At 46.7% G+C, this 282500-nt stretch overlaps 3 protein-coding genes and 1 long non-coding RNA gene across 9 annotated transcripts in view; 2 read left to right on the forward strand and 2 right to left on the reverse strand.

The window, feature by feature from the left end:
• Positions 1-23200: 23200 nt before the first annotated feature.
• Positions 23201-144587, forward strand: mpped2a (metallophosphoesterase domain containing 2a). Of its 3 annotated transcripts, none has more exons than XM_055649267.1 (7): positions 23201-23362; positions 25202-25484; positions 59749-59930; positions 82173-82398; positions 134091-134206; positions 136614-136727; positions 144285-144587. In XM_055649267.1, the coding sequence occupies exons 2-7, from the start codon at positions 25333-25335 to the stop codon at positions 144401-144403; spliced, it is 909 nt and encodes a 302-aa protein (XP_055505242.1). In that variant the 5' UTR covers positions 23201-23362; positions 25202-25332; the 3' UTR covers positions 144404-144587. The 3 variants fall into 3 exon arrangements, with proteins under 3 accessions (XP_055505242.1, XP_055505244.1, XP_055505243.1); XM_055649269.1 differs by having other exon boundaries at positions 25209-25484; XM_055649268.1 differs by lacking the exon at positions 23201-23362 and adding an exon at positions 24468-24596.
• Positions 144588-194569: 49982 nt separating this feature from the next.
• On the reverse strand, positions 194570-208552 carry LOC129705997 (ARL14 effector protein-like; the record flags this gene model as incomplete). Its single annotated transcript, XM_055649968.1, has 3 exons — positions 194570-195286; positions 200040-200176; positions 208262-208552. Coding segments are annotated over 3 exons (657 nt in total), but the record flags the coding sequence as incomplete, so codon positions are not given.
• A 3525-nt stretch (positions 208553-212077) lies between these two features.
• Positions 212078-220471, forward strand: LOC129705629 (uncharacterized). Of its 2 annotated transcripts, none has more exons than XR_008724928.1 (3): positions 212078-212240; positions 214853-214923; positions 217845-220471. It is a non-coding gene; the product is annotated as an uncharacterized LOC129705629 (long non-coding RNA). The 2 variants fall into 2 exon arrangements; XR_008724927.1 differs by lacking the exon at positions 212078-212240 and adding an exon at positions 213071-214077.
• Positions 220472-220621: 150 nt separating this feature from the next.
• Positions 220622-282500, reverse strand: part of mapk8ip1b (mitogen-activated protein kinase 8 interacting protein 1b) — a 90194-nt gene continuing 28315 nt past the window's right edge. For 2 of the 3 annotated variants that reach the window (XM_055649271.1, XM_055649273.1), the window contains exons 2-12: positions 270903-271008; positions 253936-254163; positions 248892-248973; positions 243063-243842; positions 233082-233157; positions 230781-230953; positions 227894-228003; positions 226436-226555; positions 225414-225484; positions 223414-223512; positions 220622-221186 (exon numbers count right to left, since the gene is read on the reverse strand). In XM_055649271.1, coding sequence (XP_055505246.1) covers positions 221114-221186; positions 223414-223512; positions 225414-225484; positions 226436-226555; positions 227894-228003; positions 230781-230953; positions 233082-233157; positions 243063-243842; positions 248892-248973; positions 253936-254163; positions 270903-271008 — 1918 coding nt within the window. In that variant the 3' untranslated portion in view covers positions 220622-221113. Of the gene's footprint in view, positions 221187-223413; positions 223513-225413; positions 225485-226435; positions 226556-227893; positions 228004-230780; positions 230954-233081; positions 233158-243062; positions 243843-248891; positions 248974-253935; positions 254164-270902; positions 271009-278282; positions 278557-282500 lie in introns of those variants that run through there. The other variant, XM_055649272.1, reaches the window with a different exon arrangement.

Genomic DNA, 282500 nt, shown 5'->3' on the forward strand with positions numbered 1-282500 from the left:
GATAGCCACAGGGAATAAGGAACTCCTGTGGCGTTCTGTGCTGCATCTTGGTGGAACCAGTCTGTTTAAGGCTGGTTAATATGCTTAAGGCAGAGATAGATAGATTCTTAATAAATATGGGTGTCATGGGTTATGGGTAGAAAGCAGGAGAATAGGGTTGGGACGGAGAGAAAGATCAGCCATGATTGAAGGGTGGAGTAGACTTGATGGGCCGAATGGCCTAATTCTGCTCCTATCGCTTATGACCTAATGACCTTATGCAACTTAACCTGAGTCTTATGGAGCTGCTTGCAGAGGGGAAACTTTGCTGGTTCCTGGCATGTTGGAGGTTTGAGTTAGCTAGTAGGTGTTCCACCCGCTGAGCCCCTGCCAACGTGAGTGCAATTACTGTCAGTTTAGCGGTACCTGGGCAGGGTTATCCTCTGTCCATGAACAGACAGGTGGAGACTGCCCTGACTCGGTTGAAAGACAGCCTTTTACAATCAGTGCAGACTATTAGCCCATCAGTCCAGTTTGATTTGAATCGAGGTCCCAGACGTATCCAACCCATCACATCACCTAGTTCCACCGCTGCGGAATGTCAATAGGATTTGTCTGAGTGATTGCAAACAGCCCTTACAGAATAAGTTAGCGGAACATTTGTTGCATTAAAATTAATATATACCATTTGGAATTCATCGTAACTCCAAAGGATAATATTAAAAGTGAAGCACGCACAAGCAAACCATTAAAACCTGCAGTGACATCGTTCAATTCGCAGTTGCTTCATTTACGTCTCTTTATGATCAGATTTTATGTCAGCTGTTTGTTACCCACCCGAGTACAGGGCTCCACTGATTTAGAGCACCCCCCAAAATGCCGTGGAATCTTGGCCCTTTCTGGGAAACACAGGCACACGAGGGGCTGGGCTGGACCAGGCGCCGCTCCAAGAGGCCGTGCGCGTGGACCAGACGCGGCCTACAGCGGTGGAGCAGCGGCGGAGGAAACCGCGGCTATGCTTGGCCAGGCCGACCCCGCAACGCCGCCAGGACAACAGACCTTCGTGGTCAGATCAAGTTCCCTGCACTTACAACAACTGGTACCTGAAAATGGTGCCAAACTAGCAACTCTGTATACTGGAGAAACTCAGCGGGTGCAGCAGCATCTATGGAGCGAAGGAAATAGGCAACGTTTCGGGACGAAACGTTGCCTATTTCCTTCACTCCATAGATGCTGCTGCACCCGCTGAGTTTCTCCAGCATTTTTGTGTACCTTAGATTTTCCAGCATCTGCAGTTCCTTCTTAAAAACTCTATATACTGCCTCAGTGTACTACTGCTATACACTTGTACTGTAGCTGAGATCACTATCATAATCACAATCACATTGATACTTTATTAGCCAAGTATGTTTTGCAACAAACGAGGAATTTCATTTGCCAGGTCAGTCATACAATAAAAAGCAACGGAACACACAAAACACATTTTAACATAAACATCCACCACAGTGACTCCTCCACATTCCTCACTGTGATGGAAGGCAAAATAAAAGTTCAATCTCTTCCCTTTACTCTCCCGCGGTCGGGAGCCTCGAGCCCTCCGTTGACGGGATGATCTTGACTCCCGTAGCCGGCGGTGGGCACTCCGCGTCGAGGCGATCAGCTCCCGCATCGGGGGGGTGTCAGCTGGACGATCTTAGATGCTTATCTAATATGTATCTGATTGCTCATGTATAGTGATACGTACTGAATTGTGTACAAAAATGAATTTCACCGTACTTCGGTCCGTGTGACAAAGTGCCATGCACATTGTCTCCCTGTTTCTGGGTTACGACACTCACCTTGAACACAGTTGTTCGTCAGGAGTGTGGCAGCTTACTTCAGCTTTCAACTGTATCGCTCCCGTGTTGTGTTTCTGATCCGGCTACGTTTACAAGTGAATCACTGCACTGCGTTTTAAATAGTTGGCCCATTAATTAAGACGCACAGTTGCATTAAAATTGCAAGAAAATGGGTTAAGCACATTTTAAGTTCCCTCCCAGACTGGGAAGAACAAAGCATCTCTCCCAACCTCCATCGACTCAGTATGTTCAATATTGATAGTCATAGAGTGATACAGCGGGGAACCAGACCCTTCGGCCCAAGTGGCCCACACTGACCAGCGTGTCCCATCTACATGAGTTCCACCTGCCTGCATTTGGCCCATGTCCCTCTAAACCTATACAGTCCATGTACATGTTTAAATGGTTCCTAAACCTTGTGATTGTCCCTGCCTTAACTACCTCCTCCGGCAGCTTGTTTCATTCACCCACCACCCTTTGTGTGAAAACATTACCCCTCAGGTTCCTATTAAATCTTTTCCCCGCTCACTTGGTGTCCTCTGGTGCTCGATTCCCCTACTCTGGGGAAGAGACTCTGTGCGTCTACCCGATCTATTCCTCTCATGATTTTGTACACCTCTATAAGGTTACCCCTCATCTTCCTGCACTCCAAGGAAATGACTCCCAGCCTACTCAACCTCTCCCTGTAGCTCAGATTCTCGAATCTTGACACCATCCTCGTAAATCTTCTCTGCCGCCTTTCCAGCTTGACAACATCTTTTCTAGAACATGGTGCCCGGAACTGAACACAGTACTCTAAATGCAGCCTCATGAACGACTTATATAGCTGCAATCTGAGCTCCCAACTTCTATACTCAATACTCTGACTGATGAAAGCCTTTTTGACCATTTTGATCCATTAGAGGAATAGAATATTTCAAGTGGGAAGGAAGTAAAGCTGCAGGAATTTGATAGAGCCAGGTAGTATGCATAAAGGGAAAGCTAAACTAAAGAGCTGGTGAATGAATGCCTCCAGTATAAAATCACAGGCTCATCAGAAAATTCCTTTCTTATGCTCAAACTAAACGTTAGGCTTTTTTTTTACAGCAGTGAGTCTTTATTCACTTCACTTACCTGCGCCCGAGTTGTCTAATCTAATTTCCCATGCAATACCAAGGAAGGTTTCCTGGTGGATAATTGGCATCTGAGATGCATGGAAAATAGGGTTCCCCTTTATGTTTTAAGATGGCACAGTGGCACAGCAGGCAGAGCTGCTGCCTCATAGAGCCGGAAAGACAATAGACAACAGACAATAGACAATAGGTGCAGAAGTAGGCCATTCGGCCCTTCGAGCCAGCACCGCCAATCAATGCAATCATGTGTGATCATCCCCAATCAGTGCCCCGTTCCTGCCTTCTCCCCATATCCCCTGACTCCACTATCTTTAAGAGCCCTATCTAGCCCTCTCTTGAAAGTATCCAGAGAACCGGCCTCCACCGCCCTCTGAGGCAGAGAATTCCACAGACTCACAACTCTCTGGGAGAAAAAGTGTTTCCTCGTCTCCGTTCTAAATGGCTTACCCCTTATTCTTAAACTGTGGCCCCTGGTTCTGGACTCCCCCAACATCGGGAACATGTTTCCTGCCTCTAGCTTGTCCAAACCCGTAACAATCTTATATGTTTCACTTTGGTAACCTTCACTTGGGCGGCTTTCAACCCAGCAGTATTATGAATATTGATTTCTCTAACTTCAAGTAACCCTTGCATCCCCTCTCCCTCCATCCCTCTCCCACCCAAATGGTTGTACTAGATTCAAAGTCGTCTTGTTGAGTCTCATTGTCTGTAACTCGTTTTCACCCAGCCCACAGCTAGCGATGTTTCCTTGATCATCGTTACTTTTTTGCATGCCGTTCATTCCTTTGTTCTATATCTCTCTATATCACCCTCTATATCTCTCGTTTCCCTTTCCCCTGACTCTCAGTCTGAAGAAGAGGTCTCGACCCGAAACGTCACCTATTCCTTTGTTCCAGAGATGCTATCTGACCCGCAGAGTTACTCCAGCTTTTTGTGTCTATCTTCGACCCGGGTTCAATCCTGACCTCGGGCGCTGTCTGTGCGGAGTTTCCATGCTCTCCTGGTGACCAAGTGGATTTCCTCAGGGTGCTCTGGTTTTCTCCTATGTCTCAAGATGTGTGGGTTTGTAAGTTAATTGGCCTTTGTCATGGGCAGAATGGCCCTCTTCCATACTGTAACAATCAATAATTCCACACACTGTCGTGGATGAATCATTAACATTTGTAGCTCACTGTTGCTGGCACTCGTCCATTTAAAATGAAAGGATTAACACCCATGTTAAAACACCAGCACCAACAGATCATCTGGTGATATCTTCAATGTGGGTTGTATTTTAGGCTGTGGTTGTTTGTGTCACCTCGTTGACCTGCCTTGCTTCCCACTTAGCCCCGTCTATAATTAGTCTAGACATTCTCAAGCAGGTGGGACTTTGAAAGCTTAATATAGTATTAAATATTCCATATGTCTTTGGTGCACATACATCCACAGAATCACATGTAGACACACATATATGCACACACATTCACAAACATGCACATACACACATGCACACAATTACACAAACGTACAATCACACACTACAGGCAGATGGTCACACACACATACAAATTCACACAAGTATACACGTGCACACACCCACACATATAGACACACACACAAACACACACACACACACACACACACACACACACACACACACACACACACACACACATACACACACACACACACACACACACACACACACACACACACACACATACACACACACACACACACACACTTACACACACACACACACACACACTTACACACACACACACATACACACACACACACTCACACATACACACACACACCCATACATATAAACACACACACAAACACAGACAGATGCACACACACACACACACACACATAGATGCACATACGCACACGCACATACACACATACACAGACAGATGCACACACTCACACACACACACATAGATACATGCACACAAACACACATACACACACATACACACACACATACACACACATACACACACACACATGTACACGCGCACGCGCACGCGCATGCGCACACAGAAATCTGGAAGACAACGGTAATAATAGGTTATTGACCAGTTCATAGTTTGTAATTGAGGGTGTAATGCAACTCTCAAACTGCCTGCAGTGAGAATTCTCTGACTTGACCTCAGGTCAAAACCATTTTAACACCTTCCGCTTAGAAAAGCACAGCCCCTGGACTGCAAACTCAGTCTATAGGCAACATTGTTTTATGTGGCATTTCACTGACTTGCGATAATATCAGTGTTTAACTCATATCCAAATTTGGCATGGTTTTGGCTTTATTAAAATCAATCGAGCGTAATTGCCAGTTGGGTCAAAAACTGCCTGCTGTTGAAAGTCTAGATTAGTTTAAAGATGCGACACGGAAACAGGCTCTTTGGCCCACGGAGTCCATGCCAACCAGCGATCCCCATACACTTTTAACACCGTTCTACACACTAGGGACAATTTACATTCATACTAAGCCATTGAACTTACAAGCCTGTACATCATTGGGATGTGGGGGGGAAAAAAACCGAAGATCGCAGAGAAAACCCACACAGGTCACGGGGAGAACGTACAAACTCCGTACAGACAAGCACCCGTAGTCAGAGTCGAGCACCAGTCATTGGCACTGTAAGGCTGCAACTCTACCGCTGTGCCATTGTGCAAGGGTAAAGCACTTTACCAAAGTGATCTCGGACAAGCGAAGGAAGAAAATGTGTCATTATAACTTCAGCTCATCCCAAAAAACTTTACAGCCCATGAACTATTTCTGAAGTGTCGACAATACTTCACAGTAATGTATGGGGACCAGGGCCAATATGTACACAAGTAGCAAAGTCAAAGAGCCCAAATCTGCTGCTTTCAATGATATTGGTTGAAGATTAAATGTAGGCCAGTCCTCCCCGATCTTTCACAATTAATTATTCTGTAATGGGACATAAACATTGGGAAATAATGCTTGCAACCACACACGTCTGGAAATTGAAGGGCCACTGGCCTTTTCTTTCTAAATACTGAGCATAATCAGTGTATGTGTGGATGGGTGAAAAGTGAAACAAATCAAGAAGAAAAAACAAGAAGAGGAGGTGAAGGGGTGATCTTTACATCTTAGCTTTGCTTCTACACTCTTTGATGTTGTTGTTGATTTCGGTTAGATGGTGAATTAATAATTAAATGACAATTGCGCTAAGACCTTGAGGCATTTTAATGATTTTTGTTTTGTGGAGCAAAGATGATCAGTGAGTTTTACTGAGCACGGCGCGGCAAGATGTGGCTCTGCTGAGTATCTCACATTGTAGCGTGGCTGGTTTATGAATGAGGTGATTAATGTCTTGTCCTGCAAATCCAAAGGGGTTGTGGTGAAGACAAAGTAACTCTAACGAGCACGTGCAAGATGTAGCACTCTGGGCCATATGGAAATCTTATGCACTCAGTTGTTTCAAAGGCTGAAGTGTGTGTCTGATGGTTTCTTGTCCCTGAAGCAAACTTCGTACACAATAGCCTCCTTCGCCATTTCTGTCCAATTTTGCCTCCACAACACTTCCAGTCTCTGAACCTGTTTCTGCTCCTCTTCTGTTGGAGCCCTGGGACATAACTTTTATCATCTACAACTTTGGCATCCCAATTTGCAATCATCCAAAACTCTGCACTTTGTGTACTAATGCCCCTGTCCCACTTAGGAAACTTGAACGGAAACCTCTGGAGACTTTGCGCCCCACCCAAGGTTTCCGTGCGGTTCCCGGAGGTTGCAGGTGGTTGCCGGAGGTTGCAGGTAGTGGAAGCAGGTAGGGAGAATGACACAAACCTGTGCCTGTGTGTCCTGGCCTACATTCACTGCCCTATAAGCAATGTATTGATCTCACAACCTGCACTGTGGCTTTCCATAGACACCATGATATTATCACCCCCTGAGACTGTAATCTCCACTCTAACAATCGTCCAAGATTTCTATCGTAGAGTCATAGAGTCCTACAGTGTGGAAACAGGCACTTCGGCCCAACTTGCCCACACCGGGCAGTGAGTCCCATCTACACTAGTCCCACATTCCTGCATTTGGCCCATATCCCTCGAGACCTGTTCTATCCATGTACCTGTCTGAATATTTCTTAGACATTGTGATAGTGCCTACCTCAACTACCTCCTCCGGCAGCTCGTTCCATACACCCACCACCCTTTGTATGAAAACTTCAGGTTCATATTAAATCTCTCCTCTCTCACCTTAAACCTATATCCTCTGGTTCACAGTTCCCCTAATCTGGGCAAGAGACTCTGTACCTCTACCCGATCTATTCCAATGATCAGTGACATGAATGTAACACCTTTGTTGAATAACAGAGTCTTATATTGGAGAAGGAGGCCTTTCGGCCCATTGGCCTTGTGATGGCTCATCTGATGAACTCCAGTCTCCAGCTTTTACACCTCTGAGTAATTAGTGTAATGAGAGGTTAAATCGCCCAGGCCCTTTGTGGCCGTTCTGGAGGCCACGTCCTTGATCAGGGAACCTCGGTTGACACATGCACTGTACACGTCAGTTAACTGGCATGAGTAACAGTCCTCCCCCTTCGCCGATTCCTCCTTAGGAGATGATCAAGGCCAGCTTGGGTACGGAAGCGCAAGTTGCCTGACCTGTCGTTTTAAGGTCAGCGCTCAAATGCTCCCCGAGGGAACTCCAGTAATTGTAGCTGCTTGTAAATTGGTGAGGTCAATTAGGGGTCAGAAAATTGGTTATAAATTTCGGGCCCATACCTCAGTAGATCCCAATGTCAGAGCACTGCCTCCCGACTTCCTTTTGTAAGATCCTTTGGCACCTGCAATGAAATACAACATGTGTAGCGTGCTGCCTGTGGTGAACCAAAGGTGTTTGACTGTAAATGAAACCAACCATTCTGTAGCTTCAGTCCTGACCACAAGGTGTTGCAGTCACTGCATGACACTGGCAGTTTGGTAATACACGTGAGAGATGCCGTATTTGCATTTCTTGGAGCAGGAAACTAACTCTGTCATGGAGTCATACAGAATGATAAAAGGCCCTTCGGCCCATCTCACCCATTTATATTTTCATAAATTCACAAGTTATAGGAGCAGAATTAATCTATTCAGCCCATGAAGTCTACACCGCCATTCAATCATAGAAACATAGAAAATAGGTGCAGGAGTAGGCTATTCGGCCCTTCGAGCCTGCACCGCCATTCAATATGATCATGGCTGATCATCCAACTCAGTATCCTGTACCTGCCTTCTTTCCATACCCCCTGATCCCTTTAGCCACAAGGGCCACATCTAACTCCCTCTTAAATATAGCCAATGAACTGGCCTCAACTACCTTCTGTGGCAGAGAATTCCAGAGATTCACCACTCTCTGTGTGAAAAATGTTTTCATCTCGGTCCTAAAAGATTTCCCCCTTATCCTTAAACTGTGACCCCTTGTTCTGGACTAATCCCAATCATGGCTGATCTATATTTCCCTCTCAACCCCATTCTCCTGCCTAACCCCTGACACCCATACATATCAAAAATCGGTCACTCTCCGCATTAAAAATATCCATTGACTTGGCCTTCACAGCCTTCCGTGGCAATGAATTCCATAGATTCACCACACATTTAAGCTAGACCCATTTGCTTACTTTTGGCCCATATCCTTCTAAATATTTTGTATCCTTGTACCCATGAAAACGCCTTTATTCTTTGCTATTTGCTATTGTACCGGTTCTAAACTATTTCCTCTGGCAGACAAAATGCTGGAGTAACTTAGCGGGACAGGTAGCATCTCCGGAGAGAAGGAATGGGTGACGTTTCGGGTCGAGACCCTTCTACCCGAAATGTCACCCATTCCTTCTATCCAGAGATGCTGCCTGTCCCGTTGAGTTACCCCAGCATTTTGTATCCACCTTCCATTGAAACCAGCATCTGCAGTTCTTTCCTACACTTATTTCCTCTGACTGTTCATTCCACACAGGAACGATGCCTTTGCTACCGGATAGATATCACTCCCGGAAGGAGTGCAGAGAAGATCTACGAGAATGTTGCCTGATCTACACGGAGAGGTTACGCAGGCTGGGACTTTATTCCTTGGAGAGCAGGAGGCTCAGGGGTGATCTAATGGAGGTGTATAAAATCACGAGGGGAATAGATAGGGTGAATGCACAGAATCATTGTTCCCAGGGTTGGGGAATCAAGAACTGGCAAACATAGATTTGAACAGGGAAGAAAACTGAATCAGGGCATTGAGAATAAAAATGTCACTGGTTCCAACTTCATGCAGTTGATATTTCTTGCTCAATAACTGGGCTGTTTGCTTTCCATATTGAATGAGTAGAATGTGCTGAACTGCAACATTCTTCAATGGGATCTTAAAAGTAATAAAACATCGGAGGTTGCTTGAAACTATGCTTTTTCTGTGACAATTTGCACCAGTACAGCCTACCCTATGGTTAATATTGTTGCATGAATTGTTGTATGCGTACTGGGACCTTCGTATCTACGGAGAAAGTACTGGCTTTAAGGGAAGACTTGCAGACATAATTTAACATGGAGATGGAGGTATGGAGATATTAGGACATGCAACCAAAAAGCTGGTGAAAGAGTTTGGTTGGAAGGAGCATCTTGAAAGAGTAAACAGAGGGAGAGAACGTGGATATTCAGTGGATATTTTTAAGGCAGAGATAGGTAGACTCTTAATTAGTACAAGTGTCAGAGGTTATGGAGAGAAGGCAGGAGAATGGGGTTAGGAGGGAGGGATAGATCAGCCATGATTGAATAACGGAGTAGACTTGATGGGCCGAATGGCCTAATTCGACTACTCTCCCTTATGACCATATGGCCTTAAAGGCGAGACAGTTTTGGACCGGGAATCCCATAGTTCGGAGGATATAAACGGCAGCCAAAGGTTAAAGCATAACATGTGGAACTGCACAAGAGACCAGGAATGGGGACATCAGGTGGTTATGGGACTGGTGAAAATGGCTGAGATACTTGTGGGAGATGGAGGGCGGGAGGAGAGGGAGGGTAGCAGGACTAGCTGATGAGAGATTTGTGAAGAAGTGTGTAAAGATCATTTAACAAATGAGATATTGGATTTCTGCGAGTTGCTGGCTTGGAGTTGGTGTGTGAGTGGAATTTGGTTCAGACAGAGGCAGCAGTTTTAGATGACCTCATGTTTCCAAAAGCAAGTCCACAGGAGGTTGGCCAGGAATGTATTGGAATAGTGTTTATAATACATCAACTAAACAAAGTTCCCTTAGTCCTCCTGCTCCCATTGAGAAGCCAATCCTTTAATATCCCAGATTGCGGCTTGTTGCTGAAACACAGAAAATTAAACCCGTTCCTTTTGGAATATTTCTTTTTTTTTTTTCCAGCCATAGATGGCAATCTCCATTCTTGTCTGCACGGAGTTTGTACATTCTCCCTACGACCTACGTGGGTTTTCTCCGATATCTTCAGTGTCCTCTCACACTCCAAAGAGGACTCCACCACTCCCTGTGTGAAAAGGTTGCCCCCCGGTATTCTATTACACAGTGGCACAGCGGTAGATTTGTTGCTTTGCAATGTCAGAGACCCGAGTTTGATACGGGTGCTATCTAGATACAATTTGTATGTTCTCCCTGAAACCACGTGGGTTTTCTCTGGGTGCTCCGGTTTCCTCTCACATTCCAACGTCATGCAGATTCATAGGTTAATTGGCTTTTGTAAATTGTCCCTGTTGTGTCGGATAGAACTAATGTCGGCGTGGACTCGGTGGGCCGAAGGAGCTGTTTCCACGTTGTATCTCGAAACTAAACAAAATCTTTTTCCCTCTCACCTTAAACCTCTAATTCCTAATTCCCCTACCCTGGAAAAAAAGAATGTGCATTCACCCTATCTATCTCCTCGTGGTTTTGTACACCTTTATAAAATCACCCCTCATCCTTTAAGGAATAAAGTCCTCGATGGCTTAACCTCACCCTAAAACTTAGTCCCTTGAGTTCTGGCAACATCTTTATAAATCTTCTTTCCAGCTTAATGGCATCTTTCCTGCAGCAGGGAGACCAAAGCTGTTTTTCTCTATCTATATCCTTTTGTTTACCAGGAGACCAGGGCTGTAACTTTTACTAAAATGTAATCCTCCTAATTTTGTTCCTAAAATTGTTTCCAAAGTCAAGTCCCCATAGGGTTACTTTGAAAGTGTAGATTAATGGAGCCTGCAAGGAACTTAGATCCAAGTATCAGTCACAGTAAATTCAGTTAATACACATGAAAAAATGAATCCTGAACTTCTTATGACAAATTGAGGAGATGCTTATTAATCATACATGCAACCCGTAAGAAATTATTGACAAACCTTAAATAAAGACTCTTGGTGTAATGTTTCAGATGCAATTTTTCTTTCTCAATCGGATGCCCCAGGGAGCAGTAGATGGGGGCTGAGTAACAACAGCCAATTTATCCATTGAACTATGTTCCATCTGCTGAAAATGCACACAGCCATGCCTTCATTTATAATGAATGGTTCACCTCCTCTGATCTGTGGCCTTAATTGAAAGAAACAGGCACAAATATCTTTTGTTTCATCTCTTTAAAGAAAGTTGGTAGTTAGAACAGAACAGCATGGGAACAGGGCAATCGGCCCACAAAGTCTGTATTTAACATGATGCCAAGTTACCTTAATCTCCTGTTCCACTTTGGCACCTTATAACCCAATGGTATGAGCATTGAATTCCCCACACTGAGGTGACTATATAACCCTATCCCTTCATTCATCCCCCATATCAACACCCAGCCCTTCTCACCCCCCCCCCCCTCTCCCCTGTGCCCCACCTGGGCTCACACCTATATCTCCTTTCCCCTTCCACCTGCGTTCCTTCATCAGCCTGACAATTCGCAACTCTTCAACCCTTTTGTCTCACACCTATCTTTTCATCGCTGGCCTTTGTCCAACCATCTTCCCACCAAAAAACCCTCCACATCTGTGTCAACGTATCACCTGCCAGACTTTGTCCTGCCCTTCCTCTTCTATCTTCCAACTTTCTCCACTCCCACACAACCCCCCCCCCCCCCCCCCCCCCCCCATCCGCCCACAACAACCAGTCTGAAGAAGGATCCAAACCCAAAAAAGCACCTATCCACGTTCTCCAGAGATGCTGCTTGACCCGCTGAGTTACTCCAGCATTTTGTGTCTTTTTTTTGGTAAACCAGTATCTGCAGTTCCTTGCTTCTATCCATCTCATCTGTTTGCATGTGATTCTAAATCCCTCCATTCCCTCGATGTGATAAACGAGAAAAAAAAATTCTGTGTGTGTATATATACACATATTCACACATACACAGTGTTTAAGAAGGAACTGCAGATGCTGGAAAATCGAAGGTACACAAAAAAGCTGGGGAAACTCAGCGGGTGCGGCAGCATCTATGGAGCGAAGGAAAAAGGCAACGTTTCGGGCCAAAACCCTTCACATATACACATATGTTTATATATATTTATATAAATAGACACAAAGAGCTGGAGTAACTCAGCGGGACAGGCTGCATCTCTGGAAAGAAGGAAGGAATAACATTTTGGGTGAAACGTCACCCATTCCTTCTCTCTTAGACATTTCCACTCTGGAAAAAAAAAGCTTCCGACTGCCTCCTTTATCTATGTCTCTCATGGTTTTATAAACTTCTATCAGATCTCCCCCTCAACCGACAAAGGTCGAGAGGAAACAATCCAAGTGTGTCCAACCTCTCCTTATAGCCACATAAGTGTGTTGCAAGAAATTGAGCCAAGATGAACAATGAGGCAATTTCTCCACACGTGGGATTACAATGGGATTGTGTGTCCTTCTCAGGTTTCCTTAGTGCATATCCTAGAATTTCCTGGATTATAGTTTGATAGATACCATGTGGAAATATACATGCAGCACATGACTATTGGAGTGGGAGTAAGTCATACGTCTCTTGACCTACAGTGAGGTCCTGTCTGATTTTCCATCTCACCAATGCTATCCTGGTATGATTCCCGTATCGTTCGATGCAATTAGTGGTCGTAGATCTGCTCATCTCAAACTAGGATGTGCTCAGCTTCTGAGCATTTAGAGGCTGATGTTTAGTTTATGGTCGTGTGTACCGAGGTACAGTGAAAAGCTTTTGTTGCGTGCTAATCAGTCAACAGAAAGACAATACATGATTACAATCGAGCCGTCCACAATGTACAGATACATGATAAAGAGTATAACAATTATTGCAAGATAAAATCTGGTAAAGTCTGATTAAAAATAGTCAGTAGAGGGTCTCAAATGAGGTGAATAGTATCTATATCTAATCGTGTCTACCTCCATCAGCACCCCCCGGCAGCATGTTCCAGGCACCTATGTAAAAATTATCCCATTCCTCTCCTGTAAACCTTCCCCTGAAAGCCTTAAACCTACATCCTCTGGTCTTTGACATTTCCACCCTGTGTAAAAGGTTCGATCGACTTTATCCGATGCATCACAGAATTTTATATACTTTTTCAGGACTTGCCGCATCCTCCGATGCTCCAGAGAAAACAATCCAAGTTTGTCCATCCTCTTCTTGTAGCTGATGCCCCTTTAATCCAGGTGATTTTGTAAGTTTCTATAAGATCCCCTCTCAATCTTCTAAATTCTAGAGAGTATAAACCAAGTCTATCCAGTCTTTCTTCATAAGACAGTCCTGACATCCCAGGAATCAGTCTGGTGAACCGTCTCTGTACTCCCTCTATGGCAATGATGTCCTTCCTCAGATTTGGAGACCAAAACTGTACGCAATACTCCAGGTGTGGTCTCACCAAGACCCTGTACAACTGCAGTAGAACCTCTCTGCTCCTATACTCAAATCCTTTTGAAATGAAAGCTAACATACCATTCGCTTTCTTTACTGCCTGCTGCACCTGCATGCCTACCTTCAATGACTGGTGTAAAATGGTCGCATGGATCCATACTCGGCTCCAAGTGGCAGTCCCCTATTCCCTTTTAAGACGTAGTGGCCTCTGACTCATTTTCTTTCCAGAGGACAAAAAATCTCTCTCTATGTCAACAACTCTCTGCAGCAAGAACAGATTTCTAGCTCTCTGCTCACAGCCAATTTTCAGTTTAGTTTAGTCTAGAGATGTGGAAACAGGCCCCTCAGTCCACCGAGTTTGTGGCAATCAGCGATCCCCATTACACTAACACTACCCTACACACTAGGGACAATTTACAATTTTCTCCAAAGCCAATTAACTGACAAACCTGTACGCCTTTGGAGTGTGGGAGGAAACCCACGTAGTCACAGGGAGAACATGCAAACTCCGTTTAGACAGCACCCATACTCAGGATCGAACCTGAGTCTCTGGCGGTGTAAGGCAGCAACTCTACCCCTGCACCACCGTGCCGCCCAATTTCTGACTCCTGTTCTCTATCTGACTAGTCCGGCTGCCTATTTACCCAATCAAAAAACATTTCAACTTTGAGCCAAAGTGTTTAAAAAATTCAAGGTTATTAACAGGACGGACAGTGAAGGAATGCTCTGGTGAGGAATTTCATTTTTAGAAACTTGGGCAAGAAATCTAGGAAACATATCGTGAAAGCTTATGAACATTTGCAGTGTGTTCCCCCAGGAAACCAGATGTAGAATCAATTTGAATGCTTAAAGGGGAGATACTGCAGATGTGGACATTGGGAAGTGATGAAAATAAGGAAGATGGGAATAGATCTGGTGATTATGTTCAGAAGGGAGTAGATATATTGGGTAGTGTTGGGGAGTCGGTGCAGTAGGGCAGGGGCAATGATTCAGATTCAGATGTTGCTTTGCCTGGCGTGTGTAAATGTTTGCGCACACCATATGCTAGAGCCCCCACGAAAAATAACATTATTATTAGAAACACCTATAATACAAAGCCTATTGTGTCTGTGCTGGAAACAATGGCAGAATCACAGAGAAAGACAGGGAATAGGCGTAACAATGAGAAGGAGGAAGAGAGGGAAAAATAAAGGGAGGGAAGGAGGGAGGAAGAAAGAAAAAGAGAAAGAAAGAAAGAAAGGAAGAAAGGAAGAAAGAAAGAAATTGAAGAAAGGAAGAAAAAAAGAAAGAGGAAAAAAGAAAGAGAAATCAATGAGTTCTCACAAGCTCCAGATCAGCCACACAAGTGCAGTCATCTTTATAATGTAATGTAATGTAATGAGGCAGACACAGCCAGCAATTTTCACACAGCAACAATCTCCCTCAAGCAACAAAGCCAAATAAGTAGTTCATCTGTTTCACTGATGTTTGTTGCGGGATTGATGTTAGGAAGAACTCCTCCGCGGCTACGTGGAAAAGTAAGATGGTCGTAAGACAAAGGCTGGCCATTGAATGGGCTGCGAGGGTATACCGGAGGACTCGGCTGAAGGACAAAGTGAAACATATCAAGAAGCCGCCCTTTATCGTCCTGTGGCTCGGTCTCCTGTTTCTTCATCAGCATTGGGTAAAAGAGTCAGGAAGTCATATTGCAGCTTTATCAGACTTTGGTCAGCCGCATTTGCTGTGTGTGTACTGTTCTGGTCACCCCTTCGTAGGGAGGAACTGCAATAGAGGTTGACCACAATGTCACCTGGATTGTTCCCGATGTTAGGGAAGTCCAGGACAAGGAGTCACAGCTTAAGGATAAAGGGGAAATCCTTTAAAACCGAGATGAGAAGAACTTTTTTCACACAGAGAGTGGTGAATCTCTGGAACTCTCTGCCACAGAGGGTAGTTGAGGCCAGTTCATTGGCTATATTTAAGAGGGAGTTAGATGTGGCCCTTGTGGCTAAGGGGATCAGGGGGTATGGAGAGAAGGCAGGTACGGGATACTGAGTTGGATGATCAGCCATGATCATATTGAATGGCGGTGCAGGCTCGAAGGGCCGAATGGCCTACTCCTGCACCTAATTTCTATGTTTCTATGTTTCTATTTTGAAACATGGCAGCAAAAGGCTCTCATAGAGTAGAAACAGTCTGGAGCATGATGCAAAGGGTCCTTTTCATGGTTCATCCCGAACAGCTCCATAACGGAGGACTCCTGGATTTACGGACTGTTCCCAAGGCTAATTCGGAAATGGACATCAGGTGCTGCTGGACGGTCATCAACTCGCTGAAAGACGCCCTTTGGTCCACCCGAACCTTGTTGATCACCCAATGGAGCGAGTTGTCTGTCAGGGAATGTTGCCGACTGGGCCGCTCCAGACTGCAGGAGTACGTGCTGAGGGATGCACTGAAGCTCGTTGCAGCCAATGCCAAGGCTCTGTGGGGGACGACCACAGTCTAGGGTCCTTCACCTGCTGGACTTTGGGGGCAGGGGTGAGGGTGGCAAGGGTGCCTGGTCTATTGATAGTTCGTGAACACTACCAAATGTAACACTAATTAATGCATGTATAACTGCTGAGAATGTTAGGAGCGTTTCTGAGCTGTTCTTGTTTGATATATATATATATTTTTTAATTATTTGGAAAAAAGTTTATTTTTGGGGAAAAAAAAGTTGAAACAAGGAACTGCAGATGCTGGTTACACCAAAGGGCACAACATGTTGGAGTTCATAAGTTATAGGATCAGAATTAGGCCATTCGGCCCATCGTCTACTTAGCCATTCAACTATGGCTGATCCATCTCTCCCTCTCAACCCCATTCTCCAGCCTTCTCCCCACAACCCCTGACACCCGTACTAATCAGGAATCTGTTAATCTCTGCCTTAAAAATATCCGTTAAAAAGGCTACTCAGTGGGTCAGGCAGAGCCCCATCGAGGTTCTGAGATGATCTGACGTGGGTTGAAGTTCCCTGATGCAATCACTTGTGAATTTGTTCCAGGTTCAGGCAACCTGATAATTATCACCCTGGTGATCGGCCACTGGAATTCCCACTCATTCAGTTCCATCCCAGTTCTGGAGGCGCAAGGAACAGTAGAAGCTGGAATTTTGAGCACAGTATAAAGTGCTGGAGTAACTCAGCAGGTCAGACAGCATCTGTGGAGGGCGTGGACAGGCAACGTTTCGTGTCGGGACCCTTCTTCAGATTGATTTCAGTACGGAGGAGGGGGGGTATTGGCAATAAGTGAACGACAGAGACTCGCTGAAAAGGAGAATCAAGGACGTCAGATAAGGAGAGGAGTGGAGTGAAATATAAAGCCAGAAGGAGGAATAAAGATGGCAGGGGGCGCACACAGGGAGGAGGAGGTGCAGCGTGGTGCGAGAGGGGAAGAGAGGCAGGATATCGGAAGAAATGGTTGCGTGCCTGTGGGAGTGGAGGGGACATAGAAGAGAGAGAGGGGGTAGAGGGGGAGTATTACTTCCCTCTCTGTTCTGCTGCTCGCGCTCCCATTAGTGGTGTGGATATCTTCCAGAGCCAATGCAGTACTCAGAGAAAGTATCATTTTACAAACAGTATCCAGATTTATCTGTAAATCTCCAGCCTCAGTTTTACTTTGGAATACTTTTTTTTTTTAACATTGTCAACCACAGAAAAAATACATGGCTGAGGTATTACTCGGTAAGTTTTACCAAGTATTAAAAAATACTTGGCCCTCATTTCTTGATATCTTCTGTAAAATCTTCTTTCCAAAATTAGTTTAGTTGAGTGCAGTTCAGAGATACAGTGTGGAAATAGGCCCTACGGCCCTCAGAGTCCGCGCCGACCAACGGTCGCCCATTAAGATCATGGTGAAACCCAGGTGTCTGATACTGTGCAGCATCTTAATGGTTGGACAAAGCCACTGTGCTGCTCCTGCGACTTGACACAAAACGTTGCCTGTCCCTTTGCTCCCAATTCCTGCATTTGCAGCAAAGATAGACAGAAAAGTAACAGCGGGTGAGGCAACATCTCTGGTGAAAAGGAATAGGCGATGTTTCTGGGTCGAGACCCTTCTTCAGACTGAGATTCAGGGGCGAGGGAAATTAGAGGTCTGATGAGGTTCGCACCATATCAGAGTCGGCACCGATATCCCAGGGATGGCAGAGCCCACAATGGTCCAGTGTTGGCTGTGGAAGAACCGATAACAAAGGGATAAATGGATGCGAATAGTGGGACTAGCAGGAGAACAGGTGGGGAGAAGGGCGGAGAGAGAGGGGAAGCAAGGGTTAGAAACATAGAAACATAGAAAATAGGTGCAGGAGTAGGCCATTCGGCCCGTCGAGCCTGCACCGCCATTCAATATGATCATGGCTGATCATCCAACTCAGTATACTGTACCAGCCTTCTCTCCATACCCCCTGATCCCTTTAGCCACAAGGACCACATCTAACTCCCTCTTAAATATAGCCAATGAACTGGCCTCAACAACCTTCTGTGGCAGAAAATTCCAGAGATTCACCACATGAAGGGTTACATGAAATTAGAGAAATCATCGTTCATACCTCTGGGTTGTAAGATGTCCAAGTGAAATATGAGGTGCTGTTCCTCCAATTTGCATGTGGCTTCACTCTGACAGCGGAGGAGGTCGAGGACAGAAAGGTCAGTATGGGAAGTCTACCTTGTCTCGTGAGTGTGTATATATACTTGTTGTATCATCCCCTTTGATAGATTTTTCTGTTGATTTTAGACTGGGAGATAATTCCCAACATGCCTTCTCAGCCCTGTGCCCTGATGTTATTCCCACTGGGGTGAGGAGGTTGGGTGCAGTTGTGGTCCCATCCTTTCATTGTGAACTTGCGATGTAGCAATAGGAAACTCCCCTCACCACTGCTACACCACTCAACTGGTTCATGACTTATCTGTGCACCTCGGTTTTAAACGACTGACCCCTTTATTTCACAGCTTCAATCTCACAACCAGCACATCGGCATTCGGTGATCTGTGCACCAGGGCACCCTGAACCCTTTTAGTCAAGTCAAGGCAGATTTATTTATATAGCACATTTAAAAAACAACTCTCGTTGGCCAAAGTGCTTTACATTTGTTATAAGAATAGTATAAACAAACAAACTATATACATATAGCCCTCGCTCAGTGGACGTCAGGAAAGGCTTGGGAGTATAGATAAGTTTTTAGTCTTGATTTAAAGGAGTCGATGGAGGGGGCAGTTCTGATGGGAAAGGGGATGCTGTTCCACAGCCTAGGAGCTGCAACCCGCAAAGGCGCTGTCACCCCTAAGCTTATGCCTAGACCGCGGGATATTCAGCAACCCCAAGTCGGCCGATCTGAGGGACCTGGAGGTGGAGTGGTGGGTGAGAAGACTTTTAATGTAGGAGGGGGCAAGCCCATTGAGGGCTTTGTAGACATAGTGTTTAACATTAACATTTCCCAATCTCTCACCATTAAAAAAGTAAAAACACTCTGCTTTTCTGTTTTGTACACCAAAGAGCCACAACAAGTCATTGACATATTGCATTCATTATTATACGCGCCACAAGCCCATAAAGTTCTGGGAAAATATATTTAGTCTCCTAGACATTGGTATTATTGTCACATGTACCGAAATACAGTGAAAACACTTTATTTTGCCTGCTGTCCAAACAAATCATACGATATGTGAGTACATCAGGGAAACTCATAGAGTGCAGAATGGAGAAACAATGTACTGCAGATTATGGTTGACAAATAAAAGACACAAAGTGCCGGAGTGATTCAGCAGGTTAGGAGGCAGCATCTCTGGGGAACATGGATAGGTGACGAATTGGGTCGGGACCCTTCAGACTGGTTGTGGGGAGAGAGGGAAGAAAGCTGGAAAAGAGGAACGGCAGGCCAAAGCTTGGTAGGTCATAGGTTGATACAGGTGAGAGGGGTATTGATAGGCAAATGTGTATGAAGGAACTGCAGATGCTGGTTTAAACCTAAGACAGGCACTAAATGCTGGGGTAACTCAGCGGGACAGGCAGCATCTCTGGAGAGAAGGAATGGATGACGTTTCGGGTCGAGACCCTTAATGGTAGGACAAAGGCCAGAGATGAAAATACAGAAGGTGTGAGATAAAAGGACTGAAATGTAGCGAATATAGTGTTAATGCAGGGAAAGTACAAACATAGAAACATAGAAAATAGGTGCAGGAGCAAGAGTAGGCCATTCGGCCCTTTGAGCCTGCACCGCCATTCAATATGATCATGGCTGGTCATCCAACTCAGTTTCCTGTACCTGCCTTCTCTCCATACCCCCTGATCCCTTTAGCCACAAGGGCCACATCTAACTCCCTCTTAAATATAGCCAATGAACTGTGGCCTCAACTACCTTCTGTGGCAGATAATTCCACAGATTCACCACTCTCTGTGTGAAAAATGTTTTTCTCATCTTGGTCCTAAAAGATTTCCCCCTTATCCTTAAACTGTGACCCCTTGTTCTGGACTTCCCCAACATCGGGAACAATCTTCCAGCATCTAGCCTGTCCAACCCCTTAAGAATTTTGTACGTTTCTCTAAGATTCCCCCTCAATCTTCTAAATTCTGGCGAGTACAAGCCGAGTCTTTCTTCATATGAAAGTCCTGACATCCCAGGAATCAGTCTGGTGAACCTTCTCTGTACTCCCTCTATGGCAAGAATGTCTATGACAAAAGCTGCAACAAAGTAGATTGGAAGATTATATTGTGGAAAGGAACTTTTCATCAATAAAGAACTCCAAGAATCCTGCAATTTAAAATCAGAATTTATCTTACACAATCATAAGTTCATGTCAAAAGGGTAGAATTAGGTCTCACCATAACCCTTGACACCCGTACTAATCAAGAATCTGTCAATCTCTGCCGTAAATATTCCCAGTGACATGGCCTCCACAGCCAGGTTACGGGGAGGTGGCAGAAGAATGGGCTTGAGAGGGAAAGATAGATCAGCCATGATTGAATGGGAGAGTAGACTCGATGGGCAGAATGGCCTAGTTCTGCTCCTGTGATTAATGAACTTTCTGCTTTCGGAATATTCCTCACAAATTCCAAACCAAACACATGGCAGAGTGAAGGAACCTTAGAGAAAAGGAAAATTCACATTAAAATTTAAAGCTGTGGATTCAGTTCCCTTGTCCAGCATATGTGCAATTAATTAACCCTACAAGGTTTGTCTTGCAGTGCTTTGTAAAGAATGCTGAACTCGGCATGAATGAAAGTGACATTTTGCTTTTCAAATTGTTTGTTCCAGTCACTCACTCCGAGAGTCGTTTTCATTCAATATTCAGGAGACTCTGTGACAGGAATCCCAGCACCGAGTCTCCCCATCTCTCAGATGCCTCCCTTGTCATCTAACTCCATAATTTCATTAATCCAGAAGTCACAGGAGCTGAATTTGACCATTCGCCCCATCAAGTCTACTCTGCCATTCAAGCATGGCTGATCTATCTTTGCCTTGCAACCCCATTCTCCTGCCTTCTCCCTGGTGCCTTTTGCAGCCTCAGAATCAAAGGATGTACCTTTAGAAATATATTTTTAAAGAGGAAGTTTGGCAGCTTCTTGATTAGTAAGGGTTTGATACCCTGACTAATCAAGAACCCGTTAGAAACATAGGAAATAGGCGTAGGAGTAGGCCATTCGGCCCTTCGAGCCAGCACCACCATTCAATATGATCTCTTAGTCTCCTCTTTAAAAATACCCAATGGCTTGGCCTCCACAGCCACCTGTGGCAATGAATTCCACAGATTTTCCGCCCGCTGACTAGAAATTCCTCCTCAACTCCTTTCTAAAGGAACGTCCTTTTATTCTGAGAAGTCTATCCTCTCTCCAAAACTCCTTGCCATTGTCCCTCACCCTCCATCTCAGTCCCTTTCTCCTCCAATCTGTACCCTCCTAAAACCATCTCTTCCTCCTCACCCTCTTCTCTTCAGTCCCATCTCTCCCTCTTTCTATCTCCCACTCCTTCTTCCCATACCGAGTCTATCACTCCCCATACCTCTTCCCGTGACAAGAAGGATGTTGAGGCTCTGGAGAGGGTACAGAAGAGGTTTGATCATCATGCTGCCTGGACTAGAGGGTATTAGCTAAAAGGAGAGGTTGGACAAACTTGGATTGTTTTCCCTTGAGCATCCGAGGTGGAGGGGAAACCTGATAGAAATTTAAAATAATGAGAGGCATAGATAGGGTAGACAGTCCAAACCTTTTACCCATGGCCGACACTAGAGGGCATGGCTGTGAGGTACGAGGGGGGTAAGTTTAATGGAGATGTGCAGGACAAGTTTTTTTTAAAGTGGGGACCCAACACAGACAGTGGAGCACATAATCACCAGTTGCCCCAAACACCGGCCACCGAATGGTGAACGAGGTCTGATAGACCCGGACGATGGCACGTTGGCCTGGCTCGCCTCAACGGAGCTGCAGGTCTAAAAGACTTACGGCAGAAGAAGAAGGGACCTGGAGACAGATACTATAGTGGCGTTTAAGAGGCTTTTAGATAGGCACAGGGATATGGAGTGAATGGAGGACATATGGATCACTTTCATGTAGAGGGGATTAGTTTAAATTGGCATCTTGTTCAACACTGACCTTATGGGCAGAGAGGTCGGTTCCTGCGATGCACTGTTCTATTTTCCTCAAACTCTCCCTGCACTTTCTCTCTCTTTTGGCGATTTAAGATTCTTCTGATCTGTGGAAGTTTTTTTTTAATCAATCAATCCGGCCTTTCAAGAGTTTACATTCGCTCCCCCCCCTCTCTCTCTCTCTCATACACTCATACACACACACACACACACACTCGGGCCGAGCCGCCAGCCAGTCAACAAAAAGGCATTGATCAGCGTGGAGTTCCCCCAGTCATGAATTAACAGCGACCGACTTCAAACCCCTCTTTTCCCGCCACACATACACACACACACTCTCTCTCTCGTTATATTTTATTCTACAAAAAAACTGATAAAGTTGTGCTTAGGAGGGAAGTTACTGGTTGCAATGTGATTTTATGTAAAATCTGTCTATATGTCAGACATGGGCTGCCCCTGCATTGTGTCACTCTCTCCCCCTCCTTCGTTTCTCTCTCTCTCTCTCTCTCTCCCCACCCCTCTCAATGTCTGTGGGTGACCTCAGCTTCTCGTTCACCTCCCCTTCTTCGCTCCTGTTCTGCCCCCCCTCCTGTGTTTTTTTGGGTTGCTCCGTCCCCCTCCCCTCTCCTCTTCTCTCTCTCCCTCCCTCGCTCGCTCCTCCTGCGGGAGCGCTGACCCGAGCGAAGGTCGAAAGCGAGGCTGCGCTGCGATCGGCTCCCGGGTGCCGGCGGGTCGGAGGTTCGTGCCCCGGGGAGGGTAGAAAGGACCAGCCAGCCCGCGGCCCCCGCCACCTCCCTCCCTCCCTCCCCGTGTCCACCTTTTGCCCGCCAGTCATTCCCAGGCAATCTCTCCACCCTCCCTCCCAGCTTCCTCACCCCCCCCCCCTTCCCCTCTCCCTACCCTCCTTCCTCCCCCCCCCCTTTTTTAAATTTTTTTTTCCCATTCTCACCCTCCCTCATTCTTTCCCCCTCTCCGATGAATCGACTCCGGTGAAGACACCCCCCTCCCTACCCGAAAAGGACAACCTCGGAATCCCGACTCAACTACACACACTACAACAACAACAACAACAAAAACACGCAGAGGTAATCTTTTTTTTTGGAGAAAAAAAATCACAGGAACCTTTTATATATTTTTTTAAAAAGGAGGGAGGAAGCGAGGGGGAAAAGGAGGGAGGGGGAACAGCGAAGAGAAACGAGAGAGAGGGCATAAAGGCAGCCACAAAAGCCGGGGTCGGCGCCGCGGGGTTAGAGGTGCCCTGTCATTCCAAGGCGGGAGACAACCAGAACGGCTTGAAATTAACCTATTTTCGAACGCCGTGTTGAAATTAAAAGCCCCACAAATGTATCGCTTTCGGAGAAACTGCAACATTTTGAATACTGTCATGTAGCGAATCTCTATTATTCCAACCACTGTATTTCGGTGGGAGTTAATTCCTGCTTATATATATATATTATTTTTTTTTACACGCAGAACACAAAAGTCTTCACGGTTGCGATCTCTTAAGCAATTGCGACGAAGGCCGACCTCTTTGATTTTTTTTCTCTCTCTCTCTCCCTCTCAGACACACACACACACAGTAACGCGCTGCACAAAAGGCGAGATCAGAATCTAATGCAAAGTGCTGACCTGTTCGGTACCCCGCTCATCCTCCTACCCTCTCTGCCTTCTTTTAAAATTTAATTCAGTAAAATTCCAACAGAGTTAATGCTAATAAATCCTACGGCAAAAAAAACCCCCAACTAATTGAGCTTTAAGTGTGTATTTACATTCTACATGCAAAGGAAATCTAACTATTTTTGCAACAATTTTTGATGCTCTCTCTAAGCATAGATAATTGTAAACATTCGCGGCCTAGATGTGACGAAGATTTAAGGAAATCATTTTATTTTTTCCCCTTAAAGCTAAGCGGTAGATTGCAGAGTCCGTGCATGTCATTATTCAAGCATTTTGCAATTTATCAATAAAATCTACAAACAGGAAAAGGAAAAGCAACGCAGTCTCTGTTGATGTCATTTAAATAATGTGCTTAAAGGGACATTGGGTGATATTGTGTCTCGGCTGGTTTTGAATTAGATATTTAAAACAAAAAAAAAATCGTGGGGGGGGGGGGGGGGGGGTGGTAAAAAAAAAAACCTGAATGAGTGACGGCGACGGGATTAGTTGGAGAAATGAATGACGCTTGGGAGAGGGATTTTACCAGAGGTGGAGAGGGAGACGGCTCTCTCTTGCCCATTGCTGCCGTGTGGATGTAAGGGAGCAGAGGTCGACACCAGGGGTTCTGAGGACGGGGGAGGGAGAGAGAACGAGAGGGAACAGGTTTGTCTGCACATCACCTTTCCATAGTTCATTGCCACAAGTAAAGTGTGGTGTGACCCTCAAAGGCGGAATGGATGTTCTGAAATAATACCGGCGGTGACAGATTTATTTATTGAGCCGGGGCGTCGGGGGTGGGGTGACCAAGTTTCACCGTGTAGAATGATGTATTTGGTCCCAAGTTCGTGAACTTGATTCTGCTCTTTGGCGCGTTCCTTGAGGTTGTGATACAACAAATGTCACCTGTACTGACTGGACTGTGCGCTGGGATCTCTCTCTCTCTCTGGTCGCATCTCCTGGCCAGAGTTTTACAATTGGTGAATATATACACCGTGAGAATCTGTTTTCATTTGCTACACAATTTATGGGAAGTGTTTTTGTCCGAGGTGGAGAGACCCGTTCCACATAACGTTGGATTGTTGGAAAGTTGTTCTTTCTGTTGAGAAAGACGAACAGTTTACTTTTGGAAACACCTGATTTGATCTGATCGCTCTCTATTTCACTCCAATGTTTTTTCTCAAATTGTGTTTTTCTCTCTCTCTCTCCCCCCCCCTCTCTCTCCCCCCCCCACACCACCCCCCCCCCCCCCCTCCCCCCTTTCTTTCCAGGGCGCAGTTATTCGTGGACTGTCTTCCTGATTTAATTTGGCAAGTAAGTTTGCGGATTTGAAGGCTGGAATATCACAAGCTCCAAACTGCCCACAATGCGCTGTTTAGCGTTTACCGAAGGAAGGGTGTAAATGGATTTTGTCGAACAAGGGAGGATGGCTCATGGAATTCCTTCGCAAGGGAAAATCGCCGTCACGGTGGACGAGTACAGCTCGAATCCGACCCAAGCCTTCACTCATTACAACATTAACCAGAGTCGCTTCCAGCCGCCACACGTGCATATGTGAGTACCTCAACTCCGCGCGTCTTGTAACTCGGGATTGGAATGTAAAACACACGCGGATTGCAGACCGCCCCGTTCTCATGCCCCCCTCCCGTCACACACTCTCAGACAGACACACACACAACAACATAAAACACGCGGACAGGTAGACGAGCGCAAACTCCGACAAGCACACACGAATATACCAAACAAGTGTCGCACGCATGTACACACACGGAGGGAGAGGCGACAGACAGATTCTCTGAGAGGTAAACGCACTTTCAGTCAGACCACAGACTGGCATATACACATTGAGAGAAAGTCAGACACACGCACACATTCAAACGATAGATAGGCACACTTACACACACACACACACACACACACACACACACACACACACACACACACACACACACACACACCCACACACACAAGATATTGAGGACAGTTAGGCACATGCACAGGCACAGATGACTACAGGCACATACACAAACACACAAAGACAGACAGACCACAGAGGCACAAACATATATATATATGTTTGTATATTATATATATATATATAAGCACTCAGACTACAGAGACACAGACACAACATATATAAAGGGGCAAGCATAAACGCACACATGCACGCACACACCCATTCACACCTGACAGACATACACACACAGACACACACACATGTATACACACACACAGACACACACACATGTATATACACACACGCAGACATACACCGATCTACAGAAACATGCACACAAACGCAGACAGAAGCACAGACACACACAAACTCGGGCAAATACACACACAGACCCTGGATCAAACTTTGGATTGCTGCGGGTTCTGCTTGAAGTGATTTAACAGGAATACATTTGCCAAGGGCTCCGCATCAGGCATTTCTTGTGATTCATAGCAATCTATAAATCTGGCTTGGAACGAACAAGTAAATTGTTACAGCAGGTTAGCAACCTATTTGTCAATTAGATGTCAAAAAGCTGAGGGAATAAGGGAATTCCAAGCCCAAAGAGTTTCAGCATATTTTAAGCTGTCTCTTAATTTTAGCTGACTGGAATAAAACCATAAAACAGAAGGTAGTTTCCATTACGGTATTTTGTAAATACTTTATTATTTCTAACGAGGTGCCATTTGCTTTTTGACTGCCCCAATATATGTGAACGATCGTTTTAAATTGTCTCAAAATTTCAGACAACGGATGTTCTACGCTCATACTAGCCTTTCTGTGCCGTGCCTGTTAAAGTTCAGTTCAGACGAGTTTCAAGGATATACAAGCAAAGATGTTACCCGATTAATTCATATTAAGCCGCTGCTGCTATTTTTAAAAAAAAAAGCCTTTGTAAGGTCTCAGACAAGGTGGTTGGAATAAGCAAACTCCATTTCGTGTTAACTGATACCCACTAACAGTAAAATACTCTGCCTTTCTCCGGTACTTTGGTGTTGATAAGTTGACATCATGAGAAACAACCCTTTCAAGAATTCACTTGCCTTTTTTTTTGAATAACGCCAAATAACTTTAAGAGTTATCCACGCCGTCCGTGCCTCTTGCGTGATTTACAGAGTCAACAATGGATTTTGCCGAAGTGAAAAAATGGTATTTAAGAATGAAACAGCATTTCAGTTTACAGGCAATAATTTTGAGGCTGTCTTTTAAATAGAGACCGTGCACGCAACTTAAGCTAGAATATACGTGAGAATGAAAATCAATTCTTAAACCCATGATGGGGGTAGAAAATGTGTACATGCACGGCGTGCTCCATTAATACAATATTAAAGTACAGGATGCACATAGGGAATAGCTTTTTAAAATCCAGACTGCATAATAGGAGTATTCTTTTTGTGGAAAGTCACACACACTAGGGAACCGTCATTGAGTACACAATATATAGTGGAAGCAGCCTGAATGTAATACACGCTGTGGGCATGGTTTGGAAATACAGGGTGCCGAGCAGGTATTGTCCTAGACTTATTGCGGCATTAAATCGTTTCACAGACACAGATTTTTTTTTCCGGGGTAATTGATCATTTAACAAACTCGGCAAATGGGAGTTTAAGGTGGACAATTTGTAAAAGTGATTTCTTGCGGTTTTTCCAGGGGGTCGGGGAGGCGAGGATTATGCGGTCTAAAGAGGAAGTATTCTGCTATTTTATTGTATCGTGTGAAGGAATTTCGCCCCTCGTTACAAAGCCAGGCAGCCAAGTTATATCTGCCAGCCGGGTTAAACTTGAGAATTCAGAATGGGCAGCACCAGAATGCTTGTGTATTACATATATTGTGTACAGATAATTCCCAATGGAGTAAAACTCATTCACAGTCTCTTCTCAGCAGTGTGAGGCAGCAATACACTGTTTTTTGGTGTGCCCCTTGAATCTCTGATGTGATAAAAAGCCAGTGGCCGGTTGCAAGGGGTAATCTACAAAACTGACCTGCTGAATTAAAAAAAAAAACCCACTGATCTTCATGGGCATTTATTTAACAATAATACGCATGATCTGGAGTGATTTTGGGGTCATAGTGCAGTCTTTTAAGAGTTCAGACCGCAGTTATAAGCAGCTTGAACTTTGCTCTCGCAGTTTATGCAGGCTTCTTAACCTCAGTTAAATGTCAACCCGGTAACTCGCTCCGAGCATCTTGTTATCCATTGTAATGACCAGTGCTGCCGTTGTAGTTCATACACTAAGCATTTCTACTTCAGCGTGGTTTGAAAGCAAATTTACTGGCTGTGCGTATACTGGTGTCAGAGAGTGATGTTGTGCCCCAGTGTTTATGTGGATCGAGGGCATCCCACATTGGAGCATATTAGTTAAGAGTGTTTTATTGTCATATGTCCCGGATAGAACAATGAAATTCTTACTTGCAGCAGCACAACCGAATATGTAAACATAGTGCACTGTAAACAATATAATAAACAAGAAGAAAAAGTTCAATCAGTGTGTGTATATACACGCATACTCGCACGCACAGTACTCACTCGCACGCACACTCACATACTCACACACTCACATACTCACACACTCACATACTCACACACTCACTCACTCACACACTCACTCGCACAGTACTCACTCGCACGCACACTCACATACTCGCACACTCACTCACTCGCACACTCACTCACTCGAACACATGTACACACGCCCACACACACGCCCACACACACACACACGCCCACACACACACCACACACACACACGCCCACACACACACCACACACACACACACACACACACACACACACACACACACACACACACACACACACACACACACACACACACACACACACACACACACATGTGCCAGGATAGACTCAGCTGTAAAGCGCTCTGTCTGAGCCATGAGTACAAAAGAGATATCTGGTGGTGTCTTCTGCCGCCCTTGGTCATGTCCCACTCAGAGTCCCTGCTTTGACAGATAGTATTTGTAAGGAATGAATTAAATCTTAACAAAATAATCCTGTCTGCGGCGATTTTTTTCTGTGGAAGTGGGAATTTGAGCGGCTTCAAACTGCCTTGCCTCATGATAAATGTAACGGCTTCATAATTTCGCCGCCGACTTGGTTTGAAGGTTTAGCTGTGCGGCCCGATGGTAGTATTTGGAAGTGAATCATTTGTGAAAGGCGGCCAGTGATTTAGCGTGAAAGGGAAATGCATTAAAGCAAGGAACTGATGCAAAAATCTGGCAGACGCAGTTTGAAAAATCCACCTGCTCTTTAAAGTGACGATGTGTTAAAAATACATATTGTTAATTCTGAATTAGACAATGGCAAATTTGGACCACCTATACAAGCAATACATAAGGACTTCCGCTTGGAGGTTTAATTTCCTCCTGCTGCTCACTATTCAGTGGCTGCATCAAATTCTTTTGTGCTCCATTCTAAAATGTTCTAACAATGGCAATGAAATCATTCAAAGTCTGTGCAAACCAGTACACTGCCAGAGAGGGGGTTCCGGTGAGATTGGGTAGGGAAAGGGAAGTTCAGGATTCCTGTTCTTTCCGCACTGACTGCTGAGGGAAAAAAGAGAGAAAAACTGCGCTGCGTACAAAAGAACAAGAGAACCCTTTAAGAAAGACTCTGCTAGAGTCCCGAAACTGTAACCAAATGTATCTACTGTAATTACAGCAAAATGGTGGAGGAACTCAGCAGGTCAGGCAGCATCTGTGGAGGAAAATGGTCAGGCGGCATTTTGGGTCAGGGCTCTTCTTCAGACTGGTCGAAGGGCCAGTTCAGGTCAGAGTTCAAGATGATCATTTGCCACCACTCCAGCGTGTGTCAGTGGGATGTGTCGAATAGTGCTGCAGAAACACAGGTTGGGTACATTCCAAAACTGCAGCTCAGTAAAACCAGGCCAAGCTGAACAACTAACGAGCTGTGGGTCTGGAGTTGCATGTAAACCAGTTCTGTTTAGTTAATTTGTCATGTGTACCGAGGTACAGTGAAAAACATGTGTTGTGTGAGCACAGGTTAAGGAATGAAGGTTTCTCTCCGAGAACATTAGTAAATAAAATAGGTTTTTACAATAATTCAATACGATAATTTAATATGGATAGGAAGGGTTTCGAAGGCTATGGGCCAAATGCAGGCAAATAAGACCAGCCAGGAATACCAACGTGGTTAGCATGGACAAAGTGAGCATTAGGGCCAGACTCACTGCTGTATGGCTCCGTAGCTCTAGTCTGACAGTTACTAGTCTCAGTGATGGTAATCATGAACCCTCCAGATTGACAGACATAAACCCATCTGTCTTCCTTCGCCTTTCGGGCCTTGTATGTCGAGACCCCACCCCACATCTACAAAAACAAATGCTGCAGAGCAGGGAAATTTGTGCACCTATTCCCCCCCCCCCCCCCCCCCCCCCATCTCCCTTCTGTTTTTTTTTTTTTTTTTCTATTTTTTGTTTTTTGTGCTAAATTGTATGTATGCACTGAGTACGAGCAGCTTTCAGTTTCACTGTACATGTATAGTGACAATAAATGGCATATCTATCTATCTATCTATCTATCTATCTATCTATCTAAATGTTGGCCATGCAGGATTGAGTTACATGGGGAGGTTGGATAGGTTGGGACCATTTTTTCCTTTGGACTGTAGGAGGCTTGAAGGTGACCTTATTGAAGTGTTCAAGGTCATGAGAGTTATGGATAAAGTGAATGTTCACAGACTTTTTCCCCAAGGTAGAGAGAGGATTCTGAAATTTGAAGGCTTAGGATGGGAGGGGCGCGATTTATGATAGACCTCATCAGCAACCTGTTCACAGACATGGTGCATAGTTACATGGTACATGCTTAAGGATAAGGGGGAAATCTTTTAGGACCGAGATGAGAAAAACATTTTTCACACAGAGAGTGGTGAATCTCTGGAATTCTGTGCCACAGAAGGTAGTTGAGGCTAGTTCATTGGCTATATTTAAGAGGGAGTTAGATGTGGCCCTTGTGGCTAAAGGGATCAGGGGGTATGGAGAGAAGGCAGGTACAGGATACTGAGTTGGATGATCAGCCATGATCATATTGAATGGCAGTGCAGGCTCGAAGACCCGAATGGCCTACTCCTGCACCTATTTTCTATGTTTCTATGGTAGTCTGTACCTGGAATCAGCTTCCAACTGAAGCTATAGGATCAGATACTATGACCTACCTCATTGTAGACCCTCGGACTATCTCTGATCGGACTTTACTGACTTTATCTTGCACTAAACCTTATTCACGATGTTCCCTTTATCATGTGTCTGTACACTGCAGAAGGCTTGATTGTAATCACGTATTGTCATTCCGCTGACTGGTTAGCAGACAACAAAAGCTTTCCACTGTACCTCGGTAAACTAAACCAAACTCTTAAAGATATTTAGACAGATATATGGATAGGAAGAGTTTAGAGTGCTCTGGGCTAATTGCAATCAAATGGGATGAGCTCAATATTGGATGGATGGACAAGGTGGGCTGAAGCCTGTTTCCGTGCTCGACAGATCTATGACTCTATCAATGTAACTAATGGAAGTCGTCAATTATTGGTCAGCTGGAACATAAAAGGGGAGGACAAGCTTCCTTCTGAAACTTAAGTGTCTCTGTCTATTTTTCCATCTGCTTGGCGACACATCAGCAAAAATGCCTTTTGAAAATCCAGACAAACAACATTGTGTCGGATGGAACTGCAGATGCTGGTTTACACCGACGATGAACACAAAATGCTGGAGTAACTCAACGGGTCAGGCAGTATCTTTGGAGAAAAGGAATAGGCGATGTTTTGAGTCGAAACCCTATTTCAGGCTGAGTCTGAAGAAGGGTCTCGACCCAAAATGTCACCTCTTCCTTCTCTCCAGAGATGTTGCTTGTCCCACTGAGTTACCCCAACATTTTGTGTCTACCTTCAGCAACTCATTTAATTTTATGCATATGATAATAAACTTGACTCGACACCAACACGGTCGAATCTTTCAATTTTTTTATTTTTTAATTTTTTATTTTATTAGAAGTAAGTACAATCGTATGGCACCAAAGTGCCTAATATATATTTTCATAATACATTTTATGTACAGCTTCTTGTTTTTTAAAAATTATAATAAAGAAGAATAAGAAAAATAAATTAGATAATAAAGGATAGAAAAACGTGAGAAAAAGAAAAGTGTGAAAAAAAAAAGAATGAAAGAGGAAAGTTGAAGAAAAGAAAATAGGAAAAAGAGAGTAAGAAATAAAAAAAAGAAGTAAGGAGATCATTATTTATAGTCTTGACCATCCCTCGTCCAGTCCTGAAACAGTCAGCTTTTACAATTGTGTTGCACCATATGATTCCAAACAGACAACAAATGGAGACCAACTCGTTATGAATTGGTCTGATTTATCTATTAGGAGAACACGGTCGAATTTTATTAGCCTCCACCGATTTTATTTTAATTTTGGAGATACAGCATGGAAACAGGCCCTTCAGCCCATCTAGTCCTGCAGAAGGCTCTCGATCTGAAACATCACCCATTCCTTCTCACCAGAGATGCTGCCTGTCCCGCTGAGTTAACTCAGCATTTTGTGTCTTATCTTCAGCCCATCGGTCCTATTGTCCATCAAGCATCCGTTCTCACTAGTTCTCTGTAATCCCACTTTCTCATCCACTCCATACACACTACAGAGAATTTATAGAGGCCAATTAACCTGCAAACCCACACGTCTTTGGAAGGAGGGAATTGTGTGGGAGGAAATTGGAGCACTCGGAGGAAACCCACACAGTCACAGGGTGAACCTGCAAACTCCACATAGACAGCAGCCGAGATCAGGATCGAAGCCAGGTGTCTGCATGAGACAGCAGCTCCACAAGCTGCGCCGTCTGACGCCTGATTCAGAAATAATCAGAGATTAAAAAAAGCACAGATGCTGCCATCAATGTTAACATGCTGTGAATAAGAAAAACAGGAGTTCATTGCAGAGTTTGTACGTTCTCCCTGTGACTGAGTGGGTTTTCTCTGGGTGCTCCAATTTCCTCCCACTTCCCAAAAACACGTGTGGGTTTGTAGATCAATTGGCCTCTATAAATTCTCCCTAGTGTGTAGGGTGTGGATGAGAAAGTGGGATTACAAGAACTAGTGTGAATGGATGCTCCGGTTTCCTCCAAAGACGTCCAAGTTTGTAGATTAGTTGACTTCTATAAATTTTCCCCAGTGCGTAAGATAGAACTAGTGTACGGGGATCGGTGGTTGGCACGGACTCGGTGGGCCAAAGGGCCTGTTTCCACTCTGTATCACTAAACTAGTGCGCAGTTATACAGAAGAAGGCTATTCGGCCCAGTCTGCCTGTGCTGGCTCTTTGAAAGCGACTTTTCCCGATTCCCAATGTTCCCTAATGCCTGGTAATCCCAGAATTAAACAAAAAACGAGTTTGATATTTGATAATGTAGGGGCTGGATTTCGAGCCGGTCGGAGTGCTCAAGGTGTAGAGGGGCTGATCAACAGCGAGGGTGAACTGCCGCTTAGAGAAAGAGGAGGAAGGTCTCTGTGCTCGGACTGTACATATGGCAGGTCATCAATCTGCCCCTAGACGGAGCTGCCACATGCTGACACTACAAGTGTAAAAGGTAGATTGTACAAGGCATGCACATGTACGGCAAGCTCAGCCCTGGAGTGGTGTGTGTGGCCCGCACTGAGTGACAGCTATCAACAGGGAACTCTCTACTTTGGCAACGCCGCTCACATTCAACCACGAGTTTCCAAATCGGCTCTCTTCCCATCCCACCCCCTCCCATCCGGACAATGCAAATATCGCTGATAATACAAGCAGAAGAAATGCATTTCATACTGAAATAAAGCTGAAGGGCGTCACGGTGGCTCAGCGGCAGAGTTGCTGCTTCATAGCGCCAGAGCTGACCAGGGATGCTGTCTGTGTGGAGTTTGCCCGTTCTCCCCGTGACCGCGTTGATACCTGAACTTGACAGTCAACAATTGTTTTCAAAGTTTGATGATGACACGAGACATGAATATTTTATTTATTTTTTTAAAAAGAGGATAGAACTATAACCTCTCAAGGAGAGTGACAGATCAGTGTAGTCTCATACAAGATTCAACACTGGGGAGTGTGAAATGATTTATTATGATGGGACAAATGAGTAGAGATGGAATGAATGCAAGTCAAACCGGGGCAGGACCTTCACTGTGAAAGACAGGGCCCGAGGGAGTGTTGCAGAGCAGAGGGATCTCGGAGTACAGATAGTCATGCAGCATGGAAACAGGCCCTTCGGCCCAACTTGCCCATGCCGCGAACTGACCCATCTACGCCCCATTTGAGTGCATTTGCCTAGAGCAGAGGGACCTCGGAGTACAGATAGTCAACATGGAAAACGCTGCCCTTCGGCCCAACTTGCCTCTCCCCGAGCTTCTCTCCCGATTCCTCCTGCCCCATCTTTGTGCTACTCCTCCATTTCCTCATTTGGTGACTTGCAATGAACTCCATAGATTCCACTCCAAAACTTCCTATGTTATGTACTGTCTCATGTCCTCTTTAACTACTAACTTACAAACCTTCCTTAGGTTGTGATGGTACCTGACTCAACTGCCTTCTATTGCAAATAATTCCTACAACTTTGTGCAAAAGTCAAAAAAAAATGTTCTATTAAATCTTTTCCCCTTAAACTTATGTCCTCTGGTTCTCGATTCCCCTTCTCTGGGGAAAATACTATACATTTACCCACATCCTCTCATGATCTCATACACCTCTATAAGAGCACTCCTCATCCTCCTGACATCGAAGGAATATAACTCTGTTCATTCATTCCAAGTTCTGCTCCCTCAACTTGTGCCTCTCTACAACCCTCTCCAATAGATATTATGTCCTTCCCCTGTTCCTTAGGATACCGCCCGAGTTACACCTCAGTTCTCTCTGCTGCCCTTCCCCTAAAGAACTGCATCCTGTTTTTTTTCATGTCCTTCCTAGTTCTGGCAGTCTCGATTGAGGAAACACTGAGTGGAACCAGGACTGGGAGGCTGGACCCTACCCAAGGGAACCGCACGGGAGTGTTGCAAACCTTCGGTGGGGCACAACAGATCCATGCAGCATGGATTTCCCAACATGCCCCATCTTCATTTGGTATATTCCTCCAAAGTATGTACCTGTACAAATTTTTCTTAAGCATTGTGATGGTACCTGCCTCAACTGCCTTCTCTTGCCGCTAATTCCTACCACCCTTTGTGCAAAAAAAAAAAAATGTTCTATTAAATCTTTTTTGGTTCTCGATCCCCCTTACTCTGGGGACTCAACACTCCTCATCCTCCTGATGTCCAAGGAATAAAGTCCTAGCCTGCTCAACCTCTCCCAATAGTTCAGGCCTTCGAGTTCTGGCGGCATCCTCGCAAATGCCCCTGTCCCACTTAGGAAACCTGAACGGAAACCTCTGGAGACTTTGCGCCCCACCCAAGGTTTCCGTGCAGTTCCCGGAGGTTTCAGGTGGTTGCCGGAGGTTGCAGGTAGTGGAAGCAGGTAGGGAGGCTGACAAAAACCTCCGGGAACCGCACGGAAACCTTGGGTGGGGCACAAAGTCTCCAGAGATTTCCGTTCAGGTTTCCTAAGTGGGACGGGGGCATTATCAGTTTAACAACATCTTTCCTATAACTGGGGGACCTAAACTGAACACAATACTCCAAATGTGGCCTCACCGATGTCCTGTACCAACCGGGTACATCGGGTGGTGGAGAATACTTTTGGCACACTGACCTTTGACATAAGACATCAATAAGGGTCTTGCCAACACGAGGAAACGTAGGTAGACCTGGGTCCTTTGGTGGAAAGAGGCTGTGTTGATGGCTCCTTGGATAACCTGGTTAGAAAGCTTTTATATGCAGCAATAGAGGGAAATACACGTTTGGTATGGCGCAGTGGTAGAGTTGCAGTAGTACGGGTCTTGACATATCATAATAGCACAGTGTTTGTACGTTCTCCCTGTGACCACGTGGGTTTTCTCCGGGTGCTCTGGTTCCCTTCCATACTCGAAAGGTACAGGCTTGTAGGTTAATTGGCTTTGTTAAAATTGTAAATTGTCCGTAGTATGTAGCATAGCGCTAGTGTACGGGGTGAGCGCGGACTCGGTGGGCCGACATGCCTTTTTTCCACGTTGCATTTCTAAAGTGTAAAGGAAAAGTTTCCAACGCTTTCTTGCAAACAACAGTTAATGCTTTGCCAGCAGTTGATTTTAAATCAGAAATTGCTATTTTATTTTTGCTTGAGTAATGATATTATTGGACTCGGACTCCCGAAGTGAAACGATTGCCACCCTAGTTTGCATGGCACTGCAATACTGCAAATTCCTCACCCGGTATCTGGAGAATTAGCAACTGCTCGTGTAAGATGTCAGTGACTGCATTCCACGGTTTAGCCGTCGAATGTGCCGTGCAATTACTGCATGTCATCTTAACAAGCTGCAGGTGTAACGCAGACTAAACAGTAGTTGATTAGAAAGAATTCTGAAATGCAGGATTGCTTTTGACAAGACTCCCACAGTCCTGTCACATGAAAGGTTTGCAAACCTCAGACACAGGGTCCTTTCTCTCGACGACCTCCACTGCCCCCATTCATGGCTCAGCCTTCACTGCACTAAACCTTCACAACATGATGGGGGTAAAATGTGGATGCGGACAGGATGTTGCCACTAGTGGGAGAGTCTAGGACCAGAGGGCACAGTCTCAGGAAAAAAAGACGTACCTTTAGAAAGGAGATTAAATGAATTTATTTAGACAGGGTGGTGAATCTGTGGAATTCATTGCCACAGACGGCTGTGGAGGTCAAGTCTTTGGGTATTTTTAAGGCGGAGATTCTTGATTGGTAAGGGTGTCAAGGGTTACGGGGAAACGGCAGGAGAATGCGGTTGAGAGGGAAAGATACTGTAGATCCGCCATTGAATGGTAGAGTAGACTTGATGGGCCGACTGGCCTAATTCTGCTCCTGTGACTTGTGAACTTAGGAAGAGTTTAGAGCACTGTGGACTAATTGTAAGAAAATGGGACTAGCACAATATGCCAACTTGGTCCCTGCTAATAGATGAAAAAGCTTGTGTTTATATATGTTGTGTAAATAAATATGCACGGCAGCATTTCTAACATGTTCAGCCTTCATTGCCCTAAACCTTGACATCATAGAAGTAATATGCTCATGTTTATATAGGTTGTATATATAAATATGCATGGCATCATTCATGACCTACTAGGACATTAGCTTATGGCTGGGTGCAAGGACAGTGGGTGAATCAGGCGCATTGTTGGGAATCCTTATGCCTATACGCCCTGCAGATGACTTTGGTATTGGTTGATTGTTAGTTTATTATTGTTGCATGTACCAAGAAAAACTTTGATTGCATGGTATCCAGTCAAATCATACCATACATGAGTACAACTAAACCACACACGTATAACAGGTGCTTCAAAGAGAAAACTTACCAGAATACAGAATATAGTGTTACATTGTTATAGTGTTACACTTGCAGAGAAAGTGCAGGAGACAACAAAAAGTGCAGGGTCTGCAATGAGGTAGGTTGGAGCACCCTAGTTTATGAGAGTAATAAAAAAGAACTGCTGGTGCTGGTTTATACCATTGATACAGACTGCTGGAGTAACTCAACGGTTCAGGCAGCATCTCTGGAGACAATGGGTAGGTGGTGTTTCAGATCCGACCCTTCCTTATTCTGAAGGAGGGACCTGACCTGAAACATCACCTATCCTTTTTCTGGTGGGAGAGTCTAGGACCAGAGGTCTTAGCATCAGAATTAAAGGGCGTTATTTTAGAAAGGAGATGAGGAGGAACCTCTTTAGTCAGAGGGTAGTTAATCTGTGGAACTCATTGCCACAGAGGGCTGTGGAGGCCAAGTCAGTGGATATCTTTAAGGCAGAGATAGACAAATTCTTGATTAGAACGGGTGTCAAAGGTTATGGGGTGACGGCAGGAAAATGGGATTAGGAGGCAGAGATCAGCCATGATTGAATGGCGGAGTAGACTCGATGGGCCGAATGGCCTAATTTTACTCCTATAACATGTGAACGTGAACTTGTTTACATCTCCGTTGTGCTGCTGCAAGTAAGGATTTCATTGTTCCACTTCGGGACGTACAGTATGACGATAAAGCACTTTTGAGTTCTCTCTGTTACTGTAGAATGTTTCCTGCCTATTCTTGCCAGTGCTTTCAGCACGGGGCTGCAAACTCTGAAATTCCATTTCCTAACATTCTGCAGCTGTCCCACATTGCTACTTTAGGCAAATTCCTTAAAACCTCCCACCAGGATTTCTAACTGTGTCTCTTTGACTTGGTCATGAAGATGCGGTATCATGTCAAGTTATTGGTGTTGACGTCGGTGCTGGTTTCAACCCATGAACAATTAATTGCCCCATTCCTTCCGGCGCAATAAAAAATAGCTTAGAGTTAAAAAATCCAGAAATTCCCTGTCAGGGTGGCTTAGGTTAGTTTAGTTTAGAGATACAGTGCGGAAACCCCCTCCCCCCACCCCACACTAACGCTATCCTACACTCTAGAGACAATTTTTACAATGACACTAAGCTAAATCAGCCCACAAACCTGTATGTCTTTGTAATAGAAACATAGAAATTAGGTGCAGGAGTAGGCCATTCGGCCCTTCGAGCCTGCACCGCCATTCAATATGATCATGGCTGATCATCCAACTCAGTATCCCGTACCTGCCTTCTCTCCATACCCCCTGATCCCCTTAGCCACAAGGGCCACATCTAACTCCCTCTTAAATATAGCCAATGAACTGGCCTCAACTACCCTCTGTGGCAGAGAGTTCCAGAGATTCACCACTCTCTGCGTGAAAAAAGTTCTTCTCATCTCGGTTTTAAAGGATTTCCCCTTTATCCTTAAGCTGTGACCCCTTGTCCTGGACTTCCCTAACATCGGGAACAATCTTCCTGCATCTAGCCTGTCCAACCCCTTAAGAATTTTAAGTTTCTATAAGATCCCCTCTCAATCTTCTAAATTCTAGAGAGTATAAACCAAGTCTATCCAGTCTTTCTTCATAAGACAGTCCTGACATTCCAGGAATCAGTCTGGTGAACCGTCTCTGCACTCCCTACACACGTAGTCAGGATCGAACCCGGGTCTCTGGCGCTGTAAGGCAGCAACTCCACCGCTGCGCCACCACTTGTTCGCAATTCCACTCTAATTAGTCCCACGGTTGCTCTTCCATCGTCTCCTTGTAGTTTTCGCTCCCTCCAGTATTGGTTTAATTGGCGGAAGTCCATTATTGAATCTGTAAACTCCGCTTTGCACCAGGCAGCACATTCCACATCCCAACCATCTCCCCACATCTGGAAATCAATTGCCCACGGCGGTGTTCACGCAGGCCAAGAACTGAGTCTGGTCCAAATTGGCCAAGCAGTGTTTAATGAGACAGTTTTCCATCCGGTATATCGACAAGGAAATCATTTCTTTTTGCTGCAGTTAAGGTCTCCGTTTAAATCAAACTAAAAGCTAAAGCCTCAGTTTAAATGGAACTGTGGGCACATATGAAAGTCATGAAAAAAAAACGGTGGATGCTGAAAACTGGGAATCAGTGGGTCAGGCAGCTTCGTGGACCCAGAGACTCTAACTTTTAATTCAAAGACTCGTCATTTTTTTTTTTAAATTGGGTGCTGCTGCTTCACGGTGCCAGAAATCTGGTTCGATCCTGACATCGGCCGCTGTCTGTACGGAGTTTGGGCGTTCTCCCTGCGACCTCGCGCGATTTCTCCGGGTGCTCTGGTTTCCTCCCACATCCCTAAGACATGCGGGTTTGTAGATCAATTGGTTTCTCTAAGTTGCCTCTAGTGCGCAGGATGGAACTACACTAGTTCAATTTATTATTCTTACGTTTACCGAGGTACAGTGAAAATCTTTTTTGTTACGTGCTATCCAGTCGGTGAAAAGACCACACATGATTACAATCAAGCCGTCCACAGTGTACAGTTACAGGAAAAAGAGATTAGTGTTTAGCGCAAGATAAAGTCTGATTAAAGATAGACCGAGGGTCTCCAGAGAGGTAGATGGCAGGACCTCAGGAACGCTCTCCAGTTGGTGATAGGATGGCTTAGTTGCCTGATAACAGCTGGGAAGAAACTGTCCTGAATCTGGAAATTGTGAGTTTGAATCGGGACTAGTGATCGCTGGCCGGCACAGACTTGGTGGGCTGAAGGGCCTGTTTTCACGATGTATCTCTGAACGAAACTAAAGGACTCCTGACAATTCAGTGCTGCCCTTACCACCCACACTCAGCCCCCACCCCACACCGAGCTTGTGCCCAGTGCATCGGCAGAGGGCTTCCTTCACTCCTTACCTCTCGGCAGTACCCAGGTGTTTGTGTTCTGTTGACGCAGTAATTAGCCCGGGCCTTTGGGGCCCTGGTGTGTTATTTCAGCATCTGTCACAGTTTTGATTTTAAATAGCGGGCAGGCCCCTTGCCCAGCACAGCAAGCCTGTATATCACCACTGTGCTTTGTTTCAGTGTCTGAATACTTTATTATTGCAAAGTGGTGTTCACTGTGGGCAGCAGTGTACACAGCCAGGCCTGTCAGAGGGACGGTGCCTGGCGAGTTACAAGCTCCCCGTAAGAAAAGCCGTCATTGTTTTTTTTATCCCCCGAACTGCCTGAAGTCGTTATTTCAATGATGGATCCTCTGGAAAAAATAAATTTGCGAGATTCCTCTTGGACCGACGTCGGTGGTCGAGGCTGCTCCAGATTTTTGGCCTTAATTAGTTTAACCAGGCACCTGTGCTCAGGGTCAGTCCCAATCAGTAACAGATCACTGTTCTGTGAATTAGTGATCCCCTAACATCATTTGCGCACGTTGGCAGAAGAAGGGATTCTCGTCTGTCGCGGTTTTTTTCATCACCGTCCCTCCTGTAGATTAGTTCAGGGATAAGAGTGTGGAAGCAGGCCTTTCGGCCCATCGAGTCAGCGCCAACCAGCGATCACCCATACACTATTACTATCCTACACACGAGTGATACTTAAACAGAAATCAATTAACCTACAAACCTGCATGTCCCTGGGGTGTGGGGAGAAACCGGAGCACCAGAGGACATAAGATTAAGGTGGGGGGGGGGGGGGGGGGGGAAAGTTTAAATAGGAACCTGAGGGGTAACTTTTTCACACAAAGGCTGGGTGGTGCATGTATGGAACGAGCTGCCAGAGGAGGTAGTTGAGGCAGGTACATGGATAGAACCATTTGGACAGGTACATGGATAGGACAGGTTTAGAGTGTTATGTGAGCAAGTGTAGATGGGACATGTGGGTCGGTCGGTGTGGGCAAGTTGGGTCGATGGGCCTATTTCCACTCTGTAAGTCTCTGACTCTATGACACAGCGAGATGTCTGTCAGGGAATGAAAGTGGCCACACAAGTAGATAGAGTGGTGGTGTTGTGTATACTTGCCTTCGTCAGTTGGTGTATTGAGTACATGAGTCATGTTGCAGCTCTATATTTGGAGTGTAGTGTGACGTTCTGGACCGCCCGGTTACGGGAAGGAATCAGAGGCTTTGGATAGGATGCAGAAGAGGTTTCCCGAAACGCTGCCTGGATTAGATTTCTATTAGCTGTAAGGTGAAGATAGACACAAAGTGCTGGAGTAACTCAGCGAGCCAGGCAGCATCTCTGGAGAAAGCAAATGGGTGACGTTACGGGTCGGAACCCTTCTTCGGACTTCTGTAAGGAGAGGTTGGTCAAGCTTGTTTTCGCTGGAATGTCGGGAGGCTGAGGGAAGACTTGATAGAATCATATATAAAAAATGAGAGGCATAGATAGGGTAGATAGTAAGAACCTTTTTCCCAAGGTGGAAATGTCAAAGCCTGGAGGATGAGCGAACCAAAGTCTAACGAAGTGGAGCAGGGCAGGATTTTTGGAGTGAGTGGGGAGTGTGTGGAATACACTGCCAGGGGTTGGAGGGAGAGACGATAGTGGCATTTCAGAGTGCTTTAGATAGGCACGTGGATGTGCAGGGAATGGAGGGATATGGATCACGTGTAGGCAAAGGAGATGAGTTAAACTTGGCATCACGTTCGGCACAGCCGTTGTGGGCCGAAGGGCCTGTTCCTTCTCTACGTTCTATTAGTGAATCTGTGTTTGCAGTGCACCAGATGTTACACATCACATGTTGCACTGGTGGAGCAGTGTTATAGAACCAACCTGTGTGAAAGAGAGACGACACAGGGATTGCAGATGCTGGTTTACAAAGAGAACGACACAAAGTACTGGTGTAACTCAGCAGGGTCGGGTAACATCTCGCCGGAGGACACGGATAGGTGACGTTTCAGTCCAGGCCCCTTCATCGGAGATATGTTTGCTATCGATAAAATGGAATCCAATAATTCTGTTAAAAGGCTAGAGGCTTGGAGGGTGGGGGGGAGGAGTGTGCTAATTCTAGAGCCATCACGATGGGCTGAATGGCCGTCCCCGGCTGAAGATTCTACAAAGAAACTGGAGGAAGACGGTTTTTATTCCTGACCCCCCCCTGGCCAGACCCTGCAAAGCCTTTCTAATGATTCCAATTCCCTGATAAGCCAGCGACTGTATTGACATAGAGTTGTGTTGACTTTGCAACAATTAGATTTCTTTGTCATCCTAAAGGATCACTGGGACTGGGCATTGTGAAGGTTCCGCATGCATGTTTCATCCAACTTAAATAAACATTTAACCAGTCCTGAGATACCTGTGGGTGACACGTTTTATTGCCTTGTATTGTCACTGAAGGTCCGCCTTTGAAGGCACAAGAGACTGCAAGTGCTGGAATCTTGAGGGGAAAATAACAGGGTGTGGAGGATGGACACAAAATGTTGGAGTAACATAGAAACATAGAAAATAGGTGCAGGAGGAGGCCATTCGGCCCTTTGAGCCAGCACCGCCATTCATTGTGATCATGGCTGATCGTCCCCTATCAATAACCCGTGCCTGCCTTCTCCCCATATCCCTTGACTCCACTAGCCCCTGGAGCTCTATCTAACTCTCTCTTAAATCCATCCAGTGACTTGGCCTCCACTGCCCTCTGTGGCAGGAATTCCATAAATTCACAACTCTCTGGGTGAAAAACTTTTTTCTCACAGTCTTAAATGACCTCCCCTTTATTCTAAGACTGTGGCCCCTGGTTCTGGACTCGCCCAACATTGGGAAAAAATTTTCCTGCATCTAGCATCTAACTCAGCGGGACAGGCAGCATCTCTGGAGAGCAGGAATGAGTGGCGTTTCGGGTTGAGACCCTTCTTCAGACGGAGAGACGGGGGGAGAGGGTGACACAGAGATAAGGAAGGGTGAGGTTTCAGGTCACCCCCTTCTCCCTTCTCTTTCCTTCTGATCTACCCTGGGACCCTCATGCACTTGTCTTTCCACTCCCACTGACCCCCGTCAGTCATTTCCTTTCCTCTCCTCTGCCTCCTCCTTGTGCCAATCCTACCACCTCCAGTTCCCCTCTCCCCAACTGTGCTCAATCCCCTCCCCCCGCCATCCCTCCCTCTCGTTCTATATTTCACTCCCCGCCTTCCTTTCTGGGAGGTGTTGCTCCCCGATCAATGACTCCAGCATGTTGTGTCTATCTTCGGTGTAAACCAGCATCTGCAGTCCGTCCCTACACTCAAGGTTCATACTGTTGGGTTGAAGGGTAATTTGAGATGCTGTTCTTCCAGTTTGCATGGGGCCGCACTCTGGCAGTGGAGGAGGCTGAGAACAGGCAGGGCGGTCTGGGAATGGGAATTGGAAAGTGGTTAGCAACTGGGACTTCTCGCTGGGCACGGCGGACAGAACGCAAGTGTCCGACGAAGCGGTCGCCCAGTCTACGCTTGGTCTCATCGATGTAGATGAGGCACCATTGAGAGTATCGTTTGGAATTGTTAAGGTTGGAGGAACCACTGTATCACCTGGAAAGGCTTGCTGGGGTCCCTGAAATGGAGATGATGGATGGAGGTGTAGGGAGAGGATCCGAAGAAGGCAGAGGGAGGGGGGAGGAAGGCACATGGGTGGTACCACGGCGGGAAGAAGAGGGCTCAGAGGAGTGAGGGATGGTTTTGGACTGGTTTAGTTGAGAGATACAACGCGGAAACAGGCCCTTCGGCCCACCGAGTCTGCGCTGACCAGCAATCCCCGCACATTAACACTTATCCTACACACACTAGGTCCAATTTACACTTATACCGAGCCAATTAACCAACAAACCTGCACGTCTTTGGACTGTGGGAGGTAACCAAAGATCTTGGAGAAAACCCACGCGGTTATGGGGGGAATGTACAAACTCCGTACAGACAGCACCCGCAGTTGAGATCGAACCCGGGTCTCCGGCGCTGCAAGCGCTGTAAGGCAGCAGCTCTACCGCTGCGCCACCGTGACCACCCTGATAGGCGGCCAGTTGGAGGTTCTGGCATGGTCATACAACATGGTCATATTGTGGTTTATATTAAAGGATGAACGTGGCTCTCTGCGTGATCGCGTGGCTATGTTATCGTACCGTGATCCTAAATGGCGGAAGGTCAATGTTTTGTGGCAATGTAATATCGTCACGGACCGCGTGAAACATTCCAATTACGGGGCTAAAGTCTCGAGAAGTTGGTCATCTCATCGTGCTGCCTTTTGTAAACGAACCGCCATCTCGTTGAATTGGCAGTGTCTTTTGTAAGATGCAAACTGAAAAGGCTGCAAACACTGCATCAGTGGGAAGAGAAACAGAGTGAATGTTTCAGGTCAAAGCCCCTTTGTCTGAAATGAACCGAGTTAAATATTTCCAGCATGTTATTCCCACAAATGTCGTATCCGAAATCTGTTGCTTGGCTCGATTTGCAGAGGCATGTGCTTCTGCTGAAAGGTCTTCGGCATAGAACACAGCATGGTACAGCACAGGAACAGGCCCTTCGGCCCACAATGTTAGTACTGAATTTGATGCCAGGTTCCCCTTTGCCTGCATTTGATCCATATCCCTCCATTCCCATCTAAAACAGTATCTTAAATGCCACTATTGGATCTGCCTCCAAACACCCACTGTGTATAAAAAAAAAAAAAACTTGCCCCGCACATATCCTTTAAATGGTTTCCCCTCTGACCTCAAGTTGCGCCCTCTAATGCATGGGGGAAATAAATTCTGTCGCTCTACCCTATCTATGCCTCTCATAAATTCATAAACTTCCATCGGGATCATTTCCTCACCACATATCTGCTGAGCATTTCCAGCAAATTTTGTTTTTATGTCTGATTTTCAGCCTCTGCTGTTTTTGTTTTACTATCTCTGATCGGCTTTGTGAATTTATCAATGTGGGGGATAGTTTTCTCTCAAGATTGTTGGGTGACATTGATAGTCATTAGGGAGTTTTACGTGTGATTGTACATCAAAAGTGATGCCGTGCTCTGTTTTGTTGCAATGGGTTGTTTTTTTAAGGGCTTTCCGTCTGCCTTGGAGAGGTCTCGAAGTCCTGAACCACAGGGAGAGGTTGAGCAGGCTGGGACTCGGTTCCTAGAAGTGCAGGAGAATGAGGGGTAATCTTATAGAGGTGGACAAAACCGTGAGAGGAATAGATCGGGGAGACACACAGAGTCTCTTGCCAGAGTGGGGGAATCGACAACTAGACGACATAATTTAATGTGAGGGGGGAAAGATTTAATAGGGACCTGAGGGGTAACTTTTTCACGCAAAGAGTGGTGGGTGTATAAAACGAGCTGCCGGAGGAGGTAGTTGAGGTGGGTACTATCGCAATATTCAAGAAACATTTAAACAGGTACATGGATATTTATATATTATATTTAAAATATATTTTTATATGTTATATATAACAGCATATAACTTAGGACAGGTTTAGAAGGATATGGGCCAATTGCAGATGGGGTGATACTAGTGTAGATTTCATAACAAGAGTAGTTGAGTATAGGAGCAAAGAGACCACACCTGGAGTATTATGTGCAGTTTCGGTCCCCTAATTTGAGGAAGGACATTCTTGCTCATGAGGGAGTGCAGCGTAGGTTTACAAGGCTAATTCCATGGGATGGCGGGACTGTCCTTTGCTGAGAGAATGGAGCGGCTGGGCTTGTATACTCTGGAGTTTAGAAGGATGAGAGGATATCTTATTGAAACATATAAGATTATTAAGGGTTTGGACACGCTAGAGACAGGAAACATGTTGCCGATGTCGGGAGAGTCCATAACCAGGGGTCACAGTTTAATAATAAGGGGTAAGCCATTTAGAACGGAGACGAGGAAACACTTTTTCACACAGAGAGTTGTGAGTGTGGAATTCTCTGCTTCAGAGGGCGGTGGAGGCCGGTTCTCTGGATACTTTCAAGATAGAGCTAGATAGGGCTCTTAAAGATAGCGGAGTCAGGGGATATGGGGAGAAGGCAGGAACGGGGTACTGATTGGGGATGATCAGCCATGAACACGTTGAATGGCTGTGCTGGCTCGAAGAGCCGAATGTCCTACTCCTGCACCTATTGTCTATTGCCTATAGATGGGACATGTTGGCAGGAGGGGGCAAGTTGGGCCGAAGGGCCTGTTTCCACCACACTGTAAGTATGATTCTATGACGCATCAAGATGTCTGTCAGGGAATGTTGTCGACTGGCCTATTCCAGACTGCAGGAGTACATGCTGAGGGATGCACTGAAGCTCGGTGCAGTCAAAGCTCTGTGGGGGAGGACCACAGTCTAGGGTCTTTCTGTTGCTGGACATTGAGGGAAGTGGAAGCACGTGAATAAGTCTGAACAGTTGGGCAGTAGTGGGGACACTGGGCAAAAGTCAAGAATTGGGAATTTTGACACACGCAAGGATGAAGTCTGAACCCTGCCCTTGGTTTTACCAATTGTTTAGTGGATGATTTAACAGGGATGGATGGGGGCATCGGAGCAGGAGAAGATCAGTTGCTATGGATCATATACATCCTTGGTTTAGTTTAGAAATACAGCACGGAAACAAGCCCTTTGGCCCACCGAGTCCGCGACGACCAGCGATCCGCATACACTAACACTATCCTACACACACTCGGGACAATTTACAATTTTTCCAAGCCAATTCCTGTACGTCTTTGGAATGTGGGAAGAAACTAAAGCAGGCGGAGAAAACCCACGCATGTCACGGGGAGAACGTACAAACTCCACACAGGCAGCACCCGTAGTCAGGATCAAACCCGGGTCTCCGGCGCTGTAAGACAGCAACTCTACCGCTGCGCCACCGTGCCACCCGCAAATGCCCCCTGGATGGATATGGATTGCATACATCCTTCCAGAAAGGGTTTGGCAAATGTAACGTGGATCAAGTGCCTGTAATGTTCACCAATTCTGATCTCGATCGGTATCAAATTTCTTTTAAGATCAGAAAAGAGGGCAAAGTGGGGCATTGAGGGAACGGACGATGCTAACAGCGATACAGTTGCTTGGTTGGTGGCTTCTCAAGCCCCATGCAGTGTGATTGTACCCACGTACAACAGTGCATTGTGCTCCATAAAGTGCCCAGATATGCTTTGGCTCCACGCTGGTCACGTGACGTCTCAACGCACACCCACACTCCTCGGATAAAAAGGGCTACTGAAAAATACCATCTCCCCCACCCCCGGGATCAGCCGTTCCTCTGCCGAGAGGTTCTGTTTGATTTCAGCATTCAGTGCATACAAGTCAGTGTTCCCTTTTAAAAAGGGTGTAATGAATTAAAACTTGTAACCTCGGCCCTTGGAGGATTGAGGTTGATTTCTTGTAAATGCACAACAGATTTTGCACAATATTGGATCTGGTTAGTCGGTCTACGCACAATGCAATAATTATAGCCCTTTAACAGAGCTCCATGCTAATGCCAGCTGTATCGGTTCAATTCCTGACTGATGAAGTGTCGGGACCCTGTTAGTGATATTTTTAAAGTCCTCATTAAATGATTAAATCATGAAATCATTTTGCTGCTTTTTTTTTTCCACGAGAGTTGATCTGCTACTGACCTGCGGAGTAGTGTAGCTACAAGAACCATATGCCGAGCCTGCTGTGTTACCCTGAGCAGTGACTCAGTGTGCCGTGTATTGTTAGGCACTTGACAGAGCAGAGGCCATGTTGTCTGTTCAACAAGTGCCGGCTGATCAATGGGACGATGGGGCCCATTCTTTCCCGGTCTTCACCGTTCTGCTCACCTTTCATTGTTTCCCAGTGAAAGTTCCTGTCAAATGCCACAACTCCACGCGTCAAGAACGTTTAATTGTCACTAAACCAAGGGGGACCCGTTGGGTCCCGTCCCCTCAACGCACGTCATATGTACCCGCAATGGAACAATTGTCGAGACCAAGCGTAGACTGGGCGATCATTTTGCTGAACGCCTTCGCTTAGTCCGCCTAGGAGTACGCGATCTCCTGGTTGCTAAACACTTTTAACTCCCCCTCTTATTCACATACTGACCTTTCTGTCCTGGGCCTCCTCCATTGCCAGAGTAAGGCCCAGCGCAAATTGGAGGAACAGCACCCATTTCGCTTGTGCAGAAACAACCTAGCGGATGAGTGTTGATTTCTCTAACTTCAATTAACCCTTGCTTTCCCTCTCTTTCCGCCCATCCTTCACGCTAGTTCCCCCACTGGTTTCACTGCCCTTCAGATTAATTTTCCTGTTTGTGTGCCTCGTTGCCACCTCCCCCGACAATTAACCGTTCTACATTTCCTTGTTCATCATCTGCTTTTGATCTGTCCTTTCCACACCTTACCCTTCCATATCTCTATTCTCCCTTTCCCCTGACTCTTAATAGACAATAGGTGCAGGAGTAGGCCATTCGGCCCTTCGAGCCAGCACCGCCATTCAGTGTGATCATGTCTGATCATCCATAATCAGTACCCTGTTCCTGCCTTCTCACCATATCCCTTGACTCCACTATCTTTAAGAGCTCTATCAAACTCTCTCTTGAAAGCATCCAGAGAATTGGCCTCCACTGCCCACTGAGGCAGAGAATTCCACAGATTCACAACTCTCTAGGTGGAAAGGTTTTTTCTCATCTCCGTTCTAAATGGCCGACCCCTTACTCTCAAACTGTGTGACCCCTGGTTCTGGACTCCCCCAACATCGGGAACATTGGCTGTCAGTCTCAAGAAGGGGGGTCTCGACTCGAAACACCACGCATTCCTTCTCTCCAGAGATGCTGCATGTTCTGTTGAATTACTTCAGCATTTTGTGTCTATCTTCGGTGTAAACCAGCATCTGCAGTTCCTTCCTACACAATTGACATTCTTATTTGTTGCTGCTTAACAGGTCCGTGAACATAAAAGAACTCTGAAAAATATATAATCATAAATATTATTATTGATATGCTATACATATATTATAATTAATATTACAATATAAAATATTATAAAAGATATATTATAAAATTAATTTTATTAATATATTATAATAAATTTATAACCGTAATGCTAAGTAACCATTATAGTGGAAAGCCAAAGTTCCCAGTCCAACCACAGACACGGTCCATAGAAGATCATAGTTGCTGAGGTTAGTGTTGTGCAGTGTTTAAGAGCCTGATGGTTGGTGGGGCTAAGCTTGTTCTTGAACCTCGTGGTCATAGTTTTCAGGCTCCTGTACCACCTTCCCAATGGAATTGCAAGAGAGGGGGTGGCCAGGGTGGTGTGGGTCTTTGGTGATATTGGCTGTGTTTTTTTTTGATGCAATGCATAAACATTTCAGTTTCATCTTGGGTTCATGAAATTGTAGAAAGGTTCAGCAAAGAAATCTGTCCTTTCAGTCTTCGACATCTGTGATGCTTATCCACGCTAGTCCCATTTGCTGCACCAGGCTGTGTCCCCTATATGCCTTTCCAAATGCCTTGTAAATAAATATACTAATCGTATCTGCCTCTACCACATCCTCTGTCAGCTCATTTCATGTCACCACTAAAGGGTGATAAACGTACCCTTTATATCTTCTTTAAATGTGTCCGTTCTTACCTTAAACCTCTGTCCTCTAATGCTGGACTTCTCTGTCCAAGGAAAATAGGCTCTGACTACCTATTGTATCCATGGCCCAAATCATTTTATACACCGCTGTAAGGTCACCCCTTAGCCTCATATGTTCCATCGAGAATAAACCAGATTATCCAATCATTCCTTGTAACCACATCCCACCATTCCAGCCAACATCCTGATGAATCTTTTCTGAACTCTCTCTATGGCTACAACATCTTCCAGTAATGTGGCAGACCTGTACCCAATACTCCAAATGTGGTTTCACCAATATCGCAAAACACAATGCCTTTCATTGTCTCTGTACTGTACACTGCACAATGGCAATAAAGTTGAATCTGATCTGATCTGATCTGTCCCAACTATTGTACTCAGTTTGGGGGGGTATGGTGGTGCAGGGATAGAGTTGCTGCCTTACTGGGATTCCTGGGATATCAGGACTGTCTTATGAAGAAAGACTGGATAGACTTGGTTTATACTCTCTAGAATTTAGAAGATTGAGAGGGGATCTTATAGAAACTTACAAAATTCTTAAGGGGTTGGACAGGCTAGATGCAGGAAGATTGTTCCCGATGTTAGGGAAGTCCAGGACAAGGGGTCACAGCTTAAGGATAAAGGGGAAATCCTTTAAAACCGAGATGAGAAGAACTTTTTTTCACGCAGAGAGTGGTGAATCTCTGGAACTCTCTGCCACAGAGGGTAGTTGAGGCCACTTCATTGGCTATATTTAAGAGGGAGTTAGATGTGGCCCTTGTGGCTAAGGGGATCAGGGGGTATGGAGAGAAGGCAGGTACGGGATACTGAGTTGGATGATCAGCCATGATCATGTTGAATGGCGGTGCAGGCTCGAAGGGCCGAATGGCCTACTCCTGCACCTAATTTCTATGTTTCTATGTTTATGTTACAGTTTGATTCTGACCACAGGTGCTGTCTGTGCGGAGTTTGTACGTTCTCCCTGTGACCGCGTGTTTTTTCTCCGGGTTTCTTTAGTTTCCTCCCACACTCCAAAGGCGTGCAGGTTTGGAGGTTGATGGGCTTCTCCAAATTGTAAAGCATCCCTCGTGTGTAGGACATTGCTAGCGTACACGGTGATCGCTGGCCGGCGCGGACTTGGTGGACCGAAGGGCCGGTTTCCGTGCTGTATTTCTAAAGTAGTTAGCTAAGTGTTAAAACAATTGGGGAATTGAAGGCTGTGGGGAACTGGCACAGAAACGGAGACGCGGGCTGGACACACCAGGAATCACAGGCAAATGAGATCAGGTGTGGTGGCCAACTTGGTAGTCATGGACAAGGTAGGCCGAAGGACCTGTTTCCATGCGGAATAACTCTATGGCTCCATGTTTGAATTCCTTGTTCCCGAGAGGAATGTGCTCCTCTTTTCTACCCAGTGTGTTCAGGGTTTATGATACAAGAGATGGGCAAATAGAATTGGGAATAAGATTGGCCACAATCTAATTGTATGATGAGGATGGGCCCGAGGTCAGACGAGGACGCGATGCTGGGAACAAAGGGGGACCCAGCGTGCGGGGGGGGGGGGGGGGGGGGGGGGGGGGGGGGGGGGGGGGGGGGGGGGGGGGGGGACACCAACATGGAGAGACCGTTGGGGACTTTAATTAATACTTTGTCACTTTCTTGGCACCCTATATATGGCGACTGTATACCTTGTGTATGGTATGCAAAACTTTCATACCAGTGACATGTCACGTGATAATAAAATATCAAATCAATTAAACAAGAAACTGCAGATGCTGGAAACCAGAGGTAAAATTGAGGTGATCCTCAGAGTGTCGATACGAAACATCCATTTCCCTCCACAGATGCTGTCTGATCCAACAGCAGCTCGTAGTTTGCTAACTGACTGAAAGAATAGGCTTAAGGGGCCGAATGGTCTGCTCTGAGACCACTAACAAGTCTGAGCAAACTCCTTTGCGCACACAGACAGTTTGCTGGGCCGTGTAATTTGGAGTATGAAACGAGCTGGATATCCCTTTTATCTTTCTCTCCGTAGCTGCAGATTAAATTTCAAACTGGTAAAAAAAAAAGTATCAGAGACTCGCAGCCTGCAGATTCCCTTTGATCATTGTAGTACTGAACCTTCTCAAAGAAATTCCATTGAGTATGCATAAGAAAGATCTCCGCGGAATTTCACTAAGCACAACTGCTCAGGACCAATGAGTCGGAGTTGCTGTGCAGAGGAGGCAGACGGCAAGGCTCCTACGACTAATAGACTGCATGATCAGTGAATTCTAGGAATATCTGGGCTAACAAGGGAGCCTCAGATTTGTGTTCAGTATTAGCTCAAGCTTAAGATCACATGCACTAGGACAGTGCAGTACAGGCACAATGAAACACCTTGCTTGTAGCAGCACCCCGGGCACATAGACGCAGACAACACATATAAACAAATTGTTGATAAATTACACAAAGTTTTAAAAGAAAGAAAGTGTGCGAACCTGTATCTGTGCACCGTGGACTGCTAGATTGTTATCGTCTTTTTCACATAAAAGGTTCTGGGTGTATGGAACGAGCTGCCAGAGGAAGGTAGTTGAGGCAGGTTCTATTGCAAGAAACATGTGCATGGCTAGGACAAGGTCTAGAGGGATAAGTGCTCAATGCAGAACTGACGTAGACAGGACATGTTGGGCGGTGTGGGCAAGTCAGGCCGAAGGGTCTGTTTCCACACTCTATGACTCTATGTAAAGTGTTTCCGCCAACTGGATAGCACAAATCAAAACATCTTTTCACTGTACCTCAGTACACCTGACAACAAACTAATTGAAACTAAAACTAAAAACAAGACATCAGTACAAAACATAATAAAAGGCCATAGTAGTGCAAGAGGTGGTCTGTAGTGTTGCGTTGTTGAGGTTACATAATGTTTGGGACAAAGACCCATCATTTATTTATTTGCCTCTGTACTCCACAATTTGAGATTTGTAATTTAAAAAAAATCACATGTGGTTAAAGTGCACGTTGTCTGATTTTAATAAAGGCCATTTTTATACATTTTGGTTTTCACCATGTAGAAATTACAGCTGTAATTACCCCCATTTCAGGGCAGCTTAATGTTTGGGTCACATGGCTTCACAGGTGTTTGTAATTGCACAGGTGTGTTTAATTGCCTCCTTAATGCAGGTATAAGAGAGCTCTCAGCACCTAGTCTTTCCTCCAGTCTTTCCATCACCTTTGGAAACTTTTATTGCTGTTTATCAACATGAGGACCACAAGTTGTGCCAATGAAAGTCAAAGAAGCCATTATGAGACTGAGAAACAAGAATAAAACTGTTAGAGACATCAGTCAAACCTTAGGCTTACCAAAATCAACTGTTTGGGACATCATTAAGAGGAAAGAGAGCACTGGTGAGCTTACTAATCGCAAAGGGACTGGCAGTCCATGGAAGACATGCACAGCTGATGACAGAAGAATTCTCTCTACAATAAAGAAAAATCCCTAAACACCTGTCGGACAGATCAGAAACTCTTCAGGTGTGGATTTGTCAATGATCACTGTCCGCAGAAGACTTCATGAACTGAAATACAGAGGCTACATTGCAAGATACAAACGACTGGTTAGCCACAAAAATAGGATGGCCAGGTTACAGTTTGCCAAGAAGTACTTAAAGGAGCAACCACAGTTCTGGAAAAAAGGTCTTGTGGACAGATGAGATGAAGATTATCTTGTATCAGAGTGATGGCAAGAGCAAAGTATGGAGGAGAGAAGGAACTGCCCAAAATCCAAAGCATACCACCTCATCTGAGAAACACGGTGGTGGGAGTGTTATGGCCTGGGCAGGTATGGCTGCTGAAAGTACTGGCTCACTTATCTTCATTGATGATACAACTGCTGATGGTAGTAGCATAATGAATTCTGAAGTGTATAGACGCATCCTATCTGCTCAAGTTCAAACAAATGCCTCAAAACTCATTGGCCGGCAGTTCATTCCACAGCAAGACAATGATCCCAAACATACTGCTAAAGCAATAAAGGAGTTTTTCAAAGCTTAAAAAATGGTAAATTCTTAAGTGGCCAAGTCAATCACCCGATCTGAAACCAATTGAGCATGCCTTTTATATGCTGAAGGGAAAACTGAAGAGGACTAGCCCCCCAAAACAAGCATAAGCTAAAATGGCTGCAATACAGGCCTGGCAGAGCATCACCAGAGAAGACACCCAGCAACTGGTGATGTCCATGAAACGCAGTCATTGCATTTAAAGGATATGCAACAAAATACTAAACATAACTACTTTCATTTACATGATATTGCTGTCTTCCAAACATTATGGTGCCCTGAAATGGGGGGACTATGTATAAACACTGCTGTAATCTCAACATGGTGAAACCAAAATGTATAATAATGGCCTTTATTAAAATCTGACAATGTGCACTTTAACCACATGTGATTATTTCTATTACAAATCTCAAATTGTGGCGTACAGAGGCAAATAAATAAGTGATGGGTCTTTGACCCAAACATTATGGAGGGCACTGTATGTTAGGGTTATGTAAGATGTTCCAAGAATCTAATCATTGTCAGAAAGTGGCTCTTCCTGAACATGGGACTTCAGGCTTCTGTACCTGCTGCCCCATGGTAGCAGCGAGAAGAGGATATGGCCCAGATGATGGGGGATCCCTGTTGATAGTCTGAAGACGGGTTACGACCCAAAACGTCACTCATCCTTTTCCTCCAGAGATGCTGCCTGTCCCGCTGAGTTACTCCAGCACTTTGTGTCTATCCTCGATGCCAGATGCTGCCTTCTTGAGGCAGTGCCTCATGTAAATGCTTTTCATGGCAATTCAGGTAATTGGGTGAAATTAATTAACATCAACTTGTCCAATCCATTGAATCCTCCATTTCAAAGTTTTCATTCTTGATTTCAGATTCCTCCATCCCTCTAACCTTATTGAATCCTAGATGTCTATAGGACTTCTGTACTCTCCCAAACCTGGCCACTTGTCTGTCTACCTCTCAATCCCACCACCTTTGGAGCCTGTGCCTTTCAGCTAGGCATGTCGTAAAATAGCTGCAGAAAACAGCCTTTTAGCTCTTCGGGTCTCCTCTCATTCAATATGATCACGACTGATCCTCTATTAGGCCGCCCCCAAGTAATGAACCGGATCCATTTTTACAGACCTTTAACGCAGAGGGTAGCTGGTTTATGCAACGAGCCGCCCGCCAGAAAAAGTAGTTGAGGCAGCGGCTATTGCAAAGTTTAAGAAACATTATATGGATATGACGGGTCTGGAGGGATATGGGGCAAACGCAGGCAGGTGGGACTAGTGGAGATGGGGCATGTTGGTCGGTGTGGACAAAGTTCCTCACTTTGGCCGTACATTTAATTCTTCTTCTACTTTTTTGTCTCCATTTCATCTCTAATCCTTGTCCACCCCATCTGCCAATCGACCCTCCCGCTTAATCCCTTGTACACACCTATCACTTACCAAGCTTTGAGCTGCCCTACCTCTCTTTTCCAGCTTTCCCCCCCCCCCTCCCCCCCAACTATAATCGGTCTGAAGAAGTACCCATTTCTCCCGCAGTTGCTGCCTGGCATGGCTGAGTTCCTCCAGCACTTTGTGCTTTGTTGAAACGGGGTGTGGCACTGTGAGGCCGCCAAAGCCCGTGTGGGTTTACTGGAAGGAGCCCTCTCACTATTTCATGGGTATTCAAGTTTTGCCAGTGTGTAGAAAGGAACTGCAGATGCTGGTTTATACCGAATACTTTTTCTCCAGAGGTGCTGCCTGACCCGCTGAGTCACTCCAGTACTTTGTGTCTATCTTTTAAAGTTTTGCCAACCTGGTCTGGGTGCCTTGCAGGAATGTACAGGTTACCTGATCCCATGAATGTTGTCCATGTTAGGTTAATAGGTAGCTGGAAGATCAGTTCAATTAGCCCCAAACTGGACTAAGTCCTGTAACTAATTCCCTTGCTGTAATCTCGGTAGTAAATAATTTCTCAACGTTGAACTTGGTTAGTGGGCAGGCTAACTCCTGTGAGTGTAGATGATATCAGGAATATGTCTCTGCTAAAGGGGGGGAGAGAGAGGGGATGTTGGGGTTAGTTGGAATTTACCCAAGTGAAACATGAGGTGCTGTTCCTCCAATTTGCATGTGGCTTCACTCTGACAGTGGGGGAGGCCCAGGACAGAACGATCAGTGTGGGAATGGGAATGGGAAGGGCAGTTAAAACCTGGAGATCACGTGGGCCAAGGCAGACTGTGCGTAATTGTCCCGTGAAACGATCACCCAGTCTGCGCTTGGTGTCGCCGATGTGTAGGAACTCACACTGAGAACAACAGATGCAGTAGATGAAGTTGGAGGAGGTGCAAGGGAACCTCTGCTTCACCCGAAAAAGCTGTCGGAGACCCTGGATGGAGTCGAGGGAGGAGGTGTTGCGTGTCCTGGGGCGGGAGTGGTTTGGGGTGGGAAGGGGCGAGTGAACCACAAGGTCTTGGTGCTTGTTGGAGAATACCGGTTAGAAGGACTAAGGTCAGATAATCTGCATCTCCCCACGAGTTAGCTTTCGGGCTGCAAGCACCATCAATGTCGGTACCGATTAAGTTGAGAATCACAACGCACGGAAGCTCTGCTCTTAAGTTCATCTTAAATTTATAACAAATGGTGTCTGAAACCCCAGGAGCTGTTCGCTTCTTTCATCCAACTTTTGATCATTTTGTATAATCTCAAGCCACGTTGCATAAACATGTTATTTTTTGTTCAAATATCATTTTGAATCTCGATATCAACTTGAGAGCAATTTATGTTCCCTCTCTATAAAACATTGTTTGTTCTGAATGATGAATGAACATGGGGGATATGCAGAGTGTATGACGATCAGCAGAGACCCAGAGCTCAGCTAGACCGTTTACCGCTGGTTTAACTCCATGTCAACGGTTTCGTTTGGGAATGTGTTCATAAGTTCATAAACGACAGGAACAGAATTGGGCCATTCGGTCCATTTAGTCTATCCCGCCATTCAATCATGGCTGATCTAACTTTCCCTCTTAACCCCAATCTCCTGTCTTCTCTTCATAGCCCCTGACACCTGAACAAATCAAGAATCTATCTATCTCTGCCTTAAAGATATCCATCGACTGGGCCACCACAGCCTTCTGTGGCAATGATTTCCACAGATTCACCACCTTTGACTAAAGAAATTCCTCTTCTTCTCCTTCCTAAAGGAGTGTCTTTAAAATCTGAGGCTATGACCTCTGGTCCTAGCGTTTGACGGTGAATATTGGTTCAGGCACTCCTCAAATTACGTAAGAATTATATTCTGTGTTCCCTTATGGAAGTCAGGTTTTATCTAAATTGGAATCACCATCCCCATCCCCTGCCCAAAATAACTCGCTGAGAGGGTTAACTGTCTCAGCGGTGTCCGGGCACTTTCTGTAGCGCGCACGGCTTTCTGGAGAAACAATGCTGCCATTGCTGATATGTGGGAGTGCAGTGCCTCGACGGTGGAGTGGGCCGATCGCTGCAGATCCTGCAACAGCCTGGGGCTTGGCTGGACTGGAGGCCAAACGCTTGGACCGGACACGGCCTGTAGCGGCGGTGGACACCATGGCTACGCTTAGCCAGGCCAACGCTGCAAGGAGCATCAGAGTCTGCCATGTATCCCATTGTGGCGAAAATGTTGCTTCAGTCCAACGATGATATGGTGACTCCAGCTGGCCCAATAAGACACGGATGAATAAAGAGTGACCTTGTCGAGAATGCCCACATCCTGGTAGCTTTTTCTATATAACTCCATCCGTTCTCATGATCAGGGAAAGATTAACTAAGATGAACCAAGTCTGATGAAGGATCTCCACCCAATACGTCATCTATTCCTTTTCTCCAGAGATGCTAGTTGACCACTGAGTTATTCCAGCCTTTGGTGCCCCTCTTCTGTATCAAGTGGCTTTGTCATTCTCCATATATCTTGCAACACACCTTATTTCTACTTTGGAAAGAAAGATGCTCCAATATTTCCGACTATTTTGAGTTATATAACCATATAACCATATAACAATTACAGCACGGAAACAGGCCATCTCGGCCCTACAAGTCCATGCCGAACAAATTTGTTTCCCCTTAGTCCCACCTGCCTGCACTCGTACCATAACCCTCCATTCCCTTCTCATCCATATGCCTATCCAATTTATTTTTAAATGATACCAATGAACCTGCCTCCACCACTTCCACTGGGAGCTCATTCCACACCGCCACCATTCTCTGCGTAAAGAAGTTCCCCCTCATATTACCCCTAAACTTCTGTCCCTTAATTCTGAAGTCATGTCCTCTTGTTTGTTATTGTAAACTTTTTCTGTCCTTCTACCCCCTGCGGTATTTAATTGGCGAATAAAATATCTCTTCAGTTAATTTTATTGTCACGTGTACCGAGGTACAGTGAAAACCTTTTGTTTTCAAGTCAAGTCAAGTTTATTTGTCACATACACATATGAGATGTGCAGTGAAATGAAAAGTGGCAATGCTCGTAGACCATTGTGCTATCCAGTCAGCAAAAAGACAATACGTGATTACAATCGAGCCATTCACAGTGTACAGATACACGATAAGGGAATAATGTTTAGCGCAAAGTCTTCTTGCGTATGGCGTGCACAGCCTAAAGTTGTACGACAACTTGTTCTGTTTGATCTGTTTGTGCACGCCAGGTTGATTGCATTCGTCGAAACAGGGTGGACCACGTGAAGGTTGCAATCTCCCATCCCTTAGTGCAAAGTAAAGCCAGCAAAGTCCGATCAAGGATAGTCCGAGGGTCACCAAACAGGTAGATAGCAGTTCAGCACTGCTGTCTGGTAGTGGTAGGATGATTCAGTTGCCTGATAACAGCTGGGAAGAAATTGTCCCTGAATCTGGAGGTGTGCATTTTCACACTTCTACACGTTTTGCCTGATGGGGGAGGGGAGAAGAGGGAAGGGTCAGGGTGCGCGTCGATATTGATTATGCTGCTGGTATCGCTGAGGCAGCGTGAGGTATGAATTGAGTCAATAGAAGGGAATAGGAAGGAACTGCAGATGCTGGTTTAAACCGGATAGACACGAAATGCTGGAGAAACTCAGCGGGAGAGGCAGCACCTCTGGATAGGGTGCAGAAGTCACCTGTTCCATCTATCCAGAGATGCTGCCTATCCCGCTGAGTTTCTCACGCATTTTGTGCCTATCAATAGAAGGGAGGTTGGTTTGTCTGATGGTCTGGGCTGCGTGCAACAATTCGCTGCAATTTCTTGCGGTCTTGGATGGAGCTGTTCCATCAATCCTTCATCATTGGCTGATCCACAACATTAAGATGCATGAGGTCCAGGGTGACTTGGTTATTTTGAATTGAGAACTGGCCTGCTCACAGAACACAGTGGCAGACAGGCATTATCAGTTGCCTGATAAGATGAGTTATGAAAGAAATATTGCAATCCCGGAAACTCTGTTTTCTCTTCGTAGTGTGGAAAAAAGGAATTGATTTCTCCTTGTCGGGAAAATGTCAAATTAATTGTAGAACACCATTGGGTCCAGTTTCTGAAGCGACTTTAATTAGGGCATAATTTTTAATGAGGTGCTGTAAATCATTTGTAATTGCATTTTAATTTATTTTTTTTAAATGGACATGGTTTCTCACACCGCTCATTTCAATTCCTTGTTCCCAGAGTGACCTGTGTGTGTGTTTGTGTGTGCGTATGTGTGTGTGTGTGTGTGCATGTGTGCGTATGTGTGTGTGTGCGTGCGAGTTGTTAGCGAGTCGCCTTTTGCAAGTTAAAGGTTAATTAATGCTAACTGGCTCTCTGCTTGTGTCTGTTTGAGTCGGCCAGTGATGAGGAAGCACCGGATGAATTGACGCCTTGTTAACTCCCGTTCATTTTTGTCTCTTTATCTCATTGTGCACGCCACCCAGGGTCGACCCCGTCCCGTACGACACTCCGAAGCCAGCGGGCCACACGCGGTTCGTCTGCGTCTCTGACACACACTCGCGAACGGACGGCATTCAGATGCCATACGGGGACATTCTGCTACACACGGGCGACTTCACAGAGCTCGGGCTCCCCACGGAGGTTAAGAAGTTCAACGATTGGTTAGGTAAGAGACTTTTTTTCTTAACTATTGCTCTCTGTGACCCCTCCCCCCCAATTAACCTCCGCTGTACAAACGCCATTCACAAGTTTGATAATTAAATCAAAGCGCCCGTGACTGCAGGTTGCTGCAATCGAGACGGCGGTTTTTAATTAGCGATATCTTCTACCGTTCCTCTCCGTTTCTCCCCAATCCCAAACAACAAATCCTTCTTAAACACGAGGAACTCGAGGGGCCGATTGATGTGAGAAACGGACACAATAGAGGTCTTTCTGAAGCACCTCAAGTGGATCAGACTGTGGAGCGGTTTAGACAAATTATTGTGCATCTTCACTCTTTCCTAAGTCGGTAATAATGGAGGGATAATGAATGTGGCCTTTGTAGCATTGTCTGGGTTCCATGCTGTCAGATTCAGAAGGGGGGAACGGGCTCCCTTGACAATTATCCTCCTCGGTTTCATCTGTGCTAGTTGTTCCTTCCATGCAAAGGCCTGTTTTCTCTAGAGGTTTTCTTCAGAGGTTAAAGCACTTGTAACCGGGATAGAAGCCTTCGGCCAGGACAAGTGTAAGGACATTCCTACCGTCCCAAGTGAAAACTGAAAAGCTGCAAATAGTGGAAAGTCTGAAATAAGAATCAGTAAACGCTGGAAACACTCAGTAAATCGCGCAGCATCTGAGGGAAGGGAAACGGAGCCAACACCTCAGGTTGAAGTTTGGCAAAAAATGGTACGGCACAGACCAGGAATGGCTGAGTGACATTACTGACAGTGGTTTTGATTCAAAGATACAGCATGGGTGCAGGCCCTTCGGCCCATCAAGTCAACGCCTACAATCAATCACTTGTTCACACTCGTTCTGTTATCCCATGTTCGGCACCAGCCACGTACCATTTGGAGAAGCTAAAGCCCTAAAATCCCGCATGTCTTAGGGATAGAGCACCTGGAATACCCCTTAAAGGTCACTGTCATACATGCCTCCATCACCACCCCAGCACTGCATTCCACACACACACCACACTGTCTAAATAAAAAAGTTGCCTCTTTCCCCGTGAAGCCATGTCCTCAAGTCTTTGACGATTTCACCCTGGGGAAAATGGTTCTGACTGGCTATCTTATCTGGGCCTCTCGTAATTTTATGTGCTTCTATCAGCTCTCCTCTCAACCTCTGACATTGCAAAGAAAACAATTCAAATTTGTCTAACCTCTTCTTACAGCAAATACCTTCTAATCCAGGCAGCATTCTGGTAAACTTGTTCTGCACCCTCTCCAAAGCTTCCTCCCTTGCTGTAATGGGGAAACCACAACTCCACATAGTACTCCAAATGCAGCTTCATGGCAGGTGGATGGGGTTCGGAGGGAGAGGTAGATCAGCCATGATTCAATGGCAGAGTAGACTTGATGGGTCGAAAGGCTTAATTCCACTACTATTCCTTATGACAACCAAGTATCAAATCTTTGGATTTGTGGGCAGCTGAGGAGAATTTCGTTTTTTCAAAGTGATGAGGGTCTGAAACTCAAAGATGAACGAGTGGAGGAGACAGAATTCTCACCTCATTTTCCAGGTATCCAATAAGCATTTATAGAAGTTGATGACGGTGTATCTGGAGCAGGTTTAGTTTAATTTAGAGATACAATGTGGAAACGGGCCCTTCAGCCCACCGGGTCAGCGCCAACCAGCGATCCCGCACACTAACGCTATTCTACGCCCACTAGGGACAACTCTACCAAGCCAAATAACGTACAAACCTGTTCGTCTTTGCAGTGTGGGAGATAGAGCACAGAAACAGGCCCTTCAACCCACCGAGTCCACACTGACCAGCGACCCCCGCACATTAACACTATCCTAGGGATAATTTACATTTATACCAAGCCAATTAACCTACAAACCCATATTTCTTTGGAGTGTGGGAGGAAACCAAAGATCTCAGAGAAAACCCACGCAGGTCACAGGGAGAACGTACAAACTCCGCGCAGACAGCAGTCAGGATCGAACCCGGGTCTCTGACGCTGTAAGGCAGCAGCTCTACCACTGTGCCGCCTGGCGGTTTTCAGGACAGGTATAAGAAGCCAACAGTTCTCGAGTTGTGAATCTTTAGAGTTTTCCACCTCAAGGATCATTAAGTACTTTTAAGTCAAAGTATGATGGATAAAACTGTATGTCTTAATTCCATTAGTGAGAAAAATGCACCGGATTAACTTTCATCAGCATTTGCAGAGCATTGAGGAAGAATGTCAAATATTCACAACCCTCCCAATCGAGGAAATTCCTCATCAATTCTGGTCTAATCCTGAAATCCATGATTCCCAGGTCTGGCCTCCACAACCAGAGGAAACTATTCTAATTATTTATTTATTCCAGGAGGTAGAGTCACAAACAGTGCCATCGTTTATGGTCCATCACTAATTCTCCCGACACTAGGAACTAGTTAAGAGTCAACCTCATTAGTTGATCGACACAAAATGCTGGAGTAACTCAGCGGGTCAGGCAGCACCTCTGGAGAAAAGGAATAGGTGACTTTTCGGGTCGAGACCTTCCTTCAGACATCTGAAAAAGGGTCTTGACCCGAAACATCGCCTGTTCCTTTTCTCCAGAGATGCTGTCTGACCCGCTGAGTTACTCCAGCATGTTGTTGTCTTTATTCGGTCTAAACCAGCATCTGCAGTTCCTTCCTATACAAACCTCATTGGGCTGGAGTTACATATAGGCGCATCAGACAAAGACAGCAGTGAATTAGATGTGTTTTTTTTAACAGCTTTCCATTATTGCTGATGCTAGATTGGTGACCCAGCTGCAAGAACTGCTGCCTTATAGCACCAGAGACCCAGGTTCAATCCTGACCTCTGTTGCTGCCTCCGTGGAGTTTGCATGTTCGCCATATGTGCTATCTCCATGTGGTCCAGTTTCCTCCCACATCCGAAAGATGGGTGGGTTTGTAAGTTAATTGGTTTCTGCAACATAGAACTAGTGCGAACGGGTGATTGATGGTTGGCGTGGACTCAGAGTGCCGAAGGGCCTGTTACCATGCTGTATCTGTAAACTAAACTAGATTATTATACCTTATTCAATGATTATTCCCAAGCTGTAAGAGTGGGATTTAATGGAGACACAAGAGACTGCAGATGCTGGGATCTTGAGCAAAAAAAACCAAAGTGCTGGAGGAACTCAGCGGGTCATGCAGCATGTGTGGAGGGAAATAGACGAGCGACGTTTCGGGTTGGGATTCTTTACAGGTACAGCGTGGAAACAGGCCCTCCGGTCCACCGTCCACTCCGACCAGCGATCCTTGTACACTACCACTATCCTACACACGAGGGGCAATTGACAATTTTACCAAAGCATATCAATATCAGTACCAATATTCTTGTATCAATCAATATCAATATTCCTGCCACATCAGCAGCTGGCAGAGTGGTTCGATTTCCATTGTGATCATTGGAGCCACTTTGACCCAAATAAGGGTCGCAACCGGAAACATCACCTATCCATGTCCTCCACAGATGCTACCTGACCTGCTCAGTTACTCCAGCACTTTGTGTCTTTTTTCCACCTATCACTTCTCAGGCTTTGCCCCACCCCCACCTCTTTTCCTGCTTTCTCTTCCCCCCCCCCCCTACTACAAACAGTGTGACGAAGGGTGCCGACCCGAAAGGTCACCTACCCATGTCCTCCAGAGATGCTGCCTGACCCGCTGATTTACTCCAGCACTTTGTGCCTCACTTTGTGTTCTATGCTTGCTCGGTGGTGCACGTGACAAAGGTTAAAGCTCAAAGTTCAAGACAAAGGTTAAAGGTCAAGATTATCCCCGATGTTGGGGAAGTCCAGAACAAGGGGTCACAGTTTAAGGATAAGAGGGAAGTCTTGGGGACCGAGATGAGAAAATCATTTTTTACACAGAGAGTGGTGAATCTGTAGAATTCTCTGCCACAGAAGGTAGTTGAGGCCAGTTCATTGGCTATATTTAAGAGGGAGTTAGATGTGGCCCTTCTGGCTAAAGGGATCAGGGGGTATGGAGAGAAGGCAGGTACGGGATACTGAGTTGGATGATGAGCCATGATCATATTGAATGGCGGTGCAGGCTCGAAGGGCCGAATGGCCTACTCCTGCACCTATTTTCTACGTTTCTATGTTTCTAAAAGCAGACGGCATTCAAGCCACAGTGGCTGGTGCAAAGTCACTGCAGATGCCCAAGCAATACGTAAAAGCTTTTTGGGCAGTGCACTTAGTCTGCGGTGCGATATAGCTCTCTGGCAGTGCTTTAGAAGCTGCAATTAAAACATTATTTGATTAAAGTCTGCTGAGCTCAGAAAATAGAATCACATATTGACACATTTAAAAGTAATGTTCGATTCCACTCAAATGAAGTCTGAACAATCTACCTCGAGAGCAGAAAATGTAATTTATTTGAAATAATTCTATTTTGCTGCCGTACTGCTCGATACATAGTAAGCTGATTTAAACCTTCCATCTCTTTTTGATTAGTGAAAATGTGCCACATAAATTGATCTGCGTTACACTCGGGGGATGTTCCCGAATTTTCAAAAACCCACAATGGCTGGGTTTATTAAATTGTAGCGGATTATGCCACTGCTGCTGTAGTTTCAGGCAACCCCGACACCTCACAAAAAGAAGTTAAGTCTATAACTTGTTTATTAAGGGAACATATTGCAGCTTTTTTTTTTAATGGTGTTTGTCCTCTCTGTGTCTGCTGGTGCAAATATACTGTTTGCCTGCAGATTAATTAACCCCTTCTTGTGTGGGAACAGTAGAAAATACTGGAGAGTCAGCACGGGTGGCACAGCAGTGCAGTTGCTGCCACACAGCGCCAGAGACCCGCGTGCGATCCTGACTACGGATGCTGGCTGTACACAGTCTGTACATTCCCCCTGTGACTGCGTGGGTTTTCTCCGGGTGCTTCAGCTTCTTCCCACACTCTAAATGTGTACTGGTTACTATGTTGCATAGGAAGGAACTGCAGATGCTGGTTTACACCAAAGGTAGGCACAAAAAGCTGGAGTAACTCAGTGGGTCAGGCAGCAGGGCCTGTTTCCACGCTGTATCTCTAAAGTCAAGTCTGTTTAAATGTCTTATGTACCGACAATTGAACAATGTAATGGAACAACAGCGTAACATGCCTGTAAATGCAATGCACAATTTGCTAGATCTTGAGATTTTCAGTATAAGAGCAGGGAGGTTCTACTGCAGTTGTACAGGGTCTTGGTGAGACCACGCCTGGAGTATTGCGTACAGTTTTGGTCTCCAAATCTGAGGAAAGACATTCTTGCCATAGAGAGAGTACAGAGAAGGTTCACCAGACTGATTCCTGGGATGTCAGGACTTCCATATGAAGAAAGACTGGATAGACTCGGCTTGTACTCGCTAGAATTTAGAAGATTGAGGGGGGATCTTATAGAAACTTACAAAATTCTTAAGGGGTTGGACAGGCTAGATGCAGGAAGATTGTTCCCGATGTTGGGGAAGTCCAGAACAAGGGGTCACAGTTTAATGATAAGGGGGAAACCATTTAGGACCGAGATGAGAAAAACATTTTTTCACACAGTGAATCCGTGGAATTCTCTGCCACAGAAGGCAGTTGAGGCAAGTTAATTGGCTATATTTACGAGGAAGCTAGATGTGGCCTTTGTGGCTAAAGGGATCAGGGGGTATGGAGAGAAGACAGGTATAGGATACTAATTTGGATGATGAGCCATGATCATATTGAATGGTGGTGCAGGCTCGAAGGGCCGAATGGCCTACTACTGCACCTATTTTCTATGTTTCTATGTCTATGTACAGGATACTATGTTGTATAGGAAGGAACTGCAGATGCTGGTTTACACCGAAGGTCGACACAAAAAGCTGGAGTAACTCAGTGGGTCAGGCAGCAGGGCCAGTTTCCACGCTGTATCTCTAAAGTCAAGAGTGTTTAAACGTCTTATGTACCGACAATGGAACAATGAAATGGAACAACAGCCTAACATGCCTGTAAATGCAATGCACAATTTGCTAGATCTACCATCTCCTTAACTGTGAAAAACCTCAAAAATCAAGGTTTAACTAAAACAAAGGAACAAGAAGAGCCAATTCTGAGCCATTCAATACGATTCTGCCTTTCACTGAATCGGTTCCATCTACCACGTTGCTTCATAACACTGAATACGTAGGCTTATCAAAATAATGCCCATTTTAATGCTTTCGATTTACACCCCCCACCCCCACTCCCACCCCCCTGCCCAGTCTTAGAGGGCCATCTCTACTGTCCTTTGTGTGAGAAAACTCTCCTCTTTATTACTGCTGAATAGTTTGCCTTTAACTTCCGAATTCACCTTCTTGCCCTGGATTCCTCTGGCAGAGGCGATGACTGTCTTATTCATCAGAAGAAAGGTCCCGACCCGAATTGTTGCCTGTCCATTTCCTCCACGGATGCTGCCTGGCCCGCTGATTTCCTCCAGCACTTTGTATTTTATTCAAGATTCAAGCATCTTTAGTTCTTCGTGTCTGTTATTCACATTAGCTGAGTATTTAGAGCTTCAGGATTTAGAGCTTCAGTATTTAGTTTTAGAGATTCAGCGTGGAAATAGGCCAAGCCGACCATCAGTCATCTTTTTGTACTAGTTCTATGTATCACAGCTGCAGAGAAAGTGCAGATTTAAAAATCCAAAGGCTACAATGAGGGTAGGGTGGTGCAAAGCTACACCGGGTGGCATGGTGGTGCAGCGGTAGAGTTGGTGCCTTGCAGCGTTCACAGTGCCAGAGACCCAGGTTCGATCCCGACAACAAGTGCTGTTTGCGTTCTCCCCATGACAGCGTAGGTTTTCTCCAAGATCTTTGGTTTCCTCCCACACTCCACAGACGTACGGGTTTTGTAGGTTAATTGGCTTGGTATAAATGTAAATTGTCCCTCGGCTAGTGTTAATGTTGGTGGGTGTGGACTCGGTGAGCTGAAAGGCCTGTTTCTGTGCTGTATCTCAAAACTAAATTCAACGAGGTCGAATGGGAGATGTAGAATTTATCCTTCATTTATGAGAGGTTCTGATAACGTGGGGGACGAACTGTTGTTGAATCAGGTGATAAAAGCTTTTAAGCTTTTGTATCTTTTGTCCATCAGAAGAGGGATGAAGAAGGAATGACCGGGGTGTGAGTGGTCCCATTATATTATTAAGAAATGGTAAAAACCATTAGCTTTCATCTCTGACTTTCATGGCTTTGCAAATTTGCAGTTGAAAGCAGTGTTAGAGTATTCCCCTTCCACCACTTGAATCCCCTTAGACTTTGTAGCCCCTGATATGAGCCGACAACAGAACATGGAAATGTTTCTTTGCAGCAGTGAAAAAAGCCCTGTAAATGCAATGCACATTTTGCTGGATCTGCCGTCTCCTTAATTGTAAAACTTCAAAAACAAAGCATCAAGAAGAGGAAATTCTGAGCTACTTTGCCATTCTGTAAGATCCTGCCTTCTCTGAAGCAATTCCATCCACCATGCTGTTTCCATGACACTTAATATGCAGGCTTATCAAAAAACCTGTAAGGAAACTTCACCCATCCTTTTTCTCCAGAACAAAAAATAAGTATATCTATATATTTAAAAAAACAAACACAGATAAACAAATAAACAGACAAATTATGTTGCAATAAGAACATACGAAAAGGGAGAAGGAGTCAACCATTTGACTCTTCAAGCCTGATCCATCATCATGGCTGATCTTGTACCCCAATGCCATTTTACTCCCCTTACTCCATAATCCCTCAATGTCTTCATTATCTGGAAATCTAGCAATTGAACTCGCTAGAACATCCAGGGTGGAGATTTCCAAAGATAAGGCATGACAAGGTGCTTACACGATCGGTCCTTCTGCTAATGAGGAAATCGTTCAACTTTTTTTTTTAATTCCAAAGATTCATCACCCTGCAAATGTAGGAATTTCTCCTCAATTCAGTCCCAAATAGTCTGACCACTTGTTCTAGATTTCAGGGAAACTCCCCTTTGAACTTTAGAAACGCAGCGTGGAAATATACTCTTCAGCGCACCGAGTCCGCACCACCCAGCGATCACCCCGTACACTAGCGCTATCCCATACACTAGGGACAAATTGCAGAAGCCAATTAACCTACAAACTTGGACGTCTTTGGAGGGTGGGAGGAAACTGGAGCAGCAAGAGAAAACCCACGCGGTCACAGAGAGAACGTACAAACTCTCAAGGGCGGTCAAGGGTGACAATGTACAAATGGGGCCACATCGAGGGTACAACAGCCTGTGACTGTGGCACACTGACCCAGACAATACAACACCTATTACAATGCCCATTGCTGTATAATCAATGTACTACTGCAGACCTTGCACTTAACACTCCAATAACGCAACAATGTGTACAGTAGTGGCGAGTCACTCTATAGCATAAGGACACAAAGGAAGAAGGCAGCACCCGTTGTCATGGTGGAACCCGGGTGCCCTGGTGCTGTAAGGTCACTGCTCTATCGCTGCGCCACTGTGCCGCCCCCTTCCTTCATCCACCCTGTTGTGCTCTCAAAGTATTTGAGGCCATTCACGTTGAGGTCATGGACTATATTGTAACTTTAACCTGCCTCTATGTCATTGGCAAGAAACGCCTATCGCCTTTGTTGGCCACTGAAGTGGTGATCACCTCTGCGGTTCATATTGAATGGCCCTTTAGTAGTGAGACCATCAGCTATGGAAAACCCTGTGGTTATTTTTTAATAAGGAGAGTTTAACGATGTGGAGTACTGCAGCACACAATGACTTTTAACTATTGATAAACTCTGATCTTTTACTTTTAAATCGTGAGGGGAATAGATGGGGTGAATGCACAGTCTTTTACCTGGAGTAGGGGAATCAGGAACCAGAGGATATACGTTTAAAGTGTGAGGGGAAAGATTTAATAGGAGCCTGAGGAGCAACCTTTTCACACAAGAGTGTGGTGGGTATTTGGAACAAGCTTGTCAGAGGAGGCAGTTTAGGCAGGTGCAATAACAATATTTAAAACACACTTGGATAGGTACATGGTTAGGAAGAGTTCAGAGGAATTTGAGCCAAACACAAACAAATAGGACTAGTTTGTATGGGGCACTTTGGTCAGTATGGACGAGTTGGGCCGAAGGGCCTATTTCTGCCCTGTATGACTCTATACAACCCATGTCAGCAGTCGTACGATCTTTTCACCCAAGCTGAACCTCAGTAGAAAAAAGCACATTGTGCAGAGAGTCAATGGTTAGCTAACCCTTAATGAATATGTTAAGCAACATTGCACATGCCATTGTGGCCTAGCCAAGAATATTTCTTCCCAAAGCAAAATAATGCAGATGCTGAAAGCCTTTAACCTTGCATAATGGGTCAGGCAGGGCATGTAGGGAAAGCAGATGATTTGGGTCCATTGACCATGACCCGTGCGCTTCTGTTGAAAATTCATTGACTTCAAACATTTATTCTCTTTCTCTCCCCATAGATGCTGCCTGACCTGCTGAGCATTTTCTGTTTTTAGTTTCATATTTCCAGCATCATCATCAGTAGTATATGCCTCTTGAATTAAAATATTGGGGGGATGTGGTGGGGGGGTGTTTAGGACTTCTCCAGAACTAGCTCTTATCAACTTTCCCTGAATGTCTCAAGAGGTTGGGAGGTGAGGTGAGGTCGGGGTGGAGATGTATGTGTCAGAAGGCACACGTCTGAGACTTAGCCCCGTGATGTTCCGACATCACAAAGCCGTCTAAAACCTTTTAACGTGATGTGAATAATTAAGCAGAATTAAACGGTTTTAATTAGAATCATAGAGTATTACAATGTGGAAACAGCCCCTTCGACCCAACTTGCCCACACCAACCAACATGTCCCATTTACACTAGTCCCACTTGCCTACGTTTGACCCATATCCCTCTAAACCAGTCCTATATTCGTAACTGTCTAATTGCTTCTTAAATTAAATGAAGTACATTTATTGACAAGATATTAAATGACTGTAAATAATTAAAAATAATACTTAGCATCCCTGTTCTGCAGATCAAGATTCCCTTCAAATGAATGAGATCACTGATCCATCGCCTGGTCTGCCCTTGAGCTTATTTCCTTGTGTCAGACATTTCACAATGAATGTCAGTTATTGGGATGAATACACAGAGCATGTTCGCTATGGACCAAACTCGGAAAAAAAATTCCTCTTAGTTTAGTTTTAGTTTAGTTTAATTTAGAGATACAGCGCGGAAACAGGACATCCAGCCCACCAGGTCCGCGCCGACCAGCGATCTCCGCACACTAACACTATCCTACACACACAAAGGACAATTTACACTATAACTTAACCTACAAATCTGTGGACTGTGGGAGGAAACCGATGTTCTCAGAGAAAGCCCATGCTGGTCACCGGGTTTTCTCCGAGATCTTCGGTTTCCTCCCGCACTCCAAAGACGTGCAGGTAAATTGTAGGTAAATTGGCTTGGTAAATGTAAAAATTGCCCCGAGTGTGTGTAGGATAGTGTTAAAATGCGGGGATTGCTGGTCGGTGCGGGCCGAAGGGCCTGTTTCCGTGCTGTATCTGTCAACTAAACTAAACTATGTAAGCGCAACATCGTTCTTTCTCATGGCCAGGTCACGCTTCACCTGACCTGTGCAACGCCTTTTAAGTCCAGGGCATGAACTGATCACAGGGTGAGCCTTTAGGTACCATTTCAATGCTGCCCCATCTGTCAACGCTCTTTATTCCGACACTGCTTCAGCTGTACATGCCATCCCACAGAAAATATTAAAAAATTGATAAGGGTTATAAATAATTCTGTGTTTTGTCACTCACTGAACAACAGTGGGATTGCAGCAAAGTGCATCAAGTTAATGTGAAATACCTGTGTAGCAATACAACTCTCCCTTCCTTTATATTGCATTAGTGAGCCAGCCAATATGCTTTAGAATTCCCCCGACCAATAATTCAGAAAGTATCTCGGTTCAAGCTGCCTAACTCCCATTTTCTCCGGCTGGTGATTCATTTATCAGGGTGCGTAAATAATTCAGTGTGAGAAACGGAGAGAAGTGGAGCTGGTGCAAAGCAGAGCAGTCGAGGCTCACAGACAGAGTGAAAGGCATTACTATGGCTGCAGAGGGAAGAGGCATGCGGAAACCTCACCTCTGGCTGGATGCATTGTACTCCTCGCTAACCCATCAGCTCAGGAGCACCCCAGGGTGGCACGGCGGTAGAGTGGCCGCCTCGCAGCGCCAGCGCCAGATTACGGGTGCTGTCTGTACGGGGTTTGTGCCTTCCCCCTGTGACCACGTGGGTTTGCTCTGATTTCCTCCCACACTCCAAAGACGTACAAGCATGTAGGTTAATTAGCTTCGGTAAAAATTGTAAATTGGCTCTGGTGTGTAGGATTGTGCTAGTGCGCCGGGATCACTGGTCCGCGCGGAAACGGTGGGTCGGAGGGCCTGTTTCCATGCTGCATCTATAAAGGCCGTGTGCTCAGTCCCCTGCTCTATTCACTGTATACCCATGACTGTCGAGTTGGACACAGTTCAGTTTAGTTTATTGTCACGTGTACCGAAGTGCAGTGAACAGCTTTTGGTTGAACAATAAATCAGCATATGGGAGTAAGATTAATAATCTAATTGAATGGTGGCAGATCAACAACCTTGCTCTCAAGGCCACCAGAACCAAGGAGCTGACAGTTGACTCTAGAAGGGGAAATCCAAGGATCCACAAACCTGTCTCATCAACGGGTCAATAACCTTGAGTTTCTGGGTGGCCATATACATCTCTGATGATTTACCCTGGGGCCCACCCGCACATTGATGCAATCACAAAGTTGGTAGGCCTTTGTTAGTTGGGGCATTGAGTATAAGAGTCAGGAAGTCACGATTCACCGCTATAAAACTTTGGCCCGGCTGCATTTGGAGTATTGCATGCAGTTCTGATCGGGCCCACGTCAGGCAGGATGTGGAGGCTTTGGAACGGGTGCGGAGGGGGTTTACCAACATGCTTGACTGGATTAAAATGTTTTGGCTACAAGGAGAGGGTGGATAAACGTGGATTGTTTTCCCTGGAATGTCTCGGGTTGGGAGGCGACTAGAAATGAATGAATGAATAAATATGTTTATTGGCCAAGTATTCACATACAAGGAATTTGCCTTGGTGCTCCGCCCGCAAGTGACAACATGACATACAGTGACAGTTGGGAATGACACATAAAACATTAATAATAAACTAATAATAATGATAGCGTATGAAATTATGAAAGGCGGTCAAAAGCATTCTCCCAGGTTGGAAATGTCAAAGACTATAGTGTATCGGTTTTAAGGTGTATAATGGGTAAAGTTTAAAGGAGATGTGTGTGGCAATTCTTTTACACAGAGAGTGGTGGGTGCCTGAAACCAGTGGCGGACTGGGTCTAAAAATATTGGTTGCCAGGAGACAAAGGGGGCCCACTTCATCAGGGTCCCACTTGCCATCCGCCACTGCCTGGAACATGCTACAATAGGTGGTGGCCGAGACAGATACGATAGTGTTTCTGTAAAAGACTTTTAGATAGGTGCATGGAGATGGAGGGTTATAGATCACGTACTGGCAGAGGAGATTCATTTATCTTGGTGTCATGTTTGTCACAGACATTGTGGGCTGAAGGGCCGGTACTTTGCCAGGTTTAATGTTCTATTGTTCTCTCCTCCCCCCCTCAGCCATTCTCCGCATCGTTGAAAATATTTCCACCTCTAACTTCTCCCGCCTCTGCTCAAACATTAGCTCTCTCCACCCACACTCCCGAGCTCACACAGTGTTACAGTCTTTTGAGGTGTGGCAGAGGCTCACTTGTACCTTCTCCAACCCCATCTACTGTATCCGCTGTTCCAGGCGTGGACTCCTCTATATCGGCGAGACCAAGCGCAGGCTGGGCGATCGTTTGGCTGAACACCTACCTCCGCTTAATCTGCCTAAACCTACCTGATCTCCTGGTTGTGAAACACTTTAACTCACCCTCCCATTCCCACACAGACCCCTTTCTGTCCTGAGCCTCCTCATCTGTCAGTGAGGTCAAATGCAAATTGGAGGAACAGCACCTCATATAAGCTTGGGCAGCTTGCATCCCAGCGGTATGAATTTTGATTTCTCTAACTTCAAGTAACCCTTGCTTCCCCTCTCCCTCTGTCCCTTCCCCATCCTAGTTCTCCCACTTCTTTCACCGACCTCCTGATTAATATTACTGTTTGTAAGCCTCGTTGTCACCATGCCCTCACCCAACAATGAACCGTTCTACATTTCCTTGATCATCTTCCACTTTGAGCTGGTCTTTTCACACCTTGCATGTTCTTTGTACCTTCCCATATCTTGGCTCCCTCTCCCCTGACTCTCAGTCTGAAGAGGCCTCGACCCAAAACCTCACCCATTCTTCCGCTCCAGAGCTGCCGCCTGTCCCGCTGAGTTACTCCAGCTTTTTGTACCTACCTTCCTAAAATCCGCATTGCTTTTTTTTGTGTGTGGGGTTGGGTTTAAATTCAACTGTCCGGTGCATACTACAGGTGGGATTCGCAAAGACAGGTAGTCATCGGCCTGTTTCCTTTATCATCATTACTTTTTCGCATATCTTTCATTCATTTGTTCTATATCTCTCGTCATTACCGTCTATATCCCTCGTTTCCCCCTCCCCTGACTCTCAGTCTGAAGAAGGGTCTCGACCCGAAACGTCAGCTATTTCTCTTCTCCAGAGGCGCAGTCTGACCCACTGAGTTACCCCAGCTTTTTGTGTCTATCTGAGGAATTTTACCTTCTCCATCTGAGGAACGGAGAATTAAATCAGTACCTTACAATCTGGCTGGAAATTGCCTTGGAAGGCTGGAGGTCCTCTCGCCCCGACTGAACTATCCTTGTGTGTATGAGGCTCCCTCTGAAGTCTGAGTGCTCTTGTCTGCAAAGGGTGATGGTATCAGTGGAAATGTTTTTATTGGCAGGGTTTCAAACTTAATATTGTTTCAGTCTGCCGCAAGCGTTATTTCAGCAGAAGGATTTGCCCTTTACAACCTTGCAAGTAATTAAACCATTTCTTGGTAGCTTGGCTCGTGTGTGAGCCTGGGCTGTGTTTGGACAATCGCAGCAGGGAAAGATGGTCTGAATTTTCACTAATTAGATTTCCCTTTATACAATAAAGCAACTTTTTAATAGCCCCAGTGTCACTATTCCTCCCTTGTCGAAAAGCTCCACCCGCTCATTCAGAGAACGTTCCTCTTCCAATCTGACGGGTTCATTTTATGTGTTTTTGGGGGGTATTGAGTGCAAGTGTCAGGAAGGCATGATGCAGCTCCGCAACACTTTGGTTGGGCCACGTATGGAGTTTGGCATACTGGTCACCCCATTTGGTACGGTGGCGCAGCAGTAGAGTTGCTGCCTTGCAGCGCCAGAGACCCCTGTTCGATCCTGACTAGGGGTACTGTCTGTACGGAGTTTGTTCGTTGGCCTTGTGGCCACGTGGGTTTTCCCCGGGTGCTCGGGTCCCCCACACTCCAAAGACGTGCAGGTTTGTAGGTTAATTGGCTTGGTAAAGTTGTAAATTGTCCCTAGTGTGTGTTGGATAATGTTAGTGAGCAGGGATCGCTGGTCGGCGCAGACACGGTGGGCCGAAGTGCCTGTTTCCCTGCTGTATCTCTCAGGTAAATAAAACTAAAGTAAACTATAACAATCAGGAAGTTGTGATACATCTCTAAGTTTTTATTTGGAGTATTGTCTGATTTACAAGAAGGATGTGGAAGCTTTGTAGAGAGCGCAGAAGAGGTTTACTAAAATGCCTTCTGGATTAGGGGCGTATTAACTAGGAGGAGTGTGTTTTCTCTGTAGCATCAAAGGTTATGGGTTACACAATAGGAGTATATAAAATTATGATATGAAATGCCATGATATGATATGAAATGCCAAAGACTAGAGAGCATTGGCAGATTCAATCCTGACTACGGGCGCTGTTTATATGGAATTTGTACGTTCTCCCTGTGACTGTGTGGGTTTACTCCAGGTGCTCAGGTTTCCTCCCGCACTCCAAAGACGTACATTTTTGTAGGATAGTGCGAGTGTCAGGGGTGATCGCTGTTCGGCGTGGACTCGGTGAGCCGAAGGGTCTGTTTCACAGAGAGTGGTGAATCTCTGGAACTCTGCCACAGAGGGTAGTTGAGGCCAGTTCATTGCCTATATTTAAGAGGGAGTTAGATGTGGCCCCTGTGGCTAAAGGGATCAGGGGGTATGGAGAGAAGGCAGGTACAGGATACTGAGTTGGATGATCAGCCATGATCATATTGAATGGCGGTGCAGGCTCGAAGGGCCGAATGGCCTACTCCTGCACCTATTTTCTATATTTCTATATTTCCTCACTGTATCTCTAAAATTTAAAGCTTTAAGGCGAGGGGGGCAAGGAGATGCGCAGGGCAAGTTGTTTCTCCACTGAAGTTGACAGGTGTCTGGAACGCGTAGCCAGGGGTGTTGGTGGAAACGGATATGATTGTAACCTTTAGTTTTAGTTTAGCGTAGGGATACAGCGCAGAAACCAGCCCGAATGCCCACCGAGTCTGCACCGAGCAGCGATCCCTGTGCACTAGCGCCACCCTACACGCTACAGACAATGAACCTACAAACCTGTGCTGTCTTTGGAATGTGCAAGGAGACCGAAACACCCGGGGAAAACCCACGCCGTCACAGGGAGAACGTACAAACGGAGCACCCGTAGTCAGAATCGAACCCGGATCTCTGGCGCTGTGAGGCAGCAACTCTACCGTGTCACTGTGCCGCGTTTAAGGGGCACGTGGATATGCGGGGAATGGTAGGTTGTAGACCACGTGAAGGAAGGGCGGATCCCTAAGTACTCCCCACTCATCAGACGGGTTAAACCAACTGTAAGGACAGTTAAAGTCTGGTCAGAGGAAGCGGACTTCACACTTCAGCAGTGTTTTGGAAACACTGACTGGAAGGCGTTTGCAGCCCAGGCCACCCTTGACTCTCACACGGACATTGATTCCTATACATCCTCTGTTCTGGACTTTATAAACTACACCATCAATAGTGTCACCTCCCTCAAACAGGTGACCATATACCCGAATCAGAAGCCATGGATGAACAGCGAGGTCAGGCTACTGCTGAAAGCACGGGACACCGCTTTCAGGTCAGGCGATGCTCGAGCCTACAGTTCATCCAGGGCTAACCTGAAGAGGGGCATCAGGAAGGCCAAGCACTGCCATAAGCTCAGGATTGAGGAGCACTTCAACAACAACTCCGACCCCCGACGCATGTGGCAAGGCATCCAGGCCATCACGGACTACAGACCCTCCAACATCACCCCCACATCCAGCGACGCCTCCTTCCTTGAGGAGCTTAATCACTTCTATGGCCGCTTCGACAGGGACAATCTAGAGACAGCCATCAAGGCTGTGCTACCTGCCGATCACCAACCCCTCACACTCACCCCCTACGACGTGTACGTGGCACTGAGTAGGACTAATGCACGTAAAGCTGCTGGCCCTGACGGCATCCCCGGGCGCGTGCTCAGTGCCTGTGCTGCGCAGCTGACAGACGTCTGGACTGACATCTTCAACCTGTCACTTGCCCAAGCAGTTGTCCCCACTTGCCTTAAAGCCACCTCCATCGTGCCAGTGCCAAAACACTCCACTGCGGCAAGCCTCAACGACTTCCGCCCAGTTGCACTTACCCCCATCATCACCAAGTGCTTCGAGAGGCTGGTCCTGGCACACCTCAAAAGCTGCCTACCCCCCACACTGGATCCCTATCAGTTTGCCTACCGCAAGAACAGGAGTACGGAGGATGCCATCTCAACGGCACTTCACTCCGCCCTCTCCCACCTTGACAACAGAGACACTTATGTAAGAATGCTGTTCATCGATTACAGCTCAGCATTCAACACCATTATTCCATCAAAACTGATCACCAAACTCGGTAACCTGGGCATCGACCCCTCCCTCTGCAACTGGATACTGGACTTTCTAACCAACAGACCCCAGTCTGTGAGGTTAGACAAGCACACCTCTTCAACCCTCACCCTGAACACCGGCGTTCCTCAGGGCTGTGTGCTGAGCCCCCTCCTCTACTCCCTCTTCACCTATGACTGCACACCTGTACATGGTACTAACACCATCATCAAGTATGCAGACGATACAACGGTGATTGGCCTCATCAGCAACAACGATGAGCTGGCCTACAGGGAGGAGGTCCAGCACTTAGCAGCATGGTGCGCTGACAACAACCTGGCCCTTAACTCCAAGAAGACCAAGGAGCTCATTGTAGACTTCAGGAAGTCCAGAGGCGGCACACACACCCCCATCCACATTAACGGGACGGAGGTGGAACGTGTCTCTAGCTTCAGGTTCCTGGGAGTCAACATCTCCGATGACCTCTCTTGGACCCACAATACCTCTACTCTGATCAAGAAGGCTCATCAGCGTCTCTTCTTCCTGAGGAGACTGAAGAAGGTCCATCTGTCTCCTCAGATCCTGGTGAACTTCTACCGCTGCACCATCGAGAGCATCCTTACCAACTGCATCACAGTATGGTATGGCAACTGCTCTGTCTCCGACCGGAAGGCACTGCAGAGGGTGGTGAAAATTGCCCAACGCATCACCGGTTCCACGCTCCCCTCCATTGAGTCTGTCCAAAGCAAGCGCTGTCTGCGGAGGGCGCTCAGCATCGCCAAGGACTGCTCTCACCCCAACCATGGACTGTTTACCCTCCTACCATCCGGGAGGCGCTACAGGTCTCTCCGTTGCCGAACCAGCAGGTCGAGGAACAGCTTCTTTCCGGCGGCTGTCACTCTACTAAACAACGTACCTCGGTGACTGCCAATCACCCCCCCTGGACACTTATTATCTATTTTTTATTCAAATCGTTTGCTATGTCGCTCTTCAAGGGAGATGCTAAATGCATTTCGTTGTCTCTGTACTGTACACTGACAATGACAATTAAAATTGAATCTGAATCTGAATCTTAATGTTCATAAGTTCATAATAGGAGCAGAATTAGGCCATTCTGTCTATTAGGTCTACTCCGCCATTCAATGATGGCTGATCTATCTCTCTCTCCTAACCCCGTGCTTCTGCCTTCTCCCCATAGTCCCCCGACACCCATACTAATCATGATTCTATCTATTTAAAAAGGAGCTGCTGATGCTGGAAAATCGAAGGTACACAAAAATGCTGGAGAAACTCAGCGGGTGCAGCAGCATCTATGGAGCAAAGGAAATAGGCAACGTTTCGGGACGAAACGTTGCCTATTTCCTTCGCTCCATAGATGCTGCTGCACCCGCTGAGTTTCTGCAGCATTTCTGTGTACCTAAGATTCTATCTATCTCTGCCTGTTACTTGGCATCGCGTTTAGCACAGACACTGTGAGCTAAAAGGCCTGTGTCTGAGCTATTGTTCTATGATCCATCTTCTACAGAAGTGCAATGGGAGCTATCAAGGGAATGGAATCAATGCCTGCAATCAACTATTGGATGGATTGTGTGGGTGAGAAAGATCTGAACTTTCTCTAATTTCTTACTTTGCTTGCAACCACCCAGGAGATTAATTTTATACTTGCCCGTGCCAATGTTGTGGTTGTGTTAACAACCAATAACTCAAGGGGCCTCGGCTACGGACCCGGATAACAAATGTTTACAACCGCACCGTTGCAGTTTTCTCTCAGTTTGCATTTTTTAGGAATTAATCTAATCGCGGTTCTAATTTATGGGAATCAAATTTGTGACATTAATAACAGGAGCCGCCACACGGCCGTTAGTCACCTAGAAACCAAAGTGACGCAAGATTAATCCAGGGTCACCGCTTTCACTGGAATTAATACGTGGGAGTTAAAAATGGATTTGTGTCTCGCGAAACGCTGCCTTGTGCTCTTGGGGTCATTCCTTTTGCTGTCACCCGATTTAACTCATCACCTGAGTTGAGCAGTTCCAAAAAACCGAAGAAATTGCCCTGGGTTAATTGATCGTGTGTTCTGTGGACTTGCAGGATTTGGGAGGCGACTTAGAATGTGCACTTTGCTGCGATGCCTTCTCACTAGGATCTGCGGTGGTTGGTGTGGAACAATAGGGGAGGCGCGCAGAGGGGAGGCGCGCAGAGGGGAGGTGGGCAGAGGGGAGGGGCGCAGAGGGGAGGGGGCGCAAAAGGGAGGCGGGCAAAGGGGAGGCGGGCAAAGGGGAGGGGCGCAAAGGAGAGGGGAGGCACGCAGAGGGGACTTGGGAGTGCTGGTCCATGATTCCCAAAGAGTCGTTTTGCAAGTCGGATGGCTAGTAAGGAAGGCAAATGCAATGCCGAGGCTTTATTAGGCACTGGTCAGACCACATTTGGAGTCTTGTGAGCAGCTCTCGCCCCCACATCTGAGGAAGGATGTTGGAGAGGGTCCAGAGGAGGTTTACAAGAACGACCCCAGGGAAGGTTAGGTTAACATATGATGAGCGTTTGTCGGCACTGGGCCTATACTCGCTGGTGTTTTTATAAGGATGAGGGGGTGTCATTTTGAAACGTACTGAATAGTGAAAGGCCTGGATAGAGTGGATGTGGACTGGGTTTCCACTAGTGGGAGAGTCTCGGACCAGAGGCCATAGCCTCAGAATAAAAGGATGTACCTTGGGAAAGGAGATGAGAAATGTCTTTAGTCAGAGGGTGGTGAATCTGTGGAATTCATTGCCAATGAATATTTTTAAGGTGGAGATTGACAAATTCTTGATTAATATGGGTGTTGGGGGTTATGGGGAGAAGGCAGGAGACTGGGTTTGAGGGAAATACTACAGCCATGATTGAATGGGGGAGTATTTTCGTTGGACCGAATGGCCTGCTTTTGCTCCTATGACATGATCTTAAGGCACCATGTTCAGCACAGACATTGTGGGCCAAAACGCCTGATCCTGTTCTGTTCCATGTTCTGTGTTCTAGTGACCTGGCAATAGCCATTCCTGCCCTTCACTCAGGAGGAAGGGGCGCAAGGTTTTTGGGTCTCGTACTGCTGAAGAAACAGCCTGGTGCTGAATTTCTTTGCAAGAGTATTTGGCATTCCCTTTAAGCCCAGGGCTCCAGTTATTTTTAAAGAGCAATTTTTCTTCATAATGTTCTTCCTTCAAAGAATTATGGGGAAGAAATTGCAATCTCGGCAAAACCCAGTTTGTGCAATGGGACTGCAAAGTTTCACGACTGAAGCTCTGTGCTCCTGTTTCTGAGGAATTAATTTTGATGTGCTGCTTTAATGTAGGTGTAGCCTCGCTCCACGATGTCTTGTATGGGTGACATGGTGGTGCAGCGGTAGAGTTACTGCCTCACAGTGCCAGGGACCCAGGTTTGATCCTGCCCATTGGTGCTGTCTGAACGGAGTTTGTACGTTCTCCCCGTGACCATGTGATTTTTTTTTTCCCACCGGATGCTCCGGTTTCCTCCAACCCTCCAAAGACATAATGGTTTGTAGGTTAATTGGCTTTGGTAAAGAATGTAAATTGTCCCTAGTGTGTAGGATAGTGCTGGTGTGCAGGGATCTCTGGTCTGTGCGGACTCGGTGGGCCGAAGGGCCTGTTTCCGTACTGTATAGACTAAACTAAAAACTAAAACCATTTCACGTTTTACTTCTGCCCAGATGGCCAGTTCTATCCAAATGTTTTGTTAACATTCTTGGAAGCAACATGGACCATCCTTGGGATTAGCCAAAGGATGCTCGGATTCATGTCGAGTTTCAAATGTAATCTTCTCTCAGTAATGCATGGGTGTTCTCAGTGTTTTGTGCTTAGGTCTCTGAAGTGGATTAGAACATGCAACCGTGGCTCAGGGATGGAAGATCTACCTATTGACGATACAAGAGATGGAATTGGGTTATTGGCTACATGTTGCCATTCGGACCAATGTATTAGTCTTGTATGCTCCTGTTGTCAGGTTCATCAAATGTCCCTGACAATTCTTTACTGGTGATAGTGGGTTCTGTGATGGGGATGGGCATTAAGGCCAACCTAGGTAGACAGGAATGCTGGAGAAACTCAGCGGGTGAGGCAGCATCTAGGAATAGGTGACGTTTCGAGATGTTTCAGACTGATGTTGGGGTGGGGGGGGGGGGGGGGGGGGGGGGGAAAGAAAGGAAGGGACGGAGAAGGAAGAAGGTCAACCAAGAATTAACGACGGCATTGTTCAATCTTTGGGACTGCATCAGGCCCAGACAACTGGGACTTGCAGTGACATCATTTGGACTTGTGGTGATGTAATTGGGACCTGTGATCCCATAGCTTGGGTTTGCAATGACATCATCCAGACCTGTGGTAATGCCATTGGGAACACAACTGAAGTAGACAGAAATGCTGGAGAAACTCAGCGGGTGAGGCAGCATCTATGGAGCGAAGGAAATAGGCAACTTTTCGGGTCAAAACCCTTCTTCAGACTGATGTGAGGGTGGAGGGGTTCTGGAAGAAGAAAGGAAGAGGAGGAGCAAGTGGGCTGAGGGAGACTTGAGAAGGGGAGGAGAAAGTAGTGACTGTCTGAAATTAGAGAAGTCAATGTTCATACTGCTGGGGTGCAGAAGGAGCGAAGGAATAGGTGATGCATCTGCTGTTCCTTCTTTAACACAACGGGGATTTGCAGTGACATCATCAAGACTTGTGGTGATGTCATCCAGACCTGTGATGCCATAGATTGGATTTGCAATTGCATTGTCTGAAACTTTGGTAATGTCACTGGGACTTGCAGTGGCATCATCGAAACTTGTGGTGGTGGTGGTGTCACCGTGGCCTGTGATGGCGCAACTGGCATTCGAAGTGGCATCATCAAAACTTGCGGTGCTGTCAGGCACAATTGTTGATGGCACGATTGGGAATAGCGGTGACATCAACGAGACTTGTGCTGATGTCACTGGGGCGTGTGGTGACACATGCGAGGCTTGCAGTGGCATCATCAAGCCTCACAGTTTCACCACCATTTGCGATTTCATCGTCAATCAGAGTGGGATAACACAAAAACAAAAACTGGGAAAAGCAGAACGGCTCATCAGGATTCTTTGTAGCCCTCTAATCTCACAGAATGTTTCCGCCTGTTTTATTCAGCTCTATAAAAATCTGGGGGACTGGGGCCCTGCTCTGTTTATTGGATAATTAAGAAAGATTAATGGTGCCTGGTGCAACCTTTGTTGTTATTGCAACAATTGCTCTGGCAGATTTTTTCGGTGCTCAAAAACATTCCTCGTCTTGCCCTTTACGCGATCCTTGAGTGTGTTTAACAAGGAAAGAAGGTTGTAATTAAGTGTCTCATTTGCAATTACAGGAACCCTTCCCTATGAATATAAAATAGTCATCGCTGGAAACCATGAACTGACGTTTGATAAGGACTTCATTGCCGAGCTGGTGAAGCAGGATTATTACCGCTTCCCATCCGTCTCCAAGTTGAAGCCCGAGGACTTTGACAATGTCCAGTCTCTTCTCACCAACTGTGTTTACGTGCAAGACTCAGAAGTGACGGTGAAAGGGTTTCAGATATACGGCACTCCATGGTAAGTGTGGGATGTCTGCGGTTTGTCCCGTCAGCAAGGTTGGAGAGAATGGAATAAAAGCAGAAAATGCTCAGCAGGTCAGGCGGCATCCGTGGAGAAAGATGCTGAGCTGCTGCTTCAGGATCATTAGGGCACAAGTAATAGGAGCAGAATTAGGCTATTCGGCCCATGAGGTCTACTCCGCCATTCAATCCTGGCTAATCTATCTCTCCCTCCTCACCCCATTCTCCTAACTTCTCCCGGTAACCCTTGTCATCCATTAGAGATGACTGTGGACGAAACAAACGTGGATTTCCAGCACATAGAACAGCACAAAAACAGGCCCTTCAGCCCACAATGTCTGCTCCAAATATGATAGTCACACAGTGTATAAACAGGCCCAACCTGCCCACACCAACCAACATGTCCCAGCTACACTAGTCCCACCTGCCTGCATTTGGCCTATATTCCTCTAAACCTGTCCTAAACCTATCCAAATGTTTCTTAAACGTTGCAATTGTCCCTGCCTCAAATAGGCTCAACTACCTCAACAATCTGATGCAAAGTCAAACTAACCTGCACTGATCCATATCCCTCCATTGCCTCTTAAATAGCATTATCCTATCTGCCTCCACCATCACCCCTGACAGCACATTCCAGGCCACCCACCACCCCCCTCCCTGTTATAAAACTTGCCGCGCACATTTCCTTTAGACTTTGCCCCTCTCACCATAATGCTCTGCCCTCATTGCTGCCCTTTCTGTTTCTGACTGTCTACCCTATCTATTCCTCTCATAATTTTCTAAATGTCCATCGGGCCTCCCCTCTGCCTCCAACGCTCCAGAGTACACAATCCAAGTTTGTCCAAGGTCCCCTTCAAGTTTATACCTTCTAATTTGGGCAGCATTCTGGTAATCTGCAGCTGTTTTGTTATTCATGGATGTACAATGGGAAACTATTGGGATAGCCAGACTTGTTGTTGACCAAAGCATGTATGAGGTTTTCTGCAGCAGAATAATTGAATATTGTTACATAAATGGACAGAGAGAGTTCTGGTGATGGGCAGCGTAAGTGGTAGGAACCTCAGCCCAGGATCTAAAGCAGGATCAAGTTTAAGGTCATCCAGTTTTACCTCGGGATGGGTAATTGTTGGGTGTGTGATGGAGGACTGTGTGTTGTCAGTGTTCATGTGGATCTTAATTAAAATACAGTATGGAAACAGGCCATTCAGCCCACCGCGTCTATGCCAACCATCAATCACCTGATCACACTAGTTCTATGTTATCCCACTTTCACATCCACTCCCTGCACATTGGGGGCGATTTGCAGAGGCCAATTAACCCGCAAACCCGCACGTCTTTGTGATGTGGGAGAAAGCCGGAGAAAGCCGTTGCATCACTGCGCTGCTCCACCGTGCCACCCTGAGGTTTGAAGATAAACAATTGTCTCTATCTGAAGCCTGGGGTCATATGTACAATAATGTGAATAAAATTAACCTTCCTCCAAAGGATGATAGCCCTTAAGATCCTGTCCCACCAGCATGCGATTGCATGCGTCTAGCGCGACCAAACGTGGTCGCTTGAGGCGTACGGCCTCGCGGGGCCGGTCACCCTTCGATCGGCGGAGGGGTATGGTGTTGTGCTGGGCTGGTCCACACATCACGCGGGGCCCAAAAAATCTTGCACTGTTCGAAAATCCCGCGCGTCAACGGCCTTTCGGCCCGCAGCCGCATTGAGGCCGAGCGCAACGTCTCGACGGGCGTACGCAGCATCACGACGCCGTACGCAGCGTCTTGACATCGTATGCAGCATCTTGACGGCGTACGCCTAGCACGTGGCGTTGCGCAATGACGACACCACCCGATGCCGTGCGACTTCCAAATTCAGTCGGCCCACCTCCTGCCCAGCTCTTTGGTGAGTTTGACATAAATTACGTCACGCGCGTACTTACCGCGTGCTTAGCGCGAACTCAGCACGAACTCCGCTTCCGTTTGGTCGCGCTAGACGCATGCAATCGCATGCTGGTGGGACAGGCCCTTTAGAATTCCTTGTAGGCTGGAAATTCTGGTTTGCAGTATTAGTCTACAAATGCATCGTATGCTGACATACCACTCCTCCACTAATGCCTGTGTCACATTTACTCTGTCTCCTTCACTAAGCTGGGAGAGGATTGCAAGATGAGTGTCGGTCTTAGAACTGTGCAAGCAACAGATTAAACATGGCTCCAAAGTAGTAGAAGGAAACTGAAATATATAATTGAGAAAATGAAGTTCCTGAAAAAACAGTGCAGCAGATTATTACATTTATGGTGACGTTCTATAGTTAGACAGGAACGCAGGCTTGTAAAATAATATGGGATGGTGCTGGCTTATCCCGCTGTTTCTCTGTCTAGCGGGGGGTCATATCAAAGGGTTCTGTTGCACTGGGAGTCTGGATGTGTAGGAGCCGACAGGATTAAAAAGTAGCTTCTGGCAGGGAGGGACTCGGAGTGCAGATGGATCTCCCTCCCACCCCACCCCTGCTCGGGACTGGGCTTCTGGAAGAGCAGAGACAGCAGACCATGGTGCCCCCAGGCTATTGGCTTTCGAAGCAGGTAGAAGTCAGGAAGGAGGCGAGACGTAGAGAGGCTGCAAAAGCCTCGGAAACCCAATCATAACAGTGAACGCCCAGCAGATGTCTACACATCTGGGGGAGAAGAAAGCAGGGTGAACGTGTCCCACGACAAAGGCATTAACCTGGAAGTAATTTGTCAGCATCGGTGATTGAGTGCTTAACAAGATTGCTTAATCACTGTGCAAGATGAACCACAGTCCAATATATCTATTGGAGCAGCACCTCATATTTTGCTTGGATAGTTTACACCCCAGTGAGCATTGACCTCTAACTTCAGATAGCCCTTGTTATCTCTCTCCATCCCCTCCCCTTCCCAGTTTTCCCACCAGCCTTACTGTCTCCGACTACATTCTACCTTTGTCCCGCCCCCTTCCCTGACATCAGTCTGAAGAAGGGTCTCTACCCGAAACGTCGCCCATTCCACCTCCAGTATATAACTAGTTTTCTCCAGAGATGCTGCCTGTTCTGCTGAGTTTCTCCAGCATGTTGTGTCCACCTCCAGTATATAGTTGGAAGGGCTTTGGAAACCAAACCGTCAGTCCCTGGCTATTGTGCAGTGGAGTTGCTACCCCCACTTCCACTAAACCCTCCCTGCTATCTTCACTAAGAATACCGTTGAAACCTACCTACCTTGTTCCAATGTATTAACCTCAGGTTGACCAGGCTCCCCTTACCCCAGCTGTAATAATAACAGTAGGCTGTGGAGGCCAAATCAATGGATAGTTTTAAGGCAGAGATAGATAGATTATTGATTAGTATGGGTGTCATAGTTTATGGGGAGAAGGCAGGAGAATGGGGCTAAGAGGGAAAGATAGATCAGCCATGATTGAATGGCAGAGTAGACATGATGGGCCAAATGGCCTAATTCTTCTCCTATCACATGAATTATTCATTGGGAGCTGATGAATTCCGTAGATGAGGTCCCCCATGGTTGCTGAAACCTCCAAGCTCCTCCGGCTTAGGCCTCGGCTTCTGCTGAACCTTTGGCCATTTCAGCCGCACGGCCTTCTCTCCTTCTTCATTTAAAGTGCTCAGTGAAAGCTGACCTGAGGTCGACCAGATATTTACCAGAATGCTGCTGGGATAAGGAGGGGGTGCTGGCTACAAGGAGAGATAGGGCAAACTTGGATTGTTTTATTAAGGACACCAGAGGTTACGGAGATACTCCAGAAGTATATCAAATTATGTTTAGAGATGTTTAGGGTGACACGGTAGAGTTGCTGCCTTATAGCATTTGCAACGCAAGGAACCCGGGTTCGATCCTGACTACGGGTGCTGTCTGTACGGAGTTTGTACGTTCTCCCCGTGACCGTGTGGATTTTCTCAGAGATCTTTGGTTTCCTCCCACGACAGAGCGTGAGAAATTTGTGATCAGCGTGAGAGCGTGAGAATTTGACGAAATGCGTGATTCTCACGCTCAATGCGTGAGAGTTGGCAGCCCTGAGAGATACAATAGTGGTGTTTAATAGGTTTTTAGGTAGGCACATGGATATGCAGGGTATGGAGGTATATGGAACACGTGCAAGCAGGTGAGATTAATTTATCTTGGCATCAGGTTCGGCAGAGAATCTGTGGACTGAAGGGCCTGCCCTTGTGCTGTACAGTTCTATGTTCTATGTCCTTGCTTGGCCTTCTGTGGGGTTTTGGCTGGTTTGGTATCCCTGTGCAGCAACTCAGGTGGGATGTAAAGGCAGGTGGTTGTTGTTGAAAGCAAGTCGGCTCTGTGTGGGATTGGAGTTCCAGCGAGATATTCGCAGCGAGCCTATTAGATTTGGTTGCTGAAAATCACACAAACTTCAGCCAGTGTGAGATTAACTTTTTTCCATACTTTAATTAAAGAATGTAAGTGTTAATCGGGCGGCAGTGAAATTCACAAGATACCTGGTTTCAAATTGACGGAACGGGAGGCAACAAAGGGGATGCAAGAAACTGCAAGTGCTGAAATCTTAATCAAAGCACAAAGTGCTGGGGGAACACAGCAGATCAGGCAGCATCTGTGGAGGGAATGGGCAGGCGACATTTTGGGATGGGACCTTTGCTCAGACTAAAGGAAGGTCCTGACATGGGGTGCAGCAAAGTACATGCATCTCACTGGACATTTATTAAAAATCCATGTGAAGGTTTAGTTCGGAGATACAGCATGAAAACAGGCCCTTCTGCCCGCTAAATCCATGCTGACCAATGGTCACCCATTCACCAGCCGGCTCGTTCTATATTATCCCACTTTCGCATCCACTTCCAACGTAGTTGCTTCTGTATCTGCTGCCAGACAGGAGCAGGGAGTAGAAGGAATGACCGGGGGTGGAACAAGTCTATGATTATGTTGGCTTGCTTTCCAAGACAGAGTGAAATGTAGATGGAATCAATGTTGGGGAGTTGGGCTGTGTGATGGACTGGGCTACATCTACAACTCTCTGTTATTTCCTGTAATCTTGGGCAGAGCTGTTCCCAAACCAAGCTGCGATGTAACCCAACAGTGAGCTTTCTATGGTGCATCTGTAGCAGTTTGTAAGGGTCACAGGAGACATGCCGAATTTCCTCAGGCATCTGGGGAAGTAGAGGCGTTGGTGGGCCTTCTTGGCTGTGGCGATTGTTGCAGAGGCCAGTTACCCTACAAATACACAAGTCTTTGGGATGTTAGAGGAAACCGGAGCACCCAGATGAAACCCACACGGTCGCAGGGAGAAACGTTACAAGCTCCGCACAGGTAGCACCCGTAGTCAGGATTGAACCCGTGTCTCTGGCGCTGTGAGGCAGCAGCTCTATCGCTGCGCTACCGGTTTGCGTTTAGGTAGCCACTCAATCCAGAGAAGGAAATGTCACAACTTGTATGCGGGCAACCCACACGTATATCGCAATTTTCCGTAATATACAGCAAGTCACCTGCACTGGCGTCAAGGAATGCATTGTAAGAAAGAATATTGTGTCTATTACTTAACGTTGCTTTTCCCACATCGATTCTGAATGAGTGAATTTTATTCTGCATCTCAAATGTTCGGGCTGTGATTTGTGAATTTTGTAAGGGCGAACTTCCGTCACTCAAAATGACGTTGTTTTAAATGAACCCATGTACCAGCTTAAATTCCTATCATTTGTGTTGGAAGGAACTGCAGATGCTGGTTGGTTACCGAGGATAGACATGAAAAGTTGGAGTAACTCAGCGGGTCAGGCAGCAATGGCTGGAGAAAAATAATAGGTGGCGTTTCTCCTATGTATCTCCCTCTCCCCCTGACATTAGTCTGAAGAAGGGTCTCGAACCGAAGCGTCACCCATTCATTCTCTCCAGAGATGCCGCCTGTCCCGCTGAGTTACTCTGGCATTTTGTGTCTATCTTCGATTTAAACCAGCATCTGCAGTTCTTTCTTACACATTGTGTCTAAACTCAGTCATTTGCCTTCCCGTTAAAGGGATGGGGACTGGTGGAGCAGGCTGCGGAGTGCGGACTACTTCCCATTGTAAAGGAAGGAAGGGACTGGGCCTTTCATGGGCTTGTGGGTATCTCAAGGCCCTCCACAGCCAGGCCCTTGAAGCGCAGTCACCATGTGAAGTGGGAAGGACAGCAGCCAACTTTAAAACAGCAAGCTCCTACAAGCAGCATGGTGATAATGACCTGATAATGTGTTCTTCATGTTGATCAGGGAAACAGTTTCAGCAAACGCACTCTGGGGAAAAAAAAACCTTGCCTCTCCCTGGGTGTGTTGGCATCTTTTATGATGGCTGGAGGGGGCAGACTGGGCCTCGTTAAATGTCTGACAGTGCGGCCGTCTGCAGCTAGTTTCTGCCGTACGGTTAAACCAGAGGTGGTATTTACAGGTATTCCAGGGTTCCCATTGATATCTGAATCAGGCCCTGGACAGTGCCGGCTTGCTCATTCTCACAGTAACACACGGAGAAATACCCAGATCAGGGATGATGCTTTAATTGACTTATACTGCTTTTGTTAAGTTGATTTTCGGCATGGAAGGAGCCCATTCGGCCCATCATGTCTATGCTGACCCGCAATCCCATTGCTCACCAATTTTTCCTATGACTAGCACTCCGAGTTCTGTGCCACTAATCCAGAGACATGAGTTAGAAATCACATCAAAACAGCTGGAGGAATTTAAATGCAAGTATATATAAATAATTTTCACATTTAAAACTAAAAGTGAAAAAGTATAAGTGAGGATGACTATGGAATCCCAAGATCGTGGTTTAGAAATGTATCCTATTCCCCAATGCCCTTCAAGGAATAAAATCAGTTCCGTTTTAGTTTACTGTCACATGTATAATGATAAGTTTCTGTAGCATGCTAACCAGTCAGCAGAAAGACAATACATGATGGAGGGGGGGGGGGGATCTTATAGAAACTTACAAAATTCTTAAGGGGTTGGACAGGTTAGATGCAGGAAGATTGTTCCCGATGTTTGGGGAAGTCCCGAACAAGGGGTTACAGTTTAAGGATAAGGGGAAAATCTTTTAGGACCGAGATGAGGAAAACATTTTTCACACAGTGAGTGGTGATTCTCTAGAATTCTCTGCCACAGAAGGTAGTTGAGGCCAGTTCATTGGCTATATTTAAGAGGGAGTTAGATGTGGCCCTTGTGGCTAAAGGGATCAGGGGGTATGGAGAGAAGGCAGGTATGGGATACTGAGTTGGATGATCAGCCATGATCATATTGAATGGCCGTGCAGGCTCGAAGGGCCGAATGGCCTACTCCAGCACCTATTTTCTATGTTTCTATGATTGCAATCGAGCCATCCATAGTGTAGAGATACATGATAGGGGAATAACATTTAGTGCAAGGTAAAACCAGTAAAGTCTAATCAAAGATAGTCCGAGGGTCCCCATTGAGGTCGGTAGTAGCTCAGGACTGCTCTCTAGTTGTGGTAGGATGGTTCAGTTGCTTTATAACAGCCGGGAAGAATCTGTCCCTGAATCTAGAGGTGTGCGTTTTCACACTTCTATACTACTCAACCAGTTTAGGCCTTTATATGAGTCTGGACCTACCGATGTTGTTTTCACCTACTAGCTCCTTAGCTTGGGGGTAATTAACGGTGGGTAATGAATGCTGGTACTGTCCACTTCTCGTGAAGGAGAAAAAGAAGAAGATTGAGTTTCTCGAGCAGAAACCAAAAGAGTTTCAGTCAGGATGAGTGGAACAAAAAGGGACCTCTGATGTTACAAATGTAAATAAATATGAGCCAAACTGGTTATGGCCCCAGCTCCAATTCTGCATGACTGGATCTTACTACAATGCAGCAGAGGTGTTGAATTACATAATTGCAAGGTCTGAAAACCTTTACTAAACCTAATCGCAATTTGCCTGTCTGACTGAATACACTACGAGTTGACATATTGGGGTCACTGGATAGGGCAAGCTCTGCCAGAATGTATTTTCAGGCTTGAGATGAACGAGAGGTCTAATCTTCCATAAGATACAAGTTTATCTGGACTTCCTTGCCCAAAGTCATGAATCACTTTGCTTCCTTTTGGGGCGAGATTTTGCTAGACAGCAGCCGCCGATGTTTCACACCTCATTTTAATTTGACGTGCCAAAAAATGTCTTCAGACTCAGAGTTAGCAAACAAATCCTGTCATGGAATTGTTCAACACGTCCATTAAAATGGCGGATGAGCGAGGAGTCGCATGATCACGTCGTACAAATGCCCACTCGTGGCCATATGTGATAGGAGCAGAATTAGGCCATTCGGCCCATCCAGTCTATTCCGCAATTTAATCATGGCTGATCTTTCTTCCCCTTTCATTCCCATTCTCCTGCCTTCCCCCATATCTCATGACACCCGCACTAATCACTGCCCAAATACTGTAAGGTTTAGGTTAATTATTCTTTGTACTGAGGCGGAGTGAAAAGCTTTCTTTTGCATGAAATCCATTTAAATGAGATAATACTATACATAAACCAATCTCAAATGCAATAGGTAGAGCAAAGGGAAAGATACAGAGTGTAGAATATAGTTCCTCAATATTACAGCGAAGAAACAGGCCCTTTGCCCTGCTGAGTCTGCACTGACCAGCGATCCCCGCCACATTAGCACTACCCTACACACACTAGGGACAATTTCCCATTTATACCAGTCATTTAACCTGCAAACCTGTACGTCTTTAGAGTGTGGGAGGAAACCGAAGATCTCGGAGAAAACCCAGGCTGTTCCAATGTCTGAAATCGAACTGTGAGGCACTTAGCTCAGGGGCAGTCATCAGAAGAAGTAAAAAACGAAGCTACATTGGGAGATAATAGGACAGACGATCAGAGGTTTGGTAAAAAAACATTGGTTGTGAGGAACTCTTTCCAGGAGTAAAGAGAGTTGTGGAGATCAAGGGAGGGAAAGCAGCTGGTGGGACGGTTGAGTATGTTTAGCCTGGACAGCTCACAAAACACAGTTTTTCACCGTATCCTGGAACAGTAGACAATAATAAGCCAGTACGTTGCGTCAAAGTAGCCCCAGGGATTGAACTAGGCAAAAATATTCAATCTTAACTGTAGGCAATAGTGCAGAGAGGATTTACAAGGATGTTATCAGGACTCGAGTGCCCGAGCTATAGGGAGACTGCTATAGGGAGTTGGACAGGCTGGGATTTTATTCCTCAGTGTAGGAAGCTAAGGGGTGATGTTATGGAGGTGTATACAATCATGAGATGAATAGACAGGGTGAATGCACGGATTATTTTACCTAGGGTCGAGGAATCAGGAACCAGAGGACAACGTGAGAGGGGGAAAATTTAATGTCAACGTGAGGAGCATCTTTTTGATTCAGAGGACTGTGAGAGTATGGAACGAGCTGCCAGAGGAGGTAGTTGAAGCAGGTACAATAGCCACATTTAAAAGACACTTAGCTGGGTACATGGATAGGAAAGGTGTAGAGGAATATGGGTCAAATGCAGGCGAATGGGTCTAGGTTAGGTGGGGCATATTGGTTGCCATGGACAGGTTGGGCTGAAGGGCCTGTCTCTGTCGAAGATAGATACAAAATGCTGGAGTAACTCAGCGGGACAGGCAGCATCTCTGGAGAGAAGGAATGGGTGACGTTTCGGGTGGAGACCCTTCCTCAGACTGTTTCTGTGCTGTATAACTGACTGCTTGGGAAGATGGCGTGCAGAAAGCTAAGCAAGTGGCCAGTGCTACAAATTTACAACTAAAGCACCAAATGAAAGGAAACTTGTTTATTGGAATGATTGTGAGAGGATTAGCTGTCGTCTCTGTCCCCCTGTAAATAGAGCAGGGTGGGGGGTGGGCTATTTCCGTGCTTCACCACTCTGTGCCCCTATTAAGCCGCCAGCCTCCGATGGATCCATGGTTCGTTAACACTCTGAGAGAGAGTTTGTTGCTCAGCTCTCCACCTCATCAATTAGACACGGAACTAACACGTGGCTCCTCGACACTGCCAGCAGTTACACTTAATAACCTTTAAAGTGCATGTTCTTTAAAGAATAAGAATTAGTCAAGTTGGCAAGGGGACAGGCAGACTGCTGTGCAAAGTGATGAACCTGGTCAGACTCTCTGGCACCAGCTGAATGATCTCTGCGCCGATGTTCACGCTGCTAGCAGTGAGCGGTGTTCTTCCTGGGAGTGGCTGCGAGGGAGGTGAGAGAGGGTGGGGTGGGTGGGGGGGTGGGTATCAGAGACCCTGGGGATGGGTGAGGGGGGTGGTGTGGGTCAGGGATCCTGGGAGCGGCAGAGAGGGAGGTCAGAGAGACACCAGGAAAACCAAACGGAGACCCAAAGGGAAGCATACCCTTCTGCCCACCAAGTGTACCCTTCTGGCACGGTGGCTCAGCGGTAGAGTTACTGTCTTACACCGCCAGAGACCCGGGTTCGATCCTGACCACGGGTGTTGTCTGTACGGAGTTTGCACGTTCTCCCCGCGACGGTACGGATTTTTCCCGGGAGCTCCGCTTTCCTCCCACACTCCAAAGACGTACAGCGTTGTAGGTTAGTTGGCTTTGATAAAGATTGTAAATTGTCCCGTGTGTGATGGATAGTGTTAGTGTACGGGGATTACTAGTCAGCGAAGACTCAGTGGGCCCAAGGGCCTGTCTCCCCCCCCTCTAAACTAAGCTGGTGTGCAGAAGGCTGAGGTACGATCTTATAGAGGTATGTAACATCTTGAGGGGAGTAGATGGGGTGAATGCACAGTCTTTTACCCAGAGTAGGGGAATCAAGAGCCAGAGAACAAAGGTTTAAGGTGCGAGGGGAAAGATTTATTAGGAAGCTGAGCAGCAACTTTTTCACACAGTGGGGTGGTAGATCCTGTATATGGAACGAATTGGCAGAGGAGGTAGTTGAGGCTGGAACTATAACAACATATAACAGGCATTTGGATGGGTACTTGGATAGCAATGGTTGTGGGCCAAATGTGGGCAGGTAGGACTAGCATAGATGGGGCATCTTGGTTGGCATGGACAAGATGGGCCAAAGTTCCTATTTCTGTGTTGTATGATTACAATTCTAAAACTATGCCAACAAGAACCAACTTAGACCAATTCTGCACCAATCCCATTTTTTTATTTTATTCTCACTGTAACACACCCCCCCCCCCCCCCCCCCCCCAAAAAAAAAAAATGTTACCCACTCATCTAAACATTAGGGTCAATTTACCATTTAACCCACCAATCCACATGTCTTTGGGCTTTCGGAGGAAACCAGAGCACCCGGAGGAAACCAACGCACCGGGATCACCTGCAAACTCCGCACAGACAGCATTGGAGGTCAGGATTGAACCCATGTCACTGTAGCTGTGAGGTCCCAGCTCGACGATGCCTTGAGTTGAGACCTCATCCCCGCAACTAATAGCTCTTCCAGCAGCTGCCAAGATCGTTAATTTAATTTGGTTTAGAGATACAGCGCGGAAACAACACCGAGTCCGTGCTGGACTTCCCTCCCCTAAGCTCTGCATTCGTTTAGTTTAGAGATGCAGTATGGAAACAGACCATTCGGGCCACTGAGTCCATGCTGTCCACCGTATGCACAAAGTTCTGTTTAACTGCGAGATCACCTGTTCACACTATTTCTATGTTATACCACTTTCTCATCCACTCCCTTCGCACTAAGAGCAATTTAAAGAGGCCAATTAGCTACAAACCGGCAAGGGTTTGGGATGTGGGAGGAAACCGGACCATTCGGAGGAAACCCACGAGGTCACAGGGAAAACGTGCAAACTCCACACGGACAGCAACCGAGGTCAGGATCAAACTGGGATCTCTGGCACTGTGAGGCAGCAACTCTTATCAGCTGCACCATAGTGTCACTGCTTTAACATGCTCCTTAAAACTTACCTTACCTCATCGACAAGCTTATTTTGGTCTCCCACCTTGAATCACACTGGCAAAAGTCCCTGGAGACATCTCACCCTGTGGAAGGCACGACACGAAGGTAAGCTGTCATTGTGGAAGGCACACAATGCCTCTTTGCTCCTCGCCTCAATTGACTGCTTGGCTCGTCGCCAGCCTCCTGATGTGTGCAAGAAGCTCTGATTACACAAGGCGCTTGGCCTTTTATGAAACGGTGTGTTTGAGCTTTCAATCTTTGTCACAGAGCAGCCTATTTTGTTCTTTGCACTGCCTGGCCCTGTTTGTTTGATGTGATGCCTCGTATCAACTGGAAAGGAGGAAGGGCACCTTGATCTATGAAGCAGAGATCACACCTCCCTCTCTCGCGCACAGTAGAGTCATGATGTATGAGAATAGGCCCTTCAACCCATTGAATCCACACTAACTACAGAGCAACATTTACACATACATCCATACTGCATAGAGACAGGCCCTTTGGCCCCACTTTCCCATGCTGACCAAGTTGGGTGGTGGTAAGTTGTCTTCTAGACCATATGGTGAAGGTATTCTCACAGTGCTGTTGAAGAGGACTTTCCATTGAAGGTTAGTGGAGGATAAGAATTCCATATCTCGAAAGAGTCATTCTAGGTTTTACAGAGTACCCTGTTTACACCTTTGTTCTGCTACTGCAAGAAAGAATTTCATTGTTCGTTAGTGGGACATTTGACAATAAAACACTCTTTTTTAAAAATCTTTTTTTACAACTATTTTTATTAGAAGCAAGTACATAATAAGAACATTTCATTTATATCAGTCGTACATTGCTAATATTATCAATTATGTAATGACAATAAAACACTCTTGATTCTTGGCCACAAACACACGTGAGCCCCAACACTTGTGGAGGCCGAGTCATTGAATACACTGCAAGCCAAAGAGGATTAACCACAGGGGAGACACAGGTTATAGGAACCCGGCAGGATAATGGATCTCAGGCCAAGATTGCATTACACGCAAATATAATTAAATGGCGGAGCAGGCTAGTGGTCACAATGCCTGTCCTTCCCTTCCTTCCTCTCAGTTCCTCCCTCAATCCAATATTTCCCTTTATTACTCCCTCTTCCTTAATTACATCTTCGCCTCTGTTGTCCTTCAGCTTGTTCCATGATCTGCATACCCATTGACTAAAGGGGTGGGGATTCAGCCATTTTGTCAACCGTGTATATGGAAGACATTCTCTCAGGGGGCTGTGGAGGCAGAGAACTCTCAGGGATAACATTTAGAAGGTAGTTCCGATCTTCCAACCTACCTCATCGAGGACCTTGCAATTTTCTTTGTCTGCACTTTCTCCGTAACCGCAATGCCCTAACACCATAGCACTGCATTCTGCACTCTGGAATTTGCTTTGTGCACTACCTGTGTTTGGCATGATTGTACTCAACTACAGAGTTTCCCCGACTTACGTTCTGGTTATGTCCCGCAGACCCTTGTGTAAATCGGACGTTAAGCCGGAAATGGAAATCCTACTGCTCAGCGTAAATTGGCTATTCGATGCGGAGGCTACGGGAGAACTCTGGCACGTAGACCATGTGGGGGGGAGGGAGCTCTGACACAGGGACCACGTGGGAGCTTCTATGCGGTGATCATGTGGGCGCTCCACCACAGAGACCATGTGGGCGCTCCACCACAGAGGCCATGGGGGGAGCTCCGACGCGGAGACCATGTGGGTGTCAGGAGTCTTAAAGAATTGTTCACATAGGTGCGTGCTCACACAAGTCACCTATTACCTAAAGGGCCTGTCCCACTTGGGTGTCATTGGCCCGTCATTTACGCGACATCATTTAAGCATCACGACGCGCGCATGGCGTGCATTACGCTCGCTTGGTGCGTGGTGACATAGGCAGTGTCACGCGCGGAGACCCAGGATTTTGGGATTCACAAAATCTTTGCGCGCCACCTGTATGACGCCCAAATGGGACAGGCCCTTAAGTCAGGGAGCGCTTGTATGTTATAATTTGACTGGACATCATGCACGCAATGCTTGTCACTATAACTCAGTACACATGACAATAATAAACCAATATCAACGAGATGAGCACTTGAAGCCTCTAGCATAGAAGACTAGGTTTTCTCTGTTGATAAATGGGATTGGTATATAGCCGGCATGGACGTGATGGGCCAAAGGGCCTGTTTCTGTCAAGGGACATTCTGAGCTGAACCGTGTTGAGAAAATACACCACAGGAATCTGCAGGGAAAAACATCGGCTAAATGTAACGATGCTACATTTAATGTCTTGCGCCTTGAAGGCAATCAAGCCCGCTGGCAGTGAAAGGTTTGAGAGAGGAGAGAATATTGAAACGCGGGAAACATTCACAAGGTCTTTTCGAGAGGCTTATTGGTTGCACTGCAGTCTGGGCAATGTGAAAGATGAAAGCCCACATCCCTTTTCATCAGTCGCCCTGTCTAAGTGGGCCATCCACTGTGTATTTGTTCAAGCATCAATCACAATGAGGAATTCTTGCCTTGCTCCAGAGGTTCGCACTGTGTCGGACCAGCATTGTAATCCTATTTTTATCAGTTCCTTCCTCAAAGGCAGACGCTGAGAAAAAAAAGCAAGTGGCAAACAGGCAAGAATTATTTTGACCCCCTGACTTCTTTCCCTCCCACTTCCCCTTCCCTCTCTCCCCCTTCCCTCTCTTCCCCCTCTCGCACTCTCCTCTCTCCCACCTCCCGCTCTCTCCCCACCTCCTTCTCTCCCCCCCTCCTCTCGCCCCTCTCCCCCTCTCTCCCCTCCTCCCTTTCTCCCCATCTCTCTCTTCCCCCTCCTCTCGCCCCCTTTCCCCTCCTCCCTCTCTCCCCATCTCTCTCCCCTCCTCCCCGCCCTCTCTCCTCCACCTTTCTCCCCCTCCCACCTCTCCCCTCTAATCGTCCCCTCTCCCCTCCTCCTCCTTCTTCCCCCCTCTCTCCCCCCCCTCCCACCCTCGTCTCTCCCACCCTCTCCCCTCCCTTCCTCTCTCCATCCCCCCTCCCCCTCTCGCTCCATCCCCCTCCCCCTCTCACTCCCCCCTCCTCCCCCCCTCCTCCTTACCACCCTCTCCCCTACCACCCCCAATGATCTCACTGCCTACACCCATGTCGCTTGTTAAAGGAGGCGAGCCTTGAATGGGAAAATAAAGAAAATAAACTGCAGATGCTCGTTCAAACCGAAGATAGACACAAAATGCTGGAATAACTCAGCAGGACAGGCAGCATCAATCTCTGGAGAGAAGGAATGGGTGACGTTTCGGGTCGAGACAAAATGGGAGCTGCCGCAGAGAGGGACAGCTGAGATTCCAGTTATGTGTGGGAAGGCAGGGAGAGAGTGTCTGACGGCACACTAAGATGGGGGGGGTTTGCTCTAGGTCGCTGGCTGGCCATTGTTTGGTGAGCACATCCCTCCATTCCCTGCATCAGTAAGAAATGTCGCTGTCGGAGTCGAGATTTAAAAGAGTGGAGGGATTGTAATGCGTGAATGCAGATCCAGTTATGTGACCAGCAGACAAAGAGTCGCCTGAGTTGGTCGCTATCTTTGACTTGGGCATAGAGTGATACAGCACGGAAACGGGCCCTTTGTCCCAACTTGCCCATGCCAACCAAGTGGCCGAACCAAGCTAGTCCTATGTAACTGTAGACAAAAATGCTGTAGAAACTCAGCAGGTGAGGCAGCATCTATGGAGCAAAGGAAATAGGCAACGTTTCGGCCCGAAACGTTGCCTATTCCCTTCGCTCCATAGAAGCTGCCTCACCCGCTGAGTTTCTCCAGCATTTATGTCTACCTTCGATTTTCCAGCATCTGCAGTTCCTTCTTAAATGTATTTAACTGTGCCTGGGCCATATACCTCCATCTTTTCCTGTCCATGTACTTGCCCAAGTGTTTTTTTAATTTAATTTTTTGAATTTCCCATTAAAATATCAAACTCGTGCTTCGGGCCAAAAGGTCCAGCATTCAGGCTATTGGTCGCAACAATATAGCCGCAACACTGCCATATCGTTAGCGAGCTGTGTAAACAATGGTCACCACATCTCCACCATTGAAGCCACACAACGTTTCAAGACTAGACACACAGTGCCGGGTTCAGGCAGCATCTGTGGAAAACATGGATAGGTGACGCTTTGGGTCGGGACCGTTCTTCAGAATCTGGCTGAGCTGCTGAGTTACTCCAGCACTTTGTGCCCTTTTTTTTTTAGTAAACTAGCATCTGCAGTTCCTTGTTTCAACATTGCATGAGTACTCAATGAGCAGTAAAGCTCATAAACTAAGCCGTAGTTCCGATCTCCCAACCAACCTCATTGAGGTCATCAAATCATAGTCATACAGTGTGGAAACAGGCCCTTCAACCCAACTTTCCCTCACAGGCCAACATGTCCCAGGTACGCTAGCCAGCATTTGGTCCATATCCCTCCAAACCTGTCTTCTCCGTGTACCTGTCAAACTGCTTCTTAAATGTTGGGATAGTGCCTGCCTCAACTACCTCCTCTGGCACCCTGCTCCGTACAGTACATCAACAGACTTTGCGGTCTTTGCAGTTTTTTAATCTCTATTTCCTCTGCAACTATAACGCTCTAACACTATTTTCTTCACTCTGTTGTTTTTCTCTTTGCACAACCTATTGAACTCGTGTGTGACTTGATTGTACTCGTCTAGTGTGGTTTGACTGGATAGCGTGCAGAGAAAGTTTTTCATGGTTCATAAGTTCATAGGTTATAGGAGCAGAAATGGGCCATTCGCCCCATCACGTCTACTCCGCCGTTCAATCATGATTGATCTACCCTGTCCTCTCAACCCCATTCTCCTGCCTTCTACCCATATCCCCTGACACCCGCACTAATCAAGAATCTATCAATCCCCGCCTTAGAAATATCCATCGACTTGGGCTCCGCAGGCTTGTGAATTCCACTGCCCTCTGATTAAAGTAATTCCTCCTCATCAGGTCCTTTCATTCTGAGTCGATGATATCTCGGTGCACATGACAATAACAAACTAACAGCAGTATCATCACACAAAGCCTTTCCGTCAACAGGGCAAGACAAGGGCAGCGTGAACTCTCTGCTCTGTCCCCAGCGTGGGACTTGAACCCGTAAACATCTGAGTCAGACCGATTAAATTAAGGAGGGAATTATCCAGCCTTAGTTTTGTCATGAAGCATGAACGTTGCTAGACTGTGCTTCGGATTAAATAAGTGTTTCCACCTGGACTAGAGATTCAACAGATTTGGGTGCAGAGGGAATGTGGGGGTTGTTGGGTCGGGAGAAGTTTTTCTGCTGGAGAAATTTAACTTGGGGTCTTTTCGCGATTGAAGGGAAAATAATGCCCCAGCATAATTGGACCATGGAGGTGTGGCAGACCTTGTTAGACGGCACGGTGGCGCAACGGTAGAGTTGCTGCCTATTATGCCCCTGTCCCACTTAGGAAACCTGAACGGAAACCTCTGGAGACTTTGCGCCCTACCCAAGGTTTCCATGAGGTTCTCGGAGGTTTTTGTCAGTCTCCCTACCTGCTTTCACTACCTGCAACCTCCGGCAACCACCTGCAACCTCCGGGAACCGCACGGAAACCTTGGGTGGGGCGCAAAGTCTCCAGAGGTTTCCGTTCAGGTCTCCTAAGTGGGACAGGGGCATTACAGCGCCAGAGAGCCAGGTTCGATCCTGACTACGGGTGCTGTCTGTATGGAGTTTGTACATTCTCCCCATGCCTGGGTGGGCTTTTCCCCAGGTGCTGCGGTGTCCTCCACATTCCGAAGGTGTACAGGTTTGTCGGCTCATTCGGCTTCGATAAAAATCGTCAATTGTCCCCAGTGTGTAAGTATATTGCTAGTGCACGGAGATCGCTGGTCAGTGCCGACTCAGTGGGCCGAAGGGACTGTTTCTCCATCTCTAAACTAAACTTAAAATAGGAGTTCGAGTTAGTGTCAGATAGCACATAAACAGATGGGGTGCCGACCCGAAACGTCACCTATCCATGTTGCCATTGACTTGAGGAACTCAGGTCTCTGACGCTGTGAGGCAGCAACTCTACCACTGTGCCGTTGAGGACTCTATTGAAACATCTCTTCGTGTCTATAAGTGTTCCTGGCTGGTAGTGTGAGATCAGCCTTAACCTGCAGCAGACCCATTATGTTTGCGCTCAAAGGGCACAGATCGTTCTGACAGGTAATAGCATTGAAAGATCAGCCTCTTCACCAGCACGTGGCCATAACATTGATTTCCTGTCGCTGAGAGAGAGCGACTAGCTTTGTATATCATCGAGGTTAAGACTATGAAAACAACGTGACTGCTTGATTAGTTTAGTTTAATTTAGAAATACAGCGCGGAAACAGGCCCTTCGGCCCACTGAGTCCGTGCTGGCCAGTAATTCCCCGCACACTGACACTATCCCACGCACTCTCTATTCAGGGACAATTTACAAATTTACCAAAGCCAATTAACCTACAAAGCTCCACATCTTTGGAGTGTGGGGGGAAACCGGGGCACCCGGAGAAAACCCATGTGGTCACAGGGAGAACGTACAAACTCTGTACAGACAGCACCCGAAGTCAGGATCGAACCCGGGTCTCTGGCGCTGTAAGGCAGCAACTCTACCGCTACGCACTGTGCCACCGATACGCCGGTGATATGAAGAGATCTGAAATCCTGGAGCCCTCCACCACAGAATCGGAAAGGTTCAGAGATTAAATAGGAATTTGTTTTAATTTTGAACAAATTGCACCAGCGCCAGAGAACCAGGGTTGTATCCTGACCTGCGATGCTGTCTGTGTGGAGTTTGCATGTTCTCTCTATGTCCGTGTAGGTTTGCTCCAAGTGCTGCGGTCTCCTCTCGTATCCCAAACAGGTTTGTGTTATTGGCCTCTGTGTGAATTGCCTCTAGTGTGTAGGGAGCAGATGAGAAAGTGGGGTGACATAGAACTGGTGTGAGCGGGTGATCGGTGGTCAGGATGGGCCAAAGGGCCTGTTTCCATGCTGTATCTCTAAACTAAACTGAACTAAACTCAGGAGAATGGACCGGTGGTTGACATCAATACAACATAAATGGGAAATGCTGGAAATCGTTAACAGGTCAGGCAGCATCTGTGGAAAGTGGAAAGTTGATGATCTTTCATCGAGAGTGTGGAAGAACTAGAAATATAACCTGGTGCAACTCTTACCGCTGTGCCACCGTGCCGTCCAGTAACAATTCACTCGGGATCTTTATTCCATGTAGTGGAGGTTGGATGCCTTATAGGTCCCTTTCTGTGTGGAGCAACTGGCAGCATCAAATGCATCTTCCAGCCACTAATTGTCTTGTAACCAAGCAGACTTAGACATAGACATAGACATAGAAAATAGGTGCAGGAGGCCATTCGGCCCTTCGAGCCTGCACCGCCATTCAATATGATCATGGCTGATCATCCAACTCAGTATCCTGTACCTGCCTTCTCTCCATATCCCCTGATCCCTTTAGCCACCAGTGCCACATCTAACTCCCTCTTAAATTTAGCCAATGAACTGGCCTCAACTACGTTCTGTGGCAGAGAATTCCACAGATTCACCACTCTCTGTGTGAAAAAAAAGTTCTCATCTCGGTCCTAAAAGACTTCCCCCTTATCCTTAAACTGTCACCCCTTGTTCTGGACTTCCCCAACATCAGGAACAATCTTCCTACATCTAGCCTGTCCAACCCCTTAAGAATTTTGTAAGTTTCTATAAGATCCCCCCTCAATCTTCTAAATTCTAGAGAGTACAAGCCGAGTTTATCCAGCCTTTCCTCATATGAAAGTCCTGCCATCCCAGGAATCACTGGTGAACCTTCTCTGTACTAACTCTATGTCTGCAAACAATCTTGCTGGAGGATCCACATCTTGCAATTGTTTGCAGGTAACTTAAATGCCGGAGAACTGTGAAGATTTAAAGCCGCAGGAGCCTGCGGAGAAAAAAGATGCCTTACTGACCCTGAGCTGTGGTGCGTACTAACCTTCAGACAGACAGTGATACACATCCCTGACCTACCTGTCAGTGGAGGCGTGAACTTGTACATTTATATAACCAACTTATTGCCTGTGTTGCCTCCAGAATAAAGCGCTGAGTGACACGATTAATTGCATGTGAAAGCACAGCAGAGATCTCCACACAGTCCGCCTGCTCCAGCCTGCTGCTGAGGGAAGGGCTGCAGTGTCAGAGGTGGACAAGACCTTAAACCTGAGGAAGGGTCTCGGCCCAAAACGTCACCCATTCCTTCTCTCTAGAGATGCTGCCTGTCCCGCTGAGTTACTCCAGCATTTTGGTGTAAACCGGCACCTGCAGTTCCTTCCTACACCTTAAACCAGGTCCTCTTTAATGGGTGAGAAAGGTCGGGTGATTCTATTGGGAAAAACAACAGGGCAATCACTCCGTATACTAGTACTGTCCTACACACACTGGGGATGATATACAAATTTACCAAAGCAAATTCACCTACAATCCTGCACGTCTTTGGAGTGTGGGAGGAAACCTGAGCACCCGGAGAAAACCCACAGGGAGAACGTACAAACTCCGTGCAGGCAGCACCTGCAGTCCGGATCGAACCCGGGTCTTTGATGCTGTAAGTTGGCAACTCTACCGCTGCACCACCGTGGGGAGAAGGTTCTTATTATCTACCCTATCCATCGCCTTTATTTACTTGACCAGAGTGTCTGTTTCCCCATGACTGAATGCTCCATGCCTGCCTTGCCAAACCCTTCGTAATGTTTAGTGTAGTTTTTCAGTTTAGTTTGTTGTCACGTGTAACGAGGTACAGTGAAAAGCTTTTGTTGCATGCTGACCAGTCAGCAGAACGACAATACATGGTTACAATCGAGCCGTTTACAGTGTACAGATACATGATATGGGAATAACGTGAGTAGCGTCCAGTGCACGATTAAGCCAGTAAAACCCAATCACAGATAGTCCGAGGGTCACCAATGAGGCAGAAAGTTGTTCAGGACCGCTCTCTAGTTGTGGTAGGATGATTCAGTCGCCTGATAACAGCTGGGACGAAACTGTCCCTGAATCTGGAGGTGTGCGTTCATCACACTTCTATACCTCTTGCCTGATGGGAGAGGGAGTGGCCAGGGTGTGACTCGTCCTTGATTATGCTGGCGGCCTTGCCGAGGCAGCGTGAGGTGTAAATGGTGACAATGGAAGGGAGCTTGGTTTGTGTGATGGTCCACAATTCTCCGCGATTTCTTGCGATCTTGGATGGAACTGTTCCCAAATGAGGAAATGTGAATGCAAATTGGAGGATCAGCTTCTCATATTTTGCTTGGGCAGCTTTCAACCCAGCGGTATGAATCTGAAGTCTGAAGAAGGGTTTCGGCCCGAAACGCTGCCTATTTCCTTCGCTCCATAGATGCTGCTGCACCCGCTGAGTTTCTCCAGCAATTGTGTGTACCAGCGGTATGAATGTTGATTTCTTTTAACTCCAAGTAACCCTTGCTTGCCTTCTCTCTCAGTCCCTTCCCCATGGGTGATGGTCTGGGCTGCGTCCACAATCTACTGCAATTTCCTGTGGGTTTGGATGGAGCCGATCCCAAACCAAGCTGTGATGTTGGTGACCTTCGTGGATTGCCACTCACTGACAACATGAACTGCTGCCGCTTCAGTCGCTCCTAATAACTAAACCCCCGTGCTGGCTTCAGCCATCAGTATCTTCTTCCTTTGCACCGTGTTTGCAAGGTTTAAAGAAAGCTCTTTTGAGAGCAAATTAATAGCCATTTTCACATTTGAAGTTTAAAGAATGATATCTTAAGAACAAATTAATTGCCATTTTCACACTTGGTTACTGTTCCGCTCTCTCGTTGTTTTTTGTAATTAAGTTTGGAAATGCAGCCCTGGAATTTGTGAATGTAAGTAAGGATTACGGTTCAGATCCAGAACAAAAAAAAACTAAGTGGCTTTCATTTCTTTCCATTTTTTTTCCATTTTCATTTTCACTTTGAAGGGCCCTGCCCCCGGTGAAGTATTTAGTTTAGTTTAGAGATACAGCGCAGAAACAGGCCCTTCGGCACAACCGAGACCGCGCCGACCAGCTAGGGACACTAGGAACAATTTACAACAGTTAAGGGCCTGTCCCACGTTCACGACCTAATTCACGACCTTTTTTACTCGTGGACATTTTTCATCACGCTAGAAAAACGCCCCGACCTACTTGATGCCACGAGTACCTACGACTAGCATCACGGCCTGCCACGACCTACCTACGACCTCCTACAACCTCATGACAACATACTACCAAGCAAAGCCCAGCCGGCGGGCCAGCTGAGGAGTTTTGGCCCGGGCGCCAGACTTTGCATGCGACGTTACGCGCAAAGTCCGTCACCCCATCCAACTCATGAACCGATGATTGGTCATGTGAAGGAGGGGTGGTGGTGTCGGTGGTAAGCGAAGGTCTAAAGGTCGGACAGCTGGCCGGGCTGCTGATTGACGGGGCCACGGGCGAGGCGCTGCTGCTGCGCTCCATGGGCTGCACCAGGTCGGGACGGGTGAGGCGGGGCCGGACACTGCTCTCCAACCCGACTGTCCCCTCAACCCGAGTAGTAGCAGTCAAATACGGGACAAGGGCGGTCCTGTATGGGTCAAACCAATTTAGCCCAATATACGGGATGTCCCGGCTAATACAGGACGGTTGGCAACCTTAATGCTTACCGAACAATTATGTTTCACCTTTACAGTACCCCAATGGAGAATAGTGTGCATTTCTAGTTAGTACAGTAGAGGAAGAATGTGTTTGTGTTGGGGAGACTACAGAGGAGATTCATCAGGATATTGCCTGGATTATGAGGAGAGGCTGGAAAGGCTAGTTTTGTTTTCCATGTGGCAATCGAGGCTGAGAGGTAACCTGACAGAGGTACAAACTATCTGACAAGATAGCGAGAGACGTAAATGGGATAAATAGTCAGAATCTTTACTTTAGGCTTTAGAGATACAGCGTGGAAACAGGCCCTTCGACCCACCGAGTCCGCGCCGACCAGCGATCACCCCATACACTAACTAGCACTGTCCTACACACTAGGGACAATTTACAATTTTACAGACGCCAATTAACCTACAAACCTGTAGGTTTTTGAAGTGTGGGAGGAAACCTATGCAGGTCAGAGGGAGAATGTACAAACTCCGTACAGGCAGCACCCGTGGTCGGGATCGAACCCTGAGCTCCGGCGCTGAAAGGCAGCACCTCTATCGCTGCGCCACCGTGCCGCCCGCCTGACTTACTCGAGCACTTTGTGCCCTTCTAACCAGCATCTGCAGTTCATTATTTCTACACAATAGTTCAAAGTTTCTAAAGAGGGTTTGGCAGCCCATTTCTGACTCGAGTCGACAGGGTTTCTACCTGCAATTCACTTTTAATGAACACTAAAGTGTGCGGGCAACGGTGAACAGGGGAGAGCTATCAGTGGAGCCCGTGACAGATTACTGCTGTGTGGCCTCTTTGTACATACACAGAGGAAACAGCAGATTGACAGATAAGATTGCACGCGCTCGGTAAATAACCCTCAGCCACTCAACGTTCTGCTCTCAGCCTCTCGTCGTTACCTGGAGTATTGAACCTCTGGCTGGAGAAATGATTGGCTACCTATCCATAACTCACCTTGCCTCCCGGGCACCAATTTAATGATATTTGGCGCCATCGAGCCCTCTCCTGCCTGTCTCCATCACGTCTGTCTACGCAGTCTTTTTACAGTCTCGGTGAGGAGAGGGAGCTGTGCAGGAACGTGGTGGGAAAGGGCAGAAACTAGTTTGATTCTGCCTTGACATTTATTTCATTGATTAAGGATTGGAGGGGAAGTGGGGGAGGGGTGGCAGGCAGAAATCAATGCCGTATAACCCAGACAATACAACATTCAGTAACATCTAACCCAACCTACACTATGTAATTCAACCTATAACACATTGAAGATAGACACAAAAAGCTGGAGTGACTCAGGGGGTCAGGCAGCATCTCTGGAGAATAGGAATAGGTGATATTTTGGGTCTATAACATATTGACACGGTAATGTGGTGGTGACATTGCCAGGCTAATGAGCCAAAGATTAGTTAGTTTTGTTTATTGTCACATGTACCGAGGTACAGTGAAAAGCTTGTTGTTGCATGCTAACCAGCTGAAACACAATACATGATTACAATCATGCCGTCCACGGTGTACAGATACAGGATAAAGGGAATAACGTTTAGTGCAAGATAAAGCCCAAGCTGGACTATGGTGCCATCCTCACCTTGGTGCCATTTATGTTATGTTGTGTCGTGGACTTCTGTATTTGTGCTTTTTTTACATTTTAATTCAATTTCAATGTTATTTTTAATATGGTTTATTATTTATTTTTATTATTTCTTTGTGATTTTTTTATGATACTGCCTGTAAGGGAAATTCATTTCCTTGTCCCAAATTGGGACAATGACAATAAATTTGAATACAATACAATACAATACAATAAAGTCTGATTAAAGATAGTCTGAGGGTCTCCAATAAGATAGATTGTAGCTCAGGAATGCTGTCTAGTTGGTGATAGGATGGTTCAGTTGCCTGATAATAGCTGGGCAGAAGCAGCCCCTGAATCTGGAGGGAATCTGTGCGTTTTCACATTTCTGTACCTCTTGTGTGATGGGAGAGGGGAGAAGAGAGAGTGACCAGGGTGCGACTCATCTTTGATCTCATACAAGCTGGGCATCTTAAAGTAAATTAAATAAATTAAATTGGATTGTTGCAGATTCAGATTAGTACATTGTCATATACCCCGGGGTAGGGTACAATGAATTCCCATGCTTGCATGAAGTTCACAGGGTGAACAGTATGATGTTGATAACGATCCAATGATCGATACAACAATGAATTCAAAACCACAGAATAATGCAAGATTTGGAATGTAAGTTCCAGGAGTGCAAATACTAAAGGTACACAAAAATGCCGGAGAAACTCAGCGGGTGCAGCAGCATCTATGGAGCGAAGGAAATAGGCATCGTTTTGGGCCGAAACCCTTCCTCAGATACTAAAGTCTTGTTGAGTTTCATTGTCTGTAACTCACTTTCACCAATGGCCTATTTCCTTCATCGCCATTACTTTTTTGCACATCTTTAATTCATTCTTTCTATATCTCTCTATATCTTTAATTTCTCTTTCCCCTGACTCTCAGTCTGGAGAAGGGTCTCGTCCCGAAACGCCACCCCATTCCTTTTCTCCAGAGATGCTGTATGATCTGTTGAGTTACTCCGGCTATTTATGTCTATCTAAAGGAATAACTGAATTAACTAGAGTACAGAGAGGCAGGAAAGGACGTGAGTGAGGGGGGGGGGCAGGATGAAGAGCAGGGAATGGTATCAAGACGAGGGAGGTGGATTCAGAATCTTGTTTGGGAAGGAAGGGGGGGGGGGGGGGGACTTTGGGAGAGGAAGTCTTTAGACTTTAGACTTTGGAGCCACAATGCAGAAACAGGTCCTTCGGCCCAGAGAGTCCAGGCCGACCAGCGATCACCCCATATACTAACACCACATTCTGTATTGCCTGGGTTATACTGTCACTGGGTGGCACAGACTCGGTGGGCCGAAGGGCCTGTTTCCGCACTGCAGCTCTAAAACTAAACTAAAATAGACACTGCCTCAAGGACGGTGAAAGGACCAAGGATTTCAGAAGGGAATTGAATCAGCAGTTGAGAGGATTGCATGGGTCAATGCTATGGACTGGGTCCCTCTGCGGAGGGCTGGTATGGACCTGATGGGCTGAATGGCCTCTTCTGCACCATAATGATTCATTAACGTTATCTCCAGTCAAATCGAAGGAGTCTTTTTGCAGGGTGTGTGGTTGTGAGAGAACAGGCGTCACAATTTTTAGTAGAGTTTAGTTTAGTTTAGTTCAAAGATACAACGTGGAGACAGCCCCTTCGACCCACTGAGTCCACACCGAGCAGCGATATCCACGCACTAACACTTCTTATCGAGTCCACATCACAAGATTAGAAATTGTTCAGCCAGAGCTGAACACACTGAACGGCATCTGCATACAATGGCGTCTCTTCTTGTGCTTCTTGTGCATGGTGGTGGAAAGATTGGTGGAAACAGGCCCGTGACATGAACGCTCTTTCCTTGACCCCACACTAACACTGTCCTACACACGTTCTTTACATTTACACAAAGCCAATTAACCTACAAACCTGTACGTCTTGGGAGTGCGGGAGGAAACCGAAGATCTCGGAGAAAACCCACGCAGGTCACGGGGAGAACGTACAAACCCTGTACAAACAGCACCCGTAGTCAGGATCGAACCCGTTCTCCGGCGCTGTAAGGCACTGCCACCGCGCCGCCCTATACCGCGGCAGAAGTGGGAGGGGGATTGCTGCCTTTATTTTGCCGTCGGTTTAGTTGTTGCTGCTTTGTGAGCCTTCCATGTCCTCTGGCAAAGTATGCTGAAGGGTTTCTCGATAATTCATCAGAGAATTGCCTTGACAAGGGCCCTACCCTCTCATTATCGGATCTGACAGTTCATGTGGATCAGCTTTATAAAGGCTAGCAGTTATTTGGGTTTTGTGCAGTAACTTAATCCAAATATTCCTGGACATTCAGGCACCAGCAAGCGAGCTGGATGAATAGTGAGGAGAATGTATTCATCAGACCTTCCTTTCATTTCCTGACAAGAGATGGGGCTTTCATCCGCTTGCCAAACTTATATCGGGCAGAATCAAATGTCAGCAAAGTTATTGTGTGTGTGTGTGTGTGTGTGTGTGTGTGTGTGGGTTGTGGTGGGTGTGTGTGTGTGTGAGTGTGTGTGTGTGTGCGTGTGTGTGTGTGTGTGTGTGTGTGTGTGTGTGTGTGTGTGTGTGTGCATGCTTGTGTGTGTGTATGTGTGTGTGTGTGTGTGTGCGCGAGTGTGTATGTGTGTATGCAAGTGTGTGTATGTGTGTGTGCGTGTGTGTAGGTGCATGTGTGTGTATGCAAGTGTGTATATGCATGTGTGTGTATGCAAGTGTGTGAGTGAGTGTGTGCGTGCGTGTGTGTATGTGCATGTGTGTGAGTGCGAGTGTGTATGTGCATGTGTGTGCGAGTGTGTGTGTGCATGCATATATGTGAGTGCGTGTGTGTGTGTGTGTGTGTGTGTGCGCGAGTGTGTGTGTGCATGTGTGTGCATGTGTGTGCATGCATATATGTGAGTGCGTGTGTGTGTGTGTATTTGATTGTATGTCAGGAACTAAATTGCATGGCAGGTTTGATTGGGGACATTAGGAACTGAAGATGCGTAACATTTACTCAAATCATGAGTAAAAATACAAAGTGCGGGAAGAACTAGGATGAGGTAGTTGAGGCAGGGACTATCACAATGTTTAAGAAGCAATTAGACAGGTTCTTGCAAAGGGCAGGTTTAGAGGGACCAAATGTAGGCATGTGGGGCTAGTGTAGATGGTACATGTTGGTCGGTGTGGGCAAGTTGGGATGAAGGGCCTGTTTCCACACTGTATGACTCTATGATTCAGATTCAGATTCAGATTCAATTTTAATTGTCATTGTCAGTGTACAGTACAGAGACAACGAAATTCATTTAGCATCTCCCTTGAAGAGCGACATAGCAAACGATTTGAATAAAAAAAATAATAAGTGTCCGGGGGGGGGGGGGGTGATTGGCAGTCACTGAGGTACGTTGTTTAGTAGAGTGACAGCCGCCGGGAAGAAGCTGTTCCTCGACCTGCTGGTTCGGCAACGGAGAGACCTGTAGCGCCTCCCGGATGGTAGGAGGGTAAACAGTCCATGGTTGGGGTGAGAGCAGTCCTTGGCGATGCTGAGCGCCCCCGCAGACAGCGCTTGCTTTGGACAGACTCAATGGAGGGGAGCGAGGAACCGGTGATGCGTTGGGCAATTTTCACCACCCTCTGCAATGCCTTCCGGTCGGAGACAGAGCAGTTGCCATACCATACTGTGATGCAGTTGGTAAGGATGCTCTCGATGGTGCAGCGGTAGAAGTTCACCAGGATCTGAGGAGACAGATGGACCTTCTTCAGTCTCCTCAGGAAGAAGAGACGCTGATGAGCCTTCTTGATCAGAGTAGAGGTATTGTGGGTCCAAGAGAGGTCATCGGAGATGTTGACTCCCAGGAACCTGAAGCTAGAAACACGTTCCACCTCCGTCCCGTTAATGTGGATGGGGGTGTGCGTGCCACCTCTGGACTTCCTGAAGTCTACAATGAGCTCCTTGGTCTTCTTGGAGTTAAGGGCCAGGTTGTTGTCAGCGCACCATGCTGCTAAGTGCTGGACCTCCTCCCTGTAGGCCAGCTCATCGTTGTTGCTGATGAGGCCAATCACCGTTGTGTCATCTGCATACTTGATGGTGGTGTTAGTACCATGTACAGGTGTACAGTCATAGGTGAAGAGGGAATAGAGGAGGGGGCTCAGCACACAGCCCTGTGGAACGCCGGTGTGCAGGGTGAGGGTTGAAGAGGTGTGCTTGTCTAACCTCACAGACTGGGGTCTGTTGGTTAGAAAGTCCAGTATCCAGTTGCAGAGGGAGGGGTCGATGCCCAGGTTACCGAGTTTGGTGATCAGTTTTGATGGTATAATGGTGTCGAATGCTGAGCTGTAATCGATGAACAGCATTCTTACGTAAGTGTCTCTGTTGTCGAGGTGGGAGAGGGCGGAGTGAAGTGCCGTTGAGATGGCATCCTCCGTACTCCTGTTCTTGCGGTAGGCAAACTGATAGGGATCCAGTGTGGGGGGTAGGCAGCTTTTGAGGTGTGCCAGGACCAGCCTCTCGAAGCACTTGGTGATGATGGGGGTAAGTGCAACTGGGCGGAAGTCGTTGAGGCTTGCCGCAGTGGAGTGCTTTGGCACTGGCACGATGGAGGTGGTTTTAAGGCAAATGGGGACAACTGCTTGGGCAAGTGACAGGTTGAAGATGTCAGTCCAGACGTCTGTCAGCTGCGCAGCACAGGCCCTGAGCACGCGCCCGGAGATGCCGTCAGGGCCAGCAGCTTTACGTGCATGACTCAACGAGGTGGGCTGAAAGGGGGCTGTACAATCCTGTAATTCAAAGAATGGCTCCATTTTGTTGAATAGATTTCCTCTACTCACCAAGTTTCCACCATTCCAGTGAATCCCCTGTGCATCTTCTCCAAGATCCTCACATCCTAGGAGCTGCACAGTGGCACTGCGGTAGAGTTGCTGCCTCACATCGCCAAACACCCGGGTTCGATCCTGACTACGAGCAGTGTCTGTGCTGTGTTTGTACGTACTTTCTGTGGCCATGTAGGTTTTCTCTGGATGCTCTGGTTTCCTCCCACACTCCAAAGATATGGAGGTTTGTAGGTTAATGGGTTTCTGTAAATTGTCCCTAGTGTATAGGATATGAAAGTAGAGTAACATAGAACTAGTGTGAACAGGTGATCGATGGTCAGCAGGAACCCTGTGGGCCGAAGGGCCTGTTTCCCCGCTGTATCTCCAAACTAAACTAAACTAAAACTAAAATCCTTTCTAAAGCAAACCCCCTCCTATACGGTAGGGGATGAAGAGCATCGTCGGTTAGTTCATAAGTTCATAAGTAATAGGAGCAGAATTAGGTCATTCAGCCCATCAAGTCTGCTCTGCCATTCAATCATGGCTGATCTATCTTTCCCTCTTAACCCCCTTCTCCCCATAACCCCTGACACCCGTACTAATCAACCCATACTAGCAAGCAACAAAAGCTTTTCACTGTACCTTGGAACACGTGACAATAAACCAAACTCAAACTCAAACCGTTAGTCGAAACGTACTTGAAGTCTACTTGTGAAGTTGCCCTTCTTGTGCTGAACTCAGTCACACTCCCCCAGTCGAAACCAGGACCCTGTCATCCCAGCTGTCGTTGCTTAAATCTCTCCGTCTCATCCACGCCAAGGTGTTATTCTGGAAACGCTACTCCCTCTCATTAGAGCAGAGTGTTGGAGTTGCTAATTGAATATTGACTGGAACATTGGCCTTGTGTTACAAGTCTCCCAATTCCTAACGTTGGTGCGGCACGGTGGCGCAGCGGTAGAGTTGCTGCCTTACAGCGCCAGAGACCCCGGTTCGATCCTGACCACGGGTGCTGTCTGTACGGAGTATGTACGTTCTCCCTGTGACCACGTGGGGTTTTTGTCCAAGTCCTCCGGTTTCCTCCCACACACCAAAAACGTGCGGGTGGGTTTGCAGGTTAATTGGCTTCGGTAAAAATTGTAAATTGTCCCTCGCTTGTCGGATAGCGCTAGCGTCGGGGCGACCAATGGTCGGCGCGGACTGCTCCACGCTGTACCTCTAAAATAAGGTAGAGCTTACCGAGGGTGAACTGTGAAACCAAGTTAGCAAAGAGCTGCCTCTTCTCTGTGTAGGAAAGAACTGCAGATGCTGGTTTAAATCGAAGATGGACACAAAATGCTGGAGTAACTTAGCGGGTCAGGCAGCATCTCTGGAGAGAAGGAATGGGTGACGTTTCGGCTCGAGCCGAAACGTCACCCATTCTTTCTCTCCAGAGATGCTGCCTGTCCCGCTGAGTTACTCCAGCATTTTGTGTCTATCTGCCTATTATAAAAGGACTGGACAAACTAGATGCAGGAAAAATGTTCCCCAATGTTGGGCGAATCCAGAACCAGGGGCCACAGTCTTAGAATAAAGGGGAGGCCATTTAAGACTGAAGTGAGAAAAAACTTTTTCACCCAGAGAGTTGTGAATTTGTGGAATTCCCTGCCACAGAGGGCAGTGGAGGCCAAATCACAGGGTGGATTTAAGAGAGAGTTAGATGGAGCTCTATGGGGCTAGTGGAATCAAGGGATATGGGGAGAAGGCAGGCATGGGTTATTGATTTGGGGCGATCAGCCATGATCACAATAAATGGCGGTGCTGGCTCGAAGGGCTGAATGGCCTCCTCCTGCACCTATTTTCTATGTTTCTATGCCTCATCTCTGTGCCGGCCTCTCACGAGCGTGCATCGTCGTTGTAAGAGAGGCAGTGCGCGAGAGGCAGCATTGCGCGGAGGAATGGGGCAGCAATTCATCTGTCTGCTGTTGCCTTTTTCACTGAGCTCATGTCAGGACTGGTGGTGGAAAAGATGGGAGTGCGATGATTTACAAGGCTCCTGGGCCAAAGCAGAAGCAGAGACTCAAAGAAAAATCCCCCTCCTTAATCAATAAACTGATTTTAACAACCCTGCTAACCGTGAAACAATGTTCAAGGCACTCTGTGCGGTTTGTTCTATAATCCTAAATCCCTGCTTCAAGAGGGCACAGCCTAAGAGGGTGGTTAGTAATTGTAACACAAGGCCAATGTTCCAGTCAATATTCAATTAGCAACTCCAACACTCTGCTCTAATGAGAGGGATTAGCTTTTGCAGAACAACATCTTGGTGTGGATGAGAGGGTTAAGTTTAAGCAATGGCCAAAATTAATTGAAAGATACAGCATGGAAACAAGCCCTTCAGCCCGCCGAGTCAATGCTATCCCCTAATCACTCGTTCTACATTATCCCACTCATGCATCCACTTCCTGGACGTTGGAACGATTTACAGGGGCCAATTAACCCACAAACTTATGCATCTGTGGGATGCAGGAGGAAACTGGAGCACCTGGGGGAAACCTGAGAACATGCAAACTCCACACAGACAGCACTCGAGGTCAGGACCGAACTCTGTTGCAACGTAGCAGCAGCTCCCTCAGCACTTAAAATATGTTCACTTAAAAAACCTGTGTCCCATCACTTCATAAAGATATCAGAAAGTAGTTTATTTTCAGTGGATTTCTTTTGGTATTAGTTCTGCCTCCGTGCACATGTTTGTCTTGACAGCCAGGAAGACAATGAGTGCAAGGTAGCTGTTAGCTTCCCCACTGTTATCCCAACTTTGCTAGTATTCAGGCAGTTTTTATTTTAGAGGTACATCGCGGAAACAGGCCCTTTGGCCCACCAAGGCCACGCCAACCAACAATCACGCCGTCCCCTAGTTCTATCCTACGCTATCGGGACAATTTACAGAAGTCACTTACAGGAGCACCAGGAGAAAACCCACGGGGTCACAGGGAGAACGTACAACTCCATATAGACAGCACCCGTAGTCAGGATCAAACTCGGGTCCCCCTGAGCCACCGTGTCGCCCCGGTTGTAACATAGAAACATAGACATAGAAACATAGAAAATAGGTGCAGGAGTAGGCCATTCGGCCCTTCGAGCCTGCACCGCCATTCAATATGATCATGGCTGATCAGCCAACTCAGTATCCTGTACCTTCTCTCCATACCCCCTGATCCCTTTAGCCATCTAACTCCCTTCTTTCCATACCCCCTGATCCCTTTAGCCACAAGGGCCACATATAAATATAGCCAATGAACTGGCCTCAACTACCTTCAGTGGCAGAGAGTTCCAGAGATTCACCACTATCTGTGTGAAAAATGTTTTCCTTATCTCAGTCCTAAAAGATTTCCCCCTTATCCTTAAACTGTGACCCCTTGTTCTGGACTTCCCCAACATCGGGAACAATCTTCCTGCATCTAGCCTGTCCAACCCCTTAAGAATTTTGTAAGTTTCTATAAGATCCCCCCCCTCAATCTTCTAAATTCTAGCGAGTACAAACCGATTCTATCCAGTCTTTCTTCATATGAAAGTCCTGACATCCCAGGTTATAACCACCTCAGAGGAGAGTTAAGGATCACTAACGACATGTAACAATAAACTAAACTAAAGAAATAGGTGAGGTTTCTTTGTACGTCACCTATCCATGTTCACCAGAAATGCTCCAGCACCTTGTGTCCTTTGGTGTAAACCAGCATCGACAGTTCCTTGTTTCAACGATGGTTTACGGAGCGTGCAAAGAAGGCAACAAGTAAAGAGCCCAGAGATCCCTAAGGATGATAACTCTGGAGGAGTAAGCGGAGATGGGGACGAGCAAGAACTTGAGGTGGTTTGAGAACAGCACAGGTTTGAGGGCGGCACGGTGGCGCAGCGCCAGAGACCCGGGTTCGATCCTGACTACTGGTGCTCGTCTGCACGGAGTTTGTACGTTCTCCCCATGACATGCGTGGGTTTTCTCTGAGATCTTCGGTTTCCTCCCACACTCCAAAGACGTACAAGTTAGTAGGTTAATTGGCTTGGTATAAATGTAAAATTGTCCCTAGTGTGTGTGGGGTAATGTTAATGAGTGGGAATCGCTGGTCGGTGTGGACTCGGTGGGCCAAAGGGCCCGTTTCCATGCTGTATCTCTAAACTAAACAAGGATGAGTATTTTCAAAGCAAGGCAGGTGTCTCGAGAGTTGGTCAGATCCAATGCCCAGCGCATTTTCATTCAACGCAATGAATTGCTGCGTTTTTCATACAAGTCGTGCAGCTGCAGACCTGGCTGCACGTCCAAGGCTCATGGCAGTGGAGAAGCCAACTCTGCCAGCCGCGTCCCATTCAGGACCAACGCTGGAGAGATTCAGAGAGCCCTGCAATCCCTGGCTCCCGCCCAACGCTGGGAAAACACTGCTCTATTTACAGGAGGACAGACGACAGCTAATCCTCTCACAACCACTCCAATGGGCAAGCTTCCTTCCATTGTCAATTAGTAGCTCCGAGCGGATGCCTAGCTTTCTCCTTGCCATCTTCCCAAGCAGTTATGGAGTTATACAGCACAGATACAGGCCCTTCAGCCCAACCTGTCCATGCCAACCTAATATGCCCCACGCAACCTAGTCCCATTTGCTGCATTTGTCCCATATCCCTCTAAACCTTTTCTACCATGTACGGTACCTGCACTAGTGTATTTTAAGTGTTGTTATTGTACCTGATTAATCAACCTCCTCCGACAGCTCGTTCTATATATCCACCTCCATCTGAGAGAAAAGGTTGCCCCTCAGGTTCCGAATAAATCTTTCAGCCCTCACCTAAAACTCATGTCGTCTGATTTTTGATTCCCTCCATGGGTAAAAGACCTGTATAGTCACCCTGCCAGCTCACCCCATGATTTTATAAACCACTATATGATCAGTGCTCATCCTCCTGCACTCCGATGAATAAATTCCTAGCTTGCCCCGATATCTTCCTTTTGCTCAGGCGGGACTGTCATATATTGAAAGAATGGAGCGACAGGGCTTGTATACACTGGAATTTAGAAGGATCAGAGGGGATCTTATTGAAACATATAAGATTATTAAGGGGTTGGACATGCTCGAGGCAGGAAACATGTTCCCAATGTTGGGGGAGTCCAGAACCAAGGGCCACGATAGGCCATTTAGAACGGAGATGAAGAAAATCTTTTTCACCCAGAGAGTTGTGAATCTGTGGAATTCTCTGCCTCAGAAGGCAGTGGAGGCCAATTCACTGGATGCTTTCAAGAGAGAGTTAGACAGAGCTCTTAAAGATAGCGGAGTCAAGGGATATGGGGAGAAGGCAGGAATGGGGTACTGATTGTGGATGATCAGCCACGATCACAGTGAATGGTGGTGCTGGCTCGTAGGGCCGAATGGCCTACTCATGCACCTCTTGTCTATTGTCTATTGAGTCCAGGCAGCATCATCGTAAATCTTGTCTGCGCTCCTTCCAGCTTAATGAACGCAATACTCCAAATGCAGACTCACCAACATCATGTACAACTGCACATAACGTCCCAACTTCTATACCCGATACCCTGACTGATGAAGGCCAATGTACCAAAAGCCTATGTACCTGTGATGCCACTTTCAGGGAACAGATCCCTCTGCTCTACAACTCTCCCCAGGGCCCTGCCACTCACAGCGAAGGACCTGCTCTGGTTTCATTTTCCAAAATACAACTCCTCACACTAACCTGCATTAAAATATATTAGCTTCTCTCCCTCTCCTGCCCAGACCTATTATTTTCAGCAGGCACAGCAGCCTCTCCTTTTACATTAGTGATACAGCTCGGAAACAGGCCCTTCGGCCTTCTGATTCCGAGCCGACCAGCGATCCCTACACATTAACACTATCAGTGGCGCAGCGGTAGAGTTGCTACCTTACAGCGCCAGAGACCTGGGTTCGATCCTGACTATGGGTGCTGTCTGTACGGAGTTTGTACGTTCTCCCTGTGACCTGCGTGGGTTTTATCCGGGATCTCGGGTTTCCTCCCAAACTTCAAAGACGTACAGGTTTGTAGATTAATTGGCTTGGTACAATTGAAAATTGTCCCCAGTGTGTGTAGGACAGTGTCGGTGTGCGGGGATCGCAGGTCGGCGTGCGCTCGTTGGTCCGATGGGCCTGTTTTGACGCTAGTATCTCTAAACTAAAAAAACGACACTAAACTATCCTACACACACTAAGGACGATTTGCAAATTTTCCAAGCTTATTAACCTATAAACCTGTTCGCCTTTGGAGTGTGGGAGGAAACTGGAGCACCCGGAGAAAATCCACGTAGGTCACGGGGAGAACGTACAAACTCCATACAGACAGCGCCCGTTGGTCTGGATCTCTGGCACTTCTTCTTCTTGCATATGGCGTGCACAGCCTAAAGTTGTAGGACAACTTGTTCTATTTGATCTTACTTGATTGTGCACGCCAGGTTGATTGCATTCGTCAAAACAGGGTGGACCACGTGAAGGTTGCAATCTTCCACCCCATCTCTGGCGCTGTAAGACAGCAGCTCTACCACTGCGCCACCGTGTCGCCTTGTGCCAGGAATATATATTTGCTGCTCATCATTTAACAGCCAGCGTTAAACGGAGGTCGCAGTTTAGCAGTGAAAGGGTTATCGGTGAGCTGAGATGTCGAGCCTGATGACGTGATGGTGTTCTAAGTGATTGCACTGAGAGATAAGAGGCCAATAAAAGGCATCAATCAGTTTTGATTGAAGTTGCCGTGCAGAGATCCTGGCGACACAGCACTTCCACCTGAACTTTGCAATTACAGGAATCATAAATAATCTCGGGGACGTTTGCCAAACTCTTCCTCCAACTCAGGCGAAGAGGCAGAGCAGAGTCAGGTTAAAAACAAGCAACTCGAGATGACGGAATTCAATAAAGACATTTCACAGTCTCAGATCACTCCGAAAATCTGGTCCCCCCATTCTCCAGGGAGCGTGCGGAGGCTTTGGAGCGGGTGCAGAAGAGGTTTACCAGAATGCTGTCTGGATTAGATGAAAATTCTGGAGTAACCTAGAGGGTCAGGCAGCATCTCTGGAGAAAAGGAATAGGAGACATTTTGGGTCGAGAACCTTTTTCAGACTGATTGTATTGGGCGGGGGGGGGGGGAGGGGGGGGCAGGGAGGGAACGGGAGGGAACTAGAAGCTAGAAAAGACCCGGACACAACAGGTGACCTCAGGCAGGGAGGTTCCCAAATGGGCCGATTGTTGGCTTGGGACATTTGTGATCCCAAGAGGGATACATCACCGTGAACTGTGGAACTGGTTAACTGACTTTTAGTGGAGGAAGGGGGGAAAAGCAAGGGGGGGGGGAGGGAAGTATCTGCGGAAGTTACCTAAAATTGGAGAATTCAATAATGAGAATGGTTTGGAGGATGACCTTTGCATCAGAATGGGGTATGGGGAGAGAGGGCGATTACAATGGATGGGATGTCGGTGAGAATGGAGCATGAGATTTGATTGCCTGGGACACAAGGTAACTCAGCGGGTCAGGCAGCATCTCTGGAGAACATGGATTACATGTCGTTTCGGGTCGGAACCCTTCAGGTGGTGAATCTCTAGAACTCTGCCACCGAAGGTAGTTGAGGCCAGTTCATTTGCTATATTTAAGAGGGAGTTAGATGTGGCCCTTGTGGCTAAAGGGATCAGGGGGTAAGGAAGGCAGGTACAGGATACTGAGTTGGATGATCAGCCATGATCATATTGAATGGCGGCGCAGGCTTGAAGGGCCGAATGGCCTACTCCTGCACCTATTTTCTATGTTTCAGACATGGATTGAATCTTGGATTATGTGGGTTTGATTGGAAATAGCAGTGAATTGGGCAGACTGGATTTGTGCTGAAAATGACATAGTTGAACCTAGTGATAGCCTCAAAAACCTGGAGTGACTCAGCGGGTCAGGCAGTACCTCTAGAGAAAAGGAATAGGCGACGTTTCAGGTCGAGACCTTTCTTCAGACTGAGAGTCAGGGGAAAGGGGAAAGGGAAATGAGAGATATGGATGGTGATATACAGAGAAATAGAGCAAAAAGATGTGCAGATCAGCCATGCAGGATGATCAGCCATGATCATATCGAATGGCGGTGCAGGCTCGAAGGGCCGAAAGGCCTATTCCTGCATTTATTTTCTATGTTTCAATGTAGAAAGGTAACAATGATAAAGGATACGCCATTGTTAGCTGTGGGCTGGGTGAAAACAAGTTACAGACAATGAGACTCAACACGATGACTTTGAAGCTAGAACAAGGACGGGTGGGGGGTCTTCCACCGGGTGGTGCCACCGCAGTGGCGGCCTTGCCAGCAGCTCGTAGTCCTTTCACCCATTTTGTTATTTTTAGTGTGTCTAAATGTGTGTTTTAATGTTTCTTAGTATGTCTTATGTGAGGGGTGGTGGGGGGAGGGAATAGGGGGAAACCGTTTTTCAGTCACTTACCTGGACGGAGATGTGTCTTTTCTCTGTGTCGAATCTTCGCCCCCCCCTCCCCCCCCCCCCCCGCGGCCTACCAACTGGATTGGCGCGGCCTTTCCTACCGGAGTCGGCCCAGAGCTTCAGCAGCGGGCGCAGCGCTGAATCCATCGCGGAGCGGGGCGATCCCTTATCGGGGATCACCTGTGTTGGAGTTCCGGAGTGTGTTGGGCCTTCTGACTTTAACATTGTGGAGGTGTGGTTTGCGGAGCTTCTAACCGCGGGTGCTGACTTTAACATCGCGGAGCGGGGCGATCCGTTGCCGGGGATCGCCAGTGTTGGAGCTCCATCCAGCGGGGCCTGGGGACTTGGAAGCTGCGGTCTCCGGTAGGAAGCGGCCGATTCGGAAACTCCAAGCCGCAGGGTGTGTTCCTCCTTTCCAACACCGGACTTCCGACCATCCCGGCGAGAGGGCCTGTACATCGGGCCGTCCGTAGCAGCGACTGCGGAGAGTTCAAAGGCCCCGACCACGGGTGAACAAAGAGGAAGATGACTGAACTTTATTGCCTTCCCTCACAGTGGGAAACATTGATTCCGCTGTGGTGGATGTTTATGTTAAACTCTATTTTGCATTGCATTATTTTTATTCGTATGGCTGTATGGTAACTCAAATTTCACTGTACCAATTGGTGCATGGGCCAATAAATGTGAACTTGAACTTGAATGTCGGTGATCGGAGACGGGATAGTGGTGGAGGCTTTTATCTTTAGATAACTGCGACCACTGCAGAGATCGATGCTGGGGCCTTTGTTCATTGTGATATAGATTAAAGATTTGTCAATGCAGAAAGTCTGATTAGTAAATTTGCTGATGACATAAAGATAGGTGGTCTTGTGGATAATTAGGTGGTGTTGTGAATAGATTCCCTTGGAGGCATAGCCTTGAAGTATTAAAGCAGAGGGATTAAACTATTAAAACACTTGTGAGATCACACTTGGTATGACATGTACAGTTCCACCCACCACAGCAGAGGAGAGAAGTTCTACTATGCGATTATTTTTAGATATACATCGCAGAAATAGTTCCATAGGCCACTGAGTCCGCGCTGACCAGCGATCTGCGTACACTAGCACAATCCTGCACACTAGGGACATTTGACAATAGTTAGCGGGGCCAACTAACCTACAAACCTGTACGTCTTTTTATTCTGGGAAGGAACCAGAGCACCCAGAGAAAACCCACGCAGGTCACGGGGAGAAGATAGAAGCCCCGTGCAGTCAGCACCCATAGTCAGGATCGAACCTGGGTCTCTGGCGCTGTGAGGCAGGAACTCTAGCATGCCGACCCGTGGCTCATTGTGAGAACGCAGGGAGGTTTAGTGATGAGGAAGTAATGCCAAGGCTGGATCTGTACCTGGGGTGGAGGGTATTGCACCGAGGAGTTCCCTGCAACCTGCGGACTGGAAGAATCTGTGTACCATGTGTATATGGAGTGTGTGAGGCTGCAGCCACTGTTTCAATACCTAAAGTGGCTACTCCTTGCCTTCTGGCTGCATTTTTCACCCACCATCCTCATCTTTGGACACCCTGTGGGTAGGGAAGAGGGTAGGGGTGAAGATGTCCTGGTTGGGTTGCTCCTGGGCCTGGCCAAGCTGGCCATCCACTAGTCACGGCGCCAGGGGGAAGCCCGAGCCGGCTGCTTGCCCCTTTTCCGGGGTTACACCCGTGCTCGGGTGGGGTTAGAAAGGGACAACACCGGGAACGCTGGGCACCGCAGAGGGTTGAATGCATCCTCAATAAGGATTGTAACATCGTTGTATAAATGTTGTTTAGGATATTTGTATTGTATTGTATTATGGTGGTGGGTTCTGGTTCGTTTTATTGTTGCGCAAATATTATTTTTTTATAATTGAATACATTTTTTGATAAATTAAAAAAAGGCTGGATTTGTTTCCTTTGGAACAGAGGGAGTTGAGAGGAAACTTAAATGAGGTGTGTAAAACGATGACGGGGCCCAAAGAGAACGAACAGGAAGAATCAACGTCCCTTAACAGTGGGGTCAAAAAACAGGGGTCAAAAGTTGACAGTAATTGGTGGATGAATTAAAGGCAACTAAAGAAACATTATTTTCACCCAGAAAGTGGTGGGTGTCTGGAACTCACTGCCTGAAAGGATGATGGAGACAGAATCATTTGTCACATATAAACAGGGCTTAGATGTCAAAATCGAGCCTCTTGCATATGGGCTCAATAGACAATAGACAATAGGTCCAGGAGTAGGCCATTTGGCCCTTCGAGCCAGCACCACCATTCAATGTGAGCATGGCTGATCATCCCCAATCAGTACCCCGTCCCTGCCTTCATAGTTGAGGCCAGTTCATTGGCTATATTTAAGAAGGAGTGAGATGTGGCCCTTGTGGCTAAAGGGATCAGGAGGTGTGGAGAGAAGGCAGGTACAGGATACTAAGTCGGATGATCAGCCATGATCATATTGAATGGTGGTGCAGGCTCAAAGGGCCGAATGGCCTATTCCTGCACCTATTTTCTATGTTTCTATGCACAATCATGGTCTTGTTTTTAAATTGTGTTTTGCAATAATATCATGTGGGTTTTTTTGCACAGTCTTTTTCTTTTCACTGCTTTGTAGAACTTAGGTGTAATTAATGTGTACTTTATGGTTTTGCGTGTTGTCTGAGTCGAAGTGTCTGGTGATGCTGCTGCATGCAAATTCTACCTCCTGGTACAATGTTCAATCCTTGTACCTACACTTCACTGAACTTGTGCATCTGACAATAAACTCAACTTGACTGGGCTTGACATAGATAATAGACAATAGGTGCAGGAGTAGACCATTCGGTCCTTCGAGGCAGCACTGCCATTCAATGTGATCATGGTTGATCATCCCCAATCAGTATCCCGTTCCTGCCTTCTCCCCATATCCCCTGACTGCTATCTTTAAGAGCCCTATCTAGCTATCTCTTGAAAGTATCCAGAGAACTGGCCTCCACCACCCTCTGAGGCAGAGAATTCCACAGACTCACAACTCTCTGTGAGAAAAAGTGTTTCCTCGTCTCCGTTCTAAATGGCTTACCCCTTATTCTTAAACTGTGGCCCCTGGTTCTGGACCTCCCCCAACATTGGGAACATGTTCCTGCCTCTAGCATGTCCAAACCCTTAACAATCTTATATGTTTCAATAAGATCCCTTCTCATCCTTCTAAACTCCAGAGTGTGTACAAGCCCAGCCGCTCCATTCTCTCAGCATATGACAGTCCCGCCATCCCGGGAATTAACCTTGTAAACCTACGCTGCACTCCCTCAATGGCAAGAATGTCCTTCCACAAATTAGGGGACCAAAACTGCATACAGTACTCCAGGTGTGGTCTCACTAGGGCCCTGTACAACATAGGCAGGATGGGCCAAGCAGCCTGGTTGCCCATCCTGATTCCCCTATGACTCTAATAACTGGGCTACAAGTGAAGTGGTTTTAGACTGGATAGTTCTGCAATGGTTGATGAAGGCCAATGCTAGTGGTTTTGATTTATTATTGTCATGGGTATCAAGATTGCGTGCTATCCACTCAATTCATATTATACATGGGTGCAAATCACGCAAGCCCCACAGGTAGTACAGAGAGAAAAGTACCACAGTGGAGAATATAGTGTCACAGCATTATAGTGTCACAGTTGCAGAGAAAATGTCCAAGGTCCACAAGAAGGTAATGCTGGGTGATCGAAAATACATCCTTGGCTTATGGGAGGACCGTTCTAGCAAGTCTGATAACAGCGGGGGAGGGGAGGGGAGGGGAGCTGTTCCTGAATTTGGATGTACGCGCTGTCAAACTTTGTATCTTCTTCCCGGTGGGGGATGGGAGAAGATGGAATGACCGGAGTGGAAAAGTTAATGATGTTGGCTACTTTCCCGAGGCAGTGATGTGTTGATAGAGTCAGTGGTGGGGAGGCTAGTTTGTGTGATGTACTGGGCTACATCCATAACTCTCGACATGTGTTGTGCGCTCTTGGGCAGAGCTGTTGCCAAACCAAGCTGTGATGCAACCTCATAGGATGTGTCCGACGGTGCCTCTGTAGATGGTGATACTACTCGTTGGAGGCATGCTGATCATTTTCTGAGGAAATAGAGGCATTAGTGTGCTTTCTTGGCCACAGCTTCAATGGGTTTGGGCCGGGATAAATTGTTGATGACCACTGGGCCTATATTCGCTGCAGTTTCGAAGAACGAGGGCGGACTTCATTGAAACGTACAGAATAGTGAAGCGCTTGGATAGAGTGGATGTGGAGAGGAGGTTTCCACTAGTGGGAGAGTCTAGGACCAGAGGTCATAGCCTCAGAATTAAAGGACGTTCTTTTAGGAAGGAGATGAGGATGAACTTCGTTAGTCAGAGGGAGGTGAATCTGTGGAATTCTTTGTCATGGAGGCAAAGCCAGTGGATCTAGTTAAGGCAGAGATGGATAGATTCTTGATTAGTACAGGTGTCAGAGGTTATGGGGAGAAGGGACGAGAATGGGGCTAGGAGGAGAGGGAGAGGGGTGAGGAGAGGGAGATGGAGAGGGGGAGGAGAGGAGGGGTGGGGAGGGGAGGAGAGTGGGAAGGGGGAGGGGGGAGATGATGGGGTACCACCATGAGGTACCACCTCCAGTTTAAGAGGACCAAGAACCAAGAAACCAAGAACCAAGCAGATTGATCATCAATGATTGAAAGGCGAAGTGGACTTGATGGGCCGATTGGCCTAATTCTACTCCTATGACATGAACTTAGGAACTTGAAATATGCCTCAGTATTTGAAACGCTTAACCAATTCAGTTTCAGCACCATTGATGCTGACTGGGACAGATGGATGACGAGAAGAAGCTATTCTTCAACCTGCAAGCAGTGGTTCTCAGGTTCCTGTACCTTCTTCCTGATGATAGCAGCGAGATGAGAGCGTGACTATGTTGGTGTGGGCCTTTGACGATATTAGCTACCTTCTTGAGGCAGGGCCTCCTGTGGATCCTTTTGATGGTGGGGAGGTCAGTCACCCCGTTGGAACGGGCAATGTCCACCACTCTCTACAAAGCGTTCTTCATTCTTGAGCGTTCGAGTTCCTGAACAAGGCCGTGATACATAGAACATAGAAACATAGAAAATAGGTGTAGGAGGAGGCCATTCGGCCCTTCGAGCCAGCACCGCCATTCACTGTGATCATGGCTGATCGTCCCGTATCAATAACCCGATGCGACCAGTCAACTTGCTCTCATAGACACATAGAAACATAGAAAATAGGTGCAGGAGTAGGCCATTCGGCCCTTCAAGCCTGCACCGCCATTCAATATGATCATGACTGATCATCCAACTCAGTATCCTGTACCTGCCTTCTCTCTGCCGTACATCTGTCGAAGTTTGATGTTTCACAACCCATAACTAGTCCGAAGAAGGGTCTCAGCCCGAAACGTCGCCCATTCCTTCTCTCCAGAGATGCTGCCTGTCCCGATGAGTTACTCCAGCTTTTTGTCTTATCTTCGAAGTTCGAGAGAGTGTTCGGCGACATGCCGAATCTCCTCAATCTTCTGAGGAAAAGCTTTCATTGTAACCAAGGTCAAGGTGTGTCAACTTGCACAAGGCTGCCGACAGTGAAGATAGCCGTGAAGATCTGCTCTCCTGGGTGGAATAAAATTCCCATTAACATTCTCCTTCTCATTGGCCTTGACAATTTGATCCATGGTGCCTTTGCAACAGACCCGCCCCCTATTGCTATGACAAGGAGACAAACACTGGAAGAATCGCTTCTTTGTGCAAAAGGTCATTCCGGTCGCTCGTCAGATTTTATCAAGTCAGATGAGGGGACAAAAAAATAATGGGAGTTTTTTTTCATCTTTTCACTCCCAGTGGCAGAGTGGATAAATATACTGATTCAACAAAGCTAACATAGAGAACCTCGCAAGCAGTCACAGTGGTTTCAAATAAGGGAGTGGGATGTCAGGAGGTTTTTAAGCAGAGGAGTGAAGGGCGGGCGGCACTGTGGCGCAGCGGTAGCGATGCTGCCTTACAGCACCAGAGACCTTGGTTCGATCCTGACTGCGGGTGCTTGTCGGCATGGAGTTTGGGCGATCTCCCCATAGCCTGTGTAGGTTTGTGGGCTAAATGGCTTTGGTATGATTTTAAATTGTCCCTAGTGTGTGTGGGATGCTCTTAGTGCACGAAGATCGCTAGTCGGCGGAGACCTGGTGGGCCGAAGGGCCTGTTTCCGCGCTGTATCTCTAAACTAAACTAAACTAAATTAAGAAAGGGTGAAGATTTTGATTTTAACTTCACATTGCCGCCTTGTTCCAACTATGGATGGGGACGGGGGCAGGATTGTGGAGATTGGAGCTGAATTTGCTTTGCCTCCAGGGTGTGTGGGATCAGTATCCTTTCCTACAAAGCAGAAACCAGCTGCAAAAGGTGTATAGTTCTGCATTTGAAGTGCCCTATAAACACAGGGATGCTGTCTCTCCGACACAGGGCTTGGAATAAACACGTCGGCCATCTTGAACTTGAAAGAACAACATCCTAATTTTTCTTTTTCCAATGCCAAAGCATTTCCTGCAGTCGGCCCGAAACATTCAACGTCTGAAAGATAAAAAGAAAATCTCATCTACTGGATGGAGAGAAGGCTTTTTTTTTTAAACTTTGATTGCCGTTTGCAATGTGAGAGGATGTTTAATCATTTATAAGTCTGGGTTTAGACTGCAGAGGATCTCACTAGCTTTGTAACTGCGTGCTCCTGACTTGGCTGTGTAGACAGGGTGTGCTGAGCCATCCATTCGAGAGGCGATCACACATGCTGGGCTAATAATTCAGAGAATGAGCGGTTTCGAATCCCATCCGAGGAGTTCGAATCTCACACTGCGCCGAAGGTATCTTGATTCAGTGAACTAAATCTGACTGTAATCAAACACAATCTGTTACAATCAGATAAGGAGTTATCATATGAGGAGAACATATGCTCACTGGGGCAACTTTTAATGGGAGACTTTAGTTTAGTTTAGGGACCCTTGGTCTCGCCGATACACAGGAGTTGACACCTGGAACAGCGGATTCACTAGATGAGGTTGGAGGAGGTGCAAGTGAACCCCTGCCTCACCTGAAAAGACTTTTGGGGTCCTAGGATGGAATCGAGGGGGGGGGAGGTAAAGGTACAGGTGTTGCATCTCCTGAGGTTGCAGGAGAAAGTACCTGGGGATGGGGTGGTTTGGGTGGGAAGGGACCAGTTGACCTGGGAGTTGCGGAGAGAACGGTCTCTGCGGAAAGCACAAAGGGGTGGAGATGGGAAGATGTGGCCAGTGGTGGCGAAAATGTTGAAGGATTATATACTGTAGGCGACGGCTGATGGGGTGGAAGGTGAGGACAAGGGGGACTCTGTCCTTGTTACGAATGGGGGGAGGGGGAGCAAAAGCGGAGCTGCGGGATATCGAGGAGACCCTAGTGAGAGCCTCGTCTATAATGGAAGAGGGGAACCCCCGTTTCCTAAGGAATGGGGACATCTCCGATGCCCTGGTATGGAACACCTCATCCTGGGCACAGATACAGCGTAGACAGAGGAATTGAGAGTAGGGGATAGAGTCTTTACAGGAAGCAGGGTGGGAAGAAGTGTAGTCTCAATAGCTATGGGCATCGTTGGATTTGTAATTGATGTCAGTATACAGTATTCAATACTTGGATGCTAATGGGTTAGAGGAGAGTTTGGACAAACTTGAATTGTTTCTCTAGGATGTTGAGGTTGAGTGGGGAATTGATTGAAGTATATAAAACTATGAGAGGCATAGATAGGGTGGACAGCCAGAGCCTTTTTTCAAAGGGTGGAAATGTCAAAGACTAGGGGGCACAGCTTTAAGGTAAGATGCACACAGATTAAAGGAGATGTGCGGGCAGGTTTTTTCAGTGCTTGGAATGCAATCAGGGTTGGTGGCATTTAAAGGGCCTGTCCCACTTAGCCGTCATTTGCGCCTCATTTACGCGTCATATGTAAAATAGGTCGACGCGCGTGGGGTGCCCGTGGGTGACGCGCGCATTGTGCATGGTGAAGCGTGGAATCGCATGCGGTGGCGAGCGGTATTGCGCGGCGCTCCAGGATTACGTAGTGTAACGAAATCCTCGCACGCCGCCTGCAAGGCGTATTGGCGTCGCACGCTGGCGTCCTGATGTCTCTCGTGTATCACGTGGTGACGCACGGCTACGTCACCGTGCGTCGACGTCCGGAACCATGCGTTGCCGCGCGCCGGAGGATATTCTAATGACGTCACGCGCACCAGACGGCTATGCTGACGCATGATTTGCGTGCGACATCACGCGTCATGAAACGTCGACCAATTTTACATATGACGCATAAATGAGGCGCAAATGACGGCCAAGTGGGACAGGCCCTTAAGAGACTTTTAGATAGGCACGAGGATATGCAGGAAATGTGGAGATGTGGATCAGGTGCAGAGGAGATTCGTTTATCTTGGCTTCATGTTCGTCACGGATATTGTGGGCCAAAGGGCCTGTATTTGTGCTGTTCTGCTCAATGTTCAATTTTCATTTTCATTAACTGCCCGCATGTTAATTCTGAAGCCCAGCACACTTGCTGTGTGCAAATTGCCTCTCAGGTTTGCCAACTTAGCTTAAGTGACTGTTCTTGTGAGTAATTCATAGACAGCGAAGCCCTTGGGGATGCTCTGTGAGCCGGTTACACTGCCGTTTAAGTGCAAGTCTCTTCCCATTGCTTAACCTCCAAGTCTGGATTGAGTAGTAATTGGGATCCCAGCCAGTCTGCTAGGTCGAGCCATCCACCAAACAACCTCCTCGCCTGGTCTCCTCCAACGCCACCAGAACAGCAGGACAGTCTTGTGTTCGCTTTTAGTTTAGTTTAGGGATACAGCAGGGAAGCAGGCCCTTCGGCCCACCGAGTCTGCACTGACCAGCGATCCTCGCACACTAACACTGTCCTACGTACACTAGGGACAATTTACACTTATACCAAGCCAGTGTGGGAGGAAGCCAAAGATCTCGGAGAAAACCCACGTGGTCACGGGGAGAACGTACAAACACCGTACAGACAAGCACCAATAGTTGAGATCGAAAACGGGTCACCGACGCTGCAAGCGCTGTAAGGCAGCAACTCTACCGCTGCGCCACCGTGCCACACACTTCACTCGGGCTGAGAGAGAGAGAGAGATGGAGTCAAGATGCTACTAAATTGGAGATAGAAAAACATGTGAATGGACAGGATATTGTGTTTAACAGTGAAGTTATATATCAAGGAAAAAATAACAGTCTGGTCAGAATAGTGAGCTTGGCAATGAGTGGAAGTTATTTTTCTTTGAATATCGTTTGATTGCAAGCATGATAAATCAGCATCTATTGCTGGAATGTATTGGGCTAATTCATTTGGGATTGTCTGCATTCTCTCTGAAATTTCCCCTTCCAAAACTCTCTCTTTTCTGACAAATAACGTTTTACTGAGCTTTAGGTGACCTCTCCTAACAGCTCATTAAGTGTCAGCGTTTATTATTGGTATTATTATTATTATTATTGTTACATGCGCCGAGGTACAGTGAAAAGCTTTGTTGTTGCGTGTTATTCAGCCAGTGAAAAAAACATATGTGATTACTATCAAGCCATCCACAGTTACAGATACAGGATAAAGGGAATAACGTTTAGTGCAAGGCAAAGTCCAGTAAAGTCTGAAGAAGGGTTCCGACTCGAAACGTCACCTATCCTTTTGACCCAGAGATGCTGCCTGACCCGTCTATGTTCGGTATAAACCAGCATCTGCAGTTCCGTCCTACACACAAAGTTCGATGTATGGCAGACAAATGGAAATGCTCATAGCTGGTGTACACAAAGCAACACCTTGCCTATATGTGTGTTTAAGTAGAAGGCGCAATAAAAATAATGGGGTAGAAATGATTTGTCCTGTAATGTATGATCAGGTCTTTGCCTGGTGGTCTACTTCACTACTTGCTCAAACAGCATTGATAACATGTTTAAGAAGGAACTGCAGATGCTGGAAAATCGAAGGTACACAAAAAGGCTGGAGAAACTCAGCGGGTGCAGCAGCATCTGAAGAAGGGTTTCGGCCCGAAACGTTGCCCATTTCCTTCGCTCCATAGATGCTGCTGCACCCGCTGAGTTTCTCCAGCATTTTTGTGTACCTAGCATTGATAACATGTCCTCCTTTCTCATTAATAGTCTGAATGAGGTAAACTGCAGGTGAGGACTGCCCTCTAGTCGGTAATCTCTAGTTGGTGATAGGATGCCTAGTAATTCTGCGTTTTGCAAAGAACAGGGACCATTTGGAATTCTGTTTTCCCGAGCGTACGGGCAAGTTTCCGTGCAGAACTGTCTGCTGCACTGGCTTGGGACCGTTAACAGGTGAAGCTTGCCGGTTCCACCAGTCGAAGATAGTCCTTAGAGGAATCTAGTGCGTCGCACAGGGTGGGGAAGCTTCTCTGGGGAACTCTGTGGCTCCCACAACGTAGTCCTGTTCCCGTCCCTGCAGGGAAGCCTCTGTACACAGGGGAGCGCTGCCTATTTCACGGGTCAAGGACTACCTGGGGAATTCTGTGCGCTGAACAGTGTTTAGACTGATCACTGACATGTTCTGCAATGGGGGAACATTCTATCTGGAGTTCTGTGGGGACTGCATTCTATCTGGAGTTCTGTTTGGGTCTTTCATTCTTACTTGCACCAGCTTCACAGGCCCCTAAACACAGTACACGCAGGTAAAAAATAATCATTTTAAAATTCCATAAATGAATAACTATAACTATAACTGCCAACTTATCCATGCGACTATGCCGCACATTAGGGACAGCGATAATGTTGCTGTAATTGGCTTCGGTAAAATTGTAAATTACCCTTAAAGCCCTTTCCCACTGTATGAGTTCATTCAAGACTTCTCCCCGAGTTTGCCCTGATTCGAACTTGGAGATTTACAGTAATGGCCGCTCATAAGTACTTGGGGCTCTCGACGACGGCTCTCTTCACGAGTCTTACGGACCTTACCTGTCGTTAGCTAGTCTGCCCGAGTACCTGTCGTTAGCGTTACGAGCCACTAAGAGACGTCCCCGAGCTCCGACGTACCCGCTACGTTCATTCTACTTGCTTACCACGAGTTTGATTTTTTTTTTAACTCGGGAGAGTTTTTTTAAACTCGGGAGAGCACTTGAATGAACTCATACCGTGGGACAGGGCCATTAGTCTGTAGGATAGTGCAAGGGGTTTTTTTTCTGAAGCGTGGAAGGCTGATGGTAGACTTGATAAGAGTATATAAAATGATGTCACATGACAGATAGGATGGACAGTCAGAACGATGTTGCCAGGCCTGGGGGGGGGGGGGCAAAGCTTTATGGTGAGAGGGGCAAAGTTTAAAGGAGAAGTGTGGGAGGAAATTGGCCTGCAATCCTGTACGTCTTTGGAGTGTGGGAGGAAACCAGAGCACCTGCGAAACCCCACACGGTCACGGGGGGAACGCACAAACTCCGTACAGACAGCACCCATGGTCAGGATCGAACCCGTTGTCTCTGCCGCTGTTCGGCAGCAACTCTACTGCTGCGTACCATGCCGCCCGAGGATTGTTGCATGAGTTTCAAACGTTGGAACGCCGCAGGCATTTTCTCCAGCCTGCAGATGTAATAAATTACATTGACCCTGAGAACTATTTGCTAATCCCATCAAGCAGGTCAGCGCAAATGAGCCCTGGGCAGTTTAAACTTCAGTGTGCGTTTGTTTTACAGTTGTTAGTTTTTGGGTGATTCATGACATGCCTCACCCCGGCAGTGCTCCGTGGTGGCGCAGCAGTTTAGTTTAGTTCAGAGATACAGCGCGGAAACAGGCTCCTCGGCCCACGGAGTCCGTGCCGACCAGCAACCCCCTGCGCAGACACATCATCCTACACACACTGGGGACAATTTACAATTTTGCCAAGCCAATTAACCTACAAACCTGTACGCTTTTGGAGTGTGGGAGGAAACCGAAGCACCCGGAGAAAACCCACGCGGGTCACGGGGAGAACGTAGAAACTCTGTACAGACAGCGGCCGTGGTCAGGATCGAACCCGGGTCTCAGGCGCTGTAAGGCAACGACTCTACCACTGCGTCACCGTGCCACAGCCAGCTGGCAGCGGCTCTACCAGCTGCACCACTGCAACGCTCTCATTAACCCCCATGCTTGGATCTGCGCTGTTGGCTGGCATCTTAGCTCAAAAACAGGATGCCGATATAAATGAACTCTGTTCAAAGCAAGTAGTGAGAAATATCTGTGTGCCTTCATTTCATCTGGATGATTATTCAATTACCTGCTACCCTCATTAATATGCTATTCAATTATCTACGTCATTAATCGGGACACCATTGGTCTTTGTCAGTTCCACCCGATGTGATTACGGATGTAAAGAGTTGAATTGATTATGCTGGGGTTACTGAAACATTATGTAGTGCCTCTCTCTCTCTCTCTCTCTCTGCAGTCCTTAATATTCACTCAATGTCCTGATTCATAGTGTGGTCTTCTTGTCCAGTTTTAGTTTTAGTTTAGTTAGTTTATTTAGAGATACAGCACGGAGACAGGCCCTTCAGCCGACCGAGTCCGTACCATCCTGCGATCCCCGCACATTAACACTCTCCTACACACTGTAGGGAGAGCTCACATCTGCCTTTGCCATGGGGATCCCAGGCTTTCTCATCTTGCCCTCCTGGAAGTGACCTCAGCATTCACTAACTCGGGTGCGGTTGAGGAAACATAGAAAACAGGTGCAGGAGTAGGCCAATCCACCCTTCGAGCCAGCACCGCCATTCAATATGATCATGGCTGATCATCCTAAATCAGTACCCCGTTCCTACTTTTGTCCCCATATCTCTTGATTCCGTTAGCCCTACGAGCTAAATCTACCTCTCTCTTGATAACATCCACTGAATTGGCCTCCACTGCCTTCTGTGGCAGAGAATTCCACAGATTCACAACTCTCTGGGTGAAAAAGATTTTCCTCATCTCAGTCCTAAATGGCCTTCCCCTTATTCTTAAACTATGACCCCTGGGTCTGGACTCCCCCCAACAGCGCAAACATTTCCTGGACCGAGGTATCTTGCCCCAGGAAATCCATCCAAGTTGACTCATCCTAGGCAATAGTAGAGGGCAAGGGCGTACTTGGTCTAGTTTAGATATACAGCGTGGAAATAGGCCCTTCGGCCCATTGAGTCCGTACCGACCAGCGATCCCCGCACATTAAAACTACCCTACAAGCACTAGGGACAATTTTACATTTACACCAAGCCAATTCACCTACAAACCTGTACTTCATTGGAGTGTGGGAGGAAACCGGAGCTCCTGGAGAAAACCCACGCAGGTCATGGGTAGAAAATACACACTACATATAGAGTAGAACCCATAGTCAGGATCCAACCCGGGTCTCTGGCACTGTATGGCAGCAACTCTACCGCTGTGCCACCAGTTTTGTTTTTGCCTCTGTTGTTACAAACTTCTGCAACCACATGTGTTTCAATATCCCACTCCCCTTCCTCCCCCCACCCTCATCCCCTTTCACCTCTATCCCTCCCTCGAGCTTTATATTTCACTCCACCCCCTTTCTGACATACTTTTGTCTTCTTTTCTCACATACTCTATCCATCTGCCAACCCCCACCCCCCCCCTTCTCCCATCACCTGCCAGGATTTGTCGCCTCCCCACCTCCTTTCCAGCCTTCTTCCCCCAACCACATACTTTCTGAAGAAGGGTTCCATACTTGTCCATGCCCCCTGCAGATGCTGCCTGACCCAATGAGTACTTTGTGCTCCAGCACTCTGTGTCCTGTTTCTCTCTCCACAGGCTCTGACCTTACCGAGTATTTGCAGCATCATACTTTTATCATTTAACGATCTTCACTAACGGAGGCCCCCAACTTTCCAGAGGCCCATAACAGGGGCGGCGTGGTAGAGTTGCTGCCTTGCAGCGCCAGAGACCCGGGTTCGATCCTGACTATGGGCGCTGTCTGTACGTAGTTTGTACATTCTCCCCGTGACCTGCGTGGGATTTCCCTGGTAACTCCGGTTGGAACTCCGATTCCTCCCACACTCCAAAAATGTACAGGTTTGTGGGCTAATTGGCTTAGTATAAGTGTGTGCAGGATAGTGTTAATGTGCGGGGACCGCTGGTCGGGCGCAGATCCGGTGGGCCGAAGGGCCTGTTTCCGCGCTGTATCTCTAAACTATACTAGACTATACTAACGGGGGAGCCCACCTCCTCCTCCCCCATCGTTGTGTGACATGCCTCCTGAGACTGGCCAAGGCAAGAGGCAGGCGGAGGAGACATTAAGCAGTGCTGGCCTGATCTGTTCTCTCTTTTGCAGGACCCCCTGGTTTAACGGCTGGGGTTTCAACCTGCCCCGAGGGCAATCTCTACTCGACAAATGGAATCTAATTCCAGAGGGTATCGACGTTCTCATGACGCACGGCCCACCTCTGGGTAAGTGGGTGAGAGGGTGATCTGTCGTCATAACCTGTGCTTACCAACGGGAACTTTCATAAGTTCATAATTTCCTCGGAGCAGAATTAGGCCATTCAGCCCATCAAGTCTACTCCATTCAAACATGGTTCATCTACCCTTCCCTCCCAACCCCATTCTCCAGCCTTCTCCCCATAACCCCCGACACCCATACTAATCAAAATTCTGCCAATCCACAGCCATCTGTGGCAATTAATTCCACAGATTCACCACCCTCTGACTAAAGAAATTCCTCCTCATCTCTACAGGTCCGTTCTTTTGTTCTGAGGCTAAGACCTCTAGTCCTAGACTCTCCCACTAGTGGAAACATCCTCTCCACATTCACTCCATCCAGGCCTTTCACTATTCGGTGAGTCGCAATGAGTTCCCGCCTCATCCAGCGAGTGCAGGCCCAGTGCCATCATGTTATCATCCCTGATATATCCTCTGGATTAACCCGATCATCCCAAAACTGCTCACAAAACTCCATATGTTCTTTATAAAGTCTCAGCATTACCTCCTCTTTTTGGATCTCAAAATAAATGCTAACCCTTGCCTTCATTATTGCGAGGGAGTGCAGCACTGATCCTTCCTGTCTTATGAAGAAAGACTGGATGGGGCCTAGAAAGGAGATTGAGAGGGGATGCTCACAAAGGAAGATCCATAATGCGGCCTTAAGGATAGGGGGATCTTATAAAGTCTCAGCTTTTTTTCACATTACAACTCCCTGTTTTTGGCTATTCTAGATGTGGCCCTCTCGAGGGTAATAAATGCTAACATTTAACTTGCCTTCCTTAGTACCTCACGTGTCCCTCAGTCCATGGGTTGGTGGCGTTCCCGTCTCCCAGCCAGAGGTTTGAGTCTGATTCCCACCACAGCTGTGTGTATCATCTACAATATGTACCATAGTTATTCGCTTGGGTTCTTCTAGCTACTAGCATCTATCATCAAGAAATACACATGGGAACACCGATCCCTGCAGGTTCCCTTCCACCTTGCACACCATCCATGCTTGGAAATACTTTGTCACGGAGTCTCTCTCCTTGACAGCAACGGGACTGAGAGGAGGGGGGGTGGGGTTGAGTGGACCAAAATTTCCAAACTAAACTAAATCTAAAGTTCGGGCCTCTTCGACCTGATACGTTCATTTGGTTTCTCTCTCCACAGATGCTGCCGGACCTTCTGAGTGTTTTCCAGCATTGTCTCTATTCCCACTTACTCCGTCCAGCTGCCAAACAAACCTCCTTCACCTGTATCCACCTATCACTTCCAGTCTGAAGAAGGGTTTCGGCCTGAAACGTCACCAATTTCCTTCGCTCCATAGATGCTGCTGCACCCGCTGGGTTTCTCCAGCATTTTTGTGTACCTTCGATTTTCCAGCATCTGCAGTTCCTTCTTGAACACTCCACCTATCACTTGTCCTGTTTGCCCCACGACCACCTCTTTTTCAGCTTTCTCCTCCCCTACTGCAATCAATGTGGAGAAAGGTCCCAATCTGAAACGTTGCCTGTCCATTTCCCTCCACAGGTGCTGCCTGACCCGCTGGGTTCTTCCAGCACCTCGTGTTCTGCTCAGGATTCCAGCAACTGCAGTAACTTTCGTCTCCATTTTCATTTATCTTCATTCTACTGTGGTGATGTCATAGGAAACCTGCCAGTTTCCTTAGCTTGCCCCGGTGGCCTTAACTAGCCGATGTATACCTCATGTTGCATGTGACATGCATATTGGAGGAGCAGTACCTCATATTTCACTTGGGCAGCTTACAACCCAGCGGAATGAGTTGATTTCTCTAATTTCAAGTAACCTCTGCATTCCTTCCCCTCCCCGCTCTCCCCCCTCCCTTATCCTACCCTAGTCATCCTACTAGTTCCACTGTTCACATCTCTGTATCCCTCTCCTTATCACCACTTCCCCAGCCAACAATGGGCCATTGTGGGCTCCACCCTTCCTTGGTCATCTGTTGTCAGCCCTGATTTGTTCTGGCCTTTTCCTATCTCCAGCTCCCGCCCCCCACCGCATTCTACTTTCAGCCTGAAGGAGGGTCCCGAACTGAAACGTCACCCGTCCTTTTTCTCCAAAGATGCTGCCTGACCCACTGAGTTATTACAGCATCTGCAGTTCCTTCCTGCACATCGCTGCATGTGATGTTGGCATTGTACCACTGCAATACTGACCAGTTCCATTGCAAAAAAAAATGAGTTAGATACAGGTCTTAACAGCTAACGGGATCAATGGATATGGGGAGAAAGCAGGAACGGGGTACTGATTGGGGATGATCAGCCATGATCATATTGAATGGCAGTGCTAGCCTATATTCTATGTTTCTATGTTTTTTAAAGGAAGTCTTCTTGCCTGGCCCTCCTTCCTCTAACTCTGTTTGTGTTTCCAGGTTTTCGAGACTGGGTTCCCAAGGAGCTACAGAGAGTGGGATGCGTCGAGCTCTTGAACACGGTGCAGAGGCGAGTGCGGCCAAAACTCCACGCCTTTGGAGGAATCCATGAGGGTGCGTGGTCTTCTGGTCTTTACACTGAGCGGTTATTTAGTTACTCAAATGTCAGGGTGTGGGTAACACTGGCCAGGGAGTCTCCTGTGGCCCAACTCTCTCCTTGTGTGGAGGGAAGGATCAGGGAGCAAGACTGAACGTTCCTCGAGATGGGCCACAGAGGAAGAGGTGACACTTGAGAGTGAAGATCAGAGAGGCAAGGCTGAGTCGAGGGACAGGATGGCCTACTCCTGCTCCTAATTCAACTGTCTACCCAATTTATGTCTCTTCCTTTGATAAATGTTAATCAGATCTCTGCCTCTGACACTCTAGAGAAACCTGGATTGGTTTCTCTTTATAACTAACAGAAGGCTGTGGAGGCCAAGTCGGTGGATATTTTTAAGGCCGAGATAGATAGATTCTTGATCCGTACGGGTGTCAGGGGTTATGGGGAGAAGGCAGGAGAATGGGGTTGAGTGGGAGAGGTGATCAGCCATGATTGAATGGTGGAGTAGACTCGATGGGCTGAATGGCCTAATTCTGCTTCTGTCACTTATCAACTTATGATTAGCATTGCTCGTCCTACAATATTAAAATGCCACTTGAGTTCAAGTCCACACCTTGGCAGATGTGGGTTTTAGTTCAAGTTATTCACGGAATATGTATCGGAAATGAAGACGGTGAAATTACTGGCATGTTCATAAAACCCCATCCGTTTATCTCATGTCCTCCGAGGAAGAAGAACTGCTGACTTTACCAGTGTCAGTGTGCGCAGTTCTGGTCGCCCCAATACAGGAAGGATGAGGAGACTGTAGAGGTTGTGGAAGAGGTTCATGAGGATATTTCCTGGAATTCTCTGCCACAGAAGGCAGTGGAGGCCAATTCACTGGATGTTTTCAAGAGAGGGTTAGATATAGCTCTGAAGGCTAACGGAATCAAGGGATATGGAGAGAAAGCAGGAACGGGGTGCTGATTTTGGATGATCAGCCATAATCATATTGAATAGCGGTCCTAGCTCGAAGGGCCGAATGGCCTACTCCTGCACCTATTTTCTATGTTTCTATGATTAGAGGGGTATTCGCAACAAGAAGAGGTTGGACTAACATGGGTTGTTTTCTCTAGACCGTCGGAGGCTATGGGGAGACCTGGTAGAAGTAAATAAAACTGGGAGAGGCATAGATAGGGTAGACAGTCAGAACGTTTTTCCTTTAAAAATGGCGGCAAAGCATGGCGCCTCTTGCACGTGGGATCTGTCGTCAATTTCTGTGCACTTGCTAATCGGGGCTGTGCGTGGGTGTGGCGATAATCTACTGGACTGTTTGTAAGAGCAGAACTTCACTGTGCACTTGCACTTCAACACAGGACAATAATAGCACCATTGAACCAATGAGGGTGAAAATGTCAGAGACTAGAGGGCAGAACTTTAAGGTGAAAGGGCCAAAGTTTAAAGGAGATGTTCAGAGTAGGTTTTTTTACACCGAGGCTGGTGGGTGCCTCTGTTAATTATCACAGACAAGTCAAACACAAAGTAAGGCAAGATCCTTTTATTCGCTTGCGGGAGTCTGGGGCAGGGAAGCGAAGGCATGTAGCCTCAGTACAGCCTAGAAACAGGCCCTTCAGCCCACATTGCACTCAGGAGTGGTGGTGGAGGCAGATTCGAAAGTGGCATTGAAGAGGCTTTTAGACAGGTCTGGATATGCAGGGATTGGAGGGATATGGATCACATGCAGGCAGAAGAGGTGAGTTGAAATTGGCATCACGTTCAGCACAGACATGATGGGCTGAAGGGCCTGTTTCTATGCTGTACTGTTCTATGTTCTGTAGTGTGCACCTCGTCTGAAAGGGCCAGCGTGCTAATCTGTGCCCAGAGACAGTGAGAAGTGGGCTTAACGGCCAGCTTTATCAGCAGAGTCTAACTCTTGTGCAGCTCTGAGTTAAAATTGAACAATTTATTCTGCAGTACGAGTGCAGGTTCAACATAACCTTCATGATCCTGTGCTTCTGTTTATAAAACCAGGGATCCCACATGCTTACTGAGTGCTTTGCTCGACATGTCCTGACACTTTCAAGATTTATGCTCTCGTGCGCCCATTTACGATGGAATCTAGGCACGGACATCAAAAGCATTCTCTAGGCTATAGGACCTTTAACTCCCACCCGCACCTGAACCGCTGAGAGACAGGGGAGCAGGAATGATGAAAGCATACGGCATGAGTACAGAACTTCACCCGAAACATGAGCCCTCCCTCATAAGATCATCAGTGATAGGAGTAGAATTAGGCCATTCGGCCCATCCAGCCTACTCCGCCATTCAATCATGGCTGATCTATCTCTCCCTCCTAACTCCATTCTCCTGCCTTATCCCCATAACTTCTGATATCCGTGCTAATCATGAATCTATCTACAGTATCTCTGCCTTAAATGTATCCTCTGACTTGGCCTCAGCAGCCTTCTGCGGCAAAGAATTCCACAGATTCACCACCCTCTGACTAAAGAAATTCCACCTCATCTCCTTCCTAAAAGAACGTCCTTTAATTCTGAGGCTGTGACCTCTAGTCCTAGACTCTCGCACTCTCTCAGGTCGTCATCTCTTCCTCAGTCCCACAGGTGGGGCAAATGGAGGTGAGACGAGTGACGACCACATCTCTTTTGCGGCAAGATAGGGGCCCATAGTTTTATTAGCTGATGGGAGGATCTAAGTTCCATTGAACACAGGAAGATGATAGAATGAGTACAAAGAGTCAAAGGGTGTTTAGAAACAAGAAACTGTCAGAATAGGCTATGGAGGCCAAGTCAATGGATATTTTCAAAGCGGAGATGGACACATTCTTGATCAGTACAAGTGTCAGGGGTTATGGGGAGAAGGCAAGAGAATGTGGTTGAGAGGGTAAGATAGATCAGCCATGATTGAATGGTGCAGTAGACTTGTTGGGCTGAATGGCCTAATTCTGCTCCTAGAACCCATGAACTTATGAGATGCTGGGTTTTTTTTTTTTTAAAGACATAAAGTGCTGGAGTAACTAAAGAAGGGTCCTGATCCAAAACGTCACTTGCCCATGTTCTTCAGGAAAGCAGCCTGACCCACTGAGTTACCCATCACTTTGTGTCAATTGTCATATGTACCGACAATGGACCAGGGCAAAGTGGTACAGAAAATGGAGAGGGTATTACTTAACATTGGAGAGTTCAATGTTGGACTAGTTTGGGACTCACCTCCCTTGACTCCGTCTACACTTTAGGCTGTCTCTGGAAGGCAGCCAACATAATGAAAGCCCTCTCCCACCCTTTGCTTCTTCTGCCCACTTCCGTCGGGCAGAATATACATGAATGTGCACACCACTAGACTCAGGAACAGCTTCTTCCCCTCTGTTATCAGGCTCCTGAACGGCCCTTCATTAAGCTTGGGTACAGTCCCATTCTCCGACAATGGAGGAGGACTGACTGTGCTTTGTGCCTTCCACCATAGTGATGAATGCCGTGATGGATGTTTGTGTTAAATTTCTATTGTGTATTGTGTGTTCTTTTTGATTGTACCGCTGCTGGCAAGTTCATTTCACTGCACTTTATTGTGTATGTGATGAATAAAACTGATTGATTGGCATTAAGTATCGTATTGGATAATGATTGGATAGCATGCAAAACAAAGCTTTTCACTGTTCCTCGGTACACGTGACCATAATAAACTCAAATCTAAAACTAATCCTAAACCTGGGCCAAACGTAGGTGAATGGTTCTAGTACAGATTGCCAACCTGGTCAGCATGCACAAGGTTGGGCTGAAGGGCCTGTTTCAGTGCTGTACTGCTGTATAACTCCATTATAACTGAAAGAATATCTGTCTAAAATGGACAAGAGGCTGGAATAGGACGTGCTAGTATTTAACCGTACTTAATAGATAAATTGTGAATCAGTTGTGTGTTTGGATTACTTAACTGTCTTGGGTGAGCTGAATCTTGTTGAAATTTGCTTGCATGTGGCAGAGTAACTATTGAATCTGGGTTAGACACAAAATGCTGGAGTAACTCATCGGGTCAGGCAGCATCTCTGGAGAAAGGGAAACAGGTGATGTTTCGGGTTGGAACCCTTCGACAGAGGCCAGAACAAAACAGGCCCGGCAATAGATGAACTCAGGAAGGGTGGAGTCCATAATGGTCCATTGTTGGCTGGGGAAGATATGCTAGCCAGAGAGATACTAGTAGGATGACTAGAGTAGAGGGGGCGGGTGGAAAAATGCAGGAGCTGCTTGAAATTAGAAAAATCACTGTTCCTACCACTGGGTCGTAAGCTGCTCTGGGTCTTAGTATATCAGACTGCTGCACTGTCCCATCAAATGCAAGCATGCAAGCCTTTTGTGAAAAAAATCTCCCTTTTAAATGGTGCCTTAAGAACGCAATGAATGGTGAGTGAGGTCTCACTGGATTGCAACGTAACAGTCCCAGGCAACATATTAGCTGATGTCAGCTGTGCCGCCAGCCTCATTTGCATTTCTGTTTCTGCTCACCCCGCTCTGGGAGCGATTCTAATAACAAATTGCTCCTCAAAATGTCAACTATTTTCATAAAGGGATGTGCGGAAGGATATGATTCCGAGGCAGTTCAGTAGGCAGCCCCATGGGACCTGTCAGTTCCTGTGTGGCCCCTCCGGTGAGTCGTAGAGTCATGCAGTGTGGAAACAGGCCCTTCGGCCCAACTCGTCCATGCTGGCCAAAGTGGCAACTGGTGCTAGTTGCATTTGCCTGTGTTTGGTTCATATCCCTCGAAGCCTTCCCTGTCCTTGTATATGTCCAAATGTTTTTTGTAATCATTTTGTACCTGACGATCTTCAGGCAGCTCGTTCCACACACCCACGTCCCTTTGTGTAGGACCAAGTTCTCCCTCAGGTCCCCACCCATCTTAAAGCTACATCATTCACTAATCTCAAAACTGAGTAAACGCTACCTCTTTTTTAACTTCACTTTCTCTGTAACTGTACGTTCTCCCTGTGACTGCATGGGGTTTCACCGGGTGCTGCAATTTCATCCCATGCTCCAAAAACTTACAGGTTTGTATGTTAATTAGCTTTGGTAAAATTGTAAATTGTTCCCAGAGTGTAGGATAGTGCGGGTTGGGTTTCTTCAGTCTGAAGAAGGGTCTTGACCCAAAACGTCACCCATTCCTTCTTTCCAGAGATGCTCCCTTACCCGCTGAGTTACCCCAGCATTTTGTCTACGTGGATAGTGCTAGTGTACGGGGATTGCTGGTCGGCATGGACTCAGTGGGCCATGCGGCATGCTTCCATTCTCTATAAAGTCTAAAGTTTACTGAGGGAGTGAGCCTTGCAGAAAAACCTATAGAAAAATAGAAACATAGAAAATAGGTGCAGGAGTAGGCCATTCGGCCCTTCGAGCCTGCACTGCCATTCAGTATGATCATGGCTGATCATCCAATTCAGTATCCAATACCTGCCTTCTCTCCATACCCCCTGATCCCTTTAGCCACAAGGGCCACATCTAACTCCCTCTTAAATATAGCCGATGAATTGGCCTCAACTACCTTCTGTGGCAGAGAATTCCACAGATTCACCACTATGTTTTTGGATGCCATAATGTGAAATATCTTTTGGCATGATTCAAACCAGTCTTGTCCTGGTCTCCTGACCTGATGTTTGCCTCAAGAAGCAAGATCATCCGTGTTGCCCCTGGGATTCTGCAGTGCATCTAATTGCTGTTACATTCGTCCAGAACTCAATGTGTTAACACCATTAGGGAATCGACAGATTCATAGGCCTCTGGGTGAGGATATTTCTTCCCCCGCTCAGTGCTGAAAGGTCGACTCCTTACCCTGAGACTCTGAACCCCTGCCTCAGGTCACTCCACCCTGAGAACACAACCTCATACCGACCCCTCATCCATCCACCTTCAGAACCCTAAACACGATCATCTCCCATTCCACTCGACTCCAGCGAGTATACACCCAGTGTATGGCCATATTGGAGTTTGGGCGGCACGGTGGCGCAGTGGTAGAGCTACTGCTTTACAACCCTAGAGACTCGGGTTCGATCCTGACTACGGGTGCTGTCTGCACCGAGTTTGTACGTTCTCCCCGTGACCTGCATGGGTTTTCTCCGAGATCTTCGGTTTCCTCCCACACTCCAAAGACGTACAGGTTTGTAAGTTAATTGACTTGGTAGAATTGTAAAATTGTCCCTAGTGTGTGTAGGGTAGTTCATGTGCTGGAGCGGGGATCGCTGGTCGGTGCGGATCCGGTGGGCCGAATGGCCTGTTTCCGCACTGTATCTCTAAACTAAACTAAACTAACTCTGCAACGCTGTGAATCCACAGGGAATGCAAAACCTCAGCACACACACAAACCTGAGGTTAGAATCAGTTAGTTTTTAATCTCGGCCTTCCCTCATGTAATTGGAAACCAGGGGCAATTGCAGAGGACTCGACTAATCAGCCCACCATCACCCTCCTTTGCTTTTTCTCTGGGAGGAACACGGATTAAATTCAAATGATGGAAACGGCTCAGCGGGACCCATGACTTTTTCCATCAGAGTCGGAGACCGGCCAGCCAATAATGAGACAGCCTGTTGCAAACATTGCTTAGTTTTCAATCAATCTAAACCACCTTGAAGAATGACCCTGCTTCTCGCAATCCCCCACGTCCCCGATCGATGTGTTGTGAAGTCCATTCCACTGTTGGTCAAACACTGCATCCATTTTGACCTACCAACAGTAAGATAGATAAACACAAAAAGCTGGAGTAACCCTGCAGGTCAGGCAGCATGTCTTGAGAAAAGGAACAGGTGACGATTTGGTTCAAAGACTCTGAAGGGTCTGAAGAAGAGTTTCCGACCCGAAACGTCACCTATTCCTTTTCTCCAGCGATGCCGCCTGACCCGATGAGTTACCCCAGCCTTTAGTGTCTTATCTTCGGTGTAAACCAGCGTCTGTCTGCAGTTCTGTCCCAAACAGTAACGTGGATCTCTTGTCCGTTCTCGTTGGATGTGATAGGCCTCACGCTCCAGTTTCCCAGTCCATCCTCTTGGCCACTTGAGATACTCAGTGGAGCAATGAAGAAATAACCACAACTAACGACGTTATTTTGGGACTTGTAGTCACCCATTCCTTCTCTCCAGAGATGCTGCCTGTCCCGCTCAGTTACTCCAGCATTTTGTGTCAATCTGCGGAAACAGTCCCTTTGGCCCACCCAGTCTGCACCAACCAGCGATCCCCGCACGTTTACACTACTCCACACACACTGGGGACAATTTTAACTTTTACTCCAAGCCAATTAACCTACAAACCTGTACATCCTTGGAGTGCGGGAGGAAACGCATAATCTCGGAGAAAACCCACGCGGGTCACGGGGGGGAGAAGGTACAAACTCCGTACCGACAGCACCCGTGGTCAGGATCGAACCAGGGCCTCTGGCGCTGTAAGGCAGCAGCTCCACCGCCGTGCCGCCTGGGGTGCTGGGAACTGGTTGAACTGGGGGTGGCGGAGCCCCAGTAGGTGACAGGGCCGCTGGCCTGAGCGCCAGACAGCGGGATGCCTGGCGGGTGAACTGACAGTGTGGCGACTCTCTCTCCTCTGCAGGTTACGGCATCATGACAGATGGCTACACCACGTATATAAACGCCTCCACTTGTACAGTCAGTTTCCAGCCAATAAACCCACCCATTATCTTCGACCTTCCGAATCCTCCTGGATCCTGAGCCAAGGTGGAGCGGCCATGAACTGCCATTTTGTTTTCTTTAATGGAAAGTGTGACTTTAAGAAATAATAATAATTCTGTTAAATGTTTTTACTTGTACAACCTGGTTATATATTTTTTTTGTAAAAATGCTGGTACAAATCGTAGAGATTGTGCTCGATACAGATTGGTTCTCTTGAGGTTAATGAAGCTTTGTGACTTGTAAGGATTGAACTATGATATTCTGTTTGCAGCAGCTGGTTAAACTGTTAAGGGAGATCATTGCACTCATTTAAATGTCAGCCATTATTACAATCAAATTCAGAGTTCCGGGTGTTGGGAATGAATGTTCTAAAGAACCTATCTTGGGGGTGATGGTAAATATGAGTTCCTTCTGAAGTTCCTCTCTCCGCCTCACCCCTCTTGCAGCCATAGTTGCCAGCCAGTTTTAAACAGGTGACTTGAAGGCTCTTCTGGGGGAAGTGGAGGAAGCAATTTCAGACGGACCAGTTGTCGCTAAGCGTCCCAGTGTTAGAATCATCCCTGAGTTCATGCTGGCAGTTTCCGTCGGTCCTTCTGTTAAGCTGGTCCCCTGCACTTCGATTCTAATGGAAAGAAAACCAATAACGTAAAGGCTTTAATGAGTGCAAACATGTCCATTTATTGTACGAGTTTGGCAGACAACTTGTTTCCTTCAGCTTTGAAACGTGTTTAACACTCCAGTCTTATTTCTTTGCTGAGTGAGATACCTCTATTATTGCTAAGTAGCACTTACCAGTTGACTAACTGTAAAGCTTGTTGCAATTTAACAGCTTTGCCCAGTCCCAGGAGGAGGGGGGGGGGGGGGAAGATGCTTTAATGATTAGGTAATGGATTTATCCCTGAATTATCCATTAGGGATGTTTACCTAAGATGGAAGGGAATCCATGGTCATATTCCACCCGCCGAACCAGTGAACAGATGTGAGGGTGGGTTGGAGATGGTAAATTGGTCAAACTATCCAAGCCAATGCGCATTAGACCCGACAACATCGACCAAATTCAAACTTTCTATCCAGCTAGAGATTGCACAGTCTTCTGGGAAACTCACACATTGATTTGATTAACAAGCAACCATTTGCAATAGATCGAGTATTGATCCTTAAAAAGATCAGCGATGTCATTTTTTAATTGTTTTTTCCACATGAGGTAAGAGTCAGCCTTGTTAAGCAGACATGAGTGCATTGCCCTTTTAAGAAAGTCAATTCACTTCCACTCTGTGTTATTGCTTCTCCCTGTGGTAGAGTTACCTAACAGAAACAGGTTCTTCAGCTTACCTTGTCTAAGCCGACTATGTTTCTATCCAGCTAGAATTTAGAAGATTGAGAGGGGATCTTATAGAAACTTACAAAATTCTTAAGGGGTTGGACAGGCTAGATGCAGGAAGATTGTTCCCGATGTTAGGGAAGTCCAGGACAAGGGGTCACAGCTTATGGATAAAGGGGAAATCCTTTAAAACCGAGATGAGAAGAACTTTTTTCACGCAGAGAGTGGTGAATCTCTGGAACTCTCTGCCACAGAGGGTAGTTGAGGCCACTTCATTGGCTATATTTAAGAGGGAGTTAGATGTGCCCCTTGTGGCTAAGGGGATCAGGGGGTATGGAGAGAAGGCAGGTACGGGATACTGAGTTGGATGATCAGCCATGATCATATTGAATGGCGGTGCAGGCTCGAAGGGCCGAATGGCCTACTCCTGCACCTAATTTCTATGTTTCTATGTTGGCATGCTTTGATAGACTAATGTGGCTGCATTTGGTCCATATCCCTCCAAAACCTTCCTTTCCATGTATCTGTCCAGATGTCTTTAAAAACATGTTAATCATTTAAAATAGACAATAGGTGCAGGAGTAGGCCATTTGACCCTTCGAGCCAGCACTGCCATTCAATGTGATCATGGCTGATCATCCCTAATCAGTACCACGTTGCTGCCTTCTCCCTATATCCCCTGACTCCGCTATCTTTAAGAGCCCTATCTAGTTCTCTCTTGAGAATTCCACAGACTCACAACTCTCTGTGTGAAAAAGTGTTTCCTCATCTCTGTTCTAAATGGCTTACCCCTTATTCTTAAACTGTGGCCCCTGGTTCTGGACTCCCCCCAACATCGGGAACATGTTTCCTGCCTCTAACTGCCTTTCCCTTGCCGCTAATTGCAAATACAGGCTATCCTCGGTGTGCAAAAGTGGCCCTGAAGTCCATCTTAAATCTCTCTCATCTCACCTTAAGCCTATGCCCTCCAGTTTTAGATTCCACTACACTGGGAAAAAGACAGTGAGCCTTCACTTTATCCACACCCCTCCATGCTCCTATTGTATTCACCCACGGGGACTGGCCACTTGGCACTTTGATCCCCCTCCGCACTGTGTCCCACCCAGTCCATCAATGATACCTTGCCTACCCCAGGCATTGGCTTCCTCCCATGGTGTGAATCTTCCCCTGATACCAAGCACCACATCTGCAATGTGTTTTGAGTGAAGTAGCTTCTGCTGGGATCTCTTGTGGATTTACCAAGGATTACCTGAGTTTAGATTTCACCTGCAGGTGGAAAATCTACCTGCCGCATAAGCTTGGAAGACCTCGATCAGATCTCTCGCCAGTATTATTTTCTGCGATGAGATCCTCACAGCGTGCTTGTCCTTCACCGTCAGATGTAGCCTTGTGTTCTGCTTACATATCTTTCCAGTTGCACCTTCCCAAATGTCCCTACAATTATTTAATAATGTGGAGACTCAAAATGTGCCCAAGCTCCGAGAGTGAGGGTCAGACCAATGTCCACTGCAAACTTAACATTGCCTTACAAATCAATCTCTTAAGAAACTATTTGTCCCACCACCCACACATCAATCCATCTGGCTTTCATCACCTTTGAGGTCCCCTTCCTATACCTTAGTTTAGTTTATTGTCACGTGTACCGAGATGCAGTGAAAAGCTCTTGTTGCGTGCTAACCAGTCTGCGGACAATACATGATTACAATAGAGCCATCCACAGTGCGCAGACACATGATGGAAGGAATAACGTTTAGTGCAAGATAAAGTCCAGTAAAGCCTGAATAAAGATAGTCCGAGGGTCTCCGATAGTAGCTCGGGACCGCTGTCTAGTTGTTGATAGAATGGTTCAGTTGCCGGATAACAGCGTTTCCCTTCCCTCACATGGTTCCAATTTGTCACTTTACAGCCTCTGTGTCTACCCCCCCCCTCTCCCTCCCACTTGGCTCCATCAATCACTCTCCTCACCAGTTTCCACCCATCACCAACCAACCCCTGCCTCGCCTCTCCCTCTCATCTCTTTATTTTGCCTATTCTCCCTCTTCACCCTCGATCCTGATGCAGGGTTCTTGACGACATTACTTCTTGCCTCCACAGATGCTGCTGCACCCGCAGAGTCCCTCCGGAACAAATTAGTCTCGTGCTCCAGATTCCTGCAGCTGCAGTCTCTTGTGGCTCTTGGTTGTTTCGTTTTTGTGTGGAGGCTTATTTGACCCCACCTCACTACTTTTAGTGAACAGTGCACCTGGCCTTGTCAAACCTTGAATGTTCCTCCAGTGCCACACAATGGAGAACCCAGCCCCTTCTTCCTGCTCAGACTTAGTTACATTGAAGTTATTTTCCTATTTACATCCGCAGTTCGTCAAAGCTTTGTCACCGAACTTCTCAGCGGTAACCCCCATCCGCCACCCCATTCCCCAAGTGGATGTCCCTCGGCTAATGCGATTGGCTTTGTGTGCCAGGGGCCAGTGACTAGTCAAACGCAAAATCGAAAACAAGCCCAGCTGATGGAAGGGCCTTTTACCTGAGAAGATCTATCTTTTGGCTGAAATACCGAGGTGGAAAAGACCCTGAAACTCTCCAGTGCCTCTTCAATTAAGATCTCTTTAAAGGATTATGCTGATCTTATATGTTTAGGCAGGGCTCTTAAAGATAGCAGAGTCAGGGGATATGGGGAGAAGGCAGGAACGGGATACTGATTGGGGATGATCAGCCATGAGCACATTGAATGGTGGTGCTGTCTCGAAGACTGAATGGCCTACTCCTGCACCTATTGTCTATTATATTTGAAACCACCCACCATCTATCTTGTTTCATTTCTTCGTTCTCAGGATGTGGGCAGGATGTTGGGAAGGACAGCATTGATTCGCCATCCCCCAACCGCCTACAGAGTAGGCCATGTCATGATGTGTAGGGAGGAACTGCAGATTAGTTTAGAGATATAGCACAGAAACAGGCCCTTCGGCCCACCGGGTCCATGCCGACCAACGGTCTCCGCACACTAACACTATCCTACGCGCTATGGGCAATTTACAATTATACCAAGCCAATTAGCCTACAAAACCTGGACGTCTTTGGAGTGTGGGAGGAAACCGAAGATCTCGGAGAGAATCCATGCAGGACACAGGGAGAACGTACAAACTCCATTCAGACAGCGCCTGTAGTCGTGATCAAACCCGGGTCTCTGGCACTGTGGGGCAGTAGCTCTACCGCTGTGCCACTGTGCCCCCGTTTAGACAAAAGACAGACCCCAATATCTGGAGTAACTCAGTGAGTCATTCAGGCAGCATCTCTGGAGAAACGTTACAGGTGACATTTCAAGATGAGATCCTTCTTCAGACTGGGAAAACACCTGGAATACAGACGGAAAAGATCCTCAAACACTCCAGTATCTTCTGATTTCTAATTCTCCAATTAAGATCCAATTAAAGGGTAATGCTACGTTTAAATGTTTATATTTGATGAGACAGGGAAGAGCCAGTCATACTGGTAGGATAGGGGGGCAAGACTGCATCATATTTCCTTCGTTGAAAACCATTATTGAACCAGATTATTTGAAAACCAAATATCTGGATATGACAATCCAGTAGCTTCAATGTAGCTTTTTGTTCCCGATTTATTTAATTAATTAATTTACCCACCCCCTACTGTTCTAATGGGATTTTGACTCCTGTTCTGGATTAACAGTCCAGCATTCCAGAAGCCACATTGACCACCATCAGATAACTGGACTATCGGATATCTATACAGAACCAAAAAGTCCAGCGAATGTCTGAGTGACTTTGGGAGGAACCTTTCTCGTTAGCAAGGTGCAAAACACTGAGGTTGGGAAAAGGACAGACTGTTCTTCAGACTGCTCCCCCTTTCCTCAATGCTTCTAGAAATCCAGTCAACTTTCCAATTTCTGAGGCAAGAGTGGGATGGTGGCTTTTCTTCTTCATGGTTCAATTCCTGCCGGGAATGACCCTCATCCCACCCGATCCCTGCTCTGATATGAGCTTGTGCCACAAATACCTGAAGTTTTGGACGTATATTTTTGAAAACGTTTTATTGGCTTGGAATTATATCATCCAAGACTGCTGGTCAAATGGTCCATAACTTGGCCTCCAGAGACAGATGGGATGATGCTGTCATAAGGGTGGCCTGCTTCTTCAATACTGGCAACCCTGGTGCCCCGTAACAATCGAAACACTTTCATGGGCCATGTTCATCCTCTGGGACAAAAGCCAACTTTGAACAGAATGACTAACTCAGATCATCTTCTTACACTTCCTACTGCGGATGAATTACATTACTAGTTGCCAAGGAATCAACCATGCAAAGGTGTTGACTGAACTTCAGGCCATGGACATTAGTGACCAAGCTTGAACTAGGTTACCATGAGACGTGCCAGGAAAACTGAGCTCTGTTGCATGGAGCTGGGAGCCAACAATGGGATGCGTGCAGGACGTGGAATTTTATAGTCCATGTTGGGATGGCCTGCTCCCTTTGACGTGGAGAACAAAGGAAGTCTGAAGTAGGGTCTCAACCCGAAATGTCCCCTATTCCGTTTCTCCAGAGATGCCGTCTGACCCGCTGAGTTACTCCAGCGTTTTGTGTCTATATCTTCAGTGTAAACCAGCATCTGCAGTTCTTTCCTACAAAAGGGATAGAGAAAGGCCGGACATTGCAAGAAATGTCCCAGTGAGCCTCCGCCAGGCTGAAGGGAAGACAGATTCCGAGCCGCTGTGGAGGAAATGGAGAAGATGCAAAGATCGAGGGTGTATAAAGTGAGAAGAGAGGATTGGCAAGAACTTTAAGAGCAAGGGAGAGACTTTGTGATTCCCCTTCATTCATAGAATCTGCTTTCGGTAAATGCCTTTCAAGAGACAATAGGTGCAGGATTAGGCCATTCGGCCCTTCGAGCCAGCACCGCCATTTGATGTGATCATGGCTGATCATCCCCAAACAATACCCCATTCCTGCCTTCTCCCCATATCCACTGACTCCGCTATCTTTATGAGCCCTATCTAGCTCTCTCTTGAAAGTATCCAGAGAACCGCCCTCTGAGGCAGAAGATGAGCTATGACTCCGTGTGACTGGAGTAATATTGAAAGGCAACCCTACCACACGTTGATCCTCTTTCCCCCATCCAAGGAACAGGGGAAGACAATTCTGTCAAGACAGCATTGGATTATTCTCCAATAGTGCCATGCTCCTGTGATGAAAGTAGTTATTTATTTGTCAAGGTACTCTACAACCCAATGGCTTGAGCATTGAATCCCTTTAGGTGTCCTCCACCCCCCCCCCCCCCCCCCCTCCCCAATCCTCCTCCAGTCTCCAATTTTTGTTCTATTTCCATCAACCTCCCCTCCAACTCATCCCAAGCCCCATTTCTGTCCACTACCCACCCAGGCTTGCCATTCCTCCATGTGGATTGATTCCATCCACTCATCACCTCTCCCGCATTTGCTCCCACTATTACCGTCCTTATTTATCAGACGCCAACACTTGTAGCCTTTGCGTCCCAGCTTATCACCCCCCATCACCCCCCCCCCCCCCCCCCATGTCGCCATCTTCACCCTTCCTTGCTCCGTACCTTCATCCCCCCCCCCACAGCTTCACTCTCCCCTCCTCCAACCTTCACTCTCCCCTCTCATCTTCACCAACCCCCAGCCCATTGTCATTCTCACTCCCACCCACCTGGCTCAATTTCCTCTCTCTTGTCAATGCATCATCACCCTTCCCCTCCTCCACCTGGTTCCATCGAAAGATCATCCTTCTCCCCTCCCCTTCCCGCCGGTCACCTCTGGCTCCTGCTCAACCCCCCCCCCCCCCCCCCCCCCACACACCCCCCCCCGTCAAAAGCTGCTCCCACCTGCTGAGTTCCTCCATTGGATTGTCCGTTGCTAGTTATTCGTAACTTTTTTTTAAAAGAGCAAAGTTAACTTGGTTAACTTTTTAAAAAATATTATTGTGCCGTCCCTGGCTTGAGAGAGACCCCGAGACCCCTGAGAAAGATCTTAACCTCTCAACGTGGCAGTCCATTCCCTCCTCTGGCCCTGCCTGGCCCGCTGAGTTCCCCCTGCACTTTGTATTTTCACTCAAGATTCCAGCATCTGCGGTGTCTCCATTTTACCTCACAAACTCTTTGCTAAACTCGACAATAAAAGCACACCTTCACTTTCATTAACGCTTATTTATTCATGTGATGGTGGGTTTTTTTTCATTGTTGTTTTTGCACTGTGTAAAAAGGCAAGTATGTACGTGCACACACAGTAAAAAGGTTACTTGCCCAGTTTGTTGTTTAAAGTTGAGCATTATAAATGCTGAAGGTTTTTTTTTTGTTCCTTCTCTCTTATTTTCCTCTCTGTTGAACGGAAATTAGCGGATAGAGTTCTTTTGTTTCCATAAAATTATTGTGATATTATATATTTAGCAGCCTTTATATCTAAATAAAACTGCAAGATTTTTACCTAAGAGATGTCTGGTCATCATTCTCAACCTGAATCCAAATCCAAAAATCCAAATTGATTTAACAAATGTTTTGCCTGGGCATCCAAGTCCCCGTTAATGTCTTACGATTTTTGCAAAGTTTCTCAAAGACGGTCATTGACTGCTACGCAGGAGGTGCCCACTTGCCCAAGAATGCCTCTCGCAAGCCGGCCCTACCTGTACAACGTACACTGCAGCCCACCCCTTGCCCTGCCATGGACTTGCGTTTTTTTCTCATTTCGTTTAGTTTTAGTTTAGAGATTCAGCACAGAAACAGGACCTTCGGCCCACCGGTTCTGCAGCGACCGGCAATCCCCGCACATTCATATTATCCTACACACACTAGAGATGATTTACATTTTGTTTTAACCTTTTTCTATGGTTTGTATGGAAACTTATTATCTGTTTTATGTAAAAGCACTTTGGTGTCAACGCGAGTTGACTTGAAACGTGCTATATAAATAAAACTTACTTACTTACTTACTTACATTTATAGCAAACCAATTACCAAACCTCCATCTTCGTCTTTGGAGTGTGGGATCAAACCGAAGATCTCGGAAAAAAAACCCACGCGGTCACAGGGAGAACGTACAAACTCCATACAGACAAGTACCCGCAGTCAGGATAGAAGCTAGGTCGCTGGCGCTGTAAGGCCGCAACTTTACTGCTGCGCCACCGTTTTATGATTTTACATATCAATGGTCCCTGGTGCTTTTTTAAGTTCGTAAGTTATAGGAGCGGAATCCGCTTCAGATTGGAGATCGCATCAGGGATGCCGTGAAGAGAGTTATACAAGAGCATGCACTCAGGGATGTCATTCTCCATACATCACCTACTTTGCAAGGCATGATCTGGAATGTCATGCATTGGAACACAAAATAGTACATCACATGAACACACCCTTCAGCCTACAATGTCCGTGCCAAACATGGCGCCCAGTTAATCCATATCCCTCCATTCCCTGCATCTCCATGGCCCGATCCTAAAGCCTCTTCAATGCCACTATCATATCTGCCCCCAGTATCTGCCCCCAGCGCGTTCCAGCAACCCAGCACTCTCTAGGTAAAAAACATATCCCACGCATCCCCTGTAAACTTTGCCCCTCACTTCAAAGCTACGCCCTCTAATCGTTGATATTTCCACCCTGGGAAAAGATTCTGACTCTCTATTCTGTCTCTGCCTCTCATAATTCTGTATAATTGTATCACCTCTTCTCAGCCTCCAGAGTTCTAAAGAACACAACCAAGTCTGTCCAACTTCCTCTCCCTGTAGCCGACACCTCTAAACTAGACATCTGTCTGGTAAACCTCCTCTGCACCCTTTCCAAAGCCTCCACATCCTTCCAGTAATGGGGCAACCAGAACTGCACCTAATCCGAATGTGGCTTTTGCAACATATTAGAGGAATTTCATTTGCCAAGTCAGTCATACAAATAAAAAGCAACGGAACACACAACACACATTTTAACATAAACATCCCTCACAGTGACTCCTCCACATTCCTCACTGTGATGGAAGGCGAAAAAATGTTCAAATCTCTTCCCTTTGCTCTCCCGCGGTCGGGGGCCTTGAGCCCTCCGTTAACGGGACGATCTAGACTCTCGTAGCTGGCTGGCGTTTGGGCCCTCCGCAACAGGCAATCAGCTCCTGCATCGGGGGGGGGATGTCAGCTCCCCCACGCCTGTGATCGAATTCCGCTTGGGGGGCTGGTCGAACCTCTGCGTCGTTGACTCCCGACTCTTACACTCTATGCCCTGACCATTGAGGCGAATCATACCATACGTTTTCTTTACCATGCTATCTGCTTGCGTTGGCCCTTCAAGGAGCAATGGGCTTGGACCCCAAGACCCCTCTGTAATATCAACACTGTCAAGAGTCTTGCCATCAACTGTACACTTTCCCTTTGCATTCGACACCTCAGACTTACCCAGATTTAACTCTGCCTGCCATTTCTCCACCTAATTCTGTAGCTGACCCACTGCCCATTGTGACCCTTTCACGATCTTTCCCCCCATCTGCAACTCAGCCACTATTGGTGTTGTCCACAAACTTTACAATGATGCAATACCTCTTTATTTATCCCAGAGGGAGATTGGTGTGTCACCAGTCAATAGATACAGTCACACGGCATTGAAAAATGTTTCGTGGATTATAATAATAATGAAATGTAACCAACCCATCTGTAATTATGTCCAAGTGATCCATATATATCAAATATCAACAGTGGTGCCAGCACAGATCTGTGTGGAACTCCACAGATCACAAGCATCAAGCCCCAACATCGCTCTGCCACCACAATCCACAAGTCTGAGGAAGGGTCTCGACCCGAAACGTCACCCATTCCTTCTCTCCAGAGATGCTGCCTGTCCCGCTGAGTTACTCCAGCATTTTGTGTCTCCTTTCCACCACAATCCAATGTCTTCTTTGAGTAACCTAGTTCTCAATTCAAAATGGCCAAGTCACCTTGGATCCCATGCATCTTAATGTTGTGGATCAGCCCACAATGAGGGACTTTATCAAATGCCTTACTAACATCCATGTCAACAACTGCCACTGTAATTTCCACAGAAAAGGGCTTCCTGATTGTCCTCTGCAAATAGCCAAGTCAATGTGATAGATTCTCGATCAGTAAAAGCCCTGTCCCACGGTACGAGTTCATTCCAAGAGCTCTCCCGAGTTTGCCCTGATTCGAACTCGGAGATTTACGGCAATGGCCACTCGTCGGTACTCGGGGCTCTCGTTGACATTTTTCAACATGTTGAACAATCTTCACGAGTCTTCCTGTGCTTACCTGCCGTTGCGAGTCTTCCCGAGTACCTGCCGTTAGCACTAAGAGACGTCCCCGAGCTCCGACGTACCCGCTACGTTCATTCTCTGTGCTTACCACGAGTTTGATTTTTTTTAAACTCGGGAGAGCTCTTGGAATGAACTCGTACTGTGGGACAGGGCTATTAGGGTGTCAGGGGTTATGGGGAGAAGGCAGGAAAATCGGGTTGAGAGGAAAATATAGATGAGCCAAGATTGAATGGCAGAGTAGACTTGATGGGCCGAATGGACTAATTCTGTTCATGAACATGAACTTATAATGGATTTTGGTGATACTGGATGGAGCTTCCCCACATAAATCAGACACCGCTGTCTCTTTAAGAACACAGGCAGCTCGTTACACTGCAGGAGGCCGTGGAAATAGACAAGCAATTGAGACTTAGAGTCATAGAGTCATACTGCACAGAACAGGCCCTTCGGCCCAGCTTACGCATGCCCACCTTGGTGCCTCATCTACACAATTCCTACCTGTCTGCGTTTGGCCTATATCCCTTTAAACCTTTCCTATCCATGTACCTGGCTGACCCAACTCTACACTAGGGCCATGCAGACTAACTCCATCCCAAAGATATGGCGGACAGCAAAAGACATTGCTATACCAAAACCTGGCAAAGACGAAAAACTACCAGCAAGCTACCGCCCAATCTCTCTACTCTGCGTCCCAAATTTTAGAACGCCTTATACTACAACGTATATCTCCAGGAGTAGAAGAGATCCTTAGTGTGGATCAGGCAGGTTTCCGCAAGGACCGCAGCACAGGAGAACAAGTTCTGGCCCTAACCACCCGCATTGAAAACGGCTTCGAGAACAAACTGAAGACCGGGGCAGTGTTCCTTGATCTCACCCCAGCCTATGACACTGTGTGGTACAAAGGCCTCCTCCTAAAACCCACCAAAGCACTCCCTGCCTGGGCATCAGAAACCATCAAATCTCTGCTCTTCCTATCGCAGGTTCAGAGTTCACCTTGGTCAGAACAAGAGTGCATGGAGAATGCATAAGAATGGGCTCCCGCAAGGGTCAGTCTTAGCCCCAACCCTGTTCAACCTTTACACAAATGACCTACCCACCACCAAATCCCGCAAATTCATCTATGCAGATGACATCTGTTTGGCCTTCCAAGCACCAGATTTTGGTACATTGGAACAGGTGCTCAATGATGACCTTGCTAAACTGGACAAGTACTGCAAAACCTGGCGCCTAAAACCAAGCCCAGAAAAAACGTTCTCCAGTGTGTTCCACCTCCATAATGCAGAAGCCACAAGAGAACCAAACATCTATCTGAGCAGGACCAAACTGAAGTATGTCCCCACTCCAACCTACCTCGGAGTGACCCTTGACAGGACCCTATCCTTCAAGGAACAACTCAAAAGAACAGCAGCTAAGGTGAAGTCCAGAAACAATCTCCTCAGTAAGCTTGCTGGCTCAAAGTGGGGGGGGCAGCAGCCCCCACACTGCGCATTTCAGCACTAGCCCTTGCATTTTCTTCAGCCGAATATTGTGCCCCTGTTTGGTCCAGGTCATCCCACACACACCATGTGGACACCCAATTGAACTCAACAATGAGGATCATCACAGGAACAATCCGCTCAACACCACTCCCCTGGCTCCCTGTCCTATCCAACATAGCCCCTCCACACATCCGGCGAGTAGTCCTCACTCAAAGGATGCTCCAAAAGACCAAAAACTCCCCTCACCTGCCAATTCACATGGACATCTTCAACCCACCCACTGCTCGACTTCCATCTAGACGACCAATTTGGAAGAACCCACCACCAGCTGATTTCACCATCCAATCAGCTTGGAAAAAGGAATGGGAGTCCAAGGACGTCCCAAATAAACATCTGGTGTCAGACCCCACCCCACCGGTCCCTGGCACCAATCTCCAAAGGAAGCAGTGGACGACGCTGAATAGATTCAGGACTGGGCATGGCCCCGGCTTGGCCAGCCTTCACAAATGGGGCAGCAGTCCAACCCCACGGTGTGCTTGTGGAGAGCAGCAAACAATGCAACACATCATTGAAGCATGCCCTCAACAAAGACTCAAAGGACGACTTGTCACCCTTCATACAGCAAATCAAGAGGCAACTGCTTGGCTAAAGGACTTTGCATTCGCTAAATAAATACCTATCCAAACGTCTTTTAAATGTTGCTATCGTTTCTGCCTTAACTACCCCCTGTGGCAACACATTCCATAAACCCTGTGTGAAGAAGTTGCCTCTCAGATTCCTATTAAAACTTTAAACCTATGTCCTCTGGTTGGTGATTCTTGCACGATGATATCCTATTAATCAATATAGCAAGCGATGTAGCTGCTATGACCAATGAACCTATGAAGCAGGCCTGTTGGAGCAGTGATGCTGTGGCTCCACCCACTCTACCACCAATCTATAGGCCGTCGAGTGTTGTCAAGCAATCGGGAGTCTGGGAACAAACGCATGTGACCTCCCGCTATCCCAATCCCCCTCTCTCGTAGACACCCTGCCCTGTATGTTTCTCAGTGATCTATGGTGAGACTTCCGGAGAGAAAACAAAATTGTGTTTTTTGCACAAGAAGCAGATTTATTTTTTTTTTAAAGTCCAAAGGTCAAGCAAGAGAACAAATCATAAATTCACTGAGGACCAAGTGCAGTGCTTGTTTGTCTGTCAGCTGGTTAACGTGTAGCAGCAGCATATTAAACCAGTGGTTAGTGCTGAGAACTGCTCCAGCTTGAGATTGATGGAAAGACCGTTTGTTTCCAGGCCAGATGCTGCAGGATAGTTTGTATCCTTGAGTGTTTACACAGGGATAATCTCACCGGGCTACTGTGTAGGAAGGAACTGCAGACGCTGGTTTAAACCGAAGATAGACACAAAATGCTGAAGTAACTCAGCAGGACAGGCAGCATCTCTGGAGAAAAGGAATGGATGACGTTTCGTGTCGAGACCCTTCTTCAAGCTGCTTTGAACAGCACTACGTCTTCACACAGCACTGAATACGTTCTTCTTCTGATCGAGTCCACACACAAGATTAGAAGTTGTTCGGCCTGAGCTGAACACACTTCCCGGCATCTGCATACAATGGTGTCTGCCTTGTGCAACTTGGGCGTGGTGATGGAAAGATTGGTGAAAACAGGGTCGTGACGTGAACACTCTTGCCTTGACCCCACTGAATACGTTACACTCTCTTAATTTTCCGTTTAATGAGCGGCACGGTGGCGCAGCGGTAGAGTTGCAGCCTTACAGAGCCAGAGACCCGGGTCCCAGGTTCGATCCTGACTGCGGGTGCTGTCTGTATGAAGTTTGTACATTCTCCCTGTGACTTGCGCGCGTTTTCTTCGGGATCTTCGGTTTCCACCAACACTACAAAGGCGTACCGGTTTGTAGGTTAATTGACTTGGTATAATTGTAAATTGTCCCTAGTGTGTGTAGGATAGTGTTAATGTGCGGGGATCGCTGGCCATTGTGGACTCGGTGGGCTGAAGGGCCTATTTTCGCGCTGTATCTCTAAACTAACAAAAAACTAAACTGCAAAAGGCCCATCCTAGGCTGTAGCAGTTTGACAACCAACAGGACCTTTGTGGAAAAAAGGACACAGAGTGCTGGAGTAACTCAGTGTAATCTGGCAAAATCCTTGGAGAACATGGAGAGGTGACATTTCGGGACGGGACCCATCCCTGACAGGACTTTCGTGGGCTCTCCTCCTTAACAACAGAAAATCAGCAGAGAACTGCAGGAATCTACAGGAAGTACTGGCTCAAGGAGGCCACTCATACCCACACCATCCTGGTCACATTCTCATCTCATCTCACTGCTACCATTGGGAAGAAACATAGAAACATAGAAAATAGGCCCTTCGAGCCTGCACCGCCATTCAATATGATCATGGCTGATCATCCAACTCAGTATCCCATACTTGCCTTCTCTCCATACCCCCTGATCCCTTTAGCCACAAGGGCCACATCTTAAATATAGCCAATGAACTGGCCTCAACTACCTTCTGTGGCAGAGAATTCCAGAGATCCACCACTCTCTGTGTGAAAAATGTTTTTCTCATCTCGGTCCTAAAAGATTTACCCCTTATCCTTAAACTGTGTTCTGGACTTCCCCCAACATCGGGAACAATCTTCCTGCATCTAGCCTGTCCAACCCCTTAAGAATTTTGTAAGTTTCTATAAGAGTTCTGAGTTCTATTCTGAGTTGGATGATCTGCCATGATCATATTAAATGGCGGTGCAGGCTCAAAGGGCCGAATGGCCTACTCCTGCACCTGTTTTCTATGTTTCTATGTTTCTAAGATCCCCCCTCAATCTTCTAAATTCTAGAGAGTACAAGCCGAGTCTATCCAGTCTTTCTTCATATGAAAGTCCTGACATCCCAGGAATCAGTCTGGTGAACCGTCTCTGTACTCCCTCTATGGCAAGAATGTCTTTCCTCAGATTAGAAGACCAAAACTGTACGCAATACTCCAGGTGTGGTCTCACCAAGACCCTGTACAACTGCAGTAGAACCTCCCTGCTCCTATACTCAAATCACCTAGTGCTCCAGTTTCCTCCTACGCTCCAAAGACGTGCAGGTTTGTAGGTTAATTGGTTTCGGTACAAATTGTAGATTGTCCCGAGTGTATAGGGTAGCGCAGTTGTACGGGGATCGCTGGTCAGCGCAGACTCGGTGGGCGAAAAGGCCTGTTTCTACGCTGTATCTCTAAACTAAACTAAAATGGATATGCTGGGAATGCAGGGGTAGGGATCCCACAAAGGCAGAGGAGATTAGTTCAATTTGACATCACGTTCAGCACAGACATTGTGGGCCGAAGGGCCTCTTCCTGTGCTGTTATGTGTTTTATGCTTAGAATGCAAAATGCGGCTGAGACCAGAACAGGGGGCGACAGCTGAGTTGGGACTGACGGGGGCAAGGGGAAGGTTTTGTGTTAAGCTGAGGGTAGGAGCAGAGGGCGGCTTACCGACAAGACGGTACATGTGGGCTGAGTAAAGATCAACAGCCTGAGGGTGAAGCACGATGCAGGTTGTGCCCATTGATTAATCCGTCACAGTTGGCGGCCTGCTCGAGGTTGCCAAGCCAGAGCAGCTGCTGCTGCCTTGAGATCAGGTTGGAGACTGGATGTTGTTTAGTCTGCTCCCCCTCCCCCCCTGCCCCCCCCCCCCCCCCCCCCCCCCCATCACTTTCCCGTTGCCCTCACGGAAACTCTACCTCATCTGCACACATGCGAGACATCGGCCAGAGTTGGCACACCATCAAACGCATCGAAGCATCTCTGCTATGCTTTTGTGAGGCGACTTTCATCTGGCAGAGGGGAGCAGGCGGCTAACTGGTCTCTGACGTTCCCGCACTGCTCCCTTTGCTCCTCTAAATTCCCATGTCAGCGTCCAAATCCCTCAACATGTTGCGTTTGGTTTTTTTTGCGGCCTCTTCTTGGGGCAGATGAAAGGACGGAATTTCTGGCCCGCGCACGTCTTCGATAGCCCCTGGCTCATCAAAGGCCTGCCCGCAACATCGGATATCTGGAGCGGGCCCAAAACTCCAGTAGGGATTACACTGATGACGCTGCATTGCTGGGCTTGGCAAACCAGGGGAGTCAGAACCCAGGGGCGTTCACACGATCAAGGTGAACGCTCGTCACACGGGGTGAATGCTCTCCTCCGCCGCACTGCCGTCCATTAGGCTGTCACTGCAACGCTGCGCATTTGGATTTCCTGCGGCCATTTTACCAGGCTAGCATCCCAGGAAAATATAACTCTTCGGGCTAACAGAATCAAGGGATATGGGGAGAAAGCAGGAATGGGGTACTGATATTGGACGATCAGCCATGATCATATTGGATGGCGGTGCTGGCTCGAATGGCCTACTCCTGCACCTATTTTCTCTGTTTCTAAAATCATGGAATCATAAAGTCACAATTGAAAGGATAGTTCTAGAGCATGGGGTGATCGCTGGTATGTGTGGTCTCTGTGGGTCGAAGGGCCTGTTTCCACACTGTATTTCTAAAGTCAAGATTCAGCAGGTCAGGCAGCATCTGTGGAGGGAATGAACAGATGACGATTCGAGCCAGGAGCCTTCTTCAGGCTGATGGAGTAGGGAGAAGAAAGCTGATAAAAGAGTTGTTGGGGTGGGACAGAGCCTGACAAGTGATAGGTGGATACAGGTGAGGTGGGGAGGTGGGGTGGGGGGAGGTGGTCGATAGATGGGCAGAGATAGCTTCTACAGTTTATGGTGTCTTAAAATCACCTGCATCTGCGGTAAGATGACCCTGCGGTCTATTGTAACAGGGAAGAAGTAGAAACAAGGAACTGCAGATGCTGGTTTAGACCAAAGAAAGATATAAAGTGCTGGAGTGACTCAGCGGGTCAGGCAGTATCTCTGGAGAAAAAGGGTGGTCCTGACGCAAAATGTCACCCATCCTTTCTCACCAGAGATGCTGCCCGACCCGTTGAGTAACCCCAGCACTTTGCATCTATCAGGGAAGAAGTCTCAGTATCTCTCTCCCTTTATTCAACATGGATGTACAAGTAATGTGCAGAATGTGTTGATATTGAACCTCACTTCTCACGTGACGTTGGCTGCATTTGTAGCTGCCTGAAATTGATGTAACGGGTGAAATGAAATTAATTTCCCATGCAGTGATTCACTGAGCAAGCGGGCCTGTGTAGTGTTCATTCACTGATTGATTCAGACATCCTGAGCCTTGACTAATGTGGGGCCTAAGTTACAAAAACCCTCTCAAGGGGAAATGATGCTGGGGCACTATCAACCCCGAACAAAGATACCGAGCATAAACTGTAGCCCTGTGTTAAACAAACTTGCCTCAGTGAGTCATAGCAATTGTAGGTTCAAATCCCCTACCTGGGACCTGTGAACTCTGAATGTTCAGTCCCTGCCCGTGGGCGGCTCGGAGACGCAGCGGTGGAATCACTGCCTTTCAGCACCAGAGACCCGGGTTGAACCCTGACTACGGGTGCTGCCTGTACAGGCTTTGTACCTTCTCTCCATGACCTGCGTGGGTTTTGTCCAGAATCTCTGGTTTCCTGCCACACTCCAAAGACGTACAGGTTTGTCGGCGAATAGTATATTCCCTTTATCATGTATCTGTACATTGTGGATGGCTCAATTGTAATCATGTCTTGTCTTTCCACTGATTGGCAACAAAGGCACATCACTGCACCTCCATACACCCGACAATAGACTAAACTCAAACTCAGAGTTTCCTGGACTTTATCTTGCACTAAAACGCTATTCCCTTATCATGTATCTATACACTGTAAATGGCTGGATTGTAATCCGCTGACTGGTTAGCAGGCAACAAAAGCTTTTCACTGTACTGGTTCTGGTTGATTGCTGCGCAAACACCTCATCAGTGGTTACACGTGACAATAAACGGAAATAAACGTAATTTATAGCCTGGAGATGCAGATGCTGGAGCCTTGAGCAAAAAAATAAACAAGTGTTGGCGGAACTCAGCAGATCAGATCATCCGCATAACCTTCATCACTCTGACCCGAAACATCGGCTGTCTTTTCCCTGCCACAGCTGCTGCCTGGCCAGCCAGCAACTTTGTTTCTTGGTCACTCCGAGCCTGTTGTGGCTCGTTAGATCGTTACAGAGGGCAATGGGTTTACACAGTGCAGGTAGGCTTTGCTGACAATCACCTCTGCCCCTGCAACACCCCCCCCCCCATATCTGCCCCCTATCTGCCCCCCCATCTCCCCCATCCTCATCCCCCCCACCGTCCCCCAAATCCTCCCCCCAATCCTCATCATCCCCCCATCCCCATATCTCCACCCCCCCCCTAATCCTCACCCCCCCATCACCACCCTCCATCCCCCCCATCACCCTCGCCCCCCCCCCAACCCCAACCCCCCCCCCCCACCACCCCCCCCATCCCCCCCCAATCCTCACCCCCCCCCATCCCCCCCCCCCCCCCCCTCCATCCCCCCTGAAGAAACCAGCGACCCATCACTGTGAACCATGGCTGTCTGCATGGTGCAGTGACTCCGCTGTCTACATGCAATCGAGCAGCTTGCTCGGCCATTTGAGAGGGCAATTGCAAGTCAATTATGCTGCCGCCGCTGATCTGAATCCAGGTGGTTATTAACCATTAATGATAATGCCAGATTTATTTTAATTAGCTGTATTTAAATTCCCCTGCCGAAATGCTGGGATTTGAACCTGCACTCATCAGTCCCGACATGTGGGTAATTAATCCAGTAACATAACCACTGCATCGCTGCAACCCCGCGTACCAAATGCTACTAATGAGGTGGACAACTGGGTCAAGAGATTGCATGAACTCTGCCACCAGCTAATGGGTGGAATATTGTTGCAATATATTAGCTCGCTGGCCTCAATATGTTCGGCTGCACCAGCCTGGAGGTTTTGAAATGAGCGATCGGGAATGCATTCAAAATAAGACTTTTCTTTTTAACATTTTTTTCAATTAGTTATGACTGGTGATTAATTATGTTTTATAGTGGGAGGGTATTTAAGGGAAAGGTCTCCAGTTTAACATCATAAATCAGCTGGATGGAGGTTACCGAAACTGTATGTTTCCTGAAATGTGAGACTACATATTGCTGCCTCTTGTCTGGGGTCGCCCCATACATCAACAGCTCACGTCGACTTCTCGTCTTCCCACTCGGCGAGTTTCTAGACTTGATGCATGCCTCATACGTGACAACTCTGCTCCCCCAGCGAAGATCAGTCACTAGCAACAGCTGTGCCTCAATGGGTGGAGCTCATCATACTTCCTTCAACTGTTCAAGTCCCACGTTTCAGAGACTTTTGTGGCATCGTTTAGTTTAGTTTAGTTTGGTTTAGAGATACAGTGCGGCCACAGGCCCTTCGGCCCACCAACTCCGTGCCGACCCCGCACGCTAAAACTATCTTAGAAACATAGAAACATAGAAAATAGGTGCAGGAGTAGGCCATTCGGCCCTTCGAGCCTGCACCGCCATTCAATATGATCATGGCTGATCATCCACACGTGACAATTTACAATTTTATCAAAGCTAATTTCGGGTGTCAGGGGTTACGGGGAGAAGGCAGATGAATGGGGTTAGGAAGGAAAGATAGACCAGCCGTGATAGATCACCAGTCGGGACTGATGAGTGCTGGTTCAAATCCCAGCATTTCGGCAGGGGAATTTAAATACAAGGCTGATGGGGTGAAATACCACCAGATTCAATAAAACGCAGATGCCCATGAAAAGTGCATTGGCAGAAGTTCTACCCCTTTGTGAGCACAGTATATCCCATTTAATGCAGCAAGTCAGAGTGTTTTAGAGGCAAGATAATGATACTAGGTCTATAATCATGTCTAGAATGTGATTATTCAGACCAAAGACATTAAACTAGAGGATGTATTGGTACTGGTATTAGTTTGTTGCAGTCACTTGTGCCAGAACACAGTTAAAAAAATCTTTATTTTGCTTGCTAACCAGGCAAATCATGTCATAAATGAGTACATCAGATGATACAAACGAGAGTGCAGAATATGATATTACAGCTATAAAGTGCAGAAAAGATTCACAAGGAAGTTGCCTGGACTGCAAGGTGGGGGAGGAGCCTGAAGACTGCAACAACCAGGTTCAGGAATAGCTACTTCCCCACAGCCATCAGGCTATTAAACCTGGCTCGGACAAAACTCTGATTATTAATAACCCATTTTCTGTTATTTGCACTTTATCAGTTTATTTATTCATGTGTGTATATATTTATATCATGGTATATGGGCACACTGATCTGTTTTGTAGTAAATGCCTACTATGTTCTGTGTGCTGAAGCAAAGCAAGAATTTCATTGTCCTATACAGGGACACATGACAATATCGGAGTGGTGGCGTGGCTCTGGCTGCAGCGGCATACCGGCAGTCCCGTTGTTTTGTGTTTTTTATGTTGTTTATTTTGTTTTGGTTAGTCTCGTTTTTTTGGTTTTAGTTTGTGTTTTGGGGGGGGGGGGTTAAACGGGTTTTGCAGTCTCTCCCTGCGGGGGAATACGACCTTTTTGTCGTATTCCCCTTCTCTGCCTCCGTCTGCGATGAGGCCTAATGGAGCTGACGACCTCGAGGCTCCGAAGGCAGAGCACCGTCAGGACTCGCTCTGAGCTCGCTCCCGTGAGGGTGGTCCGGCTCAGGGCTGGAAGAGGCTGGGACGCTCCCGTGAGGGCGGCCAGCCCGAGGGTGGAACGAGGCTCCCGTCGGAGCGGCCGAGCTCGGGGAGGTGCGGCGCTGGCAGCCCGAGGGAGGTTCGGCGCCCAAGTCGGGGCGGCTCGGTCCGGGGGAGGTTCGGCGCCCAAGTCGGGGCGGCCCAGCCCGAGGCTGAAGACGGAGCAGTACTCACGTGAGGGTGGCTGGGACGGTGTTCTGGTGGTGGTGGCCTGAGTCCGGGGTTCGGCCGCGGGCCAGCGGCTGCGTCTGCAGAACTGGTGGGCGGCAGCTTTGACCACCCCGGGCCGCGGTGTTTGAGCCGCGGGACTGTTTTTAACATCGCCCGGGGGGTATCGCCCCAGCGCAGAGGGAGAAGAGGAGGGAAGAGACTGCAGACCTAAGACTTTAGCCTCCATCACAGTGAGGAGATGCTGGGTGGACTCACTGTGGTGGATGTTAATATGTGTTTATTGTTGTTTTATTGTATGGTATTATATGTATGACTGCTGAAATTTTGTTCAGACTTCGGTCTGAATGACAATAAAAGGCTATCTATCTATCTAAACTCACTTGACTTGAGTCATTAGGAGAGGCTGGATAGTTGGATAGACTATTTATAGATTACTAGATAGACTATTTTTCTTGGATCGAATGAGGTTGAGGGGCGTAAACCTTATAGAGGTATATAGAATTATGAGAGGCATGTAGAGGGAAGATAGTCACAGTCGTTTTTTTTACGGGGTAGGGGAGGGTCAAACAAGAAGGCAGATTTTTAAGGGGAAAATTGAATGATATAAAGGGCATGTGATGGGGCAAGATTTCACTCGGAGGGTGATGGGTAGATGGAATGAGCTGCCAAATAATGAATATGAATGAATGATTAACTTTATTGGCCAAGTATTCACATACAAGGAATTTGCCTTGGTGCTCCGCCCGCAAGTGACAACATGACATACAGTGACAGTTAGGAATGACACTTAAAACACTAAACATTAATAATAGAACATTATCAATTAACCATGTGAATTAAAAGCGGTTGAGTTAGGTTTTTCAACATTTAAAGACATTCAGACAGTCCATGAATATGAAAGGTTTAAAGCCTCTTTTATCCATGGTAAGGGAGTCTAAAACTTGAAGGAATAGGCTTAGGGTGAATGGGGAAAGATTTAACAACCATGCCCTGCAAATAAATATTATATAATTATTCATTCACGGGGTATGAATGGCATTGGTGGGATCAGTGTTTTATTGTCCATCTCTAGGTGTCCCTGAATTGAGTATTTAACCTCCCAACCATTTCGGGGAAGGTTAAGAGTCAATCATGTATGTGGGTCGAGAGTCAAGATAGGCCAAGTGAGTAACGCCAACAGACTTCTCTTCTGTCCCAAAATGTCACCCATCCTTTTTCTCCAGAGATGGTGCCTGACCCGTTGAGTTACCCCACAACTTTGTGTTTATGTCAAACCTCTCTTCTCTGTGGATTTTAGTTATAAAAAAATCAGTAACTTGACGATTACCAAACCTCATTCAATGGTATTTCATTGTCGCCTGTACCTGGGTAAAGCAAAATTTGCTCACAGTTCAGTGAAAATCTTACCGTACAATCATAAAGTACAAGGTTTGAAATATAATAGGTCAGTAGATTACAAGAGTTGCCGCATTTTCGGCACCATCTTGCGTCTTTGATTTTCAAAGTTCTTTAAAATGTAGGCCTCAACTTGGCATTAAAGGTGGTGGCTCAGCGGTAGAGTTGCCGCCTTACGATGCCAGAGACTGCGGTTTGATCCTGACTACGGGTGCTGTCTGCACAAAGTTTGTTCCTTTCCCCCATGACCGTGTGGGTTTTCTCCAGGTGTTCCAGTTTCCTCCCACATTCCAAAGACGTACAGGTTTGTAGGTTAATAGGCTACGGTAAAAATTGTACACTGTCCCTAGTGTGTAGGATTGTGCTAGTGTACAGGACAGTTGTTCGTCGGCACGGATTTCCTGTTTCCGCGCAATATCTCTAAAGTCTAAAAGCCCGCTGACCTAACGGTGGCACTGGGTCGGAATTACAGGGTCAGCCCAGCTTGGCGATGGCGTTGGTTTCTTCCACCGCCGCGCCAAGCCGTGTCCGATCCGCGCGCTCGCCTGACTTATGATGGGCCTCCAGCAACGCCCGCTCCATGGGCACATCGACCGGACATGTCCCTACTCTCCCACGGCCACCATCCGCCTCCGACCCCATGCACTAGGTCGTGGGGGTTGAGCCCCCAGCCCAGTCACGTTCACAACTCCTCTTCTCTCTCCCACCATCTTGAAGGCAAAGCCCTTCGCAACGCTAGCCCTTACTTGCGTTTAAACTCCCCAGTTGCTAGAAAGTGGGATTCAAACTCCAGTCACTGGATCAGTGGCCCAGCCCTCTGGATCCTACAGTCGTCTAGATGAGGGTGGACCTCATCAAAACTTAGCAAAGAGTGAAGGGCCTGGATAGAGTGGATGTGAAGAGGATATATCCACTCGTGGGAGAGTCTAGGACCAGGGGCCACAGCCTCAGAATAAAGGGACAAACCTTTAGAAAGGAGATGAAGAGGAATTTCTTTAGTCAGAGGGTGGTGAATCTGTGGAATTTATTGCCACAGACGGCCATGGAGGCCAAGTGAATGGATGTTTTTAAGGCGGAGATTGATAGATTCTTGATTAATATGGGTGTCAGGGGTTATGGGGCGAAAGCAGGAGAATGGGGTTGAGAGGGAAAGATAGGTCAGCCATGATTGGGTGGCGGAGTGGAGTAGATGGGCCGAATGGCCTAATTCTGCTCCTAGAAGATATGAACTTATGACCTAGCATGATGACCACTGCAATGCTCCTGAAACGTTATCTGATGTTCTTGAGTGCAGGGTCATGCCTTCAATAGTTCAGTCCGTCAATAGCTGGTCTTCCTCATCCTCTGAGGTGGTTTGATTGCTCTAGAAGGTTTAGACTTTGGGGGCTTGCTAATTGACGTGAACATCTGATATGGTGCCTGGCAAGGAATGCAAATGTGATAGACTGGGGATTAACATCTGGCAAGAACTTACATCAAAAGCGCTTGAAGACTCGTCAACTCTCCACCTTAGCGCCTTCATCACGGATCTGTCCAGGGGCTTGCTGTTCTTAAGTTCTAGTTCCTTCAGCTGTTCTGGGATAAGGATATGATGGTTTCCTGCAGTTGATGCATTAAACACTTTTATCTCAATGGTTTTCGCCACATTTACTGCTTTAACTCCTTCCAATTAAATTCGAATAAAGGCCTGGATGGAGTGGACGTGGAGAGGATGTTTCCACTAGTGGGAGAGTCTAGGACTAGAGGCCACAGCCTCAAGATAAAAGGATGTACCTTTAGGAAGGAGATGAGGAGGAATTTCTTCAGGCAGAGGGTGGTGAATCTGTGGAATTCATTGCCACGGACGGCTGTGGAGGCCAAGTCAATGGATATTTTTAAGGCAGAAGTTGACAGATTCGAGATTAGTGCGGGTGTCAGGGGTTACGGGGAGAAGGCAGGAGAATGGGGTTGAGAGGGAAAGATAGATCATCTGTGATGAAATGGTGAAGTAGAATTGATGGGCTGAATGGTCTAATTTTGCTCCTATCACTTATGAACATGACCATATAAAGCATTCAACATGCTAACTGAATTAAAGATGTCCTAAACTGGCAATTAATAATAAAAGCAGAAAATGCTGGAAATTCTTTGCAGGTCGGACAGCATCTGCGGAGAGGTATTGATATTAATTTATTATTATCATATGGTACTGATATACAGTGAACAACTTTGTTTTGCAAGTATTCAATCTAATCACACCATAAATGAGAACTTCAGGTAGCACAAAAGAGAAAATAAACAGAGTGCAGAAAATAGTGTTAAGGTTGCAGAGAAAGTGCAGGTGAAAAAAAAAGTACACACCACAATGAGGTTGATTTTAAGATTGGGAATTGATTCTTAGCATATGAGAGGTCCGTTCAAGAGTCTGATAACAGCAGAGAAGAAGCTGTTCCTGAATCTGATGGTACGTGCTTTTGTGCTTTTGTATTTTCTGCCCACTGGGCTGAAAGGCCTGTTCCGTGCAGTATGACTCTATGACTCAATTGAAGCAATTGCTTGTCAATTTCCACGGCCTCCCGCAGTGTAACGAGCTGCCTGTGTTCTTAAAGAGACAGTGGTGTCTGATTTCTGTGGGGAAGCTCCATCCACTATAACCAAAATCCTTTATAAGTTCATCTTCATAAGTGATGGGAACAGTATTAGGTAATTGGACCCATCAAGTCTACATAGATGCTGCCTCACCCGCTGAGTTTCTCCAGCATTTTTGTCTATCTTCGATTTTTCCAGCATCTGCAGTTCCTTCTTAATCATGGCTGATCTATTTTACCATCTCAACCCCATTCTCCTGCCTTCTCCCCATAACCCCGACACCCGTACTCATCAAGAATCTATCAATTTCTGCCTTAAAAATATCCATTGAGGTGGCCTCCACAGCCTTCTGCGGCAATGAATTCAACAGATTCTCCACCATCTGACGAAACAAATTCCTCCTCATCTTCTTCCTGAAGGTACATCCTTTTATTCTGAGGCTGTGGCCTCTGGTCCTGGACTCTCCCACCCGCACAAATCAAGAATCTATCAATCTCCACCTTAAAAATATCCCTTGACTTGGCTCACCACAGCCTTCCATGGCATAAAAAGGTCAATAGACAATAGACAATAGACGATAGGTGCAGGAGTAGGCAATTCGGCCCTTCGAGTCAGCACCGCCATTCAATGTGATCTTGGCTGATCATCCCCAATCAGTACCCCGTTCTTGCCTTCTCTCCATATCCCCTGACTCCGCTATCTTTAAGAGCCCTATCTAGCTCTCTCTTGAAAGTATCTAGAGAACCGGCCTCCACCGCCCTCTGAGGCAGAGAATTCCATGGTCTCACAACTCTCTGTGAGAAAAAAGTGTTTCCTCATCTCCGTTCTAAATGGCTTACCCCTTATTCTTAAACTGTGGCCCCTGCTTCTGGACTCCCCAACATCGGGAACATGTTTCCTGCCTCTAGCGTGTCCGAGCCCTTAACAATCATATGCTTCAATAAGATATCCTCTCATCCTTCTAAACTCCAGTGTACAAGATCAGCTGCTCCATTCTCTCAGCATATGACAGTCCCATCATCCCGGGAATTAACCTTGTAAACCTGCGCTGCACTCCCTCAATAGCAAGAATGTCCTTCCTCAAATTAGGGGACCACAACTGCACACAATACTCCAGGTGTGGTCTCACTAGGGCCCTGTACAACTGCAGAAGGTCCATTGTAATGAGGGCAGACTGTATGGAGAATCCTAGCCTGGGTGATGTTAATCCAGTTTCACAGCCACTGCACTACGTCACCCAGTCATAGCTAGCAGGATTTAAACCGTAGCATTCCGCACAGATAATGAGGAGATAAGATTAATAGAGGTTACAAAGGCCCCACAGTAATTCTGTGTTAACTGCTCACTGATTATAAATTTACATCTGAGATCCATGTTTGACATTGATAGAAATTGGTATGATTAATTTTTGATTAGGCTGTAGGAGCTGACGAGGTAACAGCCTGACCACTAATGGATTCCATGCTAAACACTCAGCGGCTGAAATGTTTCTGGAACTTGTGCAACCTTGCCCGTCGAAGTTTGCACAGGTAAATTGCTTTCTTTTCCCGTTCCTCCTGGGTGGACAGGCAACTATCCCGCGAAACTGGTTCAGTTTCTTCTGCGGGGAACCGATTGAAAGCAGCAGGCTCGTTTCTATCAAAGATCCTATAGCTTTGCTATAGGATCTTTGCTTTCTATAGGTGATGGAAGCAGCCCCTGCCGAATTACTGCAGCACCCCCTGCACCTTCCAAAGTGCAATAACATCATGGGAAACAGGGTGCAGAAGTGCGGCAAGGTGGCGCAGTGGTAGAGTTGTTGCCTTACAGCGTTTACACCACCAGAGACCCGGGTTCGATCCCGACTACAGGTGCTGTCTGCACGGAGTCTGTATACGTTCTCCCCGTGACCTGCGTGGGTTTTCCCCGCGATCTTCGGTTTCTTCCCCCCGCCACGGGTACCATGTAAATCCCGTGCTACCTGCTCCATGGTCAGTTGGTCGGTGACTAAACTGTCTTCCCCCCCCCCCCCAACCTGGTTTGCCAGATGAGGAGGGGGCTGTGGACCCCCAGCAGGACTAAAAACAAGACCTGTCAAAGGGCGGATGAGCTTCGAGCAAGCCAACGGCCATCCACACTTCAATAGAAGTTGCGATCACTGCCGTACATAGGAATGATGATGAAGCACACACACCAGAATCCTATACTTCCAGCGGCGGAAGTCCGCAGGAACTGGAGGACAGAGATGTGTGGTGCGTCCTTCACTGTTCCCGTTGGAAACCAGCACCACTGTGTCGCTAATGTTTTCAACGATGATGAATAAATGAATGAATGGATGTTGGCCTGGAAACTGGATTAAAAATCTTGGTCGTGATCTCCACTCATCTCTCCCCCCCCCCTCGCCCCCCTCCTAACTCATTTCTCCATCGCCACCCCCCCCCCCCTTACCTGGATCCACCCATCACTTTGAACTCTATAGCATGAAACAGGCCCCTCAGCCCATCTTGTCCATGCCAATCAAGTTCATAAGGTCATAAGTTATGGGAGCAGAATTAGACCATTTAGCCCAAGTTGGCATATTGGGCTAGTCCCATTCGGCCTCAATTCATCATTATCCCTCTAAAACAAGGGTTCCCAACCTGGGGTAAATTTCACCTACCCAGGGGGTAAATTTGTTGATTCTGGATTAGTACATATTTTTTCTCATTGACTGACTGTGTTTGGTTCTGGTATACCGGTATCTGTTCATCATTAGTTGTTCATAAATAAGTGAAATAACATTGTTATTTGCTATTAAAGTTGCCAAGGGGTAAACGGGACGAAAAAGTTTGGGAACCCCTGCTCTAAAACCTCCCTTTCCATATATCAGTTCAACTCAGTTCAGTTCAGTTTTAGTTTATTGTCACGTGTACCAAGGTACAGTTAAAAGCTTTTGTTGTGTGCTAGCCAGTTAGTAGAAAGACAATATATAATTACAATCGAGCCATTTACAGTGTATAGATGCATGATAATGGTTTAACGTTTAGTGCAAAGTAAAGCCAGCAAAGTCCGATCAAGGGTAGTCCAAGGGCCATCAAAGAGGTAGATTGTAGTCCAGCACTGCTCTCTGGTTGTGGTAGGATGATTCCGTTGCCTGATAACAGCTGGGAAGAAACTGTCCCCGAATCTGGTTGTGTGCGTTTTCACACTTCTATACCGTTTGCCTGATGGGATATATTTGTCCAGTCATAATTGTATTGTTTCTATAGCTTCCTCTGCAAATTCATTCCAGATACGGACTGCCCTCTGAGTGAAAGGTTTACCCCCCGAGGTCCCTCTTACCAGCTCTTGCCCCAGCCATTCCACTCCCCTCCCCTCCCCCTGTGCTCCATCAGTCTGAAGAAGGGTATCGACCCAATGCTGGCTGTTCACCTCCCTCTGCAGGTGATGCCTCATGCACCCAAGTTCCTCCAGCACTTCGCTTTATGCTCAAGATTCCAGCATTTGTGGTCTCTTGTGGCTTCATAACAAAACGAGGTTAATTCAATGGTGAGGACTTTACCCAGATAAAAACCGATACGGCAGTGATGGTGGCACGGTGGCGCAGCGATAAAGTTGCTTCCTTATGCCCCTGTTCCATTTAGGAAACCTGAACGGAAATCTCTGGAGACTTTGCGCCCCACCCAAGGTTTCCGTGCGGTTCCCGGAGGTTGCAAGTGGTTGCCGGAGGTTTCAGGTAGTGGAAGCAGGTAGGGAGACTGACAAAAACCTCCGGAAACCTCCGGGAGCACGGAAACCTTGGGTGGGGCGCAAAGTCTCCAGAGGTTTCCGTTCAGGTTTCCTAAGTAGGACAGGGGCATTACAGAACAAGAGACCTGGGTACGATCCTGACAGGTGCTGTCTGTACGGAGTTTGTATGTTCTCCCTGTGACTGCGTGTGGGTTTTCTCCGGGTGCTCCGGTTTCCTCCCACCCTCCAAAGACATACAGGTTTGTAGGTTAATTGTCTTTGGTAAGTAATAACATTTTCCCTATTAGGTAGGATTGTACTGGTGATCACTGGTCAGCTTGGATTCAGTGGACTGAAGAGCCTGTTTCCGTGCTGTATCTCGAATGTCTAAAAGTTTATAAAGTAAATAAACCCACTTTTACTTATATTAATAAAGTTAAACACATCCCTTTCAATAGAAACATAGAAATTAGGTGCAGGAGTAGGCCATTTGGCCCTTCGAGCCTGCACCGTCATTCAATATGATCATGACTGATCATCCAACTCAGTATCCCGTACCTGCATTCTCTCCATACCCTCTGATCCCCTTAGCCACAAGGGCCACATCTAACTCCCTCTTAAATATAGCCAATGAACTGGCCTCAACTATCCTCTGTGGCAGAGAGTTCCAGAGATTCACCACTCTCTGTGTGAAAAAAGTTCTCCTCATCTCGGCTTTAAAGGATTTCCCCCTTATCCTTAAGCTGTGACCCCTTGTCCTGGACTTCCCCAACATCGGGAACAATCTTCCTGCATCTAGCCTGTCCAACCCCTTAAGAATTTTGTAACTTTATAATAAAAAGTTAAAGTAAAACAAATGATTGTGCCCTTTCACATTGCCCGATTATGCTGGTTCATGGAATATTTCATATTATTAATTGGACAAATGAATGTAAGCAGAACCAGATCCCTAACTGAGGCAGGGTAATTTGCTGACTGTTGCCAAGCAGAAATCCAACTTTTTCTCTCCCTTAAACGAGCCATTAATAAGCAGCAATATTTCTTTTGCGTTGTTCAAAGTCTGCACATTCCCTCGCCTGCCAGTATTTTAGCGAACTTGGAATTAATCTGCATCCAAAAAAAAAAAATTCACTTAAAATTAAAAATAGTAACCTGCCGTATTTCACTTTGCCAGGCCTCTCGTAAGGTTTATATTTATATACGATTTGAGAACCATAAAATTCTGCAAAGTACTTGATCCTCACAGCCAATTACTCTTGCGAATAAAATTCAAGGGAAATTTATCCTCCTCGGTTTGCCCTTTGTGCTCAGGTCCATGTTAGAGCAGTGATCGTACAGACAGCAGCTGTTTCTGCATCTCCCAACAGCAGCGGGAAAAGGCCGAGTCAAGGTCGGAGCCGGGTCATGCTTCCAACAAGAGCCCTTGATAAAATGATATCCTGTCCGCCTGACAGTACCACCAGACTATAACAGGATATTTCAGCAACAAAACTCTCGCCGGGCCGACACAATGGAAAGTGGTTTCCGCAGGGTGCGGGACACGGATCAGGAATAGCGTTAAACTGGCACTATAAGAGTGCTGGGGAAACAGGAGACGGTTTAGTCTCTCGGGCCTGCTTCGATTTCAATAAGACCCAGGCTGATTGTGACCCCACTTCATCATTACCTGCTCCCCACAACCCTTCGTATTTTTTGGGTGGTGTCGAGCTATTATAAAAATAATCACAATTAATCATGCATTTAAAAAAAAAATCACGGCATAAGTCCAACGGCAGTGGTAGAACCACTGCCTCACAGCGCCAGAGACCCAGGTTCGATCCTGGCCTCGGGTGCTGTCTGTGTGCAGTTTGTGCGTGCGTTCTCCCTGTTTCCTCCAGGGGCTCCCTCCCACATCCCACAGACGTGCGGATTGTAGGGTAATTGGCCCTCTGTAAATTGTCCCGAGTGTGTCGGGAGTGGATGTGAAAGTGGTGCAACCCAGAGCTGGCATGAATGGTCAGCATGGACTCGGTGGGCCGAAGGGCCTGTTTCCCAGCTGTATCTCTGAAGTTAAGTAAACGTAAGCATGACCTGCCATGCTACATTAAAGGGCAAAAAAGTTGAAAACCTGTGGGGTGATCTTATTAAAATATATGTGATCCCGAGGGGGTGTGACAGGGTAGAGGTGATCCAGCCAGTGGGAGAAACTCAAACAGGAGAACGCAGTTACATATAAAATTATAAAAGGGCTGGACAAACTAGATGCAGGAAAAATGTTCCCAATGTTGGGCGAGTCCAGAACCAGGGGCCACAGTCTTAGAATAATGGGGAGGCCATTTAATACTGAGGTGAGAAAAACTTTTTCATCCAGAGAGTTGTAAATTTGTGGAAATCCCTGCCACAGAGGGCAGTGGAGGCCAAGTCACTGGATGGCTTTAAGAGAGAGTTAGATAGAGCTCTAGGGGCTAGTGGAATCAAGGGATATGGGGAAAAGGCAGGCACGGGTTATTGATTGGGGATGATCTGCCATGATCACAATGAATGACGGTGCTGGCTCGAAGGGCCGAATGGCCTCCTCCTGCACCTATTGTCTATGTTTTCCAAGGTGAGAGAGCAGTCATTAATGAACGGTGTTATTCTGGATGGAGTTCTGTGACCAGTGTTGTTCTGCAGGGAATGTGCTGGGACCTCTGTTGTTTGTAATATGTATAATTTACTTGGATGTAAATGTGGCAGATGACCAAAATATGTGGAGATGGGGACAGTGAGGAAGTATAAAGCAGGATGTAGGTCAGCTCCGGAAATGGGCAGAAAAATGGCAGATGGAGTTTAATCCCAGCAAGTCTGAAGTGTGACACTGTTGGAAGTTTAGTTTAGTTTTGAGATACAGCGCCGAAACAGTCCCTTCGGCCCACCGAGTCAGCATCGACCAGCGATCCCTCATACTAACATTATCCAACACAGGTTAGGGACAATTTACATTTGTACCAAGTCAATTAACCTACAAAAAATCTTTGGCATGTGGGAGGAAACTGAAGATCTCAGAGAGAAATGCAGTCATTGGGAGAACGTAAAAATAGCACCCGTAGTCAGGATCGAACCCGGGTCTCTGGCACTGAAAGTGCTGCAAGGCAGTAACCGCTGCACCACCGAGCCACCCTATAGTTAAATTTAGTTTAGTTTAGTTTGGTTTATTGTCATGTGTAGTGGGGTACTGTGAAAAGCTTTATGTTGCGTGCTATCCAGTTGGTGGAATGGTTGATGGAATGTATGTGTGATTACAATCGAGCTGTCCACGCTGTGAAGATATTGGATAAGGGGGTTAACATATAAAGTAAGAAATACCACTGTTGGAGTGGAGGTTTAAAAGGGTGGGGCGATTGTATTCAGTGATTGCAGATCCACGTCTGGGACCAGCGCACAGCGAATCGCCCGGCTTGGGCACCATCATGATCGCCTATTTGTAGTTTGTTTGGTGGTTTGTTTGTTTGTCTTTTTGCACAAAGTCCCCGAGCATTGCCACTTTACATTTCACTGCACATCTCGTATGTGTATGTGACGAATACACTTGACTTGACTATTTTAATGTAAAGGGGAAGCCATGATCATATTGGATGGCGGGCAGGCTTCAAGAGCCAAGTGGGCTACTCTGGCTCCTATTATCCAGTGCTATTGTGTAACATGTTCCAGACATTTGCCTTTTTGATGTAATTTCTGTAGCTGATCTGCATTCAGAAAGTATTCAGACCCCTTCACTTCTTCCACATTTTGTTACGTTACAGCCTTATTCTAAAATTGAATAAATTCTTTTTTTTAATCATCAATCTGCACACAATATCCCATAATAAAAAAGTGAAAACAGGTGTTTAGAAATTTTTGCAAAGTAATTCAAAAGAAATGACTGAAATATCACATTCACATAAGTATTCAGACCCTTTACTGAATACTTTGTTGAGGCTCCTTGAGCTGCAATTAAATCCTTAAGTCTTCTTGGGTATGATGCTAAAGCTTGGCACACCTGGATTTGGGTAATTTCTCCCATTCTTCTCTGCAGATCCTCTCAAGCTCTATCAGGTTGGATGGGGAGCGTCGATGCACAGCTATTTTCAGGTCCCTCCAGAGATGTTCGAACGGGTTCAAGTCCAGGCTCTGGCTGGGTCACTACAGTACATTCACAGACTTGTCATGAAGTTGTCTTAGCTGTGTGCTTAGGGTCGTTGTCCTGTTGGAAGGTAAACCTCAACCCCAGTCTGAGGTCCAGAACGCTCTGGAGCAGGTTTTCATCAAGGATCTCTCTGTACTTTGCTCCATTCATCTTTCCCTCGATCCTGACTGTGTTCCAGTTCCTATCGCTGAAAAACATCCCCACAGCATGATACTGCCACCACCGTGCTTCACCATAGATATGGTATTGGCCAGACGTGACATTTGGCATTCAGGCCAAATAATTCAATCTTGGTTTCATGAGACCAGAGAATCTTGTTTACGTGTCTTTTGGCAAACTCCACGCGGGCTGTCATGTGCCTTTTACTGAGGACTCATCTGGCCACTCAATCTGGACTACACTTCTTCCCACCCTGCTTCCTGTAAGGACTCCATCCCCTACTCCCAATTCCTCCGTCTACGCCGCATCTGCTCCACGGATGAGGCGTTCCACACCAGGACATCTGAAATGTCCTCACTATTCAGGGAACGGGGGTTCCCCTCCTCCACCATAAATGAGGCTCGCACCAGGGTCTCTTCCATACCTCGCAACACTGCTCTCTCTCCCCATCCCCGCACTCGCAACAAGGGCCGAGTCCCCCTAGTCCTCACCTTTCACCCCACCAGCCGTCACATACAAAAAATAATCCTCCGTCAGTTTCGCCACCTCCAACGTGACCCCACCACTCGCCACATCTTCCCATCTCCCCCCATATCTGCCTTCCGCAAAGACCGCTCCCTCCATAACTCCCTTGTCAATTCTTCCCTTCCCTCTCGGTCCACCCCCTCCCCAGGCACTTTCCCTTGCAACCGCAAGAGATGCAACACATGTCCCTTTACCTCCCCCTCGACTCCGTTCAAGGACCCAAGCAATCGTTCCAGGTGCGACAGAGGTTTACCTGCATCTCTTCCAACCTCATTTATTGCGTCCGCTGCTCTAGATGTCAGCAGATCTATATCGGTGAGACCAAGCGGAGGTTGGGCGATCGTTTCGCCGAACACCTCCGCTCGGTCCGCAATAACCAAGCTGACCTCCCGGTGGCTCAGCACTTCAACTCCCCCTCCCACTCCGCCTCCGACCTCTCTGTCCTGGGTCTCCTCCATGGCCACAGCGAGCAGCACCAGAAATTGGAGGAACAGCACCTCATATTCCGTTTGGGGAGTCTGCACCCCGGGGGCATGAACATCGATTTCTCCCAATTCTGTTAGTCCTTGCTGTCTCCTCCCTTCCTCAGCTCCCGTGCTGTCTCCTCCCACCCTCCAGCCTTCTGGCTACTCCTCCTTTTCCCTTTCTTGTCCCCACCCACCCCCCCCCCCGATCAGTCTGAAGAAGGGTTTCGGCCCGAAACGTTGCCTATTTCCTTCGCTCCATAGATGCTGCTGCACCCGCTGAGTTTCTCCAGCTTTTCTGTGTAACCTTCGATTCTCCAGCATCTGCAGTTCCCTCTTAAACACTGTGGCCACTCTATCATAAAGGCCTGTTTGGTGGAGTGCTGCAGATATAGTTGTCCTTCTGGAAGGTTCTCCCTTCTCCACAATGGAACTCTGGAGCTCTGTCAGAGTGACCATTGGGTTCTTGGTCACCTCCCTGACCAAGGCCCTTCTCCCCCGATTGCTCAGTTTGGTTGGGTGACCAGCTCTAAGAAGAGTCCTGGTGGTTCCAAAGTTATTTCACTGTGCTCTTTGGGACCTGCAATGCTGCTGAAATTGTTTTATACCCTTCCCCAGATCTGGGTCTCGACACAATCCTGTCTTGGATGTCTACGGACAATTCCTTCATCTTCATGGCTTGGTTTTTGCTCTGACGTGCACTGTTAAACGTGGGACCTTATATTGACAGGTGTGTGCCTTTCCAAATCATGTCCAATTAATTTAATTTACCACTGGTGGACTCCAATCAAGTTGTAGAAACATCTCAAGGATAATCAATGGAAACAGGATGCACCTAAGCTCAATTTTGAGTGACAATAGACAATAGTCCCTCCTGTGTAGGATAGTTCTAGTGTATGGGGATCGTTGGTCGGCATGGACTCGGTGGGCCGAAGGGGCTGTTTCTGCGCTGTACCTCTAAACTAAACTATGCATCCCAGGTCACAGACCTCCAACCAGAATAACACCCAGTTCATTAATGACTGCTCTCTCATCGTGAAACTGCGTCCCCTTGTTTCAGATCCACCCACTCTTGTTTAAATCTGCTTTGGGATCATCGGTCCTCATGAATGTAACTCTCCTTCTGGTCAGCAGCACTATTTCCCATTCTCAGATCTCTAACGACCTCTCAGATCTCTAGCGGGCATCAGTTGCAGCCTGTGGGAGTGTTCCAAACTTCCCCCATCCTCCGCGTGTGGAAACCTTTCTGAAAGAAGTCTGGTTCTAATATTCAGACTCTACCCCCCTGGTCCCAGACTCCTAATGACCGGAAACACTTTTTCTCCCTAGATTAGCAGTTCCCCTTTATATACCTTGAAACATCAACGTTCAATTCCAGGCAACACAACCCAAGGATCTTGCAACTTACTTCCCCATCTCCTTATCAATGATGATTTTTTTTTTTTCTCCACTTCTTGTCGAGCATGGAAGGGCTTTTTATTATAATTAATGTCTGTGTTGAGTAATTACATTTGTAATTATCCTCATTAAAAGGAAGGCTACAATGATTAGATCTGCGCCATTATAAACATACACGAGCCTGCTTTGCTGGTGAAGCGTTTGACCCCGGAAATGGATTAGTCTGCACGTGGGTAAACTTATTTGATCCCAGTTAGCAGCTTCAGCATCTGGTTGCGGCTCTTCTCTTGTGATCTTTGCTAAAGCAGTTCCCGGGATGTCGGCGCAAATTACAGACCCACGTTCCAAGGGCGGCACGGTGGCGCAGCGCTAGAGTTGCTGCCAAACTGCGCCAGAGGCCCAGGTTCGATCCTGACAACGTGTGTTCGCTCTGTACAGAGTTTGTATGTTTCTCCCGTTTCTTTCCACACTCCAAAGATGTACAGGTTTTTAGGTTAATTACCTAACTCGTTCTGCTGGTTCGTCTTTGGCCATTTGTGGCGGCACGGTGGCGCAGCGGTAGAGTTGATGGCCTGTCCCACTTAGGCTATTTTTAGGTGACTGTCATAGTCGTAGCAGGTCGCCGGAAAAACCCCTCGTATGACATAAAATTTGAAATGGAATCATTACTTTAGCAACAACAAAGAACGAAGTCAGCACCTGCCGACAACCTACATTAACCTGGCGACAACTACGACAGTGCCTACATCAGGAGAGGTCAAGCTACGCTCAGTTGGCATCAAACCCACTGTGTTGCCGACTATCTCCTAAAAATTTCGACATGTTGAAAATCCAGCAGCAACCAGAAAGACGCTACGACTCTTTGGGCAACTGAGGAGACGACTCGCGACCATACAGGCGACACCCCGGCGACCATGTTGTTTCAGCCTAGTCACCTGTAGTCACCTAAAACAATAGCCTAAAGTGGGGACAGGCCCTTTACAGCACCAGAGACCTGGGTTTGATCATGACTATGGGTGTCAGAGTCAGAGGGAGAGGGTCACCCTCAGGGGCAGAGGTGGGGTGGGGTGGAAGGGGGTCACACTCGTGTGGGGACTGTGTAAAAGCTGCCCATTTTGTCACAACGACAACGCTACACATGACAAACCCAGTACGTCAGATCTCCTGCATGTATGATGAGGGTGAAGCCAACTCGTGATCAACAGGTACACAAAAATGCTGGAGAAACTCAGCGGATGCAGCAGCATCTATGGAGCGAAGGAAATAGGCAACGTTTCGTGCCACGAAACGTTGCCTATTTCCTTCGCTCCATAGATGCTGCTGCATCCGCTGAGTTTCTCCAGCATTTTTGCGTACCTTCGATTTTCCAGCATCTGCAGTTCCTTCTTAAACACTCGTGATCAACAGTGTTAGTTTAGTTTAGTTCGGTTTAGTTTAGTTTTAGAGATACACTGCGCAAAGAGGCCCTTCGGCCCACCAAGTCTGTGCCAGCCAGTGACTCCCCCCGCACACTAGCACTATCCTACACACTAGGGACAATCTTTACCAAAGCCAATTAACCTACAAACCTGTATGTCTTGTGGGAGTGTGGGAGGAAGCGAGAGCACCCACACGGTCACGGGGAGAACGTGCAAACTCCGTACAGACAGCACCCCCATAATCAGGATGGAACCCGGGCCTCTGGCACTGCGAGGCAGCAACTCTACCACCACGCCGCCCTTTCTGTTCCGAGGACATTGGGTGGACATTTGTTATCCGCTGCTCTCATCAGCCCTGGCTCGGACGCTCACGACTCGTGAATCAATCAACGTGGCCTGGATTCAGGAGCATGTGTCACCATGGTGAGTGAACAAAGCGAGAGCCCTCATTGTCAGCCTCTCTGCTACAAATGTCAAAGTATTTCCTTACAATCCCACTGCACCTTTTGACAGTTGTGGGAATGCTTTTATCACAAGTGGCCTTCAAGCCTGAGAGTGTCGACACAACACCCTGTTATTTGGGTTAACAGCTATCCGACTCAGCTGTGTAGGAAGGAACTGCAGATGCCCGTTTAATAACAATAATAATAATAATAATATCTTTTTATTGTCATTGCACAGAGGTGCAACGAGATTTGGTATGCAGCTTCCATCCGATGTCATAATTGAACAAGTAAAAATTTAGATACCCAGAGAAACATGATTTATTTTTTTTAAAACGAAGATAGACACACAAAATGCTGGAGTAACTCAGCGGGACAGGCAGCATCTCTGGAGAGAAGGAATGGGTGATGTTTTGGGTCGAGGCGGCAGGATGGCTGGAGAGAAAATATTTCTACTTTGGTGAAGACCAAATCTAGACGCTATCAACTTAAAACAGTCACAAATAAATCCATAAGGAAATTTATGAGGAACTTCTGGTGTCGGTTTATTAATGTTACGTGTACAATGAAAACCTTGTTTGTGTGTTATCCAGTCAAGTCAAATCGTACCATACAATCGAGCCATGCACAAGCGTTTTTGTCTCCCCGTTACATGAAGTGTGGAGGCAAGGGGGGGTTTGGGTCACTCTTGGATTGTTTTCTTTAGAACGCAGGAGGTTAGGGGGAGATCTTACAGAGGCATGTCAATTTATGAGTTTAGTTTAGTTTATTGTCACGCGTACCCGAGGTACTGTGGAAAGCCTTTTGTTACGTGCTATCCAGTCAGCGGAAAGACAACACGTGATCACAATCAAGCCTTTTACAGTGTACAGATGCATGATAAGGGAATAACGTTTAGGCTAAGGTAAAGCCAGCAATGTCCGAACAAGGAGAGGCACAGATAGGGTAGTTGGTCAATAAATCTTGCCCAGGGTGGAGTAATATCTAGCGGCACTAATGGACTGGGAAACCGCTGATATAATGAATGCCTTCGCCAGATTTAGACAGAAATGTTGCCTGGTGATCAACAGTGTGTGAAAGGCTGCTGCTGAGAGTGAGAAAGCTAACTACCTGCTTCTCTGGACAGGAGAGAAGGGACCAGTGTTGTCCAACGGCTGGACATTTGAGCCAGACGTGGACAGAGAGAAGACAAAAGTTCAGTTCGATAAATTTGATCAACACCTCGAACCGAAGCCCCACCGTCGGATACATCGTTACACTTCGCAAGGGCTAACGCAAGCTAATGATGAAGGATGACTACCTCACAAAGCTGAAGAATGTTGCATCGAGTTGCTCGTTCAGAAAAATGCAAGAGGTGAAGAACAGCAAGAGATTGACGAGGATGAATGGGACAGGTTTGGGGGGATATGGACCAATCCCGGGCCAGATGGCACTAATGTTGCTGGGACATGCTGGCTGGTGTGGGCAAGTTGGGCCGAAGGGCCTGTTTCCATCCTGTATCACTCTATGACTAAGAGGTCATAGAGTGATACAGGGTCACGTGTACAATGACAGTGTATACTGAGTCAGGGTTTCCCAACCTTTTTCGCCCCGTTTACCCCTGGCAACTTTAATAGCAAATAACAATATTATGTCACTTATTTATGGACAACTAATGATGAACAGATACTGGTATACCAGAACTAAACACAGTCAGTCAATGAGAAAAAATATGTACAAATCCAGAATCAACAAATGTACCCCCAGTGTAGACGAAATTTACCCCAGTTTGGGAACATTTGCTCTAAGTCACATGGAGCACAATCCACAAAGATATCCAGCAGTCTCTCATGGGAAGAGATGGGAAGTTGACCCTCCGAGACACCGTTGACACACAGCACGAGGGCGTGAAACTATAAACAGGTAAATGGCTCCAAATGTCACTTACAGGCAGGAGAGTGGATACAATGAAGGTCTGTACACACTGTATATGGTTCATGTGACACGAATAAACCCAAACCTGTACCAGCCTCATGAGCCCACGGTATTTATTCTCTATTTCACAAATAAAGTGTATTCATAAAAATATTAATACATAAATAGCATCATGCAATCAGTAAATATCTTTTGTTATATTCTATTTACCACGCAACGGTGCCACACGCGTGGCTTAATGTACAATACATTTTTTTCCCCAAGATAAACTTTATTTTGAAACAAAAACACTTATTCAGACTGAAGGTGGGGGTGGGGGGTGGGGGTGAATGAACTGGACAAGAAAAAGACCATGACAGAGCAGGTTATCCAGTTCTCCCTCCACTCCCATCCCCTCCCCACCCACCCCCCCCCCCCTCACTTTCAGTCTGAAAAGGATCATAACCCACATTCTTTTTCTCCAGAGATGCTGTCTGACCTGTTGAGTTTCTGCAGCACTTTTTGTCTATGTTTTGGTGTTTAAGCTTGCATGTCACAGAGAGAGAGAGAGAGAGAGAAACAGAGAGAAAGGGAGAGGGAGAGAGAGAGAGAGAGAGAGAGAGAGAGAGAGAGAGAGAGAGAGAGAGAGAGAGAGAGAGAGAGAGAGAGAGAGAGAGAGAGATAGATAAGAGAGAGGGGAGAGAGGGATAGAGAGAGAGACGGAGAGAGGGGGAAGAGGGGGGAGAGAGAGAGAGTGTGAGAGAGGGAGATAAAGAGGTTGAGAGAGAGATTGAGAAAGGGGGAGAGAGAGAGAGAGAGAGAGAGAGAGAGAGAGTGAGAGGGAGAGAGGGGAGAGGGAGAGGGGAAGAGAGAGAGAGGGGCGAGGGAGAGGGGGAGAGAGAGAGAAGGAGAGAGGGAGATAGAGAGTGAGTAAGAGATTGAGAGAGAGAGGGAGAGAGAGAGATTGAGAGAGGGGGAGAGGGAGAGAGGGTGAGAGAGTGTGTGAGAGAAAGATGTCAGTTTAGTTTATTGTCGTGTACCGAGGTACAGTGAAAAGGTTTTGTTGCTTGCTATCCAATCAGCAGAAAGGCAATAACTGATTACAATCGAGCCATTTACAATGTACAGATTAAGGATGAGAGAGAGAGAGAGAGAGAGAGAGAGAACTGCTTGAGATCATAACCTTGCTGCCGATCTTGTAACCAATTATTGTTTAATTGCATTATACCATCTGAAATAGATCTGTAATTGGAAAAAAACACTCTGACATTCTGCGAAACTCGCAGAGACGTGTACTATTTGCACTTTATTCAAATGTAAATTTTCCCTATTACGCTATCAAAGAAGAAAAATCATGCAAAATTGAAATGTCAATAGCAATTTCTGGCCCGGCTCCTGCCTGCCTGCATGTGCACGGTGCCGGGCGTCTCCCAGTCACCGCCCACACGCCAAGCTGCAGAATGAGCGGCTCCCCCTTCACCCTCCCCGCCGCTGTGTCGCGGGCCCCGGAGAAAGCAGCCCACCGGCTGTAATTGTTTGATGAATGGTCTTTTCACTTTGCATTTGGCAAACAGACTGAGGGATGCGAGTGGGGTTGACAGAGTTGTGCAACATTGTGACACACTGTCTACGTGCTGAAGTCCTGCATTATCCACCCGCTTGCAGTAAAGCGGCTGTGGTTCTGAATCCTTCGGGGCAGGGAAACCAAATCGACAGACAGATAGACAGGTGTTTAAGAAGGAACTGCAGATGCTGGAAACTGGAAGGTAGACAAAAATGCTGGAGAAACGCAGCGGGTGCAGCAGCATCTATGGAGCGAAAAGGCCAACATGCCATTTGCTTTCTTCACTGCCTGCTGTACCTGCATGCTTACTTTTATAGACTGAAGAACAAGGACCCCCAGATCCTGTTGTACTTCCCCTTTTCCCAACTTGACTCAATTTAGTTAATAATCTGCCTTCCTGTTTTTACCACCAAAGTGGATAACCTGACATTTATCCACATTAAACTGCATCTGCCATGCATCTGCCCACTCACCCAACCTGTCCAGGTTTTTGCTACCAAAGTGGAAAGGTTTAGAGTGAGTTTAGACTAGCCCAATAAGCCAACTTGATGGGCCAAATGGACGAATTCTGGTCTACACTGACGATGCTCTGGCTGGAAAATTGTCATCCTTGTTTTCTAAGCGGCCCATTGCCGTGCTCTCCCACGTACTTCCCTCTCGCCCACCGGGATCATTTTAGTCTCTCCGCATTAGCCGATGTGCCTTCAGCACCAAACTCTGGGAATTCGCATCTCGAAATCTCCCCATTTCTCCACCACTCTCTCTGTCTTCATCATATTTCCTTATACCTGTTCCTTTGGAACGAGTCCTTCGACCCACGATTCCTGTGCTGGACATGGTGCCTACTCTAACTAATCTCCCCTGCATGTATGCGATCCATACCCTTCCATTCTTCACGTGGTCCTCTGATCATCAAGATGCTGCCTCACCCGCTGAGTTTCTCCAGCATTTTTGTCAACCTTCGATTTTCCAGCATCTGCAGTTCCTTCTTAAACTCTGTAAAAACATCTGCCATCTTGCACATCTCATTTACACGTTCCCCCTCTGGCAGTAAAGCTGTGCCCTCCAGTCTTTGACATATCCCCCCCTGGGGAAAAGATTCTGACTGTCTACCCTATCTATTGCCTCTCATAATTTTATATACTTCCATTGGGTTTCCCTCGACCTCCGACGCTCCAGAAATAAACAATCCAAGTTTGGTCAACCTCTACTTTTAGCTAATACCCTCTCCTCCAGGCGAAGTCCTGGTGAACCTCTTCTGCACCTTCTGTGTGGTTCAGATCGAAGCACAGTCAGGGGTGGAGGAGGTGGATGCAACAGTGGTGTTTAAGAGGCTCTTAGAGAGGCCCATGGATATGCAGGGAATGGAGGGACATGTATCACATGCAGGCAGTGGAGATTAGTTTAACTTGGCATCATGTTCGAAGCAGACATTGTGGCCCCGAAGGGCTTGTTCCTGTGCTGTACTGTTCTATGTTAATGTGGTCTATTCATTGAGGTGATGGAGAGAAAGAACACAAATGCCAAATGAACTATTCCTAATCGTGGTTCAAAAATATTCTTCCCAATTTCTTTTTTCATCTGATATGGAGTGAAGAAAACCGCGATGCTTTTAAACATGGACACCTACTCTTTACCTCCTCTTGGAACTGCATCACCTCTGAGAAGGATGTGGAGGCTTTGGAGAGGGTTGAGAAGAGGTTTAGCAGAATGTTGCCTGAATTAGCAGGTATTGGCTATAAGGAGCAGCTGGGCAGACTTGGATGTTTTTCTCTGGAGTGTCAGGGATTGAGGGGAGAGCGGATAGAAGTATATAAAATCATGAGAGGCATAATGTGGTCGATAGTCAGATCCTGTTTCCCAGTGGTAATGTCAAAGGCTAGAGGGCAGAGCTTTAAGGTGAGAGGGGCAAAGTTTAAATGAGATGTGCGGGGCAGGTTTTTTTTTCACAGAGATTGGTGGGTGCCTCGAATGCACTGCGGAGGATGAAGGTAGATACAGTAGTGGCATTTAAGAGGCTGCTCGTCAGTTCAGATCAGTTTATTGCCATGTGTACCGAGGTACAGTGGAAAGCGTTTGTCAGTTACATGGATATGCAGGGAATGGAGGGATATGGAGCAAGTGCTGGCAGATGGAAGTAGATTAGTAGGCATTATATTCAGCACGTACATTGTGGGCTGAAGGGCCTGTTCCTGTGCTGTACGCTCTGTGTTAAATGTTCTATGTTTTAAAGTGAAGAAAACAATGAAGCCTTTAAAACTGGAGATCTACTCTTGGAAGTTTATCATCAGAAAGTGGCTTGAAGTAATATCTTATTTGGTTTATTAATTAATTGTTTTTTAGAGGGACCAACATAGTTCAACCTAATGCTGTGCTTTTGTTTTTGTATGAATTTTGTATGAAAGGATGGTGGGTGCCTGGAATGTGCTGCCAGGGGTGGTGGTGGAGGCAGATGTGAATAGTGTCATTTAAGAGGCTTTTAGACAGGCATATGGATACGCAAGGAATGGAGGGATATGGATCACGTGCAGGTAGAGAAGATTAATTAAACGGCATAATTTTCAGCCTGGACATTGTGGGCCGAATGGCCTGTCCCGATACTGTAGAATGTTCTATGTTTGAGGGGGGATCTTATAGAAACTTACAAAATTCTTAAGGGCTTGGACAGGCTAGATGCAGGGAGATTGTTCCCGATGTTGGGGAAGTCCAGGACAAAGGGTCACAGTTTAAGGATAAAGGGGAAATCCTTTAGGACCGAGATGAGAAAAACATTTTTCACACAGAGTGGTGAATCTCTGGAACTCTCTGCCACAGAAGGTAGTTGAGGCCAGTTCATTGGCTATATTTAGGAGTGAGTTAGATGTGGCCCTTGTGGCTAAAGGGATCAGGGGGTATGGAGAGAAGGCAGGTACAGGATACTGAGTTGGATGATCAGTCATGATCATATTGAATGGTGGTGCAGGCTCGAAGGGCCGAATGGCCTACTCCTGCACCTATTTTCTATGTTTCTGTTTTATGAAAGAATTAATATCTTCCACCTTATTGTGTTCTCGCAGTTACTTGAAAAATCTCCAGAGTTTTGTAGGTTCTGCATGATGATTTATCACATGTTCGTCAAAATTGTCAGGGTTATATTTAAAAATATCAAATCGGCCATTAATGCCACTCAGAGGTAAATTAGTGTAGCAGTCAGTCTGTTCTGCACCCCTGTGGAATAATGCAGTGACTTCGCCCTCCGCTGGGTTTTGCCAGACATTGCGGCTGCCTGTCCAAATCATAGAAACATAGAAGGTAGACAAAAATGCTCGAGAAATTCAGCGGGTGAGGCAGCATCTATGAAGCGAAGGAAACAGGCAACGTTTCGGGTCGAAACCCTTCTTCAGATTTTCCAGCATCTGCAGTTCCTTCTTAAACATAGAAACATAGAAAATAGGAGTGGGCCCTTCGAGCCAGGACCGCCGTTCAATATGATCTTGGCTGATCATCCAAAATCAGTAGCCCCCCCGTTCCTGCTTTCTCCCCATGTCCCTTGGTTCCGTTAGACCTCAGAGCTATATCTAACTCTGTCTTGGAAACATCCAGTGAGTTGGCCTCCACTGCCTTATGTGGCAGAGAATTCCACAGATTCACAGCTATCTGGGTGAAAAAGTGGACGATAGGATTAGATTTTATGAATACATTTTGATAATTGTCAATTCCACCACACACTGACAGATGCACAAAAGAAAAATCAGAATTCACTGGATGAATTTACAAGAGAGCTAGATAGAGCTCTTGGGGCTAGCGGAATCAAGGGGTATGGGGAGAAGGCTGGCACGGGTTATTGATTGTTACCTGTTATTTTCTATGTTTCTGTTTCTAATGTGTGCTCTCCAGTAACGGCGATAATGGATCTCTAAATTTTTTTGTGCCTTCAATTCTATTTCATCAGTGCAATGTTAGTAGCAAATAAATACGATGAATTAAAGCAGGTAGGGACTTATTGATTTATGCACATTTGCCTTTTTATATTTGAGAAGTGATTATATAAGCCATGTATCGGTGCACTGACATTGATAAATTGTTTGCCCTCTCACCTCTAATTTTGTACAATTCTGAAAATTTAAATCGATAAAAATGAAAATAAATGCTTAAGTAGAGCATCAATTTTATCTGTCGAAATGAGTGTAAAAAAAGTCAAGTTGCACCAACCCTTGCATACAAGGATGAGAGAGCTTGCCTTGGGACATTATATGCTACACCCCAGGATGTCTCAAAGCACTCTACTTTTGATGGAATACCTTGGAAGTATTGTTTTTGTTGTAATGTTATTCACAACTTGTACATGGAGCAATGATGCTCATCGGAAGATCTGGCTTTATTTAAGCCACGTTGGTCAAGACAGTGGGATAAACTTGTTGCTCTCTTCAACAAAGTACTGACGCATCATTCACTTCCACTTACGGTACGATAGAAATTTATTTATTTATCCCAGGAGGGAAATTGATCTGTCGAGTCATAAAACTCAAAATACATGAAACATAATATTAAAGTGATGAGTGGAAAGGATTGGGGATGTGCAAAGATTGGGATGGGGGGGAGTGGGGGGGAGGAGGAGTCATTCTCAGTCTCAGCCTATCCCAATACAGAAGGAGGACTTGTTGTACAGTATGATAGCCACAGGGAAGAAAGATCTCCTATGGCGTTCTGTACCTGCATCTTGGTGGAACCAGTCTGTTGCTGAAGGTACTCCTCAGGTTGGCCAGTGTGTCATGGTGTGGGGTGAGCTGTATTGTCCAGGATACAGTTTCCAGTTTAAGAGGCATCCTCCCCTCCAAGACCACCTCCCATCAAACCAACTCTGCACCCAGGACAGAGCCAGCATTCCTGATGAGTTTGTGAATCCTATTTGCCCTGCTGCCCCAGCACACAACAGCGAAGAAGATGGAATTGGTTACCGATTGGTAGAACACCTGCAGCAACTTGCAGAACACGTTCCATATCTGAGGAAGGATGTGCTGGATGTGAGAGAGTCCCGAGAAGATCCCGGGGATGATTCGGTTAACGTGCGATGAGCGTTTGACGGGCAACGGGCCTCTACACACTGGAGTTCAGAAGGAGGACGGGACCTTATTGAAGTTTACCGAATAGTGTAAAGCCTGGATAGAGAGGATGTGGAGAGGATGTTTCCACTAGTGGGAGAGTTTCAGACCAGAGGGCACAGCCTCAGAATAAAAGGATGTACCTTTAGAAAGATGATGAAGATGACGAGTGTGGTGAATCTGTGGAATTCATTGCCACAGGCGGCTGTGGAGACCAAGTCATTGGGTATTTTTTTTAAGGCAGAGATTGACAGATTCTTGACTGGTAAAGGTGCCAAGGGTTAAGGGGAGAAGGCAGGAGAATGAGGTTGAGAGGGAAGGGTAGATTTATAAACATATGAACATTGTAATCCTTCCTTAAGTCAAGGGATAGAGGTTCACTAAGGCCTAGAGGGACATGGGCCAAATGTAGGCAGGTAGGACCAAATAACAGAGCTCTAAGATCTTTAGGTAGGACCAGTGTGGTGGGGCATCTTGGTTGGCATGGGCAGGTTGGGCCGAAGGGCCTGTTTCTATGCTGTATTACTCTATACGTCTTGTGCTAGAAGTGTTGGTGTATTGATAAATCCTATATCCGAAAGAATGTTCCCATGCCAGTACATATGATAATTAAACATTCTTGACTCATTCTTGACTGTTCACAACCAATGAGGGAAACAAAGCAGTGAGGTTCCCATGAGCAGTCATGTTTTGTGTATGATCGCTGCGTATATTTCTGCCTCGGGCATTAAATCAAACTCCACACCAAGGCTGTAGTGTATACCAACCACCAAACAGAACCTTCTTTCCCTTTTCTCTATCATACTTGAGTTTCACTTTACTATAGTTACGTATGGTATATCTGATCTGTTTGACAATAGACAATAGGTGTAGGAGTAGACCATTCGGCCCATCGAGCCAGCATTCAATGTGATCATGGCTGACCATCCCCAATCAATACCCCCTTTCCTGCCTTCTCCCCATATCCCCCGACTCTGCTATCTTTAAGAGCCCTAACTAGCTCTCTCTTGAAAGTATCCAGAAAACCAGACTCACAACTCTTTGGATAGTGTGCAAAATAAAACTTTTCACTGTACAGTCCCTGGATTCACGTGCTTAACCTAAATCTAAACCTAATAAGGCAGTAATAAAATGCATCAACTTAATCTTCCCCTTTTGATTTTTCAATGTTACCAGTCCTTCATTGTCACTGGATCTAAATTTAGAGATTAGTTTAGAGATACAGAACAGAAACAGATTATTTTGCCTGCCGAGTCCACGCCGGCCAGCGATCACCCGTACACTAGTTCAACCCTACACACTAGGGACAATTCACAGAAGCCAATTAATGTACAAACTTGCATGTCTTTGGAATGTGGGAGGAAACCAGTGCACCTGTAGAAAATCCATACAGTCACAGGGAGAATGTGCAAACTCCGTACAGACAGCACCCGTAGTCAGGATTGAACCCGGGTCTTTGGCGCTGTAAGGCAGCAACTCTACCGCTGTGCCACCTTAAATCCCGGAAGTCCCAACTTTACAGCAGCGTTTGAGCCCCTATAGCAGCAAACATTGAACAGAGCAGTAGTCAAGATGGCAGCTCACGCCAGAACATACTACAGGATGGTCATTAATTGCTGGCCTCGCTGATGATAATCACATCCTATAAATAAATTCAAAAGTGAGTCAGTCATTGAGCCTGGTACTTGTTCTCCACCACTGCCTGGTCTTGTCCTTCCAGAGGGTGCAGGTCTGGTTGTGGTACAGGGACGATCATACTTTGCCACTTTGTGTTCAAGACAGAATCAAAATGCCAGAGTGACTCAGCTGGTAAGGCAGCATCTCTGGAGAACAAGGATGATTGGCATTTCGGGTCGAGACCCTTCTCCAGACTGTGCTCTCTGGACTAAGGGGGAGAGGTAGTTAGCTTTGAATTGGGTCCTTTGGCAGGGAGAGCAACCTTGTGCTGAAAGATGCATGTTGAGTTGAATACGATCAACTTCCCTTCAAGCTGTGGAATCTGATTCTAAAATTAGGGCCAGGCTTTCTAGGCGAGTGCTTCTTCCTTCAGACAAGTCAACAGTGTTTTATTGTCATATGTACTGAAACGGAACAATGGAATTCTTACTTGCAGCAGCACAACAGGGTTATAAACACAGTACTCAATGGGTAATATAATAAACTAATATTTTTTGAAATAAATGTTTTAAAAACTTAATTTGTGCTAAAAGCAAAACGAAGCCCCAAATCCCTAGTACAATGGAGTTTGGAGTTTAGTTGGAGATGTTGAACTGAGGACTACATCGCCCTCTCACAGGTTAAAGATCCAAAGGCGCTGTTCCAAAAACAGCAGAGATAACCAATATTCATCCCTCACTCCATGTCAGTTGGAGGAACTAGTTAATCGCATTCTCATTTGATAAGAATTAATGCACAGAGTGGGGTATTTAGACAGTGAGATTAGACTTTCTATATCGATGCTGTGTGCGTCTCCTTAAATTTAAATGCTTTACTGACACCTAGTGAGCACTCATGTAACTACAATGCTGTCACACATCAAGTGGAAATAAGTGCTGGAGTAACTCAGCAGGTCGGGTCAGGCAGCATTTCTGGAGAACGTGGATAGGTGACATTTCGGGCTGGGACCCTTCTGTTTCTGTGCTGTATGTCATTTACTCTAACTCTTACTTTTAGGTTAGTTTAGCTTGGTTTAGAGATACAGCGCGGAAACAGGCACTTCAGCCCACTGAGTGTGTTGTGACCCAAAACGTAAATTTTTAGAAGAGACTTGAACCAAAACGTCACCTATCCATGTTCACCAGAGATGTTGTCTGACCTGCTGAGTTACTCCAGCGAAGAACACCAAGCCAGGTGTTCTTCTGCAATTATGTTGCAATGGCTGTGCTGCCTACCATATTCTGGTTTAAAAACTGCATTGGAAATTAATTAAGTTATTAAACGTGCACGAAAAATCTTCAATTCTACTTTATATTCTTGTAACCTAACCAGCCCAGTTATAACAATCCCAGCCTCAGGCTCATTTATGAGCCAGATAATTCCAATGTTCACTTGGTTAGTCTGCCTTCTATCCTTCGTTCCACAGAGTTAATCGAAAACATCAACCCCAATATTTAAATTTACACCAAGTTCTGGTTACCCATCATCAGCGGGTTTTTTTTGGTTTCAGAAAGAACTGCAGACGCTGGAAAAATCGAAGGTAGACAAAAAATGCTGGAGAAACTCAGCAGGTGAGGCAGCATCTAGGGAGAGAAGGAATAGGCGACGTTTTGGGTCGAGACGCTTCTTCAGACTGAACAAGGGTCTCGGCCCGAAACATCGGCAATTCCTTCTGTCCGTAGATGCATAGAGTCAGATCCATAGATGCTGCCTCACCCGCTGAGCTTCTCCACAATTTTTTGTCAACCTAGCTTTTTTCCCCCATTGTTTACGGGGTACAGTGAAAAGCTTTTGTTGCATGCTAACCAGTCAGCTGTAAGACAATACATGATTACAATCCAGCTGTCCACAGTGTACAGATATAGGATAAAGGGAATAATGTATAGTGCAAGATAAAGTCCAGTAGAGTCCGATTAAAGATAGTCCAAGGGTCTCCATTGAGGTAGATGGTAGCTCACGTCTGCTCTCTAGTTGTTGATAGAATGGTTCAGTTGCCTGATAACAGCTGGGAAGAAACTATCCCTGAATCCAGTGGTGTGCGTTTTTACATCTCTGTGCCTCTGGCTGTTTACTGGCATGGGTCCATGAACACTTTGATTTTACCATTCTCGGCTTTGTTTATGGATTCCCTTTAGTCTCCCCCTTCCTTCTGCAAACTTCTCCAGCCCAAGAACTCAGAGCTCCACCAAATTTAGCCTCTTGTGCACCTCATTTACAGCACAAGACCACTTGGACCAACTGCTTGCATTGAACAGGAACAGACTATTCAGCCCACAATGTCTGTGCCAAACATGATGCCAAGATAGACTAACCTCATCTGCATACACATGATCTACATCCCTTCATATCCATGTGTCTATCTAAAAGCCTCTTAAATGCCAGTGTTGTATCTGCCTCCACCACTACACCTGGTAGCAGGTTCAAGTTGGCGGTTCGAGGGTTTAGCAGCTAATCATCGCTCTCTCAGAGCAAATAGCGTTGGGCTTTAACAAAAGTTCCATAATAAAGCTATTAACATGTTCCATGAAAAAACCTTTACTAAACTGAGTGCGTGTGTGCGCGCGTATGTGTATGTGCGTGCGAGTGTTTGTGGGTGTGCGTGCCTATGCGCACACACGTTCCTTTACCTGTGGACAAGGGCAATTTGACATCATTAAGTGCCAACTCACGAGACATGATTAGCTTCCAAGACATACAAGGTTGATTGATAATGTCAAATCTCCCGAGATTTGCACTTTTGAAATCTCCAACTTTCAACATGTTAATGTTCCAAGGAAATAATGTTGCAAGGTGGTAATGTTACATGGAAATAGTGCACTTTGGCAGAAACTGGAGAAAAATCAATCATTCTATCCAGAAATCAGACAAATAGCGTCCAGCAGCTTTATTATGCACCAGCACACCATGATGGAAGGAAAAAGCTTTATCGACAGCCAAGGTGGATACAACTTAGTCCTGACAATCAAAATACATTTTTTTCCCCTACTGATTTTGAATTATCCAGTAATTCAAAGTAATTTACTAAAGTTAGAATTTATTGCTTTAAAAAAAAATTGAATTCAACAATTCAAATCAGTTGTCTGAATGGAAGAGCAGATAAAGTGTAGAAAATATTTAGCACTTACAGCACACGTAACATTTAACACTGCTGATCATATATTTGAATTGTTAACATTATCATTTTAAATATGCAAGTATATCTTTTAAGCTCTGCAACAGATTTCTTTTTCCTGGAATGTACCTTGGATCACGTGTCAACCAAATGGCAACACTTTTACAAGGTCACATTTCCAATCAGAAAATGGCACATTTTTTAAGTTTATAAATAAAAGTCATCATTTGAAAATCCTCAGCATCCTAGTTCACATTCTTATTGCGAATTACTTCACCGCCTTCTACTTCAATTTGCTCGTACAACCACTTTCGATCACAGCGGCATTCAATGCCACATTTCTGGGAGTCACAGCTAGGGCACGGGTAGAAGCAGCCCAAACAATCCTCGTCCAAACAATCACACCGGTCCCGTTTGCTGACGATGAGGACACCTTGACTGTCGTAAACTTTACTTTTTATGGGCATCGTTTGCCTGCAAACACAAACATCATGTTTAGCTGCAGTAGAGATGCAGTATGGAAACAGGCTCTTCGGCCTACCGAGTTGACGCCAACCAGCGATCCACATACACTAGCACAATCCTACATAGTTGGGGCAATTCACATTTGTACCAAGCCAATTAATCTACAAACTTGTACGTCTTTGGAGTGTGGGAGGAAACCGAAGATCTTGGAGAACACCCATGCAGGTCACTGGGAGAACGTACAAACTCCGTACAGACAAACACCCATAGTCAGGATCGAACCCGGGTCTGTGGTGCTCTAAGGCAGCAACTCAATCGCTGCGCCATCATGTCTGAACATCCGTGTACACATCAGCATAGTGAGAAATAATGAGCGGCAAGTAATTGCGGATGCTGGAATCTTGAGCAAAACATAAAGTGCTGGAAGAATTGAATGGGTCAGGTAGTATTTGTGGCGGGGAAGGTATAGACAACGGTTCAGGTCAGATACATTGTAGAAAGAGGAAAAGCATCCCACCTTGAGCATTTGTGCAATCAAAGTCTGGCATCTGCCCCACGCTTCAATTTCATTTGTCCACATAAACTGTAGTTCAACCTACCATTTTGTATGAAGCAAGATATCGCTCATTCCCAAAACTACTCGAAAGTACTGACAATCTACGGCCTCTAATTTAAGCAGACTGAAACAAAATGAACAACTTCCCCAAGGATGAACATAAAACACAGGAGTATTTTCATATTCAAGTCTGGTCTGCCATTCCACGAGATATTGTCTGTTCTCAGCACTTTCCTGCCTAATCCCCACATCTCTCAGTTCTTCCACATCCAAACATGTGCTTAATTTGGCTTGGGAAATGAGTCTGAAGAAGGGTCTCGACCTGAAACGTCCCATTCCTTCTCTCCAGAGGTGCTGCCCGTCCTGCTGAGTTACTCCAGGGTTTTGTGTTTATATTAGGAAATACTCAGTCATTCAACAACTCCAGCTCTGGTTTGGAATATTTTGTTACAAAAAATTCTCAGCCCTCTGAGGAAAGAAATTCTTCATCTCAGTAACTGACCATCCTTTTACTAAGACTTTACTTGCTAATTCTAGATTCCCCACAATCATCTGTCCTGTTAAGCTCCCACAGAATCTTTTAAATTCCATTAAGATCTCTTTACATAAATTTCAGAAAAGCCCAGGGATATTTGAACCAATCATCCAAAATTTTCTCCACAAAAATTCCAGAAATCAATCATGTAAACATTTTCATCACTGTCTCCAAGGCAAACATATTCTTTAAACTGAGGTCTGGCTGTGGTCTCACCAAAGCCCTGTACAGTGTAGTAAGACTTCACTGTTCTTGTACTCCATCCCTCATACAATAAACCCCTTCACACCATTCAACTTGCACTCAAGTTGCCAAGCTTTCAACATTGGCCGCCTACATGAGGTCTGAAAAGTTTCTCATGTGAACCCAAGAGTATCTTTCAGTCAGTGGACACCCTTACTCTCCTGCTTCAGCTTCAACTTGTAGTCATTGAGTACTCTGATCATCCAGGGAACATATAATGTCGTGAAAAAGTCCACCCTTTTATTCCAATTCTAATTATCCTCAGAGATCAGGAGTCACGCACGACTCAGTGAACAGGACTCACACATAGCTTCTTGCTGCTGTCTCCACGTGTATTAACAGTCATCGTCAAATTGGTACTGCTTTTGCCAAAAGAAAACTAAATTTGGTTCCAAGATCCCCTATGGACAACTGAATACAAACAAATAGTGTGACGGGCTTTAACCCATGAGGATGGCACCCAGAGAAAACCCACGTGGTCACAGGGAGAATGTGCAAACTCCACACAGACTGCACTCATAGTCAGGATCAATGCGGGTTTCTGGCACCACAAGGCAGCTACTATACCTATGCGTAACAGTGCCGCACTGTCAATAACCATCCTATCAATCCCTCTCAGAATCTTATTTTTCCTCAGTCCATTTTTTAAATAAAGTACAGGAGTAATCTTACTCCACTTTTCGTTATAGGACAGCCTCATCAGAAACCTATCCATTGAAACACCTTGCACCTACGATAAGGCAGGTATATATCTTTGACTAGAGATATAAACTGGATTAGTGAACAACACTTTCTGGCTTGGTTGTTATGGGTCAAAATGAAGTGAACATTGTGCAAGTTAGTAGGGAATCTTGAGATGGCCAGGTGCATATGCAGCCTTTGTCCTTCCAAAGGTTGGTATCACAGATAGGAAGTACACTTCAGAGAAGTTATGGACAACTACAATCTTGAGTGGAAAGAAGTTTAATTCGAGGCAGGCCAAATGGGCCCATACCAGTGTGCACAATCCTGACACTCCAATTACACAGATTTTCCCCACTGTCTTGCAGTTTCTGCTCTCTTGGCATAAAGATCCATCAACAAGGTCTCCACAACCTTTCCGATCGCAGATTCCCGACCACAGTCACAGTGTGAAAGAAAGATATCCTCGTGTATCCCGATTCTTCTGCAAATCATCTCCATTCTTATTCACCCCTCAGCCACTAGTAACATGTTTTTATTCACCGCCACGATGCTCCATCAAAATTATTCCTTGGCCTTCAGCTCCCAGTGTCTCCACTCTGTCCGTGCTCCTGAAGTGCTTCATCCACTCTGCTAAATCTTTTCTGCACCCTCTCTCTGCCTTTGCCCACCTAAACATGCAGTGTCCTGCGTAAGGGCAGAATTCAGCAAAACGCAAATGAAACTCACACCCTGTAAGGGAAGCTGTTCTGCAGACAATGCCTACATTGTTCTGCACAACAATTGACCCAACAAGCACAAGATGAACTTTTTCTAAAGCTATATTTCTTTCATTCATGTATTCGTCAAATCCTAACTGAACCTCAAGCAGATCTCTTCTTTTGCATCTGCAGCTGGGTATCAAGATGGCATTGTGGTGTTGCATGAAATGAATTTTAAACATATTGATTTCATCTCATTGTTAGCCTCACAGTGAAGTGATTAACATGATTCCTTGAACCTGCCCTGCCATTCAATAAGTGCATGACTGATCTACATAAACTCGGCTTTCTGGTATTTTCACTGTATCTCTTGTTTCCAAAGATATATTGATCTCAATCTTGAATAAATTTCTCAACTAAGCCTGCAGGGGCCTCAAGGGAATACATTCCAAAGATACTCAACTCTTTGAAAGACAAAATGTTTCATCTCAATCCCCAGAAGTCAAGCCCTTACCTGAAACTATATTTCCCAGACAGAGGTAGCAGCCTCTACCTCATGTCCTAAAAGGATGTTACATATTTTAAACAAGATTCTTTCATTCTTCTAAAGAAAAATTCTCTTTGAATAATTTAAATGTTGGAACACATTCGGCTAACTTTATTGCTTTGACACATTGTTTCCTTCTCTATGTTCTAAATCTTAATGCATTAGAATCGCTTAATTATTTGATCTTTCCCCACACACATAGTCCACTTCCCAAGCATCCCACTCCTGTAGTTATTGCAGTAATAGATAGCAGTTATAGATAAGAGTTCTTCTTCAAAAACAACTGACTGTTTAGATGTTTATAAATATCTACATCCTGATAAATATCTATCTCCTTATCACATCATGCCAAAAAGAGGGAGCAAAGGAGTTGCAGGATGGTCAAGAAATTATGCAAAGAGACGTCGAGAAGTAGTAAGGATCAGAAGTGAACAAGAGACGTAACAAGAAGGAACTGAATGTCTCAAAGATTTACGAGAAAGAGTGCAAAACAGAAGGAATGAGCAGCGGGCCAGAGATACAAGACGAAATGCACGGCTTGCAAGGAGAAATCTTTCTGCTGATGTTGGTGAAATGACGAAGGTTTGCCCTCAGTGTGCAACGGGAACCCAACGGGTTGTGTAGTATACCTCTAAACTTTATGTACCTGTTCAAATATCTAAAATAAACACTAAGTGCTGGAGTAATGCAGCGTGTCAGGCAGCATCTCTGAAGAAAAAGGATTGGTGACAACTTGGGTCGGAACCCTTCTTCAGACGGGTTCGAATATCTAAATATCTGTAAGGAAATTAGATTTTTTTGTATCGTTCTCTACATCTTGCCTAGATAAACATTTTATAAAGCTTTGCTATAAAGCTTCTTATCATGTCTATAAATGACTACATTTCAGGACAAGGGTTCGCACTATTTTTTGCAGATGTTCTATTAATAACTTTCCCACATTAAAAGCCACCACTTTAACAACCATTAATTTACAGAGTGAGATCCAATGCATTATTTTCTTTCATCACAAGCAGGTTTAGACCAGTTCCATTGTACCTTAGTGCGCTAAAAAAAAATGCACACACACAAGTATGTTACCTGTCTGCAGTAGACAAAAGTGCTGGAGAAACTCAGCGGGTGCAACAGCATCTATGGAGCGAAGGAAATAGGCAATGTTTTGGGCCGAAACCCTTCTTCAGACTGATGTGGGGTGGGGGGGCGGGGAGAAGAAAGGAAGAGGAGGAGCCCGAGGGCTGAGGGAGAGCTGAGAAGGGGAGGAGACAGCAAGGGCTACCGGAAATGGGAGAATTCAATGTTTATGCCGCTAGGGTGCAGACTGCCCAAGCGGGATACGAGGTGCTGCTCCTCCAATTCCTGATGGTGCTCACTCTGGCCATGGAGGAGGCCCAGGACAGAGATGTCGGATTCGTAATGGGAGGGGGAGTTGAAGTACTGAGCCACCGGGAGGATCAGGTTGGTTAAGCGGACCGATGACCGATACGGACGGTTAATGTTACCTGTCTGCATTCGACTGACTCGGCTGTTTTGCTTGAAGCTTCCGTTTCTCTCTTCGACTGGTTCCTGGAGTGAACTCTGTTTTCTGACGGGCTGGATTAGCAAACTGTAATGACCTAAGTGCTTTTGTGCTTCGTACCTGAGGGAATTAAAAAGAGTCAAAGTTAAGCTGCATTTGAGTGTGGTTATGTGTAATTCTGCTTGCCCTTTTTAGGATGTGGAAGCTGCGCCGAGGGTGTAGAAGAGGTTTACCAGCGTGCTGAAGACAGACACAAAAAGCTAGCATAACCCAGCGAGTCAAGCAACATCTCTGGAGAAAAGGAAAAGGTGACATTTCGGGTCGAGATCCCCAGATCCCATTGTACTTTCCCTTTTCCCAACTTGACGCCATTCAGATAATAATTAGCCTTCCTGTTTATGCCACCAAAGTGGATAACCTCACATTTATCCACTTAAACTGCATCTGCCCACTCACCCAACCTGTCCAAGTCACCCTGCATCCTCATAGCATCCTCTTCACAGTTCACACTGCCACTCAGCTTTGTGTCATCTGCAAATTTGCTAATGTTATTTTTAATCCCTTCATCTAAATCATTAATGTATATTGTAAATAGCTGCGGTCCCAGTACTGAGCCTTGCGGTACCCCACTAGTCACTGCCTGCCATTCTGAAAGGGACCCGTTAATCCCTACGCTTTGTTTCCTGTCTGCCAACCAATTTTCTATCCATGTCAGTACACTACCCCCAATACCATGTGCTCTAATTTTTCCCACTAATCTCCTATGTGGGACCTTATCAAATGCTTTCTGAAAGTCCAGGAACACTACATCCACTGTCTCTCCCATGTTCATTTTCCTAGTTACATCCTCAAAAAATGCCAGAAGATTAGTCAAGCATGATTTCCCCTTCGTAAATCCATGCTGACTCGGACCGATCCTGTTACTGCTATCCTAAAGGTGCCGCTATTTCATCTTCTATAATTGACTCCAGCATCTTCCACACCACTGATGTCAGGCTAACTGGTCCATAATTCCCTGTTTTCTCTCCCGCCTGTTTTTAAAAAGTGGGACAACATTAGCTACACTCCAATCCACAGGGACTGATCGTGAATATATAGAACAAGGGAAAATGATCACCAATGCGTCCGTGATTTCTAGAGCCACTTAAGAAAGTACCCTGGGATGCAGACCATCAGGCTCTGGGGATTTATCAACCTTCAGTCCCATCAGTCTACCCAACACCATTTCCTGCCTAATGAGAATTTCCCTCAGTTCCCCTATCACCCTAGGTCCTCTGGCCACTAGTATATCTGGGAGATTGTTTATGACTTCCTTAGTGAAGACAGATTCAAAGTACCTGTTCAACTCGTCTGCCATTTCATTGTTCCCCATAACAAATTCACCTGTTTATGTATTCAAGGGACCAACATTGGTCTTAACTATTTTTTTCCTCTTCACATACCTAAATAAGCTTTCACTATCCTCCTTTATATTCTTGGCCAGCTTTATAAAAACATATAAAATTCTTAACGGATTAGACAGGTTAGTTGCAGGAATCCAGAACCAGGGGGAATCCAGAACCAGGGGTCACAGTTTAAGAATAAGGGGTAGTAAGCCATTTAGGACTGAGATGAGGAAAAACCTTTTCATCCAGATTTGTGAATCTGTGGAATTATCTGCCACAGAAGGCAATGGTGCCCAAATCACTGGATGTTTTCAAGAGAGAATTTGATTTAAGCTCTTCGGGTTAAAAGAATCAAGGGATATGGTGAAAAAGCAGGAACTGAGTACTGATTTTAGATGATCAGCCATGATCATATTGAATGGCAGTGCTGGCTCGAAAGGCCGAATGGCCTACTTTTTTCTATTTCACCTATTTTTCTGTTTCTAAGAGCGTTTCATTGTCATATGTACTGGCAATGGACCAATGACATTCTTACTTGCCACAGATGAAAAATATGGAATAACACACAAAGATTAATACTATAATCAATACAATAAATTATTAATCAGTAATACCAGACCGTAAAAGACTGAGCATCCCATGACCTTGTACGCCTCAATAAAGTCACCCCTCCAGAGTTTTCGCTGCGTGCTCCAGTTTCCTCCCACACTCCAAAGACAACAGGTTTGTAGGCTAACTGGCGTCGGTAAAACTTTAACTTTTCCCTAGTGTATAGACAATGCTAGTGTACGGGGATCTCTGTTCAACACGGACTCTTTGGGCTAAATGGCCTGTTTCTACAGTGCATTTCTAATGTCTAAACGCTAATTTTGTTTAATATAATGTGACAGTGGGCTAAAGGGCTTGTTCCTGTGTTACACTGTCTGTTATATTCTATTTTGATTATTTATACAGAGATAGTTTGCACCCAACCCAAGCTTGTACCAGAATAAGAGTGAGTTGTGTAAATGCTGGAAATTCCTTTCTGTCCAACACCACCCCCCATGCCCACTCATTACCCCAGCAGACACCTTGACTTTTTAAACTTAACCAACAGTGAGGAATCTTGCCAATAGCAATTAGTGGCTCCAATTGTTTGTTTTCTATGAGTGCGATTACTCATTCTTGTTGTACATGGCAGGATGAATAGTAAGAGCCACCGGTGGCCTTAAATACAAACCACTGTGCCATTACAAGGGACCACTGATCAATGTGTACTGTAGGCTTAGAAATGTGTCCTTTGTATAATTTGAAACAAAAGCCCCACAGTTATCCTAGCTCCATCCTTAATTTTAAATGGCCCATATGCTGTAACACCTTTGCCTCAAAACCAATAGTAAGCATTGAACTGTGGCCCATTGTAATTGTTTTGTGGCAAGAATGTGGTTTGAGTTGATCACAGAATCTGCTGGATGCATCCTCCACCAGTTTGGAACATGAGAGACACAGGATTTCTTGAAAGAGGTGTCACAAATAGATGGAAAAGAATTGGTCAAAAAGGCTTTCGGTACATTCCCCTTCATCAGTCAGAGTATTTAGTATAGAAGTTGGGAGGTTATGTTGCTGGGGCCACATTTGGAGTATTGTGTTCAGCTCAGGACACCATGTTATAGGAAAGATATTGTCAAGCTGGAAAGGGTGCAGAAATTATTTGTGAAGATATTGACAAGACTTGAGTGCCTGAACTATAGGGAGAGGTTGAGTGGGCTAGGATTCTATTCCTTGGAGCGCAGGAGGATGAGGGGTGATCTTATAGAGGTGTACAAAATCATGCGAGGAATAGATCGGGTAAACGCACAGAGTCTCTTGCTAAAAGAAGGGGAATCAAGAATCAGAAAACATAGGTTATGGTGATGGGAAAAAAGACTTAGTTGGAACCTAAGGGGTAACTTTTTTACAGAAAGGGTGGGTGTCTGGAACGAGCAGCAAGAGGAGGTAGTTGAGGTAGGTACTATTGCAACTTTCAGGAAACATTTGGATAGGTACATGGATAGGATATGTTTAGAGGAATATGGGCTAAACGTGTACTGGTGTAGGAACGTGTAGATGGGACATGTTGGTCGTTGTGGGCGAGTTGGACCGAATAGCTGTACGACCCTGTAACATCAATTATTACCTTGAAGAGCGGCAGAGGTCAATAGAAAATAGGTGCAAGAGTGCACAACTCCTGGATAAAGTATTGAATACACAATTACGCATAGAATGCAAGATAGAATAACTCAGCAGGTCAGGATCCTGACCAGTTGGGTTAATCCACCACTTAAGTGTTTTGCTCAAGATTCCAGCATCTGCATCTCCTCGTGTCTCCACGAATAAATGATGTTCAGTCTTCTCTTCTTCTGTCTTAATGAAACTTCAAAAGCGATTTTGTCATGTTGAGGCAGTAACTATTTCATCAGCTGGGTGGCGTGCAGGATTTACTTTTTCCCAAAATAACAGGAAATATTCTCAAACTTAATCTGCGGAAGTTGAAATCCATTGGGAGAAGCACCACGGGGGCATAGCAAAAAGGCCCAAAGCCAACCTGAGAGGTCTAATGGCTGTAAACTGCTCTTGCTTTGTTCTCGAGGACACAGGTTCTGCAAACTACCAATCTTAGATTTGTGTCCTCCGTCAAATTAACTACTTGTTCACATTAACTGGATCTAATCTTCTCCGATCCTTTTCTATGCTGAGGCCCCGCCAAATTTCACCAACTATTCTTTTCCAAGCCGTCTGAGATATTCATGTCCACTGTCCATTACTGGAAATGTTGAGAACGTCTCTACAATCATTTCCAGGCTCACTATGAAGGCGATAACGGGGTGGTAGAGTAGGGGAGCTGTTTGAGCTGCTATTTTGCAGCTCCAGAGACCCAGAGTTCAGTAGTGTTCGTGTGGGGTTTGCACATTCTCAGTGTTGGTTTCTCCCAGGTGCTCCCGTGCCCTCCCACATTCCAAAGATGTGCAGGTGGCTGGGATATTTGGAAGCTGTATGTTGCCCCTAGTATACAGGTGTGTGGTTATCAAAATGTGTAGGGAGGAACTGCAGATGCTGGTTTAAACCGAAGATAGATACAAAGTGCTGGAGCAACTCAGCGGGACATGCAGCATCTCTGGACATAAGGAATTGGTGACGTTTTGGGTCATGACCCTTCTTCAGACACTGTTCAGACTCTTCAGATGTTCTTCAGAAGTCTTCTACAGATGTGTAGTAGAACCTGGCTGGGATTGAAGGGAACGCGAGGAGAATTTACCAAAATGGGATTAGTGTAGGGCTGGTACAATGAGTGCTTGGTCAACATGAATGTTGGGCCAAAGGGCATTGTTTCTGTGCTGTATGAATCGATGATCGACGGATCATATGTATTAAGACTTTGAAAAGAGATTGTACCATCATAAAAGTTCCAACAAATCAAAGCATACCCTCTGAATTTATAAATGAGCATCCTGCTACTCCAAGTTATGCATTTCAGAGACAGTAGATACAGAGAGTATTTTGTTGAACTGCCTATTAACCCACAGAATGATGTAGTATGATATTCCTAGTTTGTGACAAATTTATCAATTTTCAGATTAGTTTTTAATTCACAGTCTGCTTACAACCAATTGCTGTACAGTTGGGCAGTTTTAGAGGCAATGGATGATTGCTGTAATTTAAATAGTTGAAAAAGTTTTAAAGACAATTCCAGGCAGGAGGATGAGGGGTGGTACATAGTTCCTTGAAAGAGGAGTCATAGGTCGATAGGGTCATCAAGAAGGGTTTTGGTACATTGGCCTTCATCAGCAGGGTATTGAGTATTGAACTTGGCTAACAGCTACACCTTTAGCTCTATAAAAAAAAGCACTGACCACAAGTTGAAATTAAATACCACCTATCTTCCCTTCTTCACCAGTAGTAAATGGCCACAATATTTTTAGTTTAGTTTAGAGATACAGCACAGAAACAGGCCTTTCGGCTCAACAAGTCTCACTGACCAGTGATCCCTGCACCATAACACTATCCTACACACTCCAGGAACAATTCACACTGAACCAAGCCAATTAGCCTACAGACCTGTACGTCTTTCGAGTGTGGGAGGAAACCGAAGTTTTCTGAAATAACCCACGTGGTCACGAGGAGATCGTACAAACTCCATAGACAGTTCCTGTAGTCAGAAACTGGCGCTGCAAGCGCTGTAAGGCAGCAACTCTACCTCTGCGCCACTGTGCCTGAATTTGGTTTCCACGTCCATCACCAAATAACTGCATTTATTCTGAGCAGTCATCTAAAGCTGAGTTGAGCAGGAATTTCTTCTCACAGAGTACGAAATATATGTTGGTTGAAATTTAGTTTATTGTCATATGTACCAAGGTTGAGTGAAAAGCTTTTGTTCGAGCCATCCACAGTGTATAAAGGGAATAACATTTATTGCAAGATAAAGTCCAATAAAGTAGCATAGTTAAAGTAAGAAAAGCTGCTGTTGGAGTAAAGGTTTAAAATAATAGAGTGATTGTAATGTGTGATTCTTCTGGGACGAGCACACAGAAAGTCGCATGGCTTGGGCACCATCTTGGGTGAGTTGTGAAGGCCAGGATTACGAGAGTTCCTTAGAGAGATAGGTAATTTGTTGAAAGATTGAGAATTGAGGGCCATGGGAACTGCTGTATGGGGTATGGGGAGATCAGACAGAATCACATTGAACAATGGGGCAGGTTTAAAGGGCCTGGTGTCTAACCCTTATTTTTTCATGTGTTCTCAGAATATAAAAATACAGCACAGGAAGAGGCCCTACAGCCACAACGTCTGTGCGGAACATGATATCATAGAAATAAAGAAACATAGAAAATAGGTGCAGGAGTAGGCCATTCAATATGATCATGGCTGATCATCCAACTCAGTATCCCGTACCTGCCTTCTCTCCATACCCCCTGATCCCATTAGCCACAAGGGCCACATCTAACTCCCTCTTAAAGATAACTCCTCTATCAAAATAAACTAATCTCAACTGCCTGTATATGATCCACAATATCTTAATCTCCAGTGAAATGTAATCCATTTTGAAATGCAGATATCCTCTTCCTTGACACAACCAACCTAGAAAAGTGTGACACATCAACACTCAATCTCCTCTGCTCCCAAGGAACATTTGCAGAACCCATCCAGTCTCTCAGGGTCTCAACCCATAATGATCATCCTTTTGACGCCACAGTTTTTAGTATAGTTTTAGAGATACAGCACGGAAAAGGCCCTTTGGCCCACAGAGTCCGCACCAACCAGCGACATTAACACTATCCTGTACACACTAGGGACAATTTACATTTATACCAAGCCAATTTACCTACACACCTGTGTAGGCAGGAACTGCAGATGCTGGTTTAAACTAAAGATAAAAAGCTGGAGTAACTCAGCGGGACAGGCAGCATCTCTGGAGAGAAGGAATGGGTGACGTTTCAAGTCGAGACCCTTCTTCAGACTAGTTAGGGATAAGTGAAACAAGAGATATAGACGATGATGTAGTGAGACAAATAACAATGAATGAAAAACATTGAGGGGTGGGCCAGCATTGCGCGGGGATGGGGGCCAGCATTGCGAGGGGTGGGGGCCAGCATTGCGAGGGGGTGGGGGCCAGCATTGCGAGGGGGTGGGGCCAGCATTGCCAGCATTGCGAGGGGGTGGGAGCCCAGCATTGCGAGCGAGGGGGTGGGGGGGCCAGCATTGCGCGGGGATGGGGGCCAGCATTGCGAGGGGATGGGAGCCAGCAGGGGGAGCGGGAGGGGGCAGCATTGCGAGGTGGTGGGGGCCAGCATTGCGAGGGGGATGGGGGCCAGCATTGCGAGGGGGATGGGGGCCAGCATTGCGAGGGGGTGGGGGCCAGCATTGCGAGGGGGTGGGGGCTAGCATTGCGAGGGGTGGGGGCCAGCATTGGGAAGCGGGATGGGGGCCAGCATTGCTACACCTTGGCAGCGAGGACGTGGTAAATGGGGGCCAGCATTGAACAGAGGGATGGGAGCCGTGCATTGTTCGAAGGGGAATGGGTGGTAAAGAAAGCATGCAGCCTTGCGAGGGGAAGTGGGGGTTAAAATTGTACAGGCATTGCGAGGGGGTGGGGGTCGCCAAATTATTGCAACAAAATAGAGAGGTACAGAGGAGATTTACTAGAATGTTGCCTGGGTTTCAGCAACTAAGTTACAGAGAAAGGTTGAACAAGTTAGGGCTTTATTCTTTGGAGCGCCAGGGACATAGCGGTCTTTAAAATGATGGGATAGACAGAGTTGGGCCAAGTTTTCCTGAGAGGGGAAGATGGGGGACCAGAATTAAGGGACAGAAGTTGCGGTAGGGGGGAACTTCTTTACGCAGAGAGTGGTGGCGGTGCATTGAGAGGGGAAGTGGTGGAGGCAGGTTCATTGGTATCATTTAAAAGGGATAGGCATATGGATGGGAAGGCCATGCATTGCGAGGGCAGGCAGGTGGGGCCAAAAATTGCGGCATGGACTGGTAGGGCCAGCATGTTTCCGTGGGTGGTCCAGACATGCGAGAGGGGGTGGGGGCCAGTATTGAGAGGGGGTGGGGTCAGCATTGCGAGGGGGTCCAGACATGCGGGGGGATGGGGGCCAGTATAGAGAGGGGATGGGGTCAGCATTGCGAGGGGATGGGGGCCAGTATTGAGAGGGGATGGGGGCCAGCCTTGGGAGGCGGGTGGGGGACGGCAGTGGCGAGCGGGCTTCCTCCTGCACGGTCCGATTCCCCCTCCCGTCTTCTCTCTCTCTCTCCCCACCCCATCCCACACCCACCACTTCCGCGTTCCCTATATCCCACTCACCAACCACCACTCTCCGGGCGCGTTTAGCGCTGTGGTGCCGGGAGCCGGGCCGCTGCCGGCACTGCCACATGCCTCTCGCGCGCCCACCCGCTCACCTGCTTCCGCGGCCTCTGCTCCCCCTTCAGTCTCCCCATCGTGGCGGCCGCGGGCGACCGTTGGGCGACGCCGCGCTCTGGCCCCGGTGGGGGCGGGACCTGCGCCGGGCAGCGCAGTCAACGCCCACGACGCCCACCAATGGCCGTGAAACAGAGCTGACAGTTGCCAACACCCATTGGCCAAATGAGCCGCCAATCAAGGCATCCTCCGACGGGCCTCCGCGGTTGAATGACAGTCGGCCCGGCCAATCGCATGTATAGGGAGGGCGGACAATGTCACTAAAAAGCTGGAGAAACTCAGTGTGTGCAGCAGCATCTATGGAGCGAAGGAAACATAGAACATAGAAATTAGGTGCAGGAGTAGACCATTCGGCCCTTCGAGCCTGCACCGCAATTCAATATGATCATGGCTGATCATCCAACTCAGTATCCCGTACCTGCCTTCTCTCCATACCCCCTGATCCCCTTAGCCACTGAACTGGCCTCAACTACCCTCTGTGGCAGAGAGTTCCAGAGATTCACCATTCTCTGTGTGAAAAAAGTTCTTCTCATCTCGGTTTTAAAGGATTCCCCCCTTATCCTTAAGCTGTGAACCCTTGTCCTGGACTTCCCCAACATCGGGAACAATCTTCCTGCATCTAGCCTGTCCAACCCCTTAAGAATTTTGTAAGTTTCTATAAGATCCCCTCTCAATCTCCTAAATTCTAGAGAGTATAAACCAAGTCTATCCAGTCTTTCTTCATAAGACATTCCTGACATCCCAGGAATCAGTCTGGTGAACCGTCTCTGCACTCCCTCTATGGCAATAATGTCCTTCCTCAGATTTGGAGACCAAAACTGTACGCAATACTCCAGGTGTGGTCTCACCCAGACCCTGTACAACTGCAGTAGAACCTCCCTGCTCCTATACTCAAATCCTTTTGCAATGAAAGCTAACATACCATTCACTTTCTTTACTGCCTGCTGCACCTGCATGCCTACCTTCAATGACTGGTGTACCATGACACCCAGGTCTCGCTGCATCTCCCCCCTTTCCCAATCGGCCACCATTTAGATAATAGTCTGCTTTCCCGTTTTTGCCACCAAAATGGATAACCTCACATTTATCCACATTATACTGCATCTGCCAAACATTTGCCCACTCACCCAGCCACTCACCCAGCCTAGGCAACGTTTCGAGGGGGACCGCCGGGAGGGAGGGGGGAAGAACAAAGGGAACTGGTGCGAGAGGGGAGGGGGATTTGTAACTTTGTAAGCGCCGGGCTAGCATTTGCAAACCTTGGCAAAGGATGCAAGCAAAGAAATTCATTGTCAACAGTTTTACAGGCTTGCGATTATGAATTATTGTACAACACTAGGCTGGATCAGTGGTTTTTCTCTCATTTAAAAGTAGAATGAACCAAGAGGTGGTCTATGGTTTTTTACCTGCATAGATGTGGTCCTACCTAGTCAATCAATGGTGGTGGGGAATGGCCGTGGGTCTGAGGAGGAGGTCAGAAGTAACCATATGGCCATGGACTTACATGACTATTCAGCTCCTCTAATCAGCGGTCCAGTTTGCATTTTTTTTTAAATGTACTTGGCTTTCCAGTGTTGGAAGTGTTTAGATGGCTACAGCCCAATGGCATGCAAATGAGTCCAGCCTAATATGCCAAAGATAAATACAAAATGCTGTAGTAACTCAGTGGGTTAGGCAGCATCTCTGGAGAAAAGGGTCGTGTTTTGGGTCGAGGCCCTTCTTCTGCCTCATGTGCCAACTTGGTCAGCATGGACAAGGTGGGCTGATAGGATTATTTTTGTGCTGAACAAGTCTATGGCTCTATTTATTGATCATCTCTAATTACCTCTCGAGAAGGTGTTGGTGAGCCACCTTCTTCATTATAAGGATTTCAGTGCTCCCATATAGTGCTTTAGTCCCATGATTTAGGCCCCATGAAGATGATAGTTCCAAGACAGATATTTCCAGATGTTGTCTGACCTGTTGAATTTCCCCAGCACTTTGTGTTTTGCTCAGGACTTCAACATCTGCCACTTCTTGTGTTTCGAAACAGAATTCCACATAAACTGTAAAATTGGGTAAAAGCATCGCTACTGAACACAAATCCTTTGTCCACCAGCAAAATTATATTCCAAAACATCAGGTAGGAGCCATTTATGCTTAAGTTAGTTACTGTTAGTATATTATAGCCATGTCTAGATATTTCTAGTTTTATCTTTTTGGTATGTTTGTTGGCAGGATTATATACGAAGATGGGTGCGTCAACATGGGAGGAGGCTAGCGTTGCCGCAGGGATTGGGAGTCCGTTTAGCCTCGAGTGATGGATGGTTTGGACAAGTTTTTCACCACTCTTACAAGAAGACACTACCACAAGACGCCACACTCTCACACAACACGGATTAAACAGTTAGTAAGAATGAAAAGTTATATGAATTATATCTTTGTTTTGTATTATTTCAATAAAAGACCAATTAATCAAGAAACAACAACTGGAAGATTCATTTTTGCTATCGGCGAGTGCGTAAACTACTTCTCTACCACATCCCAGAGTAGTAAAGGCAATTAAAAGTTGGACATTGGAAAGTTAAGAAATTGCCATTACAATCAATATGTTAAGCTAGGAACTGCAGATGCAACAATCTTGAGCAAAAAACATGCTGGAGAAAATCAGTGGGTCAAGCAGCATCTAGAGAGGGAATTGGACCCTCCTACATTTCCTTCGCTCCATAGATGCGGCCCCACCCGCTGAGCTTCTCCAGCATTTTGTCTACCTTCAATTTTCCAGCATCTGCAGCTCCTTCTTAAACTCCTTCATTTAATGTGTCTTTTCATTATGGAATTAAATAAAACTAAGACTACCCGTGGCACGCTGAGGGCAAACCTTGGTCATTTCACCAACATCAGCAGAAAGGTTTCTCCTTGCGAGTCGTGCATTTCGTCTTGTATACAGGTATCTGGCCCGCAGGTCAGCCATTCTTTCAGTTCTTTCATCTCCCTTCTCTTTATCCCTTTGGATTTGTATTCTTTCTCGGTAATAGTTGAGACATTCAGCTCTTTCTTCTGGAGTCACTTGTTCCCCTTTCCCCTTTGGTGCTTTTCGATGACTCTTATGGCTAGTCCTTTTAGACCATCCTGCACCTCGTTTGCTAGGTCTTTTTGGCATGGTATAAAAAAGGAGGTAGATATTTGTCAGGATGTCAGTAGATAGTTATAAACTTCTAAACACAATCTTATCCATTAATGAACACGGAAGTATTGGATGGACATGGCGGTTGTTTATTAAATTGTTGCACTTTCCTGCACAGTTTTGGCGGTATTTCGGGAACTTTCTTTCTTGGAGACGTTCCGTTATTTCAAATTCCGCACGCCCGTTGTGTCTCCGTCGTGTTTGGTCGTGACGCTAGTCAAGTACACACGGAAGTATTGGCTAAAACGGAAGCCCCCTCGCCTCCCCCCCCCCCACCAAATTGCGCACGCGCGGACACTGCCCCCCCCCCCCCGACCCCCCTCCCCCCACCAACTGCCACGCGCGGACACTGGCTCCCGGCCACTCCCCCCCCAACTGCGCACGCGCGGACACTGGGCCCCCGGCCACTGTCGCAGGCGCGGCAACTGCGCAGGCGCGGCACTGCCACTTCCCCCAACCCCCTCCCCTGCTTCCCCGGCCGCGGGTGGCCGTTGGGCGACGCCGCGCTCGAGCGCTCCGACCCCGGGGTGGGGGGGGGGGGGGGGAGGCCCTGCGCCCCCGGCGCCGTCAACGGCCCGCGATACCCGCCGTGAACTGCCATTGGCCAGCTGAGCCGCCAATCAAGGCATCCTCCAATCGACGTAGAGGGCCGACGAATCGATTCCGCGGTTGATTGACTGTCGGCCCGGCCAATCGCATGTAAATGGAGGGCGGATCAATGTCGCTAATAGGCTGACTATGCTGAAGAAGGCGGGATTATGGTGTGCTGACGGTGCGACGGACCAATAGTATTACAGAGTGAAGGGCTTTGCTCCAATAGCGTGGAAGGGGCGACTGTTGCTGGGCAGGAAATCTCGCCTAGGCTCAGTCTTGTTCATTTATGAGAGGAGCTGAATTAGGCCATTCGGCCCATCAAGTCTACTCAACTATTTTAAACCAGCATCTGCAGTTCCTTCTTACACATTGTAACATGGTTGATCTACCTTTCCCTCTCAACCCCATTCTCCAATTTCCGCGCTATATCTCTATACTACAGAAGTCTGTGGATGTCAAGTTAATGAATATTTTGAAGGCAGAGATTGACTGATTCTGGATTAGTTTGAGTGTCAATGGGAACTGGGGGGGATTTGTAACTTTGTAAACGCCCATTATGGGCCACTATTTGCATACCTTGGCAAGGGATGCAAGCAAACAATTTCATTATGACTTGACAATAAAGTATTCAATGCAACAGTTTTACAGGCTTGCGATGGTTAATTATTGTACGACACTAGGCTGGATCAGTGGCTTTTCTTTCTCATTTAAAAGAAGAATGAACCAATTGTGCTATGGAGGTGGCCTGTGTTTTTTTGCCTGAATAGATGTGGTCCTACCTAAACATCCAATGGTGGTGGGGAATGGCCATGGGTCTGTGGAGGAGATCCAGAAGTAACCATATGGCCATGGACTTACATGACCATTCAGCTCCACTAATCAGTGGTCCACTTTGCATTTTTTTTTTAATGGACTTGTCTTTCCAGAATCTGTGTTGGAAAGGAAGTATTTAGATGGATACGGGCCAATTGCAGGCAAATGGGTCCAGCCTAATATGCCAAAGATAAATTCAAAATGCTGTAGTAACTCAGTGGGTTAGGCAGCATCTCTGGAGAAAAGGAACAGGTGATGTTTCGGGTCGAGACCCTTCTTCTGCCTCATGTGCCAACTTGGTCAGCATGGACAAGGTGGGCCGATAGGGTTATTTTTGTGCTGAACAAGTCTTTGACTATTTATTGATTATCTCTAATTACTTTCCGAGAAGGTGGTGGTGAGCCACCTTCTTCAAGCCTTGTAATCATTATGGTGAAGGTGCCCCATATAGTGCTTTAGTTCCAAGATTTAGGCCCCATGAAGATGATGATATTTCCAAGACAGATATTTCCAGATGTTGCCTGACCTGTTGATTTTCCCCAGCACTTTGTGTTTTGCTCAGGATTTCTACATCTGCAGCTTCTTGTGTCTCTAAGCAGAACTCCACAAATACTGTAAAATAGGGTTAAAGCATCGCTAGCGAACACAAATCTTTTGTCCGCCAACAAAATATCTGATATTCCAAAATATCAATATTTTAAGCTAGAGACAAGGAACTGCAGAAGTAGCAATCTTGAGCAAATCAGTGGGTCATGCAGCATCTCCAGATGGAATTGGACCCTCCTTCAATTAATGTGTCTTTTCATGAAAGAATTAAATAAAATCATAATCAATCCTTTATGAACATAAAGAATGTTCTTGTGTCACAAAGAATGACATCACAAACTGTATATGAAATTCTGTTTTGGCAACACTATCAAATGATTTTCTCTGAGGTTTGATGGTTAGCCCAATGGCTAGGGATTTTTACTTAAATGCACTTGCACTTTACTACTTTTTTTCATGCTTCATTTAGTGGAATAATGAGTTTAATTGGGAAAAAGCACAACCGTTTGAGGAGACTTTATGTCAACAGTCTATTATTTTTGATGGTATTTTTCGATTTGGGTTCAATGCTTACTCTTGAACGGTAGGTTATTGGTAACAGTAAGAATCAACCAGTTATGATATTAATTTGCTGAACATTACAAATATTGAACCATTGTGTTGTGTGCAATTCTGGTCACCCAATTGCTGAAAGGATGTGAACTAAGGCTTTGGAAAAGGTGCAGAGGACGTTTACCAGGATGATGTCTGGATTAGGGGGTATTAGCTCTAGGGAGAGGTTGGACTGACTGGTATTGTTTCCTCTGGAGTGGTGGAGGTTGTGGGGAGACCCGATAGAAGTGTGTAAAATAACGAGAGGCATAGATGGGGTAGGCAGTCACAATGTTTTTACCAGGCTGGAAAAATCAAATACTTTCATAACCAAAAAATCAAAAAGCCATAGCTGTAAGATGAGAGGGACAAAGTTAAAGGGAGATGTGCGGAGTGAGTGGTGAGTGCCTGGAACGCACTGCCTGGGGTGTGGGTTGAAGCATTAGTGGCATTTAAAAAAACTTTGGATAGGCATATGGATATGCAGGGATTGGAGGCAAATGGGTTATGTGCAGGTAGATAAATGATGGTCTTTGCATCATGTTTGACACAGACATTGTGGGCTAAAGGGGCTGTTCTAGTGCTGTACTGTTGTATATTCTATATAACTTACAAAGCCATGGACTCAGCGATGGAAAGTGGATTGACAGGGTTTGGTGTACTGAACGACTTTGTTCTATATCATGCATGTTACTTGACACTGTTATCAATGTCATGTGGTGTCGAGATTCTTATTGATACTCATCTATTCCCTACTTCCCCATCAGAGTGAAGAGAGAAAGCAATGGGCGTGAGGCCAGCATCAACTTCGCAAGAAATCACTTTGGATATCTGGATGGTGAGGTTAATTTCCACTTCTTCATTCTAAAATCTGCATTAATGTAGCATCTTTCACAATCTCAGGCAATGCCAAAGAGCTCTGTGGCCAGAGAAATGGAGTCGCTGTTGTAATGTGAAGAACTGTGGTAGCCCATTCTGCACATAACACCAATGGTGTAATGATGGGGGGGGGTTACAAAAGAGTGCAGATACTGGAATCGAGTGAAAAATAAAGTGCTGGAGGAACTCAGCTGGTCAGGCAGCATCTGTGGAGGGAAATGGACAGATGACGTTTCGGATTCCATGACCCTTCTTCAGACTGATGGAGCAGAGGGGAGAGAGCTTGTGGAAAGAGGTGAGGGGATGGGGTGGGGGCAAGAGCTAGCAAGTGATAAGTGGATTTGGGTATGGGTTGGTGGCACATGAGTCAGGCAAGTGGGCGAGAGTGGAAATCGTAATCAAGGCTGGAGATAAGTGCTGAAGACAAAAGGCAAACCTGAAATTTATAATCTGATAATCACAACACCCCATCAATTTAAGGAAGGGTTCTGATCTGCGATATCTTCTGTCCATACCCTTCCATAGATGTCCATACCCTTCCTGACCTGCTGAGGTCCTCCAGTCCTTTGGGGCTTTTTTTAAACTAATGATGGTGGCTTCTGTATAAGTGAATAGGTATGGAAATAGAGAGAACTCCTGCCCTTATCTTCTACTCAGGCCCGTACCCTATTGGCATTTGTTCTGTTGTGTCTGAACTTGGGAAGAATGAGTAGTGATCTCATAGAAACATGTAGAGTGCTGAATGATTTGATAATGTAAGATTCTGATAATCCACCACCAGCCAATGGTTTGGCATCGGCTTATCAGGTGATACTGCCATGTCCACTCCACACAGGAGCACCACAGTTTCTCTGCTCCATTTGAATTCTCCTATTTCTTGGCCATACGCCCTTGAAACTTAATGGGTTCACTGACATATTTGAAAGAAGTGAATCAAAAGTGTGCTGGGGTATTTAGAAAATAACACCCGACAGTCTAGAAAAACTGCTAGCTTTGCACCACCATAATCCCCAGCTTTGTTTTGCTGTAGATGCAATGAGCATATTTCCCTTGATTAGGGGGGTGGAGGGAGGAGGGGTGGGAGGGAGAGAGTGTAGGGGATGTAGAATTTAAAGACCATCATGCATTAGTATAACAGCAAAATATAAAGTGCCTATGAACTCTGGATTTGGCAGCATCTGAGCTGTGAAGGGGCAGATGACGTTTCGGGCTGGGACCCTTCTTCAGACTCTTCAGATTCATGGGCACACTAAGCAAAGAACACACACAACAGCCGGCATTCCAGCTCCTCGAGCCTTTTCTTCACGATTGATCTGATCTTGGCCTCTGCTCCACCTGCTGCCTCTCCACAAGCCCTGACGGGCATGTTGTACAAGAACCCAGCTTCATGAACTCTGCACATATATCATGATTTTCCACAGTTAGTGAAGAAATGCAGATTCAGTACTCTCTAAGATAAGAAAGTCCTCTACATCTCCATCTTAAATTGCCAAACTTATTCTGAAACAATACCCCTAGTTCTATCCCCACACTGGGAAACTCACCCGCTCAGTATTTACACCTCACAGTCCTTACTGCTCCAATAAGGCCACCTCCCATTCCACAGTAAATGGCCCAAACTGTTCAATCTTTTATGGACCCATGGACAGATACAGAACGATAGAGGCTCTTCGGCCCACAATGTCCATGCTGTCTATCAACCCCATTTACATCACCTACCCAAACACCAGAGGAGATTTTTGATGCCAATTCACTTATTCACTCGCACATATTTGCGATGGGAGGTAACCAGTGTACACGGAGGAAATCCACGCGGTCACACGGAGAACGTGCAAACTGTAAACAGTCAGCAACTGGTTCGCTGGAGCTGTGTGTCACTGAAGACTACCCAGGAAAGAATCTAGAACTTAATCTGAACTACCTTCTTAATATAAAGTGATATAGTGCTTCAAGTGTGGTCTCACTGCTGCCCACTAGTGGTAGAAAGCCTTCTTCATTTTCATCCTCAATCTGCCTTGCAAGGCTAACGTTTCATATCCCTCCCTAATTACTCAGCGACTCTCTGTCCTTCAAGTACACGGCTATTCAGATCCCTCTACAGCGGCATTCCATGGCCTCTCCATTTAAACAACGTTCTGCTTTTCCATGACTCATGCCAAAGTCAAGTGCCTCGACCTGAATCATCACCTATTATTCCTTTTCTCCAGAGATGCTACCTGACCCACTGAGTTACCCCAGCATTTTGTGTCTTATCTTCTGAATGACTGCACACTTCCCCGTTAGGTGAAGGTGGAATAAGCAGGCCAGGGTGGGAACGCTTCCCTCGAGAGTGCTGAAAGGGAAAGGACATTGTTTCTGATGGCCAAATCTACTGGGTGCGGATGGAATTAAGAAGGGTAATCCAGTGAATGTAGATGGTGAGGACAAGGGGAATAATCCAATCCTAGTTCTGGATGGGAGCAGGGCTGAATCTGTTGCCCCATACAATGCCCACATCATTGGGTGGTGGTATCCTGGAAATCAATGTCAACATGCCTATAAAAAATAAGCACATCATAAAATGATGAGCAAAGCACAAAGTGCTGGAGGAACACAGCAGGTCAGGCAGCATTTGTCAAGGGATTGGACAGGTGACATTTCTGGCCGGGTCCTTTCTTCAGACTGAAGGGACAGAAACCAAAATGTTGTCAGCCGTCCAATTGGTCTGAAGAAGTGTCCGAACCCGAAATGTCCCCTGTCCATTCCCTTCACGGACGCTGCCTAACCTTCTGAGTTAATCCAGCACTTTGTATTTTGTCCAAGATTACAGCATCTGCAGTTCCTTGTATCTACATAAATTATGAAACAACTGTTCAATTTTTTTTTTGCTTCACCCTTCAGACTATGGAATCAAACCAATAATTCCACGGCTCAGCAAGCAAATAAAGAAAGTCCCATCTCCGTTCCTAATGAAAGCGGGTCGAAGCAAGAGAGATGATCCGGAGTTTGATGACTTCTATAATTACCTTGGATAACTATCAGCATCAAATCGTTTTTTTAGAATTAATTTTCCAGCTGTGACTTGAAACATGAAATTTGGAAACTGCGCTGACACGAATAGCAATGAAACCAAAGTGCACATTTTGTTTGGGACATGTTATATAGTGTGTTTTATTCCTTCAACTAGAAAGAATGACTATTTTGAATCCTTTTTATTAACTCTTTCTGAGCGTATTGATTTCCAGTGAGAGTTCAGTTCCAATGTGGACAGTATCTTCTAATATCTCACCCAACAAGTCATGCTACCTGTGTGAGAGTGTTATTGAAGAGACTACTGGCAGGATGTGTGACTGACGCCAAGGCATTTTTGGCCCATTTCTGATATTAGCCAAGGTCAAAAAACACCAGCTGATTATCCCAACCAGCATCTGGAGTCCTTGTTTCTACATTTCTCTATCCCTTATCTCACTGTTCACTGCTCCTCAACAGGCCAGGAACTTGGAACCAACTCTTTTTACTTATCCACAGGTCCCATGTGGGGGCAAAGTCTAGCTTTGACCATAACACATTGTACAGATTCCGGGAAAGAGATGGTTAGGACAACTCCCATTTCCTCAAGATTTTATACGAGTAAGAAACTGAGTACAAAAAGTCTTTCCTTAAAAGGACTTATCATTGCATCTCTTTGCTCATACATCTGCTACAGTTTCAATAGTTTTATTTTGGGTAGTCTAGTTAGGGACTGAATGGTGGGAGACCCCATCCAGCCCCCTTGTTAACTGGGCTGAGGGACCAAGTGGGGAGAAGATCTTGGAGGCCAATAGCTTGAATGCTTGTGATGAACTGCAGCAAGCCAACATGAGTATCATTCATAACAGATTACTGGATTCTCTTGACCATTCATTGATGATGTCACATCTAGCTGCCAATTTACCATTTTCAATATGTGTCCCTGTGTTCCAAGAGTAAATGCACAATCCCAGCCTGGTGATTCCTTGTACATTGAAAGGACCAGCTCTACTGTCAACGATTTAAGCTGAATCCAAGTAGACACCGCTGTAACTTTGGACTAAGATAGATTGAGTTGTTTAAATCCAGAAAGCAAATTATTGTCTGCTAGGATTAACACGAGGACAGGTTTATCCTTGATTTTATCCGAACACTACAATAAAATTGTTATTAGTTATACTTCTAGCCGTGTGTTTTATGCATTCCTTAACACCTTTGGAAGCTCAACACTCTCCAGGACAAATCAGCCCCCCGAGATAGCACCATTGTATCCAACAGATTCAGTTTGTATTCCTGTCCACTAGCATACAGTGGCTGCCATCTGCAGAACGCACTACAGAACTCACCTCGGCTATACTGGGTGAATGCACACACTTTCTTACCCCAGTGTTGGGGAATCAAGAGGTAGGGGACATCAGTTTAAGGGGACAAGGGAAAGATTTAATATGTAGTTTAGATACGATTTAGACATTGGGCTTGGTTATCTTGGTAGAGCGCTTACCCTGGTGATGAAGCACAAGCACTTCATAGGAACCTGAGGGGCTACTTTTACCACTCAGCAAGAGTGGTGGGTGTAGTGAACATGCTGCCAGAGGAGGTAGTTGGGGCAGGAACAGTAACAATATTTAAAGGACATTTGGGCAGGCACATGGATAGAAAGGATTTAGAGGGACATGTGACAAACAGTGCCAAGCGGGCAGCGTAGATGGGCATTTGGGTCAACATAAATGTTTTGGATGAAGGGGCTGTTTCCATGCTCTTATGACCCTGTGTCTAATCCCAAACCTCGACCACTTGGTTCCTCTTCAAATCAGTCACCATACTGACTCGGAATTATAATGGTTTCATTGTCATGGGATCCAAGTCCCTACTGATAGACTTATGAATGAATGTTCCCTCACCAAGTGGATGGCAGAAGTTTACCACCAGCTCAAGTCCATCTTCTCAAGAAGTAACAGCCGATAGGTTTAGTTTAGTTTAGTTTAGAGATACAGCGCCGAAACTGGTCCATCGTCCCACCAAATCTGCGCTGACTAGTGATCACCCCACACACTAACATGCACGAGGAACAGTTTACAATTTTACCAAGCCAATTAGCCTACAAACCTGTACGTCTTCAGAGTGTGGGAGGAAACCGGAGCTCCCGGAGAAAACCCATGCCGGTCACGGGAAAACTTACAAACTCCGCCCAGAGAGCACCCATAGTCAAGATTGAACCCGGGTCTCTGGTACTGTTAGGCAGCAACTCTACCGCTGCGCTGCCTGCTACCGATGTTAACCTTGAGCATGTCTACATCCTGCACGTGATGACAAGCATCATAGATTCCTGTGCGGTAGATATCTGAGCTACAAGCCAATCACTCTCATTGTAAAGAGAACTGATCCGGAAATGGGAATCCCGAAGAACAAAATGTTTTGCAAGTTTGGCCAATAAACTGACACTTAATTAGTGGAGTTATCACATAACCAGTCACGGCACATTGGTGATGCTAATGCAATACTCCCAACAGAATGGCAGTGATGTGCAGCAGTTGAATAGTTTGCTGCTGCCCAAGGCACCCTGTAACATTCAGTTGCATCTGTTCCTCTTTGCAAAGTTGTTAAGGCTTTTGTTTTTAAAAAGAGACTTGTTAAAAGAACTTCAAAGAACCAGAGCAGAGAAGAACATGCTGTCATCAAACCTTTAAATAAACTATGTTGCACACTCCATGAACAACTTTTAAGAACTTTACACACAACACTTTCAATGAATAAAGCGTAACGTTATCGTTACAATGAATCTCGCATCTGCCCGTTGCTTTGGCGTCATCTCCTCCAGCCAGACCTAAGCACTGGCCCATTGCATTCCGAACGTGTACCAAATGCATCACAAGGGTTATGAAGCAAGCAGGAACGGTTGAGCCATGAACCAATGGAACACTAGATGGATGGGTCTGGATTGGCAGCGGAATGGGATAAGTCACAAACTCAGGGCGACGTACATTGTTGATCTTTGAGGCATGGCTGGCTAAAAGTAACAATAGGTAAAACGGGTTCAATCGAGATGCCATATCATTTTGGAACCTGATATCGAGCCACTAGCTCCGAGTGTCCATGCATCACGCTGGGTTTGAGAATGAGATGTGATGAGCCCAGACCACTTCGGGCACCTACAGAGGCATCTACTCCAGATAGATATCTTCTGTTGGACACGTGTACTCAATGTATTCTTTGTAGAACTGCTGGAAGGCCCTCCTGTATAACAAACAGAAACACAATGCTTTCAACATGAAGATCAAACCTTGTTCACAAATATCAAATCATTAATGTACTTTGACGACCGAGAGGCAGAGACCTTTAGACATGGAGCGTCAAAGGTCTTGGGGAAAGGGCAGGGATGTGGAAAAGAGGCCAAGAGCTAGATCAGTCAAGACAAAGACCCGAGGCAAGCTGGAGGAACAGCACCTCATCTTCCATCAGGGAATGTTGCAACCTTCTGGACCCAACGTTGATTCCAACATCCTGAGGTTAACCTGATTTCTGTTCATATTCTGATCATCATTGCGTGACATTGAATCAGTTTGATTGTTTTGTTCCCAGCTTTTTCTTTCCTCTCTGGGTGGAGAACATGCCCAACCTGACCTGCCGGGCTCATCCTCCTGCTCTGCATCTTGCAACTTTTACATCCTTCCATTTAATGTTCCCACTCTGTTATCGCTCCAATTCACTGGATGTTTTCAAGAGAGAGTTAGATTTAGCTCATGGGGCTAAAGAAATCAAGGGATATGGGGGGGAAAGCAGGAAAGGGGTACTGATTTTAGATGATCAGCCATGATCATATTGAATGGCGGTGCTGGATCGAAGGGCCGAATGGCCTATTCCAGCACCTGTTTTTCCATGTTTTTCTATGTTTTTCATTCACTTGAACCTAATAACCTATTTTACAGGTGCTGGAGCTTGTCCCCACAATCTACACAGTTTAACCCTATTAGAGACATAACCTCTCCCCCACCATCTCTCTAGATTTACGAGCATCTTCTGTATGATTCCCAGCCCTGACAAAGGGTCTTCAACCTAAAACATTGACTCTATCTCTACCCACAAATGTAGCCTGACGGCTGAGTATTTCCAACAATTCCTGTCTTTATTCAATATTTATTCCTCCTCTGTTTTCAGTTGTCAGTTTTAGTTTATTGTCACGTGTACCGAGGCACAGTGCAAAGTTTTTGTTGCCTGCAAACCAGTCAGCGGAAAGACAATACATGATTACAATCGATCCATTTACAGTGTATAGATACTTGATAAGGGAATAACGCTTAGTGCAAGGTAAAGCCAGTAAAGTCTGATCAACTGTTTTTTTTTTTGTTTTTTTTAATTTTATTTTTATTAGAAGTACGGTAAATTACAATACTACACAACACATATATCTTAATACATTTTTTGTACCGCTTCATTTTTTTTTGAGCTTTAAGAAAAAGATAGAAGTAAGGAAAGTAAAGAAAGTGCGCAAGAGTCGTGAAGTGCAAGAGTGTTGGGAAAAGAAAGCCCTTAGAAAAGAAGTTAGAGAAGGAAGTGAGAAAATAGACCCTAGAAAAGAAAGAAAAAGAAAATAGGAACAATCGCTCTATTATAACATTAAACTCCGCAAAAAGGGGACTACCAACCAAGTCTGTTTTTGTTGTTTTACCTCCCGTCACCAGGTCCTGATACCATTTATTTATTTATTTAAATTATTATTGCACCTCATACTTGTAATAGGTCCAGAAACATAGACCACGTCTTTTGGAATTGGTCTGCTTTACCTGCTAAGAGGTATCTCATCTCTTCCAGATGTAATGTTTCAAACATATTTGATATCCACATTTTTATTGTTGGTGTGGGTGCATTTTTCCAGAATTTAAGTATAAGCTTTTTTTCTGATCAACTGTTTATAACATTCTTAGATATTTGAACTTTTGTTACCAATACCTGGAACATTGAAATTCTATTTTATTATTGATAATGCATGCAAAATATTTGGAGGCTGAGGTGTTTATTTTAGGGATGCAGCACGGAATGCTCACCGAGTCCGCGCCGACCAGCGATCCCCGCACATTAACACTATCCTGCACACACTAGGGGACAATTTGCACTTATACCGAGTGTACAAATCCAAGCCAATGAACCTACAAACCTGTACGTCTTTGGAGTGTGGAAGGAAACTGAAGATTTGAGAAAACCCATGCAGTCACGGGGAGATCGTCCAAACTCCGTTCAGACAGTACCATACCCACGTCTCTGGCGCTGCAAGCGCTGTACGGCAGCAAGTCTACCGCTGCGCCACCGTGCTGCCCCCCTGGACTGAAAAACTTTGTGACCCAGTCCGAGCCCAGCCCAAAGCAGGCTGAACATACTCTGAGTAACAACAGCACCTGGACAGGTGGATCAGCGAGCAAAACCCTTGGACCATGCAAAGGAGAGTTTTGGACAGAAGACTACGTACCCCACTGATTCCGCAATGGGTTTTGTGGAGTCTTCGGACACAAAAACATGGCAAGCAAATCGGTGATCTGAAGGATGTTTGGTAATAAACCCAAAATATCTGAAAGGAGAAGAAAAGAGCAATGTAACAAGACTTATTGCATAAATGGTGGAGGCTGTTTGGCCAATCCTGTACATAGAGCAGTGCAGCACAGGAACAGGCCCTTCGGCCCACCATGTCTCTGTCGAACACGATGCTAAGATAAACTAAACTCTTCCTGCACATGTTCCACATCCCATCATTTCCTGCATATGCATGTGCTTATCTAAAATCATCTTGACCACTATTGTATCTGACTACATCTCCACCATCCCCGGCAGCACATTCCATGCACCCACCATTCTCAGTGTAAAAATAAATTCCTGCACATTTCCAATAAAATTTGCCCCTCGCACCTAAAAGCCTTCAGTATTCGACATTTCCACCCCATGAGAAAGGTTCTGGCCATCAATGCCTCTCATGATTTAATACACTTGATTTGACAACCTTCAACCCTCAGCCTCTGACACTCCAGAGAGAAAAGAAAAATCCAAGTTTGTCAAATCTTTCCTCGTAGCTAACACCATCTAATGCAGGTAACACCATGGTAAACATCCTCTGCACCCTTTTCAAAGCATATCCATCCTTGTTATATTGGGGCAACCAGAACCACACGCAATAGCATTGTTGACAGGAAGTCTGATCCACTTGGATCGATTGTCTATTGCTTTGTCTTTAACAATACTGCCTGTCTCTCCTAATCTTTTGATGGGCACCCAGCGACTCCATGCCTTCTGCTCTATCAGGAAGTGCATTTAAAGACCACAACAATGCGATTCTATCAATAAATCAACTGGATTTTTTAAAAACAATAAATCAATTTCTCCTCGTCACCATCCCTGCAGTTTCTGGAATTAGTTCATTCTTGTCGACTTCATCAAAACCTTCCATACTTCCTTATGCCTCGTGGGCACAGCCCTCCCAATCATTGCGGATGTCTACATGAAGCGCTGTTCTCAACAGGCAGCATCTATCATCAAAGACACCCACCATCCGAGCCATGCCTTATTCTCACTGTCAGGCAGGAAGTACAGGAGCCTGAAGTCTTACACCACCAGGTTCAGAAACAGCAACTTCCCTACAACTATCAGTGAGTTGTGAAATCTGTGAAATCTGCCCCCCCATATACCTCGAACGTTAATCCCACCTCGACAGCCAATGAAGTACTACGGACCATCCGTGCCACCATCTCACAATTTTTTTGTGACCCCCCTGGTTCTGGACTAGTGTTTTCACTAATGTCTTGTTTTATTTTAGTTTAGGTTAGAAACACAGCCCTTCGGAGCATCCTAACAAATATTGATGGCGGTGCAGGCTCCCGAATGGCCTACTCCTGAGAACTATGACCACCGAGGCGTCTTCCCAATCACCATCAGGCTCTTAAACACTACACAACACTAACCTCAACTATGAACTTCTATGGTACACAAAAATGCTGGAGAAACTCAGCGGGTGCAGCAGCATCTATGGAGCGAAGGAAATAGGCAACGTTTCGGGCCGAAACGTTGCCTATTTCCTTCGCTCTATAGATGCTGCTGCACCCGCTGAGTTTCTCCAGCATTTTTGTGTACCTTCGATTTTCCAGCATCTACAGTTCCTTCTTGAACACAATGAAATTTTATGGACTGTCTTGTGTTGCACTAAGGACATTGTTTTTTTTCCCCTGACACTAATTTATTATGTATTATCTGTGTGTTTTGCAGTTTTCAGCTTGTTATGTTGAAAACAAGTAACACAATAGGAATCAAACATTGATCAAGAACATAAGGAAACATGCAGTAAATCTAAGTCAGTACATACAACAATTTAACACTCTTGACTTGTGACCTGTAGTGGTGGAGAGATTGCCTTTGCCTCATTGATACCAACAGCAATCTGTGGGCATGGGTGAACAAACATGAAACAACCAGAACAGAACTCACTTGGTGTTCTTTGGATGATATCCACAGAATGAAACATTCTTCAACTGGAAGAAGTGACTACATTTACTGCCCTGCCATAAAGCAACAGAGAGAAGCAGAATTAATGCACATTAAGGGCAGTTCAGTGGTACAACTGATCGAGCAACTTCCTCATGGCACCAGTGACCTAACCTCTGGTGCTGTCTTTGTAGAGTTTGCACGTTCTTCCCCTGAGAACGTTGTGTGTTTCCCGTGGGTGCTCCAGTTTCACCAGCCTCCCCAAAGACTTGCGCATTGGTTGGTTGCCTGAAGTTGCCCCGTATATGTGGGCAAGTGGTAGTGATTTAAAAACAATCACTATGTTTAAGACACATTTATTCAGCCACTCAAATCAGCAAGGATACGGTCTTAATCCGGGCTTAGGTTTAAGGTGGGAGGGCGGATATTTAAATGGGACCTCAGAAGTGACTTCTTCACTCAGACAATAGTCCACGGCTGGATAAAGCTGCCAGAGGAAGCTATGGAAGTGGATACAATTATGACTTTCCAAAGACAGAGAGGCACGGTGGTGGAGCGGTAGAGTTGCTGCCTTACCGCGTCAGAGACCCAGGTTCGATCCTGATTACGGGTGCTGTTTGTACGGAGTTTGTACATTCTACCCATGAACTGCGTGGGTTATCTCCGGGTGCTCCAGTTTCCTCTCATACTCCAAAGACGTACAGGATTGAAAGCTAATTGGCGTGGTAAAATAGTAAATTGTGCCTAGTGTGTGTAAGATAGTGTTAGTGTGTGGAGATTGTTAGTCGGCGTTGGTTCGGTGGGCCGAACTGTGTCTCTAAAACTAAAACTTAAAAACAGATTTACGGATAGGAAGGATCTCGCGGGGTATGGACAAAATGCAAATAGGACTAGCCCAGAATGCCAATTTGGTCGGCATGGACAAGGTGGACCGAAGGGCCTGTTTTTGTACTATGTGGCTCTGTGGGTCTATGAGTCTCTGCTTCTGTGGGGAATGTTGCACAAACACCGCGGGCAAGAATTACCTTCTCGTAAGCACCGAGCCCATCGAGCTGCACAGCTATTTTAACGCCCCGCATGCCGATCTCCAGCACACAGCTGGAAGGAGGGTTGAATTGCACCGTCAGTCTTCTCGTTGTTGCGATCTACGAAGAGAAATGCAAGCCACCTGCACTTTACAAGAAGTGGAAACAAGGCACTGCAGATACTAGCTTCCATTTGTGGGGTGGTTTTGTGGAATGGTCTTGACGAAACGATTAAACAAAGTATGAATATAATGCAATTTAAAAAAATGTACAAAAGATTTATCTTTGAAAAGTACAGTAATGAGGAAGGAGAATGTAAATCTCACAGATGTTAATGTTGATTGTTCTTTTTGTTCTTTTCTTTTTTTGTTCTTTTTTTCTTAATAGCTTGATTGGAGTAGTTTTATTTGAATTGTCTGTTTAGTTTATTTTGTTGAATTTTGCATTTGTTAATGGTGAAGAATGGGGGTAGGACTTGACAAGCATAGGCTTCTTCCTATCCCTTTTCGAACAAGTCTAATGTGTATTATGTTGAAATTGGCTTTAGATTATTTTAATTTATGAATGTACATATATGTTATGTATATGTGTATGTGTGTATATGTGTATATGTATGTATGTATATATGTACATGTATATGTATGTATGTGTGTATGTATTTATGTATATATATATATATATATATATATATATGTATATATATAATTTTCCTTTTATTTATTCATTTTCATCTTTTCTTTTCTTCATTTTCTTTTTTAATCGTTCGAAATAAAGATATCATTCATTCAATCATTCATTCATTACCAAAGATAGAGACAAAGTGCTGGAGTAACTCAACGATTGAGGCAGCATTTCTGGAGAAAAAGGATGGGTGACGTTTCGGGTCGGGACCCACCTTCGGACCCAAACTGAAACGTCACCCTTCCTTTTTCTGCAGTGATACTGCCTGACCCACTGAGTAAGTACAGCACCTTGTGTCTATCTTTTGCACTTTACAAGAAGTTAAGTCAGAAAACAATTGAATTCTACGTCACGCATTTATTATCCGGTTCACGAAGGCATACCTGCAACTCTTCACATATTGTATATTCATCTTTTGGATCGGTCTATCATGGGGGACTTTATCAAATGCCTTACTAAAATCCACATAAACAACATCCACTGCCCTCCCCTCATTGATCAGCTTTGCCAGCTCTTTTAAATAAAAACATGTCCATTTATACATGACTTACAGAGTCATAGAGTCATACAACATGGATGACATACGTTGGGCCTGTTGCCATGCTGTATCTCTAAACTAAACTGAGATTTTGTCTCGCCCTAGAAACAGCACTTCCAATGGTGTGTTACTGGACTGCTGTGCTCTAGTTTCTGGGGTGGGACTCCAACACACAACTTGCTCACCGACCAGAGACATGAGTCGTACCCAAGGCCGCTGTTGGTCTCACTTCACTTTACCTTCTGCATTGCCGCACACAAGACGTCGTTCCCTTTGTGGTAGGGCACTTGCACTGAACCCAGAAACTTCAGAGGGAAGAGGTCCACCCAGTCACTCTTTTCTGCTATAGCTGTTGTGAAGGGGAGAAGGAGAGGGGGGAGGGGGGGGGGGGAGAGGGAGAGAAAAAGAGAGGGGGGGAGAGGAGGAGAGAGGGGGATAGAGAGGGGGAGAGAGAGCGAGAGAGAGAGAGGAGGGAGAGAGAAGGAGAGGGGGGGGGGGGGGGGAGGGGGGGGGGGGGTTGGGGGAAGAGCAACATTAAAATGAATGCATTGATAAAATGCTATCTGATTAAAAATAACCCATAGCTCAATACTTGCACTGGATATGTATCATTATACTTAGCCAAAATAATTTCTGGTGCTGTTAATTCAAATACTTATCACATTTGGATTAAATAACTGGACTATCCTAATACAGACATCATGTTAAAGTCACATGAAGATGATTACGTCACACAAATGTTCAGAACAACATCTGTGATCTCGCAGACTGATAGGGTTCTGATAAGGATTGCTTGGGTAGATGTGGAGAATCAGTTTACACTAACTGAATAGTCTAGATGAGGGGGTCAGTGTCTCAGGAACGGAGGTCAGACTATCAGGGCTGAGACAAGGTGACATTTCTTCATGCAGAAGGTTGTACATCTTTGGAGTGTTTTGCCCTAAAAAGCAGTGGTTGCTGACTCATTCAAGCCCAAAACCAAATGATTGTTAGATGCCAGGCACAGTGGCGCAGCTGGTGGACCTGCTGCCTCATAGGGGCAGGGACCCGGGTTTGATCCTGACCTCGGATGCTCTCTGTGTGGAGTTTGCACGTTCTCCCTGTGACCACGTGGGTTACCTCCGGGTTTCTTCCCACACCCCAGAGACGTGCGGGTTTGTAGGTTAATTGGGCTCCGTATATTGTCCCTAATTGGATGAGATCAGTGGGATAACGTAGAACCGGTGGGACCGGGTGATCGATGGTCAGCATGGATTTGATGGGCCGAAGGGCCTGTTTCCATATTGCATCTCTAAAATCAGAGACAACATTGGTGTGGGAGTGGTGCAGGAGACTTGAGGCAGCGCGTCATTTGAACAGAGGGGCTGATTGAGGGCCATTGTCGCCAACACACCGACCCTTCCCGCCTCGAGTTACAACGTTAAACTACTTTTCACCTCTGACTTTTCCAAGGTCATTGACATGAAAGATTATCTCCATTTCTCAGAATTAACACTGGTGTTTAATGCAGTGTGTTTAATGGGTGTTGATCTGTGGATCCAACATCACTTCCTGACTCTTATCCTCAATGCTTCTCGTTGGCCAAGACATGGAATACCAGTCAGGAAGCCATGGTGCAGCTGTGTGGATTTTTTGCCAGGCTGCATTTGTGGTATTGTGTACAGTTCTGGTCACCCCATTATAGGAAGGTTGTGGAGGCTTTGGAGGGGGTGCAGAAGAGGTTTTTATCTGAATGCTGTCTTGATTAGCTATAAGGGCTGTACTGCTCTACGTTCTATGAATCCAGCAAGTTGGGGCAGCACTATGCCGCAGCGGTTCAGTAGCTGCCTTACAGCGCCGGAGACCCAGGTTCGATTCCGACTACGGGCGCCATCTACAGAGTTTGTCGAGTGACTGCGTGGGTTTTCTCCGGGTTGCTCCCATTTCCTCCTGCACTCCAAAGACATACAAATTGTAGGTGAATTGACGCTGATAAAAATTTAAATTTCTCCCTAGTGTGTAGGGTAGTGCTGTAGTGTGATTGGTGGTCAGCACGGACTCAGTGGGCCGAAGGGCCTGTTTCCGGGCAATTTCTCTCAAGTCTAAAGTTCACGACATTTCAAGGACGCAGCTAAACTTGGAGCCAATCCCTCACGACTGAATTTGCTGCTGAATCAGCAGGTTGAAAACAATACTTCTGTTGTTGCTTAAACAGCAAGATAAGATGCTGCTGTCGGTTTGTGTGTGATCTAAACAGAAGAAATATATAAGCCTGAAACATTATGTTAATAAAAAATTGAATCTCATTCCAAAGAGGGTATCAGAGCTGCTGAACATGACTGGAGTTTTGAGTTTCTGTTGCCACTTTCCTATTCACTCTTGTTATGGGCCGGTGATGACTCTGTTACAAAACCACAGAAGGCTGTGGAGGCCAAGTCAATGGTTATTTTTAAGGCAGAGATAGATAGATTCTTGATCAGTATGAGTGTCAGGGGGTTTGTGGGGAGAAGGCAGGATAATGGGGTTAGGGGGGAGAGATAGAGCAGCCACGATTGAATGGCGGAGTAGCTCACAAGTTATAGGAGTAGAATTAGGCCATTCGGCCCATCGAGACTACTCATGGGTGATCTGTCTCCTATCCCATTTTCCTGCCCAACGCATCACCGGTTCCACGCTCCCCTCCATTGAGTCTGTCCAAAGCAAGCGCTGTCTGCGGAGGGCGCTCAGCATCACCAAGGACTGCTCTCACCCCAACCATGGACTGTTTACCCTCCTACCATCCGGGAGGCGCTACAGGTCTCTCCGTTGCCGAACCAGCAGGTCGAGGAACAGCTTCTTTCTGGCGGCTGTCACTCTACTCAACAATGTACCTCGGTGACTGCCAATAACCCCCCCCCCTCTGGACACTTATTATTTTTTATTCAAATCGTTTGCTATGTCGCTCTTCAAGGGAGATGCTAAATGCATTTCGTTGTCTCTGTAATGTACACTGACAACGACAATTAAAATTGAATCTGAATCTGCCTTCTCCCCATAACCCTTGACACCTGTTGTAATCTGTAAGTTTGATGGGGCCGAATGGCCTGATTCTTCTCCTATCACCTATGACCATACAACTCGGGGACCCTGGGTGAGCGAGTCAGGTACCTGCAAAGTACTCTGGTTCCGTGGGCACCTCGAGAGCATAGTACGCTGGGAAGATCCCCCTGTCGCCTGTTCTCATGTTGTAGGCTTCGTACCAGTAATCGTCAGCCTGCACCTCCACAAGGAGAGGGTCGTCCACCTCCAGCTCCAGCTCGTCCTCGTGCCGTGGGATGAACCTGCAGAGGACATCATCGGTGGTCACTCGAAACGAGTATGACTGTCCTCTCATGGAGGACGCCCGTGCGTGACTTTGTTTAACGCGGGGAGACTGGTGCACAGACAGCCACCCCACGGCCCTTGACAGATCTGGGTCAGGATCCAGTGGCATGGAGTCCAAGACAACTAGGGACCCTTTTCTGCTGCAGCCTTCATCCGCCTTCCCAGCCGTTGTGACGCTCCACTAAGGTCAGCCATCGTCCCCCGCCTGTTCCACCATTGAGGTTTTGGTTGGATTGCTCTTTGTCGGGGACCACCCCCTCGACCTCACCGCCCATATATGGCTCTACCAGGAGCATAGCTCCAGACGGCAACGCTCTCAGGATCACAGGACCACACACTCAACTCGTTATATAAATCAAAACACGAGGTAAAGCCCACTCTCTCAATCAGCTTTGCTATGAGACTGCTTAGAGGACAGCACAGGGAAAAAATGAACAGAGGCCTTTTGCCGAGACTGAGATGTTGACCAAGATATGACAGTGGTGTTTAAGAGGCTTGTAGATAGGCACGTTAATATGCAGGACATGGAGTGATACAGGTTATGACCAGGCAGCAGTGGTTAGTCTGACTCCAGCACATATTGTCTATTGACTTGACATCATATTTGGCACAGCCATAGTGTACCACAGATCCTGGTCCAGGGCTGCATTGTTCTCGGAAGTAACTGCAAGATGCTGGTTTACACCGAAGATAGACACAAAATGCTGGAGTAACTCCGCAGGCCAGGCAGCATCTCTGGATAGAAGGAATGAGTGACGAAGAAGGGTCTCGACCCGAAACGTCACCCATTCCTTCCATCCAGAGATGCTGCCTGACCCCTGGAGTTACTCCAGCATTTTGTGTCTATCTGCATTGTTCTATCTTCTATGTTTAACCACTTCCTTGCAATTGGTCCGTGTGATGCTACTCCAGATTTGGCCCGCTATCCTTCACTGCTCCCACACTGGGCAGAATCTCTGCCTGCAGTGATGCTTCCATTCACCTTCAGCTCTTGTCCTTCCTGCTGGTAGACTACTGGATAATGTGGATGAGGACTAAACCACATCCTGCACCATGGGTGAACCCCCCTCTGACCAAACTCACCGCTGCCTCTCAGGGAGCTATTCCTTGTCACCCAACATGTTATTGCTTGGTTAAGAAGACAAATATCAAGCATCTAATGGACAATAGACAAAAGGTGCAGGAGTAGGCCATTCGACCACCATTCAATGTGATCAAAGCTGCTCATCCACAATCAGTACCCCGTTCTTGCCTTCTCCCCATATCCCCTGACTCCGCTATCTTTAAGAGCTCTGTCTAGCTCTCTCTTGAAAGCATCCATAGAACCGGCCTCTGACACAGAGAATTCCACAGACTCACAACCCTCTGTGTAAAAAGGTTTTTCCTCATCTCCATTCTAAATGGCTTACCCCTTATTCTTAAACTGTGTCCCCTGGTTCTGGACTCCCCCAACATCGGGGACATGTTTCCTGCCTCTAGCTTGTCCAAACCCTTAATAATCTTATATGTTTCAATAAGATATCCTCTCATCCTTTTAAATTCCAGAGTATACAAGCCCATTCTCTCAGCATATGACAGTCCCGGGGAATTAACCTGGTGAACCTATGCTGCACTACCTCAATAGCAAGAATGTCCTTCCTCAAATTGGGAGACCTAAACTGCACACAATACTCCAGGTGTGGTCTCACTAGGGCCCTGTACAACTGCAAAGGACCTCTTTGCTCCTGTACTCAACTCCTCTTGTTATGAAGGCCAACATGCCATTTGATTTCTTCACTGCCTGCTGTACCAGCATGCTTACTTTCACTGACTGATGAACAAGGACCCCCAGATCCTGTTGTACTTCCCCTTTTCCCAACTTGAGTCCATTTAGTTAATAATCTGCCTTTCTGATTTTACCACCAAAGTGGATAACCTGACATTTATTCACATTAAACTGCATCTGCCATGCATCTGCCCACTCACCCATCCTGTCCAATGATCAATGATCGGCGACTTTAGCAACTTTAAAGAGAAATTGGGTGGTCAGCTGGATGTGAAGCTGGTTCTGACTGTATGCAATGAATATGTTGACGATATCCTTACCTGAAGACCGCCCTGTGTGTTTGATCTCTTTCCTCTCCATTTATTCTGCAGGAAAACAAGCCGAAGGATTCTGCACCTGCATGGCGGGAGCAAACACACGGACGTTTACTTGGCTTCAGTGGGAAAGGAGGGGTCCATGCAAAACCTGTTCACTGTGTCAATATCCCAGCTTGCTCAAGTTAACATCCTACCTGCTTACTGTCTGAAGGACTAAACTGTTCCTCCAGTAACTCGTGAATGGGAGCAGATCAGCAACATTCACAGAGGAGATGGGCCAATATCCTGGAGGGTCACCTTTCACCCCAAACTTAACCAGACCAGCCACATAGACACTGTTGGAGCTGTGAGAGCAGGTCAGAGGCTGGGTATTAAATAGTAAGTGGCTCTCCTCATATCCAAGGTTTTTCTACCATCTATGAGCCACCAGTTGGCAGTGTTCGGTTCGAATTCTCTCCCGTTACCTGGATGAATGCTGTTCCAACAACTCCAGAAGTTTGGCAGCATCCAAGGGGAAAACAGCCATTGACCAGCGATGCTTCAATGCGTCATGCCGTGAAACAGAGAGGATGAGACAAAGTTTCTTCCCACAGGCCATCAGGACTGTAAACTCAGGGCTCATTTAATTTACTGTACTCATTTACTGTTGTGTTGTGTCTTTTTTAAAAATGTTGGGGTTTTTTCTAACATGTAAATACTGATTCTGTTCTATTCTGTTCTGCAGTTCTTGCACAATCCGCAGGCATTACAACTTTCATTTCGCTGCACATCTTGTATGAGTATGTGACAAATAAACTTGACTTGACTTGACCAAACGTTCCTTCCTCCAGCAGTGGCGCATCACAGCTTGGTTTGGGATAGCTCTGCCCAAGACCACAAGAAATTGTAAAGTGGTGGATGTTCCCCAGTCCATCACACAGACTGGACTCCCCAACATCGACCGCATCTATACCTCTCGCTGCCCCAGGAAACACAGCCAACAAAGGCAAGGACCATTTTCAACCCAGTCATTCCATCGTCACTCCCTCTCCCAATGGGCAGGAGATCCAAAAGCTTGAAAGCATGTACTGCCAGACTCAGGAGCAGCTTCTTCCTCTCTGTTATCTTCCAACCTACCTCTTTGCGGATATTGGACTTTTTCCCTGCAACTTTGACGCTCCAATGCTATAAAACTATAGTCTGCAATCTGATATATCTCTCTCGGCACCACTTGTTGTACAACCTTCTGCAGTTGTACAGGGCCCTAGTGAGACCACACCTGGAGTATTGGGTGCAGTTTTGGTCCCCTGATTTGAGGAAGGACATTCTTGCTATTGAGGGAGTGCAGCGTAGGTTTACAATGTTAATTCCCGGGATGGCGGGACTGTCATATGCTGAGAGAATGTACACTCTGGAGTTTAGAAGAATGAGAGGGGATCTTATTGAAACATATAAGATTGTTAAGGGTTTGGGCATGCTAGAGGCAGGAAACATGTTCCCAATGTTGGGGGAGTCCAGAACCAGGGGCCACAGTTTAAGAATAAGGGGTAAGCCATTTAGAACGGAGATGAGGAAACACTTTTTCTCACAGAGAGTTGTGAGTCTGTGGAATTCTCTGCCTCAGAGGGCGGTGGAGGCCGGTTCTCTGGATACTTTCAAGAGAGAGCTAGATAGGGCGCTTAAAGATAGCGGAGTCCGGGAATATGGGGAGAAGGCAGGAACGGGGTAGATTGTGGATGATCAGCCATGATCATATTGAATGGCGGTGCTGGCTCGAAGGGCCGAGTGGCCTACTCCTGCACCTATTGTCTATTGTGTACGGCTTGACTGTACTCATGCATCGTAGGACATGATTGGCTTGGATCGCACACAAAAGCTTTTCACGATAAACCAATCCGGGGACTGCATCGTATCCCATCTACAAATCGCACTGCACCATTACTTGCCCAGAATACTATGACAGTATTTCCTAAACCAAACACCTCTTCCACTGATGGCACAGTGACACATCACCACCTGCATGTTCCACTCCAAGTTATGGCCATCCCGAGTTGGACTTATGTCACTATTCCTTTTTCTTTGCCCTATCTACATCTTAGAACACCTGCCCCAACAGTACTATGGGACCCCCTCCACCATTCCAAGGAATGGCACACAATCACCAGCTCAAGGGCAATAAATGTCAGTTCAAGAGTAAAGGGCCTGTCCCACTTAGGCGATTTATTGGGCGACTACAGGCGGCTGCCGCAAAGTTTCAACATCTTGAACATTTTTCAGTGACAGCGGCAACGATTATTGCTGTCGTAGGTTGTCATAGGTTGATGTAGGTGTTGTCACCAGGTGTCGCAGGTGAAGTCGATTAGAATTAGTCCCTGGCAGTCACCTAAAGAGTCACCTATGTGGGACAGGCCCTTTAGAGTGCTTATTTAACATATACACCAGAAATGAACCAGAGCAATGAAATTCTTAGAGGCACAAGGAACTACAGATTCTGGTTTACCAAATATAAGACAAAGTGCTGGAGTAACTCAGCGAGTCAGGCAGCATCGCGAGAGAACATGGCTAAGTAATGTATCAGGTTGGGGCAGCACAGTGGCGGAGCGGGTGGAGTTGCTACCTTACAGCGCCAGAGACCTGGGTTCAAACCTGACTGTGGGGTGATGGCTGTATGGAGTTTGTACGTTCTCCCTGTGACCATGTGGGATTTCTCCGGGTGCTCCGGTTTCCTCCCACACTCCAAAGACGTACAAGTTTGTAGATTCAAAGTTGTAAATTGTCCCGAGTGTGTAGGATAGTGCTGGTGTACAGGGTGTTCGCTGGACGGCATGGACTCAGTGGGCCGAAGGGCCAGTTTCCACGCTGCATCTCCAAAGTCTAAAGACCCTTCTTCAATCACCTATCCATGGTCTCCAGAGGCGCCTGACCCGCTTTTAATGGAATTTTAACTTGCTGCAGTTTTACAGGCACACTAGATGCAAGGACAACAATAAACATACAATTAATTATCAGTTATTCTCAGTAAACTGGATTCCCGATTGTGTAAAAACCAAAGTATGTCGAGCAACACGAGTAGTGCAAAGTCTGTTGCGGTTCGGTGCTGAGATAGCGTTGTACACGGTGGTTCATGACCTCGATGGTTGAATCCCAAACCCCATAAAAGAATCAATAAAATCTAAGGAAGGGTCCCGACCTGAAACATCGTCTATCCATGTCCTGCAGAGATGCTGCCTGACCCGCTGAGTTACTCCAGCACTTTGTCTTGTAAGCAAAAAAAAGATTACTTTAAGAGGCAAGATTTGCACATCGTGGGAGAATGAGAAGGATCTTGGATTGACTGAGCGCGATGAAGAAGGGTCCATACGCAATGAAGAAGGGTCTCGACCCGAAACATCACCCTTTACTTCGCTCCAGCGATGCTGCCTGTCTCGCTGAGTTACTCCATCCAGCATTTTGTGTCTGTCTAAGGCTCAATGGCCACAGGGTTCTACAATTCTTTATGCTGTTACAAGGTCACAAGAAATAAACTTGTGATGGAATACTGCCGCTGAATTGAGCAGAGGAAAGATCGGACCAGAGGCAAGAACTGTGACTGGTGTTTGTGTGGCAGTCTTAACACTAAACCATCTCTGGAAGAAATGTCCACATCAATGTATCAGGACTGGAGGCACGTGGTGACCGAGGTAGTAGTAAGGGGCATCTGAATGTGTGGCTGAGCAATTGGTGCAGAGGGCAGGGATTTAGATTTCTAGATCACTGGGATCTCTTCTGGGGCAAGGGTGACCTGTACAAAAAGGACGGGTTGCACCTTAATTGGAGGGGGGGCCGACATTCTGGACATTCTTTAAACCTACATGGGTGGGTTTAAACTAAACAGGGGGGGGGGGGGGGGGGGGGGGTGGGGGGGGGGGGGAGTCAACAATGTGGAAGCGTATGCGTGCAGTTAACAGGAAAGAGAGTGGAGGAAATTAACAGGGCAGGGGGGTGGGACCCAATGCAAGGAGATAGAGGGGCATGAAAGGAGGACAGAAGCAAAGGGTAGAAGGGAGATAAGAAAAACAAACCTGAAAGCTTTGTGCCTTAATGCGAGGAGCATTCGTAATAAGGTGGATGAATTGAATGTGCAGTTAGTACTTAAGGAAGATACAAGATACATTTATTTGCCACATGTACCAATTGTTACAGTGAAATGTGTGGTCGCCATACAGCCATAGAAATAATAAAGAGCACAGGAAACGATAGTTTTTAACACAGACATCCCCACATAGCGGGATCAAATTTGTCCTCCTCTGTATTCCTCCAGTGGTCGGGTGGGGGGGGCTCCCGAACCCCCCCGCTGTTGCCGCTCTGGGTGGCCGATGTTCAGGCCTGCTCAGCGGGGTGACGTCGGGACTGGAGGATCTCCTCAGCAGCTTGGACATCGGTCGGGCACCTCCTACCGGAGTCCGCGGCTCCCAAAGTCCGCAGGCCGTGCTTGGCGGAGCTGCAACGCTGGCGGCCCTCGGCAAAGGGCCCCAGGACACCGCGATGTTGTTCAGCTGCGCTGGAAGCTCTTCAAACCACAGCTCCGCGATGGAATATGATACAGTTGGAATTACGGAGACAAGGCTCCAGGGTGACCAAGGCTGGGAGCTAAACATGCAGGGGTATTCGGAAGGATAGACAGAAAGGAAGAGGAGGTGAGGTGGCATTGCTGGTTAAAGAGATTAATGCAATAGCAAGGAGAGACAAGATCAAGGAGAGACATTAGCTTGGATGCTGTACAATCGGCATGGGTAGAACTGTGAAATAGCCAAGGGCAGAAAACACTTGGAGTTGTATACAGACCACCAAGCAGCAGTAGGGAGGTTGGGGATAGCATCAAGCAGGAAATTAGGGATGCGTGTAGCAAAGGTACTGCAGTTATCATGGATGACTTTAATCTACATATAGATTGGGCTAACCAAATTAGTAGCAGCGCTGAGGAGAAGGATTTCCTGGAATGTATACGGGATGGTTTTTTAAACCAATATGTAGAAGAACCGACTAGAGGACAGGCCATCCTAGACTGGGTATTGTGTAATGAGGAAGGATTAGTTAGCGATCTTGTTGTGCAATGGCCCCCTTGGGCAACAGTGACCATAATATGGTGGAATTCTGCATTAGGATGGAGAGTGACACGGTTAATTCAGAAACTAGGGTCCTGAATTTAAAGAAAGGAGACTTTGAGGGTATGAAATGGGAATTGGCTAGGATAGACTGGCAAATTATACTTATAGGATTAAGTATTGAGATACAATGGCAAAGATTTAAAAACCGCATGGTTGAACTCCAAAAATTGTTCATCCCTGTCTGGTGAAAAAATAAAACGGGGCAGGCGGCACAACCGTGGCTAAGGAGGGAAATCAAGGATAGTGTTAAATCCAAGGAAAAGGCCTATATATTGGCCAGAGGAAGCAGCAAACTGGAGGACCGGGAGAAATTTAGAACTCAACACAGAGGACAAAGGGGTTAATTAAGAGGGGGAATAAAGAAGATGAAATAAAGCTTGCGGAGAATATAAAAACTGACTCTAAAAACTTCTTTAGATATGTAAAATGAAAAAGATTAGTGAAGACAAATGTAGGTCCTCACAATCAAGGACAGGTGAATTTATAATGGGAAACAAGAAAATAACAGAACAGTTAAACAATTACTTTGTTTCTGTCTCCACTAAGGAGGACACAATCTCCCAGAAATACTCGGGGACAGAGGATCTAGAGGGAGGGAGGAAATGAAGGGAATCCACATTGGTTAGGAAATAGTGTTAGGTGACTGAAGGCTGATAAATCCCTAGGGCCTGATGGTCTGCATCCCAGAATTCTCAAGGAGGTGGCCATAGAAATCGTGGATGCATTGGTGATCATTTTCCAATGTTCTCTCGACTCTGGACCAGTTACTGTGGACTGGAGGGTGGCCAATGTAACCCCACTTTTTAAGAACGGAGGGAAAGAGAAAATGGGGAATTATAGACTAGTTAGCCTGACATCGGTAGTGGGGAAGATGCTTGAGTCGATTGTTAAAGATATTATAGCAGCGCATTTGGAAAGCAGTGACAGGATCAGTCAAAGTTATTTATGATGGGAAAATCATGCTTGACTAATCTTCTGGAATTTTTTGAGGATGTAACAAGTAAAATGGATAAGGGAGAGCCAGTGGATATGGTGTATCTGGACTTTCAAAAAGCCTTTGACAAGGTCCCACACAAGAGATTATAGTGGAAAATTAGAGCACATAGTATTGAGGGTAGGGTATTGGACATGGATAGAGAACTGGTTGGCAAACAGGAAGCAAAAGAGTAGGAATTAGCAGGTCCTTTTCTGAGTGGCTAGTGGGGTGCCGCAAAGCTCGGTGCTGGGACCCCAGTTATTTAAAATAAATATTAATGATTTAGACAAGGGAATTAAATGTGATATCTCCAAGTTTGTGGATAACACAAAGCTGGTTGGCAGTGTGAGCTGCGATGAGGATGCTATGAGGCTGCAGGATGACTTGGATAGGTTGGATGAGTGTGCAGATGCATGGCAGATGCAGTATAATGTGGATAAGTGTGAGGTTATCCACTTTGGCGGCATAAACAGGAAAGCAGATTATTATCTGAATGGGGTCAGATTAGGAAAAGGGGAGGTGCAACGAGACCTGGGTGTGCTTGTACATCAGTCATTGAAAGTAAGCATGCAGGCAGTGCAGAAAGGTAATGGCATGTTGGCCTTCATTGCTAGATGATTTGATTTTAGGAGCAAGGAGGTTCTACTGCTGTTGTACAGGGCGCTGGTGAGACCGCACCTGGAGTATTGTGTGCAGTTTTGGTCTCCTAATTTGAGGGAGGACATTATTGCTATTGAGGGAGTGCAGCGTAGGTTCACCAGGTTAATTCCCGGGATGGCGGGACTGAAATATGATGAAAGAATAGCTCGACTGGGCTTGTATTCAATGGAATTTAGAAGGATGAGAGGATATCTTATAGAAACATATAAAATTCTTAAAAGATTGGACAGGCTAGATGCAGGAAAAAATGTTCGTGATGTTGGCGGTGTCCAGAACCAGGGGTCACAGTTTAAGAATAAGGGGTTGGCCATTTAGGACTGAGATGAGGAAAAACTTCTTCACCCAGAGAATTGTGAATCTGTGGAATTCTCTGCCACAGGAGGCAGTGGAGGCCAATTCACTGGATGTTTTCAAGAGAGAGTTAGATTTAGCTCTGAGGGCTAAAGGAATCAAGGGATATGGGGAAAAAGCAGGAGTAGGGTACATTTTAGATGATCAGCCATGATGGCTCGAAAGGCGGAATGGCCTACTCCTGCACCTATGTTTCTATGTTTCCCTTTCCCCTGAGTCTCAGTCTGAAGAAGGATCTCCACCTGAAACCTCACCTATTCCTTTTCCCCAGAGATGCCATTTGACCCGCTGTTACTCCGGCTTTTTGTGTTTATCTTCAACCTAAACCTACTGTAAATGCTGCTTTAGTGGATAGTTTTGCATTAATGCACTGTTTAATGCAGGGGTTTCTGCACCACAGGAGACAGATGATTTATTGTACAGATTAATGCAACTCTGCCCTGTTTTGATTTAGAAGGATGTTTCAAAAATCTTTCACAGGATGTGGCCTCACATTACTTCCCCCTAATTGCCCTTGCACGGAATGGTTTGGCGGGACATTTCCGCATCCAATATAGTGCAAAACACAAGACGACGTGATTTACAACCAATTCACAGCCTCCTGGAAGTTGTGAATCAGAAAAAAAATGACAGACCTAGACTAAAAATAGAATTAATCTATTCTGTTCTCCTGTTTCATTGAGAGAGATTGGCTGTGTTGAAACGTTCCTGATTGAATTCCTCAATCCTGGTGCAGGATTTTGTGTTAGTGGCAAGGAATTGTGTCCACAGTACCAACATGTCCTCAGTACCAACACTCCTGTGCTCACAGGTTGCTTTGGGAACAGCTCTGCTCAAGACTGCAAAAAATGACAGTGTTATGGACCCACACCTCTCTGGCCACGCACTCATCTCGCTGCTACCATCGGGAAGATGGTACAGGAGTCAGTGAACTGTTACTTCCGTATTCAAGATCACCTTTAGGCTTTAGAGGTACAGCACGGAAATAGGCTCCTCAGCCCACCGAGAACGCACTGACCAGCGATCATCCCGTACACATTCTACACATTAGGAATAATTTTGGGACAGAGTGAATTCAGTATTAAAGGAGGTATTAGGATATATAGTCTCCAAGAAGTGTTCCATTTTATACCTGGGTAATATAACTACAGTGGTGCTGAAGGAAGGTCATTACTTGGTTAAAATCCTACTCACAGCTGGAAGAAAGGCCATTACAAGAAACTGGCTTGCAGCGGACACACCCAGACTTTGACAAGGAAATATTTGTGATGGAGAAAATGACATATTCTCTAAGAGTGAAAAAAGATGTGTTTAACAGAAAATGGGAAAAATGGATTAGGTACAGAAATGAAGACATCAACTGTATAATTTTATTGACAATAATGTAAGTTATTAAAAAATGTTTTAATAAGAAAATAGTTCTGAATACTGCATCATTAATTGTAAACTGAACTCCCCGCTGCACTGTTGTACGTTTCACTGTATTGTTGGATGTTTCGTTGTTATATTTGTGTGTGCATAAAAGCAATAACGGCTAAAGTGGAAAAAAAAGGACCAATTTACAATTTTACTGAAGCCATTTAACCTGGAAGTTTCAGTCCAGTAATAACAATGTTATTTTTCCTGTAGGAATTTCAAAAAATAAATGACTTTAATAGTTAGAACTTCAATTTTGTTAATGCATGCTAAAATATTAACTGTTTAATATTAAAAAAAAACAAAATATTAAAGTTTAAATATTTTAACTTATTTTACAGGGAATTGTTACACGTCAATAAAAGTGATTGCTTGTCAATGTCAATGACCCCCTCCACCCATCCTGTGGTTGAACTAACAGCTGTTAGTTTAAGAGATAATGGTGATTACTGCAAGGTGGTTACATAGAAACAGTTTCCCCCCCCAGAGACAGTTTTTTTCCCCAAACAGATTTTTTTCTGCATGTCAATTTCCAAAGTAACTTTCAAATGGTTCCCAATCAAAATCGCATTGTAACCATTTTAGCCCACTTATCACAAGGGTGGCACGGTGACGTATCAGTAGAGCTACTGCCTTACAGTGCCTGAGACAGAGTTTGTATGGAGGTTGTACATTCTCCTAGTGACCTGCGTGGGTTTTCACTGGGTGCTCTGGTTTCCTACCACATTCCAAAGACATACAGGTTTGTAGGTTACTTCGCTTGGTATGAAATGTAAATTGTCCCAAGTGTGTGTTGGATAGTGTTAGTGTGTGGGGATCGCTGGTTGGTGCAGACTTGGTGAGCCTTTCTCCCATTCTGTATCTCTAAACTAAACTAAATGGTGTTCTCAAATTCATCATTATATCCAATTCACACTATGGAAACATGTTGTGCAGCAGAACTAACTGGACATGTTTGATCACAGTTCACCACCTGACCTGGTGGTAAAGGTGTGCACTACCTACATATTTCTTCTCCACAGCGAAGGCCAATTGGCCAATCTAGTCTACACTGGCTCTCAGAGTCTTCCCACCAACCCTGTCCCATGCAGTGTATTCTCTCTCTCATCCCATCAACCTCACAATTCTCCAACCCCCTCACCTGCACAGGAGGCAATTTAGAGCAAACCACTGACCTACCAACCTGTACATCTTTGGGATGTGGAAGGAAATTGGAGCACCTGGAGGAAACTTGCGTTGTCACAGGGAGAACATGCAAACTCCACACAGACAGCATCCGAGGTCAGGATCGAACCTGGGACTCTGGAGCATTGAGGCAGCAGTACAAACTTATATTGTGAGATATTGAGCCCCAAATTGAATTGCTGTCACTCCCCGCATCCCCCACCCCCCCCCCCACACACACACACACACGTCCCCAGGGTATGAGGAAGGAATGGGCCCAAAGCTACTCACTCGAAGTCCGTGACCGTCCGCTCATGAAGACGTTGAGGAACTTCTTGGAGAACGGGATGTCCACGTCGGGCGTGGAGTCTTCCGACAGGCAGACTAAGTCCCTCTTCATCGCCCCCTCCTCGTACTCCTCGCCGATGGCCGACTCGTAGGGCGAGGAGACGCAGTTGTCGTAGACGGTGGCAGAGTCGCTATCATCGCTGTAGGCGGAGTAGCAGTGCTTGAGGCTGACCAGCTCCAGCTGCACGTCCTCGTCCACCACCAGCGTGTACTTGACCGAGTCGTAGGACAGCACGCTGTCTGAGCTCGCCGACGCCCGCTGGCAGCGCTCGCCGGTCGCCATGGCGGTCCATGCCAGCGAGGGAGCCCAGGCGCCGTACGCCTCCTCCTCCTCACCGATGGAAGGCCTGGACCTGTCGGGCAACACCAGGCACTGGGCCATGTCGGCGTCCGAGCTGGTGGACATCCTGTTCTTGTTGGAGCGGGAGAGGAAGGGCTTCTCGCTCTCCGAAGAGTCCGAGTTCCTCTGCACCGGCGTGAGGTAGATCTCCTCAGTCGCCTCGATCTCCACCTGCGTCTGGTAGCGGATGCGCTCCTCGTGTTGTCCGCCCCGCGCCCGCGGTGTGCATCCTGCCGCGGCTGGAGCTACGGTCTCGCCTTGCCCCGCCGGCGCCCTCCTGCAAGCGCTGGCCTGGCCGGTGGTGGTCCCCTTGTCCACCGTGCTGCCCGTCGCCTTGCTCTCATCTCCCAGGCATACGTGGTCACGGACCGGACTCCCTTCCCCTGCAAGACATGACCTTTGTTCAGCCGCTGCCTGTCCCACCAGACAATAAACACACCAACATTCCCAGGGAAATCAAAGGCGATTGGTCCCACCACACCCTCACCAACTGAGTCATTCAATTGCGTCATCAAAGACCCTTCCCAAACCCGAGAGGAGATGAGGGGGGGGGGGGGGGGGGGGGGGAAAGCTGAAGGATGTAACAAATGTAACTAATAAATGTGGATAGATACAATAAGCTGGAGTAACTCAGCGGGTCAGGCAGAGTCTCTAGAGACTGAGATAGAGTCAGGGGAAAGGGAAACGAGAGATATAGATGGTGATGTGGAGAGAGATAGAACAAATGAACGAATGATATGTAAAAAAATAATTGTGATAAAGGAAACGCCATTGTTAGGTGAGGGCTCAGTGAAAACGAGTTACAATCACGGCATGTTTGGATTTCCAGAGGACTTTCAAGAGGTAACTGCACAGGATGTGATCACAACAAGATTGACAATGATGATATAATGTCTTCGAGGTGCCTGTGCTATAGGAAGTGGTTTGACAGGCAAGGATTTTATTCCTCAGAGCTCAGGGGGATGAGGGTTGATCCTATAGAGGTGTACAAGATCATGAGGGGTTATAGATTCAGTGAATGCACAGTCTTTTGCCGAGGATAGGGGAATCAAGAACCAAAGAACATGGGGTTTAAGGTGAGAGGGGCAAGGTATGAAAGTCAGGGGCAAATGTTTCACAAAGGCTGATTGGTCTATGGAACGAGCTGCCAGTCAGTGTAAGTTGTTGAGGAAGGCAACAACATGTAAAATCATTAGACAGGTACAGTGGCTTGCAAAAGTATTCATACCCCTTGAACTTTTCCACATTTTGTCACGTCACAACGACAAACGTAAATGTATTTTATTGGGATTCTATGTGATAGACCAACACAAAGTGGCGCATAATTGTGAAGTGGAAGGAAAATGATACATGGTTTTCAAATTTTTTTACAAATAAAAAACTGAAAAGTGTGGCGTGCAAAAGTATTCAGCCCCCTTTACTCTGATACCCCTAAATAAAATCCAGTGCAACCAATTGCCTTCAGAAGTCACCTAATTAGTAAATAGTCCACTTGTGTGTAATCTAATCTCAGTATAAATACAGCTGTTCTGTGAGGGCCTCAGAGGCTCGTTAGAGAACATTAGTGACAAACAGCATCACGAAGCCCAAGGAATACACCAGACAGGTCAGGGATAAAGTTGTGGAGAAGTTTAAAGCAGGGTTAGGTTATAAAAAAAATATCCTAAGCTTTGAACATCTCACGGAGCACTGTTCAATCCATCATCTGAAAATGGAAAGAGTATGGCACAACTGCAAACCTACCAAGACATGGCCGTCCACCTAAACTGATAGGCCGGGCAAGGAGAGCATTGATCAGAGAAGCAGCCAAGAGGCCCATGGTAACTCTGGAGGAGCTGCAGAGATTCACAGCTCAGGTGGGAGAATCTGTCCACAGGACAACTATTAGTCGTGCACTCCACAAATCGGGCCTTTATGGAAGAGTGGCAAGAAGTAAGCCATTGTTGAAAAAAAGCCATAAGAAGTCCCGTTTTGCAGTTTGCCACTAGCCATGTGGGGGACACAGCAAACATGTGGAGGAAGGTGCTCTGGTCAGATGAGACCAAAATTGAAGTTTTTGGCCTAAATGCAAAACGCTATGTATGGTGGAAAACTAACACTGCACATCACACTGAACACACCATCCCCACTGTGAAATATGGTGGTGGAAGCATAATGCTGTGGGGATGCTTTTCTTCAGCAGGGACAGGGAAGCTGGTCAGAGTTGATGGGTAGATGGATGGAGCCAAATACAGGGCAATCTTGGAAGAAAACCTGTTGGAGTCTGCAAAAGACTTGAGACTGGGGCGGAGGTTCACCTTCCAGCAGGACAATGACCCTAAACATACAGCCAGAGCTACAATGGAATGGTTTAGATCAAAGCATATTCGTGTGTTAGAATGGCCCAGTCAAAGTCCAGACCTAAATCCAATTGAGAATCTCTGGCAAGACTTGAAAATTGCTGTTCACAGACGCTCTCCATCCAATCTGACTGAGTTTGAGCTATTTTGCAAAGAAGAATGGGCAAAATTTTCAGTCTCTAGATGTACAAAGCTGGTAGAGACATACCCCAAAAGACTTGCAGCTGTAATTGCAGCGAAAGGTGGTTCTACAAAGTATTGACTCAGGGGGGGCTAAATACATTTGCACACCACACTTTTCAGTTTTTTATTTGTAAACAAATTTGAAAACCATGATCATTTTCCTTCCACTTCACAATTATGCACCACTTTGCGTTGGTCTATCACATAAAATCCCAATAAAATACATTTACGTTTGTGGTTGTAACATGACAAAATGTGGAAAAGTTCAAGGGGTGTGAAAACCTTTGCAAGCCACTGTACATGGATAAGAAAGGATTAGAGGGATATGGGCCAAATGCAAGCAAATGGGACTGACTTAGAACGAGATGCTGATTTGTAGCACATTAGATTTTAGAGATACAGCGCAGAAGCAGACCCTTCAGCCCACCGAGACCACGCCGATCAGCGATCACCCTGTACACTAGACTATCCTAAACACTAATTTTTACTGACACCTATTAACCTATAAACCTGAGATACACACATAAAGCTGGAGTTACTCAGCGACACAGGCAGCATCTCTGGATAGCAAGAATGGGTTATGTTTGGAGGGGGGGGAGAGACCATTCTTCAGACTGAAGAAGGGCCTCGACCCAAAAAATCACTCTTTCCTTCGCTCCAGAGGTGCTGTCCGTCCCGCTGAGTTATGCCAGCTTTTTGTGTCTATCCTCGGTTTAATCCAGCATCTGCAGTTCCTTCCTACACAACCTATAAACCTGTATGTCTTTGGAGTGTGGGAGGAAACTGGAGCACCCAGAGAAAGCCCACGTGGTCACAGGGAATACGGGAGAACGTACAAACTCCGTACAGAGAGCACCCGTAGTCAGGATCGAACCTGGGTCTGTGGCGCTGTAAGGCAGCAACTCTACCGCTGCACCACAGTGCAGCCCATTGTGCTGGAGTTACTTTAGAGGTATAATTCTAAAGGCGCAACCATATTTGAAACCTCTCGGGTCATCTCGCTGAATATTCGGTTTTAAGAGACCCTCTTCGGACTGAAAAAGATCTCGACCCGGAATGTAACCTGTTCATTTTCTCCAGAGATGCTGCCTGTCCCACTGAGTTACTCCAGCATTTTGTGTCTATCTTCGGTTTAAGCCGGCATCTGTACTTCCTTCCTACACATTACGCCCTGTCTGACCCCAGCCCTTTGCAACCACTCCTCCCTGTCCCCTTCTCTAAACTCCTCCTCCCTCCTCTCAACTCACCCCATCACCCCCCCCCCCCCCCACTCCCCTCCTCCTACCCCCGCTGGTACCACCAGATTACACTCTGTCCTGCCATTTCCAGCCAACACCGTCAGACTCACCGAGCAAGCCAGACTCCACTCCTGAAACAACTCAGTGCTACAATGCCCAACTTCATCTTCAAAACCCTTCTCCTCACCCCCCCATCTCTGTGGCCTTTCCCGGGTCCGCAATCCTTCAGGGTCTCTTTTTTTAAAGTTTAGTTTAGAGATACAGCGTGGAAACAGGCCCTTCGGCCCACCGAGTCCACGCCGACCAGCAACCACCCGTACACTCGTTCAATCCTATACACCAGGAACAATTTACAGGAGCCAACGAGCATCCCAATTAACCCGCACGTCTTTGGGATGTGGGGGGAAACTGGAGTGTCCAGTGAAAACCCCACGCGGTCACAGGGAGAACGTGCCAACTCCGTACAGACAGCACCCGTAGTCAGGATCGAACCTGGATCTCTGGTGCTGTAAAAGAGCGACTCTACCACTGTGCCACCTCTGCCAGACTCTCCTGTTCTGCACATCACCTTCATCCTTTGTTCATCCCACCACCCGGGAACGGAATTCCCCTCCTGAATCTCTCCTTCCGCTCTAAGCTTCTTAACCCACCTGGCTTCTTGGCCCAGCTTCACCCACCCCGGCTCCCCTGAGAACATAGAAACATAGAAAATAGGTGCAGGAGTAGGCCATTCGGCCCTTCGAGCCTGCACCGCCATTCAATATGGTCATGGCTGATCATCCAACTCAGTATCCCATACCTGCCTTCTCTCCATACCCCATGATCCCTTTAGCCACAAGGGCCACATCTAACTCCCTCTTAAATATAGCCAATGAACTGGCCTCAACTACCTTCTGTGGGAGGGAATTCCACAGATTCACCACTCTCTCTGTGTGAAACAGATCAGTCTGCTGCTCTGCTTTACGCCATCCAGGGCAATAGTTTATCAGGCAACTGAACCACCCTATCAACAACTAGAGAGCAGTCCTGAGCTACCATCTACCTCAATGGAGACCCTCGGACTATCTTTAATCAGACTTTACTGGACTAAACGTTACTCCCTTTATCAATTATCTGTACGCTGTAGATGGCTCGGTTGCAATCATTGTATAGTCTTTCCGCTGACTGTCTTTTTTGTTTTTGTTCCAGTAGCAGAATTAGGCCATTCGGCCCATCAAGTCTACCCCGTCATGGCTGTTCTATCTTTCCCTCTCAACCCTGTTCTCCTGCCTTCTCCCCATAACCCCCGACACCTGTATTTCAACCTGAACAATGGTAATATGAATTAGGAATACACCTGCGCCGTTTTTCACTTAAAATATTTAATGTATCGTTTTTAATTTTCTATTGAAGAATCTGTCAATCTCCATTTTAGAAATATCCTGGTTTTTAACTGGTTGGCACGCAACTAAAGCTTTTCACTGTAACTCGGCACACATGACAATAAACTAAACTCAACCAAACAAACCAAACTTGTTGTCCCTCCTAACGATCAATACATTGTCTTTAAAACCAGCCCTTCAATTACACTCGTACACCAGGATTTTACCGGGTGAGTGGCCTGGCACAACATATTCGGCCTGGAGGGTTCAGCTCCGATACCTCATGGAGCGGGCAGTGCGGATACACGTACCTGTCTTCAGCGGGGAGGACGATCGAGAGACTTTTTCCTGCCAGCTGTACTTTTTGCCAAATGAGTTGTTATTCAGCGTGTCCTGTGGTGGGAGAACAAAGGAGGTCACGTGGGGCTGGGACGGGAGAGGCTGCTGACACAACGGGGCCACGCGACATCTTTTCAACAGGTTGCCGGGGCAACGTCGGACAATGACGATCATGTCCACACAGGGATTTTAAAAAAAAACGTATTCAGAGAAGACTGCGGCTGTTTTTAGTTTTAGTTTCAAGAGTTACAGCGTGAAAACAGGGCACTCAGCCCCACCGAGCCCAGGCCAACCAACAATCACCCCGTACACTAGCTCTATCCTACACACTGGGGGCAATTTACAGAAGCCAATTAACCTACAAACCTGCGCGTCTTTGGAATGTGGGAGGAAACCGCAGCACCCGGAGAAAACCCACGCGGTCACAGAGAGAACGTACAAACTCTGTACAGACAGCAGCTGCAGTCAGGATCGAACCCGGGTCTCTGGCGCAGTGAGGCAGCAACTCTACTGTGCCACCTGGTAATTGACCACAACTTTGGGCAGTGGGGTAAAGATAGTGTGAAACAGAGTCATTAATATCCCCTCATAGGACACTCTGTACTTAATCTGGGATTGTGTTTATGTACAGTGATCATTTACTGAACTGTACCTCGGTCCATGTGAGAATAAAGAACCAAAGTGCTGGAGTTAAGGGCCTGTCCCACGGGCATGCGGCCTGCATGCGGCAAGCACGACCTAACGTGGTCGCTTGAGCCATATGGCATGCGGCAAGCGCGACCAAACCAGAAGCAGGAGCCACGCGGAGGTCGAGTGAGTGACACGGCGTCAAGGCAGCTGCAGGCCGGCAGGTCATTGCCGCGCGGAATTTTTAAACGCGGTCAGTTTTTCGGAGCCCCGCGCGATGTCGGGACCAGCTCCGCACAACTCCATACGGCTCCGGTGATCGAAGTGGGACCGGCCCCGCGAGGCCGTACGGCTCAAGCGACCACGTTAGGTCGCGCTTGCCGCATGCAGGCACATGCTGGTGGGACAGGCCCTTTAGGTCGCGCTTGCCACATGCAGGTCGCATGCCCGTGGGACAAGCCCTTAATTCAGCGGGTCAGGCAGCATCTCTGGAGGACGTGGACAAATGACATGTCAGGTCAGTACCTTTCTTCACACTGCCTATCCCGTGTACATGGCCTTCGCTAGCTATCTGGCACCTCCTCATACCTACCCTCTGACCATGACCTTGCCACCATGCTCTCCCATTAATGTCCCCCCCTTGGCATTGCCAACAAGAGGCATTTCAATGGAGACAAAAGGAACTGCAGATGCCGGGATCTTGAGCAAAACACAAAGTGCTGGAGAATAATCAAAAAATGCTGGAGTAACTCAGCGGGACGGGCAACATCTCTGGAGAGAAGGAATGGGTGACGTTTCGGGTCGAGACACTTTGTCCCGACCGGAAACATCACCTATTCCTTCCATCCAGAGATGCTGCCCGTCCCGCTGAGTTACTCCAGCATTTTGTGCCTATCTTTGGTGTAAACCAGCATCTGCAGTTCCTTCCTACACAAGTGCTGGAGGTGTTCCACGGGTCACTCCGAGGGAGGGTCCCGACCTGAGATGTCGTCTGTCCATTTCCCTCCACAGATGCTGCCTGACCCGCTGAGTTCCTCCAGCACTTTGTGTTTTGCTGCTTATAGGCAGTGTTGGACTTTATCCTGAGTATTAAGGTTTCACAGCAGTTGATGTACTTATCCTGACTGATCTATTTTGGTTGATTCTTGTGGATTTGAACACATCATGCATCTGCCCAGCCAGTAACTCCTTGCACCATAGCAGCGAATATATTTCAATAAATCCCTCAAATACTGAGATGCTTCCAACATTCCTGGGGTTGTGCCGGGCTCCGAGCAAGCTTACTTCTTTCAGGAAAGAATGGTTTGTAGGCAAGGGCAGTGCAGTAGCACAGCGATAGAGTTGTTGCCTTACAGCGCCAGGGACCCGGGTTCGATCCTGGCTGTCTGTGCGGAGTTTGTACGTTCTCCCCGTGACCTGCGTGGGCTTTCCCCACACTCCAAAGACGTACAGGTTTGAATTGAATTGAATTGAATTTATTTGTCATTCAAAAAGAATTTGATCGAAATGTCATTGTCATAAAGTCCTAACAATAAAAACCAAATAAAACACACGGTTACATCAATTTTACACAAACATCCATCACAGGGACTCTCCTCCACGCACCTCCTCACTGTGATGGAAGGTAAAAAAAGTCTTATCTCTTCCTCGCTTCTTCCAGCAGTCAAACTGCTGCGTCGAGGCGATCGAGGCTCCCGATATTGAAGCCCCCGCCGGGCGAGTGAAGATCCCACGGCCGGGCCGCGCCGGGCGATGAAAAGTTCGATTCAAGCCATGCATTAACCTACCACAACTGGCTTTGGTAAAAAAATTTAATTGTCCCCAGTGTGTAGTGTGTGCTAATGTAATGGGGATCGCTAGTTTTGCACGGATTCGGTGGGCCGAAGGGCCTGTTTCCACAAACTATAAACTATTTGCTCCGTGCCCTTTGCAATCTCAGAATGCTCCAAAGTGCTTGGAAGCTTACGTAATGAAGTTATACAGGAAAAAACAGCAGCCATTTTAGTTTTAATGTTACAGATACAGTATGAAAACAGGCCCTTCAGCCCACAGAATTCATGCTGATCACTGATCGCCCATTCATATCAAATCTGCATTATCTCCATGTCAGCCACGCTCTACATTCTACAAACCCGGATGTCTTTGGAATGTGGGAGGATTTGGAGGTTAATTCCCAGAGTAAGACCCGGAGCAACAGCTCAACATGGTCGCTTACATCCCAACATTGTGTACATTGCATTTTTCAATATTAAGTCATGGCCCTCACTGCCTCTCTCCTCCCCGTACCCGTCTACCTTGGTGCTTGCCCATTTCTCTGGCCTCACCCACTCCCCTATATCCCTCCCTCTGGCTTTACATCTTCTCTCTTTATCTGATGCCCTTTTGGCTCCTTTTCACCTCTAGTCTTTGTCACTATCCCCTCTCACCTGTATCCACCTATCACTTGCCAGGCTTTGTAGCACTCCCCCCTTACTACAATCAGTCTGAAGAAGGGTCCCAACCCAGAACGTGGCCTATCCATGCCCACCACAGATGCTGACTGACCCGCTGAGTTACTGCAGCACTTCCAGTTTTGCTCAGGATTCCAGCATGGGCAGCTCTTGGTGTCGACACTTCAGCGCGACTTTGATCTGTGCCTTAATCACCTAACAGGGATGGTGAGAGGTGCTATAAAAATCCAAGTTCTTACACAGATTTCACCCGGCAGTGTCAGGCATTAATTTATTAGCAGCTAAGTACATTGCTGCTACTTTATGTGGGCCATTAAGACAATCTAATTATATCAGCAATGGATTTCGGTGTTGTCATATCTCCCACAGTCACAATTTGTAGGAAGCCAATAGCCACTACATTACTGATGGCTGCAAGGCTGACATTATGTGTAGTGGGTAGGAAGGAACTGCAGATGCTGGTTTAAACCGAAGATAGACACAAAATGCTGGAGTAACTCAGCGGGACAGGCAGCATCTCTGGAGAGAAGGAATGGGTGACGTTTGGGGTGGAGTCCCTTCTTCAGAATGTGTAGCGGAGCTGGTAATCACATCAGCGGACAGCAGTCTACTGCGAAAGTAGTCGGTCTGCGACTCAGAGATTGAGTGAAGCCACAGATATCTCCTTCAACCTGAGCTTCGGATTAATAACCTGGTGGGGCCTGTCTAGTATCGGGTGTGTTAGTGGTCATGTACCTGGTAAACATAGAAAATAGGTGCTGGTGTAGGCCATTCGGCCCTTCGAGCCGGCACCGCCATTCAATGTGATACAAAATCAATACCCCGTTCCTGCTTTCTCCCCATATCCCTTGATTCCTTTAGCCCTAAGAGTTAAATCTAACTCTTTCTTTAGGAGCCCGGTGCGGGGCTGAGACGCTCCCGTGTGGGCGGCCCGGTGCGGGGCGGAGACGCTCCCGTGTGGGCTCCGGTGCGGGGCGGAGACGGTGCTCCGGTCTGGCGGCGGCGGCGACCTGAATCCGGGGCTCGGTCGCGCGCCAGTGGGTGACATCGTCGGGAGCTCGCGGGTCACAGGTTGATGCCTGTTTTCCGGAGCTCCCGTGGCAACAACTGCTGGAGGGCGGCAGCTTCGACCACCCCCGGGCTGCGGAACTTGAACCGCGGGACTGACTTACCATCGCCTGGTGGGGTATCGCCTCGGCGCAGAGGGAGAAGAGGAGGGAAGAGACAGCAACCCTAAGACTTTTGCCTCCATCACAGTGAGGAAGTGCTTGGTGAACTAACTGTGGTGGATGTTAATTTGTGTTTATTGTGTGTTGTTTATTATTACATGTATGGCTGCAGGCAACGACATTTCGTTCAGACCGAAAGGTCTGAATGACAAATAAAGGATTCAATTCAATTCAATTCAATAGTACATCCGGTGAATTGGCCTCCACTGCCTTCTGTGGCAGAGAATTCCACAGATTCACAACTCTCTGGGTGACAACGTTTTTCCTCACCTCAGTGCTAAATGGCCTACACCTTATTCTTAAACTGTTACCACCGGTTCTGGACTCCCCCAACATTGGGAATTTTTTTCCTTGCAACTAGCCTGCCCAATCCCTTAAGAGTTTTATATGTTTCTATAAACTTTCCTCTCATCCTTCAAAATTCCGGTGAATACAAGCCCAGTCGACCCATTCTTTCATCATATGCCAGGCCCGCCATTCTGGGAATTAACCTGATGAACCTTCGCTGCACTCCCTCGAGAATGTCCTTCCTCAAATTAGGAGACCAAAACAAAAGCACACAAAAGTCCAAGACGTCTCATTTTTACAGGATAGCGCCTCGTCGCGTACCGGCAAAGTAAGCGGTGTTAAAGGGTGAGGGGGTGGGGACAATCGGCAGCGGGGATTGTTCGAAGGAAGCGGTGAATTGTGGCTGGTCCCTGCAGCCTTACCTGCGAGCGTGGAACCTGGGGGAAGAGGTTCAGGGTCGTCGGCCTCTTGGGTCTGTAGGCCGCCATGCCGACGGGCTTGGTCTCCCTCCGCCGGCCATTGTCCTCTTCCTCCTGCTCCGTCTCGTCCGTGGCGTCTATCAGGTCCAGCTGCAGCATCTCCGCCTGAATGGTACGCCTGTCCTTTCCACTGGTGGTGGCAGTGTTGTTGGCCTCCAGGGTCACCCGGGACTGACAAAGGGGGGAGGGGGACACACACACACACACAAAGAGTGGACAGTGAGGGGGTTGGAGTTCGTCCGCGGAAAGCCGCGTTTTACAGTTGTAAATCAGTGCCCGGGGGAAGGGTTAAAATGATGCAATTGCCTTGGCTAATCCGACAGGAAATCTCCCTGCTCGTTAAAGAGAGATATCAACAACATTGAATCAGAAACAAACACAGGCTCGACAGAAGCGACGAATGATGACACACGGGCCATTGAATGGCCACACAGGCCACTCTGTGCATCGTATCGCTGCTGGATCACTGTTAGCCCCACTCTTCATTCCATCTCCCACAGCCTTGCTGAACCTGTAGCCGGTAGGGCAGTACTCTGCATATCACCAACATATCGCAGCATCTCCTCCCTCCAGCCCATGCTGCACAGATTCATCCACTTTACCTCAGGCTTGGCCGCAACCCCATTAAATGCTCGTTCATGGTAGACTGATTAGCAGCTCGAATGGACAATCCGGAAGAAAGCTCGCGGCCCGCTGTCGAAAATCCCAATACCGTTCCCAGAATCATTTGTGACAAGAGTAGAATTCGACTTGCAACAAACGCTGCAACTTGAATGTATTTGGCTCCTTCTGCACAGTGGGAAGCATTTGTGAGTTGCTTTGCGGGAGTGTTAGTGAATGAACTTTGACACCAAGCCATACATGGGGGCATTAAAGGTGACGGCAGCAAGCTGCTATAATAAGGGCGCTATTAAAGAGGGTTACGAAGAGGGGAAGGGTGGTCGAGAGGCAGCAAGGTTTAGGCTGCGGACTCCAGGGCAGCGAGGTGGGGAGCCAAGGGCATTGCTATAAGTGGTGTGTGGATTCAACTCGGTGTTGGGAAAATGGCTCAAAATGGAGCAGCTGGAGCAGGAGAGAGAGACAAGGAGGAAGTGCGAGAATGTGGAATGGGTTGAGGCAAGTCTTTTATTAACACAGTGAGTGGAGGATGCCTGGAATATGCTGCCAGTGTTGGTGGTGGGGGCAGATACATTAGTGATGTTTAAGAGGCTTTTAGATAGACACATACAGGGAGTGGAGGGATATGGATTTTGCACATTGGCATTCTTGACGTCACGCTCTAGTAGAGAACCATTCCTAATCAAGGACAAGTTGTACAAGTTGACAAGCAGTAGAGGAGGGTCAGGGCGGTGAGTATATAAATCGGGCGCGTGGCTTGTTTTCACAGAGGCCCAGGACCATTGGTGAGCAGTAGAGGAGGGTCAGGGCTTTTTTACCAAAATCCGTAACGTTCCACACTCCATAGTGAGGGTTCTGGTGGAAGCCGCTGATTGGTGGAAGCAGACTAGAGGAAGCAGCTGATTGGGTGCAACATCAGGTTAGCATTTGTGCTTTCTGGTTAAAGGTACAGTGCTTTAGTTAAGGTACAGTGAGCTAAAGGTACAGTGCTTTTTGTTTATATAATAAAGGTGCAGTTTAAAGGTCACGAGGGAGCAGCTGTTGTGAGTCAGATACCTGCTGATTTCTCCCAGCAGTTTCTATTGTATTATACTGGTATCAGATCCAGGGTAAGGCGGGAGAATGACAGTCAGAGCAGTGTACTGTTCTGGATGTCAGATGTGGGAGGTCATGGTGTCGGATGGCTCTCCAGACGTCCACATCTGCACCAGGTGCAGCGAGATGGGGCTCCTAAGGGACCGTATTAGGATCCTGGAGCAGCAGCTCGATGACCTCGCTCTGATCAGAGAGAGTGAGGAGGTCATAGAGGGGAGTTATAGAGAGGTGGTCACTCAAAAACCACGGGAGAGAGACATGTGGGTCACGCTAAGGAAGGGCAACGGGCAGAGGCAGGAACGAGTGAGTACTCCAATGTCGGTACACCTCGCAAATAAGTACTCCTGTTTGAGTACGGAAGGGGGTGACAGCCTACCCCGGGGTAGTGACAGCGGACGGGCCTCCAGCACAGAGACCGGCCCAGTTGCTCCAAAAGGTAGGGAAAAAAGAGGGCAATATTAATTGGGGACTCTATTGTTAGGGGGTCGGATAGGCGATTCTGTGGACGCAGTCGGGAGACCAGGATGGTGGTCTGCCTCCCTGGTGCCAAGGTCTCGGACGTGTCTCAACGCATCCAAGATATCCTTAAATCAGAGGGAGAGGAGCCTGAGGTCGTGGTACATATAGGTACCAATGACATAGGTAAAAAAAGGGAAGAGGTCCTGAAGGGAGGATTTAGGGAGTTGGGAGGAGAGTTAAGAAAAAGGACCAAAAAGGTAACAATCTCAGGATTACTGCCTGTGCCACGCGACAGTGAGAGTAGGAATGGAGCGAGGTGGAGGATAAATGCGTGGCTGAAAGACTGGTGCAGAGGGCAGGGATTCAAGTTCCTGGATCATTGGGACTTATTTTGGGGAAGGTGGGACCTGTACAGAAAGGATGGGTTGCACTTGAACCCGAGGGGGACCAATATCCTAGCGGGGAAATTTGCAAAGGCAGCTGGGGAGACTTTAAACTAGAATGGTTGGGGCGAGGGACTCAAATAGCAAAAGGTAGTAGACAGAATGGGAGGCAGGAAGCAGAAATGGGAAGCACTCGGACACAAGAGGAGAAAGAAAAAAAAGGAAATAAACAGAGAATAAGAGACGGGGGTTTTCTTAAATGTGCATATTTTAATGCTAGGAGCATTGTAAGAAAGGTGGATGAGCTTAGAGTCTGGATAGACACCTGGAAGTATGATGTTGTGGCGATCAGTGAAACGTGGTTGCAGGAGGGCTGTGATTGGAAACTAAATATTCCAGGATTTCGTTGCTTCAGGTGTGATAGAATTGGAGGGGCAAGAGGTGGAGGTGTTGCATTGCTAGTCAGGGAAGATATTACAGCAGTGCTTTGGCAGGATAGATTGGAGGGCTCATCTAGGGAGGCTATTTGGGTGGAATTGAGAAGTGGGAAAGGTGTAGCAACACTTATAGGGGTGTATTATAGACCGCCAAACGGGGAACGAGAATTGGAAGAGCAAATATGTAAGGAGATAGCAGAGATTAGTAGTAAGCACAAGGTAGTGATTGTGGGAGATTTCAACTTTCCACACATAGACTGGGAAACACATTCTGTAAATGGGCTGGATGGGTTGGAGTTTGTAAAATGTGTGCAGGATAGTTTTTTGCAGCAATACATAGAGGTACCTACTAGAGGAGGGGCAGTGCTGGACCTCCTGTTAGGAAATGAGACTGGACAGGTGGCGGAGGTATGCGTTGGGGAGCACTTCGGGTCCAGTGATCACAATACCATTAGTTTCAATATAACTATGGAGAGGGTCAGAACTGGACCTAGGGTTGAGATTTTTGATTGGAGAAAGGCTAACTTTGATGCGATGCGAGATGATTTAAAAGGAGTGAACTGGGACATTTTGTTTTATGGGAAAGATGTAGAAGAGAAATGGAGGACATTTAAAGGGGAAATTTTAAGAGTACAGAATCTTTATGTTCCTGTTCGGTTGAAAGGAAACAGTAAAAATTGGAAAGAGCCCTGGTTTTCAAGGGAAATTGGACATCTTGTTCGGAAAAAGAGGGAGATCTACAATAATTAAAGGCAGCATGAAGTAAATGAGGTGCTTGAGGAGTATAAGGAATGTAAAAAGAATCTTAAGAAAGAAATTAGAAAAGCTAAAAGAAGATATGAGGTTGCTTTGGCAAGTAAGGTGAAAGTCAATCCAAAGGGTTTCTACAGCTATATTAATAGCAAAAGGATAAGGAGGGATAAAATTGGTCCATTGGAGAGACAGAGTGGACAGCTATCTGCAGAGCCAAAAGAGATGGGGGAGATATTGAACAATTTTTTTTCTTCGGTATTCACCAAGGAGAAGGATATTGAATTATGTGAGGTAAGGGAAACTAGTAGAGTAGCTATGGATACTATGAGGTTCAAAGTAAAAGAAGTACTGACACTTTTGAAAAATATAAAAGTGGATAAGTCTCCAGGTCCTGACAGGATATTCCCTAGGACATTGAGGGAAGTTAGTGTAGAAATAGCCGGGGCTATGACAGAAATATTTCAAATGTCATTAGAAACGGGAATAGTCCCCGAGGATTGGCATACTGCGCATGTTGTTCCATTGTTAAAAAAGGGTTCTAAGAGTAAACCTAGCAATTATAGACCTGTTAGTTTGACTTCAGTGGTGGGCAAATTAATGGAAAAGATACTTAGAGACAATATATATAAGCATCTAGATAAACAGGGTCTGATTAGGAACAGTCAACATGGATTTGTGCCTGGAAGGTCATGTTTGACTAATCTTCTTGAATTTTTTGAAGAGGTTACTAGGGAAATTGACGAGGGTAAAGCAGTGGATGTTGTCTATATGGACTTTAGTAAGGCCTTTGACAAGGTTCCTCATGGAAGGTTGGTTAAGAAGGTTCAACTGTTGGGTATAAATGCAGGAATAGCAAGATGGATTCAACAGTGGCTGAATGGGAGAAGCCAGAGGGTAATGGTGGATGGCTGTTTATCGGGTTGGAGGCAGGTGACTAGTGGGGTGCCTCAGGAATCTGTGTTGGGTCCTTTTGTTGTTTGTCATGTACATCAATGATCTGGATGAAGGTGTGGTAAATTGGATTAGTAAGTATGCAGATGATACCAAGATAGGGGGTGTTGTGGATAATGAAGAGGATTTCCAAAGTCTACAGAGTGATTTAGGCCATTTGGAAAAATGGGCTGAAAGATGGCAGATGGAGTTTAATGCTGACAAATGTGAGGTGCTACACCTTGGCAGGACAAATCAAAATAGGACGTACATGGTAAATGGTAGGGAATTGAAGAATACAGTTGAACAGAGGGATCTGGGTATAACCGTGCATAGTTCCTTGAAGGTGGAATCTCATATAGATAGGGTGGTAAAGAAAGCTTTTGGTATGCTAGCCTTTATAAATCAGAGCATTGAGTATAGAAGCTGGGATGTAATGTTAAAATTGTACAAGGCATTGGTGAGACCAAATCTGGAGTATGGTGTACAATTTTGGTCGCCCAATTATAGGAAGGATGTCAACAAAATAGAGAGAGTACAGAGGAGATTTACTAGAATGTTGCCTGGGTTTCAACAACTAAGTTACAGAGATAGGTTGAATAAGTTAGGTCTTTATTCTCTGGAGCGCAGAAGGTTAAGGGGGGACCTGATAGAGGTCTTTAAAATGATGAGAGGGATAGACAGAGTTGATGTGGACAAGCTTTTCCCTTTGAGAATAGGGAAGATTCAAACAAGAGGACATGACTTCAGAATTAAGGGACAGAAGTTTAGGGGTAATATGAGGGGGAACTTCTTTACGCAGAGAGTGGTGGCGGTGTGGAATGAGCTCCCAGTGGAAGTGGTGGAGGCAGGTTCATTAGTATCATTTAAAAATAAATTGGATAGGCATATGGATGAGAAGGGAATGGAGGGTTATGGTACGAGTGCAGGCAGGTGGGACTAAGGGGAAAAAAATTTGTTCGGCATGGACTTGTAGGGCCGAGATGGCCTGTTTCCGTGCTGTAATTGTTATATGGTTATTATATGGTTATATGTACCCTGGTCACTCCCTCTTCTCCCCTCTCCCATCAGGCAAAGGGAATAGAAGTGTGAAAACACACACCTCCAGATTCAGGGACAGTTTCTTCCCACTGTTATCTGGCAACTGAGCCATCCTACCACAACCAGACAGCAGTCCTGAACTACTATCTACCTCCTTGGAGACCCTCAGACTATCTTTGATTGGACTTTACTGGCTTTACCTTGCACTAATCACATATCTGTACACTGCGAGTGGCTCGATTTTAATCCTGGCTGGTTAGCATGCAACAAAAGATTTTCACTGTACCTCGGTACACATGACAATAAACTATATTGAACTGAACTGATCCGACCAACAACAGTCCTAAGCCACTATGTACCTCATTGGAGACTTTCAGACGGGGTGGAAGATTGCAACCTTCACTGGTCCGCCCTGTTTCGACTAATGCAATCAACTCGACGTGCCCAAACGGAAGATCAAATAGAACAAGTTGTCCAAGAACTTTAGGCTGTGCATGCCACACGAGAGAAGAGACTTTCAGACCATGTATGATCGGACTTTACTGGACTTTATCTTGCACTAAGCGTTGTTCACATTATTCCCTTTGTCATGTATCTGTACACTGTGAATGGCTCAATTGTAATCATGTATTGTCTTTCTGCTAGCTGGTTAGCACGCAACAAAAGATTTTCCCGGTACCTCGGTACACGTGATAATAAACTAAACTAAACTACTGGAGGGAATCTTTCACAAAAGCAGATTGGGAGTTATTGTTTGAATGTGGGTGCAGCTGCTGAATGTGATTTAAGGTGTTTAAGAAGGAACTGCAGATGCTGGAAAATCGAAGGTAGACCAAAGTGCTGGAGAAACTCAGCGGGTGCAGCAGCAGAGATGCGGGTGCAGCAGCAGAGATGCGGGTGCAGCAACAGAGATGCTGCTGCACCCGCTGTGTTTCTCCAGCACTTTTGTCTACCTTGAATGTGATAGGTGCCTGGAACGCACTGCCAGGGAGGAAGTGGGAGCAGATACAGCAGCAATGTTTAAGAGGCAGTTAAACAGGCACAAGGACAGGCAGGTGATGGAGGGAGGGAGACCAAGTGTCACAGGTGGAGTGAGCTTAACTTAACATGGCGGCACGGTGGCGCAGAGATAAAGCACTTCCAGAGACCGGGATCGATCTTGACTGTGGGTGCTTGTCTGTACGGAGTTTGAAAATTCTCCCCGTGACCTGTGTGGGCTTTCTCCAAGATCTTTAGTTTCCTCCTGCCCTCCAAAGACGTACAGGTTTGTAGCTTAATTGGCTTGGTATTAAAAAAAAGTAAGATTGTCCCTCGTGTGTGGAGGGTAGTGTTAATGTTCGGGGATCATTGGTCAGTGCCGACTAGGTGGGCTGAAGGGCCTGTTTCTGTGCTGTCTCTGTAAACTAACTATCATGGCCAGCACAAACTTTGTGGGCCGAACAGCCTGTTCTAGCACTGTACTCTTCTACGTTCCACGCTTTGTGGAGATCCCAAGTAGCCGCCAGCTTCCGTAATGTCCTGAGGAATTGCTGCATAGTTGGAGAGAGGCAATAGGCTGTCTTCTCAGGCAGATTTTATGGAGCTTTTCCATGAGAGGTCAAGAAATTCCCCTCCAGCCTCCCTCACCCTCCTTGTCCCTCAATCAACATCACAACGTGAAGGAGACACAAGAGACTGCAGATGCTGGAATCATGATCCAAAAAAAAGTGATATAGCAACGCAGTGGGTCAGGCAGCATCTGAGGTGGGAAATGGATAGATGATGTTTCAGATCAGGACCCTTCTTTGGACTGGAGATTCACATCCCTCTTGTTATCACACGTTCTCCAACCAACAATGTGCCATTGTGGGCTCCACCATTCCTGGCGTCATCTGTTGCCGGCCCCGATACGTTCTGCCCTTTTCTCACCTCCAGTTTATTTCCCCCACAGCGTTGAGGTCAGAGGGGGCAAAGTGTAAAAGAGATGTAGGGGGCAAAGTTTATTTTTTTAAACAGAGAATGGATGTTGCCTGGAACAGGCTGCCAGGGGTGATGGTGGAGGCAGACATGGTGGTGCAGCGGTAGAGTCGCTGCCTTAAGGGGCTGTCCCACTTGGGCGACCTAATTGGCGAGTTTAGAAGTGTTTGAAAAAAATGTCATGTTGAAGACCTCCTTCGACTATGATGAAGACTATCTACGACTACCTTCGACTACCCTCGATTACCTACGACTAACATGCCGACCTACTACTACCTACTATGACTTGACTACCTACGAGTAAAAAAAGTATCGATTTTTTCCATGGCGACCTTTTTTTTTACTCGCGGGCATTTTTCAGCATGTTGAAAAAAACGCCGCGACCTAGCTGAGGCCTCGAGTACGCGGAGACCACTCTCGAGCATGAAGGAGAGTTACAAAGACCTCCTATGACCTCGTGTCGACCATGCTGCGAGTATGAGTCGAGGGCAAACTCGCCAGAACTCACGGATTAGGTCGCCCAAGTGGCACAGCTCTTTACGGCACCAGAGACCCGGGTTCAATCCTGACCTCGGCTTCTGCCTGTATGGAGTTTGTACGTTCTCCCTGTGACCACGTGGGTTTTCTACAGGTGCTCCAGTTTCCTCCCACACTCCAAAGACGTACAGGTTTGGAGGTTAATTGGCTTCGGTAAAATTGTCCCTAGTGTGTAGGATAGTATTGGTATACGGGGATCATTGGTCGGCGCGGGCTCGATGGGCTGAAGGGCCTGCTTCCGTGCTGTACCTACATAGTCTAAATTCTTTTGAATTTTTAATATTACAAAAAACTACTAATGCTTAAAAAAATTAAAATAAAATAAATTAATTAAATTAGGCAGCTTAAAGGGCAACAGACCGCTGCAGACACCGACAATAAGGAACAATATGCATAGTGGTGCCTTTCTGTCTACACAAACAGCGCTGTCCTTATTTAACACACAAGATTAACCCCCTGATGTTGTCGTGTCTGCCTCCCACTGAGCAAACAAATTTGTTATAAAACTCCAGAGCTAATTAGCGGCACAGTGATCGTTTAATTGTAGGGATTTTATTTCCTCCTCCAGTCTCCGTCTTGGAACCACTATACCACCCATTCTATACCGCCGATCATAGAGTTGCACAGTATGGAGACAGGCCCTTCAGCCCAACCTGCCCACACCGACCAACATGTCCCACCTACACTAATCCCACTTGCCTGACATACAGCCCATAACCTGTCCTATCCATTCATCCGTTTAATTGCTTCTGTCCAATCCTTCTGCTTAGTTTAGTTGTGAGATACTGCATGGAAACAGGCCCTTCGGCCCACCGAGTCCACGCCTGCCATCGATCGTCCATTCACACACTAGTTCTGCGTTATCCTACATTCGCATCCACTCCCTACACACCAGGGGCAGTTTGCAACGGCCAAATAACCTACAAACCCGCGTGTCCTTGTGATGTGGAAGGAAACCGGAGCACCCGGATGAAACCCACGCTGCCACTGGGAGAAGGTGCAAACTCCACACAGACAGTGCCCATTGTCAGGATCGAACTCGGGTCTCTGGTGCTGTGAGGCTGCGGTTCTACCAGTTACAATGGCTTTGCCTTGCCTTGCCTTCCAGGCAGAAGTCCTTCTCTGAAGAAGGGTCCCAACCCGAAACAGCATCTATCCATTTCACTACACAGATGCTGCCTGACCCACTGAATTCCTTTGTTTCTTGCTCAAGATTCCTGCATCTGCAGTCTCTTGTGTCGATGCTCTTTTGCTTTCTCCATGTCTCTGCTGATCCCTGCCTCCATACTTGATTGGAAACTTCCTAACAATGTTCCAGTTCTGGCAAAAAGTCATCGTCCTTACAGAATTAACTCTGTCTCTGTCCCTCCATGGCAGCTGCAGTCCTGAACGTTATACTTTATGCCAACTTTCAGCATCTGCCACATTTTGCATCGTGTTTAACAAATTGCAGCCTGCCTGTGGAGTTGTATTCATATCCCTCTGTTACGTGGCACCACAGAGTCATAGAGAGTAGAAGCAGGCCCTTCGGCCCAACTCGTCCATGTTGACTAAGTGTGTAAGAAGGAACTGCAGATGCTGGTTGAAGATAAACAAAAAAAAGCTGGAGTAACTCAGCAGGTCAGAGAAAAGGAATAGGTGACGTTTCGGATTGAGACAAGAAGTCTGAAGAAGGGACACAAAAATGCTGGAGAAACTCAGCAGGTGCAGCAGCATCTATGGAGCGAAGGAAATAGGCAACGTTTCGGGCCGAAACCCTTCTTCTGAAGGGTCTTGTCCCAAAACGTCACCTATTACTTTTCTCCAGTGCTGCTGCCTGATGTTACTGGAATCTCTGGAACTCTCTGCCACAGAGGGTAGTTGAGGCCAGTTCATTGGCTATATTTAAGAGGGAGTTAGATGTGGCCCTTGTGGCCAAGGGGATCAGAGGGTATGGAGAGAAGGCAGGTACGGGATACTGAGTTGGATGATCAGCCATGGCGGTGCAGGCTCGAAGGGCCGAATGGCCTACTCCTGCACCTAATTTCTATGTTTCTATGTTACTCCAGCATTGTGTGTGTATCTTCCATGTTGACCAAGTGCGCATCTAGGCTGCTCCATTTGTCCGCTTTGACTGGTATCCCTCCAATCCTTTCCTATCCATGAACCTGTCCAAATGTTCTTTAAGATGGTCGGCATGGAAGAGCTGGGCCGAAGGGCCTGTTTCTGTGCTCTACAATTCTGACGGCGCAACACACACTCAGGACTGCACCGAAGGACCAACCCAGGTTGTGGGCTGGGGTCCTGGCAGTGGGAATCCAACCCATGGCCTTCTAACTCTGACCTGGAGTGGCATGTCTGACATTGCAAGGGTATAACTTGGTTTCAGCCCCGAGTGACTTGTGGTCGGATGCTGAAAGCAGGAAACTGCACAGATCAGTTGCAATCAACTAAGTGGCCAGACAAATGCTTGAGTTTCAAGTTCATACCTTCCCAATCTAACGTGTGATAAGGACCACATCTTCCTTGCAGCTTTGCTCACATCCCAAAGGGCTTCGTCGACCTCAAAACTCTGAAAATCCACACCGTGCGCTTACAGAGAGCAGATGTTGGTGATATCTGAGCTGTTACCATTCACATCTCCTCACGATCCACTTTTGCCCCATTGCAACCTGCTTTTGCCTTGTGGCTCTATTCCCCATGTCCCGCTTTCATTAAACTGATACGACAGATATAAACATAGAATATAGAACAATAAAGCACAGAAACAGGCCCTTCAGCCCTTAATGTCTATGCCACCCCTAACGCCACGATAAACTAACCTCCTCTGTTTACACATGAACCATATCTCTCCATTCCCTGCATGCCCATATGCCTATCTAAAAGCCTCTTGAATGCCACGATCGCATCTGCCTCTATCAACACCCCTGGAGTCATGTTCCAGGCATCTACCACTCTCTGCGTGTAGAAAAAACCTCCCCCCCTCACTTCCTCCCCCCCCCGTGTGTGTGGGGGGTGGTTAGAGTGGGTGTGTGAAGCCACAGGCCCCCCCCCCCCCCCCCCATCCGCGCGTTGAGGGGACGGAACCCAACGGGTCCCCCTTGGTCTAGTCTCCGTTAAACTTTACCCCTCTCGCCTTAAAGCTACGCCCTCTAGTCTTTGACATTTCCACCCTGGGGGGAAAAAAGATTCTGAGTGTCTACCCTCTCATAGTTTCATATACTTCTATCAGGTCTCCCCTGGGGCTCATGTTGTCGACCTCCCAGTGGTGAGCCCCGTCAACTGACCTCAGGCAGGCGAACGACAACAGACAGAGACAGCGGCAGCGCTGGGGCTCGGCGCCAGCCCGGAGCGTGCGCCCTTTTTAGGGCATCACCCACGGATATCGAACCGGATGGCATCACCCTGCTGCAGACGTCTGCTGCCTCAAACGCAAGGAAGAAGAAGAAGAAGAAGGTTCCCCTCAACCTCTGGCGATGCAGATAAAGAATCCAGGTTTGTCCAGCCTCTCCTCATAGCTAATACCCCCTAAGCTTCTTCTGCAACCTTTGCTAAGTCATCCTTCCTGCAATGGGGTGGCCACACATCAACCTGCCGAGTTACTCCAGCACTTTGTGTCCATCCATCTATCACTGGCCTGGCTGTGATCCACCTCCACACTCTCTTGTCCAGCTTTCTCCCACCTACTCCAATCTGTCCGAAGGATGTTCCAGATTTGGAACGTTGTCTTTCCCTCTGCAGTTGCTGCCTGACCTGCTGCGTTCCCCGAGCACTTTGTGTTTGGCCTTCTGCAAGGACTCCGTTCCATTCTCCCACCTTTCACAAATCTCCATTCCAATTGTTCCAACCAACTTCCACACCAGTGCTACCTTTATCCTGAACTATATATAGCTTCCTCTCCACTGTACCCGTTCTCACCCCCTCTCCTCCCACTCAGAATGGATGCAGGCTTCCATGGTCCACAATGGCACAAGTCACCATTTTCAACCATTCATCCTCCATAACCTTCAATACCATGCTACTACCTCACATCTTCCTCCTCCCCTCCCCTCACCTCACTGTAAGGACCATTCCCTTTACAACATATTGGCGCACTCGTCCCCCTTCGCCCACCCCTAAACCCTTTAGCTTTTCCCTGGGCTGAGACTTGAACCCATGCCCTTCCAGTTCAGAAGCAGGAATGCTATCCGCTTGGCCACAGCTGGTGCCAGGCAGCAAGAGGTGTCCAAGAGACACTTTTAAATGTCGAGGCCTTCCACTGATGCGAGGCCATCTGTACAATCAGTTACCCGGGAGAGGAAGTTGATGCATCAAAAATTCATATCCTTGTGGCAATTGTCGGCTCTCAGGCTTCCTATGGTGACTTGTGGCCTTCATTGCAAGAGGATTTGGCAAGGAGGTCCTACTGTGTTGTATAGCTGGTGCCAGGCAGCAAGAGGTTTTGGTCTCCAATTTGAGGAGACACTCCTTTTAAATGTCGAGGCCTTCCACTGAAATGGTGCAGGAGTAGCCATCTGTACCGCCATTCAATCATGGCTGACCCTGGGAGAGGAAGTTGGGGCTGGATTCATCAAAAATTCATATCCTTGTGGCAATTATCGGCTCTCAAAACCGGTAGGCTTAAGATGAGAGGAGCAAGATTTGATGGGAAATCAAAAACCCAAAGGCGTAGGTTTAAGACGAGAGGAGCAAGATTTGATGGGAATCGGAGGGGTAGGTTTTCAACACAGAGAGTGGTGAGTATATGGAACCAGCTGTTAGGGGAGGTAATTGAGGCAGGTGGTACATCAGCATTTAAAAGATGTTTGGACAGGTACATGGATAGGCAAGGGTTAGAGAGATATGCGTAAAAAATGTGTAAATGGGACCATTGTAGATGGGGAATCCTGGTTAATGTGAATGAGTTGGGCGGAAGGGCCTGTTTTAGTGACTCGAAAAAAAACACTGAAGATCCCTGTAAATGCCCCATCTTTCATTGCATATTTTTTTGAGGTTGGTTGGTTTACTTTTGTTTAGCTTAGAGATACAGCATGTGAAACAGGCCCTTCAGCCCACCGAGTCCATGCCGGCCATTGATCACCCATTCACACTAGTTCTATGTCATACAAGGGCGATTTTCAGAAGCCTATTATCCTACAAACCTGCGCATCTTTTGGAATGCAGGATGAAGCTGGAGTACCCGGAGAAACGCCAGGCGGTCACTGGGAGAACGTGCAAACTCCACGCAGACAGCACCCGTGGTCAGGATTAAACCCGGGTGTCTGGCACCGCGCGGCAGCAGCTCTATCGCTGCACCACTGTGCCGCCATTAAATAATTTAGTTTAGAGATACAGCATGGAAACGGGCCCTTTGGCCCACTGGGTCTGCACTGACTACCGATCACCTGTACACTAGTTCTATCCCACAGACTAGGAACTGTGTGGGAGGAAACCGGAGCATCCGGGGAAAACCCACGCGGTCCAGAGAGAACGTACAAACTCCACACAGACAGCACTCGTAATCAGGACCGAACCTGGGTGGTTGATGCTGTGAGGCAGCAACTCTACCGCTGCACCACCGTGCCATTGATTGATCTCTGAGAATCGGCCAGAGTGCTGGTAATTAATGCAATCATTGATGGGTACAACAGGAGAATAAAACAGGGTCGTGGACAGAGTAGTCTAGATGAATGTTTGAAGTATGCCACGGACTCGATGGGCTGAAGGGCCTGTATCTCTCTGCATCTTTCTGGATTGTTGGAATCGGGATTTCTCCGTGGTAATCAATGCTGGCAAATCACAGTGAGATTTCTGCTGGGGATCATTTCTAAAGCACCTGTATCTGCCCTTGAGGAGGAACTAAATCAGGACGCACGTCGGGTTTTTTTTCTGACCCTGGATTCGAGTGTCTCGTCCACGGAGCGCGGCCTCCAAGGACTGGGTCTGCAGGCGCGAGGATGGGAGGCAGTCTGTGGATAATTGCTCTGTGGATGGAGACCTTGCGGAGGTCACCTCTCCACCAGCAGCTCGTCAGAGTATTCACAGGCTGCATTATAGAACAGAGCATGGCACAGTGCAGGAACAGGCTCTTCGGCCCACAATGTCCATGCTGGGCATGATGCTGTTAAAGTAATCTGCACCTGATCCACCTGACCTCACACTCCCCACCACCCCCCCCCTTTTCCTTTTAATGTGACATTCACCCCACTTCTCATTCCCCTTACTGCAACATTACCTCTCCATTTCTCTCCCCACATTGTGACACCCATTTCCCCCCTCTCCCCTCTCGTCCCCCCCCCCTTCCCCACCCTCTCCACCCTCACCCCCCCCCCCTCTCCACACCCCCACTCCCTCTAATTCCCTCCTCTCCCCATCATTCCCTCTCTCTCCACCCTCTAATTCCCCCCCCCCCCCTCTCTCCCCCCACCCTCTCCCCCATTCCCCCTCCTCCCCTCTCCCCCCCCCCCCCCCCCCCCCCACACACACTCTCTCTCCCTCCCTCCCACCATGACATCGGACAGTTTTCGGAAGTTACACACAGCTGGAGGGCAATGATATATTAAATTACCAGCTCTTAACAAAGACGGCCGAGGAGAAAATCGCCTTGACCCATGGTTGCCCTGGATTATATCAGATGTTCAGCAAAAACGATCTTATTTCCTTCATCAGAGCAATCATGGCACTTCAAAGGCAGTGCAATGTCCTGGGATGCCTGGATAGTGTGAAGGGTGGTGTAGCAATATTAATATATTTCCATCTACTCAAATCCTGCATCTGCATAACTCTTTATTCAATGTTATGCAAAACTTTCCAAGTGTTATCATGGTTCCACTTTAACTGCTTATCAGGTTTTCTTGAAACAAAAGACTCCCAATAATCTGCTACCCACCCTCTGGGAAATCCCGGTGGTTCAGTGTTTGCCCCACCAGATGATGCTCAGACGCACTGCCCTTCAACTCACCAAGGACTTGCTTCCTGTTCATCCTGAATGCTGGCTGGTATCCTGGTTACTCGACACCATGGGGCCCTAGTTCCCTACTCGAGGGCCCAGGTTCCCCCCACTCTCTGGGGCCCCAGTTCCCCTACTCTGGGCCCCAAGCTCCCCCGCTCTCCTGGGCTCCAGTTCCTCCGACTCCCTCCCTAAATGCCGCACCAATGCGGGCTACTGACAGGAGGAGCTGAAGATCAGCACCATGGACAGCAGCTGGCTGCTGGACACCAGCGGTTTGCCGGACTGAGTTGAGGTCACCCCAGAATACCAACTGTTGCATCCAATTAGCCGGGATTGGACTGGCCCACCTGCACTTCAGCAACCCTATTCCTGAGATCCAAGGACAGTTGCGGCCAACCCTGAAGTGGAAGCAGGAGAGAGGGAGGGTGTCGCTCCACTAGCTGTGCTTCCCCTTGCGGAGTTGGGGCAAGACTGAGCTGTCGGGACATGCCCGAGGCTCCCGGTGCCCCCTCTTGGAGCAAAACTGAACCGCCTGGACAAGCTCGACACCATCAAAGTCATTTTTTTGGAGGAAGACTGTACCGCTGGGACACGCCGGAGACCATCAGTGCCTCCTCACCTGTGGACCGATGTCAAGGGACTGCTTCCCACTTGCAACCTCGACCTTCTCCCCACCATCCTCCTTCACTGTAAATAAACCTCTTTATGTGAGTTCAGCCAAACCCAGTCGGTGTAGTCATTGTCCACACCAACGGCATTCCCAAGCCACAAAGGCTATCGTGAAACAGTCACACAGCAGCAGGGCAGGGCATTCGGCCATCCGTGTCCAAGCTGACCAGTCGGCAGCTTTGTGTATTCATTCCCCCCTCTGCCACTTGGCCTGCAGCCGGCTCTGCCTGGACGATGCAGTGCCTCCCAACCCCATGCAACCCTGCTTTCGCCACTCTCACCAGCTTCGTGTTTCGGGTGAGAAAGTTCCTCCATTCCCTGCCACTATCTAAAAGCCTCTTAAACACCACTATCATATCTGCCTCCACCACCGCCCCATCTCAGTGATTTTTTTTTGCAGATAAAAAGCTCCACCTTGAACCTCCCTTCCCTTTGCCCAACATAAGCTTAGTTCAGTTTAGTTTATTGTCAGCACGGTGGCGCAGCGGTAGAGTTGCTGCTTACAGCGCTTACAGCACCAGAGACCTGGCTTCGATCCCGACTATGGGCGCTGTCTGTACGGAGGTTGTACGTTCTCCCCGTGACCTGTGTGGGTTTTCTCTGAGGTCTTCGGTTTCCTCCCACACTCCAAAGACAGACAGGTTTGTAGGTTAATTGGCTTTGTTTAAATGTAAATTGTCCCTAGTGTGTGTAGGATAGCGTTAATGTGTGGGGATTGCTGGTTGGCGCGGACCCGGAGGGCCGAAAGGCCTGTTACCGTGCTGCATCTCTAAACTAAACATAAATTGTCACGTGTACCGAGATACAGTGAAAAGCTTTTGTTGCGTGCTATCCAGTCAGCGGAAAGACAATACGTGACTACAATCAAGGCATTTACAGTGTACAGATACAGGGTAAGGGAATAACGTTTAGTGCACGGTGAAGCCAGCAAAGTGTGATCAAGGATAGTCCGAGGGTCACCAATGAGGTAGATAGCAGTTCATTATTTGAGCAGTGATAGCTGATCTCTGCTCCCCTCTGTCACACCTCCTCTCCTTGTTGCTCCTCTGGCTGCCCTCTTCCCCCAGCCCACGCTAGCGAGCGTGCTGATCTCCGGCGTGGTAACTAATCACGAGCCCTTACCCGAGCTGCCAGACCATCCTTGCAGTGGAGGCTGATCCCACATTCGTCCGTGATTTCCGACAAGTCTTCATCTTCAAACTCCTCCAGACTTATGTCGTGGGTTAACCTGCGGAGTGACACAGAGCAGTAGACCGGGTCAGCACGGGTCCAAGTACAAGGGCAACATTCTGCAGCCTAATGCCCCTGTCCCACTTAGGAAACCTGAACGGAAACCTCTGGAGACTTTGCGCCCCACCCAAGGTTTCCGTGCGGTTCCCGGAGGTTTTTGTCAGTCTCCCTACGTGCTTCCACTACCTGCAACCTCCGGCAACCACCTGCAACCACGGAAACCTTGTGTTGGGCGCAAAGTCTTCAGAGGTTTCCATTCAGGTTTCCTAAGTGGGACAGGGGCATAAGCTTATAACTTGTTATAATTTATAGGAGCAGAATTAGGTTATTCAATCCATCAGGTCTATGCCATTCAATCATGGCTGATCTATCTCCCCCTCCTAACCCCATTCTCCTGCCTTCTCCCCATAACCCCTGACAAGACTCAGTCAATCTCTACCTTAAAAATGTTCATTGACTTGGCCTCCACTGCCTTCTGTGGCAATGAATTCCACAGATTCACCATCCTGGTGGTGTGGGACTTACTAGCTGCTATCTAGAGGCAGCGACTCCTATATATCTCAGGTAGATCAGTACCTGTGACGGACTGGGCAGTACCTACCACTCTCTCTCATCTCTTTCGCTCCTTGTTCCGTTCCAGAAAAATAAAAGCATGGTGCCCCTGAACCAGCAGCCAGTGTGGCAACTGACCGGAGGGGTGGACTGAAGGGTGGACGTGTACGGGGCAGAATACTTGAGCACGACTCACGTAATGCTTTGGCTACACTTTCCATTAAAAAAAATCTGAGACATTTTGCATTAGATCTTCACTCGAAATGGAATGACGCAATGTCTGCAGAAGATTGAAGATTATGCATCGTCTGATCGCTGACGAGAATGACCTAGGAAGACCTTTTTTTAGAGTGGAGCTTACGAGACAATTGATTAATGTTTCCCCGGCGGCCAGTGTTAATCCCATTACTCGAGCACCATTCTGCTGCATTCGGTCACTCAGTAAAGCTGATTCCATGCCACCGGACATCCGCAGTGACGGGCGCAATCACACTGGTGTGGAGTACAGGTTGGTGGAGTGCACTGGCTCAGCTCCACATCTGATCCCTCTCTGATTTTACGGGTGTATTTAAGAAAGTATCCCGACTGGTTGCATCGCGGGCTGGCACGTCAATTGCAATGCACAGAAATACAAGAGTGTGGTGGACTCGGCCCAGTCAATCATGGGCACAGTCAGCCCTGCCATCAAAAGCATCCACACGAGGCACTTCCTCAAGAGGCTGGTATGTTGTACGTTCTCCTCCTCCCACAAACCAAAGAAGTACAGGTTTGCAGGTCAATTGGCTTGGTATAAATGGAAAATTGTCCCTAATGTGTGTAGCATTGTGTTAACAAGTAACAACATGACATACAGTGACAATTACGAATGACTCAGAAAACACTAAACATTAATAATAATAAAACATTAATGATAAAACACCATTGATCAAGCATGTGAACCAACAAAATACCAGGTCAAAGGGAGGCCACAGATTTTTGGCTGTTGAGTAGAGCACCTACTCGTGGATAAAAATTGTTTTTATGTCTGGCTGCGGCAGATTTGACAGCCCGGAGCCGCCTTCCAGAGGGAAGTGATTCAAACAGTTTGTCGCCAGGGTGAGAGGAGTCAGAGATGATCTTGCCCTGGGGAATGTGCGGGGATCGCTGGTCGGTGCGGACTCAGTGGGCCGAAGGGCCTGTTTCCATCGGGCAGGAGCTACAGAAGCCTGAAGACCCCACACCACCAGGTTCAGGAACAGCTATTTTCCTACAACTATTAGGTTCTTCAACTGACCTAAATAACCCTAATCCTCCCTCAACAACAGATCAGTTATCAGTCACCCTTCAATGGTTTGAAGAAGGGTCTTGACCCGAAACGTCGCCTATTACTTCTCTCCATAGATGCAGCCTCACCCCCTGAGTTTCTCCAGCATTTTAGTCTACCTTCGATTTTTCCAGCATCTGCAGTTTCTTCTTAAACAGATAACGATGGATCATTACTTCCACTACCATGGACTTGTTTTTTAAATTGTGTTTTGTGCCCATGTCTGTTTTTGGTGCAGTCTTCTTTCTTTTGGAAACTTGTGCAATCTTGGTATAATTTATAATTTTGTGTGTTGTCTGAGTCTGAGTGCGTGCAATGCTATTTTTAAACAGGGTTTTCATTGTTTAGTAGTTTAGTTTAGTTTAGAGATACAGTGTGGAAACAGGGCCTTCAGCCCACCGAGTCCACGCTGACCAATGATCACCAAATCACACTAGTTTTATGCTGCGTACTAGGGACAATTTACAGAAGCCAATTAACTAACAAACCTGCATGTGTTTGGAATGTGGGAGGAAACCAGAGCACCCAGTGAAAAGCTACATGGTCACAGGGAGAACATACAAACTCCACACAGACAGTACCTGTAGTCAGGATCAACCCCGGGTATCTGGCGCTGTAAGGCAGTAGCTCTACCACTGTGCTGCCCCAAACCAGAGGGGCAACATTTTCACACAGAGGGTGGTGGGTATCTGGAACAAGTTGCCAGGGGAGGTAGTTGAGGCAGATATTTTGTAACAATATTGAAAATAAATTTGGACAGGTACATGGATAGGAAAAGTCTTGTTTTCAAGAGAGAGTTAGATTTAGCTCGTAGTGCTAACGGAATCAAGGAATATGGGGAAATAACAGGGTATTGATTTTGGATGATTTGCCATGATCATATTAAATGGTGGTGCTGGCTCGAAGGGCCGAATGGCCTACTCCTGCACATATATGGCTAAATGGGAGTTGGGGCCAGTGCAGACACCTTAGTCGGCATGGGCAAGTAGGGCCGAAGGGCCTTTTTCCGTGCTTGTATGACTCTATGACTCTCAATGTGATGAGGGTCAAGGGTCACCGAGAGCCATAAGGCAAGAAATGGTTGCCACATTATAGGAGGGATGTGGGGGCTTTGGAGCGGGTGCCGAGGAGGTTTCCCAGATGCTGCCTGGATTGGAGGGTACTCGCTATAAGGAGAGGTTGGATGGCCTTCCATTATATTCACTGGAGCGTCGGAGGTTGAGGGGAGACAGTAGAATGTATAATGTATAACACTGCGAGAGACACAAATAGGATAGACGGTGAAATCTCCTTCCCAAGGTGGAAATGTCAAAGAATAGAGGGCACAGCTTTAGGATGCGAGGGGCAAAGTTTAAAGTGGAAGTGTGGGGCGTGTTATTTTTACAGAAGGTGCCAGAATCATCTGCCAATGCTGGTGGTGGAAGCAGATATGATGGGGGCGTTTGAAGTGACTTTGAAATCCAGAAATGGAGGAAAATGGATCACATCCAGGCAGAGGCAGAGGAGGTTAGTTTGTTGGCATTGTGTTCAGCAACTTCACCGCTGGGCCATTGTGCTGCCCTTGTGGTTTAATCTTCTCCCTCGAGTCTAAACCATGGTGCATAGAAATGACCATCAGGAGCAGAGTTTGCTTCTACAGTGTGGCACATTTAATGTGAGTGGTAAGAACAGCTCCATCCAAGTCCGCAAGAAATTGCAGCGAATTGTGGACGCAGCCCAGAGCATCACGCAAGCCAACCTCCCTTCCATTTATACCACCCTGCCAAGGCAAGGCCAGCAACATAATCAAGGACGAGTCACACCCTGGCCACTCCTTCTTCTCCCCTCGCCCATCGGGCAAGAGGTATAGAAGTGTGAAAACGCACACCTTCAGATTCAGGGACAGTTTCTTCCCAGCTGTTATCAAGCAGCTGAATCATCCTATCACAACTAGAGAGCAGTCCTGAACTACTATCTGCCTCGTTGGTGACCCTTGGACTATTTTTGATCGGACGTTGCTGGCTTTAGCTTGCACTAAACGTTATTCCTTTATCACGTCTCTATAGACTGTAAATGGCTTAACAAAATCAACTGTTTGGGACATCATTAAGAAGAAAGAGAGCACTGGTGAGCTTACTAATCGCAAAGGGACTGGCAGGCCAAGGAAGGCCTCCACAGCTGTTGATAGAAGAATTCTCTCTAAAATAAAGAAAAATCCCCAAACAACTGTCCGACAGATCAGAAACACTCTTCAGGAATCAGGTGCGGATTTGTCAATGACCACTGTCCACAGAAGACTTCATGAACAGAAATGCAGAGGCTACACTGCAAGATGCAAACCACTGGTTAGCCACAAAAATAAGATGGCCAGGTTACAGTTTGCCAAGAGGTACTTAAAGGAGCAACCACAGTCCTGGAAAAAGGTCTTGTGGACAGATGAGACAAAGATTACCTTTATCAGAGTGATGGCAAGAGCAAAGTATGGAGGAGAGAAGGAACTGCCCAAGACCGAAAGCATACCACCTCATCTGTGAAACACTGTGGTGGGGGTGTTATGGCCTGGGCATGTATGGCTGCTGATGGTACTGGCTCATTTATCTTCATTGATGATACAACTGCTGATGGTACTAGCATAATGAATTCTGAAATGTATAGACACATCCTATCTGCTCAAGTTCAAACAAATGCCTCAAAACTCATTGGCCGGTGGTTCATTCTACAGCAAGACAATGATCCCAAACATACTGCTAAAGCAACAAAGGAGTTTTTCAAAGCTAAAAAATGGTCAATTCTTGAGTGGCCGAGTCAATCACCTGATCTGAACCCAATTGAGCATGCCTTTTATATGCTGAAGATAAAACTGAAGGAGACTAGACCCCAAAACAAGCATAAGCTAAAGATGGCTGCAATACAGGCCTGGCAGAGCATCACCAGAGAAGACACCCAGCAACTGGTGATGTCCATGAATCGCAAGCAGTCATTGCATGCAAAGGATACGCAACAAAATACTAAACATGACTACTTTCATTTACAAGACATTGCTGTGCCCCAAACATTATGGTGCCCTTAAATGGGGGGACTAGAAATATAGACAAAGAAAATAGGTGCAGGAGTAGGCCATTTGGCCCTTTCGGCCTGCACCGCCATTCAATATGATCATGGCTGATCATCCAACTCAGTATCCTGTACCTGTCTTCTCTCCATACCCCCTGATCCCCTTAGCCACAAGGGCCACATCTAACTCCCTCTTAAATAAGTATAAACACGACTGTAATTTCTACATGGTGAAACCAAAATGTATAAAAATGGCCTTTATTAAAATCTGACAATGTGCACTTTAACCACATGTGATTTTTTTCTATTACAAATCTCAAATTGTGGAGTACAGAGGCAAATAAATAAATGATGGGTCTTTGTCCTAAACATTATGGAGGGCACTGTAAACTAAAGGGTGAAAATGTATAGGGCTGTGGGATACTTTGGCCAAGGGGAGAACTGATAGAAGTATATAATATTTATGAGAGGCATAGATACGGTAGACAGTCTGAACCTTTTTCTCAAGGTGGAAATATTAAAATCTAGAGGGCATAGGTATAAGGTCAGAGGGGGGAAATGTTTAAAGGAGATGCGTGGGACAGGTTATTTTACAGAGAGAGAGAGAAGTGTGTGCCAGGAACACACTGCCAGGAATGGCGGTGTAAGCAGAAGCGATAATGGCTTTTAAATAGGCTTTTGGATAGGCACATGGACCTGCAGGGAATGGAGGGATACGGATCATTCATAGGGAGAGAAGATTAGTTTAACTTGGCAACATGTTCGACACCGTCATTGTGGGCCGAAGGGCCTGTTTCTGTGCTGTACTGTTCTATGTTCTAAACATGGTGGAATAGAAAGTCGTTGCTGAGCAGAAAGGAAAGTACAAGAGGGAATGACGGTGCAGGCTCGAAGGGACGAATGGCCTACTCCTGCACCTAATTTCTATGTTTCTATGTTTCTATCCACTGGACATCACTTCATGCACAATTTCACCTGATAGGAGTAGAATTAGGCCATTCGGCCCATCAAATCTACTCTGTCATTCAATCACGGCTGATCTACCTCTCTCTCCTTACCCCATTCTCCAGCCTTCTCCCCATAACTCCTGCCACCCGTACTAATCAAGAATCTATCCATCTCTGCCTTAAATATATCCATCAACTTGGCCGCCACTGCTTTCTGTGGCAATGAATTCCACAGATTGACCACCCTGAGGGCTGATTGAAGCAGTTGTTTCCCCCCCCCGTTTAACAGCCGTCCGTCTCCTCACCGCTCAGCTCTGCCCCAGTCCCTGATTGCTCAACCCTCGTCTCCCAACACGCAGAGGGAAGCTTAACCTTGAAAGCCTTCAGTTGTGGTGCAGAACCGGCACCACTGATCGATAACTTGACGCCAACTCTGCCTGCGCAATGCTGACTTCTTCCAGCGAGGTCTACACCACTGTGTTCAGGACCCTGGTCTACAACAGCGCTGTTTATGTGGCCCTCCCCAAACGTACATTGCACATTGCAGCAAACAGAATAGCCCAATGAGACAGAATGCACACTAACAGTAACAGCCCTTGCAAGCAAAGAGTTTACCTTTAACCGTTAACCTTTAAGAAGCAAATTAATATAAAGCATCAGAACACAGTGTGGTCAAAGAGCAAATTCAGGGTCATTTCAGGATCAGAATGAGGCAAAACACTACTATTTTCTGTGCAGATGGTGGTCTACAGCGTAGATATAAAAAGCTGGAGTAACTCAGCGGGACAGGCAGCATCTCTGGAGAAGAACGAGAACGAGACCCTTCTTCAGACTGTGAGAGTCAGGCAAGATGGAAACGAGAGATATAGGTACGTATGTATGTACATTCCATATCCCTCGTCTCTCTCTCTCTCTCTCCCCCCCGGACTCTCAGTCTGAGGAAGGGTCTCGACCTGAAACGTCACCTGGTCCTTTTCTCCAGAGATGCTGCCCGACCCGCTGAGTTACTCCAGCATTTTGTGTCTAACGACTATTTCCTTTGTCTCTGCCCACAAATAAACATTCTTAAACAATGAATCAAGCCATCTGCTTTGCCACACGGTGAGCAGATTACATCCAGAAAACACACAGAAATCAAGCAAACACATTATTTTAAGGAAGGTCACATCTAGCTATTTTTTGTCCCCAGTGAAATTAGAGAGGAAAAGAGATCACTTTGATACAAGTTGCCGTTTCGCCATTCCTGGAAAACCCGGACTTCTAATACTTAATCTATTGCCGGGAGCCAGGATATTTTAACAAGTAGTGTACAGAGGAATAAGCCTCTGGTTCTTTCTGTCGGAGAGTTCCGTGCACAAGCTAAATCTCTGCGGGTCCACCAACTTGTAAACCGGTGCACAGACAGAACGTAACGCTGGACTTGGACCCTCTGCCTACCAGTCCTCCCAATGGTCTTCAATCCACTTCTCCTCCTCAGAATCCATGTTGGAGGGAGGTGACATTTATGCACCAGCCTGGTGCACCATTCCTCTCACATCCCAGCTGAAAACATCTCCAGGAGAGAGCCACCGAGATTGCACTCCGTGGCATCGAGAGTCTCCTAATCCATAGCTCGGCCCCAGAGAACAAAGTCTTTGCTGCACATGAAAGAGAGCAATGGTGATCCTAGCCTCTCTCTAGCCCAGCACGGAAAAGACTGGCTAAACCGTCTGCCTCAGTTCATCCTCATATATTATTTACAGCTTAAATCAATAAGTTTCACTTTCCAAGCCCTGCTTTATTACCACACCCCCCCCCTCTTTGCCGTCTCTCTCTCCTCCTCTGCATCCCGGGAGATCCTGTTACACAAATCAATCATCTGTAGCTACGGAAATCTGCAGCCCTGGGCAGAGCACACAGCGACCAACAGATGACTTCAGGGTAAAGACGCTGGGAGAGAGGCGCACCACTCAGCCACACACAAACAATTAGGGCTCTATTCCTTCGAGCGCAGTTGACGAGGGGTGATCTTATAGAGGTGTACAAAATCATGAGAGGAATAGATCGGGTAGACACCCAGACCTTGTCCAGAGTTGGGGAATCAAGAACCAAAGGACATAGGTTTAAGGTGAGGGGGGGTGCGGGGGGGGGGGGGGGGGGGGGAAGGGGGGCGCTCTGTTTCTGTTCACACAAAGTGAGGTGGGTGTATGGGACGAACTGCCAGAGGAGGTAGTTAAGGCAGGGACTGTACAACTCCTGAGAAACATTTAGATGGGTACATGGACAGGACAGGTTTAGAGGGATACCGGGCCAAATGTTAGGGCGTCAGGGGTCCTGGGGAGGAGACATGAGAATGGGGTTGAGAGGGAGAGATAGATCAGCCAAGATTGAATGGAGGAGTAGACTTGATGGGCCGAATGGCCTAATTCTACCTCTATAATTGATGAACTTATTCTCGACGCCTCATCTTTCTTTGGAGTCGTGGGAGGTAATCTACTTTGACGATGCGTTTGACGGATGGGCTTAGCATTAACCTCTCAAGTTCCTCTACATTCTGGGCCATTGAATGGACAATCCATGTCACCACTGTGCTCCACAATGTGCCTTCCTCCTGCACCATTTAACCTCATCCCATCACCTCTTGTGTGTCTGCACCTTCCCGGGGTCAGAGGTGGCTCAGAGGGTGGGATGCACAGCTCCAGGTCAGACCCTAGGCTGTGTCGTTCATCACTGCTCCCTCCCTCCCTGTATGCAGAGGCCGGGTCCACAGCAGAGCTGTGATTGAGGGAGGATCTTATAGAAACTTACAAAATTCTTAAGGGGTTGGGGACAGGCTAGATGCAGGAAGATTATTCCCGATGTTGGGGAAGTCCAGAACAAGGGGTCGCAGTTTAAGGATAAGAGGGAAGTCTTTTAGGACCGTGATGAGAAAATCATTTTTTACACAGAGAGTGGTGAATCTGTGGAATTCTCTGCCACAGAAGGTAGTTGAGGCCAGTTCATTGGCTACATTTAAGAGGGAGTTAGATGTGGCCCTTGTGGCTAAAGGGATCAGGGGGTATGGAGAGAAGGCAGGTACAGGATACGGAGTTGGATGATCAGCCATGATCATATTGAATGGTGGTGCAGGCTCGAAGGGCTGAATGGCCTACTCCTGCACCTATTTTCTATGTTTCTATGTGCTTCCCAGAAAACAGAGGCACATTTCAGAGCGAGTCCGTAAGTCACGGACTTCATCTACACTTGAATATTCATCTACACTTGAATATCAAAATTTCAAAGAACTGAGTACCTTCCTTTGGCCAACACTTATCCTGATCATCCAATCCCACTGCTCTCAATCACCCAAAACTATTTTATCTACCTGTTAATTCTGTCATAGAGACATACAGCACGGAAACAAGCCCTTCAGCGTAACTCGTCCACGTTGACCAAGATGCCCCATCTAAACTCGACCCATTTAGTTTAGTTTCATTTTGAGATACAGCACAGAAACAGGCCCTTTGGCCCACGAGGGACAATTTACAATTTTATCCAAGCCAATTAACCTACAAACCTTTACATCTTTGGAATGTGGGTGGAAACTGGAGCTCTCAGAGAAAAAACCCATGCAGGTCACGGGGAGAACGTACAAACTGCGTGCGGACAGCACCCGTAGCTGGGATCGAACCCAGACCTCTGGCGCTGTAAAGCAGTAACTCTACCGCTGCGCCACCATGCCGCCCACGTTTCATCAAATATCTTTCAAAACCTCTCAGTCCATATCTCTAAATCGTTTCTATCCATGTACCTGTCCAAGGGTCTTCAATATGTTGTTGTCGTACCTGCCTCACCCCCTTCCTCTGGCAGCTTATGCCGTACCACCACCCTCCGTGTGGAAAGGGTAATACGCCCTCTAGCATTAGACCCCATACACAGGGAAAAGACTGAGCCCATCCACCTTATCTATGCCCCTTGTGACTTTATAAAGCTCCAGTGCTTCATGGAGATCACAATGATGGTGAACACTACCACCTTCACGGAGTTAGATCATGGAACAAGCTGCCAGAGGAGGTAGTTGTGGCTGGGACTGTCCCAACGTTTAAGAAGCAGTTAGACAGGAACACGGATAGGACCGGTTTGGAGGGTTATGGACCAAGCGCAAGCATGTTGGACTAGTGTAGCTGGGACATGTTGGCCGGCGTGGGCAAGCTGGGCCGAAGGGCCTGTTTCCACGCTGTATCACTCTATGACCCTATGATGGAATCTGGTTGGGTGAAGTGGACGTGAGGTCCAACATGTGCAAGGATGAGGCGCAGTTTTATAACGGTGGGTGGGAGTGCTGAATGCCGCAACCTGCAACGCAATGATTGAGGCTTGCGACTTGGTTCAAATTACAGTTCACTCACCGATCTCACCACTCATATAATGTCATTGAACGTGTTAGAATGCAAGAAATCTTCAGGTAGTTTTGGGGGTGGCACAGTGGCAGAGTTGCTGACTTACAGCGCCAGAGACCCTGGTTCGATCCTGACTACGGTAGCTGTCTGTACAGAGTCTGTTTGTTCTCCCCAGGACCACGTGGGTTTTTTACTGGAGCTCCAGGTTTCTCCCACACTCTAAAGACTCACAGGTTTGAAGGTTAATTGGCTTCTGCAAAATTGTAAATTGTCCCTAATGTGTAGGATAGTGCTAGTGTGCGGGGATCGCTGGTCGGCATGGACTCGGTGGCCTGGACCTTCAAAACATTTATCAACCTCCATTTAAAATATCACGGTGCATAACCCTCTGGGGTGAAGGCCCTGTTTCCATGCTGTATGTCTAAAGTCTATGTGTTCTAGTCTTTGACATTTCCATCCTGTGGAACAAAAGGTTCTGACGGTCTACTCTATCTATGCCTCTCTTAATTATATATATTTTTATCCCCCCCCCCCCCCCATCAGTCTGAAGAAAGATCCTGACTCAAAACTCCGGCCTATCCACTCCCTCCGCAGGTGCAGCCTGACCCGCTGAGTTCTTCCAGCATTTAGCATCTAACACCAGTCTATTTTCCTGCTTTGGTGCAGCTGAGTCTGATCCAAAACACAATGTAAATGGCTTTAAATTTGGGGCACTAATTTAAGATAAAGTGAATTTGAAGTTCTACCTTCCTGTTATCACTCATTCCCACGGGATCTGAAACAAATGAGATCATTAATTATTCTTGTATCGTTACACAATAGCAGATCTAAAATAACCTGCTCCCACATCAGTTCCTCAACGTTTTGCTCCAAGTGATTCACCCACAAGGCCGCTGTTGCCCATTTGATTTGTTCAACGTATTGAGCCATACAGGCCCTTCGGCCCAACTCATCCATTGCGACTAAATTGCCCATTTAGGCCAGTGCCATTTGCCCGAGTTTTACTCGTAGGTAGGTCGTAGTAGATAGTGATGGTAGTCGTAGGCAGTCGTAGGTCGGTAACTGGCCCGAGAAATGACATCATTTTATCATGTGATAATTTTCCACTCGTAGCTCCTTGTAGGTTGTCTTAGGTGTGGAAGACCGAGGTCGAGGGGGGTCGTAGGAAGTCATAGACATAGTCGTAGGAGGTCTTTTACTTCGGCGAGTCAACACAACCTTGACAGTTTTTCAACTCGTCTAGGGTCTTCTAAACTTGTGGATTAGGTCTTCCAAGTGGGACAGGCACTTAAGAACC

Source organism: Leucoraja erinacea, chromosome 18, assembly GCF_028641065.1.
Source record: "Leucoraja erinacea ecotype New England chromosome 18, Leri_hhj_1, whole genome shotgun sequence".
Classification (NCBI taxonomy): Eukaryota; Metazoa; Chordata; class Chondrichthyes; order Rajiformes; family Rajidae; genus Leucoraja; species Leucoraja erinaceus.

Bases quoted from the DNA above. Each gene is read 5' to 3' on its own strand.
- mpped2a (XM_055649267.1), top strand. From the start codon at position 25,333: ATGGATTTTGTCGAACAAGGGAGGATGGCTCATGGAATTCCTTCGCAA. The intron at 25,485-59,748 runs GTGAGTACCTCA...CACGCCACCCAG, and splicing joins CAGCCGCCACACGTGCATAT to GGTCGACCCCGTCCCGTACG. The intron at 134,207-136,613 runs GTAAGTGGGTGA...TTGTGTTTCCAG, and splicing joins GACGCACGGCCCACCTCTGG to GTTTTCGAGACTGGGTTCCC.